Genomic DNA, 288,358 nt, shown 5'->3' on the forward strand with positions numbered 1-288,358 from the left:
GAGGGGTTCGAACGGTTTAGGGGGTGGGTTGTTTAGGACAATTATATACTGATGGGCGGTTTAGTTCTCGACCGTCTGATTGAATGAAATCAGCAGCCTAGATCTACTTGCCCAGGAATGACGCCGTTTTGGGTTTGGGGGGGGGGTTTGGGGCAGGTCAATGGGATTGGGCTGGGTGGATGGAAGGATTGGTTTGGTGTTTTTCTACCGAACTGGCCCAATTTTGGGTTTTAATTCAACTTTCCAATTTTCCTTCTCTTTTGTTTCCTTTTTACAATTGTTTTCTTTTCTTTTTAATTAATTAAAAAACCTAATTAGACTCTTAAATTAAATTAAGATGTAAAATTAAGCTAATTATCTACTAAGATATTTATGAAAGTTAATTACTCAAAAATTGAAAGAAGAAATTACTAATATAATACTAAAAGACTAAAAAAATGCAAAAATAAACCAATTTGTGATTTTCAATTTTAATAAAGCAAATAATTGGCTAATTAACCTTAAAAATATAAAAGATGACCTAAATACAATGCATGATTTTTTTGGCTTTTTCATGATTTTTAACAAAAATAAACATTCATAGAAAATGCAAATAATTAGAATAAATTTCCTCAAAATCCTATAAAATTGTAAAAAATGGAAAAAATTATTTTTCTTGTATTTTATGGGAGTAATTCACATATGGCAAAAATCGCGTGCTCACAGCTGCCCCCTCTTTGATCGGAAACACGAACAGTTTTTGTGTAAAGATAAAGTGAGTGGGTACAAGCGATTTTTGCCCGTTTGTATACTCTGTAGGAAGCATTTTTTTGAAAAACTTGACCGCACCCTGCTTCTGAAGTTGCCTGCACATCCTTGGTTATAAAGGAATCAAGTTAGTGTAGTTTGGGAAGTTTCGGTAGTCGGGACTACCAGGAAGTTGTGATTTCACTATTGCTGCTGCTGATACTGCTTGCTGAACCCCTTATTACACCAAGACAAAATAAAAGAAGCTAGACTAAACTTATGATCTATGAATTACAAAAATCCTATCTACACTTCTTCAAACTTGATTTTGCAGTTTCTGCTGCTCTGTTGACTTGTACTCTCTAGGTGAGCTTCCTTTGTCACTGACTTGAATTGTATTATGAGGTGCTTTCCATTTGTTGTCCAAGTGGGCGCCTTATTGCTGAACCGTCTTCCTTTGAACATTGTTGCTTTCCCTTTGTTCTCAAGGTGTGCGCCTGATTACCAACATTTGAATTATCTTCCTTTCCTCCGAAACTTGACTTGTTTTCCCTTTGTTTTTCAGGTGGGCACCTGATTGCCGAACTTGAACCGTCTTCCTTTTAGCATTGCTGCTTTCACTTTGTTCTCCAGGTGGGTGCCACATTTCCAACACTTGCACTGCCTTTCCTCGAAACTTGACTTGTTTTCCTTTGTTTTCCAGGTGGGCACCTGATTGCTGGACTTGAATTGTATTCCTTTTGTTCTCCAGGTGGGGGCATGATTTCCAACACTTGAACTATTTTTCCTTGAAACTTGAACTAGTTCCCTTTGTTCTCTAGGAGCACGCCTGATTACCAACACTTGAATTGCTTTCCTTTTGTTCTCCAGGTGGGTGCCTGATTTCCAACACTTGAACTATTTTTCCTTGAAACTTTAACTGCTTCCCTTTGTTCTCCAGGAGGGCGCCTGATTACTAACACTTGAATTGTTTTCCCTTTGTTCTCCAGATGGGCGCCTGATTTCCAGCACTTGAACTGTTTTCTCTTGCTCTCCAGTTGAGCTCCTGATTGCCAAAACATTAATTTCTTTTCCTCGGAACTTGATTTGTTTTCCCTTTGTTCTATAGGTGGCCCCCTGATTTTCAACACTTGCACTGTCTTCCCTTTGTTCTTCAGGTGGGTTCCTGATTTCCAACTCGAACTGACTCCTCTAAATTGATGCTTTCCCTTTGTTCTCCAGGTGGGTGCCTGATTGCTGAACCTGAATTGTCCTTTTCTTGAAACTGCTTTTCCTTTGAACTGTCCTCCCTTGTTTCTCCAGGTGGGTGCCTGATTGCTTGACCCTGGATTGTTTTCTATTCTCGAAACTCATGTTGTTTTCCCTTGCTCTCCAGGTGGGCGCCTGATTATAACAGAATAGACAAAATAAAGAAAATTTTCTGCCCCAGTTTGGTAGCCGGGCACATCTGTGAGTGTTAATTGAATTTTGTTACCCAATATCTCTAAGAATTTAAAAGCTAGATCCAATTATCCAGGAGGGTCCTGAAAATTAAAATCAAATATCATCTTAAGAATGACAACTTTAAAGCTAAATTATGTTTCCTAAAGGTAGGACTTATGCTAAATCTCATCATCTAATGGAGGTTTTAAAACTAAGTCCCATTATTAAAGAGGGTCCTGAAAATTTCAAAATGAATCCCATCCTAAGAATGAAAACTTCAAAGCCAGCATATATTTCCTCAAGGTAGAGGTTATGCCAGATCTTGTTACTCGTGAATGTTTTGAATTTTAGCTAGGTCCCATTGTCTAGGAGGGTCGTGAGAATTTACGATCGAACATGTCCGGTACTTGCTTTCCTTACAGAGGGTTTCTCCAAAACAAACAAAATTTCATGTCCCTGTTTCAATAAAAGGAAAATCTTGTTAGTTTAAAAATGTGGTGGTTGGTTTACGGCTTCTTGCTGAAGGTGGCCCTTTCGCTACCGTGCTTTGCTTCGACTGTCCGCCTTGAACTGGTCAAGTATTGTTTGCCTTTCTGACTGAATTTCAATCATAAGACCCTGAATGACCCGAATGTTCTACACCCAACCCATCGTTTTACATTTCTGTCCTTCGTATTTGAACCTCTGCATCTTCCATAAAATTCACATACCATTCGTTCGTTTGAACTTTCATTAACACCTTATTCTTTCAACTTTTGCATCATGCTATTTCTGGTATGCTTTGGCCGCACTTTACTTTGCAAGTTGGAAGTTGGTAGTAAGCTTTGAAATCCTTTCTTACTTGCTTAAACAAGGCTGACATTGGAAAAGCCGTAGAGAAATAAACCCAAAAGAAATGAAATGCAATGACTTCGAGAGTTAGCAATAAAGAAGAAAATCTAAACTGGATGACTGTTTGAGGGATAAAAGGGAAAGAGACTTATCTGAGTGGAGCAGCTGATACCAATGATCATGACATGCATTTCGGATTAATCAACCCATCATATTCAACCAATCAACTTTCAGCTATCATACTTTATGTCCTAATCTATCCATAACCCAATTTCTTCGCCAAATCACTAACCTTGATCGGCCTGAAGTGCCCTGAAGGGTTTTCACCAACAAACCTTTCTCATTTGTTCGTCTCTCAACTCATTGTTGCCTTACGGTGCCTGTAAAGGTTTTCACCAATAAGACTCTCTCATTTTTTAATTTCTCTTAGCTTTCTGTCGCCTTACAGTGCCCGTAGGGTTTCCACCAATAAGACTCTCATTTTTCATTTTGCCTGCATGAGCTGGAGTGTTTCCCCTAATATGAATCACCTCTACTTGCTCGACTTGGTATCACTCGAAGACTAGTCAGAAGGTCTTTCTTAGGATCGTAATATGGGCTTTTGGATAGGGTTGGAAAGAAAGGGTATCACGAAGGCTCAAAACAAATGAATGGTTTCAAAACTACAACTTTTGGAATCAGATCTTTTACATAACCACAACTTCTTCCCCCGTTTCTTTGCTCGGGGACTTTTGGATTTTTATTTTGATGGGATCGAACTGTGAGGTTGCCTACGTATCCTTAAAAGAAGTCAGGTCGAACGTAGTTCATGACATAGGAATTACTTTGTTGCTGTGATTTTTCTCTTTTCTTTTTCTTTCTCTCTTTTTTCTTTTCTTCTCTTTTTTTCTTTTATTTTCTTTTTCTTTTATCTTTTTTTTCACTCTTTTCCATTCTTTACTTTCTCTTTTCTCTTATCTTTTCTCTTTTCTTCTTTACTCCCCTTTTGCGCTTATGTTTCCGAATTTTTATACTGATTCTAAAAGAGGGGTATGAAAGGAATTAAACAAGGCTCAAAGGGGTAACAAAGGATAAAGTGTTTAGATAGTAGAAAAAGATGCCTTCGTCATTCCAATCTTCAAAACATGGCAAGTACAAACAAACACAATTTAAACCAAAGAAATCATACATAATATCTTTTGACTATATCAGAATTGATAGCCATATCTACACATTTGCCTTCTATATTGGTTAAATACAAAGCACCATTGGACAACACTCTCGTTACGATGAACGGCCCCTACCAATTTGAAGCGAACTTGCCTTTTGCTTCAGCCTGATGTGGAAGGATGCGTTTCAATACTTGCTGACCCACTTCAAATTTCCGGGGACGCACCTTCTTATTGTATTCTCTTGCCATTCTTTTTGATACAATTGGCCATGACACAATGCTGCCAATCTTTTCTCATCGATCAAACTCAATTGCTCCAAATGGGTTTTGACCCACTCATCATCATCAATCTCGGCCTCTACAACAATCCGAAGGGATGGAATTTTAACTTCCGCGGGTATCACTGCCTCAGTGCCATATACCAACAAATAAGGATTTGCACCTACTGAAGTGTGAACACTAGTGCGATAACCCAACAATGCAAAGGGCAACTTCTCATGCCATTGCCTGGAACCTTGCACCATTTTCCGAAGTATCTTCTTTAAGTTCTTGTTGGCTGCCTCGACTACTCCATTCACATTGGGGCGCCATGGGGTGGAATTGCGATGCATAATCTTAAACTTTTGACACACTTCCTTCATCAGATGACTATTAAGATTAGCACTATTATCTGTGATGATCACCTTTGGGATTCTGAACCGACAAATGATATTTGAATGAACAAAATCGACCATTGCGTTCTTGGTCACAGATTTGAAAGTTTTAGCTTCAACCCACTTAGTGAAATAGTCAATGGCCACCAAAATGAACCTGTGTCCATTGGATGCTGCTTACTCAATTGGTCCGATGACATCCATACTCCAAGCAACAAAGGACCATGGTGCGGACATTGTGTGCAATTCAGATGGCGGAGAATGAATAAAATCTCCGTGTACTTGGCATTGATGACACTTGCGCACAAAACTAATACAATCTCATTCCATGGTGAGCCAATAATAACCTGCTCAGAGGATTTTATTTGCCAGAACATACCCACTCATATGCGGTCCGCAGACTCCGGACTGCACTTCAGTCATAATGGCGGTGGCTTGTCTAGCATCTATGTATCTTAACAATCCAAGATCTAGAGTTCTTTTGTATAACACCCCTCCATTGAAGAAAAATTCAATCGCCAAATGACAAATTGTTCTCTTTTGATCGCTTGTGGCTTGTACTGGATACACCCTCATCCTGATATACTCCCTGATGTCATGAAACCATGGTTCACCATCAAGTTCTTCTTCAACCACATTACAGTAGGCATGCTGATCACGAACTTGAATATGCAGAGGGTCAACATAAGCTTTGTCCGGATGGTGCAACATCGACGCCAAGGTAGCCAAAGCATCGACAACCTCATTATGGATCCTTGGAATGTGCCTAAATTTTATTGATCGAAACTGTTGACAAAGATCATGCAGACATTGTTGATATGGTATAAACTTTAAATCCCATGTCTCCCATTCTCGTTAAATTTGGTACACCAGAAGGTCCGAGTCTCCCAAGACCAAGACTTCCTGGATTCCCATATCTACAGTTAGCCTTAGTCCCAAAATGCATGCCTCGTTATTCAGCCATGTTGTTGGTACAGTAGAAATGTAGCTGGGCCATAACATGGTAGTGATGCCCTGATTTAGAAATAAGCACTTCCCCTATCCCGACACCTTTAATATTGGCAGCCCCATCAACGAAAAGTTTCCAACCGGGATTTTCATCCTTCTCGACCTCGTCGATGTGCATTACCTCTTCATCAGAGATGTAAGTCTTCAAATGTTCATATTCTTCATCCACCGGGTTCTCGGCCAAGTGATCGGCTAAAGCTTGGGTATTCATCGATGTCGGATTCACATATACGATGTCAAACTCTATGAGCAAGATCTACCACTGTGCGAACCTTTCTGTGGGCATGGACTTCTGAAAGATATACTTCAAAGGATCCAGACAAGAGATGAGGTAAGTAGTGTAGGATGACAAATAATGCTTCAACTTCTGTGCTGCCCAAGTCAGGGCGCAACATGTCCTTTCAAGGGGAGTATACTTAACCTCATAAGATGTGAACTTCTTGTTGAGATAGTAGATGGCTTTCTCTTTCCTACCAGTGATGTCATGCTGAACCAACACACAACCGAATGAGTTATCCAAGACTGTCAAATAAAGAATCAAAGGTCTTCCAGGTTCCGGTTGGACCAACACAGGTGGGTTTGACAAGTAACCCTTTATATTTTCAAATGCTCCCTGACACTCATCAGTCGACTTGACCGCAATATCTTTCTTCAACAACTTAAAGATAGGCTCGCAAGTTGTCGTGAGTTGAGCAATAAACCAACTGATGTAGCTCATTCGCCCGAGCAAGCTCATCACCTCAGTCTTGTTCCTTGGAGGTAGCAATTCTTGGATAGCTTTGACCTTTGACGGGACCAACTCAATGCCTCGATGACTGACTACGAACCCCAATAGTTTTCTGGATGGAACACCAAATGCACACTTTGTAGGGTTGAGCTGAAGATTGTACTTGTGGAGCCTCTGGAAGAACTTTTTTAAATCTCTAACATGGTCAGACTGCTTCCTAGACTTTATGATCACATCATCCACGTAAACCTCGATCTCTTTGTGGATCATGTCATGGAATATGGTCGTCATTGCCCTCATGTAAGTTGCCGCAGTGTTTTTCAAACCAAAAGGAATGACCCTGTAGCAATATGTTCCCCATGGCGTGATGAATGTTGTCTTTTCCGCATCTTCCTCATCTATTAAAATGTAATGATAGCCCTCATAGCAATCCACAAAAGACCCAATCTTATGCTTGGCACAATTATTAATCAAAATGTGGTTATTTGGCAATGGGAAGTTGTCCTTTGGACTTGCCTTGTTGAGATCACGGTAATCAACACACACTCTGGTCTTACCATCCTTCTTTGGCACATGCACAACGTTGGCTAACCACGTGGGATACCACGTGACTTGAATGACCTTTGCATCAAGCTACTTTGTGACTTCTTCTTTAATCTTCACACTCATGTCAGTTTTGAACTTTTTCAACTTATGCTTAACGGGAGGAAATGCTGGATCAATTAGCAATTTGTGGACCACCAAATCTATGCTTAAGCCTGGCATGTCATCATACGACAACGCAAAAATATCCTTATACTCAAACAATGCTTTAATTATTCTTCCCTGATTTGCGGTTCAAGGTGGACACTTATCTTAGTTTCTCTCACATTATCTGGGTCCCCTAGATTGATTGTTTCTGTATCATTCAGATTAGGCTTGGGTTTTTCTTCAAAATGGCCTAGTTCCTTACTAATCTCTTCAAAGGCCTCATCCTCATCATATTCTGATTCATCATCACACTCTATTTCTTGGATTATTATTTCACAAATAGATTGACTTTTTTAGACTGGGCCGAAGATTCATCATGCATGTCATGTCATTTAAACCAGCATACAAAGAACTGTACAGTGAAGAAAAGAAAACAAAAATGAAATTATCAGGAATAGTGGAAAAGGGAAATTGCATTTCATTGAAAATAAAGGATAACATGGTTTGTACATCAACAAGTGGAAAATAAAAGTCTGGGTCACAACCCTGGAATGACCCAGATAAAAAGGAAAAAAAACAAACTACCAAGACTCCTTCCGGGTAGGGAGAGGGGTAGCCTTCCAATTGTTAAGCTTTACATTTGACCAAATGAACTGCACTTCCACTTTGCTAGAACCTTCTCCAACTTCTACTATGTTCACATCATCAAACAACCTCTAGAAACATTCAATTAACTCCTCATCAATGTCAACCACAGAACTTGGAACTGTCGTCACTGGGCGTTTTCTGGCATCGGGCTTGACAAAAGGCCTGGAGAGATGCAGGATACGCTTTGGGAGTGCCCACGCCTTCTGTTTCAACCTTTTAGTCCTTTTCACATCTGTCGCTGTAGGTATGAATCCAAGAACGAACGTACCCAAATTTTCAAGGAGGAACACCGGCTATATGATACCATGCAGAGATGCACCCAGACCTTTACCGGGCATAAAGCCATTTATCAGCATTTCAAAGGCACCATGACTGATGCGGAGGCTATCTTTAGAGTTCGAACAAATTTCCCTTCTGGAACCTTCTCGACCGGCACTGTTTCAAAAACATGATAGACACAAAGCCCTTTGTTATCTTCAGCCTCAATGAAAGGGACAGAGGCATCACTGTGAACACACAAATTATTCTCGCCATGCACGACGATCTCCTGTCTATCCCATTCGAACTTGACCATCCGATGCATAGTGGATGGGACTGCTTTGGCGGCATGAATCCAAGGTCAACCTAACAGCAAATTGTAGGAGACGACAACGTTCAGTACCTGGAACTCCACGGTGAATTCCACTGGTCCTATTGTCAACTCAAGCACTATATCACCAACTTAATCTTTCCCACCACTATCAAAACCTCTAACACATATGATGTTTATGTGAATCCTCTCATCATCAACTTTCAACTTGTTCAGAGTAGAGAGAGGAAAAATGTTTGCACTGGAACCATTGTCGACTAACACCCTGGTGACCACAGAATCTTCACATTTTACCGTAAGATAGAGAGCTTTGTTGTGTTCAGTATCTTCCATATGCAACTCATTATCGGAGAAGGTGACCGTGTTCACCTCAAATATTTTGTTGGTTCACTAATATTTTCTCCAGATGGTTCACTAATATTTTGTCGGGGACATAAGCTTCGTTCAGAATTTTCATCAGGGCCCGATGATGCTCATCTGAGTGGATTAGTAACGACAGCAAAGAAATCTGAGCAGGTGTCTTTTTTAGCTGCTCCACAATAGAATAATCTTGTACCTTCATTTTTCTCAGAAACTCTTCCGCCTCTTCTTTAGTCATTACTTTCTTTACTAGGACTGGATTATCTCTGGATGTTTTAGCTTTCCTTAACTCTTTCGGAGCAAAGCATCTCCCCGAACGAGTTAATCTTTGGGCCTCATTGACTTCTTCTTTCACTTCCTTTCCTTGATAGGTCACTATCACCCGTTCATAGTTCCATGGGATAGCCTTGTTGTTGATTACCAGCAACTGGGTTACAAGCTTGATGATGACAGGATCCATAGGGGCACCCTCTATAATTATGATAGGCTTGTTTGCCATTCCTGCCACAACACTTTTGACTATTCTTGCTTTGATACAACATCACTTGGTGATCTTTTCTCAGCTACCACAGATAGCTTACTGTTTGTCATGCTCAGCCTGTTCATTGATCCTTCAATCGTTGGTTTTTAGACAGGCATGACCTCGCTGGACCGAATCATCATAATAGATTGTGAAGGCTTCTTGGGTTGCCCTCCCTTTGTGTACTATCTCGATCATGTTCGTTTCCTAATGGGTTGGCAATTTGTTCTGGTTAATGTTGGGTGCCTCTAGAGTTTGGACTTCAATCTCGTTTGTGTCAATGAGCTCCTAGATAGCATTTTTTAAGTGCCAACACTTCTACGTACCATGCCCCGAAGTACCAGAACAATATTTACAACTTACGGAGTAATCAAGATTCTTTGGAGGAGGCTTTGGCAATTTCTACTCAATTGGCCTTAGCATATCCAACTTTCTCAATCTATGGAACAAACTGGTATAAGACTCCCAAAATGGGGAAAGTTTTCTTCCACTGCAACCTTTCGTTTTTGAATGCTGGATTGGGTCGGAAACCTGGGCCAGAAGGGTTTTGGTAGTCTCGTGGGGGTAGGTAAGCATTTTATGGATCTAGGTAGGTGTTTTGTGGGGCTGGGGTGCGCCATTGTAAGTAGGCAGGAGGTTGAGTAGATGTCTGGGCGTGGTGGACAAAAATATGAGGGTCTGGTGATGGGAAGTAGTGTTGGGGTTGATTATATGAGGTTTGGGTGTAAGTTTGGTGATGAGGTCGATGCTGGGTATATTGGTGTGACGGGCCGCTAGGTCCAAACCATGATCTTGAATCAATTGTTGCCACGTCTTCTTTCTTCTTCTTTCAAATCACACCCCCAATACCGTTCTGGATGGCTTGGGTAGTTGCCTTGATAGCCGAGTAACTCATAATTTTGCTTGATTTAAGCCATTCTTCCACCATGCCACCCATCTTCACTACCTCGCTGAAAGACTTTCCTATGGCCGATATCAGATGACCAAAATAGGTAAGCTCCGGAGCCTGCAGAAAGTACTCTACCATTTTGCTCTCCTCCGTCGGGGGGTTAACTCTCGCCGCTTGTTCTCTCCAGCGAAAACCATATCCTCTGAAAATTTCACTAGGCTTCTTCTCAATATTCGTAAAAGACAAATGATCGGGAACAATCTCGATGTTGTACTGGAAATGATGAGCGAATGGTTGGGACAAATCATCCCAAGTATACCATTTTCTATGATCCTGACGAGTGTACCACTCTAGGGCTGCGCCACTCAGACTCTGACTGAAGTATGCCATCAATAGCTCATCTTTCCCGCTGGCTCCTCTCATTTTACTGTAGAATCCCCTCAAATGGGCCACCGGGTCTCCGTGGCCATCATACAAATCAAACTTCGGCATCTTAAACCCTATAGGCAACTGAACATCAGGGAATAAACACAAATCTTTGTAGGTCACGCTCACCGGTCCTCCCAATCCCTGCATGTTTCTGAACGATTGTTTCATGCTTCTTACCTTCCTGAACATCTCCTCCTGTTCTGGGTTTTTAGGTGGTTTCTCAGTCTCGATAGGGAGGTCGGATGAGTGTAAGAGTAATGCTCTGGGGCCTTGAAAGTAGGCTCTGAGGGATAGTATTGGTTATCTTGTTTCTGAAATAAGGGTTCACTGGAGGATCGATGAAGTGTAGTAGGTGGGGGTTCCTCGAAAATAGGGGTGGTTGGTAGAGGAGGGTATGGTACTGGTTTGGGTGGTGAATGTTTTGGAGTTTAGGAAGTGGTTCCTTGGTAGTGGTAATAAATGGGAAAGCCTGGAGATGAATCAACAGTGGGAGGTTCTTGGAGCTACCGGCGGGACGAAACCAGGGTTGGCGGGGTATGATGGTGGTGGATGCCCCTTCATCCACGCCTGGTATATCTCCGCCATCTGATGTTTTAACTTATGTAACTCCTCTTTCAGATTAACATTAGACTCTTCCCCATCTCTTGACGGATCAATAACACTTGCATCCAGTTCTTGGCCAGTCATGATCAACTTATCTTTGGACCTGGTATTGTATGGGTAAGTTGCCAGAATGCCAAACTAACTAACCACCTGCCTGTACTTGATGACAACAAGCAAACTCGTTAGCGATTGGAGCTTAAAAGATAGGTAACCACATGTTGGGGATGTAATGCACCTAAGAAGTTAACCATTTCTAGTATGCATTTTAACGGCTGCTTGCGTCATCCCGACTTTCACTAATTTACATTTTGCAGCTTCTCTTTTTTTTCATTCCGGCTTTTCTTTACTTGGTTCTTGCTTTTATTTATTCCCTCATTTTCTATCTTTTTTTGCCATTATTTCTTTCCATAATTTTTCTTGTTTTCTCTCTTTTTCTCTCTTTTTCTTTTTTTTTCTTCTCTTTTTTTTCTCTTTCATTTTTTTCACGGTTATGGTCGAATCCTATGGGGATTGCCTACGTATCATGACGCCGCATGAATCAGACCTAGCGCAGTTCTGGGAATAAGTGTAAGATAAAAATAAATAAAACAAACATTTTTTTGGATTTTCAATTTTCATAAAATAAAAACATCTCTACAACGACTTCTTCTATAGATTTTAATCATAAAAACCAGCAGACTTGAAAAGGGGAACTAATAGACTCCAACAGAAGTATGAAAATACATACTCGAAAAAGGACTAACAGACTTTGGAAGAAAGGTGAAAATATATACTCGAATGAAAATCATGAATACATAAGTGCCTCAACTGCTCCAGGTGCCCGCGGGACATCAGTCGATCTCACCGCGGGCCTATGCGCCATATCTTCTTGAAGGAGGAATAGGTCATCCATGATCTGTCGGACAAAAATCATAACAGAAGCAATGAACATGGACCTGGTCATGTCTTCACACTCGTTGCAATTCATCACAATGTAGTCCGCAATATTTCTAACCCTTTCTCTGATAATACCCTTCTCTTGTAGCAACCGCACAATCTGCTAAGACCTGGCCCCCAAAACTTGTTCAGCTGTATGATTTTGTTCTTGAAGATGCTACAGGTCTTTTTCTAACTACGACATCAGGGCATACCAGTGTTCTCTTTCTGCTTTGAAGCTCTTTGTTTGTTTTGCCATCTCATTTTCAAGGGTAGTTAGCTTTTTCTTCAAATTAGTGGTTTCTCCCTCATATTTCCTTTTTAATTGCCAGACAAACTCTGCTCGTCCCTCTGCGTTCTTCGCTAACTGTTCCCGGGCTCACGCCAGATTACCCTTAGATTTTTCTAAATCATCCTCACATTCAACGATTTTCCTCCTAAGGCCACTTATGAGTCTTTCATCCTTTCGGATCCTTTCCTGATTCTCGGCAGCTATTTTCATATTTTGGATCTGTGCTCGAAGGGCCTTGTGTTCTTGAGCCAACTTCTTCTTCTCCACTTCATCGACATTGGCATGTACACTTTTGTCAAATTTAAGATCCCGAATCTGTCCCTCCAATTTGCTTATGGTGGCTCTATAGCTTGCCTCTTTTGCCAACCAATCTCATTGCTCCTGCTCTCCATCAGTTAATTGTTGGACATGGGGCCTTTTTGTGGGCCGTTCAGGCTCTTGATGGACTTGAGACCTTTTACTGTACCAAGTTGTGTAACTAGGCTCCAACTCGCCTCTGGATATATCTCGTACATTGATGCCAAATCCGACACACCATTTCTTCCCGGAAAGCAGCTTTTTGTTCCAATTCGATGACCTGCCGACTCAAATCCTCATCATGTGGGATGGTCTGGTACCTGCCTAACTGGCGTAGAACTCTGTGCGAGGCATAAGGCTGAATGCTCCATAGACCCATCAATAGAAGAAAACATACTTCGGCCAACATATAAATGACTTCACAGACCGAGAGCCACCCGAATGTCCATTCAATCTTGTTTGTAGTCAGGGAGCTCAAATGTGCAAACCATGCTTCCGTACTATCCGGAAATTCATGGCCCTCCACCCGTTGCTCATGTTTTTCAATGCATTTAAGACCGGTCATGCCAGAGTTCATGTACCCCGGGCGGTGGCAATGGTGTTCCTCCATCCAGAGTTGTAGAAGAATATTGCATCCTTTAAAAAACTTTCCTCCTTCTCGGCAAACAGTTTGAGCTTGGTAAATCTCCGCCAAGATCATCGGTACAATGATGCAATTTGCCTTTTTAGGCATGAAGTCGGCTATCCCTACAAGCCCTAATTCTATGTTTCCATCCTTTCTTGGGAAAATCAAGACACCCAGAAATGCCACTATAAAAGCTAGTCCCCGCCAAAGTTCCCACTTGTCTTTGTTCCCCGAATGATTAAGACCGGTATTTGGCATCTCAAAACTATTCCCGTAACGACGGTACAAGAAGTAGAATGTGCAAAATCCTTTAACCAAATTTCCGTCTTGAACTTACTGACTGATGCTTAGAAGATCTAGAAACTTATGAGGAGTCACTGTTCTATGTTCCACCGGGTATTGATTTCTGAGATTCCCACTAAAACCAGCGTAGCCCGCTATTTCCTCAAGCGTAGGAGTTATCACAAAATCAGCAAAATGTAACACATTATGTGCTGGGTCCCAGGAGGGTATCAAAGCCTCAATAATATCCTTCCTCATCGTAATCTTCAGAAGACCAACAAGACCACCCAAAGCTTTTATCACAGTATCACGGCTGACTTCCCCCAAACCATTCCACCACATATGTAGTTCTAACGGGATTTCCTCGAGGACTATGAAAGGTTTATTTTCAATCATGCCCATCCTGCACATTTATTTAAAGTGAATAATTAAAAGACTGTGATTTATTTTGACTCAAGAAAAAAATACCAATTTTCAAAAATTACAATTTGAAACAAACACTTTTTCGAATACAACCCCTTAGCAGCTCAAGAAAAATGATTTTAGGGTTGTATTTGTTAATCAACCAAAATTTCTGAAAAAGACCCTAGGTGGCTATTCTTGCAAAAACATCCTTTCGGTGCCCTTTTGGGCATTTTGGCTGTTTTGGACAAGAACGACGTCACCTAATTTATTCATGACAAAATAACGGCACTTCATATTTTTGGGTTATTTTTTGTAAAAAGGAGTTGGACCCGAGGAGGGTTGCCTATGTATCCCACATCCGGTGAGAATCAAACTTGCGTAGTTCTATCAATTTTGACGCAACAGAAAACATAAACATTTGAAATAGCTTTTTTTCTTTTTTTTTTCTAAAAATGTTGGCAGAGTTTCGGGGTATTTTGAACACCAGGTTTTTTCAGAGGCGCGTAATTTCCTCTCTCTCACCTAAATTTGGTTTTTCTCAATTATCTCCTATTCTAAAAGCCGATCAGCATGCAATTCGAGTCAAATAAATGTACAAGTAGCAAGTAAAAAACATCAGGCTGGTCTTTTGATTTTGGGTGCACCTGTCCTAGACGGACCCAACCCCTATGTTGAGTCGCCAGAGTCAAGATGCACATGATGCAAACAAGCATTCCTACTAGGGATCCGGCATGAGACTATGTTATACTAAGTTTGAAATCCTGGGTTTATTTATTCTAGACCTGGCTTACCCGAGCGGACAGCTCGAGCCGCGGGGGGAGGGGGGGGGGCAATGTACCGGGAATACAAAAGGTTTATTGGCTTTGCAACTTGTCCGAACCTCGTTCTAAAATTGGGATATGACTCTAACAGAAGAGAAGCTACACGAAGTGCACCCTTCTCAAATGATTTAGAAGACTCAGAGAGATGTGGGATTCGTAAAAATTTATATACAGTTCAACAATATCAAAGTGGTAAAAAGCAATATTTAGCACATAAGGCACAAACATGTGAATAAAACCAGATAATAAATAGAGCAAAATATAACAATTATTCTAAGCTCGAATTCTTGAATCCTGAACCAGAGATTTTGGGTTCAATCCCCAACAAAGTCGCCAGAGCTGTCACACCTCCTTTTTCCTACCCCCGAAAGGGGAATAAGGTAGTTTTTTCCAATTTACGTGACAATCGAAACAAGATTATTTATTTAAAGTTCAGAGTCGCCCCTTGGGATAATTTATTGTGTCCCAAGTCACCAGTTTAAATCCCGAATCGAAGGAAAAATTGACTCTATTTTACAGTCCGCGAAACACGGAAATCGGGGTAAGGAATTCTGTTAACCCAGGAGAAGGTGTTAGGCATTTCCGAGTTCCGTGGTTTTCGCACGGTCACTCAACTATTATTATTGGCCTAATTATATGATCTTAAAACACTTTAAAACCTATGTGCATTTGTTAACCTTTTAGCCGCTTTTAATTATTTAAAGAATTAATTCAAGATTATTTAAAACATATCACAAGCCACGGCACATGAAATGCACCCGTGGTTTACGCCACGTTCTATTTAACCTTGTTGGAAATTAGAACTAGGCCACATGAAACGTACCCCCGGATTTTAATAATAGTTGTGATAATTATATAGTTAACGCATCTAAAGCAAACTACGAAGTTCATTTTTTAGTATCTAAGTTATAAAATTAGAGAGAGCCATAAGCAATGTGATTCAATTGTGTGAATGACGCGCCTCAAATCTCTTTCTTCAAGTGATTTCTTAATTTAGTCTTATGAAGGCCATAAATTACTGGTTTTGTTGATATGACACACCCCGATCTAATTAAAAAGCCCTATTTAATTAAAGGGTCTAAAGGAGTTTGAATTTTTATCCAAATTAGACTCTATCTACATTACTGTGTGCAGCCTACTCAAGATACTACATATTTACCTAACATTTGGGGGAAAGCGAATTCCAGACTTGAAGCAGCCAGGTGACATTTTAAAAGGAAATTGGGCTCAAGGGGAGGCCCAAAGAAAATTCATTAGTATTTCAAACGGCGCCATCTAGTCCTGATTCAATTTCTCGAAAAACCTTGGCAAGAATATGCCAAGAATTAAGGCCCCAAATCAGGACATAAACAATCACCATTTTGAACGAAATAATATCATATACAATTCAACCATGATATTGTAAACCTTGAATTATTACAGATACTAATGCTACAACATGAACCCAGTCCATTAAACCATTTATCAATCCTACTGATGCACATATGATTTGTTCCATCGAATTAAAGCCCAGGAGGCATATACATACTGAACATTGTATTTTGAACACACTAAATCCTAAATTCACATACTCCACAGTAGTAAGCTCTTGACCATAGCAATAGAATCATCAAATTCTACACCACATTAGCAACATACTTATTTGGGCTTAAAATTTGCTGACTCGACCAACCAGTGGTCAAATCCATAACTACAACCAACACTCAAAGGCAACAACCTTTAGTACCCCCAAACAGACATCATTTGAGCAAGATTATTTATTCCTAAATAACATACATCATACATGCACATCAAAGCTAATTATAACATTGGTTTCAGCACATGAAGCTAGTGAATCAAGCAGTAATATGTTCATGTCATTAGACCCCTAATAATGAACCAAAAATTCATTCGAATACACTTGAAGCTACTGAGATAGACCGAAAGTCTAACATTACGATTACAAACAACTACATCACATTCACTAAAATTATAGCAAGTTCAGTTAAAACTGGAAACAAACTAGGTGATAAACATCAAGCCATGACAAGACCACTAAGATCAGACTTTGAAATGAGGCTGATGTTTAGACATTGGAGCATCATCTTTCATTCAACATTCACATTCCCACTCCAAAGATTCGAAAATGTACCTAGATATAACCAAAAACAGCTACTGAATTTCAAAAGAAGAGGGTGAGATCAGTAGTAGTTTAGCAGTAGTAGTTAACAGCAAAACAACAAGTTCAGTCCATACTTGGAATCCAAAATCTAGCAAAATATTAGACCCCTTTTCAAATCCTAGTAAATCAGCTAATGTAATAGTAGTTTAACTCCTTTTTTTACCTTTTCTTGTTAATTCCCAAACTCTATCAATGTATTCCTCAGCCGTTTTCTAACTTTTGGGTCTCTAATATCTCCTTGATAATGAAGGAAGCAGGCCTTATATAGAGATACCTTAGGGCAGCAGAACTGAATTTAATATTACCCCTTCCGTAAATTTTTTTTTTCATTTTTGACCCTGAAATTACAGCTTGTTTGTTAAAACAACCCAATCCCACCTTCTTGGAAACTTCTCAGTTAGTTAGGCAAGATTACCTCTATCCAATTTTCCTAAACTACCCCTCAAATGTTTGTTATTTACCTTACAAAATCCAGCAACTGGGCCATATAACCAGAATTGAAACCCTTTTTTTCTTAGGGATTATGTACTACAAGGTCCAAAACCAACAAAGCACAAGAAGGACGGGCTAATGGAGTTTTGATGGCATCATATTTCCCAAAAAAAAAAATCGAAAACATCAGAAGAATTGAGCAAAAAAACAAGCACGAAATCAAAATGTTCTAACAAAATGTCAACTGTATTATTAAGCTAAATACTATAACCTAATATGATTTAAACTTACATGCAAACAGAACACGACTTGAAACAGAAAAGAAAGGAAGAAAAATAAAGAAACAGAAGGAGATGAAGACCCAAAATAAAGATAAAGAAAGAGATGAACAAATTCACCAAAACTCGGAGGATAAGGGGCTAGATGACCAAACTTAGGATGCTTTGGCAAGGCTTGAAGCCGACCATAGTGACCACTCTAGTCAAGGATGGCCTACCAGGGCTAGCTTCAAGCCATGACAAACGGAAGCTTCAAAAACATTCTGAACCCTGACATTAGGGCGCATCTAGATTTGAGATTCGATGGATTTCAACAGCTATTTGAAGAGGCTTGGTGGTTATAAGGACTGAAATTGGAGGAGGGTTGAGGTCGCGCTGCCGGCCAGAGACGATAGGAATTTAGGGCGGCGGGTCTTCTAGGGTTTAGGTTTAAGAGATGAGAGAATAGAGAGGATTCAAGGGCGACCATCTCAGAAAAATGGGCTAGAGTTTCCGGGCTAGGTTGATTGAATGATATCAACGGCCCAGATCTACTTGTACATGAACGATGCCATTTTGGGTTTGGGGTTTTTCCACCGAACTGGCCAAATTTCGGGTTTTAAGTTAACTTCCCAATTTTCCTTCTCTTTTGTTTCTTTTTTACAATTATTTTCTTTTCTTTTCAATTAATTAAAGAACCTAAATTAGACTCTTAAATTAAACTAAGCTATAAAATTAAGATAATTATCTACTAAGATATTTGTGAATGTTAATTACTCCTAAATTAAAAGAAGAAATTACTAATTTAATACTAAAAGACTAAATAAAATGCAAAAATAAACCAATTTGTGATTTTCAATTTTAATAAAGCAAAAAATTGACTAATTAACCTTGAAAATATAAAAAATGACCTAAATCCAATGCATGGTATTTTTGGCCTTTTCATGATTTTTAACAAAAAATAAACATACACATAAAATGTAAATAATTAGCACAAATTTCCACAAAATCCTATAAAATTGTAAAAAATGGAAAAAATTATTTTTCTTGTATTTTATGGGAGTAATTCACATAGGTCAAAAATCACGTGTTCACATCATCTATATTTGTTACGTACTAATTTTCATGCCTTACATGCACAATATATTTTTCGTACTGACGCCCTATTTCACAGGCATTCATGCCCGCAGGTGTAGGTAGGAAAGCTGACGGTCCCCCTTTTTAGGATCCCTGATCAGTGAGAGTTGGTTTGCTCCATTTAATCCAGAGTTGCTTTTGATTTTGGTACGATACTTTTGTATATATATATATATATGTATATGGGTATGATGTGGCTCAGTCCCGTCTTTGTACAGTAATGTTTCTATTAGAGGTCTGTGGATAGTATGTCTAGTTGGGTTGTATGTGGCCTTATCGGCTTTCACTTTTGGATGTATAGTTGTCTATAGCAGCCTTGCCGGCTCACCCACTGTATTCTGCATGTATACATACATATGCCTTGATGGCAGGTTTCCTTCACGTATGTCAATTTCATAATGCAGTATACGCTATACAGGTTCATATCCTAGACACATGTTTAGGGGTGTTTGACAAGTATGAATCAGGCACCCATCGTGGCCCATCGATTTGGGTTGTGACAGAAACATAACTAAATGTCAAAAACCAGAACAAAGGCCAAACTGCCACCGGATCTCGAATGGAAAACCTATCAACGAAACTCGAGCTTGACCAAAATATTTGTGTTCAGGTTTTGTTTTGGACTGAAAATTGCCGAAACACATACAAGCTAACAGAAATGTTGGATCCGACTGGGTGTAGTATTTACTCCATGAAAGAACCTAAATGAAAAAAAGGAGATGAGAGAGGGGAAGTGAGGCAGCGAAAACCTCCAGCACCGGAGTTTGCATCTCCAGCCAAAGATCTTTCAGGTCAAAAGTGATGAGAGTGGCCAGCATTTGTTCATATCTGGTAATCACGTAGGTCTGCTGGAAAATGACTGCTGGAATCTGCTCATATCTAATTGATGGGGGGGGGGGGGGGGTTGAGAGTGGGGGGTGCCTTAGAATGGAGGAGTTAGGGATGTTAGTTTTTTGGAGATTCAAGGTGGTGGCTGCTAGGTTGAAGAAGGGAGTCGCTGTTTGGTGTGATGAAGATGAAGATGCAGGAATGGTTAGAGGGGAAGGTTGTGTTCTTCAGCTGTTGAGGAGTTAGGGTTCTTCTCTAGGTTAAGGAGATGAAGAAGATGGAGAGGTCGTAGGGTTTCTGTTAGAGCTTCATGAAGAAGAAGCTTTGCTTCATTTAGGTTCTCTTTCCTTAAACAAAACGGATGATTTCATATATCAAAGTTAGGTCTTAGGCGTTTTTTTAGGTTGTCTCTCATCAGAAATGGCTCCTCTTCTTTTTTAGGTCTAGGGTTGCTTTTTAGTCTAAGTCTAGCGTTTTAGGGGTTTTGGCTTGTGTTATTATGGGTTAGATCCGAATTTGGCCGAATTTGGCCAAATATACCTTTAGTCTATGTCTAGGGTTTTAGAGGTATCCGGCTGGGTATAGTATTTCCCCGGATGAGAGTATTACGGACTCTACTAATGGGTTCTTGAGCGTATACATATATTCTTTCGCATTTGGTCCCCTCGATAGGGTCGTGCTTGATTTTGGTTGAAGTATCAAGTTACTTTGGCGCAGATACATTCGTTGTTTTGGCGAGTGGTGCTGATGATGAGGTTCTTTGCATAGAAGGCTTGGCTTGAATTAATGTTTAACCACCTGGTCAGGCTATACCAGCCCTTTCATCACTAGGGTCTGCTAATCCTGAGGTGCCGTTCGTCCACGCCCTTTGTAGTTGATGACGAAGAGGACGAGGATCGAGAGTGGGCCAGTTGGTTTATCTGGGTCCGGACGGTCGACATTATACCTATGGAGATTTTGCCATTTCCCAAGGGTGGAATTATGCACGTGACCGGAGCGTCTGGTGCTTTTTCAGATTTTGAATATAGCAAAAATCAGTTGAGTAATAGTGTTTTCTCCCTTGTTGCAGCAACTTCATGGACACTGAGCGAAGTCCTTGACCTGCCCGGCTGGGTCCGGAGGCTGGTGACCCATTCAACCTGCGATGAGCGTTGGTGGCGAGTTGTATTCCGTGCCAGATGAGGAGCGAAATACCAAGGTATATACGCACGCTGCCTTTTCCTCGGCCTTCGTATTTTTGAGGTAACATTTCCCTCCTTTCTTTTGTACTGGCTTTGCTGTTTGCAGGTATCGAGCGGTTCTTCGGGATGGCGCAATGCTCTTCCGAAGGAAAAAAAGAGGCGTCGCCTCCGAACCGAGGGATGACGGCGATAAACGGGATTGGAACCAGCAGTGTGGAGGGGCTTTTAGTGGCTCTGTCCGATTGACTATGCTTTGCCCGAGGTTGGTTCTTCTTGGGCCGAAGAGACATGATCAACATGAGTGTGTGTTGGTTTCAAGGAAGTCTATCGGCTTTACTTCATGGTTAGTTTAGGCATAGTTTTCATGTATTCCATGTCCTCCTCCCTCTATTAAACTTTCCTTGTGCAGGCCTGTGATAGGCGTATGTCTGAGCTGCTCCGTCAAGGAGCCAGGCTTCAAAAAATTCTGGACGATGGTGAGTCCCTTAGATCTTTAGCAAGGAGAAGGAGGTTGAGCTGCTGCATTGGCGATGTGAGGCGTACCAGAGGTCGAATTACGAGAGCTATTTGATGGAGCAGGTAACTTTTTGCAGCTCGTGCTTTGCTCCCTTATGTCCTTAAGGTTAACACTTTTTTTATTGTATTAGCTGCAGAAGAAGACGGAGGCCTTGGAGTACCACAAGGGCGACATCGACCGCGTCAGAACTGCTGGTGGTGAGCTAAGGTCTCAGGTGCAAGCTCAAGCTTTAGAGGAGACATGCGCCTCGGCAAAAGTCCCTACCTTCGAAGCCTAACTCCGCTTGGCTCGTGACAATGCCAAAGTTCAGGCGGATATGATTGGGAAACATGAATCTAATCTCTCTAAAATCAAGGTTGAGATAATTGACGCTCGGGTTGAAGCGGCACTAAGCCGAACCAAGGCTGATCAGGAGATGGCGATTCGTATGAAGAACGCTGCTGATGCTCAAGCTGATCTGAAGCGAGCCCTCGACCGGGAGAAGAGGATCGAGGAATATGTTCGTTGTAGATTCTGAAGAGAGGTACTCGAGGAGATCAGTGCAAGGGGCTTCGTTCTCTCGGAGGAATTGGCTCTAGCAAGGACGGACGAGCGTGACGCACGGTCTCTTCTTGGTTATGATGCAAAGAGCAAATCTGGCAATTTGTAGCCCTTTAGAGAGGTGTGTAGATTTCGCCATTTTCCTGCTTTGTATTTGATATTCGTAGAGCATGTATGTAGATGGAGAGTGCGCCTTTTTTTGCGTATGTAAGATAAGAGGAAACTTGAAGCTTTATTTCTTCTGCATCTCTTTCTGTATTACTTTTTACAAGGCGGGCTGGTTTTAGAGTTTGGCGGGATCCTCGTAGGTCCGGAACTTATCAGGCTTGCCCGGAAGCTTTTAAGTGCGATCCTTGACGAGAGTAGGCATCGAGGCCTCCGTGGTTTGATCAACTATTTAGGTTCAGTCTCCGAGTCAGGCCTTGACTCGGGCTTACCTGCCCTTCAATCATCTATGCCCGTGCGGGAAAGTAGTAATTGTTCTTGATTCTTGCCCTTGGGTATTTGCCGTTTTGACTATTTTGGGTACAGTCTCCAAGTCGCATTGCGATTTGAGATTCACTTGACCCTCAAGTTCTTTCCTACCTTCATAGGCGGACGATGATGGCCTTTTGTGCTTTGGGTCGAAGTGACCTTACAAGTGGGTGGCCTGGAGGCTCACTCGGCTGGTGATGGTGGCATTTATATCGTGCCCTTAGGTATATTGTAGTTTAACTATTTCGGGTCCAGTCTCTAAGTCGCGTTATGATTCAAGTTTTAATCGACCCTTAAGTTATTTCCCGCCTGCACGGGTGGTCGACGATGGCCTTTTGTGTTTTGGCTCAAAGTGACCTTTCAGGCGTGTGGCTCGGAGGCTCACTCGGACAGCGATAGTGGCATTTATGCCGTGCCCTTAGGCATATTGCAGTTTACTTATTTCGGGTAAAGTCTCCGAGTCGCGTTGCGACTCGTGCTTCAATTGACCCTTAAGTGCTTTTGATTTTCAGACTGGCGATAATGCCTCTTACGCTGTTTTGGCCATTAAGACCTTTTAATATGTGGCCCGGAGGCTTGCATAGTTAACTATTTAGGATCCGGTCTCTGAATCGTGTTATGATTCGAGCTCATTTTAATCCTCAAGTTGTCAATTTTCAAGCTGGCGATAAATGACTCTTACGCTGTTTGGTCATAGAGACCTTTTAGTGTGTGGCTCGGAGGCTTGTTTAGCTGGCGACAATGGATCTTATGCTGTTTTTCACATGGGCTTTTTGTAGGCTTTGTTTTCCGCTCGTTAAGGTCTTTTGAAATATTTTTGCCTGACCCGTCGTCGGTTCTGGAAGAACCTCGATTTCAAGTCGCTTTCGACGATGTTTTGAGCACCTCGAAAGGTTCATAGCTCGTAGGCTGAGTAGGTCAAAGCCTTGTGATTTGGAGCTGACATGGTTGATGCTCGGTTTTGCCTGTTGAGGGAAGCCTGTTTTAACCGGTTCTTTCTGAAGTATATTCAAAGTAGTGGCCTACGATTTTTGTTTAGCAACGGTCGGGTGTCCCCAAGTCACGTTAGTTTTGATGTATTAGCCGTTTTGACCGTAGTCATATGTGTTTGGCCGGAGCCATTTTTGATCCCGAGTGATAGTTTAGGCATCTACACTGAGTTTATGCCCTTTCGGGACTCTAACAAATGCGACGTATAGCATGAATTTCGGGATTTTCATGCCTGTTGAGGTCTTACAGTTTGTCATGCCTGTTGAGGTCTTACAGTTTGTCATGCCTGTTAAGGTCTTATAGTTTGTCATGCCTGTTGAGGTCTTATAGTTTTTGTTGTAATGTAGAATAAATCTGGTTACATAAAGTCTGCCCGCTGGGGGTCTGACAGTTTCGGGGTTTCCAGAGCATGGCGATTAATGACAGTCTCCGAGTCACCAAGTTTGTTTATGCTTGAAAACCGCTTCTCGTGAGCTCGGAGTTGCCTTGTGGGGGCTTTATGAGACCGGAGTTCCGACCCTGGGGTCATGCGGGTGCTAAATTGCTGACGCTAAGTCTCCGAGTATCTCGGGATGTGTTTGGTGGAGAGGCCTTCGCCGTGATCCTGTTGAAATCCCCCTTTCTAGAGTATGAGATGCCGAAATATATTCTTTATAGCTTGGTAAAACATACATTGTTTAACTGTTGTGAGCTCGCCCGTGCGGGCGCGGCTTCTCGGACCATTCGATTCGGTACATAATTCCAGATTGAGACATAGTCTACCATTTCCCGGTCCTCCCGAGGGGACGGTGCCCTTAGAAGAAGATTATCGCTCGTCGTTGGACTGTAGAAGAAGGCCTGTGACCTCATCGGATCCTCCTCTTGGGGTATGCTGCTCCGCTAATAATCTTGCTGATGATGCCCTCTTTGCGGGGGAAGTCCGATATGGGAAAAGAGCGCGGTGGGCCCTTTTTATAGCCTAGGGATCTCCGGGTAGAGTTAGAACTTCCGGATGACCTGGCCAGTTGTCTGCATACAGGTTATTGAAAAAATAACAAGGGAGTAAAGTAGTTATTCCTCACCGCGGGATACATACGCTACGTTTTGAGATTTGGTATGCTCCTACCTTTTCGAGGCGTGAGACCTGATACAACACTCTACTGGGCCGTATTAGGCTTGGCTGAAGATGTGGTTTGTTAGCCTTTGATCTTTCTCATAGTGGGGACATTAATGTCGGCGATGCGCCATATGGTGAAGAATTTCCTCTCGGCGCGTGTTGCTCCCTGTCGAGTTATTTTAGTTCTGCCCTTTGCTTGGGATTTCATTCTTTTGGCGAAATGGGGCCGACGCTGTCCCCGGGTGGTGTGCTGGTGGTCGTCTGAATAAGACGTCCGTGCTTTGCGCCTCCTCTGATGGTACAGAGCTTGACGTCCCGGCCCGAGCTCGGACGGGCTGTATCAAGAGAATGGTCTTTGTGGCGATTGTCATTTGGAATTTGCCAGGGATTCGTGATGGGGTAGCGATTTGGTCCGTTAGTCTGGACCGCCCCATTGACTTTGGTAAGACATCATTGTTGTACGTGATCGAACCACCTGAATTCATGAACATATGTTTTATTTGAAATAGATCAAATGAGGGAGAGGGTTACCAATGCATCAGTGTGATGCCGAGGCGGAGTCTCGGTGTCCTTTTCCCTGGATGTAAGGGTGTCCTTCGGAATATTTCCCTGGTTTAGCTTATGGTGATGGCGAACATTTTCACTTTCCATTTTATGAGTCCTTGGAGTGTGTCGCCGCTCCTTCACTATCATGGAAATACGTCTTCGCGTGTTCGCTTCATCCTTCCCGTTTGCCTTCCTCCCTTAGGGGTGGACTCGAGCCTGGCCACTCGATGGTACTCGGCAGTGATTTTTATTGAGTAGCACGACTGTCTTCCTTTTGAGCTGGTGGCCATTTTTGATCCCGTGGCAGCGCGCGCCCTGTTTTTCCCATGGCAAGTTGTTGTTCTTTTGAAGGGGTCTTGGTCAAATAGGCCTGAGTCGTTCAACGTCCCTGGTTTCGCTTATGGTGATCACGATGTTTGGTATAGCAATGTTGAAATCATACTCCGCTGGGCGGGTTCCTCTGCCAATTATGCCTCGTCAGATCTTGTTCCACTGAAGGTTCCTTGAGGATGTTTCCCTCGAGCTATTTCCCTACCGTTGCGAGGTAGGTTGCATCTTGTGGCATTCCTCCCATCTGTGGTGCATGGATAGTACCTCCATCTATTTGGCATTACCTTTTTTGCCGGGCGCCTGCTTGGGTATACCGAGCCCGTAGAGGTTCCCGAACGGTTGTCCACGACCCTAATTCGTGGCCGATGCCGGGTATGAGCATCTGACCAGATCTCGACTGGGTATCTGATCAAGCTTCATTTGAAATGACCTGGATTCGTCGGGCATGCTTAGTTTAACCTTCGAGCGAAGGCCTGAGTTACCCAGTCATCCGAATCCTGGAGCGATCTCATTCGTCCTATCAAGGAATGAGGCGCGGCTTCCTGTGGTGTTTCATTCACTCTTGGTTTGGCCTCAGATGTGTCGGGCTCTTCTGTTACTGCTTCGATGGCATCAGCGTGTGCTTCTGCGGAGGAATATGCTGGTATGGTAAGCGAGTTTGTGAGGTCAAGCGCTAGTCTACGGCGCCACATCATGGTTTCTTTCGAGAGTGTTTCCCCAAACTTCTTCAACGAGACGAGCTCGAACTCATCCTCTTGAAGGTCGCTGCCTTTTTCCACGCACGTGTAAGCGATGGTACGCTCGTCGGGATTCGAGGTCCTGCCGCACCTAGGGAGTTCCGACATTCCGGATTCCCATGAAGCGAGTTCCTGGAGCGCTTCCCCCGGGGACAACTATTGAATGAACCTCTACGAACGTGACTCGATCCTTTTGGAGAGATCCCCAAGCATCTTCACTATGGCAGGGTCTGTTATCGATCCGTTCTTAATTGATCTTTCGAGTACTCGTTCGATGCAGGGAGTTGTTTTCGGCGCTACTATGCAGGGAGTCTTCGGATGGCTCTACGGTTGAGCGATAGCCAACTGCTATGCCTGCAACATTTCAAAAACATCGTGAAGGCTAACTTTCTGTGTTTCCCGAGCTGGGGTTTGTTGGGCTTCGTGCCAGTCACTGTGCCATATGCTCCTTTCAATGTGAGAAGTTTTGTCGACTTGCTGTGCGTCCTGTGAATCCGGGTCTGCTAGGATTGGTCCGGGTGCGTTATCGGGATTCTGTGGTGGTGCTCCGGCGGCCGGGACAGACACGCCGTTATCCCTGTGGTTTTCGAGGTTGTCGTTCTCGACTCTATTTACCGAACCATACATTTTGATCTTAGATCAAAGGAAGACAAGAAAAAGTGTGAAAGATAATGTGCATTTGTGCAATCAAACAAACAAGAAAATAATCACTATTATTTTTAGCCCCACGGTCGGCGCCAAACTATTTACCGTGAAAATGGTAACAACAATTAAATTTGTAAATGGGATTCTAAAAATACGTGAGCTATTCCCAAGATAGTTGTGAGAGCAATTGATGCTAATTATATAATATTTAATGATGGAATGCAAGCTAAAACGAGCCTGCTGCCCAGATATAGGTTTGGTCGAGGGGGGACCTCGGGGTCGACATATGGGTCGAGCTCGAGCTATCGAGGATAGTCGGGAATGGAATAACAGAGTAGGGTATAATTAAACAAGGCTCTTTGTGTCCAATATTAAGCTATATAATGAAGAACAAGTAAGAGAGCGACGGATATTAAGGCAGCATTGAGCCAGTAAGAATGAGAAAGTTAGGAAGAAAAGAGAGAAAGAGAGAGAGATTATTGCACTTGTGGAGAAAAGGAGCAACCTCAGCTCTTTACAAGGTAGTGTGAGTCCCCTTTATATAAGAGGGAAACTCGGCTACAAGTATATGGGCATTAATTACAAAGTATGGAGATGGGATGACTTGACGCGATGCCTCTGCATGGGCTCTGGATAGGCCAGCCATGTCAGACTTAGCCGTGTGCCTTGGGAACTTCCCCCTCTGTCCTGGATTTGATTTCGTCTTCTTTGAGTTGGGCCTCGTTGAGCCTCGAGGTCGGGAACTCGGCTGTGGCTTCCTGTCCTCGGGGTCTCGAGGCATTCTTGCGAAATGACTTGACATCGAGAAATCAAGTCCTCTGATTTCGCCGCATACAAAAATAAATTACTAGAATTAAACTAAATACTAAAAGTGAAATTATTTTTGTATATTTTTAATTTTATGAAAGATAGAAAAACTAAAAGTAACTAAATAAAACATCGATTAGCTAAATAAGAGAAAATATTTTTGTAGTTTTCATTTTTGTTATAAAATAAAGTGAAAGTGTCAAAACTAGTTAATATATCGATATTAGACCTAAACTAACTATTTAAATGCTAAAACGTGTAAATCTCGGGGAGGGTCAAACATCACATGTCTACAATATTCACAGATTTGGCTCATCATGCAGTATGGTCAATTCCCACACATATATATAGATAGAGAGATAGAGAGTAGGGAGGTTTAACTATGGCCTCAACTATGTCCTATGCTACAATTTAGCTCGAGAAGCTATGACAGATTCTAGGTTTGACCGGCTGGTCGATATTTCTAGGTGCTTGGAGTAGGTTCGTAGGCTCGAGCACGAGGAGTGGGAAGGAAACATGCTCCCGGGTTAAGATGGTTTTGGTGGTACCTCATTTAGAGGTCATTTAAATCACGACAGAGGTCATCCCTTTAGGCCCGTTTAAATGGCTCGTCTGGTTCTTTGTTGTGCATCAGCTAGCCATCGCCTATACAACACTCATTCGGTTCAGTCATCTTTTAGTGCACTTCCAGCTTAGAGTTCATGCCATGCTCCATCAATTTAGGGTTCATCAGTACCGGGTTCTTCTAGTTCTCGGGGTCCAGTTCAGGCCCTGCATACATCGCTAGGCCGAGGGTGCTACGAGTGTGGGGAGTTGGAGCATGTAAGGAGTTATTCTATTGGAAATCCCGTACAATAGAGAGGTCAGGATATGACTCCCACACCATTTATTACACCATCCGCTCAGCGAGCTCGGGGTGAGAATTAGGTAATTTGAGGTCTCCCTAAAGGGGAGGTCAATAAGGTGGTGGTTAGGCTCGATTCTATGCGTTTCCCACTAGGCCCAAGGTAGTTGCATCCAATATTGTGCTCACATGTATTGTTTTAGTGTGCCATAGGGATGCTTCAACATTATTTAACCCTAGTTCCACTTATTCATATGTGTCATTGTACTTTGCCCGTTATTTGGATATGCCTCATGATTCTTTAGTTATGCCTCTTCATGTATCTACACCAGTGGGTATTCTATTATTGTGGTTCGTATGTATCGATATTGTGTGGTGACCATGAGGTTTGTGAGAGCCGAGTTGATCTTTTACTAATTAGCATGGTTAATTTTGACGTGATATTGGTCATGGATTTGTTGTCTCCATGCCACGCTATTCTTGATATTCACTATAAGACCATGATGTTGGAAATGCTGGGGGTGCCGAGGTTAGAGTGGAGAGTTTCCCTGGATTATGTCCCTAGTAGAGCGATTTCACATTTGAAGGCCCAACAAATGGTGAAGAAGGTGTGTTTGGCATATTTGGCCTTCGTGAGGGATGTCAGTGCTGATACTCCTACCATTGAGTCAATTGTAGTAGTGAGAGACTTCCCAGATGTGTTTCTAGCAGACCTTTCAAGCACGCCACCTTACCGGGACATTGACTTTGGTATTGATCTGTTGCGGGACACTTAACCCATCTTTATTTCACCATACCACTTGGGACCTAAAGAGTTGAAACAGTTGCATGAGCTACTTGATTAGGGCTTCATATGGCCTAGTCTATTGCCTTGGGGTGTACCGGTTCTATTTGTAAAGAAGAAAGATGGTACTATGAGGATGTGTATTGATTATAGGCAGCTGAATAAGGTTAATATTAAGAACAAGTAACCACTTCCGCGCATTGATAACTTATTTGATCAGCTTCAATGTGCTAGTATGTTCTCGAAGATTCAATTGAGGTAGGGTTATCATCAGTTGATGATATGGGATTCAAATATTCTGAAGATGAAATTCAGGACTCGCAATGGTCACTACATGTTTATGGTGCCTTTTTGGGCTAACCAATGCGCTAGAAACCTTTACACACTTGATGAGTAGTGTGTTCCAGCCATATATTGATTCTTTTATCATAGTATTCATTGATGATATATTGATGTACTCATGCAGCCAGGAGGATCATGAGAAGCATCTGATGATTGTACTCCAGACTTTGAGGGAGATGAAGCTATATGCTAAATTCTCCAAGTGTGAGTTTTGGCTTGATTCGGTGGCGTTTTTGGGGCATGTGGTACCCAGTGAGGGGATCAAGGTAGATCCGAAGAAGATTGAGGCAGTTTAGAGTTGGCCCAGACCATCTTCTACTACTGAGATCTGGAGTTACCTTTGTTTTGCCGAATATTATCGACGATTGGTGGACGGTTTCTCGTCCATTCTGCACCTTTGACTAGATTGACCTAAAAGGGTGCCCCTTTCAGATGGTCTGATGAGTGTGAGGTGAGCTTTCAGAAGCTCAAGACTCCATGCACTACATCTACAATGTTGGTTTTGCCTACAGGTTCGGTATCTTACACCGTGTATTGTGATGTATTACTTATTAGACTTGGTGTGGTTTTGATGCAGGACTGTAAGGTGATTGCCTATGTGTCTTGGAAGTTGAAGGTTCATGAGAAGAATTAAACTGTGCAGGACTTAGAGTTGTCAGCAATTGTTCACACGTTGACGATTTCGATGCACTATCTGTACGGTGTTCAAGTGAGGTCTATATCGACCATCAGAGTCTCCAACACCTATTCAAGCAGAAAGACCTTAATTTGCAACCATGGAGAAGGTTAGAGTTACTGAAAGACTATGATATTGCTATATTATATCATCTTGAGAAGGACAATGTTATGGCCAGTGCATTGAGTATGAAGGCTGAGAGTATGGGGAGTTTGGCATACTTACTAGTAATGGAGAGGCCACTAGCCATGGATGTTTGTGAGATTGGATGTTTCGGATCTTAGCCATGTTCTTGCTTGCATTGTGGCACAATCATAATTATTGGAGTATATCAAGGATCGCTAGTTTGATGATCCTCACTGATGATGTTGAGTGACACGGTTCATCAGAGTGGTGCTAAGGAGGTTGTGATTGGTTATGATGGTGTTATGTAGCTTCAAGGCCGGATTTGTGTTCCGAATGTTTATGGGTTGAGAGATTTTATCCTTGAAAAGGCTCCAAGTGTCACGAAGATGTACCGTGACTTTAAACAACACTATTGGTGGCGAAGAATGAAGAAATATATTGTTTCTTATTTCTCTTGGTGTTTGAATTGTAAATAGTAGAATTATGAGCATCAGAAACCAGGATGGTTGACTCAAAGATTGGAGATACCGGAGTGGAAGTGAGAGCACGTCACTATGGATTTTGTGGTAGGCTTACCACATACCTTGAAGAAATATGATACATTATGGGTTATCGTGGACCGATTGACTATGTCCGCACACTTCATTCTGGTGATGACTTCCTATTGTTCAGAGCGGTTGTCTTAGATTTACACCGGGGATATTATCTGCTTCCCTGGGGTGCCCATCTTCATCATTTCTGACCGAGGCACGTAGTTCACATCATAGTTTGGGAGAGAGGTGTAGTGAGAGTTGGGCACACGTGTAAAGTTGAGTACAAAATTCCATCCTCAGATAGACGGGCAGTCTGAGTGCACTATATAGATCTTGGATGACATGTTACATACTTGTGTTATGGATTTCAGAGGTTCATGGGTCTAGTTTATTCCATTAACATAGTTTACCTACAATAACAACTTTCAGTTGAGTATCTAGATGGCCCCTTATGAGCCTTGTACGAGAGGGGATGTCATTCTCTGATTGATTGGTTCGAACCTAGGGAGGCTAGGTTGTGCAGTGATTTGGTCTATGATGCCTTGGAGAAGGTGAAGTTAATACATGAGAGGCTTTGTATAGCACAGTCCAGATAGAAGTGTTATGCTGATAGGAAGGTTCATGATGTTGCATATATAGTGGGAGAGAAGGTTTTTGTCAAAATTTCGCTTGTGAAGGGTGTGATTAGGTTCGAGAAGAAGGGCAAGTTAATACCTCGGTATATGTTTTCTTTTTGAGGTGATTGAGAGCGTTGTAGATGTGGTCTAGTGACTTTCATTGCCACCTAGTCTATCAGGTGTTCATCCAGTGTTTCATGATTCTATCCTCCAAAAGTATTATGGTGATCCATCACATGTGTTGGAGTTCAACAGAGTGCAGATCGATGGGGATTTGACTTATGATGTGGAGTCGATGGACATTTTGGACCGCCAGATTCAGAAGTTTAGTTCAAAGAACATAGCGTCGGTGAAGGCACAATGGAGAGGTCAGCCGGTCGAGGAGGCTACATGGGAGACCAAACAGGAGATGCGGGACAGATATCCACAGCTATTTGAGACTCCGGTTATGATTATAAACCCGTTCGAGGATGAACATTTGTTTAAGATGGGGAGAATGTAACGACCTGACCTATCACTTTGTGTTATGTAGCCATGTTCCCCTATTTATTGCATCTTCTATGTTCATTTGCAGTTATGTGACTTGGCGAGGTGGTTGGATTAGTTTCGGGGAAGATTTAGAGTGAATTAGGACAGTTAGAAGGTTGGAAGCTTAAGTTTAAAGAGTTTACCAGAGAATGACTTTTTTGTAGATGACTTTGGAATGGAGTTTTGATATTTCCAATGGATTCATATGGTGATTTTGGAGTTGGGCATATGTTCGGATGTTGGTTTGGAGGTTCGTAGGTTAATTTGATGCTTTTTGCCAAAAGTTGTAAAGTTGAAGGTTAGGAAGGTTCTCAGGTTTGACTGAGAGGTGACTTTGTTGATACTTGGTTCAGATTTTGGTTTCGGTAGTTGGAATAGGTCCGTTGTATCATTTATGACTGGTGTGAAAAATATGAGATCATTCGAAGTTGATTTGATATGGTTCGGTGCGAGTTTTGGAACTTGGAAGTTCATTAGTTTCATTAGGCTCAAATTGATATGCGATTCTTGAATTTGGTGTTATTTTTATGTGATTTGAAGCTTCGAGTAAGTTCTTATTGTGTTTTATGACTTGTTGCTATATGTCACGACCAAATTTTCCCTCTATAACACGTCGTGATGTCACGTAGTTTCTACGACTATGTAAGACTAAATAATTATAGAAATAACGGGAATAAAATAAAAACTCACAACTGACTGCAATAAATAACAACATAACTGATAACCATGCCGCCCAGCATATATAATAACCAACTTCTCAATAATATACAATCTTCCCAAAACCCGGAACAATCATGAGTCACAAACTACAGAAGGAAATCTAGTATCTCTATACACCAGAGTCTAACAAAAGAAGTACAACAAATAATGGACATAGGGGAGAATAGAGGGGGACTCTGAGGTCTGCGGACGTGGAAGATATTCCTTGAAGTCTCCAACTGTCGCTGCTCACTGATGATGTGGCTGGTAAGAAGTCCCTCGACATGCACATAAAATATATGCAGAAGAGTAGCACGAGTACACCACAACGGCACCCAGTAAGTGCCAAGACTAACCTCAGTCGAGTAGCGACGAGGTCAGGTCAGGCCCACATGTATATAATCATTAAAGCAGGAGAATGTACAGTACAATAAAAGACTAAAATTTAACAAAGGGAAACACAGAAAAATAGCATTACAGCACATAGGGATAAAAAGCAGGGGATCTCCCGAGATGTCGTCTCGTAGTCCCAAAGTGAATATACAAAGTGATCTCCCGAGGTACTACCTCGTAGTCTAAAAAGTAAATATACAGGGAGAACTCCCGAGGTACCGCCTCGCTGTCTCAAAAGTAAATGTGCAGGGAGAACTCCTGAGGAACCGCCTTGTAGTCTGAAAAGTAAGTGTGGAGGGAGAACTCCCGAATAACTATCTCGTAGTCTCAAAAGTAAATACACAGTTCAAACCAATAAATACAACAGTTAACACCAAGAAGTTTACAGTTAAGAGTGATAAAGATCAAGGAAAACAAGAAATATTACCTAGGCATGCTGCAAAGAATTCAAATAAGCAGTTAAAGCACGTAGACATGCCATATTAGACTAAACTGGATAACTACATATGGGGGCATACACAATTGAAATGAAAATAGGTTACTACTCAGTAAAAGTCGGGATTTTACAAAAAATAGCATGTGTACGTACTCGTCACCTCACGTATACAATGCTTACATATCAAAATAGTACCAAATCCTAAAGGGAGTTCCCCCACACAAGGTTAGGCAAATCACTTACCTCGAACCAAGCTTAGTCAATCGGTAACAATGCTGTTTCCATGAATATCTGACTCTGAATGGCCCAAATCCAATCGATGTCTCTGAAAATCCCTCATAATCTTGTCCAAAACCGAGCTCTCAAACTCAAGTTTTGATAAAATGGCAAACCCTCGTTTTGGAGATGTTATATTCTTCCCAGGCCTTCCTTCTTTGCGAACGCGGAAGAACCCTCACATTCACGAAGAGCAACTTAATCTTGCCCAGAATTCCTTCATCACAAATGTGATGACCTTGTCGTGAACGCGAAGGCCTCACAACGCGACCCTATGCAAACGCGGGACCAACATCGCGAACGCATTGGCAAAAGGCCCTGGGGACCTAACTGGCTAGTTCCTATACGTGAACGCGGGACCTCCATCAAGAACACGTAGTCCAACTACCCAGTGCTTCGTGAACGTGGGACCTCCTTCACGGATGCGAAGAACAAAATATCGCCTGCCACCACTTCCTCTTTGCGAGCGCGAAGAAGGAAACCAGAACTGAAGAACACAACAAATCTGCAATTTTCATAAGTCAAAAAATGATCTGTTAACCACCCGAAATCAACCCGAAGCCCTCAGAAACTCAACGAAACATACCTACTAGTCCTTAAATACCATACGAATTTAGTCGAGCCCTCGAAACACCTTAAATAACAAGAAAAACACAAATAATCCTCCAATGCAAACATAATGAACTTGAAACTTCAAATTTCTACAACCGATGTCGAAACCTATCAAACCACGTCCGATTGATCTCAAATTTTGCACACAAGTCATATTCAACATTATGGACTTACTCTAACTTCCGAAATCAGAATCCGACCCCAATATCAAAAATTCCACTACTGGTCAAAATCTTCTAAAATTCGACTTTCACCATTTCAAGTCTAAATCAGCTACAGATCTCCAAAACACAATCCGGACACGTCACTAAGTGCAAAATAAAATTCTTGGTTTTGCTGTTATTTTATGTGACGTGAAACTTCGAGTAAGTTCTTATTGTGTTTTATGACTTATTGGTATATGTCACGACCAAATTTCCCCTCTGTAAGACGTCGGGACGTCACCTAGCTTCTATAACTAGGTAAGCCTAAACAATTATAGAAATAACGAGAATATAAGTAAAAACTCACAACTAACTGCAATAAATAATACATAATTGATAACCATGCCACTCAGCATGTACAATTACCCACTTCTCAATAAGACACGGTCTTCCCAAACACCGAAACAATCATGAGTCACAAACTACAGAAGGAAATCTAGTATCTCTATACACTAGAGTCTAACAAAACAAGTACAGAAAATAATGGACATAGGGGAGAATAGAGGGGAACTCTAAGGTCTGCGGACGCGGTAGATATACCTTCAAGTCTCCAACTGTTGTTGTTCACTAATGATGTGGCTGGTAAGAAGTCCCTGGATCTACACACAAAATATGTGCAGAAGAGTAGCATGAGTACACCACAACAGTACCCAGTAAGTGCAAAGCCTAATCGCGGTAGAGTAGTGACGAGATCAGGTCAGGCCCACTGGTATATAATAAATAGAGCAGGAAAATATAATAGATAATAAAAGACTGGAGTTTAACAAAGGGAAACACAGCAAAAATAACAGTACAATAAACAGTGATAATTAGCAGTGGATCTCCCGAGATACCATCTCGTAGTCCCAAAGTAAAAAGAAATCTCCTAAGGTACCGCCTCGTATCCTCAAAAGTAAATGTGCAGGGAGAACTCCAGAGGAACCGCCTTGTAGTCTGAAAAGTAAGTGTGGAGGGAGAACTCCCGAAGAACTATCTCGTAGTCTCAAAAGTAAATACACAGCTCAAACCAATAAATTCAACAGTTAACACCAAGAAGTTTACAGTTAAGAGTGATAAAGATCAAGGAAAACAAGAAATATTACCTAGGCATGCTGCAAAGAATTCAAATAAGTAGTTAAAGCACGTTGACATGCGATATTAGACTAAACAAGATAACTACATATGTGGGCATACTCGATTGAAATGAAAACAGGTTACTAATCAGTAAAAGTTGGGTTTTTACAACAAATAGCCTATGTACGTACTCGTCACCTCACGTACACAGTGCTCACATATCCCAACAATACCAAATCCTAAGAGGAATTCCCCTACACAAGGTTAGGCAAGTCATTTACCTCGAACCAAGCTCAATAAATCGGTAACAATGCATTTTCCACGAATATCCGATTCCGAATGGCCCAAATCCAATCGATGTCTCTGATGATCCCTCAAAAATCTTGTCCAAAATCAAGCTCTCAAACTCAATTTCTGATAAAATGGCCAAACCCTAGTATTGGAGATGTTATATAGTCTGCCCTGGCCTTCCTTCTTCGCGAATGCGGAACACCCCTCGCGTTCGGAAGAGAAAAATAGTGTTGCCTAGAATTCATTCGTAGCAAATGCTATGACCTTGACAAGAACGCGAAGGTCTCACAACTCAACCCTACTTGAACGCGGGACCTACATGGTGAATGCGTAGGCAAAAAGGTCTGGGGACCCAACTAGCGGGCGAACGCGGGACCGCCATCGCGAACGCATAGGCCAACTACCCTAGTGCTTCATGAACGCGGGACCTCCTTCACAAACGCAAAGACAAAATCTCGCCTGCCACTAGTTCCTCTTCGCAAATGCGAAGAAGGATACTAGAACTCAAGAACACCGGCAATCTGCAATTGTCCTAACTTAAAAAATGATCAGTTAACCATCCGAAATCAACCTGAGGCCCTTGGAACCTCAACCAAACATAGCCACCAGTCTTAAAACACCATACGAACTTAGTCGAGCCCTCAAAACACCTTAAGCAACAACAAAAACATGAATCACCCTCCAATCCAAACTAAATAAACTTGAAACTTCAAATTTCTACAACCGATGTCGAAACCTATCAAACCCGTCCAATTGACCTCAAACTTTACATACAAGTCATATTCAACATTACGGACCTACTTCAACTTTCGTAATCAAATTCTGACCTCGATATCAAAAAGTATACGACCGGTCAAAATCTCCAAAAATTCGACTTTCACCATTTCAAGCCTAAATCTACTACAGACCTCCTAAACCCAATCCTGACATGCCACTAAGTCCAAAATCACCGAACAGAACTAACAGAAATGGCGAAACTCTATTCATGAGTTGTGTTCACACAGTTCCTACTACGATTTAAATCCTAAGGCTTAAGCTTTCGTTTAGAGACTAAGTGACCCAAAACACTCTGAAACCAAAAAAAAATCTTTTGGCAAGTGACATAAGAAGAAACAGATACGGGCAAAGGAATAAAAAGGGGATCGAGGCTATAACTCTCAAAACGACTCGCCGGTTCGTTATAGTATATTTGGATGGGGTCTCGGGAGTACAAACCTCAAAGTTTGAAAGAATTGATCTCCATGATTTTTCATGTTACCAGACTTGACTAAAATATGACTTTGCATCTTCTAAGGGTCAGACTCGGCCTCCAGATTCGAAGAGTTCGGGGTTGATTCGAGGGTAAAGGGTTGGATATTTGGGATGGGGAGGTTATGGTGATCATTTAGGGTTGATTTGGTGGGAAAAGGAGTCAGCGTCGCTGGGCATGAGGTTGGGAATTCTAGGACGGAGGCTAGGATTTGAGGTTTCGATTTGAAATTCGAACGGTTGGGGTTCGATTTGAGGGAAAAGGCGTGCGAATTTGGGATATGGAGATGGATGAGGGTATTTGGGAAGGTTGAAAGAGATGATGAGAGGGGGGGGGGTCTGAGGGTTCGGACAGTTAAATAATAAACCCACCCTGCTTCCACACCGTTGGATTAGATTAACCTCGACGGTTATGATTGATTCGAGCCTGGACGGTGTCGTTTGAGGAGGAGGGGAAATTGGACCGGGTTGGACGCGGGTTTTGGGCTGGATAAGGGGTGATTTGGACGGGTCTAAAGAGAAATTTGTTTGGGCTTGGACAATTTTAGATTTTAGCCCAAAAATCCGATTTCTTCCAAAATCCTTTCTTTTCTTCTCTTTTTTTTTTTCAAAATTCTTTTAAATTTAAAAATAAAATAAACTTAAATTAATCAATAATCAAATTATCCTATTACATTAATTAACTCTAGATAATAATTACCACAACTAATTAAAAACCAAATTCAAGGAAAGAAATATCAAAATTTGAAATTAAAATTGAAAAATGCAAAAATAAGTTACTTACTTTTTTTATTATTTTTTCCATTTTTATAAAACAACTAATTTGTCAATTAATCCTAAAAAATAAAATTAGATCCTAGATACAGATGCAACATATTTTGTTTTGTATTTTTCATTACTTTAAATAAGAATAAAAATGTACAGACAAAAGCAAACACTTATCAGAAAATGCCATAAAATCCTCAAAAGTTTCAAATAATGAAAAGAAATTATTTTGTTTGAATTTATGGGAGTAATTCATATATAGGGCAAAAATCACGTGCTCACAACATCTTCCGCATATGCGAGATTGGCTAGGGAGTTTGTCTCGACATTTTCATCTCTTGGTATCTGCGTAACTTTCCAGGTTTGGAATTGCCTAATCAGGTCCCGTACCTTCTCTATGTACTGCTGCATTCGTGCTTCCCTGGCTATATAAGTCCCCAGTATTTGGTTAACTACAAGCTGCGAATCACTTTTGATTACAATCTGATTAATGCTAAGTTCTCGTGCCAGTTCTAAACCTACAATAACAGCTTCATACTCTGCCACATTGTTAGTTATAGAATGACATTTTATGGCTTGTCAAATGGTTTCACTCGTAGGTGGTACCAATACAACTCTTAAACCTACCCCCTTCACATTAGATGAGCCATCAGTAAATAAAGTCCAAATTCCAGGATTAGACCCGGTGTTTTAGATAGTTGAAGGATCGTGTTGGGACTTGGGGGAAATGCAGAAGGTTGCAGGTTCTGGAGTAATCGCACCTACAGAGGATTTGACCACAGGTACAAGGAAGCGGGGTTGGCTAGAACCAGGGAGGAGCGTAAGTGCAAGAGATTTTCCGCATCTGCGAGCCCGCAAATACGGGAAAGGGAACACAAAAGTAAAGGAAAGATGGCAAGGCAGGCATCGCAGATGAAGAGGGGGAGCCACTAGTGCAGAAGCACAAATGCGCAATGAGTCCACGGATGCAGAGTCGTAGAGGCAGATTTAATCTAGTAGAAGCGGACAAGCAGAGAGTAAGTGGTTTCCACATTTGCTAAAGAGATTCCACAAATGCGACATGGTAGGTGCATTCAATGGGACCACATGTGCGTTTTCTCTAGGTATATTTCAAAAATAAGGGTTTGGTGATATTTTTATCATTTTGGATATGTGGAGCTCGATCGAAGGCGATTTTTTGAGTTCCTTTTAACATTATTGAAGATGTAAGGTCTAGCTAAGGCTAGTGCGCTAGAATTCAAATGTCTTGTTCTATTCTAAGGCTCGGACATGGAGCTGGCTCTATTAATCGATAAGCAGCGGTTGCTTACTCACGGACACCTAAGCCTTCTAGGCAAGTGCAAGTTTGAGTACCTTTGATATTATACATTGATTACTCGTAGATTATTAAACCTAGTTTCTATGAATTTAAGGTAAAATTTGGGGATTTTAGGCTATCATATTGGAGAGTGAAATTTGATGATTAGTGGATGGAATTGGATGAAATTAGTATGGTTGGGCTCGAAATTGAATGGTCATTCGGAATTTGTGAATTTTGTCACGTTTAGGTTGTGAGCCTCGATTTGACTTTGAATATTTTATTCAAGACCTTAGTTTTATCATTTGGAATTGTTTTTGATGGGTTTTATTAAAGATATTAAGTTTCTTTGACTTGATCCGAGTCACTCGGAGGCTGATTCGTGAGGCAAGGGATTTTTGGAGTATTTATTTGCGCATTTTGAAGTAATAACATTTTTATACATAAATTTAAGGGTAATTATCCCTGGGAACTGTGTTATTTGTTATGTGTTGGGTGGCGCACATGCTAGGTGATGGGCTTACGGGCGTGCAATGGGAAAATCATGATCCGAGTTGACTTTAGGATATTACCAAACTTGTTTTACTATTTATCTTGTCATATATGTGTATTTCCTACTTCTTTTATTATCTAAGCTGTGATACATGTTAAAAATCATGTTTAGGGTATGTGATTATTTAGTGGAGACCTAATGAGACTATTTCTATTGTTTTGGCCCATATGACTTAACTGTAATTATACACTCAGTCATGATTCTTCATTTCATATCATATCTCAGTCTTTGTTTATCATTCGTTGCTACATCACACGTTGTTGTTGTTTTCCATGTGGTAATGTTTGTTGAATGATATGAGATTGTGAGTCCTTGAGACTTAAGAGTTTGATGACTGAGTTGAGCCTTAGAGCTGTGTTGAGAGTATTATTTAGATCAGGATGCACACCGCAACATGCCATATTAGCTTTATTGTTATATGGATCGGGTTGCGCGCTGCACTAAGCCATATTGGGTTTTGATTAGCACTTGGGCTGGATCCGCCCCTCTAGAGTCCGTCTTTCCAGCATTGATCGCATGCATAGTGATATGTGTACACATTCTTTGGTGAGGGGCATTGATGCCAGGCACCTGTACAATGCTGATGGATTGTGTGTGCGTGCGTGTGATGAAGTGGGAATTTGAGACAGACACTTTGAGCATGCTGAGTGTGAGAGCACTTGGGGATACCACTATAATATCATTCACTTGACATGCATATTTGACATGCAGGTGTAGAGATATATCACTTCTCACGCTAGGTGGTTTATGAAATGTTACTAATAGTATGTTGTTTTAATTATTATACTTGGAAGTATATCTAAAGTCCTGTAATGTGAACGAGCTGATTATCATAATTCCTTCGAGTTACTTATTGTTACTATCATTATTATATTTGTCTTGTCATTGATATTGGCCTCAGACTGTTTTCTTCTGAGCTCATCACATGTTTACCGTGAAAATGGTAATAATAATTAAATTTGTTAATGGAACTCTAAAAATACGTGATCTATTTTTATGTTGTTGTTAGGGTAGTTGATGCTAGATATGTGAAGCTTAATGACGAAATACAAGCTAAAACAGGGTTATAATCAAACTGAGAGGTTTGCTGTTTGGGCCTCGGACTAACCGATGATGGGCCTTGAGGTCGTTTTTTGGGCTCGGGCTTGAGCTACCGGGGGTAACCGGGAAAGGGCTAATAGTTAGGATATAATTAAAGGAGGCACTTTATGGCCGATATCAAGCAATAAATGAAGAACAAGTATGAAAGCAATAAATAAAAGAGGTAATCTCGAGTGAGTAAGTTAGTGAAAAAAGAGAGAGAGAGAGAGAGAGAGAGAGAGAGTTGTTATTGATCTTGTGTAGAATAGTTGCAGCAACATCAGCCCTTTATAAAGTGGTGAGTATCCCCTTTATATAGGAGGGGAAATCCCGTCATAGTAGAAAATACATTTATTGTAAAGGCAAGTAGTTGGGACGGCTAGATGTGACGCCTTGATACAGGCTCTAGGTAGGCCGACTTTGTCAGACTTAGCCGTGCGCCTTGGGAATTACCTATTTTACTCTAGCCTAGATCTATTTCCTATTTAAGTTAGACCTCGACGAGCTCCGAGGGAGGGAACTTGGTCACAGCTTCCCATCCTCGGGATCTCAAGGTGTTCTTCTGAATAACTCGATAGCATGAAATTAGGCCCTCTAAATTCTCCGCATATAGATAGTCTCCGCGTTTCTCAGAACGAAATGATGGGAAACGATTATGATACCCGACTCCTCGGGCTTACCATGACAACGTAATACCGATGATGCAATCTATGGCGTGAATTTTCATGATAAGCAGGTCATTCCATGGACTTGTCTTTACGATGCCATTCAATGAGCTATCGATTCCCGTTCTTCAAAGTGGCAGTACCGCCGTCGATTCAGTTTTTCAAGAACGCAGTAATTGTGTCTGCCGGTCAGTATTCCAAAGGCCTCGATGACTGTGTTAGTCCCTTATAAATGGGGGCATTCTGGGGTCATTTTTCTATCCAAGTATCTTTCTTCATTCATTTATCCCCTCTTTCTCGCCATCTTTCTATATTGTTAATCACCATGTTTGAAGTTCACGGCCTTAAGGTTGTTTGGCTGCGTTCCCACCGTCTGGGCGATGGCCTTTTACCTGAGCTTCCCTTTGTCGAGAGAGATTATACCGTCTTGCCATTGTTGTCGTTGTTGTTGCGATTGTTACTGTTGTCCTTATTGGCTCGAGATGACGATAGATGGGAATCGTCTTTCCCCTTTTTTAGAAAGTTATTCGGACTTTACACTGCTGCTCACTCTCCTACCCCGGTCTGGTGTGGCACTTCATCCCTTTAGTTTTTTCTTTCCTAAGGGATAAAATGGCACAACTGGCCATTGATGCTGGGGTCTACAGAATCTTCAACCTTTGGCTTGGGCAGGCTATATCTCTTTTCTCTGCTTCTTCTACATCCCCCTCCCCTTTTCCTCTTCTTCATATTCTCACCTGGCGAGGACTTTCCGCGGGATTGAGCTGGGAACCTAGAGGATATGACGATCAAAGGAGTTGCCTTCGAGGACGCGAGCTTGAGGAGGCGACCCTCAAGGATGCTGATACTGGAGATGAACCTTCAAGGGTGGACTAGGTTCTTAGGTTTCACTGTGGGTGTATACCCCTTTGTTTCTTTGTTTCTATGGAAGGACCCCTTGTGGGCTTTTGTAATTGCATGTAAGGGCCCCTCAGGTCCATTGTAAGCCAATATTTATGAAATATAAAGATATCTTCTTTACTTCTACTTTTGATATTTGCCATTTTCTTGTATATTCTTGTGTGTTTGCGGGGATTTCGAATGTATGCCTCTGTTGACGATCGTCAATATTCTTTCTGGTCTTTGGTAGACAGAAATGGCTCTTTTTCGAGCTCATCGTTTTTGCCCGAATCAAGCTTCAACCGGTCCGGTAAACTTGGGTCATTGGGACCCTCGAGCCTCGTGGAGATAGAGCACCGAACCTTGAAATTTTGAGAGCGGCCTCTGAGTGAAAGTCGACTTTGGGCACTTAGAGATTTACTTTGAACTTGATGTAGATAACCTTTTAAGGTGTTGTAGGCAGGTCTTTGAGGAGGGGTTACTCATATTTAGGTGACTATCTGAGGCCCTCATAGATGGAGCTCGAAGTGCTTATTTTTCTGCTTGAAAGGAAACCTCGAGGTCGGGTACTACCTCGGAACCTGGATAAGAGAATTTAGTCCCCCGAGGCCTAACCTGGGTGGGCGAATCGTTGTTGTTTTCCCACATATACATGGGGTTGCTCCCGCTTCTTGGAAGATCCCAATATTTTAGGTAGCTACCCTTTCGCTTTTGCATCGAGTCTTTCATTACCTTAGCGCCAAGGCATTCATGTAGGTTCCCGCTTCAGTTTGCTAGTTCCACCATAGCCATGACTGCTACTTTAGGGCCTGCCCAGCAGAGAGAGGAGAGTTCCACTCCCAGTGCTCAGGATCCACGGGATTTTATTCTGAAGACTATGTCTACGGTAAGAGAGGATCATCTGGAGATAGTGAGGAGAGACTCCACATGGGGCGAGAGGGTAGCGTTACAGGCGCTTTCCTCGGATGAGAGTATCATAAACCTCACGATGGATTCTTGAACGTGTACTTGTACCCTTTCGCACTAGGCCCCCTTGATAGGGTCGTGTTGGATTTCTATTTAAAGTATTGGTTTACTTTGGCGTATATACATCCATCAGTTTGGCGAGTAATGCTGATGATGATGTTCTTTGCGGAGAAGGCGGGCTTGAATTCACGCTCAGTCACCTCGTCAGGCTATACCGACCTTTTCATCATCGAGGCCTGCTAACCTTGCAGTGTCATTCGTCCATGCCCTTTGTTCTTGATTATGAGGAAGATGGAGATCGGGAGTGGGTCAGTCGATTTGTCTGGGTCCGGACAACTGATGTTATCCCCGTGGAACTTATGCCATTTCCAGAGGAATGGAATTAAACGCATGAGTAGAGTGTCTTGTGCTTTCTCAGATTCACTAATGGCGAAAGCCAGTATAGTAATTGTGTTTAATTCTTTTTTTGTAGCAATTTCATGGGCACTGGGCAAAGTTCCTGATCTGCCCATCTGGGTCCGAAAGCTGGCGACCTATTCGACTTGTGACGAGCATAGGTGGCGAGCTGTGTCCCGGGGCAGATTGGAAGCAAAATACCAAGGTACGTGCGTACGCTACTTTTACCTTGGTCCTTCGTATATTTGGGATGACATTTTCCTCTTTTTATGCACTGACCTTGCTGTCGTAGGTATTGGAAGGTCCCTAAGGGCGGGCTATGCTCCTTCAGAGAGGGGGAGGAGTTGCCAGCTTCTGAGCAAAAGGACGATAGTGATAAATGGGATATGCACTTGCAGTGCGATGGAGCTCTCAGTAGGGCGAAACGGGTCCGAGTCTTTGAAGAGAAAACATCTCCCGAGCCTTTTGTACCCAAAATCTCCGGTTCTACAGAGGTGGTTCCTCCGAGTGTTCATGCTTCGACCGTGGTCGGTTCTTCCAGGACAGAGGAGGCTTGATAAACACAAGTGTGCTCAGCCTTCGTGGAAGTCCGCCGGTTTCACTTCACGGTGAGTTTTGGCACAGGCCTTCTGCATCTCTCATCTTCCCTTCCTTATCGAGTTTTTCTTCTGCAGGCCTATGGCAGGCTTAGGACCGAGTTGCTCCATCATGGGTCTAGGCTCCGGAAATATCTGGATGAGGGTAGGTCACTTAGGCTCCTTTACGAGGAGAAGGAAGTTGAGTTGATGCACTAGCGATATGAGCCATACTAGAGCTCAAATTTCCAGTGCTATTTGACGGAGCAGGTAATTTGTCGTGGTATGCATTTTGCTTTTTAACCTTTTGGGATAACCTTTTGCCTATCTCAGTTGCAGAAAAAGATAGAGGCTCTGGAGCACCTTAGGGGTGAATCCAACCGAGTTAAGAATGATTGTGGAAAGCTAAGAGCTCAGGTGCAAACTCAAACTTCAGAGGAGAAGGATGCCTTGGCTAAAGTTCCTGCCTTCGAGGCTCAACTCAGCTTGGCTCGTGATAACACTTCAGTTCAAGCAGATATGATAATGAAGCTCGGGCTAAAGCAGCATTGAGCTGGACTAAGGCTGATCAAGGAATATGTTCATTGCAGATCTTGAAGAGGGGTACTTGAAGAGATTGGCGCCAGGGGTTTTATTATACTGGAAGAGCTGGCTCGAGCGAGGGAGGACAAACGTGATGCTCGATCACTTCTGTCTGGTGCCGCGGATAGTGAAGATGAGGCTGGTAGGGTGTAGCATTATGGGGCGGGGCGTTGACTTTGCCATTTTGTATGTGATATTTAGAGAGCGCATTTGTAGATGGAGAATGCACTTTTTTATGTATGTAAATAAAAGAAAGCCTAAAGCTTTATTTCTTATATACCTCTTTTTGCTTTGCTTCTGACCAGGTGATCTAGTTTCAGAGTTGGTGAGAATCCTTAGACTCGTGATATGGCTTCGAGGCTCATTAGGCAGACCTAGAGACTCCCACACGTTCGGGTGATGCGGCCTTTAGTGTATGTTGGCGTTAGAGCACTTGTGTTTTTGCTCAAATATTTTGGGCTTGGTCTCCGAGCCGAGTTTCGACTCGAGCCCATTCGACCCTCAAGCTTTTGTGTCTGCATGCGCGGGCGATGATGGCTCTTACACCTTACCCTTAGGCATTTGTATTTTAACTATTTTGGGTTCAGTCTCCGAGTGAGATTATGACTCAAGCTCAATTGACCCTCAAGTTTTGTATTTTCGTAGGCTGGCGACAATGGCTTTTACCCCTTGGGGTCAAAGTGACCTTTTGTGTATGTGGCCTTGAGGCTCATGAAGCTGGCGACGACGACTCTTACGCTGTGCCCTTAGGCATGTGTAGTTAACTATTTTTTATCCGGTCTTCGAATCGGGTTATGACTCGAGCTCATTTTAATCCTCAAGCTTTCAAATTTTGAGCTGGCGACAGAGGCTTTTACGCTTTTGGTCGTTGCGACCTTTTAGTGTGTGGCCCTGAGGCTGGTTGGTTGGCGACAATGACTCTTACGCTTTTGCCCTTGGGCATATGTACCCTTTGTTTTCCTCTCGTTAAGAAATTTTTGAAATGATTTTGCCTGACCCGTCATCGGTTTGGGAAGAACCTCGATTTCAAGTCGTTTGCGGTGGAGTTCAAGCTCCTCAGAAGGTTTAGCTCGTAGGCTAAGTAGCTCGAAGCCTTGTGATTTGGAGTTGACATGGTCGAAGCTCGTTTTCCTGCCGAGGGTAGCCTGTTTAATCGGTTCTTTTCGATGTAGATTCGAAGAAATGGCCTTATGTTTTCATAGCAACAGTCGGGCGTCCCCAAATCGCGTTAATTTTGCTAGTGCAGCCGTATTGACCGTAGTCCTTTGGAACTCCAGGAGAAAAGGCAAATTTCCTAGGTATTTCTGGACAAGGGCCTGATCACTGGAGTGAAGATCCTCCCACCAGCTTAGCAACCTTGGGTGGATGTTGGTGCCCATGCCAAATCTGGGGACTTCGTTCCTCATTTCTGCAAAACAAAGTGTTAGACCCTTACCCTGTCGGACTCGACTATTTAAACCAATAATTAGCATAAGTAGCATTTAGTTCTCCAAAAAAAGGAACAGAATATGGTAACACCCATTTGGGTTCCCAGGGTAACCCAATGGACTTTGGACAAGGCTATTTTAAAGAGTCATTATATGGACAATATAACTGACTCGGCTAGGTTTTGATAGTGATGCATGCACAGTTGAATAGAGTAGGGTTTCTATAAGATATTACACTGGTACCCTTGAGCGGACAACTCAAGAGGGAAAGGCACGGAACCATCGACTACACCGTTGATTGACTGATTTTACCACAAATACTCCTTTGCCAAATTTAGGGAGTAATGATATCGGAAGGGCGCCACCACTCATTATAAGAGTTGCTATGGCCTTTTGTTTGGCACGAGTGGAATATGATGTTGAATGTGCAGTTACAAGAATGAAACAAGTTGTCATGTATTTGTACGTTCATAAAGTAATGATTACAATAATTGCTCATAATTACAACAGTATTACAGGAAAGCGGTAAAGGAAAGCATTAAAGAAAAGAAACAAGGAGACAAGTCAGTTTCATAATAGAAGAGAAATAAAGACATTAAATAAAGGCAATAAAGAAGCAGTAAAGTCACAAATAACATGAAATGGTAAAATCCTAAAAGAAGTATCCCCAGCATAGTCGTCACGCTGTCGCGCCCCCTTTTTCTCGTGAAATTAGGCTTGTGACATTTAGGAGGACTACTCGTTCCCTTTAGGGAATTGGGTTTTGGAACTTGAAGAGTCACCACCTTATGACTAAGTGAATTAGGACACTAAAAAGGGTTTGAGTTTGAAGAACCAGAGTTTGGGTAAGGGCTAGAAATTATCTTGAGAGGAAGATGTTAGGCACCCCTCAAGATCAACTAGTGTGGTTCCCAGCCATGTTACAATTGTGACTTCACATAATCAAGTAAGCAATTAAGGGCCTCAAATAAAAGGGGGTTTTGGATATTATTGCAAACAAATTGATAATTTGGAGAGAATAAAGAAAACAGAAATAGTTCGGACAGTAAAACAAGTTAAAATAAAGGGGGGTCCTAGGTTTACAAACAATATGGATCACATCAATGCAATACCCGGCAATCGCTCCTCAAAAGACGGGTTACACGTGGTATTAGTGCACCGGCCATCATATCCATATCTACCCTTTCCCACCCCATTAAGGTATTAAGCGTGGAATAGTATCGTTACTTATTGCATGCTAGTACCCGCCCCAATCCTATCAGTCCCGGAGGCATTTGGGACTACTAGTCCTAAAGGGAAAGGAGATTTGGTTTTCAGAGTTTTAAAAGAACAAAATTCTAGGGTGACAATCAGAACATATAAGGCAGGTATGGGGAGAACACATAACAGTTTAAAGGGCTCAAATAGGCCTCCTCATTAAAAGAGACAAATTGGCAAGCATGACTTACAAGTACTGGTTATGGTCTGAAATCAAATTAAAGCGTAGGATAGGCTGATTCATCATATATTTCTTAGATGAGGAGTCCGAATTAGCCTTCCCTGGTTGTAATTTATCAGATACTGATACAGTTAATCAATTATCTACTGGCTTGCCTAGGTGAAAAATATAGGCATGATATCTAACAATGCTTACTCCGATATTAAAGAAGGCTTACTGATTGTGGATAACACATACGTTCTGCAGACGTTAAATGACATTACCATTGATTTTAGACTTGTAGTTTAAGTAAACAAATCAGATTCAACTAGTTACTCCTATAGGCATGATTTCTAGGCGTAGTTGGTTTTAAGACGATTATAAAAGTGCAGGAGTCCTATAGACATGGTATCTAGAATGAAACTTATTATTACTTAACTTATAATTGTTTGCCTAATGATAGATAACAAATGCAGAACTGCAGAACTTATAGGCAGGATTTTTATGTGACGTGCATGAATGCAAAAACTTATAGGCAGGATTTCTATATGACGTGCATGAATGCAGAAAACTTATAGGCAGGATTTCTATATGACGTGCATAAATGCAGAAAACTTATAGGAAGGATTTCTATATGCGGAAGTGCAAAAAATATAGGCAGGATTTCTAATGCGGGAGTGCAGAAACAATAGGCAGGATTTTTAATGATATGTAGAAATGCAGAAATTGTAAATAGTAACACCTATGAGCATGTTGGGAGCCTCGTTGTGCCCGATGTAGGCCTAGCGACAAGTTGATTTGGAGAACTTATAATGCTAAATGCTTCATTTTATTGATAAAAAATATGGCGAATCCCAAAACGACACTAAAATAGCAGAAAAATAAAATGTTACTAATGGTCGTTGGCCTTATTACATTTTTGAAACAAAAGAAAAGACTCCTAACTACTTAGTCCCAAAAGGACCTTCCCCATACTCGGCATCTTTAGCTCCATCGAACAGCTTCACCAGCTCATGCAGTCCCAACAGCAAATAGGCTCTTGCCAAGTGTCCTCCTTCGTTTCCCTCAACTTTCTGGCAGTTTTCAATCCTCTGGATGAACTTCCTTTCCAATTCCACTAAACCCCACTCCAAATACCCTAGTCGCTTGTTGGCGCTGACAGCCATATCTTTCCATTCTTCAATCAACTTTTGATGGGCTTCTTGAATCTCCTAATGCTCACTTTCGCATTCCCGTATCCTCTTGCACAATTGGTTGTACTCGACATGTGCTTCATCCTTTTCATCGATGATGCTGTGACCTTGAACAAACCCAGGTTGGCCCAGACCATTGTGATTATCCTCCAACCATCCTGAATAGTATGGGGTGCAGCCAGCATGTTATCTGTATGGCTCGATAGTATCTCTTCCCACGATGATCTTTCAATGCCACATATGCTAAGATTGGAACTTATAAGGACTGTCATCAGCTTGGAAATCAGCCCGGAAGTAACTCATCCTATCGTCCTTTGGTATAACCTGCTTCCTACCAGCCTGTCTCATGACCCGGAAGGGGACATAAGGGTAGGTTCCTCTTAAACCGATCAATATCAGAAATGGTGCGTCCTTGGATAGGGCAATGAACTCGTCAGTAGAGAACCATTCGAACATCCATTGTATTTGATCCTCAGTCAGATTTTCAAACAGCTCCACCCATCCTTTGGCATCTTCTGGCTGAGCAAACATGTCGGGCATGTAGTTCATTCGCCTTGGTTGATGGAAGGCTATATGATCGTCCCAATCTCTCCACTGAATCTCTTGCCGATATTCACCCCTTTTTAGATGCTCCATGAGCCAGAGCTGGAGTAGCAAGTTGCAGCCTTCGAAGTGTGGGGATCCTTGTTGACACTTTTCCAAGGCTCGGTACATTTCTGCAATGATCATGGGCACTATGCTAAAGGGTTGCCCACCAATTCCCTCCATTAAGGTTTTAGTGACCATAGCTAGCCTGGTATGAATCCTTGCTTTCTTCATAGGAAACACTATCATCCCCAAGAAACAGAACATAAAGACAGACCCTTCTGTGGATATGCCCCATTGAGATGAGGGGAAATTAATCTAGGTAAGATCGGTAGGGCTTACTATGGTCGTACCTTTCGTGCAGATAGTCAAAAAGAATGTAGGAATCCTTCAAACAGGTCAAGTATGTGTTTTTCTTTAGTCCCATAATTTTGAGATAACCCCTACCCTTGCGATTTTCCGGCATAAGCAAACCCGGAGTCTCTCACAGAATACCAGCTAGTCCTCTTATTTCCTAGAGTAGAGGTGTCATCTCAATCTCCCCGAAGTGAAAAACAGACCTATCACAGTCCTAGAACAGAGTAGCAGCTTCTATGGATTTTGTTGTTGAGTTGGAACTCCAGGAGAAAAGGCAAATTTCCTAGGTATTTCCGGACAAGGGCCTGATCACTGGAGTGAAGATCCTCCCACCATCTTAGCAACCTTGGGTGGATGATGGTGACCATGCCAAATCTGGGGACTTCGTGCCTCATTTCTGCAAAACAAAGTGTTAGACCCTTACCCCGTCGGACTCGACTATTTAAACTAATAATTAGCATAAGCAGCATTTAGTTCTCCAAATAAATGCACAGAATATGGTAACGTCCGTTTGGGTTCCCAGGTAACCCAATGGACTTTGGACAAGGCTATTTTAAAGAGTCATTATATGGACAATATAACTGACTCGACTAGGTTTTGATAGTGATGCATGCACAATTGAATAGAGTAGGGTTTCTATAAGATATTAGACTGGTACCCTTGAGCGGACAACTCAAGAGGGAAAGGCACGAAACCGTCGACTACACCATTGATTGACTGATTTTACCACAAATACGCCTTTTCCAAATTTAAGGAGTAATGATATCGGAAGGGCACCACCACTCATTATAAGAGTTGCTATGGCCTTTTGTTTGGCACGAGTGGAATATGATGTTGAATGTGCAGTTACAAGAATGAAACAAGTTGTCATGTATTTGTACGTTCATAAAGTAATGATTACAATAATTGCTCATAATTACAACAGTATTACAGGAAAGCAGTAAAGGAAAGCATTAAAGAAAAGAAACAAGGAGCCAAGTCAGTTTCATAATAGAAGAGAAATAAAGACATTAAATAAAAGGCAATAAAGAAGCAGTAAAGTCACAGATAACATGAAATGGTAAAATACTAAAAGAAGTATCCCCAGCAGAGTCGCCACGATGTCGCGCCCCTTTTTCTTGCGAAATTAGGCTTGTGACATTTAGGAGGACAACTCGTTCCCTTTAGGGAATTGAGTTTTGGAACTTGAAGAGTCAACACCTTATGATTAAGTGAATTAGGACACTAAGAAGGGTTTGAGTTTGAAGAACCAGAGTTTGGGTAAGGGCTAGAAATTATCTTGAGGGGAAGGTTTTAGGCACCCCTCAAGATCCACTAGTGTGGTTCCCGGCCATGTTACAATTGTGACTTCACATAATCAAGTAAGCAATTAAGGGCCTCAAATAAAAGGGTTTTTTGCATATTATTGCAAACAAATTGAAAGTTTGGAGAGAACAAAGAAAACAGAAATAGTTCTGACAATAAAACAAGTTAAAATAAAGGGGGGTCCTAGGTTTACAAACAATATGGATCACATCAATCCAATACTCGGCAATTGCTCCTCAAAAGAGGGGTTACATGTGGTATTAGTGCACCGGTCATCATATCCATATCTACCCTTTCCCACCCCATTAAGGTATTAAGCGCGTAATAGTATCGTTACTTATTGCATGCTAGTACTTGCCCCAATCCTATCAGTCCCGGAGGCATTTGGGACTACTAGTCCTAAAGGGAAGGGAGATTTGGTTTTCAGAATTTTAAAAGGACAAAATTCTAGGGTGACAATCAGAACATATAAGGCAGGTATGGGGAGAACACATAACAGTTTAAAGGGCTCAAACAGGCCTCCTTATCAAAAGAGACAAATTGGCAAGCATGACTTACAAGTACTGGTTATGGTCTGAAATCAAATTAAAGCGTAGGATAGGCTGATTCATCACATATTTCTCAAATGAGAAGTCCGAATTAGCCTTCCCTGGTTGTAATTTATCAGATACTGATGCAGTTAATCAATTATCTACTGGCTTGCCTAGGTGAAAATTATAGACATGATATCTAACAATGCTTACTCCGATATTAAAGAAGGCTTACTGATTGTAGAAAACACATACGTTCTGCAGACGTTAAATGACATTACCACTGATTTTAGACTTGTAGTTTAAGTAAACGAATCAGATTCAACTGGTTACTCCTATAGGCATAATTTCTAGGCGTTGTTGGTTTTAAGACGATTATAAAAGTGCAGGAGTCCTATAGACATGGTATCTAGAATGAAACTTATTATTACTTAACCTATAACTGTTTGCTAATGATAGATGTAAAATGCATAACTGCAGAACTTATAGGCAGGATTTTTATGTGACGTGCATGAATGCAGAAAACTTATAGGCAGGATTTCTATATGACGTGTATGAATGCAAAAAACTTATAGGCAGGATGTCTATATGCGGAAGTGCAGAAAATATAGGCAGGATTTCTAATGCGGGAGTGCAGAAACAATAGGCAGGATTTCTAATGAAATGCAGAAATGCAGAAATTGTAAATAGTAACACCTATGAGCATGTTGTCTACCCTTTGCATACATAAGTGACCCTAACCTTTTCACTAGAACCCCATAAGTTATTACAACATATTACAGACCATAATGAATTAAGAAAAGTAAAATTACATCAGAAATTAAGCTACAACCAAGGAACCTAATTCAGACTCAAGGTCCAACAATATGAGGTGAAGCAACTTCTAGGATCAGGTTTCCAAAGCATTCTCTTATTTAGGATGTGTCAAAGTTCCTCAAGAGCCTCAAATGGACTCCGGGCAGTGCTTATAACCCAAATATATTGCAGAATTAAGAGCATAGTGCAGTGTGGAAATGCCAGTCCTCAGATGTCCAAGTTCAGAGGGAACTCAAGGTCCCAAAGCAATGCTCATAAGAGGGGGGCAGAACTTAAAATCTAAGAGTAAGTTTAAGTGCACAAGGGGAAAATCAAGGAGAGCCATGGCAGGCTGGTGGTCATGCCCAGCAATCAGGAGTGCTGGCACACCCCTGACTAGCTTATTAGCCATATTTGAGAGTTGGGATCCATTGAGGATCAGGTTCAGACCTAAGCAACAATATGGATATTGTCAGGCTATGAACCTTAACTCAAACCATAGAAGGGAGTAGGGGTATAGGGAGTTCATAACAAACAACAGATGCAAAGAGAGAGAAGCATTCTCAATACAAAACATGAACAACAAAGTAGACAGGAGTACAGGAACGGTAAAATAAACACATAGGGATGATGATGATGAAATCGAAATTAAGGCATACCAGTTTCAGGGAAACAAATAAGTAAAAGCTGAAGTCTTGTAAACCAAATTGCAAGCAAACAGTACAAAAGATCTCAGAAGATAGTAGAGTATTGAAAGAGTATTGAAATTGAGAGGTGTGTGTAAAGTGTTGAATTCGAAATGCTGAACTGAAGGTTCAAGGTGTCTAAGTGCAGAAGGGTCGTGCCCCTTTTATAGTGCAGAAAACAAGTAAGAAAAGGTAAGGGAATAGTTTGTAATCAATCACACAGAATCTCCATTCAGTTAAGAGATTCTGATTTCAAATGGGTAGAAGACAATTAAGGAAAGAATTAGATTAAAATATTTTCCAAAGTAGTACAAGAAGGGCAAATACATAGAAACTATTAAAGGAAAGAGTTTGACAGCAACACGGTTTGTGCAAATAAGGAAAGGCAATCAATCATCGGCTAGTAAAAATCAGAAATTGAGTTTTGGTATGAATGAATCCAACCAAAAAAGGTGAAGAAAGGTTTAATTTAAAGAAAACCAGTAACAATCAATCGAACCTCATTAAAAGGAATTCTGAATCAATCACAAATTGCAAAATCTCTTTTGAAGGAAAAATCCCTCATATATAAAGCATACAGACATGTCAAACAAGAATGAACTATGATGCTAATTAGAAAGAATCTAGCATAGAAAAGAGTTCAGAGTCAAAAGGGATACAAGTTCAGTTTGGCAGACTCATAATGAGTCTGAAAGTCCAGGGTTCCAAAGTAGAACCCTAACCTGAACACAATATCAAACTTGCCAAAGAAAACCCCAAATCCTAGGGCTTCCACTTGAATCAGACACAGAGGTGATAAAGCAAGCCATTGAAACAGACTCAGAGGTCTCTTTCAGAGACTCATGATAGCAGGTTTGAAACAACAGAGTGAAAAATAAAAGTTGACTTAAAGAGCATAAAGAACATGTTTAAGAAAAGTCAGAACTTAAGCAAGTTCAGGAGAGGAGAAGGGTGATATAAGCTTAAGAAATAGTAGTAATACATTCTTGGAACTCTAACAAGAGTCCAGTAAAACAAACAAAGTTAAAGAACTCAGCAAAAACACATACAGTAAGAGAATATTGGAAAGTATAGCAAAGAACATGTAGGAAAACAAAACAAATATTAACATGCGAGACTACTCTGGAGGCACAATAGAGTACAAAGGTACAGAAGAGTCATGTATAGCAGAAAGAAAGGTATAAAAACAACACATACGTGGTAAAACATAGTATAGGCAAACACACATAAAGAAAAGAAAAAAGGAAGAATCAGAAAGACGTTTTGAAATCCTTTCGAAAACCCTAAATCAAAGACAAACGATTTTGAAAAGAATATTTGGGGAAAACACTTTAAAAATCAAGTACAACACAGATACATCATAGATCTAAGAAAACATACAGAGAAAAACCTCGAATAGCTTAGGGTTTTGGCGAAACCCTAGAAATGAGAAAGTCTTGGAAGAAGGTCCGATCTTGAGTCGGATGAGTTATAATCAGGCTCCTAATGCTTGAATATGCCGGAGCATGGCCGAAGAAGCCATAAAACTGTAGATCTGAGAGGATCTGAAGGAGAACCATCGAGGTCAGGCCTCAAAGCTTCGAACAACCATGGTTTGATGGTGGAGTGGGGTGAGTACCAACCATCCATGGCCTGAGAAGCCATTGATTTCGGTGAAAGGCGGTTGAAAAGGGGTGGGAGGAGGCTAGGGTTCCGAAGAGTTTTGAGAGAGTTTGAGAGTTCAGAGGTGGCTGAGAGGTGGAAATGAAGGATTAGGGTAGTTCATTTGAGTTTAATTATGGAAGGTGAATTATGGTCATTGATGTGTATGATCAACGACCTAGATCTAAGAGGGTAGGTGGGAACCGGGTAGGGCCGTTTGGATTGGGTTATGGGTTGGGTCAAATAAAAAATGGGCCGGTCCGGTTGGGGTTAGGATTGGGTCAATTTAAGGGCTAAAATTGAAATGAAATGGGGCTGTAATTGAAATGAAATGGGGCTAAATGTTAAATAGCTAGTTTTTCTGATTTTAAAAGCAAATTAAAAGTACTGAGCCAATTAATAATATATAAATATCAATTTAAAATACTGGAACCAATTTGACAATTATAAAATTCTATTAATCTTAAAGTAGGCTAGAGTTACAATTATATGCAATTTAGTCTTTTAAATACCAAATAAATTTGTAAAAATATACAAAAATTATTTTAACTATAATTGGTATAAAATATGGGAATAAAATAAATTATTCACCAAAATTGATAATTTTGGGAATAATTACGGATTTTGTACTGCTAAAATGGATAGTAAATTGATTTTAAAACTCTTCAAAAGATTGGAAAAATATTAAAATACTTGGGTATGCTTATGTATGCATATATATACTATTTTGAAAGTATTTCGTATATAAAATACATAGGGAAAAATTGGGTATCAACAGCTGCCCCTCTTTACCCGGGAAGGATGAAAGAGTTGCCGGGTGAAGATATGATGGCCAAATTTTGACCGAATTAAATGATTTGAAGAATTTTGACCGAGCTCTGGTTCCTAAGCTGCCTACATATCCCTGGTCTCACAGGAATCAAGCCATATGTAGTTCAGGATCCATTGGCGGAATATGCCGATGGAGACTTCGAAAAGCGAACGCGATGTTCGGGTTGAGAAGGATGGTCAGAGTCTGATAGGCTGCGGGAACTGGAGCGAGATCACCCCTGCTGAGACGGTCATTGCTAGCCGGTTTACCTGCAAGTGAGCATACATTGTGCATGAATTTAAATGTGATGCAATTTCCCATTGGACCGTGAATGTTTTCCTCAGACGGTTAGGATGATGTCCTCGGACTATGACGTCCTGGGCCATGAAGCGTATGATAAAGGATTCACAGGCTATGAAATGATATTCTCGGGCTATGAGAATGATGCCTCCGAACTATGATGCCTTTTGAATAATGATATGCAAGAGATAAAATGAGGACCTCAGGCCATGGCATGGCGTTCTCGGGCTATGCAAATTGTGCCTCCGAACAATGACGCCTTTGGATAATTTGGCGATCTTTTAGCCCATGAAATGCAGAAGGTGGCGATATTTCAGCCGATGCAAGACGTAAATAAAAGGTGGCGATATTTCAGACGATGCAAGAGTGATAAAGTGGCGATATTTCAGCCATGCAGGATGGAGAAAATGCTTAGTCTCGGAAGGTAGAAAGGTAGCCTTATGCTATGCAGGAAATGCATATGGAGGTAGAGTTTAACCTCGGAAGGCAGAAAGGTAGCCTTATGCAATGTAGGGAAATGTAGATGAAGACAATGCTTAGTCTCGGAAGGTAGAAAGGTAGGCTTATGCAATGCAGGGAAAGGCAGATGGACACAATGCTTAGTCTCGGAAGGCATAAAGGTAAGCCTTATGCAATGCAGGGAAATGCAGATGGAGGTAGACCTTAATCTAAGAAGGCAGAAAGGTAGTGTTATGCAATGCAGGGAAATGCAGATGTAGACAATGTTTAGTCTCGGAAGGCATAAAGGTAGCCTTATGCAATGCAGGGAAATTCAGATAGAGGTAGAGCTTAACCTCGGAAGGCAGAAAGGTAGCCTTATGCAATGTAGGGAAATGCAGATAGAGACAATGCTTAGTCTCGGAAGGCAGAAAGGTAGCCTTATGCAATGAAGGAAATGTAGATGGAGGTAGAGCTTAACCTCGGAAGGCAGAAAGGTAGCCTTATGCAATGAAGGGAAATGCGGATGGAGACAATGCTTAGTCTGGAAAGGCGGAAAGGTAGCCTTATGCAAAGAGTAAAAGGGCAAAATGATGATAGAATTTTTTTATCTGATAGTGACTCGAGATATTGCGACTGCTGGGGATACTGTGTCTGCTGGGAGCACTGTGTGCGGATAGCAGCTATGAGTAAGTGCAACGGTTCTGAGAGTTTTATTCCTGAGCAATGTGAGTCTTGTGAGTGTATAGTATATTTGGTGATTTTGCAACTCAAGTGCCTGCATTCAAAGAAAAATCGTGAGTTTTGTAAAGAGGGGAGGTTAGTTCGTATTCTCGCTGGCTCTGCTTGACCTGCTCGGCTCCGTTCCGATGATATTGGGCATATCATTGGGGTAGCGTGTCTAAACGAAGCAACTTTGGTAACAGACATGCATGATTTAGTAAATAAATGTGACAATAAATACATAATTAAGAATAGTTCTCTTTAGACATTCTGTTCTGATAGAGATGACCGTGGCAAACTACATTCATTATCTTTCCGTCTATAAGAGCTAGCTGCTCGTAGCGACTCTCTACCCTTTCTGCATCATCAAGTTCGGCTTCCTGTATGATTCTTAAGGAGGGAATTTCTACCTCGGCAGGAATGACTGCTTCTGTACCATAAACCAACATATAGGGAGTTGCCCTGGTTGATGTGAGGAATGTGGTGCGGTATCAAAACAAAGAAAATGATAACTTCTCATGCCACTGCTTATGCTTTTCTATCATCTTCCTTAGTATCTTCTCGATATTTTTATTGGCGGCTTCTACAAATCCGTTCATATGAGTTCTGTAAGCTGTAGAATTCTTGTGTTTGATCTTGAAGGTTTCACACATGGCTTTCATCAGGTCGTTGTTGATATTGGAACCATTAACAGTGATGATTGACTCCGGAATTCTGAACTGACAAACAATGCGGTCGCGGACAAAGTCTGCTACCACTTTCTTTGTCACTACTTTGTACGATACTGCTTCAACCTATTTGGTGAATTAATCAATTGCCACTAGAATGAACCTGTGCCCGTTTGATGCGACAGGCTCGATAGGTCCGATAACATCCATTCCCCAAGCGGCGAACGGCCATGGCGAGCTTGTTGCAGTAAGCTCGTTTGGAGGAACCTTTATCATGTCTGCATGTATCTGAAAGCGATGACATTTTTGGACATACTGAATGCAGTCTGTTTCCATAGTCATCCAAAAATAACTAACTCGGAGTATTTTCTTGGCTAAGACAAAGCCGTTCATATGCGAACTGCAGGTCCCTGCATGAATTTCTTCCAATAGCCCGGATGCTTCCTTTGCGTCGACACAGCTTAGTAACCCCAAATTAGGAGTCCTCCTATACAGGATTCCTACGCTATGAAAGAAATTTTTAGATAGTCTCCGAAGTGTGCATTTTTGAGTAGGATTTGCGAGTTTTGGATATTCTCCTTTCGTCAAATATTCCTTGATATTATGAAACTAAGGTTTTCCGTCTGCTTCTTCTTCTACATGAGTGCAGTAAGCTGACTGATCATAGATATTTACCAGAATAGGATCAATGAAGTTCTTGTTTGGATGTTGTATCATGGACGATAGGGTAGCCAATGCATCGACAAACTCATTCTGAACTCTGGGAACATGTTGGAACTCTGTCTTTGTAAACCTCTTCCTCAATTCCTGTACATGATGTAGATAAGGGAGTATCTTGGAGTTTTTGGTTGCCCATTCTTCTCGGACCTGATGTATAATCAGGTCTGAATCTCCGATCACTAGCAATTCCTGAATGTTCATGTCAATGGCCATCTTGAGCCCTACGATGCAGGCTTCGTACTCGGCCATATTGTTGGTGCACGGGAACCTGAGCTTGGCAGACACCGGATAATGCTACCCGGTTTCTGATACTAGGACCGCTCCTATGCCAATTCCTTTGAAGTTTGCTGCTCCGTCGAAAAACATTCTCCAACCATCATAGGGTTCTGCAATATCTTCCCCTATGAAAGATACCTCTTCATCAGGAAAATACGTCTTTAGATGCTCATATTCTCCATCCACGGGATTTTTAGCAAGATGATCGGCCACTGCTTGTCCTTTGATTGCCTTCTGAGTTATGTAAACAATGTCGAATTCACTCAGCAGGATTTCCACTTGGCTAGCTTGCCAGTGGGCATGGGCTTCTGAAAGATGTACTTCAAAAGATCCATTCTTGATATGAGATAATTAGTATAGGCACAGAAATAGTGCCTCAACTTCTGAGCTACCCAAGTCATGGCACAATAGGTGCGTTCTAATAGAGAATACCGAGCCTCATACAAGGCGAACTTCTTGCTGAGATAATAGATGGCCTGCTCCTTTCTTCCCGTTTCATTATGCTTCCCCAGAACACAACCAAAAGCTCCATCCAATACTGCAAGGTAGAGTAATAGAGGCCTACCCGGCTCGGGCGGGACCAAAACTGGCGGCATTGACAGGTATTCCTTGATTCTGTCAAAGGCTTTCTGACAATCATCAGTCCATTTGGTAGTGGCGTCCTTCTTCAACATCTTAAAAATTGGATCACAAATGAGAATGGATTGAGCTATGAACCGGCTAATGTAGTTAAGTCTTCCCAAGAAACTCATAACCTCTTTCTTGTTCTTCGGTGGTGGAAATCTTGGATGGCTTTGACCTTTGACGGATCCAGTTCTATTCCTTGACGACTCACAATGAACCCAAGTAGTTTTCCGGCGAGAACTCTGAATGCACATTTGGCGGGATTCAACTTCAAGTTGTACCTTCTTAGTCTATTGAAGAACTTCCTCAGATCTTCCATATGGTCATTGGCTCTCTTGGATTTGATGATGACATCATCTACACATACCTTGATCTCTTTATGTATCATGTCATGGAAAATAGCAGTCATGGCCCTCATGTAGGTGGCCCCAGCATTCTTTAACCCGAACGGCATCATCTTGTAACAATACATCCCCCATGGCGTAATGAAAGCCGTTTTCTCCGCGTCCTCCTCATCCATCCATATATGATGATACCTAGTAAAACAATCAACGAACGACTATAGTTCATGCTTGGCACAGTTGTCAATTAGAATGTGTATGTTCGGCAAGGGGAAGTCGTCTTTCGGACTGGCCCGGTTGAGATCCCGGTAGTCGACACAGACTCTAACCTTTCCCTCCCTCTTCGGCACTGGAACAATATTGTCTAACCATGTTGGATACTCTACTACCCTGAGAACCTTGTCTTTGACTTGCTTGGTGACTTCTTCCTTGATTTTCAAACTCATGTCAGGTTTGAACTTCCTAAGCTTATGTTTTACTAGTGGACATGTCGGATCGGTTGGCAGTTTATGAGCTACAATAGATGTACTGAGACCAGTCATGTCATCATAAGACCAGACAAATATATCCTCATATTACCTTAGAAATTTCGTGTACTTTTTCTTTTCTGATGGTGATAGATGAACGTTGATTCGTGTTTCTTTGACATTTTCTGCATCTCCCAGGTTGACAATCTCAGTTTCGTCCAGGTTAGACTTAGGTCTGTTCTCAAAATCCTCAACCTCTTTAACAACCTCTTCTGGTATATCATCTTCTTCTTAGTCCATATCCATTTGTTGCGTTGCCTCGTCGCATGTCACAATCCTCAGTTCATCAAGATAAGTAATAGTAATGCTGTGTGAATAAAGTAAATGATAAAAAGTAATAAGAGCAAGATTTATAAGAAACTAAAATGTTTTGATATGTTTTTATAATTGTTTTGAACATTGGAGCTCTTATTTCAATATTAAAAATGCGGAAAGAAAGTCAATTAGCGAAAAATAAAGATAATGCATGGTGCTTTGTTCAGCCTTGCTACCCCGAAGCTTTCCGGGCCCTGGTGGTTCTGATGGACCAATTGTTGAGGCATGCTCCTCGGCTCACAGCTTGTATAGAAGGGATTTCCTCCCCCTCCTCTTCGAAAATGACATAACAGTCCATATTGTCATCTTCCAAAAACAAATTCCTCATCGTTGTCAGTGCTTCCTCTTCTCCCGACCCATATATGACATTGGCGGGCTGGAAAGTCTGTTCTAAGTGAGGTATTGGATGCTCCAGTGGGTAGTAGGGACTGCGCCATGGTGGCGGCCAGTGGTTGAATTCCTCCCAAGTGTATTCATATTCCAAACCAAAAGTGGTACCGTGTTTCTTCAACTTGATAGGCTTAGCGATTTCTTGGAGATTCTTGCCAAGTCCCTTGCCAGGTTTGTATCCACACCAATTTAGTATACTTTCAATTTTGCTATCCCACCATTTGTCCTTGTCCACGGCGTTGACTCGCTCAATGTGATAGTAGGTTTTTCCGCCTAGCTTCCTTCTTATTCCTTCTTCCTCCGATTGCTCAACTTACTACCGTCGCCGTGAATAATTACCTCTTAGTGATTCCACTTGAATTTGACTGCTAGATGCAGGGTTGATGTCACAGCCCCAGCTGCATGGATCCAGGGCCATCCCAATAGTAAGTTGTAAGATGCTGGGATGTCTATCACTTGAAAATCAACGTCGAACCAAGTCGTTCCCATTTGTAGATACAAACTGATTTCCCCAATAGTGGACGTTGGGATCCATTGAGAGCTTTGACCTTGATGGCTCCATCCTTGATCTCACGCAGGCTCTTTCCCAATGTCCTGAGAGTCACCAATGGACAAATATTGAGGCTGGACCCTCCGTCAATCAGGACTCTTGTGATGAAATAATCTTTGCACTACACTGTCACGACCCAAACCGATGGGCCGCGACGGGCACCCGACACCTTACTCAACCGAGTACCAATGTAACGTATCTTTCTTATTACATAATCATATACATGTGACATACGGGCCTAATAGGCCAACATCATCCTTTATAAAGTCAAAATGTTGGCCGACAAGGCCGTACAATCTTTTATGTACACGACATATGTCTACAAGCCTCTAAGAATACATAAATGCCATTAAAGGACGGGACAGAGTCCCGCCATACCAAACAATACACGTCTAAATCATACTAACCAAACGAGCAACTCTGAAGAAAATGGAGTACACCAACATCTTCCGCTGAGCTGATAGCCTACATGGAGGGCTCTCGACCTGTCTATCGGGACCTGCGGGCAAGAAACGCAGCATCCCTAGGCAAAAGGGGCGTCAGTACGAATAATGTACCGAGTATGTAAGGCACATAAGTAAGTAAATCAGAGACATGGAAGAAATATAGAGTACATGACTCAACCTGCAAGTCTGAATAACTTTGTAAATCATAAATTACCTTTAGCATCATGCATGTGCGTATGAATGTCATGTCGTGCATAGGTACATGTTTCATAACATCATCAGCCTCTAAAGGAATTCCATTATATCATACCGGCCACTGTGGGAAAAATCATCATCGTATACCAGCTAATCAGGTGGTGGTGCGTACATAATGCCATAACCTTTCCCATATCCCATGTACATATATATACAAACATATATTTGCATATATATCACCGTTTGAATATATAAAAATATATGCGTATATAACGCCATTTGAATACATACATATATAAGCATATATAACGCTGTTTGAATCATATTTCAGCCACTGTGGGCAACATCATCATCATATACCAGCTGATCAGGTGGTGGTGCGTATATAATCCCGTAACCTTTTCCCATATCCCATATACATATATATACATATATACGCGTATATAACGCCGTCTGAGTAATGGGTCAATGTACATGTATAAAAGCATGAAATGCATATAAAATACGATAACAAAATCTCTCGGTACGTCATAAGACTATTATACCTCTAATTAATTTCATAAAATCATTTTACATATCTTCTGAGACGCATGAACAGACGATGGAATAATAAGACATATGGAAATTCAAGAACATAGGCACTTCTAATACTTCTATGAATAGGGTCATATATGGAATTGGTGCATTTGCACATTTCGTTCGTATCGTATGGATCATGCCAAAAGATAGAAGGGATAGCATTAACATACCTGAACCGATTCTCCTGACAATTCCTTTAACACCCGTTGATTGTGACAACACGTAACGGCGGATCGAAATAGGAAAAATCCATGAACTCGTGCGTTACTTAATTCTTGAAAGCTCATATTTTTGAATAATGTAATCTTCATGTTTTTGAAATCTTCATATTGATAAGGTTTCTTAGCATCTGGTTGAACTTAGGTGAAATAGTGAAATTTTGCATTTTGACTAAAAATCTAAGCTTTTGTTTAAAGACCAAGATTCAAGCCTCTTGTAATTCTTACACATTTTTTTAGCCACTAAGCACCTATGACTTATTAGTCATATGTTTGAATGGTGACCTACTTCCACGTGGCGAGTGGGGTGGAGATTATTAATCTTTACCCACTTATTAGTTAACTGGGTATTGTTCTGTTATCCGGTAATTAACCAAATATCCCCATAATTTAAAAATTACCCTAAATTACTTAAAATTCTATTTATTACTAAAATACATCATGTATACTTTATATATTATACTACCGTGGTCATATGGTACCTTGCATGGTACTAGTCCATAAATACTGGGTATTTTAGCTCTGGCCGTATTTTACCCCAAAATGCCAATTTTGGACAAAATTCGTTTTCTTTTATATTACTTACCCTCTTACCTTCACGAATTTACTCATCACTTATAATCTTCATAATCCCCAAATAATCTTTTTCTTGGAATTACGTTGATTAACTTACGACGAAATTTTAACGTGTGAAAATGCGGGACGTAACATTTCATTTACGATCTGATATCAATTTACTTGTGGCGTACTTCCACATATGAAAACATGGGGTGTAACATCATTCCCCCCCTTTGGAACATTCGTCCTCGAATGTTGACTGATGCACTTATCATTCTCATAACCCATAGGTCTTGAGAATACTTTAGTACTCGTCTTGCCATCTAGGCAATTGTTCTGTGAATGAATCCCAAAGTCTAGGGCATTCCCCCCTTTAAGCCTCTTTCTCACACCACGACTTGTAGTCGGAATCTTTCTAATCTCGTAACTATTTTTACCTTCTATCATGCAGCCTTTACGACTCTAACTTTGTATAAGTGCCTGACTATTCTCTACTCTTCTACCTTTTAGACAATCTCTAGGCTTCACATTGTGAACATATACAAAATTATGTCAAGCTGTCCCTCTGGGCATCATTAGTTTTACTACATCTAAGTAGGCCATACTCTACCAAAATTCTTACTTCGATTTATCGTTTCTGAGGTGTGCTACTAAACTCCATGTTACTCTTGTTGCTTATCCTATATGCATAAAGCTACTTCTTCATTACTGTTCATCTTAAGACTGATGGCCCAATTTTATCTCGCACGTTGCAACTTTTACCCACTTCACTTCAATGTTGATCTACAATCATCCTTTGATAACTTGAAATTCCTTACATAATATATTGCTACTAAGGGTTATTTTGCACCATGGAATATTCGAAGTGATCTTTGTGATCTACCTGGGTGATACGATATTATACTTCCATAATCGTATTACATAGCATCCCAATGTGACTCGCCTTGCGTGGCTATTTTAATCCGGTCCAATCCATGAAATCCCTTTTTTGTCAGATCATTACTCAATCGAAGGCCCAAACGTCATCCTTTATCTATCATAATCACACCCACATTCTACAGCATTCCATCTCTTTTAAATTCTATTTGTCTTAGACTCCTTTGAGTTCATTCAGGTTGTATTGAACTTTCTATAACTTATAGAAACCATCAGCTCCTTTTTTTTTCACAGCTTAATCCCGAGGACTGATCCATACCACTTCTGTCACCGTCTCACTTGCCTTCTTCGTATCCTTACTCTTGTTTTTCTAAAACCTTGTCGTTCTATCGTACTTTAGCTTACGATCGATTCTCCTATCCTTTTCTGCAATATCAAGCGAGACATTGCATCGTCTCTAACTCTTCTTTTACTATCTAATTAGATATTTTGGTATTTAGAAACCATAGGCTGGAAGGTATGCCACTAACGACACTGTTAATATTCCTAGATGTTGAATGCTAGTGCTTCTAGCCTTCTATTCGAAGGATGTACTATTCACAATCTTATGCCCTTGAGTATCTTGTATGTTGTTCACCTTTACCTTACTTATCTTAAAATCTCGCATCATATCTTCTATCTCTTTCATGGCTTCCCTTCCACCTAGGTGTAATTTACTTCCAATACTTACACCTCTAGTGCATACACAACTCAGTGGGAGCTTCGTATTGACTTGTTATAATGCTGGTACTTTTCCGACTCGTTTCATCATAGGGCCATTAGAGAATATGTTCTCGTACTATCCATCTTGTACCTCCGATATTAAGAGTGACCCTGTAATGTGCTCAATTACGATTTCTATAATTTTCTGGGTCCAATAATCAAATTCCTGATTTACTTCGTTGATGTAACTCTTTAGTTTCCTCTTTCTTCTGATCAGCCTTTATGTAGGCTTAAGCTATCTCTTGACCTGTGGTTCATGGTATTATTTATTACTTTAGCCTTTTATGGACGTTGAGGATTATCCATGATACAATCCTTTAATAATCAATCCTTCGTCTATGACCTGGGCTCAATTCTTTCTTTTAATGTATACCAGAATCTTCTACGGCTGTATATGCTGCATGTATAAAACTTCGAACCCTTAAGTGTGTTCATAACGTAACCAACTTTGGATCATTGATCGAATAATTTCTTTTGTTCCATCTTAGCTTTCTTTCAAGGTAAGCTATTACTTTTCCTAGTCTTTCTGCCCCCGTGTTGCATCCATGCTTAGCTTATCTTAGTGCCCACACATGCTAGAGTTTTCATGCAACACATATGATCTCGAGTATTACTTTTAATTTTTACTTCCCGTTCATTAGCCATAGTAGGTGACACTTTCCGTTAGAGTGCTTTGAAAGTTGTTGTGAGACTGTTGTTACACGACCATTCTCTCCTTAGGTCACCAAGCTTAGGTTAAAGCCATCTTCCTTACTTTCTCAGCTAGTCTTTCATTGTAGTATTTAGGGAGGATCCTCTAACTCTTGTAAGGCTGCGAGCTTATTACATCGTATGCCTGACGGAATATTCGATGTTCTTTTTGCCTATAATTACCCATAGTTACTTATCTCCACGCCCTTGTGCATGTAGGGTTACCCCTGAACTAATATTTTGACTGCCTTCACGGTGTCAATTTCTTTTATTTCCGTAACACTCATACGGTACTCTTTTAACTACCCCCGACTCTTATATGGATATTCTTCAAGGATCACGATGTTATAACTATGAGGTTGAATTCCCCATATTGGGGTTCCCTATGTTTATGTTGCATGATCTATTGATTTGTCTGTATTCTCTTGTCTAGCCATAGCTAAGCTCTTCTTGAATCAACTACTAATTGTTTATTGGCCCATTCCCATATCAATATCCCACGTAATGTTTCTTGGGTCATTCCCTTTATCTTAACTTACCTCTCGCACTGGATCCTTATTAATCAATAATATCTCGAGCAGGAACCCTTACTTCCTTTCCCTAACGTCGTGTTTACATAATGCTCTGGTATTGTAGCATATCTGTAGGCTTTGAATAAGTGCAATCTCGTCCTTTTTTCATTTTATCGCATTTTTCCTTTACCATTTCATGATTAATAGAACCACTTAATTCTGACTTAATGCCACATTACTCCATATTCCCCCCTTTAGGGGTGTACTAAAAGATGAAGCCACGAGGATGTACCTATAAATGTTTTACCTCTTCATCTTTGGTGTCGTTTCTCAACATCAATGATCCTTACTTGCCATGCGGCACTTCTTCCGTACGAAGAATAACAAATTCCCTTACTCACGAAGGTGACACTTAGCGTAACTGGCACATACAGTCTCTTAAGCTTAACTTTGCTCACATTGCTTTCTCTAGGGAAGCGTCTCCCTGAATGACTATTCTCTAAATTCTTTGTGAATATTCTTCTGTGGTCCATTCTATTACCACCAGAACAAAATCTAAAATTCTCATGATGCCGAGTACTTTCCAATCATTCAGCCCCTAATTCATATTTAGTTTATCTTGTTCACCAGTTCATACTGATTTCTGTTACTATGGGGATTAACTCTCCCCTCTGGTTGTCGTGTTGGAGTCACGAACTTATTTCTCGAAATGAGGATATAACTTTATGGCCTATACTCTTTCATTGTTTAAGGCCCATTGCCTTTCGTCTCTTCCTTTATTTGACTATAGGTTCTGTAACACTCTACCATTTTCATGCATGTATCACACCTTATTCATAATGCTTCTCTATCTCTCTTCTCATTACTCTGCTAATATTTCTGCATATCCCTTTTCTTGTGAAAACTTCAATACGATATTCTTTCACTTTTAGCTTCGCTTTGCTCCATCCAGTGGCTCTTCAAGTTGCTTAACGTTCTCGCTTTACTAGGGACACGATCCACACTAAGGTAATATTTATCCTTTCAAGGATTATAGTGCATGTCTTTGTAGTACTCATATCTGGCTGCACTATTTTAGAGTGCACCATCTGGTGTCTCATAAAGAAATCTATTAGCATATTTGCAATATCCTTCGGAAATGTCAATTGACGCAAACAATTCATCCATCATATCTTCTTATACTACTTCTGTTAATCCCCATAGGGCATATCTGGAATGGGTGCGACCAATTGCATATACCTTTGTTACTATTGAATATAACTCAAAAAGCTTATGTTCCTCTGCTTCAATTATAAACGCTGTTAGCCTTCATTAATTGGGTGCCTCGTACCCTTCTTTATCTTGCTTCTTCTGCTTTTTGTAACCTGTATTTATCTTCTTAATCTCTCATTGTCTTTCACCATAAAGGTGGATAGGCATTCTTACCTTAAGGCTCCTTATCAAGAGGCTTACACCTTTCAGTACGCACATGATCTGCTGAAGACCTCATATTTACTTATCATAAGCATGATACAAAGTCGAGTTCCTCTAATTCCACACTTCAGCAACTATATCTCTTATCGATCATCTTTTTGAACATAGGCATCGTCTTATTACGAATAAAATGGAATTCTGGAATATGAATTCTTATAAGTGAGTTCTACCACACGATCTAGAGTAAGAAGAAAGAGTGACAATCCTAAATGCCCTGTAACTTCCTGCTTATAAGTGTGGTGCAAGACACACCCATAAACAAGACTCTACTAGACACGGCTTGTAGACTCCCTAGGACAGAACTGCTCTGATACCACTTTTGTCACGACCCAAACCGATGGGCCCCGACGGGCACCCGATACCTTACTCAACCGAGTAGCAATGTAACGTATCTTTCTTATTACATCATCATATACATGTGACATACGGGCCTAATAGGCCAACATCATCCTTTATAAAGTCAAAATGTAGGCCGACAAGGCCGTACAATCTTTTATGTACACGACATATATCTACAAGCCTCTAAGAATACATAAATGCCATTAAAGGTCGGGACAGAGTCCCACCATACCAAACAATACACGTCTAAATCATACTAACCAAACGAGCAACTCCGAAGCAAATGGAGCGCACCAACATCTTCCGCTGAGCTGATAGCCTACTTGGAGGGCTCTCGACCTGTTTATCGGGACCTACGGGCATGAAACACAGCTTCCCTAGGCAAAAAGGGTGTTAGTACGAATAATGTACCGAGTATGTAAGGCACATAAGTAAGTACATCAGAGACATGGAAGAAATATAGAGTACATGACTCAACCTGCAAGTCTGAATAACTTTTTGAACCATAAATTACTTTTAGCATCATGGATGTGCGTATGAATGTCATGTCGTGTATAGGTACATGTTTCATAATATCATCAGCCTCTGAGGGCATTCCATTATATCATACCGGCCACTGTGGGAAAAATCATCATCGTATACCAGCTGATCAGGTGGTGGTGCGTATATAATGCCATAACCTTTCCCATATCCCATGTACATATATATACACATACATATATACGCGTATATAACTCCATTTGAATACATACAAATATATGCGTATATAACGCCATTTCAATACATACATATATACGCGTATATAATGCTGTTTGAATCATATTTCAACCACTGTGGGCAACATCATCATTATATACTAGCTGATCAGGTGGTGGTGCGTATATAACGCCGTAACCTTTTCCCATATCCCATATACATATATATACATATATACGCGTATATAATGCCGTCTGAGTCATGGGTCAATGTACATGTATAAATGCATGAAATGCATATAAAATACGATAACAAAATATCTCGGTACGTCATAGGACTATTATACCTCTAATTAATATCATAAAATCATTTTACGTATCTTCTGAGATCCATGAACAGACGATGGTATAATAAGACATATGGAAATTCAAGAACATAGGCACTTCTAATACTTCTATGAATAGGGTCATATATGGAATTTGTGCATTTGCACGTTTCGTTCGTATCATATGGATCATGCCAAAAGAGAGAAGGGATAGCCTTAACATACCTGAACCGATTCTCCTGACAATTCCTTTAACACCCGTTGATTGTGACAACACGTAACGACGGATCGAAATAGGAATAATCCATGAACTCGTGCGTTACTTAATTCTTGAAAGCTCATATTTTTGAATAATGTAATCTTCACGTTTTTGAAATCTTCATAGTGATAAGGTTTCTTAGCATCTGGTTGAACTTAGGTGAAAGAGTGAAATTTTGTATTTTGACTAAAAATCTAAGCTTTTGTTAAAAGACCAAGATTCAAGCCTCTTGTAATTCTTACACGTTTTTAGCCACTAAGAACCTATGACTTATTAGTCATAGGTATGAATGGTGGCTTACTGCCACGTGGCGAGTGGGGTGGAGATTATTAATCTTTACCCACTTATTAGTTAACTGGGTATTGTCCTGTTATCCGGTAATTAACCAAATATCCCCATAATTTAAAAATTACCCCAAATTACTTAAAATTATATTTATTACTAAAATACATCATATATACTTTATATATTATACTACCGTGGTCATATGGTACCTTGCATGGTACTAGTACATAAATACTGAGTATTTTAGCTCAGGCCGTATTTTATCCCAAAATGCCAATTTTGGACAAAATTCGTTTTCTTCGATATTACTTACCCTCTTACCTTCACAAATTTACTCATCACTTATAATCCTCATAATCCCCAAATAATCTTTTCCTTGGAATTATGTTGATTAACTTACGACGAAATTTAACGTGCGCAAATGCGGGACGTAACATCTTATTTACGATCTTATATCAATTTATTTGTGGCGTACTTCCATATATGAAAACATGGGGTGTAACATACACAGTGATGTGCAAGGCCTTGTTATGGCTTAGCCCTTCAGGTGGCAGCTCATCTTCATGGAAAGTGATCTTGTGACTCTCCAATACTTGCCCCACCATGTTTTCCATTTCTCTTCTAGTTATGTTGCTGGGTACATATGCCTCGCTCAGCACCTTCAATAAGGCATTCTTATGTGCATCAGAGCTTTGTAGTAGAGCCAAGATAGAGATCTGGGCTGGCATTTTGTTCAACTGATCAATGACCGAATACTCTTTGGCTTGTATCTTCCTCCAGATATAATCAGGCCCAGTTTCAGTGACGGTTGGTCATCCAGAGGCATGCTTATTGGACTCGGCGAGGTGTTATGGAGTATAAACCCTGCCGGTTCTTATCATACCCTATGCTGCAATTGCTTCTCCAGATTTTGTTTTTCCTTTCCTTTTCGCCTCGGTGGTGTAATCCTATGGTATGGCCTTTGGGTGGAATGGTGTTATGGTTGTCATGGCCACCGAGATGGGTACCTTTGCCTTGGATGGTGACATAGCCACTTCAAATGGTGCAGGTGTCTTTGTTACCCAAACTCGACCTCAATAGGTCCTGGCGTCTTTGCAGAAAAAGGTGCTTCAAACTCAAGTGGTATGGACATGTCTACTTCAACGTTTTCAGAAGGCTAGATTTGGACCACAATCGGATTGAGTGTGACCGTTGGTTCCTTTGGCTCATCACCTTCAGCGATCAATCCGATCGACCCTTGGGGTCCCAATCATCCTCTATCTCAATCATGTGAACGCCCCCACCCTTGTGGTCAGGCAGAGGGTTGTTGCGGACATTCGGAGCTGGCTCCTTTGCTATGATGATCTTGTTGTCAATCAAAGCTTGGATCTTATCCTTCAGAGAGCGGCACTCATCAATGGTATGCCCCTTCATGCCGAAATGGTATGCATAAGTTTTGTTTGGGTTGACCCATTGGGAGGGGTTTTCGGGGTTTACGGCAGGGATGGGGGTGATGTAACTAGCAGTTTTGAGCCTTTCATACAGCTGGTCGATAGGTTCGGCAATGGCGGTATACTATTTGGGGGGTCTGTGGTCGAAGTTTGGTCGAGGTCTAGGAAATTTTTGGCGGGTGGGAGGTGGTTGATAGTGAGAGGGTTGAATATTGTAGGCTTGATAGACATGTGCGGGTTGGGAATATCTAGGTGAAGTGGGCTGATATGTGGGAGGTGGAGGTGATTGGTAAGTAGGTGGTGGAGTTTGGTAAAAGTGCGAGGGTGCTTGGTAATTTGGGGTAGGTTGATATGTGAGTGGAGGTATTGGGTAGGTTTGGTATTCAATTGGGGATTTTGTTCTTTGTGCAACCATCACAGCGCTTACGTCCCTTTTCTTGGACGTGCCACCAGACTGTAGAGCCTTGTTGGTGGCCTGCAAAGCTTCAAAGTTAGTTACCATACCACTTTTGATACATTCCTCGATCCTTTCCCCCAGCTTGATGATGTCAGAAAATTTCTGGCTTTCAATCAGTATAGAGTTTCATGCGAATCTTTTCATCCCTTCCTACTCCGACCAGCTTGTCACAGTACGTCCTCAAATGGACTCTGGTATCCCCTGTGCCATCAAACATCTTGAACTTGGGAGGTTTTTACCCCTCGGGAAGTTTGACATCTGGCTGAATGCAAAGGTCCTTGTATTCAAGTCCTTTAATCCCCTTGCTTCCTTCGACACCCTGAACTCGGCTAGTCAGCTTCTTGAGTTACGTGGCCAGATTCCTGATAAGAGAGTAAGACTCCGGTGTGCTTGAAATAGGTTGAGTATAGTGTGGTGTGGTTTCCACATAGATGGGGGTGTTGTGGGGATGATCATTTGTGGAGTTTAGTGGTTCAGGAATGAGCAGTGGGGTGTTGCCTGAAGTGTGGCATTTGTTGCAGTGGTGGTGGGGAGCGGGTTGGTTTTGTGGTTTCGGGATGCTTTCTGGAGGTGTGGGATTTTGAATGTTGGCAATGTTGACATTTAGGGTAGTGAGGGAAAATGACAAATTCGCCAAATTTTGAACTTGGTCCAGTTCTTCCTGAAACCTTAATAACTTCTGTTCGAGCTGGGAGGCACTTTCCTTGGAAACCTGAATACCCTGAGGAACCTCTACCCTTTCAACTGAGTTCTCCTTTCTGATGTTGCTCAAATCTTCCATCTTTCCCTTGTTCTTGTTTCTGATAGGACTCGGAGGAGGAGGAGGTGGAGGGCCCTTAGATCTTGTAGAGTATGATGACGATGCCAGAGTTCATGAAATAACCTTTGGGGAGGGGAATAAGCAAAGGTAAAAAACAAAAAAGGTAGCAAGTTAGTGTGGATTATGAGAAGAAAATGCTGCAATATTTAAACACATAGTGCAATAATATAAAACGTGTCCTAATTTGGGAGCCTCGTTGTGCCTGAGGTAGGCCTAGCGACAAGTTGATTTGGAGAACTTATAATGCCAAATGCTTCATTATATTGATAAAAAGTAAGGCGAATCCCAAAACGATAGTAAAATAGCAGAAAAATAAAATGTTACTAATGACCGTTGGCCTTATTACATTTTTAAAACAAAAGAAAAGACTCCTAACTACTTGGTCCCAGAAGGACCTTTCCTAGACTTGACATCTTTAGCTCCATCGAACAGCTTCACCAGCTCACGCAGTCCCAACAGCAAATAGGCTCTAGCCAAGTGTCCTCCTTCATTTCCCTCAGCTTTCTGGCAGTTTTCAATCCTTTGGATGAACTTCCTTTCCAATTCCATTAAACCCCGCTCCAAATACCCTAGTCGCTTGTTGGCGCTGACAGCCATAGCTTTCCATTTCTCAATCAACTTTTGATGGGTTTCTTGAATCTCCCGGTGCTCACTTTCACATTCCCGTATCCTCTTGCGCAATTGGTTGTACTTAAACTGTGCTTCAGACTTTTCATCGATGATCCTATGACCTCGAACAAACCCAGGTTGGCCTAGACCATAGTGATTATCCTCCAGCCATCCCGAATAGTATGGGGTGCAGCCAACATGGTATATATCTGGCTCGATAGTATCTCTTCCCATGATGATCTTGTAATGCCACATATGCTGAGCTTAGAACTTATAAGGACTGTTATCAGCTTGGAAATTAGCCCGTAAGTGACTCATCTTGTCGACCCTTTGTATAACCTGCTTCCTACTAGCCTGTCTCATGACCCGGGGGGGACATAAGGGTAGGTTCCTCTTAAATCGATCAGTATCAGAAATGGTGCATCCCTGGATCGGGCGATGAACTCGTCAGTAGGGAACCATTCGAACATCCATTGTATTTGATCCTCAGTCAGATTTTCAAACAGCTCCACCCATCCTTTGGCATCTTCTGGCTGAGCAAACATGTCGGGCATGTAGTTCATTCGCCTTGGTTAATGGAAGGCTATACGATCGTCCCAGTCTCTCCGCTGAATCTCTTGCCGATATTCACCCATTTAGAGATGCTCCATGAGCCAAAGATGGAGTAGCAAGTTGCAGCCTTCGAAGTGTGGGGCTCCTTGTTGACACTTTTCCAAGGCTCGGTACATTTCTGCAACGATCATGGGCACTATGCTAAAGGGTTTTGCCCACCAATTCCCTCCATTAAGGTTTTAGTGACCATAGCTAGCCTGGTGTGAATCCTTGCTTTCTTCATAGGAAACACTATCATCCCCAAGAAGCAGAACATAAAGACAGTCCCTTCTATGGATATGCCCCAATGAGGTGAGGGAGAATTCATCTGGGTAAGTGCGGTAGGACTTACTATAGCCATACCTTTCGTACAGATAGTTGAAAGGAATGTAGGAATCCTTCAAACAGGTCTAGTCTGTGTTTTTCTTTAGTCCCATTATTTTGAGAAAACCCCTACCCTTGCGATTTTCCGGCATAAGCAAACCCGGAGTCTCCCACGGAATACCAGCTAGTCCTCCTATTTTCTCGAGCAGAGTTGTCATCTCAATCTCCCCGAAGCGAAACACAGCCTATCCCAGTCCTAGAATAGAGTAGCAGCTTCTATAATTTTGTTGTTGGGTTGGACCACCAGGATAGAAGGAAAATTTCCTAGGTATTTCTGGACAAGGGCCTGATTACTGGAGTGAAGATCCTCCCACCAGCTTAGCAACCTTGGGTGGATGTTGGTGACCATGCCAAATCTGGGGACTTCGTGCCTCATTTCTGCAAAACAAAGTGTTAGACCCTTACCCCACCGGACTCAACTATTTAAACCAATAATTAGCATAAGCAACATTTAGTTCTCCAAATAAATGCACAGAATATGGTAACGTCCGTTTGGGTTCCCAGGGAACCCAGTGGACTTTGGACAAGGCTATCTTAAAGAGTCATTATGTGGACAACATAACTGACTCGGCAAGGTTTTGACAGTAATGCATGCACAATTGGATAGAGTAGGGTTTCTATAAGGTATTAGACTGGTACCCTTGATCGGACAACTCGAGAGGGAAAGGCACAGAACCGTCGACTACACCGTTGATCGACTGGTTTTACCGCAAATACGCCTTTCACAAATTTAGGGGGTAATGATATCGGAAGGGCGCAACCACTCATTATAAGCGTTGCTATGGCATTTTGTTTGGCACCATTGGAATATGATGTTGAATGTGCAGTTACAAGAATGAAACAATTTGTCATGTATTTGCACGTTCATAAAGTAATGATTACAATAATTGCTCATAATTACAACAGTATTAAATGAAAGTATTAAAGAAAAGAAACAAGGAGCCAAGTCAGTTTCGTAATAAAAGAGAAATAAAGACATTAAATAAAGGCAATAAAGAAGCAGTAAAGTCACAAATAACATGAAATGGTAATAGCCTAAAAGAAGTATCCCCAGTAGAGTCGCCACGCTATCGCGTCCCCTTTTTCTCGTGAAATCGGGCTTGCGACATTTATGAGGACAACTCGTTCCCTTTTGGGAATTGGGTTTTGTAACTTGAAGAGTCGTCACCTAATGATTAAGTTCATTAGGACACTAAGAAGGGTTTGGGTTTGAAGAACCAGAGTTTGGGTAAGGGCTAGAAATTATCTCGAGGGAAAGGTGTTAGGCACCCCTCAAGATCCACTAATGTGGTTCCCGGCCATGTTACAATTGTGACTTCACATAATCAAGTAAGCAATTAAGGGCCTCAAACAAAAGGGGATTTTCGCATATTATTGCAAGCAAATTGAAAGTTTGGAGAGAATAAAGAAAGCAGAAATAGTTCGGACAATAAAACAAGTTAAAAGAAAGGGGGGGTCCTAGGTTTACAAACAATATGGATCACATCAATGCAATACCTGGAAATCGCTCCTCAAAAGAGGGGTTACACGTTGTATTAGTGCACCGGTCATCATATCCATATCTACCCTTTCCCACCTCGTTAAGGTATTAAGCGCGGAATAGTATTTTTACTTATTACATGCTAGTACTCGCCCCAATCCTATCGGTCCCGGAGGCATTTGGGACTACTAGTCCTAAAGGGAAAAGAGATTTGGTTTTCAGAGTTTTAAGAGGACAAAATTTTAGGGTGACAATCAAAACATATAAGGCAGGTATGGGGAGAACACATAACAGTTTAAAGGGCTCAAACAGGTCTCCTCATTTAAAGAGACAAATTGGCTAGCATGACTTACAAGTACTGGTTATGGTCTAAAATCAAATTAAAGCGTAGGATAGGCTGATTCATCATATATTTCTCATATGAGGAGTCCGAATTAGCCTTACCTGGTTGTAATTTATCAAAGACTGATGCAGTTAATCAATTATCTACTGGCTTGCCTAGGTGAAACTTATAGGCATGATATCTAACAATGCTTACTCCGATTTTAAAGAAGGCTTACTGATTGTAGAAAACACATACGTTCTGCAGACGTTAAATGACATTACCACTGATTTTAGACTTGTAGATGAAGTAAATGAATTAGATTCAACTGGTTACTACTATAGGCATGATTTCTAGGCGTTATTGGTTCTAAGACGATTATAAAAGTGCAAGAGTCCTATAGACATGGTATCTAGAATGAAACTTATTATCACTTAACCTATAACTGTTTGCCTAATGATAGATAAAAAATGCAAAAGTGCAGAACTTATAGGCAAGATTTTTATGTGACGTGCATGAATGCAAAAACTTATAGGCAGGATTTCTATTGACGTCCATGAATGCAGAAAACTTATAGGTAGGATTTCTATATGACGTGCATGAATGCAAAAAACTTATAGGCAAGATTTCTATATGCGGAAGTGCAGAAACTCTAGGCAGGATTTCTAATGAAATGCAGAAGTGCAGAAATTGTAAATAGTAACACCTATGAGCATGCTGTCTACCCTTTGCATACATAAGTGACCCTCCCATTTTCACTAGAACCCCATAAGTTATTACAACATATTACAGACCAGAATGAACTAAGAAAATTATAATTACATCAGAAATTAAGCTACAACCAAGGATCCTAATTCAGACTCAAGGTCCAACAATATGAGGTGAACCAACATCCAGGATCAGGTTTCCAAAGCCTTCTCTTATTTGGGATGTGTCAAAGTTCCTCAAGAGCCTCAAATGTACTTCGGGCAGTGCTTACAACCCAAATATATTGTAGAATTAAGAGCATAATGCAGTGTGGAAATGCCAGCCCTCAGATGTCCAAGTTCAGAGGGAACTCAAGGTCCCAAAGCAAGGCTCATAAGAGGGGGCCAGAACTCAGAATCTAAGAGTAAGTGTAAGTGCACAAAGGGAAAATCAGGGAGAGCCATGGCAGGCTAGTGGTCATGCCCAGCAATCAGGAGTGCTGGCACACCCCTGACTAGCATATTAGCCACATTTGAGAGTTAGGATCCATTGAGGATCAGGTTCAGACCAAAGCAGCAATTTGAATGTTGTCAGGACATGAACCTTAACTCAAACCATAGAAGGGAGTAGGGGTATAGGGAGTTCATAACAAACAGTAGATGCTGTCACACCTCCTTTTTGCGCGCCCGCCCCGAAGGGTTGAATGCGCGAGGGAGTTTTTCCAATTTAAGTGACAATATTCGAAATGGGATTATTTAATTAATTCAGAGTCGCCACTTGGGAAAGGTTTGGCTTTTGGTGTCCCAAGTCACCGGTTTATCTTGAATCCCAAATCGAGGAAAATATTCGACTTTCCAAATGAAGTCTGCGAACCAGAAATTCTAAGTAAGGAATTCTGTTGACCTGAGGGAAGGTGTTAGGCACCCTCGAATCCCGTGGTTCTAGCACGGTCGCTTAAATTGTTATAATGGCTAGATATCTGATTTATTACATGTTATTACTTATGTGCTTTCATTAAGTTTAAAACAGCTTTTATTATTATTTATTTTTTATGGAATTGCAACATTGTAAAAATGCATTTTGAACCATGTCACAATCAATGCGCCCATGGTTGTTAATACATTCCGACTCCGTTGAGATTTGGATTGGGTCACATAAATGCGCACCCGAATTTAAGAAGGTAAGATTATTAAAATGCATGCCTGAAGCAATTATCGTATTATTATTTCTGGGTAAGGCCGTGGAATTTTGCTAAACGGCTCATCCTGAAGTCTAAGTAATTTTAATTAAACATTTATCGAGGGCCCCGCAATTTGTGCGTTTTATTTGGTGAGGCTCATCTCATTTATTTTTATCAGGATAATCCTAAAGTGCCTACATATTAAAATTGTCTCTACAAAAATGAAAGAGAAAAGGTCTTAATTTATTTACATGCTTGAATTGTTATAGTTGAGTTTCGAATATGATTCGTAAATTCTGAAAAATGATACAAGCAAGGCAGTCCGTTGCCAATACGGGCACAGGCTCACGTATTACTACCTAATTATATTATACTAGGCATGTTCTCAGTTTGTCAAATTAAAAAAAAAACTTGGCAATCTAATTTTAATCCTAAAACAATTACATGCTGGAATTAACCAATATTATTTAACTAAACAATTTTCTTACAAGTTCCGAAATGGTCTATTCGTTTGATTCTTAACTTAGACGGAGTTACTACACCATTTATTTATTTACTTGGCAATCTAATTTTAATCTAAAACAATTACATGCTGGAATTAACCAATATTATTTAACTAAACAATTTTCTTAGAAGTTCCGAAATGGTCTATTCGTTTGATTTTTAACTTAGACGGAGTTACTACACCATTTATTTATTTTTAAGCAATATATAGATAGTTCATCCGTTAAGCTATCGTTGGATGTTCCACTATATATACATTAAATAGCTACATGATTCCGATTTTTGTAAGCTAAATAATTTATATATACAAATAAAATTAAGAATATAATTCAAAATAAATTTAGAACTTCAATTCTTCATTTTTCGTATTCATGCTTCTTGTTTCAGTTTACAATAATCAGCGTGTCAGTTGTGTACCTGACATTGGAAGCAAAAGAAAAGTGAGAGATCAGCAGAAATTCAGTAGCATATAACAACAGCAATCCCAGCAACTAGTAAGAACCAGCGACGAGAAACTTAGTGACAGATTTTAAAATCAAGACAAAATCCGGAAACAACAACAACCAACGGACAGAAGCAAAGGGAAACTTTTTCAGATTTTTTGAAAGACTAGTTAGTGTTTAACCCTTAATTTCTCAATCCGTATCTCAGAATATTTGGACTATATATCAGGTGTATATTCTTCTTCTTTTGAATTTCCAGAATGTTTTTCTTTTTGTTTTTCTAAAGTCTTAGTATTTTTTTTCGGAATTTTCTCTCTTAAATTCTTCTCCTCCTTAAATCTGATTCAAGACCTCTCTATATATCCCCCAACCCATAAATCTTTTAATCAATTAAAATCAACCCATTTTCTCTACCAAACCCATTATCTTCCCACTCATCCTCATTACATTAAATAAATATATCACACCACCCCATTATATTTTGTCCCACATGCCTAACATAAATAAATACAAGATTCCCCCCACTAAATTTTGTCTTGTCCCCCCTTTATATTAAACAACTATATCACAACCCACCCCATTTCATTTTGTCCCCCATGCTTCATATAAACAATTACAAAATGTACAATTCCTAAACTACCCCTCCGACCCTATTACAAATTACTATTTTACCCCCGAAAGTACTATGAATTACCAAACTACCCATCAGCTATAACACATCAATTAATCAAACTTAACCAAAATATAGACAATATGATTAATTTCTAACAATGTTCAAACAACAAATTTCATGAACATGATTTCTTCAACATTTCAACAACAAATCACATGAACGTGATTTCTTCAACATTTCAACAACAAATCACATGAACACAAATTGAACAACAAAGAACAACTAAAATTTGATTGAACAATATTTTAGCAACAAACAATCCTATTTTCGGATTCAACAACAACAACAAACAAGTATATTTAGATTTCTAAATTCAATAATATTGAACTTAAAATCAACTACTCTAACAACATTACAACAAACAATTCCTATCTTAAACTTAAACAAGATTATGAGACAAATTCAAGAAATAATCATAAATGATAAACAAGAAATCAAACTATACAAAATTCGGATTCAAGATCATCCAAACAAAGTATGAACATGAATGAATCTATTTTAACACAACAAACATGACGGATTAAAACGATTGAATCAATATAAAATTTTCTGGAAAAATTCATAACAACATGAAACAAATTGAAGAAATAATTAATTAAATTTCAATTTGAATCTAACAAACATTAAACCAACAAATATTCACTTAAACAACAATACAAACATGAAATAAACATGAAAAACAATTAATTAATCTTTCATTTGAAATCTGAAAAATTAATTTAACAAACAACACATGAACATGAACTAAAAATTAATTCAAACGATAAACAAAACAAACATTTGCCGATTTTAGATTCGAAAATATCAAAACAAAAATACGGACAAAATAAAACTCAAAAATCTACTAACCGGAGATGAGCAACGATGAATTCGATCGTATGGACTGTTTCGACGAACCTCAAACATGGGAATAAATCTGTCCGGACTCAACGACGAACTCAACGACGAACTCACCTTTCTTGTAAACTTGAACGAACTCAAAACGACGCTCGACGACCTCGACTAAAACTCGACCGAACGAAAAGGTGGCAGCAGCTCGTCTGAAGATACATCAGCTGGAAGTGTGCTTGGTTTGTTCGCGCGAAGAATATGAGGGCAGCAACAGTAGTGTGAAGATAGCTTAGCCATGGTGATGTCCAAGCTCGAAGAGAACGAAACAGTAACGGAGGTCGTTTGGCCATGGAAATGAATGTTCGACGAGGGTAATGACAACAGTGGCATGATGGGTCTGTTTGGTTCGAACTGGATGAAGAGCAGCTGTTCGTCGAGGAGGAGGAAGGTGGTCGACGCAGCAAGCAGAAAACTCGAGCTTGAAGCAGCGTCAATGGCGGGAAGGCAGCTTGGCCATGGCGATGCTCGAGCTTTGAAGAAGACGAAGCAAGGCAGCAACTCGTCGATGGCAGAAGCAATTGTTCGTCGAGCTCCGACTCGAGCAGCCATGGACGTTGCAAGCAGAAGCAGGAACGAGGTGAAGGGGTTATCCATGGAGGGAGTGGCCGTGAGGGAGTCGGACAGGTGCTCGGGTGGTGGTGTTTGGACGTGAGGGAGTCCGGACTGCGTCCATGGTGGTGGTGTTCGCGGTGGGAAGGTGATGGGTGGTGGACGCAGAAGAAGGGAGCTGGTTTGGGCAGCCATGGATGGGGTGTTTTTGGAGTTTGGAGAAGATGAAAGTAAGGAAGGGGGCAGACCATTTTTTAGGGTTTTTTTTTGTCTTGTTTTTTTTTCTTTTGTTTTGTTTTTTGAATGAAGAGGGTGGTTGGGTTAATGGGTTATGGACTGGGTCGACCCAGTTCGAAATGGACTGGGTCATAGGGAAGGTTGGGCCATTTTTTGGGCCTGTGGCTTGAAATCGAAGAAGAGGCCCAATTCCTACTTTCTTTATATTTTCGCTCTCTTTTCTTCTTTTATTTTTCTAAAACTAAATTATAAAAATACTTAAACTATTATTAAGAACTAAATTAAGTCATAAAAGCGCAAATTAACTCTCAATAACAATTAACGCACAATTAAATAATAATTCAGCATAAAATTGTATATTTGGACATTAAATGCTAAAAATGCAAACGATGCCTATTTTTGTAATTTTTTTAATTTTTGTAAAACACATCTAATTATTAACAATTGTAGAATTAAATCCTATATGCAAAATGCGACATATTTTTGTATTTTTATTAATTTAGCAAATAAACACGCACAGACAAATACAAATAATTATTCAAAATATCACAAAATTGCACACCAAAGAAAAAATCATTTTATTATTTTTTTTATTTTTGGGAGTAATTCTCATATAGGGCAAAAATCACGTGCTTACAGCTGCCCCTCTTTGCCCGGAGACACGAAGGGTTTTTGTGCAAAGATAAAGCGAGCGATTTTTGCCCATCCGAGTACTCTGTGTGAAGCATTTTTTTTTTGAAAAATATTTGACCGAACCTTTGCTTTAAAGGTTTCCTACATATCCTGGGCTAAACAGGAATCAGGTCAATGTAGTTCGGGAAATTTTGGTAGCTGAGACTACCATGGGATTGCAATGCTTGCTGTTACTGTTGTTGTTGTTGCCACTACTTTTTTACTGACCTCCTTATTACAACCAAAGGAAATTGAAACTGAACTAACTACTTATGCCTGTCAACCGCTAGTTACAAGATTCCTATCTATAATTCTTTTGCAACTTGATCTTGGGTCTCAGCTAATTCTGCTTGTAGACTTCGATCCGAATCTTGATGCTCACAAGTTGTAGGCGTTTGTTTATTTCTGCAGTATTGAATGAAACGGGATTGGCGGAGCTCGGGAATTTGATCCAATTTTTGAGCGACCTGCCCTTTGTTTGTTCCAATATATGGGAACATCTTCTTTTTTTTTCTTTTGTTCTTTTGTTCTTTTATTTATTCTGGATTGAGACTCACCCCGTAGGTCGTCTCGATCCATGCACCTCAGGGTCAGACCTGCTGAGATAACAAAACAAACGAACGAAATTTCTGCCCCAGTTTCACTAGGAAAATTTCGTGAGTTAATTGTCATGAAAATCTACAGCACTGATGAGGGGATTGGAAAAAACCATAGTCTACAAAGCACAACTCAAGGATTTGAGCCCTAATGTTGCAAAAGGTAAAAGTGCACAACTCAGGGATTGGATCACTAATGTTGGCTAAAGGAAGGTTGCTCAACTCAGGGATTGGAGCCCTAATGTCGGCTAACAGAAAAAAATGCTCAGTTCAGGGATTAGAGCCCTAATGCTGACTAAATAGAAACCTGTTCAACTTAAGGATCGGAGCCCTATATTGGGAGAATTGCCAGGTTATGCTGGAAAGGGTCCACGGGTTATGCCGGGAAGATTCATCGGGTTATGCCGGAAAAGAGGTCCCTGGGTTATGCCAGGGAGGTCCATGGGTTATGCCGAAAAATTCAAAGAGGTCCCTAGGTTATGCCAGGGAGGTCCACGGGTTATGCCGGGGAAGTCATCGGGTTATGCCAGGAAAGGAAAAGAGTACTCGGGTTATGCCGGGGAAGTCATCATGTTATATCGGAAAAGGAAAAGAGGTTCCTAGGTTATGCCAGGGAGGTCCACGGGTTTTACCGGGGAAGTCATCGGGTTATGCCGGGAAAGGAAAAGAGTCATCGGGTTATGCCGGGGAAGTCATCGAGTTATGCCGGAAAAGGGAAAGAGTCCTCGGGTTATGCCGGGGAAGTCATCGGGTTATGCCGGGAAAGGAAAAGAGTTCTCGGGTTATGCCGGGGAAATCATCGGGTTATGCCGAAAAAGGGAAAGAGGTCCCTGGGTTATGCCAGGGAGGTCCATGGGTTATGCCGGGAGAGGGACAGAGTCCTCGGGTTATGCCGGGGAAGTCATTGGGTTATGCCGGAAAAGAGAGAAAGTCCTCGGGTTATGCCGGGAAAATTATCGGGTTATACCAAAAAAAGGGAAAGAGGTCCCTGGGTTATGCCAGGGAGGTCCACGGGTTATGCCGGGAAATTCAAAGAGGTTCCTGGGTTATGCTAGGGAAATCATCGGGTTATGCCGAAAAAGGGAAAGAGGTCCCTGGGTTATGCCAGGGAGGTCCACGGGTTATGCCGGGAAAGGGACAGAGTCCTCGGGTTATGCCGGGGAAGTCATCGGGTTATGCCGGAAAAGGGAGAAAGTCCTCGGGTTATGCCGGGGAAATTATCGGGTTATACCGAAAAAGGGAAAGAGGTCCCTGGGTTATGCCAGGGAGGTCCACGGGTTATGCTGGGAAATTCAAAGAGGTTCCTGGGTTATGCCAGGGTAATCATCGGGTTATGCCGAAAAAGGGAAAGAGGTCCCTGGGTTATGCCAGGGAGGTCCACGGGTTATGCCGGGAAAGGGACAGAGTCCTCGGGTTATGCCGGGGAAGTCATCGGGTTATGCCGGAAAAGGGAGAAAGTCCTCGGGTTATGCTGGGAAAATTATCGGGTTATACCGAAAAAGGGAAAGAGGTCCCTGGGTTATGCCAGGGAGGTCCACGGGATATGCCGGGAAATTCAAAAAGGTTCCTGGGTTATGCCATGGAAATCATCGGGTTATGCCGAAAAAGGGAAAGAGGTCCCTAGGTTATGCCAGGGAGGTCCACGGGTTATGCCGGAATAGGGACAGAGTCCTCGGGTTATGCCGGGGAAGTCATCGGGTTATGCCGGAAAAGGGAGAAAGTCCTCGGGTTATGCCGGGGATATTATCGGGTTATACCAAAAAAGGGAAAGAGGTCCCTGGGTTATGCTAGGGAGGTCCACGGGTTATGCCGGGAAATTCAAAAAGGTTCCTGGGTTATGCTAGGGAAATCATTGGGTTATGCCGAAAAAGGGAAAGAGGTCCCTGGGTTATGCTAGGGAGGTCCACGGGTTATGCCCTTTTATTTATCAAATGTATGAAAGAATTCTGGGTAAACTTCCTTTTGGTCGTTTTCTTGCTGCAAAGCTGTTTCAACGCTCGTGCACTTCATTTCTTTTTTGGGCTACACCTGCTTCTTGCACGGTTGCTTTGGATCGCACCTGTCTCAATTTTCCTAAACAAAGAAAAATTGTCAGTTTGAAATTGTGGTCGGTTTTGTGGCCTTCATTGTTTTTCTTGGTTCCAAGCTTCATTTCTGTTTGAGAAAATTCGCCATTGATTGGCTTCCAAGGCAACCTCCTTTCAAACTGATAAGACTCAATATTTCAGGATTTCGCGCTGATTTGTGCGTGTGCGGCTCTGTTTCTTCCGTCTCACTCTGCTTGGGGATTTTGAGGTAATCAAATGCCATGATCAGTTGGGATTGGACTGACGCATCACTGAGGCCGGGTATGTTCTCCACCTCTTGCCAAACAGAGCCCTGTGAAACCGGTCCTGCCACCTTTTCTTTCTAGCATGTTTTGGGGCTTAGGGTTAAACCGAAAAGGAATCCAAATAAAAGTAAACAAAGAACGAGAAAAAATGAATTTAAAAAAAAAGCGTCTTTTTTGGGAAAAGAAAGACTTATCTTGGCCCATGCTGGCTTTAAATTGACATAACCTGCTTTTTGGACTGGATGCCCGACTCTCACGAACCTACATGTTCTCACGAACCAAATGGATCTATGTTTCCAAACCAGGGAACCTTGCCAGAACCTTCTGTGGTGAAATCCTCTTTCGGCCGACAGCGCTCTTTGCAAGTTTTCTCTAGCCGGCCTCTCTCATTTCTTTTCTCACCGTTGCCTTATAGTGCTCGTCATGAGTTTTCACTAACAAGACTCTCTCATTTTGATTTCTCTGCTCGCCATCGCCTTATGGTGCCCATAGGTTTTCACCAATAAGACTCTCTCATTTTGATTCTCTCATCCTGACTGTGTCGGATTTGAGCAACTGCGTCCTTTGATTTTGAAGAAACTTTTGCCGATTGATCAGAAGGACTTGTAACATGTTTGGGGTCAAAAGAACTTGGATCGAATTACAACTTTGGAACCGTCCAGGCGGGATTATCGCCGAATTATTATAATGTCTGCCCCAGTTTAACTTTTTTGGGGAGAATTATATTTTGGTTTTGGTGTGACTGAACCCCATAGAGAGGTTGCCTACGTATCCTTTCGGAATCAAGTCAAACGTAGTTCAAGAAATTTTGGTTTATTTTTTTTTTTTAACTTCACTTCCGGGTTCCAAAGAGGGTAATGAAAGAAAGGTAAATGGCTCAAAGGGTTAGCAAAGGATTTGAGTGTTTGGGTAGCGGGAATGAAAGCCTTCGCCCTCTCAAATGTGCAAAAACATCGTCAGAGCAAGTTCAAACATAGTATCTTTTTACTGCATCTGCATTCACGGCTGTGTCGGGATCTTTTCCTTCAATATCACCTAGATATAATGCTCCCCTGGGCAATATCTTCCTGATGATGTATGGACCTTTCCAATTAGGAGCAAATTTTCCTTTCGCTTCCTGGTGATGTGGAAGAATGCGCCTTAACACCAGTTGACCTACTTCAAAATTTCTGGGTCGCACTTTCTTGTTGTAAGCACGAGCCATTCTTTGTTGGTACAATTGCCCGTGACAAACCGCAGCCATTCGCTTTTCATCGATCAGCGTTAACTGTTCCAAACGGGTTTTGACCAACTCACTGTCTTCAATTTCAGCTTCAACAATGATCCGAGAGAAGGGATTTCTACCTCTGCCGGTATTACAGCCTCGGTCCCGTAAACCAACAAGTATGGGGTTTCCCCTACTGAGGTGCGTACTGTAGTGCGATATCCAAGCAGGGCGAAAGGTAACTGCTCATGCCATTGTCTGGAACTCTGGGTTGTCTTCCTCAAAATCTTTTTGATGTTTTTGTTCGCTGGTTCAACAGCGTCGTTGGCTTTGGGCCGATAAGGAGTGGAATTCCTATGCGTTATTTTGAATTGTTCACACACATCCTCCATCAAATGACTATTCAGGTTTGCTGCATTATCTGTGATTATAGTTGCAGGAATACCGAAACGACATATAAGATTTGAATGTATGAAATCCACCACGACTTTCTTAGTAACTGATTTGAGAGTGACAGCCTCGACCCATTTTGTGAAGTAGTCGATAGCAACCAATATGAATCTGTGTCCATTTGAAGCTTTGGGCTCAATCGGACCAATGACATCCATACCCCAGGCAACAAATGGCCAAGGTGCAGACATGGGATGCAGTTCTGTGGGAGGTGCGTGAATCAGATCTCCATGCACCTGACACTGATGGCACTTTCGAACGAAGCTGAAACAGTCCTTTTCCATGGTCATCCAGTAATATCCGGCCCGCAAGATTTTCTTTGCCAAAACGTACCCATTCATATGAGGTCCACACGCCCCTGCATGTACTTCATGCATGATCCTGCCTGCTTCTTCGGCGTCAACACATCTTAATAAGTTGAGATCAGGGGTTCTTTTATACAATATCTCACCGCTCAAAAAGAATCCACTTGCCTGCCGCCTAATAGTTCTCTTCTGATCTCCAGTAGCATGTTCGGGGTATTCTTCTGTTTTCAAGAACCTCTTAATATCCTGGTACCATGGCTGGATACTTGGTCCTGCCTCGATTGCGTTGCAGTAACCATGCCTTTCCCTGATTTGGATTTCCAAGGGATCGATGTGGGCGTTGCCTGGATAAGGTAACATTGAAGCTAAAGTGGCAAGTGCATCGGCTAATTCATTGTGACATCGCAGGATATACCTGAACTCTACTGATCTGAACCGCTTGCTGAGATCCTCTACGTGCTGCCGGTAGGGAATAAGCTTGACATCTCGAGTTTCTCATTCACCCTGGGCTTGCCGGATAATCAAATCAGAATCCCCCATAATCAACAAATCCCCAACATCTTGATCAATCGCCATATTCATGCCCATGATGCAAGCTTCATATTCAGCTGTATTGTTCGTGCAAAAGAAACGAAGCCTAGCTGTAGCCGGATAATGTTGACCAGCAGGTGAGATCAAGATTGCCCCTATTCCTACACCTTTGGCATTTACGGCCCCATCAAAGAACATCTTCCAAACGTGAGCATTTTCCGAGACCACTTCTATGGTATTTATTTCTTCATCTGGAAAATAAGTACTCAATGGCTGGTATTCCTCATCAACCGGATTTTCGGCAAAATGATCTGCTAATGCCTGGGCTTTCATTGCCGTACGGGTGACATAGACTATGTCAAATTCAGTAAGCAAGATTTGCCACTTGGCCAGTCTTCCAGTAGGCAATGGTTTCTGAAATATATACTTCAAAGGATCCAACCTGCTTATGAGGTAAGTAGTGTGAGTTTGAAGATAATGTCTCAATTTTTGAGCAACCCACGTTAAAGCACAACACGTTCTTTCCAGCAGAGTGTACTTGGCCTCGTAGCCGGTAAATTTCTTGCTCAAGTAGTAGATCGCCTGTTCCTTCTTACCGGTTATGTCATGTTTCCCGAGGACGCAACCGAAAGAATTTTCCAAGACTGTCAGATACAAGAACAGGGGTCTCTCTGGCTCTGGCGGGACCAAAACTGGGGGATTTAAAAGATATTCTTTGATCTTGTCAAAAGCTTCTTGACATTCAGCCGTCCATTTGATCGTTGCATCCTTCCTTATTAGCTTAAATATGGGCTCACACGTGCTAGTTAGCTGGGCAATGAATCGACTAATATAGTTTAACCTGCCCAACAGACTCATCACGTCTTTCTTCGTTCTTGGGGGAGGTAGATCTCTGATAGATTTTATCTTTGTTGGATCTAACTCTATACCTCTCCTGCTTACTATGAAACCCAAAAGCTTGCCTGATGGGACTCCGAAGGCGCATTTGGCCGGGTTCAGCTTCAAGTCGTACTTTCTTAGTCTCTCGAAGAATTTCCTCAAGTCTTGGATATGATTGTCTCGAGTCCTGGACTTGATTATCACGTCATCCACATACACCTCTATTTCTTGATGCATCATGTCATGAAAAATGGCAGTCATGGCTCTCATGTAAGTTGCCCCATCATTCTTCAGACCGAATGGCATAACCCGGTAACAGTAAGTACCCCATGGTGTAGTGAATGCAGTCTTCTCAGCGTCTTCTTCATCCATCAACACCTGATGATATCCAGCGTAACAATCTACGAAAGACTGGATCTCATGTTTGGCGCAATTATCAACAAGGATGTGGATATTGGGCAATGGGAAATTGTCTTTGGGACTCGCTCTGTTCAAATCTCGATAATCCACACAGACCCGAGTCTTCCCATCTTTTTTGGGCACTGGAACTACATTCGCTAACCACGTGGTGTACTGGATTACCCGAATTACTCCCGTTTTCAGCTGCTTGGTGATTTCTTCTTTAATCTTGTCACTGACATCAGTTTTGAACTTTCTCTGCTTTTGTTGAACTGGAGGACAATCAGGGTGAATTGGCAATTTATGCACCACTAGATCAACGCTTAATCCTGGCATGTCATCGTATGACCAAGCAAACACATCTTTAAATTCAACAAGGAGTTGAACTATCGCGTCTCGCGTTCTCTCGTCCGTGTGAATGCTTATTTTGGTCTCTCGGATTTCCTCAGGAGTTCCCAAATTAACTGGTTCGGTGTCATTCAGATTCGGCTTAGGTTTGTTCTCAAAGTGTTCCAATTCTCGATTTATTTCCTTAAAAGCCTCTTCTTCGTCGTATTCCATTTCTTGGTTCATTATTTCGCAGTTAGACCGCATGTTTGGATCCGGGCATGAAGTCCGCAAGCATGTCGTGTTATTTAAAGCCGTATTATTAGAACTGAAAGAAATAAAACAGAAAAAAAATAAAAAATCAGAGAGAATAAATAAGATAAAAGATGAAATATTTATTTCATTTCATTGAATTTTGAAGATAATAGGGTTTACATCAGAATTTAAGGACAAGAAACTAAAAGGAAATCATTCGAGTTACACCCCAAAATAACTCGTGATGCAGAAAAGGTGGCAAGACTGGTCTACCAGGATTCCAGCTTGATCGGAAACGGAGTAGCTTTCCAGTTTTGCAATTTGGCATCGGGCCCCATGTAAAGCACCTCAGCGGTGCTCGAGCCTTCTCCTGGCTGAACCATATGGGTTTCGTACAACATTTGCCTCATAACCTCACAGATTTCTTCAATTTCCTCGGTCGTGAAGGTCTCATCCTCTCTTTCTTCATTGTACTTGGGTTTGACGAATGTTTTGTAAAGATGGGGAATTGGCTGAGATAATACCCAACCATTGCTCTTCCGTTGGTTTGCCCACATTACGTCATCTTCTTCGGCGTAAAAACCAATACCGAAGAACTTTTCGGCGGCAGGTAATGTGATAGGTTCGGTGATACCTTGCAATGATGCCCCGAGTCCCTTTCCCAGTTTATAACCATGCTTGATCATTTCCTTGGCAACCATAACTGACGCTTTTGAGAGAAAAGGTTGAGGGTAGGGGCTTCCTTCTTCGCATTGGTCTGCGACCACAACCTCGAAAACTTGATAGACTATGTGTTCACTACCCTCCTTAGCTTCGAGGCATGGAACCGACGGGTCTCGATAAATTGAATGCTCATCCTCTCCGTGGACTATAATCTCTTGATTTTCATGTACAAATTTTACCATCTGGTGGAGAGTAGAAGGTATGGCTTCCGTCGCATGAATCCAGGGCCTTCCTAGAAGGAAATTGTAAGAAGTATCCATATCTAGGACCTGAAAGGTCACCTCAAAATCCACAGGTCCAATAGTCAAAATCAAATCGATCTCGCCTAGGGTGTCCCTTTTGATGTCGTCAAAGGCACGAACACATACGCTGTTGGGCCTGATTCTCCCTGTTTCGATCTCCATTCTTTGCAGAGTCGAAAGGGGACAGATATCCACTCCGGACCCGCTATCCAGCATGACCCTCTATACATAGTACCCTTCACATTTAACTGTTAGGTGGAGGGCCTTGTTGTGAGCGGCCCCTTCCGAGGGCAGATCATTTTTGCTGAAGGAAATTTGATTGATCATGAAAAATCTTTCTGCCATCCTCTCTAGCTGTTCCACGGTAGTTTCAATTGGGACGTAAGCTTCGTTGAGGGTCTTGATCAACACTTTTTGATGCTCAGTAGAATTCATCAATAGAGACCACAACGAGACCTGAGCGGGAGAGTTTCGGAGTTGATCAATTATCTCGTAGTCTGCAGTTTTCATTTTCCTAAAAAACTCTTCCGCTTCCTCGGCGATAACCGGTTTCTTGAGTGGGAAACGCTTCTTTGTAGAATCATTCAACTCCTCCAGGTTGAGGTATTTCTCAGTTGGGTTAGTTTCATTCACTTCTCCCAGGATTTCTTTTCCTTTGTAGGTTACTACCGCCTTGTTATAATTCCATGGGACGGTAGTAGGATCCGTCATGGGCCTCTGCGGCGCGCGTCCAATAATCACGGGCTCATTCAGCCTTGGTGAAATTATTGGCCCCCGTTCCGCATAGGTCCCTTTGGGCACATACATCTTAGATCCTTTGTTCAGCTCAAACCTTCTTGGAGGGCTCAATGTCACTTGTCCTTTCTTCGAACCTCGGGGGACATAAAGGACAGTATCTTTCGAGGGTACTACCTCAATTTTTGTTTTCACTTCTTTTTCTGTGTTTTGAGGGGTTTTTTTATTCTTCTTGTCCACCTTTTATTGCTTTGCATACGTCTTGGGCTCTTTCTCAATGTCGGCGATTGCAATAATGGCTTTCAAGACAGGATCAAACTCTTTATCTTCGCAGATCATCCCAATAATTGGTCCATTGTTGTGAGCCGGTAACGGATTGTTGGTCACATTAGGAATGTCTTCGTCCTTTAACATTATTCGCTTTTGTTCTATGAGGTTTTCAACAACCCTTTTCAAAGTCCAACAGCTCCCAATGTCATGTCCTTCCACTCCAGAATGATAGGCACATCGGGCACCAGGTTGGTAAGAGGGTGACTCTGGGTTTTGCCTATTTGGGGGTACGGGTTGTAACAAACCCATTTGGACCAATTTGGGGAAAAGGTTGGAATATGATTCACCAATAGGTGTGAAGTCCATTTTCCTGGGCGGCTCTCGAGTGCGGGCGTTGTAAGGGAGATTATTTTGTGGAGGTCGGGGATTATATTGAGCTTGGTGAGGAGGTTGATTTCTTGGAAATTGAGCTCGTTTTTGGTGAAATTGTTGTTGTGGCCTAATATATGGTTGTGCATTCATTACTGTGTAGGGCTGAAGGTTCATAGCATAGGCCGCATCTTGATGGGGGTAGTAGTGTTGCGGGGGTCTTTCAGAGAAATGAAATCTGGACGGATGGGGTTTTCTTACACTCGAAGTTGTCATTGTTGCTTCTTCCTTCTTCTTTCGATTTGCTCCTCCTCCAGACCCGCCTTGGATTGCTTGGGAGGTGGCCCTTATAGCAGACTGACTCAAGATTCGCCCTATTTTTAAACTATTTTCCACCATTTCACCGATTTTGATGGCTTCAGCAAACGGCTTTCCCATTGCAGACATCATGTTTTGATAATAATCAGCCTCTTGAGCTTGAAGGAAAACGCTGACCATTTCTGTTTCATCCATGGGAGGTTTGACTCTGGATGCTTGTTCGCGCCATTTGACAACATATTCTCGGAAGCTCTCCGAAGGCTTCTTCTTTAGATTTGACAATGAATTCCTGTCGGGGGCAATGTCGATGTTATATTGAAACTGCCTGACAAAATCCCTAGCCAAGTCGTCCCAAATGTGCCAACGAGATACATCCTGATCCGTATACCATTCAGAAGCAATGCCAGTCAAAGTTTCTCCAAAGTAAGCCATAAGAAGTTCTTCTTTTCCGCCCGCTCCCCGCAACTGGTTGCAGTACCTTTTGAGGTGGGCTATGGGGTCCCCATGCCCGTCATATTTCTCAAACTTTGGGGTTTTGAAACCCAAGGGCAGATGTACGTGTGGGAACATGCACAGGTCAGCGTAAGATACGCTTTTTTGCCCGCTCAGACCCTGTATATTTTTGAGAGTTTGCTCCATGCTTCTCATTTTTCTGGTCATTTCCTCTTGTTCAGGCGTTTTCTCGGCTTTCTCCTGTCCTGCGATAAACTCGTACCGAGACGGCTGAGGGTAAGCGTTGGTAGTGAACTAACTAGGTTCCAATGGAAGAGGTGGTGCTTGAAATGTGAAGGATGATGAATCGAAGTTAGGCCTAGGTAAGACAGGTTGTGCCGTGGATGAACAAGGTGGAGCAGTGAATATGTTTGAAACCGCTCCGGCAGCTAACACCTGGGGGCGAGACTCAGAAGGTGTTCCAGTAAAGTAGGTTGAGATGGTAGGAAATCCTAATGGGGTATTTGGATAATTTGTGGGGATGTTGGAGGTCCCACTTGCCCTAGTAAAAAGCTCAGGGAATCCAGGGATCGCACTTGGTGGCTCTTTTCCATTGGCCCAGGCGTCCCACATTTCCATCATGCGGAGACGCAGAATCCTATTTTCCTCGACAGTTGCTGACTCAGAAGTTGGGATGACTGAGATTGAACTTTCCTCTGAAATAGGAATCGTTGGCAGAGGAATTTCTGAAGACATTTCGACACTTCCCTTCGACCTTGTGAAATATGTATGAGCAATTCCTCTTGTTTTAGCGAAGGGTGGCTGAACGTTTCCTTTTGATCTCGTGAAGTATGTATGAGAGGCCAGATTACCACAAAACCAAACCACTTTTCTAGGAACCTAAACTTATCAGCAAACATGACGGTTAGTGTAAAACAAATAACAGACAGGTAATCTCACATTGGGGTGTGATGCACCTATACATTCAGGAGAGTTTCTACATGCTTGCAACAAAGACATGTGTCATTCCGGCTTCTCCTTAGGCTTTTCTTTTATTTATCACCATTTTTCTTTCTTTGCTTTTTTATGTTATTTTATTATTTGCAGTTAAAAATGTGACCGGATCCGATGAGGATTGCCTACGTATCACGATGCCGCGTGAATCAGATCTTGCGTAGTTCGGGATAGAGGAGTGTAAAAGAAGCACACATTTTATTACTTGAAGCAATCTATTACAACCAACATTTGAAAAAGGGGAAAATAAACAAACCTTGAAAACAAATGCAGACTCAAACAAACTAATGCACCCTGATGCGAAAAGACGGACAAAAGATGCTAAGATGCAGACTCGACCTATGAATACATCAAGGTTTCGAGAATTGGCGCCCGCGGGGCATCGTTCGGCCTCGCTGCGGTCTTAGGTGTGAGATCCCTTTCAAGTTGTTCCAGTTCATGCATGGTTTGCTTGACATACACCATCACTGCCGAGAGAACGGTAATGGTGGTCATGTTTTCACACCGTAGACATCTTCTGATGATGGCATGGGCAATGGTCCTGATCATATCTCTGGTTCGCCTCTTCTCTTTGAGTAAGTGCTCTATTTGATCATTACGGGCTATCATAACCCGAGAATCCTGGAGGCATTGATTTTGCCACTGCCGAATTTCTACTTCCATCTGGGCTAAAAGCTTGCGGCAATGTCTATTTTCAACTCCTAGGGTTCGGGTTTGCTCAAACGCTCTGTCCACCTTTTCCTTCAAATTAGCAATGGTTCGCTCGTGATCCCTTTCCAACTGCTGTAAGTGCCAATTACATTTTTCTGTCCTTCTTGCCCAGCGTGCCTCGAGCCCCTCTATGGTATTTTCTGACTCAGTCCGGCGCTCCCCAATTTCCGTCCTTAGAGCTTTTATCAATCGTTCATCCGATCGGCTCCTTTGTTGGTTATCAGCATCTAACCTCATTTGTTTTATCCGGGCCTTGAGCATCTCGTTTTCCTGAGCCAACCTGTTCTTTTCTCCCAGATCGGTAGCAACTTGCACGTTGTGCTCATATTTTAGACCTTCCACTTGTTGCTTCAACTTGATGATTTCGGTACGATAACCTCTTTCTTTTGCCAACCAATCCTACTGCTTTTGCGATGACTCGGCGAAATTTAAGATGTGGGGTCTTTTAACCGGCCTTTCGTGTTCGAGTTCTCTTTTGTACCATGCAAGGTAACCTGGTGCCATTTCACTTTTGGCCCGATCCTACACACAAGTATCTGCTTTCAAATATTGACATTCATTCCAGATCTGGCGGATTTTTGCTTCAGGAAATTGTCCGTCAGGGCTTATCTCAATTGTTTGAGCACTAAGATCTTCCTCGTGTGGCATTATCTGATATCTTCCGAGTTGTCTCAAGACTCGGCAGGGCGCGTAAGGTTGAATGCTCTTAAGTCCCATCAGTAGGAAATAAGTTCTAGTTGCTGGCATATACATGATCTCATCAACAGGCAACCATCCCAGTGTCCACTGTATTTGGCTGGCAGTAAGAGCTTGAAAGAATGAAGTCCATGCCATAACTCCTTTGGGTAGACTGATCTCTTTGGTTCTCGTGTAAAACTCTTCTATGCAAGTCTTCTCCGAAGAAACATGGCTCAAAAATTCGGAACGATGGCAGAGATGTTCAGTCATCCATATTTGTAGCAGCAAGTTACAACCTTCGAAGAAATTTCCTCCGGCTTTGCAGGCTGTGAGAGCTCAAAAGATATCAGATACCACCATAGGCGCGAGAGTACTGTCATTTTGAGTGAGCAAAGTACTGACGACCCCGGATATTTTCAGATCAATATTCCCATCTTTCCTCGGAAATACCAGAAGGCCCAAAAATGTTATCATGAAAGCCACCCGTCTGTGCTTATCCCACTTCTGACGACTTCCTTTGCTGCATAGCTTGTTAATCGGATTGTTGAATCCTCCTACATGACCATACCTGTCGTATATGAAGCATGGATTACAGAAACCGGCGGCCAAATCTGGGTTATGGACCGTCCTGGGTATTTTTAGTGAGTCTAGAAATCGATGCACCGTGACAGCTCTTGGGGCGACCAGGTATCTTTGCCTTAATGGAAGTTCAGCATTTCCGATGTACCCAGCCATTTCCTCCAGAGTTGGGGTGAGTTCAAAATCGGAGAAGTGGAAAACATTGTGCGCTGGGTCCCAGTAAGTGACCAAAGCTCTTATGATATCTCCCCGAGGCTGGATTTCCAGTAAACCCGTGAGACCTTTCAGATATTTCTTGACTTCATCTTGTCCTTCAAGACCTAGATCATTCCACCATAGCCGTAACTTGACAGGGATTTTAGTCATTATCGAAAAGTGCACATTTTGCATTGTACTCATCCTGCACATTTATTAAGGTGATTATGCCAACGAAAAACTTTTATTAGACTCAAAAAAAATAAAACTATCTATGTTTTTTTTTTTAAAAAAAAAGATTTTGTTTTCAAAAAAATGGACTCGGTTTTCAAATGCGGCCTTTTAGTACTTCGGGAATGAAGATTTTAAGGCTGCGAGGATCAACCGGTCAAAAATAAAAACGATGACCAACGATGACCGTTTATGCAATGTCAGCCTTCCGCCATCCCTTTAGGGAACATTCAGTTGTTTTTTACAACAAAAACATCACTTGATTTTTTTTTAGAATGGTGACACGACATTGGGAATGTGGCCTCACAGAGCCTCGGGGACGAGGATTCCAAGGTTGTCAAGCAAATTGGTCAAAGTTCAAAATGACAAAAATGGCTGTTTGTGCAAAGTCAGCCTTCTGGCGTCCCTTTCGGGAATATTCGGCTATTCTTGACAAAACAGCATCACCCTACTCATTTATGATGAAGTTAAAAAAAATTCTGACATTTTTGCTATTTCTGAAAAAGGGGAGGTTGGACCCGATGAGGGTTGCCTACGTATCTCACATCCTGTGAGAATCAAACCGGCGTAGTTCGGTCAATCAGGCGTAGAGTACAAATAAACTAAACCCCTTCTGACTACAATCTTTTAAAGGAAAAAAAAAGTATTTTTCTGGAATTTTTTTTTATTTATACTTCATTTTTTTTTAAAGAAAATATTTATGAATTTTAAACTTCTTTTCACACCTTTTTTTTAAAATTTCGAAAATCTTTTTTGTTAAAGCGTAACAAATACCTTTTTTTTTGAGTTTTGATTTTTCTCCCTTTTTTTACTTTTAAATAAATACCCGTTTTTGGATTTTGAAAGTGATTAAAAGGAATTTTTTTTTTGTTTTTTTTTTGTTTTTATATATAAATCAAACTAAAAGAAAAATTTTGTTTTCATTTTTTTTTAAAAGAAAATTCCGAGAGGTTTTGACACTACTTGGACATTAGTTTTATCTTTTCCAAAATAAGTAATTATCTTCCTATGCTGCTATTTTTCTCTTTTCTCCCTATTTTTTGAATTTTTTTTTTAGAAACCGGTCAGCATGCAGATCTGAAGCAAATAAATGCGCCAACAAACGGGATGCAACAGGATGGTCTTTTCATTTCAGGTTGCCTGTCCTAGACGGACCCAACCCCTGTGTTGAGTCCCCTACGTCAAATGCAACAAGATGCAAATAATCGTTCCTACTAGGGATCCAGCATGAGGTTTCGTTATGCTAGGTTTATAACCTGGGTATATGTTTTAGACTGTGTACCCGAGCAGACAACTCGAGTCGAGGAGGGGGCTACGTACCGGGGACCCGCGAGATCGTCCGGCTTTGTAATTTGTCCGGCCTCTTTCTTATTTAAGGTATTGACACTAACAGAATGGGGAGTCTCGACCAGCGAGCTTCTCCCCGGAGGTAAGAAGAGAAGGGTTTCGGCACAATTTATATACAGTTCAGATGATATCAAAGCGGTAAAAGACAACATTTAGCACGTTATGCCAAAAACATGTAATAAAGATCAGATAATAAAGCCAAATATAACAATTATTCTAAGCTCGAATTCTTGAACCCTGAACCAAAGGCTCTGGGTTTGAATTTCCCCAGCAGAGTCGCCAGAGCTGTCACACCTCCTTTTTGCGTGCCCGCCCCGAAGGGTTGAATGCGCGAGGGAGTTTTTCCAATTTAAGTGACAATATTCGAAATGGGATTATTTAATTAATTCAGAGTCGCCACTTGGGAAAGGTTTGGCTTTTGGTGTCCCAAGTCACCGGTTTATCTTGAATCCCAAATCGAGGAATATATTCGACTTTCCAAATGAAGTCTGCGAACCAGAAATTCTAAGTAAGGAATTCTGTTGACCCGAGGGAAGGTGTTAGGCACCCTCGAATCTCGTGGTTCTAGCACGGTCGCTTAAATTGTTATAATGGCTAGATATCTGATTTATTACATGTTATTACTTATGTGCTTTCATTAAGTTTAAAATCGCTTTTATTATTATTTATTTTTTATGGAATTGCAACATTGTAAAAATGCATTTTGAACCATGTCACAATCAATGCGCCCATGGTTTTTAATACATTCCGACTCCGTTGAGATTTGGATTTGGGTCACATAAATGCGCACCCGAATTTAAGAAGGTAAGATTATTAAAATGCACGCCTGAAGCAATTATCGTATTATTATTTCTGGGTAAGGCCGTGGAATTTTGCTAAACGGCTCATCCCGAAGTCTAAGTAATTTTAATTAAACATTTATCGAGGGCCCCGTAATTTGTGCGTTTTATTTGGCGAGGCTCATCTCATTTATTTTTATCAAGATAATCCTAAAGTGCCTACATTTTCTATTAAAATTATCTCTACAAAAATGAAAGAGAAAAGGTCTTAATTTATTTACATGCTTGAATTATTATAGTTGAGTTTCGAATATGATTCGTAAATTCTGAAAAATGATACAAGCAAGGCAGTCCGTTGCCAATACGGGCACAGGCTCACGTATTACTACCTAATTATATTATACTAGGCATGTTCTCAGTTTGTCAAATTAAAAAAAAAAAAAAATTGGCAATCTAATTTTAATCCTAAAACAATTACATGCTGGAATTAACCAATATTATTTAACTAAACAATTTTCTTACAAGTTCCGAAATGGTCTATTCGTTTGATTCTTAACTTAGACGGAGTTACTACACCATTTATTTATTTACTTGGCAATCTAATTTTAATCTAAAACAATTACATGCTGGAATTAACCAATATTATTTAACTAAACAATTTTCTTACAAGTTCCGAAATGGTCTATTCGTTTAATTTTTAACATAGACGGAGTTACTACACCATTTATTTATTTTTAAGCAATATATAGATAGTTCATCCGTTAAGCTATCGTTGGATGTTTCACTATATATACATTAAATAGCTACATGATTCCGATTTTTGTAAGTTAAATAATTTATATATACAAATAAAATTAAGAATATAATTCAAAATAAATTTAGAACTTCAATTCTTCATTTTTCGTATTCATGCTTCCTGTTTCAGTTTACAATAATCAGCGTGTCAGTTGTGTACCTGATAGTGGAAGCAAAAGAAAAGTGAGAGATCAGCAGAAATTCAGTAGCATACAACAACATCAATCCCAGCAACTAGTAAGAACCAGCGACGAGAAACTTAGTGACAGATTTTAAAATCAAGACAAAATCCGGAAACAACAACAACCAACGGACAGAAGCAAAGGGAAACTTTTCAGATTTTTGAAAGACTAGTTAGTGTTTAACCCTTAATTTCTCAATCCGTATCTCAGAATATTTGGACTATATATCAGGTGTATATTCTTCTTCTTTTGAATTTCCAGAATGTTTTTCTATTTGTTTTTCTAAAGTCTTAGTATTTTTTTTTTCCGGAATTTTCTCTCTTAAATTCTTCTCCTCCTTAAATCTGATTCAAGACCTCTCTATATATCCCCCAACCCATAAATCTTTTAATCAATTAAAATCAACCCATTTTCTCTACCAAACCCATTATCTTCCCACTCATCCCCATTACATTAAATAAATATATCACACCACCCCATTATATTTTGTCCCCCATGCCTAACATAAATAAATACAAGATTCCCCCCACTAAATTTTGTCTTGTCCCCCCTTTATATTAAACAACTATATCACAACCCACCCCATTTCATTTTGTCCCCCATGCTTCATATAAACAATTACAAAATGTACAATTCCTAAACTACCCCTCCGACCCTATTACAAATTACTATTTTACCCCCGAAAGTACTATGAATTACCAAACTACCCATCAGCTATAACACATCAATTAATCAAACTTAACCAAAATATAGACAATATGATTAATTTCTAACAATGTTCAAACAACAAATTTCATGAACATGATTTCTTCAACATTTCAACAACAAATCACATGAACATGATTTCTTCAACATTTCAACAACAAATCACATGAACACAAATTGAACAACAAAGAACAACTAAAATTTGATTGAACAATATTTTAGCAACAAACAATCCTATTTTCTGATTCAACAACAACAACAAACAAGTATATTTAGATTTCTAAATTCAATAATATTGAACTTAAAATCAACTACTCTAACAACATTACAACAAACAATTCCTATCTTAAACTTAAACAAGATTATGAGACAAATTCAAGAAATAATCATAAATGATAAACAAGAAATCAAACTATACAAAATTCGGATTCAAGATCATCCAAACAAAGTATGAACATGAATGAATCTATTTTAACACAACAAACATGACGGATTAAAATGATTAAATCATTATAATATTTTCTGGAAAAATTCATAACAACATGAAACAAATTGAAGAAATAATCAATTAAATTTCAATTTGAATCTAACAAACATTAAACCAACAAATATTCACTTATACAACAATACAAACATGAAATAAACATGAAAAACAATTAATTAATCTTTAATTTGAAATCTGAAAAATTAATTTAACAAACAACACATGAACATGAACTAAAAATTAATTCAAACGATAAACAAAAGAAACATTTGCCGATTTTAGATTTGAAAATATCAAAACAAAAATACGGACAAAATAAAACTCAAAAATCTACTAACCGGAGATGAGCAACGATGAATTCGATCGTATGGACTGTTTCGACGAACCTCAAACATGGGAATAAATCTGTACGGACTCAACGACGAACTCAATGACGAACTCACCTTTCTTGTAAAATTGAACGAACTCAAAACGACGCTCGACGACCTCGACTAAAACTCGACCGAACGAAAAGGTGGCAGCAGCTCGTCTGAAGATACAGCAGCTGGAAGTGTGCTTGGTTTGTTCGCGCGAAGAAGATGAGGGCAGCAACAGTAGTGTGAAGACAGCTTGGCCATGGTGATGTCTAAGCTCGAAGAGAACGAAAAAGTAACGGAGGTCGTTTGGCCATGGAAACGAATGGTCGACGAGGGTAATGACAACAGTGGCATGATGGGTCTGTTTGGTTCGAACTGGATGAAGAGCAGCTGTTCGTCGAGGAGGAGGAAGGTGGTCGACGCAGCAAGCAGAAAACTCGAGCTTGAAGCAGCGTCAATGGCGGGAAGGCAGCTTGGCCATGGCGATGCTCGAGCTTTGAAGAAGAAGAAGCGGGGCAGCAACTCGTCGATGGCAGAAGCAGTTGTTCGTCAAGCTCCGACTCGAGCAGCCATGGACGTTGCAAGTAGAAGCAGGAACGAGGTGAAGGGGTTAGCCATGGAGGGAGTGGCCGTGAGGGAGTCGGACAGGTGCTCGGGTGGTGGTGTTTGGACGTGAGGGAGTCCGGACTGTGTCCATGGTGGTGGTGTTCGCGGTGGGAAGGTGATGGGTGGTGGACGCAGAAGAAGGGAGCTGGTTTGGGCAGCCATGGATGGGGTGTTTTTGGAGTTTGGAGAAGATGAAAGTAAGGAAGGGGGCGGACCATTTTTAGGGTTTTTTCTTTGTCTTGTTTTTTTTTCTTTTGTTTTGTTTTTTGAATGAAGAGAGTGGTTGGGTTAATGGGTTAATGGGGCGGACCGGGTCGACCCAGTTTGAAGTGGACTGGGTCATGGAGAAGATTGGGCAATTTTTTTTTGGGCCTGTGGCTTGAAATCGAAGAAGAGGCCCAATTCCTACTTTCTTTATATTTTCGCTCTCTTTTCTTCTTTTTTTTTCTAAAACTAAATTATAAAAATACTTAAACTATTATTAAGAACTAAATTAAGTCATAAAAGCGCAAATTAACTCCCAATATCAATTAACGCACAATTAAATAATAATTAAGCATAAAATTGTATATTTGGACATTAAATGCTAAAAATGCAAACGATGCCTATTTTTGTAATTTTTTTAATTTTTGTAAAACACATCTAATTATTAACAATTGCAGAATTAAATCCTATATGCAAAATGCGACATATTTTTGTATTTTTATTAATTTAGCAAATAAACACGCACAGACAAATACAAATAATTATTCAAAATATCACAAAATTGCACACCAAAGAAAAAATCATTTTTTTATTTTTTTTTTTATTTTTGGGAGTAATTCTCATATAGGGCAAAAATCATGTGCTTACAGATGCAAAGATAGAGTAGCATTCTCAATACAGAACATGAATAGCAAAGTAGACAGGAGTGCAAGAACGGTAAAATAAACACATAGGGATGATGATGAAATCGAAATTAAGGCATACCAGTTTCAGGAAACAAATAAGTAAAAGCTGAAGTCTTGTAAACCAAATTGCAAGCAAACAGTACAAAAGATCTCAGAAGAGAGTAGAGTATTGAAAGAGTATTGAAATTGAGAGGTGTGTGTAAAGTGTTGAATTCGAAGTGTTGAACTGAAGGTTCAAGGTGTCTAAGTGCAGAATGGTCGTGCCCCTTTTATAGTGCAGAAAACCAGTAATAAAAGGTAAGGGAATAGTTTGCAATCAATCACACAGAATCTCCCTTTAGTTAAGGGATTCTGATTTCAAACGGGTAAAAGACAATTAAGGAAAGATTTGGATTAAAATCTTTTCCAAAGTAGTACAAGAAGGGCAAATACATAGAAACTATTTAAGGAAAGAGTTTGATAGCAACACGTTTTGTGCAAATAAGGAAAGACAATCAATCATCAGCAAGTAATAATAAGAAATTGAGTTTTGGTATGAATGAATCCAACCAGAAAAGGTGAAGAAAGGTTTAATTTAAAGAAAATCAGTAACAATCAATCGAACCTTATTAAAAGGAATTCTCAATCAATCACAAATTGCAAAATCTCTTTTGAAGGAAGAATTCTTCATATATAAAGCATACAGACATGTCAAACAAGAAAGAATTGTCATGCTAATTAGAAAGAATCTAGCATACAAAAGAGTTCAGAGTTAAAAGGGATACAAGTTCAGTATGGCAGACTCATAATGAGTCTGAGAGTCTAGGGTTCCAAAGTAGAACCCTAACCCGAACAAAAAATCAGACTTGACAAAGAAAACCCCAAATCCTAGGGCTTCCACTTGAATCATACATAGAGGTGAGAAGGCAAGCCATTGAAACAGATTCAAAGGTCTCTTTCAGAGACTCATGAGAACCAACATACATGATAGCAGGTTTGAAACAATAGAGTGAAAAAGTTGACTTAAAGAGCATAAAGAACATGTTTAAGAAAAGTCGGAACTTAAGCAAGTTCAGAAAAGGAGAAGGGTGATATAAGCTTAAGAAGTAGTAGTAATACATGCTTGGAAATCCAACAAGAATCCAGTAAAACAAACAAAGTTAACGAACTCAGCAAAAACACATACAATAAGAGAATACTGGAAAGTATAGCAAAGAACATGTTGGAAAACACAACAAATATTAACATGCAAGCCTACTCTGGAGGCACAATATAGTACAAAGGTACGGAAGAGTCATGTATAGCAAAAAGAAAGGTAGAAAAACAACACATGCGTGGTAAAACATAGTATAGGCAAACACACATAAAGAAAAGAAAAAAGGAAGAATCAGAAAGACGTTTTGAAATCCTTTCGAAAACCCTAAATTAAAGACAAACGATTTTGAAAAGAAAATTTGGGGAAAAAACTTTAAAAATCAAGTACCGCACAGATACAACGTAGATCTAAGAAAACACACAGAGAAAAACCTCGAATAGCTTAGGTTTTGGCAAAACCCTAGAAATGAGAAAGGCTTGGAAGAAGGTCCGATCTTGAGTCGGGTGAGTTAGAATCAGGCTCCTAATGCTTGAATATGTCGGAGCATGGCCGGAGAAGCCATAGAACTATAGATCTGAGAGGATCTGAAGGAGAACCATCGAGGTCAGGCCTCGAAGCTTCGAACAACCATGGTTTGATGGTGGAGGGGGGGGATAGTACCAACATCCATGGTCTGAGAAGCCATGGATTCCGGTGAAAGGCGGTTGAAAAGGGGTAGGAGGAGGCTAGGGTTCCGAAGAGTTTTGAGAGAGTTTGAGAGTTCAATGGCGGTTGAGAGGTGGAAATGAAGGATTAGGGTAGGTCATTTGAGTTTAATTATGGAAGGGTAATTTATGGCCATTGATCTGTATGATCAACGGCCTAAATCTAAGAGGGTATGTGGGAACCGGGTAGGGCCGTTTGGATTGGGTTATGGGTTGGGTCAAATAAAAAATGGGCCGGTCCAGTTGGGGTTAGATTGGGTCAATTTAAGGGCTAAAATTGAAATGAAATGGGGCTGTAATTGAAATGGAATGGGGCTAAATGTTAAATAGCCAGTTTTTCCTTTTATTTTATAAAAAATAGTAAAAATGATTTTAAAAGAAAATTAAAAGTACTGAGCCAATTAATAATATATAAATATCAATTTTAAAATACTGGAACCAATTTTACAATTATAAAATGCTATTAATCTTAAAGAAGGCTAGAATTGCAATTATATGCAATTTAGTCTTTTAAATACCAAATAAATTTGTAAAAATGTACAAAAATTATTTTAACTATATTTTGGTATAAATATGGGAATAAAATAAATTATTCACCAAAATTGATGATTTTGGGAATAATTACGGATTTTGTACTGCTAAAATGGATAGTAAATTGATTTTAAAACTCTTCAAAAGATTGGAAAAATACTAAAGCACTTGGGTATGCTTATGTATGCATATATATGCAATTTTAAAAGTATTTTGTATATAAAAATACATAGGAAAATATTGGGTATCAACAAAAGGCCAAATTCATCATCGCCAATCCCGGGGTGGTACCCAACCTTGAGGATCTCCGTCAAACAGAAATAAGGCTTTAAGAAGCCAACAATATCATCGCTAGACCCGAGGTGGTACCCGAGCTCGAGGGTCTCCATCTAAAAGAAGTTAGTCACCAGGGAGCTATTGGAAGCCTTTAACAGCATTGCAAGACGATACCCGGTTACCAAGGCTCCTCTCAAGAAAAAAAATAGGAACTTCAATCTCCGCCCATAAGGTTTTGACCTCAGGATATTAGCTAAAACCCTGCAGTCCCTCATCCAGGACCTATCTACAATGCCTTAAGGTTACATACACTAAGTTCAAAGCAAGTTTTCAGGTGGCCCGGATTTGAACAAAACTTCCACTCGGAGACTGCCCTCGAAAGATCAAAGGCAGTCCCTGTCCACGGGCCTGTAAAAAAATTTCTTCTCAAAGGTTACCGCCGAGCCTAAGTAATAAACCACATTTTCAAAGCCCAAAGCGTTACTTCAATTCTACTCAAAATAAGGATCCTGACGACCCGAGTTTATCGGATCAATCCAGGTTTGGCCCGAGGAATGACAAAGGATTCCACGGGAAGCCATTTTTATCAATCGAAAGTCAGAAAGAATACTCGCACCCGGGTTTGATATTAGCAACAACAGACAGAGTCATGCATGCAGAATCTCCACAAACGTAAAAAGATAAAGCAAGCATCAAAGATAAAGGTTGAAGAAACATCTTTATATTCATAAACACTCAATTACAACAGCCCCGCGAGTGGTCCTTACATATGATTACAAAAGCCCACGAGGGGTCCTTACACATAAATAAAAAGCGAAAGGGTACACATGTAGTAAAAGCCTAGAACCTAATTGTTTACCATGAAAATGGTAACAATAATTAAATTTGTAAATAGGATTCTAAAAATACGTGATCTATTCTCGATTAGTTATTAGAGCAGATGATGCTAAGAACGTAAAGTTTAATGATGAAGCGCAAGCTAAAATGGGGCAGTAATCAAACTGAAGGGGCCTGTTGCCCGAATGCATAATCGGTCGATGGGAACCTCAGGGTCGAGATTTGAGTCCAGCTCGAGTTATTGGGGGCAGCCGGGAATGGGATAACAATTAAGGATACGACTAAGTAAGGCTCCTTACGACCGATATTGAGCAATGTAATGAAGAACAAGTAAAAAGGCAATGGATAAAAGGCGGCTTCGGGCTAGTACCAAGTGATAAACAAAGAACAAACAAGAAAGTAATCAAAGATAAGTGGCTTCGAGCCAATGGGGACAAGCAAATTAGAGAAGAAAAGAGATAGAAGATATTATTGCACTTGAGTAGGATAATTGGATCTTTGTCTTTACAAGGCATTAGTGACCCCTCTTTTATAGAAAGGGGAAGACCAAGCTTAGTACAAAATATGTTGTGTGATGAAAGAGAATCGGATGTGATAGCCGGTTAGTTTTATATCGTATGTGAGCTGACGTCGAGCTGCTCGAATAGACTTGATCAAAATACGTCGAGTTTTATGTCGTATGTGAGCTGACGTCGAGCTCGAATAGGCTCCGGCCAATATTATCCATGGTAGAGCATCGACAGACTTTCAGGGAAGCGACTGACTCAAGATCCTGTGCTTTCGGGATCACCCCTCGGAGTATTATGTCAAGGGGAAATCGACCCCCTAGATTTCACCACACACAGATAGTCTCTGCGTTTCTTAGAGGGAAGTGATAAGAATTGATATTGACATACAATTTCCCGATCTCCTGTAACGGCGTTGTGCCGACGGTGCATCCCTCCTTTTGCATGTATCGAGGTGCCTCGCCTTTTTGCTTTTTTAGGATAACCCAAAATGTTACGACTCTTCGTTCTTTGGAGTTGTGTTGTTGCTATAGGTTCAGCTTATATGAACTCATTAATTGCGCCTGCTGTTACATTTTTCTAGGGCGGTGATGGCATCGTCGGTTACTTTTCCCTCCATATAAATGGGGCTTCTTGTGGCTGGCTTTTTTAATTCAAACTCACTTTGATATCTATCTCTTTTTCCTTTCCTGTTGTCTTGAATCTCTTTCATCTTGCCATTTTTGAGGCACGTGGCTTCAAGATTTTATTCCATATGCGCCTTGACTCCTCTCTTGATCTCTTTTTGGTCGGAAGAAGTTGTGTCGCTGTTATGCTGTTGTTGTTGTTGTTATTGCTGTCGTTCTTGTTGCTGTCATCGTCAGCTCGGGACAATGAGGCAGAAGGCCGATTCTTTCCGACCCCGGGGGATACTTTGGATTATGCACCGCTGCTCAAGAAGTGGCTCGGATTATACACCGCTGCTCACTCTCCTCTCTCGGCTCGGCGTGTTACACCTTTTTGGGTTCCTGGGGGGGTGGCAGCGGTTCCTACTGGCGGTCACCTTCCGGGCCCAGACAACATCTCAAGAACTGGCTTGGTGGGATTGATACTAGCGAGGTTCGTGATAGCCAGATTTTTCACCCAGCCAATTGTTGTCTCCTTTCCTCATCTCTTTTCTTTTGAATATGCCATTCTAAGGAATCGAGATGAGCTCCCTGAGGGCCTCGGACTTGGATGATATTGTCTTTGAGGTCATATGCCTGAAGGGATGACGACAAAGATGCCGCATATCAAAAAATAGGCTAGACTCTTAGGTTTTTACTGTATGCATATTTTTGGATTTCTTCTACTTTTTGTGTGAGGATCACCTTGCTAGCTTTTGTAATCATATGTAAGGATCCCTTAAGGGCTATTGTTCATGGATTTTATGAATACAAATATACTTTTGTTGGACTTCTGCTTTCGATTCTTGCCTTGCCTTTGTATGCTTTGATGCCCTTCGAGGCCTTTGAATGCCTTCCTCTGTCGTTGGCTACTGATGTTGGGCTCGGATGCAAGCGTTTTTCCCAATCTTCTGCTGATTGATATAGCTCCTTTCCAAGCCTGTCGTCATACCTCGGGCCGAGCCTAAGTTGATCTGATAGGCTCGGGTTGGGGGTCACTTTGGACTGGATGTAGATAACTTTCTAGAGCGTATGTGATTGACTTCTGTTGAGGAGTTGCCTATACTCAGGTGCTATTTCGAGCCTTCCTGGAGCCTTTGATTGATCAAAATGGCTTCTCGTAGGGTCTTTTATGAACTGAACCTGAATAAGGCCAATAACTTTGGGCCGCCGGATCCTTACCATGAATGTGCGGATAATGTCTTCGGACCTTGTAGTAACCTTTTGAGAGGAGTCTTTCCTGAGGGCTAGCGGGTTAGGGATGCCGATGACTTCTCAAAGGTGGTCTCCGAGCAGAGGCCTGCTTGTGCTTGGACCATCCTGACCAGCACCCGGGGCCTTTTTCGTAGGTATGTTAAAAACGACTGTTCCTACTAGATGGCTTCCTTCGGCGGAGGCATCTAAGGCCGTGCGCCAATATCGTGCTGGTGAGGGAATTGTTGGCCTTCTGGGGCTTTGTCTTACTATGATGGAGGCCTCCGGGGTTGACTATTACCTTGACGCCAGAGATGGTGCTGATGGTTGGTATCCTTTGTTAGTTTTTAATTGTTGCTGCTCTTTTCATATGCAATGTGCAACTGCTTTCCCTTCCCGGGTGTCTTCGGGATTCGCTGACTTTGTGATGCTGGCAAGTCATGCCCTCAATAGCTGCTTATTCGAGGCACGACAAAGGCCGGGTATGGCAATAGATGAGAGGTGCGCTTCATGATCATGAAGGAGCTTTCATCGGGATGAAGTGGGCCCGTGCTTCTAAGGAGAGTGCACCATTTGAGCCCAGTCTTTCCGAAGTTCTTAGTTTAGGAGCGGCGGTTCCTTTGGCCAACAATGGTTAGGCCATCATGAGGATGCTCGGTCGTTGAGTAGGTTTGCCGGCTTTACATCGTGGTAGGTTTCAGCATTGTCCCCCCCGTATTTCCGGTCTTTGAGCTATCACGTCAAGGGGCTGTGCTTCGGGGGGCCTGGCTTTCGCTTTACAGAAACCTTTTGGCGAGGTAGGAGTCCCTTTGTGGCAAGCGTTTCACCTTTTCAGCCTTGGAGCCAATAGGGATAAGAATACCTAAAGTATCAAAATGCTGGCTTCGAGCTTCGACCCGAGTGGATATAATTGTGAAGCTGTAGCTTGGTTCTTCAAAAGTTCGTGTCGGGAACAACCGGGGTCTAGACTGGTAAAATTTTACGCTGGACCGAGGATGATGAAGGAGTGGCGACTTGTCGCCGACGATTGAGCCGGGTCGGAATGGGCCTTTGAGGGACGCGTTCATCATATTTCTTTGAGACAGGCACTGGAGGGGACCCGCGCCAGGGTTTCCGCCCTCTTATAATAATTCGCATAAGCGAAGATGGTCGAGCGTGATGCTTGGTTGCTTATCGCCGGTGCTACAGAGAGTGGGGCCGGGGTTGATAGGCCGTAATCTTTTGAGGTAGAGCATAAACTTTGCCATCTTGCATTTGCTGTTTCATAGAGCATGCATGTAGATAGAGAAAGCATCTTTTCATGCACATATAAAATGAGAGAAACCTTGAAGTTTTACCTCTTTTTTTTGCATTATCATTGGCCAGGTAGGCCAATTTCCGTTTTTTGACGGGATCCTTGTAGATTCGGAACTAATCGGGCAGGCCAAGAGAAAAACCCTCGAGGAAGATCACGCCAGAGGCTTTGATCTTTTGGGGGAGATTGAACAAGCCAAAGGAGACGAGTTTGATGCCAAGTTCCTTATGTCCGATTCTAAGGACGATGAGGAGGAGATCGCCGGACCATAATTTCCAGGAAAAAGGGGAATGAATATTCCCTGCCTTCTTTGTTGTGTATATATAGCTTTCATTATATGACGCAGGCTGTGATTGCGCCTCATCGTCAATATGTAGCAATAAGAGGGGGAACCCTGCAACTTGTATCTTAAGTATTTCGGCTAGTTGGAGTTTCAATTGGGTTGATTCGATCCCGAATTTTCCCTTAGGCTTGCATGTTTTTACTATCTTCGGGTTCAGTCTCTGAGTCGGGATCGGACTCAAGTTTAATATACCCTCCGTTTACATTTGTTTAGGCTGGCGATCATGGGCTTTTGTGCTTCGGGTCAAAGTGACCTTGCAGGCACGTGGCCCGAAGATTCACTTTGGCTAGCGATAGTGGAATTTATGTCGCGCCCTTGGGCGTGTTGTAATTTACCCATTTCAGGTCCAGTCTCCGAGTCGCATTGCGATTCGAGCTTTAATTCACCCTTATGTTTTCTTCCACCTTCACGGGCGGATGGTGGTGGTCTTTTGGGCTTTGGGACGAAGTGACCTTTTAGGTGCGTGGCCCGGAGGCTTGCTTGACTGGTTGACCATGGCATTTATGCCGTGCTCTTGGGCATGTTGTAATTCAGCCATTTTGGGTCCAATCTACGAGTCGCGTTGCGATTGAAACTTTAATTAACCCTTAAGTTTTCTTCCACCTTTATGGGCAGATGGCGATGGCCTTTTGTGTTGTTTTGGCCGTTGAGACCTTTCAATATGTGGCCTAGAGGCTTGCATAGTTAACTATTTTGGATCCGGTCTCCGAATCGGGTTACGATTCGAGCTCATTTTAATCCTCATAGTTAACTCTTACGCTGTTTGGTCGTAGAGACCTTTTATATTGTTGTCCAGAGGCTTGCTTAGCTGGAGACAATGGCTCTTATGCTATTTTTGCCCGTGGGCGTTTTGTAGACTTTGTTTTCCGCTCGTTAAGGTCTTTTGAAATATTTTTGCCTGACCCGTCGTCGGTTCTGGAAGAACCTCAATTTCAAGTCATTGTCGGCAATGTTTTGAGCACCTTAGAAGGTTCATATCTCATAGGTCGAGTAGATCGACATTTATGCGATTTGGAGCCGACGTGGTCGGAGCTCATTTTTGCCTGTTGAGGGAAGCCCGTTTTAACCGGTTCTTTTCGAAGTAGTGGCCTGCGATTTTTGCGACACTCGGGCATCCCAGAGTCGCAGTATTTTGGTTGCATCAGCCATTTCTACCATAGTCATGTGCGTTTGGCGATAGCTATTTTTGATTCCGAGTGATAGTTTAGGTGTCTACGCCGAGGGTATGCCCTTTAGGGATTCTTACAAATGCCACGTATAACCTAAACTTCGGGATTTTCATGCCTGTTGAGGTCTTACAGTTTGTTATACCTGTTGAGGTCTTACAGTTTGTCAGGCCTGTTGAGGTCTTACAATTTGTCATGCCTGTTGAGGTCTTACAGTTTGTGTGATGTAGAATAAATCTGGCTATGCCGAGTCTGCCCGCTAGGGGTTTTACAATTTTGGGTTTTCCAACGCATGGCGATTGACAATGATTGACAGTCTCCGAGTCATAGAATTTGTTTAAGCATGAAAACCGTTTTTTTGTGAGCTCGGAGTTGCCTTGTTGGGGCTTTATGAGCCCGGAGTTTCGACCTGGGGATGCACTGGTGCTGAATTGCTGGTGCTAAGTCTCCGTGTATCTCGGGATGTGTCCGGCGAAGGGTATTGTTGTGATGCGTTGACCTATATCAGGCCAAAGCCGACTTCTTGGGGATGTGTCGTACCTGAAATTTTTTATGCTTTCAGAGCCTCGAGCTGGAGGTCGTTGGGCATTGTAAGCGCTGGCACCCTTTCCCGAGTTCTTTGAAGCGTTCTTTGCGAAAGGATTTGTTACCTTATTTTGAGAAGGATTTCCCTTTCTGCTTTCTTTTTTTGACAAAAGGTATTTTTTGATTGCTTGATATAATAGTACGTGTTTTTGTCGATGGGGCCTGACTCTATCGTCCGTCTTTATGATACCTCGTTTTCCTATAGGACACCTCATTTGGTGTTTTTCAAAACTTCTTCGAGCAGGCAATTTTCCGGGGCCCTTTCCTTGAAAAGTCGGTTGCAGGGATAGTCTTTGAATATTTTTTGCGGAGTTTTCCCTATAAGCGGCTTGCAGACATTGCCTCGTTAAAAATCTTGCCGGTAAAAACCCTTCTTCTAGGATAAAAACTCGGTTGAAGGAAAAGAGTGCAACAGGTGTGCCTCTAGGGTCTCGAGGTCTTGCAATAGCACACTCATTTAGCCATCTCTGATCGGGTGCCTGCATGGAGGTTAATTTTGAATTTGAAATAACAAAAAAGATTATGGTTGTACCTTGAAACGAGATACGCTGGTGGCGCCTTCAGATTGGCTTATTATGACAGCCCGGGGGCAGGCACGCGACATGGCTTTCTTCTTTGTTTTGTCAAACCCGACCGGGGTCGTGACCCAATTCACCCGTTGTCTTATACGGGAGCGGAGGTATCAGCGCTGGTACCACGTCGTGTATTGCAAACATTTCCCTTGCCGCGTGTTGTTCCCCGTAGATGGTTTTGATCCCGTCTTTTGTCGGAATTTTATCATATGGTGGAGGGTAGATGTTATTGCTCTCATGCAATGTATCCACCACCCAAACAAGGCGTTATACCTCATATCTCCCTCGATGACATGGAATTTGGTGTCTTGGGGTTGTGCCGGCCACGATAACTGGGAGGATGATTTCTCCTTTCATCGTTTTGCTAGCCATGTTGTTCTATCACCCTCGACCTGATGATATTGGCCGAGCTACCTGGATCCACGAGTACACGTTTTATCTGAAAAGAATTTACAAGAAAGGAGATTACTAGGGCGTCGTTATGGGTTTGGGACAGGGCCTCGGTGTCCTCTTCACTGAATGTGAAGGCGTCTTCGGGGATGTATCCCCGAGTCCATTTTTCCCTGGCAATGGATATTTTTGTCCTTCTCATTACGGGTTCCTGTGGGGCATCGGCGCCCCCCATGATCATGTGGATGACGTGTTGTGGCTCGTTTGCCTCATTTTTCTTGGTCGCTTCCCTCTCTTGGAATTGATTTTTGGCCCGATTGCTAAGGAATTCCCGAAGGTACCCTTTGTTGAGTAGTCGAGCCACTTCTTCTCGTTGTTCATTGCAATCCTCGGTCCTGTGACCGTGCGTGTTGCGGAACTTGCACGCTAAGTTGTAATTTCTCTGTGAAGGGTCCGACTGTATCGGTTTAGGCCACTTGGCATCTCTGATTTTTCCTATAGCGAACACGAAGTATGATATGTCGACGCTGAAGTTGCATTCCGATAAGTAGGGCACATTTGTCGGCACTATGTTTCGATCGAACCTGGTCCTGTTGACGAATCCCCGAGGATCCCGTCCTCGATCAATCCTCCGATCGTTGCGGGGTCGTTTGTGCCTAGGGGCGTTCCTTCTGTCTTCGAGGTATGGTTGGTACCTTTATTTGCTTGGTTTTGACTCTTTTTCCAGGAGTTTGTTTGGGTACACTGAGCCCGAAGGGGCTCCCAGCTGGTCATCCTCGGCCCTGATCTTTGACTGGTATCGGTTGTGGACGTCTGACCACGTCACGGCTGGATATTCGATCAGGTTCTGCTTCAGCTGTTTTGAAGCCACCGAGCTTTGTTCGTTTGGGCCTTGGGTGAAGGCTTGCACTTCCTAGTTGTTGGAGACTAGCGGCAGCCCCATCCGTTCCATCTAGAAGTGTGATACGAATTCCTGCAGCATCTCATTCTCTCTATACTTGATTTTGAGCACGTCGGATTTCCTCGTTGCTACATTGATGGCTCCGGTATGTGCCTTTACGAAGGAGTATGCTAGCATGGCGAATGAATCTATAGAGTTGGGAGCCAAGTTGTGATACCACATCATGGCCCCTTTCGAAAATGTTTCTCCGAATGTTTTTAGCAATACGGACTCAATCTCATCACTCTTTATGTCGTAGCATTTTACTGTGCAGGTGCAGGAAGTGACGTGTTCTCTAGGGTCAAAGGTGTCGTTGTACTTAGGGAGTTCCGGCATTCTGAACTTTTTTAGGATGGGCTTTGGGGTCGCTTCCTCGGGGAACGACCTTTGAATAATCTTCTTCGAATCCAAACCCTTGAGGATCGGGGGTAAACCTGGGATTTGATCGACCCTACAGTTGTAGGTCTTGACCTTTTTATCATTGGCTGCAATCATTCTCTCCCTTGATTTGATCCTTTTGGTGAGGTCCTCAAGTATCTTTACTATGGCGGGGTCAGCCACTGAACCGTTATTGCTTGACCTTTCGAGTACTCGCTCGACAGGGGGAGCTATCTCTGGTGCCGCTGTGCTGGGGGTTCTCGGATGGCTTTGCAACTGAGCAATGGCCAGTTGCTGTGCCTGCATCATTTCAAAAATAATATGAAGACTAACTTCCTGTTCTTCCCGGGCCGGGGTTTTTTGAGCTTCCTGTTGGTCGCCGTGTCGTATGCTCCTATTGGTGTGAGAAGTTTTGCCGACTTGTTATGCGTTCTGCGAATCTGCGTCTGTTAGGATCGATCCGGGCGCGATATAAGGATTTTGTGGGGGTGCTCCAGCAGCTGGGACAGCCACGCCGTTATCCCCGTGATTTTCGAGGTTGTCGTTTTCAACTCTGTTTACCAAGCCAGACATTTTGACCTGAAATCAAAGGATCTTGGACAAAAAAAATTGTGAAAGATAATGTGTATTTGTATAATGAAACCAGCAAGAAAATAATCACTATTATTTTTAGCCCCACGGTGTGCGCCAAACTATTTACCGTGAAAATAGTAACAACAATTAAATTTGTAAATGGGATTCTAAAAATACGTGATCTATTCTCGAGCTAGTTGTTAGAGTAAATGATGCTAAGAACGTAAAGTTTAATGATGAAGTGTAAGCTAAAACGGGGCAGTTACCAAACTGAAGGGGCCTGTTTCCCAGATGCAGAACATGTCGATGGGGACATCAGGGTTGAGATTCGAGTCCAGCTCGAGTTATCGGGGGCAGCCGAGAATGGGATAACAATTAAGGATATGATTAAGAAAGGATCCTTGCGACCGATATTGAGCAATGTAATGAAGAACAAGTAAAAATGCAATGGATATGAAGATGGCTTCGGGCTAGTACCAAGTGATAAACAAAGAACAAACAAGAAAGTAATCGAAGATAAGTGGCTTCGAGCCAATGGGGACAAGCAAATTAGAGAAGAAAATAGAGAGAAGATATTATTGCACTTGAGTAGGATAATCGGATCTGTCTTTACAAGGCGTTAGTGACCCTCTTTTATAGAAAGTGGAATCTCAAGCTTAGTACAAAATACGTTGTGTGATGAAAGAGAATGGGATGTGACAACAGGGTTAGCTTTATGTCGTATGTGAGCTGATGTCGAGCCGCTCGAATAGACTTGATCGACCCCGGGCGCATTCCTCGGGAGATTTCTACGTTCGTCGGGGCTCCGGCCGACATTATCCTTGGTAGAGCATCGACAGACCTTGAGGGAAGCGACTGACTTGAGATATCGTGCTTCCGAGATCACCCCTCGGAGTATTATGTCAAGGGAAAATCGGCCCCCCAAATTTCATCATACACACTAATCTACTCTCGAAGGTTCATATCTGGTAGCATCATCTCCTAGAACCACCCCATCGAGCATGCATCCTCGACGGTGATACCTTTGATCGCCACCTCTTCTAGGTTCCATCTCGATCCTACGAAATAATATCTTCGAAGGAGAAGATGAAGAAGAGAAAGAGGGAAGACAAAGAAGAGGAAGGTGATGCAGAAGAGGCAGAAAAGAGAGACATAGACCGCCGAAGCCAAAGGTTGAAGATTCGGCGGTCATCAATCCTACTTGCATGGCCGCTCCAAGTGCACATTCCGGGACATCGTGCCATGCAAGTTCAGCGCCTGGTTGTTCCATTTTATCCCTTGGGAAAAAAATCGAGGGATAAAGTGCCACACCAGGCCCGGGTAGGAGAGTGAGCAGTGGTGTATAGTCTGAACACTCTCCTGAGCAGCGGGGTAGAGTCCAAACATCCTTCTAAATCGAAAAAAGTCAGCCTCCTTGCTCATCGCCTCAATCCAATAACGACAACAATAGCATTCGTAACAACAACAACAACAATATCGGCAAGGCAGTATAATCTCGTTCGGCAAGGGGAAACTCAAGAAGAAAGCCATCACGCAGTCGATGAAAATGCTGCCATGCAACCTTAAGGCCATGGACCCCAAACATAGTGATTAACAATGAAGGAAAATAGTGAGGAGAAAATGATGGATAGATGTTAAAAGGCACTTGGGTAAGAAGATAGCTTCGGAAGGCCCCCATATATAGGGGAGATAGTATGGCTAGCACTGCCATCAATACCTTTGAAAAACGGATCGGCTGGCGCAATCAATGCGCTATTTAAAACCGAATCTACGGCAATACTGTCGCTTTGGAGAATGGGAATCGATAGTGCATTGAATGATGCTAAAAAGACAAGTCCATGAGATGCCTTGGTTATCATGAAAGCTTACGTCATGAGTTTTCATCATCGGTATGATGCCATCACAGGAATCCCAAAGAATCGGATGTCAAAATCATTTCTTGTCGCTCCTCTCTACGAAACGCGGGGACTATCTGTATACGAAAAAATCGGAGGGGCCAATTTCTTGTTGTTAAGGCGTCATGGAAGATCACCTCGAAGGCTCGAAATCACAAACCGAGTACCCTCCCTCGAGGGTCGTCGATACTCAGACTCAGGATGACAACGACCTCGGTAATGGTAGAAATGGGAACTTCTCTAGGTGCACGACTAGGAGTGACAAAGCCTGGTGGGCTACTCTACGACCCCGAATCAGGGTTCCATCTAGTTGTCACATTTCCCTATCTTTGTAATCAATGTTTATTGTACTTTGATCGGATTCCCCTCCTATATAAAGGGGATCCTTGTCATTTGTAAAGGTTGGTTGCACCAATTACTCCACACGAAATATACAAGAATATTCTCTGTGCTCTCTAATATACCTTCTCGATATTATTGCTCTCATTTATTATCTTCATATTTGTTCATCATTTGTTGCCTATCATTGGCCATGAAGAGCCTTCATTAATTTTATTATAACTTTACCCTCGATAGCTCGTAGCCGAGCCTTGTGATCGACCTCGAGGCTCAGAATTGACAAGCCCTAGACCCTGAATAACTAGCATATCAGTTTGATTGCAGATCCCTGCTTAGCTTTATTTTACCTTCAAGTCTCACATATTTATCATCAACTTCTTAACAAACTATCATAAAAATAGATTACGTATTTTTAGAGTCCCATAATCAAATTTAATTATTATTACAATTTTCACGGTAAGCAAGTTTAAAATATTAATTTGGGTGAATCTGTGGAATTTTTTAAGAATCGGAGTTCGTTTGTTATAAAACGGACCTATAGTTGAGAAAATAGAAATTTCAATGTTCTTGAGTGATTTCATTTAATTTGAGGTTTATTTCATAGTTGTTGATGTTATTTTGATGATTTGATCATACGAGCAAGTCCGTATGATATTTTTGGACTTGTGTGTATGTTTGGTTTGGAGCCCCGAGGGCTCGGGTGAGTTTTATTTAGGCCATAGAGTGAATTTGGACTTAGAGAAATGGCTGTTGCAGGTTCAGTTGTGTTGCAGGCTCTGATCTCGCAATTGCCAGGTCAGGCTTCACAATTGCGAGCCCAACAGGCTTGGAAAATGCGAGGATTTGATCGCATTTGCGAAGAAAGCCCAAGCCTGCCATGTTCGCAATTGCGAACCTTCCTTCAAAAATGTGAAGTCATCAGGGTAGGGTAGGTTATTGCAATTGCAACAATTTGTTCGCAATTGCGAGGAAATCAGACAATGCACATGTTCGCAAATGCGAAGCCTGGTTCACATTTGCGAGCTTCGCAGCTCCCGTCGAAATTGCGACATTTGCGACCAGTTATGTGGGATTTTGATGGGATTTCATTCATTTTTACAACTTTTCATACCCTAAAACATTTTTGGCCGATTTTTCAAGGGCACAAACTCTTACAAACTCTTCAATCTAATCCATCTTTGTTTACCGTGAAAATGGTTATAACAATTAAATTTGTATATGGGACTCTAAAAATACGTGCTCTATTTTTATGCTAGTTTGTTAAGCAGTTGATGCTAAATGTGTGAGACTTAGAGGCAATGTAAAGTTAAGGAGATAGCTATAATCAAACCGATAGGCTAGTTATTCGGGGCCTCGGGCTTGTCGATTCTGGGCCTCGAGGTCAAATACGGAGCTCGGTTCAGAACGAGGATGTCAAAATATGCTAAGGGAACAAAGACCAAGCGAAAACAATCAATAAATGGCACAAATCCAGAAATTTTCAAAACCTGATCCCCGAGCCCACATCTCGGAATTCAATAATTTTTACATCAATAGGTTCCTTATCTCCCCACGAGTTCATACATATCAAAAGTTCAGAAATCCGACCACAAATGGTCCTTCAAATCGTCAATCAAAGGTCTCCAACACTAAGCCCTAGTTTCCCCAAATTTCACCCTTAATTTTCATAATTTCTAGCTCTAATCTGTGAAATAATAGCATAGGAACGAGTTTTAGGTCTAAATTCCTTACTCAAAGAAGTTGCCTTGAAATCCCTTTCTCAAATCATCCAAAAAGCTCCAAAGCCAAGATAAAAATGGTGAAATAGCTCAAAATTCGCGAAGGCCACAATTTATACTTTCTGCCCAGAACTTTTTGCATCTACGGCTATATTTCCACTTCTGTGGTACCGCATCTGCGGTCCTCACTTAAACTCCCTTTTCCGCATCTGCAATCAACATTCCGTATCTTCACCATCGTAGATGCGATATTCCATCTGCTTCTACTATTCCTGACAACTTCTCCAAATGCCGCTTCTGCGGCGCCGCACCTGTGGTCCCCAATCCGTAGGTGCGAAAATACCAGAAGCAACAATTTTAGCAGCTGCAACAAAGTCTAAACTTCTCTGTTAACCATCCGAAATCACCCCGAGGCCCCTTGGACCTCAACAAAAGCACAAACACATCCTAATACCTTATTCAAACTTGTCTCAATCATCAAAACACCTCAAACAACATTAAATATCCCAATACACCTCAGATTCAAGCTAGACTTTTTAAAATCTTCCGAATTCCCGCTTTTGATCAAAACCCAACCAAACCACGTCCGAATGACCTGAAAATTTGCACGCACATCCCAAATGACCCAACGGAACTACTGCAACTCTTGGAATTCCATTCCGACCCCTATATAAAAATCTTTCCTACCAATAGAAAATCGCCAAAATATCAACTTCGCCAACTCAAGCCTAAATCTACTCCTGACCTCCAAAACCCATTCCATTCACACTCCTAAGGCACAAATCACCTCCTGAAGCTAACCTTACCACGGAAACTCACATCCGAGTCCTCTAACATATAAGTCAACATCTGGTTGACTTTTTCAACTTAAACTTCCTTAAAATACACTAAGTGTCTCAAACCTTACCAAAATCATTCCGGATTCGATCCGACCAATCTGATATTACTAAACATGGATAAAAAAGCATAAAGAACTAGAAATGGGGGAAACAGAGTGGTAACTCATGAGACGACTGGTCGGGTCATCACAGCTGGTGGGAACTGGGCTCAAAATTAAGCCCAAGAAAGAGGACAAAGCGGGGCAGAAGGACTGGTTAACTTTGCAATTTCGATTCGGCCAACGGAAATTGGGTCATGGTAGAAGGGACCTAGGTCGAAACTTGACTGGGCTGTCTCATCTGCGCCAATGCCAGGCCCATTTGAGACTCAAATTCCTCCAAATCACATGCAGCCTAGAGTATTAAGAATTTTAACACAAATCAGAGGCATATTTTAAGTCTAACTATTAACATGCTATTAGTATTAACAATAAAAGATTTAAACACTACTTATTCGTAAGTCACGTTAAACTTAAACATGAAATCACTTTAATACTGCTACAATTCGAGAGACATGATAAAATTTCTGACTCTAGACAGGCATGGCATGATTCAATATGATCGTTTAGTTCACATTACTAAATTCACTAGATCAATATAGCAAAAAAACTCAATTTCTGAACTCATTCATGCATTATCCTAGATCTAGACATGCCATTAATCTAACCATATTGAAATTGGGAGGTGATTCAACTAATAATACCCAACAATTTAAATACATACATACTATATACAGTCCACAGTTTTTATCAACGTCCCAAAAAGTTATAATGGCTAAGCCTAGCATGCTGTCAAGCCATACATGAAACAACTATACTAATTTAACCTTAAACACCTAAACATTGTGAATTCACTATAGGGTGGAACATCAATGTCAGCAATACTTAATCAAAACTGAGAAAAGAAATTTCAAAAACAAGAATGGGAGAACAACAAAAAACAACCAGCAAATAAAGAAAAAGAAAAATCTAGATTCATATTCCAAAACAGGATGCTACAATTCCATTTTTATCACTTCAAGGCTCGTGAAGATATATGGATACAACAAAGGACAATGAAAATAACAACTTCAGCAAGGAATGAATAGGAAACAACAACTAATCAACAGCAGTAACAGCTTCAACTTGATCCACACTCAAATCAGAAATTTCAGGGAAGATCTTCTAAGTTTTTGCTAAAAATCAAAGAAAAATCGAACCAACCACCAATGGAATAGTAGCGGAATCTTTTTGTGCCTTTTTTAGGGTTCTGAAATCTAATGAGTGTGTGTGAGAGTGCAGCTTTTCTTTTCTTTTTATAGAGTGCATATTCAAAACAACATCAAAGAATATTCTACCCTAATTCATTGAATGGTACAACTGCTGTGACAGAGAATAATGTCCAGTTGTCCATTTTTCAGAGAATAATGTCCAACTATCCATGTGACAGAGAATAATGTCCAGAGAACCTTCATCTTCCTAGATATTTTTTCTAAAAATTATCCTAACTTTCTATTAGTTCAGTTAGGACCCTACAGGTTTCTAATGATTTACAAATCAAGGCAAACAAGGACCAGGACATAAGGAATCAGGGTCCAGATTCAAATGACGAACAAAGTTGAAATGATGCAATTTAAACCCTAATATTGACCTAATCAGATAATAAGAATGCTCATCTAATTAACCCTAAGAAAACATTAAATTTAATTGACCAACCATCTAAACAACAATCAAACCAAGATTAAAAAGAAAACTACAAAGAAATCCTAAAATTAAACTACTCAGTTTATAAATCAAAATAGATTAATTAACTAAATTAACATTTGGAAATATGACTAAAACTAACTAATTGCAGAATACAGGAGAGGAAAAATCAAACAAAAAATGGAAGAAAAAACCGAATAGTCATGCAAGCATAAAATCATTCTCAAAAGAAACTTAGGTATTAATCTAGCTGAAATAATAAAAAATAGAGAAAAGAAACAAAGGCGATAATTCCAACAGCACTAGATCAAAACATGGGTTCGAACCCCTCCCAAATGACCCGAAATTAACGCTACTCGGTTGTTCTTTCCAAGAACAACCGACTAGCATAAATTTCAGACCAACTCAAGCCTTGAAACTTAACTAATCAGATAGAGAAAGAAAAGAAGAAACTCGATTCTTTTTCTCTCTTCTTTTTAGATTCGATTTTTAGAGCATTTGGCGGGGATTTTGGGGAATAGGGTAATAGCTTGATGACGAGGGGGAGGTTGAGGAGTATAGGGTATCGATTTGGGTTAGTTTGGAGGTGGTTTGAGGCAGCACCGGTGGAGAGCATTTGGGGGCTGTTAGGGTTTAGGTTAAAGATGGGGAATGGAAATTGGTCTCTAGGGTTAGGGGGAGGCTTTCGGACATTTTTATAAGGGATTGGGTAACTAGTTCCGAGCCATTGGATCAAATGAATCTAATGGCTGAGATAAAAGACGGGGGTAAACAAGGTCGTCTTTGGAGGGTGGGTATTGGACTTGGTTTTGAAAGGTTCTGGTCTTGGGTCTGGACTGATTTGGATATAAGGTTTAGCCCAATTTCAAATTAAACCCCTTTTTTCTTTTCTAATTTCTTTTCTTTTTTTCTTTTTTTCTTTCTTTAATTAAAATCCTAAATTAATCTAATTTATAAAATTAAGATAATTAGCTAATTATAATATTTATAAAATTAGTTGGTCCTAAATTAAAAAGAGAAAAATTACTAATCTAAAATTAAAGGCTAAAATGTAAAAATGAGCCAATTTTTGTGATTTTCATTTTGATAAAGCAATTAATTAACTAATTAATCCTAAAATATGAACACAAAGTATAATGTGCAATGCATGATATTTTTTGACATCTTTGGGGCATTATTATGATTTTAATAAAAATTAAACGTACACAAAAATGTAAACAATTAATAAAATCCTACAAAAATCCAATAAAATTGCAAATAATTGGGACAAAATCTATTTCTTTAATTTTATAGGAGTATTTTGATTAGGGCAAAAATCACATGCTCACAGCTGCCCCTCTTTGCTAAGAACACGAAGGGTTTTCGGGCAAAGATAAAATGAGCAATTACGAGCAATTTTTGCCCTTTTGAAACTCCATGGGAAGGAGTTTTTGGAAAAAGTCTGACCGAACCTTGCTTCGGAGGTTGCCTACATATCCTTGGCTATAAAGGAATCAGGTTAGTGTAGTTTTGGAAGTTTTGGTAGCTAGGACTACCGAGAAACTATGATTTCACTACTGTTGCTGTTGTTTCTGCTTGCTGAGCTCCTTATTACACCAAAATGAAAAATGAAAAGCTAAACTAGCTAAGCATATCAACTATGAGTTACAAAATTCCTATCTATAAACCTTCTAAAACTTGATCTTGCGTCTTGGCTGGTTCTTCCTGCAGACTTCTGATCTGAATCTTGATGCTCGTTAACTGCAATCATTTGTTCATTCTTCTTCAGCTTTTCGCATTAAGGTGGGACATGCAAGGCTTGTGACTTCAATTATATCTTGAGCAGTTTGTATCTTTTTCCGCTTCTACACTTAGAGTTCACTTCTTCTCTTGTTTTTCTTTTCTTTTATTTGGATTGAGACTTCTTCTTTTGGTCATCTCAAACCTCATGCCTTATGGTAAAAACATGTTCAGACACCAAATCAAACAAACGAACGAAATGTTTCTGCCCCAGTTTTCATTAGGAAAAATTCGTGAGTTATTACAGCAAGATCTAAACTATTCCTTTATTGAAAGTAATAAAATCAGGATGGTGTATCCTTGAGAAAAAGAGATTAGGGATTGGAGACCCTATATCTAAAATGAAATCAAATGGGGATCGGAGGCCTTAAGTTGGGAAGATTACTAGGCTATGCTGGAAAAATCACTGGGTTATGCCGGAATAGTCCTCGGGTTACGCCGGGGAAGTCATCGGGTTATGCCGGAAAGGTCCTCAGGTTATGCCGGGAAAGCCATCGGGTTATGCCAGAAAGGTCCTCGGATTATGCTAGGAAAGTCATCGGTTTTTGCCAGCAAGGTCAATGGGTTATGTCAATGAATGTCATTGGTTTATGCCGAAAAGGTCCTCAGGTTATGCCGGGGAAGGTCATCGGGTTACGCCTGAAAGGTCCTCGAGTTTTGCCGGGGAAGGTCATCGGGTTATGCCAGAAAGGTCCTGGGGTTATGCCGGGGAAAGTCATCGGGTTATGCCGGAAATGTCCTCAGGTTATGCTGGGAAAGGTCATCGGGTTATGCCGGAAAGGTCCTCGGGTTAAGCCGGGAAAGTTATCGGGTTAGTCCGAAAAGGTCCTCGGGTTATGCTGGGAAAGTTATCAGGTTATGCCGAAAAGGTCCTGAGGTTATGCCGGGGAAGGTCATCGAGTTATACTTGAAAGGTCATCGGGTTATGCCAGGGAAGGTCATCGGGTTATGCCGGAAAGGACCTCGGGTTATGCCGTCGAAGGTCATCGGGTTATGCCAGACAGGTCCTCGGGTTATGCTAGGGAAATTCATCGGGTTATGCCGGAAAGGTCTTCAGGTTATGCCGGGGAAGGTCATCGGGTTATGCCGGAAAGGTACTCGAGTTATGCTGGGGAAGTCATCGGGTTATGCCATATAGGTCCTAGGGTTATGCCAGGGAAATTCATCGGGTTATGCCTGAAAGGTCCTTGGGTTATGCTGGGGAAGGTCGTCGGGTTATGCCGGAAAGGTGCTCGGGTTATGCCGAAGAAGTCTTCAGGTTATGCTTGAAAGGTCCTTGGGTTATGCTAGGGAAGGTCATCGGGTTATGCCGGAATGGTCCTCGGGTTATGCCAGGGAAGTCATCGAGTTATGCCGGGGAAGGTCATCGGGTTATGTCGGAAAGGTCTTCGAGTTATGTCAGGGAAGGTCATCGGGCTATGCCAGAAAGGTGCTCGGGTTATGCCGGGGAAGGTCATCGGGTTATGCCAGAAAAGTCATCGGGTTATGCCGGAAAGGTCCTCGGCTTGTTCCGGAAAGGTACTTGGGTTTTGCCGGGAATGTCATCGGGTTATACTGGAAAGGTCCTCGGGTTATGCCGGGGAAGGTCATCGGGTTATGCCGGAATGGTCCTCGGGTTATGCCGAGTAAGTCATCGGGTTATGCCGGGTAAGGTCATAGGGTTATGCCGGAAAGATCCTCGGGTTATACCGGGGAAGGTCATCGGGCTATGCTGGAAAGGTCCTCGGGTTATGCCGGGGAAGGTCATCGGGTTATACTTGAAAGGTCATCGGGTTATGCCAGGGAAGGTCATCGGGTTATGCCGGAAAGGACCTCGGGTTATGCCGTCGAAGGTCATCGGGTTATGCCAGACAGGTCCTCGGGTTATGCTAGGGAAATTCATCGGGTTATGCCGGAAAGGTCCTCAGGTTATGCCGGGGAAGGTCATCGGGTTATGCCGGAAAGGTACTCGAGTTATACTGGTGAAGTCATCGGGTTATACCATATAGGTCCTAGGGTTATGCCAGGGAAATTCATCGGGTTATGCCTGAAAGGTCCTTGGGTTATGCTGGGGAAGGTCGTCGGGTTATGCCGGAAAGGTGCTCGGGTTATGCCGGAGAAGTCATCGGGTTATGCTTGAAAGGTCCTTGGGTTATGCTAGGGAAGGTCATCGGGTTATGCCGGAATGGTCCTCGGGTTATGCCAGGGAAGTCATCGAGTTATGCCGGGGAAGGTCATCGGGTTATGTCGGAAAGGTCTTCGAGTTATGTCGGGGAAGGTCATCGGGCTATGCGAGAAAGGTGCTCGGGTTATGCCGGGGAAGGTCATCGGGTTATGCCAGAAAAGTCATCGGGTTATGCCGGAAAGGTCCTCGGCTTGTTCCGGAAAGGTACTTGGGTTTTGCCGGGAATGTCATCGGGTTATACTGGAAAGGTCCTCGGGTTATGCCGGGGAAGGTCATCGGGTTATGACGGAATGGTCCTCGGGTTATGCCGAGTAAGTCATCGGGTTATGCCGGGTAAGGTCATTGGGTTATGCCGGAAAGATCATCGGGTTATACCGGGGAAGGTCATCGGGCTATGCTGGAAAGGTCCTCGGTTATGCTAGGGAAGGCCATCGGGTTATGCCGGAAAAGTCCTCGGGTTATGCCGGGATCAACTAGTGAGTGGGACCCTATACTGGAAAAGACTACCAGGTTATGCTGGCAACGACTAGGGAATACGACCCTATGTTGGAAAAACGTAGCTAGAGATTAGAGACCCTAGGCTACCATCGTTTTGAATTTTTCTTCTTCTTTTCTTTCTTTTTTTTTTTATTTTTTATTTCACTTTTAATTTTATTTAGGAGAATGACTGAAGAGTTTAAAAATGGACTTCCCTTTTTGGGTTAACTTTTGCTGCAGAACCGTTTTGGTTTCTGCATGCCTTATTTTTGTTGCACCTTCTTCTTGCAAGGTTCTTTTGGACTGCACCTATTTTCCTGTTTTCAAATCAAAGAGCAATTTGTCAATTTGAAACAATTGTTGGTTTTGTGTCCTTGATTGTTTCAATCACTTGATCTCGACCCAACTTTTTCAATAAAAATCTCCATTGCTCGCTCGCTCTTTAGAAATTGGTTTAATTTCTAAACCTCGGGGGACTTGACTTCCCCAAATTCCACCTAATGATTAACCCGTGTAGGGCTTGGCCTTTTTCCATCTTATTTTGCCTTTATGGGCACTTGACTTTGATTTCCTTTATTTTCAAGAGTTTTTGATTCTGGAGCATCGGCCAACATGGCTAGTTGATGTCGACTTGATGCACCTGCTGAGGTTGGGTTCTTTTCTTGAATTTTAGCTTTTATCAACAAAGCCCTGTAAAACCAATCTTGCTATCTTTTCTTTGTATTAGTTTCGGAGGAGAATTAGACCGAAAGGGATTCAAAGAAAAGTAAACAACGGGCAGGATAATGAATTTAAACGAGAAGTGTCCCTTTCAGGGAAAGGAAAGAAGGACTTATCTGGAGTGCATGCAGACTTCAATAGACATGACATGCTTCTTGGACTGGATACCCGATCTGCACTTACCATCCAGCTCTGATAAACCCATCATAACTCATACCTCAAAATCGATAAACCTTGCTAGGACTCTATCAGTGCCGATGGCTGTAAGGAATTCCTTTTTGATCAGTGGCGCCCTTTGCAGGTTTTCACCAACCGACCTCTCTCATTTCTCTTCTCACCGTTGCCTTATAGTGCTCTTTTGTGAGTTTTCACTAACAAGACTCTCTCATTTTCAATTTCTCTGCTCTCCATCGCCTTACGGTTCTCGTGTGGATTTTCACCAATAAGACTCTCTCATTTTATTTCTCTCATTTGATAGTATCATATCCAAGCAACCAACATCCTACCATTTTGAACGTCATTAATGATTGATCAGAAGGACTTTGAATATGATTTAGGGTTTAAAGAGTTTGGATTGAATTACGACTTTGGAACCTTTCAGTCGAACCATCGTCGAACCATAATAAATTCTGCCCTAGTTTCAACTTTGGGGAAATGTGGATTTTTGTTTTGGTATGACGGAACCCCAGAGAGAGGCTGCTTACATATCCTTTCGGAATCAAGTCGAACGTAGTTCAGGGAACTTCGTTTTTGATTTTCTTTTTTGTTTTTGTTTTTTTCGTCATTTCTTCTTTTCCTTTTTTTTATTCCAAACATTTTTGGATTCCAAAGAGGGTAGTCAAAGAAAGGTAACCGGCTCAAAGGGTTTACAAAAGGTTAAAAGTGTTTGGGTAGCGAGAATGAAAGCCTTTGTCATCCCAATCGGAGATTATTTGTACAACAGAAGGGTTAAATGTTATACATTTTGACCGCGTCTGCATTGACAGTTGTTTTAGGGTTATTTCATTCAATGTCTCCCAAGTACAGTGCCCCTTTCTGCAACAACTTTCTTATAATGTACGGACCCTTCCAGTTTGGGGCATACTTTCTTTTTGCTTCCTTGTGATGCGGGATAATACGTCTCAAAATGAGTTGCCCCATTTCAAAGTTCCTAGGCTGCACTTTTTTGTTGTAGGCATGGGACATTCTTTGTTGATACAACTGCCCGTGGCAAACTGCGGCCATCCACTTTTCATCAATCAGGGTTAACTGTTCTAGACGGGTCTTGACCCATTCATTGTCCTCAATCTCAGCTTCAACGATGATTCGAAGGGATGGAATTTCCACTTCCGCGGGTATTACAGATTCAGTTCCATAAACCAATAGGTAGGGTGTTGCCCTAACTGATGTGCGCATGGTTGTGCATATCCCAACAATGCAAAAGGCAACTTTTCATGCCAATGTCTAGAACTTTGAATCATTTTCCTAAGAATCTTCTTGATGTTTTTGTTCACTGCTTCAACAACACCATTAGCTTTGGGCCGATAAGGGGTAGAATTCCGATGCGTGATCTTAAATTATTCACATACCTCCCTCATCAAATTACTATTCAAATATGTAGCATTGTCCGTAATGATAGTTTTAGGAATACCGAAATGACAGATAATGTTGGAATGCACGAAGTCCACCACCGCTTTCTTGGTGACGGCTTTGAGAGTAACTGCTTCAACCCACTTTGTGAAATAGTCAATGGCAACTAAGATGAATTTGTGCATGTTTGAAGCTTTTGTCTCAATCGGCCCAATGACGTCCATACCCCAAGCAACGAATGGCCACGGTGCTGACATAGGATGCAGTTCTGAAGGCGGTGCATGAATCAAGTCGCCATGTCCCTGGCACTGATGACACTTTCGGAAAAAACTGAAGCAATCCTTTTCCATAGTCATCCAGTAATAACCCGCCCGAAGAATTTTCTTTGCAAGGACATATCCATTCATATGGGGTCCACACACTCCTGCGTGCACTTCATTCATGATCCTTCGGGCCTCTTGGGCATCCACGCATCTTAAAAGGTTCAGATCTGGAGTCTTTTTATACAAGACTTCTCCACTCAAATAGAAACTACTAGCGAGCCATCTAATGGTTTTCTTTTGGTCTCCACTAGCTTGTTCGAGATATTCGTTTGTTTTCGAGAATCTTTTCATATCATGATACCATGGTTGAACATCTAGTTCTATTTCAACTGCATTGCATTAACCATGTCTTTCTCGAATCTGGATTTCCAGTGGGTCAATATGGACATTGCCTGAATATGGCAGCATCGAGGCCAAAGTAACAAGTGCATCAGTTAAATCATTGTGAAACCGAGGAATGCACCTGAACTCGACGGATTTGAACCGCTTGCTAAGATCTTCCACATGTTGCATGTATGGGATAAGCTTGATATCTTGAGTTTCCCATTCACCTTGAGCTTGTCGAATAATCAAGTTAGAATCTCCCATGATTAACAATTCATCCACATCCTGATCGACTGCCATGTTTATGCCCATGATGCAGGCTTCATACTCGGCAGTGTTGTTTGTACAGAAAAACCAAAGCCGGGTCGTGGCCAAATAATGCTGACCAGTAGGCAAAATCAAAAGTGCCCCAATCCCGACACCTTTTGCATTCACAGCTCCGTCAAAGAACATTTTCCAGGCATTGGCGTCTTCTGGAATTGCCTCAACTAACTTTACTTCCTCGTCCGGAAAGTAAGTACTCAAAGGCTGATATTCATCATCAACATGATTTTCAGCTAAATGATCCGCCAAGGCTCGAGCTTTCATTGTCGTGCGGGTGACATAGACTATGTCAAACTCGGTGAGCAGGATTTTCCATATTGCTAACCTTCCTGTGGGCATTGACTTTTGGAATATGTACTTCAAAGGATCCAATATGGTGATGAGATAGGTGGTGTAGGCCAACAAGTAATGCCTAAGCTTCTGAGCGACCCAAGGTAAGGCGCAACAAGTTATTTCCAACAAAGTGTACTTGGCTTCAAAACTGGCGAACTTTTTGGTCAAATAGTATATGGCTTGTTCATTCATCCCGGTCACATCATCTTGCATGAGAACACATGCAAAAGAGTTTTCTAACACTGTCATGTACAAAGACAAAGGCCTTCCAGTCTCGGATTGAACCAACACTGACAGATTCGACAGATATTCTTTGATTTTGTCGAAAGTTTCCTAACACTCATCTGTCCATCTAATCTTCGCATCTTTCTTCAACAGCATAAATATGGGCTTACAAGTGGAAGTCAAATAAGCAATGAACCTGCTGATGAAATTCAACCTACCCAGCAGACTCATAGCCTCTTTCTTGGTTTTCAGAGGAGGCAAATCCCGAACAGACTTTATCTTTGTTGGATCTAGATCAGCCCTCTAACTTAGTATAAACCCTAAAAGTTTCCCCGACGAAACTCCCAATGCACATTTAGATGGATTTAATTTCAAGTCATACTTACGTAGACGCTCAAAGAACTTCCTCAGATCCCGCACATGATCATCCTGCGTTCTTGATTTAATGATCACATCATCCACATACACCTCAATTTCCTGGTGCATCATGTCGTGAAATATGGCAGTCATAGCTCTCATGTAAGTTGCCTCAGCATTCTTTAAACCAAACGACATGACCCTGTAACAGTAAGTACCCCAAGGTGTAGTGAAAGCTGTCTTTTTTGCTTCCTCTTCGTCCATTAGAACTTGATGATACCCACCATAACAATCCATGAAAGACTGTATCTCATATTTGGCACAGTTGTCTACAAGGATGTGGATGTTTGGTAATGAAAAGTTGTCCTTAGGGCTGGCTTTGTTCAAATCCTGATAATCAACATGCACTTGGGTTTTCCCATCTTTCTTTGGCACTGGAACCACATTAGCCAACCATGTGGTGTATCGGACCACTCGGATCACACCCAATTTCAACTGTTTGGTGACTTCCTCTTTAATCTTGTCACTGATGTCCGTTATAAACTTTTTCTACTTTTGTTGGACAAGGAATAACTGGGGTAAGTTGGCAATTTCTGCACCACTAAATCAATACTCAGTCCTGCCATATCATAGGACCAGGCAAACACGTCTTTGAATTCGAACAAAAGTTGTATCAATGCATCCCTAGTTCTTTCATTAGTGAGAATACTTATCATGGTTTCCTGGACCTCTTCCGAACTACCCAAATGAACTGGCTTATTTCATTTAAGTTTGGCTTAGGCTTATTCTCAAATTGATCCACTTCTGGTTTATTTCCCTAAAAGCCTCATCTTCATCATATTCTGGTTCTTAATTCATTATTTCACAGTTATAAAGCGTGTTAGGATCTGGGCATGAAGTCCGCAAGCATGTCATGTTATTTAAGTCCGCATTATTAGAACTGAAAGAAGAAATAAGAAAAATAACAAAATCAGAAAGAATAAAGAAAGAGATTCATAGACGATGAAATATATTCATTTCATTGAATTTGAAGATAGAAGGGTTTACATTAGAATTTTAAAGACATTAAACTAAAGACATTCGAGTTACGCCCTGAAATAACTCGGAATGCAGAAAAAATGGCAAAACCGAACTACCGGGATTCCCGCCTGACTAGGAACGGAGTAGCCTTCCAATTTTGAAGCTTGGCATTGGGCCCCATATATTGCACCTCAGTAGTGCTTGATCCTTCAACCGACTGGACCATATGAGCCTCATATAACATTTGCCTCATTGCCCCACAGTTGTCCTAAAATTTTTCGGTCATGAAGGCCTCGTCTTCTTCATCTATATATCTTAGCTTGATGAATGTTTTGGAGAGATACGGGACCGGTTGAGGCAGGACCCACCCATAGTTATTACATTTTTTAGCCCATGTTACATCAGCTTTTGTGGCCTGGAAACCCACACCGAAGAATTTCTCACTAGTAGTAAAAGTAATAGGCTCTGTAATGCCTTGCAAAGATCCCCCGAGCCCTTTCCCAAGCTTGTAGCCATGTTTGATCATTTCACTGGCGACCATGATTGACGCGTTTGACAATAAGGGTTGAGGAAACGGGGTTCCTTCCTCACACAGGTCCGCGACCATGATCTCAAAAGCTTGGTAGACTTTGTGTTCACTACCTTCCCTGGCCTCCAAATATGGGACTAACGTGTCCTTGTAAATTGATTGCTCATCTTTTTCATGGACCACGATTTCCTGGTTTTCAAGTTCAAACTTAACCATTTGGTGATAGTAGATGGTACGACCCCTACCACATTGATCCAAGGCCATCCTAAGAGAAAATTTCAGGAGATGTCCATGACCAAAACCTAAAATGTTACCTCAAAATCTATAGGGCCAATGGTTAAGATCAAATCAATCTCCCCGATAATATCTCTCTTGACGCCATCAAAAGCAGATATGCAAACTTTGTTGGGTCTAATTCTTTCAGTCTTAATTTACATTATCTGTAAGGTCGAGAGATGGCAGATGTCAACCCCAGATCCGCCATCCAACATAAGTCTTTTCACGTAGTATCCTTCACACTTAACAGTCAAATGAAGAGCTTTATTGTGGTCAGCCCCTTCCGAAAGCAAGTCATTTCGGCTTAATGAGATCCGATTGACTTAAAAAATCATTCCACCATTCTTTCCAATTGCTCAACAGTGGTCTCGACCGGAACATATGCCTCGTTAAGGGTTTTTATCAGCATTTTATGATTCTCATTCAAGATTATCAGTAGAGAAAAAAGTGAGACCTGCGAGGCAGACTTCTGGAGTTGGTGAATTACATCGTTGTCCATAGCTTTCATCTTTTGGAAGAATTCTTCTACCTCTTCAACACTACCTGGCTTTTTAAACGGAAAATGCTTCTGTTTGGTCTTGTTCAATTCTTCTAGATTGAGGTACTTCACAAACGGATTTGTTTCATTGACTTCCCCTATGATTTCTTTCCTTTGTACGTTACTACTTCTTTGTTGTAGTTCCAAGGGATGATAGTGGGGTCCTTCATGGTCTTCTGTGGTGCACGGCGGATAGCCACGAGCTTATTCAGCTTGGGTGAAATTACCGGCCCCCGTGCCACATAAGTCCCCTTTCGTACGTACATATTAGGTCCCTTCAGTGTAACCTTGTTTAGCTCGAACTTTATGGGGGGCTCAACACAAACTGTTTCTTTATGGGGGCCCTGGGAACATAAAGAACTGCATCTTTAGGGGTACTGGCCCTATCTTGGTTTCCACAGCCTTTTCTATGCTTTGACAAATGGAGTTGCTCTTCTTCTCATCCTTAGTTTGTTTTGCTGCCGCTTTGGGCTTCTTTTCAACATCAACGATAGCAATGATAGCCTTCAAAGCTAGGTCGAACTCTTTGTCCTCACAAATCATCCCGATAATTGGCCCATTGTTGTGAGCTAGCAATGGGTTATTGGTTACATTGGGGACCTCTTCATCCCTCAGCACTACCCGTTTTTGTTCTATTATATTTTCAACCGCTCTTTTAAGAGTCTAACAATCCTAAGTGTTGTGCCCTTTTTCCCCTGAATGATAAGAACATCGAGTATCGGGTTTGTAGGAAGGTGACTCCGGGTTTTGCCTATTCGGAGGTATGGGCTGTAACAAACCCATTTGGACAAACTTTGGAAAGAGGATGGAATATGATTCACCAATGGGTGTGAAGTTGGTCTTCTAGGCGGCTCACGGTCACGGGCGTTATATAGAAAATTATTCTATGGGGGACGGGGATTGTATGGAGCTTGGTGAGGAGGGTTATTTCTAGGAGGTGGATCTCGGTTCTAGTTATACTATTGTTGTGGCCGAGCGTATGGCTGGGCATTCATCACTGCATAAAGCTGAAGAGTCATGGTATATGCTGCATCTTGGTGAGGGTAATAATGTTTCGGGGGGATTGAAGAGGAACCAAAGTAGCCTCGGGTTTATAGGGGTTTCTCATACTTGAGGCCATCATGCCACTTCTTATTTCTTCTTTCTGTTTGCTACACCCCCGACCCGCTCTGGATTCCTTGAGAAATAGCTCTTATAACCGACTGGCTCAGGATACGACCCATTTTCAAACCATTTTCGACCATCTCCCGTATTTTGATGGTCTCAGCAAACGGCTTTCCCATAGCGGACATCATGTTCTACATGTAATCAGTCTCTTGGGCTTGCAAGAAGACACTGACCATCTCGGTCTCATCCATTGAGGGTTTCACCCTGGTAGCTTGTTCACGCCACTTGACGACGCACTCTCGGAAGCTCTCCGAAGACTTTTCTTGAAATTGGACAAAGAGTTTCTATCTGAAGCTATGTCCATGTTGTACTGGAACTATCTGACAAAGTTTCGGGCCAAGTCATCCCATATGTACCAACGGGAGATGTCTTGGTCCATATACAATTCGGATGCAATTCCGACTAAACTCTCCCTGAAGTAAGCCATTAGGAGCTCTTCATTTCCGTCCGCTCCCCTCAACTGATTATAATACCTCTTCAGGTGAGTTGTGGGGTCTCCATGTCCATCGTACTTTTCAAACATGGGAGTCTTGAAACCGATAGGCAGATGAACATGCGGGAACATGCACAAGTCAGCATAGGAGACAGTCTTCTAGCCACTCAGGCCTTGTATATTCTTGAGACTTTGTTCTAAGCTCTTCATTTTCTGAGTGATCTCCTCTGTCTTAGGATTCTTTATAGTTCTCTCTTGTCCCGCGGTAAACTCATATCGAGGTTGTTGGGGGTAAGAGTTTGTGGTGAAATGAGTCATGTCTGATAGAAATAGTGGTATTTGGAAAGTAAAGGATGACGTCTCAAAGCTTGGCCTGGGAAATGTTGGCTATACCGTAGCCGAGGTTGGTGGTGCGGTGAATATATTAGAAGCCACTCAGGATATCAGTGACTGGGGGCGAACCTTAGAAGGCATTCCGGCGAAATGGGCTGACATGGTGGGGTATCCGAGTGGGGTGTTCGGGTAATTTATAGGGATGTTGAAGGTTCCACTTGTTTTGTGAATCAGCTCAGGGAAACCAGGTATTGCACTAGGCGGCTCTCTACCGTTATACCAAGCATACCATATTTCCAACATGCGGAGGCACAATGCCCTGTTCTCTTTAGCAGTCGTTGACTCTGACATTGGGATAATCAACAACGGGCTATCCTCTGGGATGGGAATTGTTGGTAGATGACTCTCTGACGACATTTTGACACTTCCTTGGATCTTGTAAAGTAAGCGTGTGAAGCCAGGTTACCACAAAACGAACCACCATAAAAACAGAACCTGGTCTCAACAACATACACATCAAACTGGTTAGTTTGAGACAATTAACACATAGGGAGCCGCACAATGGGGAATGCAATGCACCGAGATAGTTAAATGTGTTTCTACATGTCTTGTAGTGGTTGTGTGTCTCATCCCGGCTTTTGTGACCTTCCAGATCTTTAAATCATTTCTTTTCTTTTGCATTTCTCATTATATCGCTCTCTTTTCCTTGCACTATTTATTGACATTGTTTTCTCTCTTATTATTGTTTCTATCTTATTCTTGTATTCTCTCTTTTCCTTGTGTTCTCTTTTCATCATCATTTTATTTTATTTTATTTTATATATGTAAAACCCATGACTGGATCCAATGGGAATTGCCTACGTATAACGACGCTGCGTGAATCAGATCATCACGTAGTTCAAGGGATAAATGCGAAATAAAATAAAAGAAATAAATTTTTTTTTTATTTTTTCAAATTTTTATGAAAATAAAAACTTCTAATTTTTCTATATAACAAAGACTCCGTCATACATACTTAAGAACTGGAAAACTAAAACAGAGTCAAAAAAGATTCTAAAAGGATACTGAAATACAAACTTGAAAAGAAAAGTCAGGAATACATAAGTGCTTCCAAAACTACTCTAGGGGCCTGCGGGACATCAGTTAGTCTCGGCACGGGCCTACATGCAAGATCTCCTTGGAGGCGATCCAGGTCATCCATTTTCTAGAGAACAAAAGTGTCACGCCCCAACCTCGGGAGGCGCGACCAACGCTCAATCGAGTGAACCCAACTGAACAAGCCTCATCAAACACTACCCATCCAATTCAATATGAATAGGGAAACCATGCTTTCATTTATTTAGACAAGGAAAGATAGTACATTCAACATTTTAGTTCATTTTATATCACAACATTAAATCGTAGTTAAGTGTCCAAGATTCCATATAGTTATAGTTTAAAAGAAAGCAAGGGTACAAGGTTACAACATGGTTCATTGACCTATCTAATACCCGTACATAACCCACACAAACGTCTACGGAGCCTCTAAGGATACAAAAGACAGTGATAACAACGCTGACAATAAGGCCCCGGCTATACCTCAAAATGGATGTCTATAACAAAAGGTGTACCACATGACCCCTTGAGGGAGGAAGGGGCTCACCAAAATTTTGAGACAAGGATGCTCTACTACACACGATCGGCACTATCTGCTATGGAGTCACCGACATTCATTTAAAAATGTAGCGCCCCCGGCAAAAGGGACGTTAGTACCATGGAATAGTACTAGTATGCATAACTAAACACCATCAAATTAGAAAGAACTTTCATACACAAAAAAAGGAAATCATAGGTATCACTCCAAAGCTTTAAACGATCACAACATTATCAATACGAAATAATTACACAACCTTCACATCATGTTTCCATAGCCATTAGTTGGGCATAACATATTGTTCCTCATCATTCACATTACCACCGCTATCTTGAGTGGAGTCCGATCTCGACCCGATCAGCTAGGCCGTCTCCCAAACACGTTACCAATATTCTATTCACACTTTCTAGTTTCAATCTTCAATGCATAACCTCCATGTGTATATGTCATGGCATCCGTTCACAGCCCGATCGGCTAGGCTGCCTTACCGAGGCGTTACTATTTTCCATTATTCATCCCACTCCAATATTTGGTTACACATGTATTAGTTTACCGGCACTTGGGCCACAATTTTCACATTCCACAATTCACGTTTCACATTGTTCCCATTTTAAACATTAGGTTTGTAATTCAAGAGAGTATGGCACACAAAAGCAAATAAGGTTGTAGGCGTTGATGAGACTCCATGTAAATGGCACAACAACGCACTTCAATTTCAATCTAAGGTCTAAGAATTTCGATACATGATTCATAGTCCTTGCACCTTTTCAAATTATCAAGAATAGCACGTTGATCAATTTGAGACACAGTCTCCACGCATATAAGGTTGCAACACCAAGTCATGTGAAATAGCAATCAATACAACAATTCAATTTAATCTTACCGTACTCACACAACCAACGATGAAGTTCAATTTCTAAAAGACGGGGTTTTAGCCATACATAACTCAATAAAAATTTCCTTATTCCTTACAAAATTCTGGAACTTTAGCACTTCGATTTATTGTGTAAGAATTACAAATTAAACCGAGAATTAGAGACAAGATTGAGATTCTAGCTTGTTTTGAGCATACTATCAAACACTAAAGGTGCATTGTGATCTTAGGCCCTTTTGAGAGAAATTTCTATCATTTTATATCCCTCTTGCTTTCTTTTTAGTTCACTACCTCTCAATATTCTATGGTGTGATATGCATGCAAGAAATTCATTCTTATACCCATGAATTACTTCACTAGTGATCCCTTATAGCTAATCATAGGAACAAGAGCTGAGGTAATGAAGTCTTACCTCATGGGATGAAGATTCAGGTGCCCTCACTTCATTATCTTCAAAGATTTAGCAAGGTTTCATGGAGTAATTTGATGGGAAGCACTTCCCTCTCTACGACCCTCTCTCTCTCTCTCTAAAAGCATTAGGAAATATGCTTAAATGAGCTATAACACCGAATATATCAATAAGGAGTCGAGTTTAAAATTTAGAAAATTGGAGCCCCGAGTCAGGTCTGCGATCGCATTTGCGATCGCAAAGTGGAAATTTAGCCCGCATAATGGACCACAAAAGTGTTCCCAAAATCTGAACATTCTGTCTGGGTATGCGGCAGAAATGCGGTCCGCATACCCGTTATGCGGTCGCATAATGCACCGCAGAACCGCTCCTTACAAAATCCTAAGGAAATTATGCGACGACTATGCGGTCCGCATATCGGTTATGCGATCGCATAATGGACCGTATATTTAACCTCAAATTTTACCAACACACTGACTCACTTTGCGGCAATTATGCGGTCCGCATACCTAATATGTGACCACATTCTCGACCGCAGAATTGAATTTTTGGAAAACATTATTTGTTGACTTTTTATAGCATAGATCAGTCCAAAATGGTCCAAACCTCAGCGAGCAAGCTCGCCACGAAGATTTTTCCAAATCTCTAACGCATGGTCCTAATTCCACTATGAGCTTTTGGGTTTAGGGTGGAAATTTTTTTACGGGGCCTCACAAAGTCATCACGCCGTGAAGAAAGTGGATCTAGTCATATCCTCACACTCATGGCATTTCATGACAATGTAGTCAGCAATTCCTCTAATCCTCTCTCTAATGATGCCTTTTTCTTGGAGCAGGCGACCAATATTTTGAGACCTAGCTTCCGGAACTTGGGTGTCATTATGGTTTTGCTCTTGCAACTGATGCATGTCCTCTTCCAGACGAGCAATTAATGCATAACAATGTTCCCTTTCTGCCTTGAAGTTCTTTGTCTATTTAGCCATTTCATTCTCGAGGACAGCTAGATTCTTCTTTAGATTTGTGACCTCTCTATCATATCTTCCTTTTAATTTCTAAACAAATTCTGCCCGTCCTTCTGTGTTCTTCACCAACTTTGCTCAGGCTCTTGCCTGTCTACCTTCAGACTTTTCCAAATTATCCCTATACTCACGTACTTTCCGCCTAAGACTGTTTATATTTCTTTAGTCTGCTTGGCTCCTCCCCGGTTTTTCGGCAGCTATCTTTATTCTTTGAATCTGGGCTCGAAGGGCTTCATTTTCTCAGACCAGCTTTTTTTTCTCCCCTTCATCAGCAACATCATGTACACTACTATCAAATTTAAGATCATTGATTTGCCCTTCCAATTTGCTTGTTCTAACCCTGTAGCTTTTCTCCTTTGTTAACCAATCCCATTGTTCTTGTGCCCCATCAGTGAACTGTTGGACGTGGGGCCTTTTGGGAGGTCGTTCAGGCTCTTGATGGACTTGAACCCTTTTACCATACCAGGCCATGTAACTAGGTTCTAACTCACCCTTGGACAAATTCCGTACCCCAGTACGTGGTTCCAAGAACCTATACTAATGCTAAATCTGGCGAACCTTTTCTTTCGGGAATGCAACTTTTGGACCTAGTTTAATGACTTGTCGACTCAAATCTTCATCACGAGGGACAGTTTGGTACCTACCTAGCTAGTGCAAAACCATGTGTGGAGCATACGGCTGAATACTCCGAAGACCCATTAATAATAGAAAGCACACTCCGGCCGACATATAAATGACTTCAGTGACAGGGAGCCAACCGAATGTCTACTAAATTTTGCTTGCAGTCAAGGAACTCAAATGTGCGAACCATGCCTACGTAGCTTCTCGAAACTCATGACCCTCCAACCGGTTTTCATGTTCTTCAATGTAGTCAAGACTAGTCATACAATAGTTCATGTACCCCGGACGATGGAAAAGGTGTTCTTCCATCCAGAGTTGTAAAAGCATGTTGCAGCCCTCCAAAAAAAATTCCCCTGCTCAGCTAGAGCTCGATAAATTTCTGCTAGGATCATTGGTATGATAGTGCCATTAGCCTTTTTGATCATGAAGTCAGCCATTCCTACGAGCCCCAACTCTATATGTCCATATTTCCTCGGGCAGATTAAGGTGCCTAAAAATGTCACTACAAAGGCCAGTCCCCGACGTGCTTCCCATTTGACTTTGTTCCCTGGATGACTTAGACCGGTATCCGGAGCCTCAAAACCGTGGGGGTCTCCATAACGGCGGAATAGGAAGTAGAATTTGCAAAATCCTTCAGCCAGATTTCCATCTTTGACTTCCCGACTAATACTTAGAATATCCAAAAATTTGTGAGGGGTTACATCCCTTGGTGCCACTGGGTATCGGCTCGTGAGATTGCCACTAAGGCCAGCATAGCCCGCTATCTCCTCAAGTGTAGGGGTTAGCTCAAAATCAAAGAAATGGAACACATTATGCGTCGGGTCCCAAAAAGGTATTAAGGCTTCAATTATGTCCAACCTTGGTTTAATCTTCAAAAGACCAATGAGCCCGCCTAAAGCTTTTATCACAGCACCTCTGTTGACCTCCCCTAGGTCATTCTACCACATATGGAGTTCTAACGGGATTTTCTCTAGAACGTTGAAAGGTTCATTTTTAATAGTGCTCATCCTGCACATTTATTTAAAGTGATCGGTTAAAAGACCATGATTTATTTTGACCCCAAAGAAGATTATCAATTTTTCAATATTGCAACTCAAAACAAAACACCTTTGCAAATACGGCCCTTCAGCACCTCAGGAAAGAAGATTTTAGGGTTGTGTTTGCTAATTGACCAAAAAATTTTAAAAAAAGACCATAGGTGGCTATTTTTGCAAAAACAGCCTTTCGGCGCCCTGTTGGGACATTTTGGCTATTCCGACAAAATTGGCATCACGTAACTTTATTTATGACAAAATGACAACATTTTATATTTTTGGGTTATTATTTGCAAAAATGGGGTTGGATCCGATAAGGGTTGCCTACGTATCCCACATCCGGTGAGAATCAAACTTGCATAGTTCGGGAAGTTTTGAAGCAACAGAAAAACATGAAATAGTTTTTGAAACAATTTTCCCTTTTTCTCTTTTTCTTTTCTCTCTTTTTTTCAAAGATTTCGTCAGAGTTTCGGTATATTTTGGACACTAGATTTTTCAAAGGCGGGTAATTATCTCTCAACTTGATTTATCCAACTTTTCTCCCTTATTATAGAAGATGGTCAACATGCAATCCGAAGCAAATAAGTGTACAAGTAGCAAGTAAAATGCATCAGGATGGTCTTTTGATTTCGGGTGCACCTATCCTAGATGGACCCAACCCCTATATTGAGTCCCCAGAGTCAAATGCACGTGATACAAACAAACGTTCCTACTAGGGATCCGGCATGAGGCTATGTTATACTAGGTTTAAAAACTTGGGAGTATTGTTCTAGACCTGGTTTACCCAAACGGACAACTCGAGCCGAGGGGAGGTAGCGTACCGAGAATACAGAAGCTTCACCAGCTTTGCAACTTGTCCGAACCTCGTTCTAAAATTGGGATATGACTTTAATAGAAAAGAAGTCACACGAAGTGCACACTTCCCAGATGATTTATAAGACTAAGAGAGAAGAAGGTTTCGTAATAATTTATATACAACCCAAACAATATCAAAGCGGTAAAAAGCGGCATTTAGCACATAAGACTCAAACATGTAAAAAACTGATAATAAATAAAGCCAACTATAATAGTTATTCTAAGATTAAATTTTTAAACCCTAAAGCAGACTCTAATATTAATCAAAATGGGATTGTTTTATTTACTTTTCAGAGTCGCCACTTGGGATAGTTTATTTGGTGTCCCAAGTCACTAGTTTATTTTAAATCTCAAATCGAGGAGAATTTTGACTTTATTTAAAAGTCTGCGAAACCAGAAATTCAAGATAAGGAATTCTGTTAACCCTGAACAAGGTGTTAGGCATTTCCGGGTTCCGTGGTTTGAGCACAGTCGCTTAAACTATTAATAATTGGCTTATTATCTGATTTAATACATGTTTTAAACCTATTGTGCATTTTTAGTTTTATAACCGCTTTTTAATTATTTTTAACCACTTTTAGGATTTATGGAATTATTTCTTTAACAAGTTACGATTGTCTTGCACTTGCCATTTTGGAACACACCACAAATCACGATACATGAAATGCACCCGCGATTCTCGATATGTTTATATTTTATTTTTTTAGAGTAAATGCATACGAAATCTCGGAATTAGGTATTATGACTATGCCATGGGAACCTTACCCATAGTCACGATATTTATTACAAACGCGCCTAAAGCAAACTAATAATGCTCAAAGTATTTTCTATACTAGTTATGATATTAATGTGAGGGCAATGGGTTATGAATCTTATTTGTGTATGGTACACCTCAATTTATTTTAAAGGATTGTATATCAACTAAAACAAACTACAAATACTCATTTTTAAAAAAAACTAATTTTAAATTCAATGTAAAGCTATTAATTATATACATGCTTTGGGTAGTACACTAGGGCTTTAACCATTTGAGAGGAAATGGGTCAACGACAGGCCTAGTTCGTTATCTAATAATATCTCGAAGGCAAATGGGGCTGGTGGGAACTGGGCTCAAAATTAAGCCTAAGAAAGAGGACAAAGGGGAAGCGGGGGCAGACGGCCTGGTTAACTTGGCAATTTTGATTGGGCCAACATCAGGCCCAGCCCTTCAAAGACAAGTTCTCAACATTTAAAACCTGTTCCGATCATATTAGAAGTAAACTTAATGAAGTTGATTAGGGCTCTGAATCAAGCCCAAAATGGAAATTGGGTAATGGCAGAAGGGCCCTAGGTCGAAACTTGATTGGACTGTCTCATCTGGGCCAATGCCAGGCCCAATTGAGACTCAAATTCCTCTAAATTACATGTGGCCAAGAGCATTAAGAATTTCAACACAAATCAGAGTCATATTTTAAGTCTAACTATTAACATGCTATTAGTATTAACAATAAAAGATTTAAACCCTACTTATTCGTAAGTCATATTAAACTTAAACATGCAATCACTTTAATACTGCTACAATTCGAGAGGCATGATAAATTTTCTGACACTAGACAGGCATGGCATCATTCAATATGAGTGTTTAGTTCACATTACTAAACTCACTAGATCAATACAGCAAAAGACTCAATTCCTAAAGTAGTTCATGCATTATCTGTGACGACCCGACTAGTCATCTAATGAGTTTCCGCTCCATTTCCCTCATTTCTACTTCTTTATGCTTTGTTTATCTGTTTTATGTGGTATCGGGTTGGTCGGATCGAATCCGAAATGATTTTGGTAAAGTTTGAGACACTTAGTCTGTTTTACAGAAGTTTGAGTTGGAAAAGTCAACCGGATATTGACTTATGTGTTATATGGATCAGATGTGAATTCCGGTGGTTCATTTAGCTTTGGGAGGTGATTTGGTACTTAGGAGTGTGATCAGAATGAGTTTTGGAGGTTCGAAGCAGATTTAGGCTTGAATTGGCGAAGTTGATAATTTGGCGATTTCCGGTTGGTAGGTGGTATTTTGATATAGGGGTCAGAATGGAATTCCAAGAGTTGCAGTAGCTCCATTTTGTCATTTGGGATGTGTGTGCAAAATTTTAGGTCATTCGGACGTGGTTTGGTTGGGTTTTTGATCAAAAGAGGAATTCAGAAGATTTTGGAAACTTAGGCTTGAATCCGATGTGTTTTGGTTGGTTTGATATTGTTTGAGGTGTTTTAAAGATTGGTACAAGTTTGAATAAGGCTTTGGGATATGTTGGTGCCTTTGGTTGAGGTCCCGGGGGCCTCAGGTGAGTTTCGAGGTGTTGAATGGATCATTTTTATGTTAAGAAAGTTGTAGATTTTGGGTTCCAGCAGTTGCAGGAATTTTTGTCTTCGCGTTCGCGAGTGGACCCTCGTGTTCGCGAAGGATCAGGAAGGGAGGCGTCATATTTAGCTTCCGCATTCGTGAAGGGGAGTCGCGCGTTAGCAAAGGGCCGGAATAGTAAGCATCGCGTTCGCGAGAGCCTTGGTCGCGTTCCCGTAAGTTTGTGAGGCTGAGGCATCACGTTCGCGAAGAAGAATTTTGGTCAGTGGAATATTTGTGCTTCGCGAATGTGAGGTTTTGACAACATTCGCGAAGAAGGAATTAAGGACTGGGCGGAAGGTTTAAAAGGTCATCTTGTCCGCGAATGTAGGGTTTATTTCTTCCATTGTTGGTCGTTTTTGGAGCTTTTTGAAGGCGATTGAAGAGGGATTCGAGGGGAAACACTTGGAGGTAAGATTATTGGACTAAAAACTCGATTATTATGTCAATTCCACCTAGTAAATCATGGAAATTAAGCCAAAAATTGAAGATCTAGGGCTTGGAAATTTAGACCTTTGATTGAGGATTTGAAGGACCATTTGAGGTCGGATTTCAAAACTTTAGATATGTATGAACTCGTGGGGGGATAAGGAATCTATTGAGGTAAAAATTATTGAATTCCGAGATGTGGGCCCGGGGTCGGGTTTTGGTAATTTCGGGATTTGTTTCCTTTGTTAATTGTTTTCGCTTGGGCTTCATTCCCTTAGCATATTTTGACGTCCTCGTTTTGATTTTTGATAGATTCGACGTGAGTGGAGGCCGATTCAAGGGGCAAAAGTGTCGCGAGCTAGAGATTTGACCGGTTCGAGGTGAGTAATGATTGTAAATTATGTTTTGAGGGTTTGAATCCACGGATTGCACATCATAGTGCTATATTAAGGTGAGACACACACTTGATGATGAGTCTGGGGTCGTGCACTATTGGGGATTGTGACTTGGTCCATCCCGACTGATGATTTTACCGCGTATTTGACTGAAATCTATTTGGTATCATCGTTATTTGGGATGAATGCCATATTTGGGCTTTGTGCAAACTATTTGAACCCTTCGGGGATTTTTATTAATATTTTCTCTCTATTTTGACATTATACTTGAACTCAGTCATGTTATTTTCCACTATTTTACATACTCAGCCATGTTTACTCAGTTTTAATACTTAAATGATATTTTAAATGATGTTTGGGCTGAGAAACACTCTTTTACTATTGCCCGAATGGCTAGTGAGTACTTTGACTGAGTAAGGCCGAGGGCCTATGTTGTGAGGAAACACAGATATTGATTTGAGGTCGAGGGCCTGAGATATGTACGCCACGAGGTGGCTTCATTGATATGAGGTCGAGAGCCTAGTGTTGATGCCACGAGATGGCTTGTTATTGCGCTTGGGACGTAAGGGGTCCCTACAGGAGTCTGCACACCCCATAGTGAGCCTGGGTACCCATTGTGATATGAGATTTGAGCCTGAGGGTCTGGTATTGTTCGGAGATGTTGCCCGAGGGGCAGTTTTGTTGATACAATGCTCGAGGGGCGAACCTTTAAGTGTTAATTTTTCTTTAATTTCCTATCAATTATATGCTTACTTGTTAAAAAAGTATTTTACTTATCTTTTAACTAGTTTACTGTTTTAAGAGGTTTTACTGCGTCATTATAGAATGCCTTGTTTCTTACGTGTTTTCTCGCTTTCAGTCTTTATTTGCATTTGTTACTCACTGAGTTTTAGTACTCACTTTACTCCCTACACCCTGTGTGCAGATTCAGGCATAGCTGGTTCCGCTCCCGAGTGCTGATCTCTCCAGCTTCAGGCGAACATTCCGAGTTAACAAGGTAGCTACTTGGCGTCCGCAGTCCTGTGTTTCTCCTCCTTTGTCAATTCTATCTCTTTTCAGACAGTTGTACTAGTTTATAGCCTTAGCAGATTTGTATTATGACTTTTAGATGCTCATGACTAGTGACACCCCGGTTAGGACTGCGTTCGGTTGTACTTCCATATTTTTATGATATTATCTGCTACTTAGTATTATTAAATCATGTTTTAGACTGTTTTCATGTTCTTTAACTATTTAACATTGAATTAGGAATATCTGGCTGGCCTTGTCTTCACGAGAGGTGCCGTCACGACCGGGTCCGGGTTTAGGGTCATGACAAGTTGGTATTAGAGCCTAGGTTACATAGGTTTCATGAGTCATGAGGAGGTTTAGTAGAGTATAGCGGATCGGTACGAAGACGTCTGTATTTATCCTTGAGAGGCTGCAAAACCTTTAGGAAAAACTTCATATTCTTGAAATTCTTGTCTGGTGAACTTGTTGATCCGAGTGCTAAACTTCAGTTATTCTATTTTCTCACAGATGGTGAGGACACGCTCTACCGGACAGGATGGACGACCACCAGTTCCACTAGCTGTGGCCACCAGAGCCCGAGGACGTGGCTGTGGTCATGGTAGAGGCAGGGCAACTAGGGCAGCACCTGTAGATCCACATATGCCCATTATGATACCCGGTCTTCAAGAGGCCTTGGCTCAGATCTTATCAGTTTGCACTAACCTAGCTCAGGTAGTTTCAGCCACTACAGCCGCAGCTACTTATCAAGTCGGGGGAGGCAACCAGACTCCCACCGCTCGCACACCTGAGCAGGTCGTGCAGGGACTTCAGACGCCAGGGCCACATTCATCCCAGCCGTTTGTAGCTGCTCAAGACTATGTAGTTCCTTCCATGCCAGAGGATGAGTAGCATAGGTTGGAGAGATTTGGTAGACTTCAACCTCCGACCTTTAGTGGTGCAGAGGGCGAGGATGCCCAGGGCTTTTTGGACAACAGTCAGAGGATGCTTCATACAACAGGTATTCTAGAGACCAGCGGGGTCGCTTTCACCACATATTAGTTTTTAGGAGCTGCTTTCACTTAGTGGGAGGATTTTGAGAGGCGTATGCCTGTTGGTGCAGCACCCCTTTCCTGGCAGTAGTTCTCTGTTCTCTTTCTGGAGAAGTATGTGTTGCAGTCTCGCAAAGAGGAGCTGCCTAGTCAGTATGAGTGGTTGCGTCAGGGGGAGATGACCGTGTCGTAGTATGAGTTGACGTTCTCTAAGTTGGCTCATTATGCCATCTAGCTGGTTGAGACAGATAGAGAGAGGATTAGGAGATTTGTTAATGGTAGTACTTATCAGCTCTATATTCTCATGACCAGGGAGAGGGCAACTGGTGCTACTTTTGAGGAGGTTGTGGATATTACCCATGAGATTGAGTTTGTTTATCGCCAGGACCGAGAGGAGAGGGAGGCCAATAGGCCATCTGGTAGCTATAGTGGTGCTCCTTTGAGGGGTCAGTTTGAGCACGGCAGAAGCCACCCATTCAGATCTACTCAACCAGCTCGCCCAGGTTATCGTGGGGCGCCATCAGGTCATGGTTCTCACAGTTCTCATCAGGGCCAGTCATCACTTAGTGCCTTTCTAGCTTAGAGTTCCTCCCATGCTCCATCAGTTCAGGGATATTCTATACCGAGTGCATATGCTAGTCACTCCGGTGCGAGGGTTCCCTTCAGTCCCCTTCTCTAGCACTTGGGATTTGTTATGAGTATGGAGAGATAGGTCACATGTGGAGGGCAGTATCCACGTCATTTTGCTAGTTCATCCCAGTAGAGGAGTCAGTCATCGGCTTTAGCGCCAGTTGCTTCATCACCACCCACCTAGCCAGCTAGGGGTGGGGGTCAGTCAGTTAGAGGCCATCTTAGAGGGGGAGGTCGATCAGGTGGCGGTCGGCCCGTTTCTATGCACTTCTAGGAAGACCCGATTCTATTGCTTCAGATACTGTCATTACAGGTATTGTTTCAGTCTGCCACAGAGATGCCTTTATACTATTTGATCACGTTCAACATTTTCTTATGTGTTATCATACTTTGCTCGTTATTTGGGTACACCTTGTGAGTTTCTTGCTTTACCTATTCATGTATCTACCCCAGTGGGCGATACTATTGTTGTAGACCGCATGTACCAGTCATTTGTGGAGACTATTTGGGGTCTGGAGACCCGAGTGGATTTATTATTATTGCGCATAGTGGATTTTGATGTCATTTTGGGCATAGATTGGTTATCTCCATGTCGTGTTATACTGGACTGTCATGCTACGACAGTCACCTTGGCTATGTCGGATGTGCCCCGGATCGAGTGGCGAGGGGTGACTGATATGTTCGTAGTAGAGTGATCTCTTTCTTGAAGGCCCAGCGTATGGTTGGGAAGGGTTGTCTTTCGTATCTAGCGTTTGTGAGGGATGTCGGTGCTGAGTCTCCTAGTATTGATTTTGTTCCAATTGTGAGGGATTTTCCCGATGTGTTTCCTGCAGACCTATTAGGCATGCCACCGGATAGGGATATTGATTTTGGTATTGGCCTAGTGCTGGGCACCCAACCTATTTCTATTCCGCCATATCGTATGGCACCAGCGAAGCTGAAGGAGTTAAAGGAGCAACTTCAGGAACTCCTTGATAAGGGGTTCATTTGGCCTAGTGTGTCACCTTGGGGTGCGCCGGTTCTATTTGTGAAGAAGAAGGATGGCCCAATGAGGATGTGTATTGATTATAGGCAATTGAACAAGGTAACAATTAAGAACAAGTATCCCTTGCCTCGCATTGATGATCTATTTGACCAGCTTCAGGAAGTGAGAGTGTTCTCCAAGATTGATCTCCGTTCAGGTTATCACCAGTTGAAGATCAGGGACTCGAATATTCTTAAGATGGCTTTCAGGACCCGATATGGTCATTATGAGTTCTTGGTGATGTCTTTTGGGCTGACCAATGCCCCAGCAACATTCATGCATTTGATGAACAGTGTGTTCCGACCTTATCTCGACTCGTTTGTCATAGTCTTTATTGATGATTTTCTGGTGCACTCACGTAGTCAGGAGGAGCACGCGGAGCATTTGAGAGTTGTGTTTCAGAGATTGAGGGAGGAGAAGCTTTATGCAAAATTCTCCAAGTGTGAGTTTTGGCTTAGTTCAGTGGCTTTCCTGGGGAACGTGGTGTCCAGTGAGGGTATTTAGGTTGATCCGAAGAAGATAGAGGTGGTTTAGAGTTAACCCAGACCGTCCTCAGCCACAGAGATTCATAGTTTTCTGGGTTTGGCAGGCTATTATTGCCGGTTTGTTCATGGATTATCATCTATTACCTCGCCCTTGACCAAGTTGACTCAGAAGGGTGTTTCATTGTATGGTCGGACGAGTATGAGGAGAGCTTTCAGAAGCTCAAGACAGCTTTGACCACATCTCTAGTGTTGGTTTTGCCATCTGCTTCAGGTTCATATACCGTGTATTGTGATGATTCGAGAGTTGGGATTAGTTGTGTTTTGATGTAGGAGGGTAGAGTTATTGCTTATGCTTCTCGTCAATTGAATACCCATGAGAAGAACTACCCCGTTCATGATTTAGAGTTGGCTTCCATAGTTCACGCATTAAATATTTGGAGGCATTACTTGTATGGCGTATCTTGTGAGGTGTTCACTGATCATCGCAATCTTCAGCATTTGTTCAAGCAAAAGGATCTTTATTTGAGGCAGCGGAGATGGTTGGAGTTGCTTAAGGATTATGGTATCACTATATTGTATCATCCGGGAAAGGCCAATGTGGTGGTCAATGCTTTGAGCCGAAAGGCAGTGAGTATGGGGAGTTTGGCATATATTCCAGTTGGAGAGAGATCTCTTGTAGTTGATGTTTAGGCCTTGGCCAATCGGTTCGTGAGGTTAGATATTTCGGAGCCCAGTCGGGTATTAGCTCGTGTGGTTTCTCGGTCTTCCTTATATGATCGCATCAGAGAGCACCATTATGATGATTCGCATTTGCTTGTCCTTAAGGACAGAGTTCAGCACGATGATGCTAGAGACGTGACCATTGGTGATGATGGGGTGTTGAGGACGCAAGGCTGGATTTGTGTGCCCAATATGGATGGGCTTCGGGAGTCGATTATGGAAGAAGCCCATAGCTCGCGGTATTCCATTCATCCGGGTGCCGCAAAGATGTTTCAGGATTTGAGGCAGCAATATTGGTGGAGAAGAATGAAGAAAGATATTGTGGGATTTATGGCTCGGTGTCTCAATTGTCAGCAGGTGAAATATGAGCATCAGAGACTGGGTGGCTTGCTTCAGCAGATGGATATTCCAGAGTGGAAGTTGGAGAGGATCACCATGGACTTTATTGTTGGACCTCCACGGACTTTGAGGAAGTTCGATGCTATTTGGGTGATTGTGGATCGGCTGACCAAGTTCGTGCACTTCATTCCTATATGTAATACCTATTCTTCAGAGTGGTTGGTAGAGATCTATATCCGGGAGATTGTTCGTTTGCATGGTGTCCTAGTTTCCATCATTTCAGATAGGGGCACTCAATTTACATCGCAGTTTTGGAGGTCTGTGCAGCGAGAGTTGGGTACTTAGGTTGAGTTGAGCACAAATTTTTACCCTGAGACAGACGGGCAGTCCGAGCGCACTATTCAGATATTGGAGGACATGTTGTGTGCTTGTGTCATTGATTTTGGAGGGTCATGGGATTAGTTTCTACCGCTTGAAGAGTTTGCTTATAACAACAGCTACCAGTCAAGTATTCATATGGCTCCATACGAGGCTTTGTATGGGAGGTAGTGTAGATCTCTAGTTGGTTGGTTTGAGCCCGGTGAGGTTAGGCTATTAGGGACTGATATGGTGCAGGATGTTTTGGAGAAGGTGAAGGTGATTCAAAAGAGGTTTTGTACAGCGCAGTCAAGGCAAAAGAGTTATGCTGGTAGGAAGGTTCGAGATGTGTCCTACATGGCTGGCGAGAAGGTGTTTCACCCGTGAAGGGTGTTATGAGATTTGGGAAGAAAGGGAAATTGAGTCCGCGATTTATTGGGCCTTTTGAGGTGCTTCGGAGGATTGGGGAGGTGGCTTATTAGCGTGCTTTGCCACCCAGCTTGTCGAGCGTGCATCCGGTATTTCATGTTTCTATGCTCCGGAAGTATATTGGGGATCCGTCTCATGTTCTGTATTTTAGCACGGTTCAGTTGGATGATGATTTAACCTATGATGTGGAGCCAGTAACTATTTTGGATCGTTAGGTTCGGAAGTTGAGGTCAAAGGATATAGCTTCAGTGAAGGTGTAGTGGAGATGTTGGCTTGAGGAGGAGGCTACCTGGGAGACCGAGCGGGAGATGCGGAACATATACCCTCACCTATTTGAGGTTTCAGGTATGTTTCTTGACTCATTCGAGGACGAACGTGTCACACCTCCTTTTTCCGCGCCCGCGAGGGTGCAAGGGAGTTTTTTCCAATTAAAGGACAGTCGAAACGGGATTTATTTCTTTATTTCAGAGTCGCCACTTGGGAGATTTAGGGTGTCCCAAGTCACCTATTTTAATCCCTAACCGAGGAAAAGAATGACTCTGTATTACAGTCTGCGCACCAGAAATCCGGATAAGGAATTCTGTTAACCCGGGAGAAGGTGTTAGGCATTCCCGAGTTCCGTGGTTCTAGCACGGTCGCTCAACTGTTATATTTGGCTTGATTATCTGATTTTATACAAATATGGACTCATGTGCAAGTTTTATTTTTTTACCGCTTTCATTATTATAATTTTTTAAAGAATGTGAACATCGTTTAAAAACATGTCTTTGGATTGGGTCACATAAAATGCATCCACGATCCGGAACGTATTTTTATTCAATGTTTTGGGATTTGGATTTGGGTCGCATAAATGCATACCCGTGTTTAAGAATGTATTATTATTATATCGCGCCTAAAGAAATTAGCGATTTATTACTTTGGGGTAGGGCCGTGAAATTTGCTAAACGACTCCTCCTTAATTCTAAGCAATTAAATGTACATTTATTGAGGGCCCCGCAATCTATACATTTTATTAAGCGAGGCTCAAATCATTTATTTTCCTAAATGGGTAAATCTTAAAGCGACTACATTTTGCTATTTAAAATTAGTCTCTAAAATGAATAAAGAAAATCCTAATTAATTACGTTTTTTTATTATTATTATTTAAGAAAACATGACACGCTAATTGCTTGATTCATACAAATATTGATGAAAAAGGAATTTTATTCTTAATTTCGAAAATTATAAATTAAATAAAAATTCAACAACTAATATTCAAAATAAACAAATATAGCTAGATTAAAACTCAGCATTGTTATTTTTAAAAAAAAATATTATTGATATTAATTATTCACAATCATTTGAAACTAAATTTAACAATAATTACTAAAGCTTATTAGAAAGTTTATTAGACTTAAACGTTCTTCTAATCTTGCTTAAGCTCATGTCATGCCTTAATGCCTAATTTACGATGTTTAATTTAAATTCGTGTCTTAGCTAAATTTAGCTACTTGTTCATGATCAACCTATAATCTTGAAGCCTTCATAACTAGTGAATTAACCTATTTTGCCGAACCGATTTATTACAGACTAACTTATGATATTATTTTCTTATTCCAGTCATTATTTAGTAATTCATGAAATAGCTTAAATACAATCAACAAAAGGAACAAAGAAAAAAAACGAAATTAAAACTTCAAATTTTCATTCTTCATATGTATTCACGCTTCATATTTCGGATTACAATAACCAGCTTTTCAGTTGTGTACCTGATATTGGAAGCAAAAGAAAATGAATATGAGAATCAGCAGCAGCAGTAAAATCAATACAACACAGCAACAATAGCCCAGCAACAGTAACAACCCAGTAACAGACTGGTGGAGTAGTAATCCCAAAAAAACAAAAGCCTCCAGCTTTGATGAAACAACAATTAATTCTAATTTCAAACAACAAAAGAAAGCAGAATGTTTTTTCTTAGGTTTTTATTTTATTTGAAAGCTTAAATATTTTTCGGAATTTTCTATCTCTTAAATGTTCAGCCCTTTTCTCTCTCTTATTTTCAGATTTGTTTCTCTCTCTCGTATCTGTGTATTTTTCTCTATTTCTCTCTATTTTTTTCTCTCTTGTCTTGTGTTCAAGACTTCATATATATAATCTCATCCCATAAATCTTTTAATCAATTAAATCAATACTTTTTCTCTACCCAACCCATTATCTTTCCACTCATCCCCATTACATTAAATAAACATATCACACCACCCCATTATATTTTGTCCCCCATGCTTCATTTAAAATAATGCAAGATTCCCCCTTTAAATTAAATCTTGTCCCCCCTTTATATTAAACAACTATATCACAACCCACCACATTTCATTTTGTCCCCCATGCTTCAAATAAACAATTTCAAAATGTACAATTCCTAAACTACCCCTCACGACCTTACTGAAATTACCAAACTACCCCTGAACGTACTACAAATTTACCAAACTACCCATCAGCTATAACACATCAATTAATCAAACTTAACCAAAATATAGACAATATGATCAATTTCTAACAATGTTCAAACAACAATATGAACACGAATGAACATCATAACAACAATATCACATGAACACGATTTTAACAACAAATCACATGAACACAAATTGAACAACAAAGAACAACTAAAATTTGATTGAACAATATTTTAGCAACAAACAATCCTATTTTCGGATTCAACAACTACAACAAACAAGTATATTTAGATTTCTAAATTCAATCATATTGAACTTAAAATCGACTCTAACAACATTACAACAAACAATTCTTATATTAAACTTTAAATACAAAATTCGGATTCAAGATCATCCAAACAAAGTATGAACATGAATGAATCTATTGTAAACAACAAACATGATGGATTTAAACGATTAAACCAACATATTTCTCTAACACAACTAAATTCTTTTAGACAAATAACAAGATCGACGAATAAACAATTATGAACTTAAGCTTAAACTTAACAATATTAACAACTTCTAACAATACATAAACTCATGAAACAAATTGAAGAAATAGTTAATTAAATTTCAATTTGAATCTAACAAACATCAAACTAACAAATATTCACTTAAACAATAATATAAACATGAAATGAATATGAAAACAACTAATTAAACTTCTACTTTGAAATCTGAAAATTAATTTAACAAACAACACATGAACATGAACTAAAAATTAATTCAAACGATAAACAAAACAAATATTTGCCGATTTTAGATTCGAAAATATCAAAACAAAATACGGACAAAATAAAACTCAAAAATCTACTAACCGGACTGACATGAAATATGTATGGACTAACTCGACGAACCTCGACCAAAGCTCGAACAAACGGCGACGAACACGTCGAAACAGTAGCAGCAGTGAGGCGATGCAAACGGCAGCCCTTTTATTTTCCGTTTGGACGTAGCAGCAGCCGCATACCTGAGCTGGAAACGAGTGGTCGCAGGAAGGAGTGGTTGTTCGAATGGGGGAGATGAAGCAAAAGGCAAAAACGGGCAGCAACTGCGGAAGAAAGTTGAAGCAGTAGTGGCGTCAACCATGGCAGCGGCACGACGGAGGAAGACGAAGTAGCTGCGGCACAGTAGCAGCTGAAGACGTGAGCAGCAGCAGTAGTGTCGAGAAGCAGCAGTGTCGACGCGGACGACTCAGAGGCAGCAAGAAGAAGCAACAAACATGGCGTCTCGACGACGAAGACGCAGCCATGGACGAGCCTTTTGAGCTCGACATGGAGAAGATGGGCTTCTTGGTGGTGTGTGCGCTTGTGTCGAAGGAGATGAAGCTGCTGGAGCTTAGCCATGGAAGCCATGGATGTGTGTTTTAGAGTTTGGAGAAGAAAGAAGAAAAGAAGAAGAAGAATGATAGGGGGGGGGGGGCGGATGACTTAGGTCATTTTTAGGGTTTTTGGTTTTTTTTTTTATTTTGTTTTGTGTCTTTGAAATGCAAGATAGGGGTATTGGGTCTTTTGGGTTATGGACTGGGTCGACCCAGTTCGAAATGGACTGGGTCGTAGGGAAGATTGGGCCATTTTTTGGGCCTATGGCTAGAAATTGAAGAAGAGGCCTAATTCCGACTTTCTTTATATTTTTGCTCTCTTTTCTTCTTTTATTTTTCCTAAAACTAAATTATAAAAATACTTAAACTATTATTAAGAACTAAATTAAGTTATAAAAGCGCAAATTAACTCCAAATAACAATTAACGCACAATTAAGTATTAATTAAGCATAAAATTGTATATTTGGACATTAAATGCTAAAAATGCAAACAATGCCTATTTTTGTAATTTTTAATTTTTGTAAAACAAATTTAATTACTAACAATTGTAGATATAAATCCTATATGCAAAATGCGACATATTTTTGTATTTTTTATTAATTTAGCAAATAAACATGCACAGATAAATACAAATAATTATTCAAAATATCACAAAATATCACAAAATTGCACACCAAGAAAAATTACTTTATTTTTTGAATTTTTTGGGAGTAATTCTCATATTGGGCAAAAATCACGTGCTTACAGCTGCCCCTCTTTGCCCGAAGACGCGAAGGGTTTTCGTGCAAAGATAAAGCGAGCGATTTTTGCCCATCCGAGTACTCCGTTGAAGCATTTTTTTTGAAAAAGATTTGACCGAACCTTTGCTTCAAAGGTTTCCTACATATCCTGGGCTAAACAGGAATCAGGTCAATGTAGTTCGGGAAATTTTGGTAGCTGGGACTACCGTTGGACTGCAATGTTACTGTTGTTGCATGCTATTACTACTGCTTACCGATCTCCTTGTTACACCGTGCTTAAAAGAAAACAAGAAGCTAAGCTATACTGCAATTTTTCTTGTTGCCTTGCTTTCTTGTCTGCTTGCATTTTTTTTTCCGGTGCTTTTCTTCTTTTTGACACATGCACTTGAGTTTGTGCAGTGACCTCTTGTTGCAACCTTCAGTTTCCCGGTGCCGGGGAATTTTATTGTTTCCTGCTGGGGATTCCTATTGTAACCCTCTGTTTTATTGTCCTCTGACTTGATCTTGAAATATATGCCTCTGTTCTATGGGCGGGCTCCCAACTTCAATACTTGAAATTAAAGACTGAATGTATGCCTCTGTTATCTGGGCGGGCTCCCAACTTCAATGCTTGAAATGTAAAGACTGAATGTATGCCTCTGTTATCTGGGCGGGCTCCCAACTTTAACACTTGAAAATTAAAGACTGAAATGTATGCCTCTGTTATTTGGGCGGGCTCCCAACTTCAATGCTTGAAATATAAAGACTGAATGTATGCCTCTGTTATTATGGGCGGGCTCCCAACTTCAACACTTGAAAAGTAAAGACTGAATGTATTCCTCTGTTATTATGGGCGGGCTCCCAACTTCAACACTTGAAATGTAATCGCCATTCCTCTCTTCAGGCGGGCTCCTGACTTCAAACCATACATCGCCATTCCTTTCTTTAGGTTGGCAAGATTTCAACAACTTTTAAAAATGCATTTCCTCTCTTCAGGCGGGCTCCTGACAACAACTTTGAAAATAATCGCCATTCCTCTCTTCAGGCGGGCTCCTGACTTCAAACAATACATCGCCATTCCTTTCTTTAGGTTGGCAAGATTTCAACAACTTTTAAAAATGCCTTTCCTCTCTTCAGGCGGGCTCCTGACAACAACTTTGAAAATAATCGCCATTCCTCTCTTCAGGCGGGCTCCTGACTTCAAACCATACATCGCCATTCCTTTCTTTAGGTTGGCAAGATTTCAACAACTTTTTAAAACGCCTTTCCTCTCTTCAGGCGGGCTCCTGACAACAACTTTGAAAATAATCGCCATTCCTCTCTTCAGGCGGGCTCCTGACTTCAAACCATACATCGCCATTCCTTTCTTTAGGTTGGCAAGATTTCAACAACTTTTTAAAATGCCTTTCCTCTCTTCAGGCGGGCTCCTGACAACAACTTTGAAAATAATCGCCATTCCTCTCTTCAGGCGGGCTCCTGACTTCAAACCATACATCGTCATTCCTTTCTTTAGGTTGGCAAGATTTCAACAACTTTTAAAACGCCTTTCCTCTCTTCAGGCGGGCTCCTGACTTCAACAACAACTTTGAAAATAATCGCCATTCCTCTCTTCAGGCGGGCTCCTGACTTCAAACCATACATCGCCATTCCTTTCTTTAGGTTGGCAAGATTTCAACAACTTTTTAAAACGCCTTTCCTCTCTTCAGGCGGGCTCCTGACTTCAACAACAACTTTGAAAATAATTGCCATTCCTCTCTTCAGGCGGGCTCCTGACTTCAACCAATATATCGTCATTCTGTTCTTCAGGGGGGCTCCTGACTTCTTCTTAAATTCTTCATCCTCGTTCTCCAGGTGGACGCCTGACTTCTTCTTAAATTCTTCATCCTCATTCTCCAGGTGGATGCCTGACTTCTTCTTCAATTTTTTCATCCTCGTTCTCCAGGTGGATGCGTGATTGCTATTTCTTTTCTTCATCCTTGTTCTCCAGGTGGACGCCTGATTGATGTTTCTTTCATTGCTCTTCCTTGTTCTCCAGGTGGACGCCTGATTTCTGATATTTCATTGCTCTTCCTTGTTCTCCAGGTGGATGCCTGATTACTAATACTTCAACTACTCATCCTTGTTCTCCAGGTGGATGCCTGATTGCTGTTTCTTTCATTGCTCTTCCTTGTTCTCCAGGTGGACGCCTGATTGCTAATACTTCCATTACTCATCCTTGTTCTCCAGGTGGACGCCTGACTTCTAATACTTCCGTTGCTCTTCCTTGTTCTCCAGGTGGACGCCTGATTGCTGGGGATAATACCACTGGGGGAGTCTCCTTTCTTTCCTTCCTTCAAATTCAATTTTTTTTTCTTTTTTCTTTTTTTTTTCTTTCTTAACACTGTTGGGGATAAAAGTGTTATCTTCTTGGGATAACGTTGTTGAGGATAACGCTGCTGGGGAATTTTATCCCTTCAAATCGATGCTTCATTCTTCTGGAAGCTGCTGGGGAGGATAATGGCTCTTTGCTTTTCTGAGCACAAATGTCATCTCTTTATTCTGTCTGCTGGGGATCAACTTCCTCCATTGGAAGCTTATTATGTTGGGGGAAACCCTGGTTCAAAGACCACTTCCTTGGTGCTATCTTTATTCTTCCCCAAATAGGTACCTGATTTCCAAAAAATTTTCTAACTGAAAAGAAAATTTTCTGCCCCAGTTTGCATTTTCCCTTATGGTCTTCACTGCCATTCCATTTACCTATTTCAAACCAAACAAAATTTGTTAGTTTAAAAACCCGGTGGTTGGTTATGATACTCCTACTGGGATGGTTTTTTCCCTTTCTCCCTTCCCCACTCTATGTTGTCCGACCCTCTTGGAACTTGGTCGAAAATCTGTCGGGGATGCTCCTACATCTCGATGATCTGCCGGGGGCCCTCTTGGAATTAGGTCCACAATTTTCTCAACTGTTGTTTTCCTATTTTTCTCCAACTTCCCCTGGAAATTTGGTCCTATTGGGATCTAGGCCCCTTTCATCATTTGGTCTTGCGACCAACTTCTTTTCTCTTTATCGCCTTATCTTTGGCGTGTCCTATTCGCATTTTGCTTTGCATCATTTTGGCAACTGGTAGTAAGCTCTGAAAATCCTTTTCAAAAACAAACTGCTGGGAAGGTAAGTCTTTTAAACCAAGAAATGAAAAAGTGATGATTTCAAAAAATAGAAAAAAGAAGAAGTCTTTCTGAACAAATGCTAGGGAAAAGGAAAGAAAAGAACTTATCTGAATGATATAACCGATTCCAACGATCATGTCGCGCATTCCGGATTAATCAACCCAGTCTATTTGTATCAATCAACCTTCCAGACGGCCTCATGTTGCTGGGGATAAACAGGCACTCAACTCTTTGCGGATCCTTCCCGCCAATCTTGTTTTGTCTCCTCATAGTGCCCTTCGAGGGGTTTTCACTAATAAGACTCTCTCATTTCTCTCAACTCCCGTCGCCTTATGGTGCCTGTGAAGGTTTTCACCGATAAGACTCTCTCATTTTATTTTATTTTTCAGCTGGGAATTGGAGTGTTGCCGATATGACTCTCTCTGTTGGGGATTCTTTCGGCTATCAATTCAGTTCCAGCTTATGATCTTCTTCTTTGCTGGGGATCAGAGTGTTATTCCCGACTTCCATTTGCATTGACTTAGCACTTCTCAGATACTGATCGGGAGGTCTTTTTTGGACATCAATAGGGATTTTTGTGTATGGCTGAAAGGAGAAGGGGGTATCAAAAGTTCAAAAATAATTTTTAGGGGTAAAATAGTACAACTCTTGGAATCAAACTTTCTTGCCAAAATTACAAGCGCCAACTTCTGCCCCAGTTTTTCTTGCTTGGGGATTTTTATTTTGTCACAATATGTTATCTTATGCACACTATGTTACACTATGACCGAGCCGTGAGGCGCCTACGTATCCTTCTTTGAGGAATCAGGTCAAACGTAGTTCCCATTCCTTTGTTTTTTTTTTCTTGACTTTTCTTTTGTTCTTATTATCATTACTTTTTCCGTTTTCATTACTGATTCCAAAAGAGGGGTATGAAAGAGTAAATAAGGCTCAAAAGGGGAAACAAAGGTCAAAGTGTTTGGATAGAAGAAAGAATTGCCTCCGTCATTTCATTCTCTGATAAATGCTAAGTACAAACAAACAACAATTACAATTACCAGAAATCATAATATCTCTTAACTGCGTCAGAATTGATAGCCATGTCGACGCATTTCCCTTCGATATCTGTGGATCATAAAGCGTCATCGGGCTTGCTCTGTTTAGATTGCGATGATCAACACATACCTCGGATTTTTCGTTTTTTTTTTTTTTGATTTTTTCTTTACCTTCCAGACTCGTATTTCCTAGTCGTTGCTATTGATTCCGAACGAGGGGTATGAAAGAAAATAAATAAGGCTCAAAAGGGGTAACGAAGGATAAAGTGTTTAGGTAGCAGAATAAAATGCCTTCGTCATTCCAGTCTTCAAAACATGCCAAGTGCAAACAACACAATTGAACATAGATTTATAGTCTCTTCCGATGGTGCTGGACTTGACAATTATGTTAAACACTTGCTTTTTCATTTGTCATTTCTAAAGCACTGCTGGGCGACACTCTCACTCTCATGCACGACCCTCATGCCAATTTGGAGAATCTTGCATTTAACGGTTTTCTTTATGTTTAACTTGCCCCAGTTCCACATGACTCGGGCTTCAAATAATCTCAAACCGTTCTTATTTCCTTTAAATGCTTTAATCACCTTCCGAGGGTTTTATGATTAACTTTTAAGATTAGGCCCAATATGTGCGCATGTCATGTCACGAGAATCGGCGCTGAACAAAAAATGATAAAAGGACTAAACAAAAGATGACTGGAAACAACAAAAGACCGACTTTTGTATTAGACTACCGGCGAAATGGTTTGAATAATAAAACAAACAAAACAACCAGAATAAAATCCTAACACAGCCTTGACAAAACTTAAACAAATTGATATGACAAACTGGAAAGATAAGAAGGTTTGACACAAGACAATATTCGGATTACAACCCTAAGAATAATCCGGACAACAGAAATGACAACAAAATAAGCCATCACAAGCTTCTCTCTTGCTAACCAAGGAACGGAGCGTCCTCCCACTTTATCAAAATTGGCATCTTAGCCACTGAGCTTTGCATTAATATTGTCGAGACCATTGCCAACTTCAATATCATCAACCTTAGTCAACAAGTCCCAATAGGATTCGAGTGTTTCTGTTATCAAGCCTGATCCCGCAAAGTGTGCTTCTGGGTCTTGTAGTTCCGGCTTACCACAAACCAACCACCTAACTTTCTTTGTGATTCAAAGCAAAACAGGTTAGAATGGACTCAGTCGGTCCCATTATTAATAACATCTTTTCCTCTTTTTTTTTCTTTTTCTTTTTTTCATTTTTCTTCTTTTTTCAATTTTTTTTTTCATTTTTTTTTCGATTTTTTTTTTCGATTTTTGTTTTCATTTTTTTTCATTTTTTGTTGTGGTCGAATATTATGGAGATTGCCTACGTATCATGACCCCGCATGAATCAGACCTTGCGTAGTTCGGACCAATAAAGATAAACAATACCCAACATTTTTTTTTTAAATTTTCATATTAAAACAAACTGGGTTTCAAAGGTTTAAAGATGACCTACAAACTTGAAAATCAAACAAACCGCATATTCTAATCAAAAGATTCAAAAAGAAACGGCCAGCTTCCTTTCCCCGTTTGTCAAATGCAACCAAACGGCTATTTTTGCAAATGTGGCCCCTTCCAATTCTCACATGAATTTTGAGGTCGGGGAGGATTATTTTATGACTCTTTACCAACTTGTCCATTCTTTTACGAAAATAACCTTTCGACAACTGAAAGATACTCTGAGGCTATTTCGGCAAGAACGGTTTAAGATGCGGCCGAAGCTGGCTCGGCTTATTTTGACCAAAAACCTAAACGGTATTCACCTGACCGTTGACTCTTTGTTTTTTTTTTCAAATTACAATATAAACCAGGTGTTGCAACACGGCCCTTCAGCGCCTCGGGGACGAAGATTTTTTAAGGCTATGTGGGTCAACTGAACCAAATTTTTAAAAAATGACCCAAAGGTGGCTGTTTATGCAAAGTCAGCCTTCCGGCGTCCCTTTCGGGAACATTCGGCTATGTCTTGATAAAACAGCGTCACCCGACTTTTTTATGACAAAATTAAAATTTGACATATTTTTTTTTGGCTATTTATTTTTTGGCAAAAGGGGAGGCTAGACACCGTCCGACTTATTTATGACAAAATTAAAATTTTGACACGTTTTTTTATTTATTTATTGGTTTTTGGCTATTTTAGCAAAAAGGGGGGTTGGACCCGATGAGGGTTGCCTACGTATCTCACATCCGGTGAGAATCAAACCCGCATAGTTCGGGCAGGTCATGAATAAAGTAAGTAAACTAATTTTAAATTATTAATATTTTGAATTTGTAAAAGAACTGCTTTGAAAGAAGAAATGAAGTATATATATATTTTTTTTTTAATTTTTGATTGATTTTCTTTTTGAAAGAAAGACTTCTAAGAATTCCTTTTCTTTTGATTTGAACTTTGAGAATTTCAAAAGTAAAAGGAAGATTTTTTTTCTTATTCTAAGAAGAAAGAAAATATTTCTTTGGAATTTTACCTTTAATAAAAGAAATGCTTTCTAAATTTTTTTTTTAATTTTGAATTTTATTTTCAATTTTTAAAGAAGAAGGAAACTATTTTCGAATTTGTTTTATTTTATTATATATATATATATTTTTTATAATTAAAAATACTTTCTTAAAGAAGTCAATATTGGACAATATTTTTGGATTTTTTGTTTTGAAAATTGGGAGTGTAAAAAAAACTTTTCTAGACTTTTTGGCAGGACAACAAATAAAGATATATATACATTTTTTGGAAATAAAGAAAAACTTTTTGGATTTTTAAGAAAAATTTTTTGGATTTTTATATATATATATATATATATTTGCAACAAATAATAAATCCACTTTCAACGCGACTCTTTTTATTTTATTATTTTTATTTTTATTTTGGTATCTAAACAAATAAATAAATAAAAACCCATTTTAACAACAAGACTCTTTTTCATTTTCATTTTTTATGGCAAGACAAACTATTTTTTTTTTTTTAAAAAAACAAGACAGAACAACGACTCTTTTTTTTTTTACTATTTTTCCTTTGCTTTTAATAAAACAAACTAATAAAACATTTTTTTTTCATTTTCTCAAAATTTCGGCAGAGTTTTGACAGTTATTTGGGTATTGGTTTTTTTTTCAAAAATAAACAATCAATTCCCTAACCGCTATTTCTTTTTTTTTTCAATTTTAAAATATTATTCCTGATATTCAAAAGTCAGTCAGCACACAAGTACGAATCAAATAAATTGCGCAAGTAGGAGCAAGTAAGATGCATCAGGATGGTCATTTTCATTTTTTGGTACACCTGTCCTAGACAGACCCAACCCCTGTGTTGAGCCTCCAAAGTCAAATGCACGTGATGCAAACAAACTTTCCTACTAGGGATCCGGCATGAAGCTGAGTTATTCTAAGTGAAAAAACCTGAGGCATATTGTTCTAGCCCTGGCTTACCCAAGTGGACAGCTTGAGTCGAAATGGGGGCAACGTACCGGGAGCACGAAAGTCTGCCCGGCCTAGTTACTTGTCCCAACTTCGTCTTATTTGGTATGACTTCTAACAGAAAGGTGGGTCACGTGCACGTGTACACCATAAATTTAGAAGACTCAGAAAGAAGAAGGGTTTCGTAGCAGTTTTATACACAATTCAGATAATATTAAAGCGGTAAAAGCATCATTTAGCATATTAAGCATAAACATGTAAAAATCAGATAATAAATAAAGCCAACTATAACAGTTATTTTAAGCTCGAATTTCTAACCCTGAACCAGTGGTTCTGGATTAATCCCTAGCAGTGTCGCCAGAGCTGTCACACCTCCTTTTTCCGCGCCCGCGAGGGTGCAAGGGAGTTTTTTCCAATTAAAGGACAGTCGAAACGGGATTTATTTCTTTATTTCAGAGTCGCCACTTGGGAGATTTAGGGTGTCCCAAGTCACCTATTTTAATCCCGAACCGAGGAAAAGAATGACTCTGTATTACAATCTGCGCACCAGAAATCCGAATAAGGAATTCTGTTAACCCGGGAGAAGGTGTTAGGCATTCCCGAGTTCCGTGGTTCTAGCACGGTCGCTCAACTGTTATATTTGGCTTGATTATCTGATTTTATACAAATATGGACTCATGTGCAAGTTTTATTTTTTTACCGCTTTCATTATTATATTTTTTAAAGAATGTGAACATCGTTTAAAAACATGTCTTTGGATTGGGTCACATAAAATGCATCCACGATCCGGAACGTATTTTTATTCAATGTTTTGGGATTTGGATTTGGGTCGCATAAATGCATACCCGTGTTTAAGAATGTATTATTATTATATCGCGCCTAAAGCAATTAGCGATTTATTACGTTGGGGTAGGGCCGTAAAATTTGCTAAACGACTCCTCCTTAATTCTAAGCAATTAAATGTACATTTATTGAGGGCCCCGCAATCTATACAGTTTATTAAGCGAGGCTCATCTCATTTATTTTCCTAAATGGATAAATCTTAAAGCGACTACATTTTGCTATTTAAAATTAGTCTCTAAAATGAATAAATAAAATCCTAATTAATTACGTTTTTTTTTATTATTATTATTATTATTTAAGAAAACATGACACGCTAATTGCTTGATTCATACAAATATTGATGAAAAAGGAATTTTATTCTTAATTTCGAAAATTATAAATTAAATAAAAATTCAACAACTAATATTCAAAATAAACAAATATAGCTAGATTAAAACTCAGCATTGTTATTTTTTTAAAAAAATATTATTGAGATTAATTATTCACAATCATTTGAAACTAAATTTAACCATAATTACTAAAGCTTATTAGAAAGTTTATTAGACTTAAACATTCTTCTAATCTTGCTTAAGCTCAAGTCATGCCTTAATGCCTAATTTACGATGTTTAATTTAAATTCGTGTCTTAGCTAAATTTAGCTACTTGTTCATGATCAACCTATAATCTTGAAGCCTTCATAACTAGTGAATTAACCTATTTTGCCGAACTGATTTATTACAGACTAACTTATGATATTATTTTCTTATTCCAGTCATTATTTAGTAATTCATGAAATAGCTTAAATACAATCAACAAAAGGAACAAAGAAAAAAACGAAATTAAAACTTCAAATTTTCATTCTTCATATGTATTCACGCTTCATATTTCGGATTACAATAACCAGCTTTTCAGTTGTGTACCTGATATTGGAAGCAAAAGAAAATGAATATGAGAATCAGCAGCAGCAGTAAAATCAATACAACACAGCAACAATAGCCCAGCAACAGTAACAACCCAGTAACAGACTGGTGGAGTAGTAATCCCAAAAAAACAAAAGCCTCCAGCTTTGATGAAACAACAATTAATTCTAATTTCAAACAACAAAAGAAAGCAGAATGTTTTTTCTTAGGTTTTTATTTTATTTGAAAGCTTAAATATTTTTCGGAATTTTCTATCTCTTAAATGTTCAGCCCTTTTCTCTCTCTTATTTTCAGATTTGTTTTTCTCTCTCGTATCTGTGTATTTTTCTCTATCTCTCTCTATTTTTTTCTCTCTTGTCTTGTGTTCAAGACTTCATATATATAATCCCATCCCATAAATCTTTTAATCAATTAAATCAATACTTTTTCTCTACCCAACCCATTATCTTTCCACTCATCCCCATTACATTAAATAAACATATCACACCACTCCATTATATTTTATCTCCCATGCTTCATTTAAAATAATGCAAGATTCCCCCTTTAAATTAAATCTTGTCCCCCCTTTATATTAAACAACTATATCACAATCCACCTCATTTCATTTTGTCCCCCATGCTTCAAATAAACAATTTCAAAATGTACAATTCCTAAATTACCCCTCACGACCTTACTGAAATTACCAAACTACCCCTGAACGTACTACAAATTTACCAAACTACCCATCAGCTATAACACATCAATTAATCAAACTTAACCAAAATATAGACTATATGATCAATTTCTAACAATGTTCAAACAACAATATGAACACGGATGAACATCATAACAACAATATCACATGAACACGATTTTAACAACAAATCACATGAACACAAATTGAACAACAAAGAACAACTAAAATTTGATTGAACAATATTTTAGCAACAAACAATCCTATTTTCGGATTCAACAACTACAACAAACAAGTATATTTAGATTTCTAAATTCAATCATATTGAACTTAAAATCGACTCTAACAACATTACAACAAACAATTCTTATATTAAACTTTAAACAAGATTATGAGAACAATTCAAGAAATAATCATAAATGGTAAACAAGAAATCAAACTATACAAAATTCGGATTCAAGATCATCCAAACAAAGTATGAACATGAATGAATCTATTTTAAACAACAAACATGATGGATTTAAACGATTAAACCAACATATTTCTCTAACACAACTAAATTCTTTTAGACAAATAACAAGATCGACGAATAAACAATTATGAACTTAAGCTTAAACTTAACAATATTAACAACTTCTAACAATACATAAACTCATGAAACAAATTGAAGAAATAGTTAATTAAATTTCAATTTGAATCTAACAAACATCAAACTAACAAATATTCACTTAAACAATAATATAAACATGAAATGAATATGAAAACAACTAATTAAACTTCTACTTTGAAATTTGAAAATTAATTTAACAAACAACACATGAACATGAACTAAAAATTAATTCAAACGATAAACAAAACAAATATTTGCCGATTTTAGATTCGAAAATATCAAAACAAAATACGGACAAAATAAAACTCAAAAATCTACTAACCGGACTGACATGAAATATATATGGACTAACTCGACGAACCTCGACCAAAGCTCGAACAAACGGCGACGAACACGTCAAAACAGTAGCAGCAGTGAGGCGATGCAAACGGCAGCCCTTTTATTTTCCGTTTGGACGTAGCAGCAGCCGCATACCTGAGCTGGAAACGAGTGGTCGCAGGAAGGAGTGGTTGTTCGAATGGGGGAGATGAAGCAAAAGGCAAAAACGGGCAGCAGCTGCGGAAGAAGGTTGAAGCAGTAGTGGCGTCAACCATGGCAGCGGCACGACGGAGGAAGACGAAGTAGCTGCGGCACAGTAGCAGCTGAAGACGTGAGCAGCAGCAGTAGTGTCGAGCAGCAGCAGTGTCGACGCGGATGACTCAGAGGCAGCAAGAAGAAGCAACAAACATGGCGTCTCGACGACGAAGAAGCAGCCATGGACGAGCCTTTTGAGCTCGACATGGAGAAGATGGGCTTCTTGGTGGTGTGTGCGCTTGTGTCGAAGGAGATGAAGCTGCTGGAGCTTAGCCATGGCAGCCATGGATGTGTGTTTTAGAGTTTGGAGAAGAAAGAAGAAAAGAAGAAGAAGAATGATCGGGGGGGGGGGGCGGATGACTTAGGTCATTTTTAGGGGTTTTGGGGTTTTTTTTTGTTTTGTTTTGTGTCTTTGAAATGCAAGATAGGGGTATTGGGTCTTTTGGGTTATGGACTGGGTCGACCCAGTTCGAAATGGACTGGGTCGTAGGGAAGATTGGGCCATTTTTTGGGCCTGTGGCTTGAAATTGAAGAAGAGGCCTAATTCCGACTTTCTTTATATTTTCGCTCTCTTTTCTTCTTTTATTTTTTCTAAAACTAAATTATAAAAATACTTAAACTATTATTAAGAACTAAATTAAGTTATAAAAGTGCAAATTAACTCCCAATAACAATTAACACACAATTAAGTATTAATTAAGCATAAAATTGTATATTTGGACATTAAATGCTAAAATGCAAACGATGCCTATTTTTGTAATTTTTAATTTTTGTAAAACAAATTTAATTACTAACAATTTTAGAATTAAATCCTATATGCAAAATGCGACATATTTTTGTATTTTTTATTAATTTAGCAAATAAACATGCACAGATAAATACAAATAATTATTCAAAATATCACAAAATTGCACACCAAGAAAAATTACTTTATTTTTTGAATTTTTTGGGAGTAATTCTCATATTGGGCAAATATCACATGCTTACAGAACGTTTGTTTAATCAAGGAGGATATGACGACCCGGCCAGTCGTCTCATGAGTTACTACACCGTTTCCCCCATTTTTGCTTCTTTGTGCTTTGTTTATTCGTGTTATGTTGTATCGGGTTGGTCGGATCGAATCCGGAATGATTTTGGTAAGGTTTGTGACACTTAGTCTCTTTTATGGAAGTTTAAGTTGGAAAAGTCAGCCGAATGTTAACTTATGTGTTAAAGGGCTCAGATGTGAGTTCTGGTGGTTCGGTTAGCTTCGGGAGGTGATTTAGGACTTAAGAGTGTGATCGGAGTGAGTTTTGAAGGTTCAGAGTAGATTTAGGCTTGAATTGGCGAAGTTGATATTTTGGCGATTTCCGGTTGGTAGGTGAGATTTTGATATAGGGGTCAGAATGGAATTCCGAGAGTTGCAGTAGCTCTGTTGTATCATTTGGGATGTGTGTGCAAAATTTCAGGTCATACTGATGTGGTTTTGTTGGGGTTTTGATCAAAAGCAAAATTCGGAAGATTTTGGAAACTTAGGCTTGAATCTGATGTGTTTTGGTTGATTTGATGTTGTTTGAGGTGTTTTGAACATTGGTACAAGTTTGAATAAGGTTTTGGGATATGTTGGTGCCTTTGGTTGAGGTCCAGGGGGGCTCGGGTTAGTTTTGAGGGGTTGAACAGATCATTTTAAGTTAAGAAAGTTGCAGATTTTGGGTTCTAGCAGTTGCAGGCAATTTTGTCTTCGCGTTCGTGAAGTGTAAGGAAGGGAGGCGTCAGATTTGGCCTTCGCGTTCGCGAAGGGCCGAAATAGTAAGCATCGCGTTCGCGAGAGGCTTGGTCGCGTTCACGTAGGTTTGTGAGGTTGAGGCATCACGTTCGCGATTGTAGGATTGCATTCTTGAAGAAGGCTTCTGGTTAGCGGAATTTTTGTGCTTCCCGAACGCGAGGCTTTGACCGCGTTCGTGAAGAAGAAATTAAGGCCTGGGCAGAAGGTTTAAAAGGTCATCTAGTCCGCGAATGTGGGGCTTATTTCTTCTATTGTTGGTCGTTTTTGGAGCTTTTTGAAGGTGATTGAAGAGGGGTTCGAGGGGAATCACTTGGAGGTAAGATTGTTAGACTAAAAACACGATTATTATGTGAATTACACCTTGTAAATCATGGTAATTAAGCCTAAAATTGAATAACTAGGGCTTTGAAATTTAGACCTTTGATTGAGGATTTGAAGGACCATTTGAGGTCGGATTTTAGAACTTTTGATATGTATGAGCTCGTGGGGAGATAAGGAATCTATTGATGTAAAAATTATCGAATTATGAGACTTGGGCCCGGGAGTCAGGTTTTGGTAATTTCGGGATTTGTGTCTTTTGTTGATTGTTTTCACTTGGGCTTCGTTCCCTTGGCATATTTTGACATCCTTGTTCTGATTTTGGATAGATTCGATGCAAGTGCGGGCCGATTCGATGGGCAAAGGCATTGGGAGCTAGAGATTTGACCGGTTCGAGGTGAGTAATGATTGTAAATGATGTTTTGAGGGTTTGAAACCCCGGATTGCACATCGTAATGATATATTGAGGCGATACAAATGCTTGATGACGAGTGTGGGGTCGTGAACTATTGGGGATTCTGACTTGGTCTGTCCCGATTGATTATTTTACCGCGTATTTGACTGAAATCTATTTGCTATCATCATTATTTGGGTTGAATGCCATATTTGGGCTTTGTGCCAACTATTTGAACCCTTCGCAGATTTTTATTAATATTTCCTCACTGTTTTGACTTTATACTTCAACTCAGTCATGTTATTTTTCTATTGTTTTTCATACTCAACCATGTGTACTCAGTTTTAATACTTAAATGATATTTAAATGATTTTTGGTTGAGAAACACTATTTTACTATTGCCCGAGTGTCTTCTGAAGATTTTGACTAAGTAAGGCCGAGGGCCTATGTTGTGAGGAAACACCGATAAAGATTTGAGGCCGAGGGCCTGAGATATGTATGCCACGATGTGGCTTAATTGATATGATGCCGAGAGCCTGGTGTTGATGCCATGAGATGGCTAATTGTTGTGCTTGGGCCTTAAGGGGCCCCTCTAGGAGTCTGCACACCCCCAGTGAGCGCGAGTACCCATTGTGATATGAGATTTGAGCCCGAGGGGCTGGTATTGTTCTGAGATATTGCCCGAGGGGCGGTTTTGTTTATATAGTGCCCGAGGGGCGAACCTTTACGTGTTTATTTTTCTTTAATTTCTTGCCAATTATATGCTTACTTGTTGAAGAAGGATTTTACTTATCTTTTAATTGGTTTACTATTTTTAAACGGTTTTACTGCTTCATTATAGAATGCCTTGTGTCTTACATGTTTTCTTGCTTTCAGTCTTTATTTACATTTGTTACTCACTGAGTTGGAGTACTCACTCTACTCCCTGCACCCTGTGTGCAGATTCAGGCGTAACTGGTTTCGCTCCCGAGTGCTGATCCCTCCAGCTTCAGGTGGACATTCAGAGTTCACGAGGTAGCAGCTTGGCGTCCGCAGTCCCGTGTTTCTCCTCCTTTGTCATTTCTATCTCTTTTCAGACAGTTGTATTAGTTTATAGCCTTCGCAGATTTGTATTATGACTTATAAATGCTCATGACTAGTGACACCCCAGTTAGGGCTACGTTGGGTTGTACTTCCGCATTTTTATGATATTATCTGCTACTTAGTATTATTAAATCATGTTTTAGAATGTTTTCATGTTGTTTAACTATTTAACATCAAATTGGGAATAGTTGACTGACCTTGTCTTCACGAGAGGCGCCATCACGACTGGGACCGGGTCCGGGTTTAGGGTCGTGACATTATCCTAGATCTAGACATGCCATTAATCTAACCATATTGAAATTCGAGGTGATTCAATTGATAATACCCATCAATTTCAACACATATATACTATATACAGTCCACAGTTTTTATCAAAGTCCCAATAAGTTACAATTGCTAAGCCTAGCCGACTGTCAAGCCAAACATGAAACAGCTATACTAATTTAAACCGTAAATACCTAAACATTGTGAATGCACTATAGGGTGGACCATCAATGTCAGCAATACTTAATCAAAATTGAGAAAAGAAATTTCAAATCCAAGAATGGGAGAATAACAGAAAACAACCAGCAAACAAGGAAAAAGAAAAATATGGATTCATATTCCAAAACAACATGCTATTATTCCATTTTTATCACTTTAAGGCTCGTGAAGATACCTGGATATAGTAAAGGACAATGAAAATAAGAACTTCAGCAAGGAATGAATAGGAAACAACAACCAATCAACAGCAGTAACAACATCAACTTGACCCACACTCAACCCAGAAATTTCAGGAATGATTTTCTAAGTTTTTGCTAAAAATCAAAGGAAAATCGAACCAGCCACCAATGGTAGTAGCTGAATCTTTTTGTGCCTTTTTTAGGGTTTTGAAATCTAATAAGTGTGTGTCTGAGTGCAACTTTTCTTTTCTTTTTATGGAGTGTATATTCAAAACAGCATAAAAGAATATTCTACCCTAATTCATTGGATGGTACAACTGCTATGACATAGAATAATGTCCAGTTGTCCATTTTTCAGCATCTTTTAAAAGAAATTTTGGACAGCTGGTACTTCTAGAAGCTTCCTCTTCCTAGATATTTTTTCTAAAAATTATCCTAAGTTTCTGTTAGTTCAATTAAGACCCTACAGGTTTCTAATGATTTATAAATCAAGGTAAACAAGGACCAGACCATAAGGAATCAGGGTCCCCATTCAAATGACAAACAATGTTGAAATGATTCAATTTGAACCATAATATTAACCTAATCAGCAAATAAGAATGCTCATCTAATTAACCATAAGCAAATACTGGATTTAAACGACTAACCATCTAAACAACAATCAAACCAAGATTAAAAAGAAAACCGCAATAAAATACTAGAAATTAAATTACTCAGTTTATAAATCAAAATAAATTAATTAACTAAATTAACATTTGGAAATCTGACTAAAACTAACTAATTGTAGAATATAGGAGAGCAACAATCAAACAAAAAATGGAAGTAAAAACAGAATAGTGGTGCAAGCATAAAATCATTCTCAAAAGAAACTTAGGTATTAGTCTAGCCGAAATAACAAAAAATAGAGAAAAGAAACAAAGCGATAATTATAACATTTTTTTTAACAAAAAGTCAGACAATTAAACCATGCAAAGCAAAGAATGTTTTAAAAACCTAAATATGCTGATCCACAGATATTTTAAGAAAAGAAGAACAAAGAGGAGGGTTATTACCTAAAAATTGACAAGAAAGTCTTCAAATAGCACTTGATCAAAACATGATTTTTCTTGCCAACAAAAATCGACTAGCATAAATTTCAGGCCAACTCGAGCCTCGAAACTTAACGAATCAGACAGGGAAAGAAAAGAAGAAACTCGATTCTTTTTCTCTCTTTTTTTTATATCCGATTTTGAGAGCATTTGGTGGGATTTTGGGGAATAGGGTAATAGTTTGATGACGAGGGGAGGTTGAGGAGTATAGGGTATCGATTTGGGTTAGTTTGGAGGTGGTTTGAGGCGTCGCCGGTGGAGATCATTTGGGGGCGGCTACGGTTTAGGTTAGAGATGGGGAATGGGAATTGGTCTCTAGGGTTGGGGGGGGGAGGTTTTCGGACTATTTTATAGGGGATTGGGTAAGCAGTTCCGAGCCGTTGGATCAAATGAATCCAACGGCTGAGATGAAAGACGGGGATAAACGGGGTCGTCTTTGAAGGGTGGGGATAGGACCGGGTTTTGAAAGGTTTTGGGCTTGGGTCTGGATTGATTTGGGTATAAGGTTTAGCCCAATTTCAAATTAAACCACCCTTTTTTTCTTTTCCAATTTCTTTTCTTATTTTTTTTCTTTTTTTTTCTTACTTTAATTAAAATCATAAATTAATCTAATTTTTAAAATTGAGCTAATTATCTAATTATAATATTTATGAAAATTAGTTGATCCTAAATTAAAAATAGAAAAATTACTAATCTAAAATTAAAAGCTAAAATGTAAAAAAGAGCCAATTTTTGCGATTTTCATTTTGATAAAGCAATTAATTAACTAATTAATCCTAAAATATGAACATAAAGTCTAATATGAAATGCATGATATTTTTTGACATTTTGTGGCATTCTTTAAGATCTCAATAAAAATTAAACGTGCACAAAAATGCAAACACTTATTAAAATCATACATAAATCCTATAAAAATTGCAAATAATTGGGAAAAAATCTATTTCTTTAATTTTATAGGAGTATTTTGAATAGGGAAAAAATCACATGTTCACAACAACTAGTGCAGGGGTTATAAACTGCCCTCCCTACTACACTAGATCTCTGCAGTGATGGGGACAACACTTCCTCATATGCTCTAACTCTCCACAATCATAAAAACCTCGAGATGGAAATGGCGGCAGGGCCTACATCGGACCTCTAGAACTAGAATAACCATTGGAAGAATCTGGTACTTACAAACCCTGAGCTGATAGAGCATGAGATGAACTCTAAGCTGGGAGGGAACTAAAAGGTGGCTGACTCGGACGAGCACTGTATGAACCATGACTAGCTGATGAACCATGATGAATCGGACGAGCCATCTGAGTGGGCCTGTAACGACGAACTCTATTGTTATGTGACTGCACTTCAGATGAGGTACCATTGAAACCACCATAACTATAGGGCATCTTTCTGTCACGCTCAAGCCTGCGAACAAACTCCAAACGCCTAGCAATCTCAACCACCCAGTCAAACCTAGCATTGGTCTCGACCTCTCGGGCCAAGAAAGTGATGGTTTGGTAGCCTCTCAGAGATAAGTACAGACGTCTCTGTACCAATCTGCAAGACTCTACTAAACTTTCTCATGACTGATGAGACCAAGGCAACCTAAGGCTCTAGTACCAACTTGTCACGATCCAAAATCCACAAGTCATGATGGCACCTAATGCAACCCTCTAGGTAAGTCAATATTCACATGATTAACAATGAAAATGAAATAACATAGTCTAAAAACTCAACAACATTAGGAATACCAAAAAATATCTTAGAATAAGGCAAAAGTGGTACTACAACCAACCCCCAAGTTTGGTGTTAGCTAGTACACGAGCACTACTGAATAACGAGGTACAAAATAAATCCTCTAATACAACTGTCTGAACATGATAAACAGTAAAGATAAAGATAATGGGAAGAGAACTTCAAGGACTACATAGAGTATGGCAATTACCCCATAGTCTCCAAAATAGCTGGCATGACTCAAGCAGTAAAATCAGCTCGGCCGGATATACCTGGATCTGCACACGAAGTGCAGAGTGTAGTATTATTACGACCCACCCAATGTACTCAATAAGTAACAACACTAACCTTGGGTTAAAAGAAGTGACAAGCTCAGAACAACATTCAAATTATAGTGCCAACAACTGATAACAGTCAAGAAAATACATGATAAATAGAAACAATAAATCAATGATATCAAGTTCATCTCATCCTCATTCCATGAATTTAGGCACGCTTTCAAGTATAACAGTTTAAAATCCAACATGGTAAAGCAGGTCAATTACCAATTAACATGAGGAAACTATATCTCTATGCCTACATGTCAAGTATACACGTAAATCAACAGTATAACAGTAGATCCATCAAGAGTATTTACACTTAGCATTGTATGAGTGCTTGGTATATCTGCCCATCATCAAGCACATATATGAAACATTGTGCCTACGCCAACTGCTTGCATGTCAGACTTCGGAGGGGCGGATCCTGCCCAAGTGCTAATTATAATCACTTAGCCCAATAATGGGGCCTGGTGCACGCGTCGCCTCAAAATAATAGCACTAATCCAAATATGGGCCTTGCGCACGCGCCACTTCAAAATCAGTTTCAAACTGGCTCTAAGGCCCAAACTCAATCATTTACCATTCAAGTCTTAGATGAACACTCCTGAATTATTAACTTAAACAGTTTTTACTCTTAAGCGATATTAGCAGCATGTGAAGAGTCAAATAGGAAGTACTAAGACAGAGATATCATACACAGATATAGTAGCATGACTTAGAGCATATGTACAAATAAGGTGTGTAACTCAAAAATAGCAAGAATAGCCCTATCAAGTCTCAACCGATTGGAATATAGAATAGACATAATGTCTAACATGATTCATTGTTCAACTAATCAAACAAGTAGAAGGCATGTTGGGATAACACGATAAGATAGCAAAACAAGTCCGGTATTATCCTAAATGCCTTCCCAAACCATGAACAAACTGGTGCATGCACACACGCCCATCACCAAGCGCGTGCATCACCACAATATCTTTCACATAACATAGTCCTTAGAGTGAAATACCCTTAAATACAAGTTTAGAAGTGTTACTTACCGCGTATCGGCCTCCAATAACCCTTCTCACGCGTATCGGCCTCCAAACGACTCGAATCTAGTCACAAATAACTCAATATCAACAAATAATGCTGTAGCAAACAACAGTAAACAAGAAAATTTCAATTTTAACAAAATCGAGAAGTCAACCCTGGGCCTACGCCTTGCAACCCGACAAAATTAACAACATACGAACACCCATTTAATTACGAGTCCAACTGTAATGACCCGACCAATCGTTTTGAGTATTTTAGCCCTGATCCACTATTTATAGCCTCCACCTTGTTGTATTATGGATATGTGATTTGACTGGGTGTTTGGTTTTATTTCGGGTGAGTTTCAGGGTGAAATGGGACACATAGTCCCTAAGTTGGAGGTTTAAGTTGAAAGTGTTGACCGTAGTTTGACTTTTGCATAGATGACTCTGGAATGGAGTTTTTATGGTTCCAATAGCTCTTTGTGGTGATTTTGAACTTAGAAGCGTGTCCGTATGTTGATTTGGAGGTCCGTAGGTTGTTTCTGCTTGAATTGGCAAAAGTTAGAAAGTTGAAGGTTTGGAAGGTTGAGAAGTTTGACCGTGAGTTGACTTTATTTATATCAAGGTCGGATTTTGATTTTGGAAGTTTTAATAGACCTGGCATGTCATTTATGACTTGTGTGCAAAATTTGAGGTCAATCAGGGTTGATTTGCTATGATTCGGCATTAGTTTTGGAACTCGGATTTTCGTAGTTTCAATAGGCTTGAATTGGGTTGTGATTCATAGAATCGATGTTGTTTTGGCATGATTTTTGGCCTCGAGTAAGTCTGTTATGTGTTATTGAACTTGTTGGTATATTCGGACGGGGTCCCGGGTGAGAGTCAGATTGAAATCAGATCATTTTTGGACTTGTGAATTGTTGAAGCTGCTGGTTTTTCTGTTCTGATTTCCTTCTACCTGTTCGCGAAGGTTCTCCCGCGATCGCATAGAGTGATCAGGGATTGCTGTGATTTTTCTCTTCACATTAGCGAAGGTAAGGGCGCGATCGTGAAGTTTGCTAAGATTTTTTCATTGGGAACACGTGAGGTATGTCGTGTTCGCATATAAGGAAGGTGAGGCTAGGAGCTGAGGCATGTTTGTACATCGCACTCGCGTGACCTGGACACGATCGCGTGGGTAGAGGAAGCTGGTGATCACATTCGTGACTGGCTTCACGTGATTATGAAGAGTATTTTATTAAGCTGGGGATAATTGTTCTACGCGATCGTGAGTCTTCGTCCGCGATAGCGATAGAGGATGATTGGGCAGCAATATTAAAATTTCAAAACGAGGATTTCATCTCATTTTTTATTTTTGGACTGAGAGAGCTCGGTTTTTGGCAGCGATGTTTTGATGGATTTTCAAGGAAATCATTAGGATAAGAGATTTTAATTGGGTTTTGGCTATATAACATGAATCCATTGTTATTTCAACATTTAATTTGTGATTTGAGTTGGAAATTTGGGAAAAAATTGTCAAAACTTCTTGGACTAAATTTTTTGGATTTGAAAGGCGATTTGAGGTCGAATTTGAGTAATTTTTGTATGGTTGGACTCGTTATTCAATGGGTGTTCGAATTTTGTAATTTTTGTTGGGTTTCAAGACGCGAGCGTGGGGTTGACATTTTAGTTGACTTTTTATTTCTCTTTAAAGATCGTAACATTTACTGTTCGGAATAGTTTCCTATAGTTTATATTTATGGTATGAAGTTGTTTTGGCTAGATTCGAGCCGTTTAGAGTTGGATAATTGAGGAAAAGGCATACTAGTGGTTTGAGGTAAGTGTATTGCCTAACTTTGTGTGGGAGAATTACCCCTTAGGATTGATATTATTTTTGTGTTAATTGTGATGTGTGGAAGCCATGTACATAAAGTGATGAGTGTGTACATGGGCTAAATGGGAAAAAGATAAAATACATATAAAGAAAATCAAAAATATGTGTAAACAATTACCAAAACTATATTTTCTAGATGAAAAAAGACAGTTCACGTACGTAGTAGAAACTGATTCTAGGGACCACAACTATGGAGGAGTTCTAAAATATAAATATGATAATGAAAAGATTGAACACCATTGTAGATATTATTCAGGATCACACACAGAACCACAATTAAAATGGGAGATAAATAGGAAAGAACTATTTGGATTATATAAATGTTTGTTAGCATTTGAGCCATATATTGTTTATAACAAGTTTATTGTAAGAACAGATAATACACAAGTAAAATGGTGGATAACACGGAAAGTACAAGATTCAGTAACTACGAAGGAAATAAGAAGGCTTGTATTAAATATACAAAATTTTACATTTACAATTGAAGTAATAAGGACTGACAAATATGTTATTGCAGACTACCTATCAAGACAAAGGTACCCAAACTGATGAAAGCCAAGAAACAAATGATTTATTTGCAATCCTTACTACTCTATCTTTACAGATGGATGGTATGGGAAAAGATTACAACAGCTAGAGAAAAGCCAGCCAAGTCAGCAGCATGACTATAAAGATGCGGAGCTAAGTCGATCGGAAGATTCAAAACTTCCAGAGTTAGAAGGAGACGTTGGGAAACTCCAAAAAACCCATAACAAAGTTTGCTTATATACAGCTGCAGGTACAAGTAAACAAGTTAACAAAAAGCCACATACCAATGTCAATTTAAACAACATATTTGATAAACCAATTACTCCGAAAAGGCCAAAAGAAACAATAGTTACGATACCACAAACCTCAACCTATGCCAACAACCTACACCAAAATAAAAAAAAAATATAACCATATTACCCAGACCTATATTGAAAATATATACAAAATCCAAAAATTTCTAAACCTTAACCCCAGAGCAACTACTACAACAGATCCAACACAGGACTATATAACCCAAAAACTCCAAGGATATAATAGACTTATTGCACAGCCAAAAACTAAAGCCAATTTAGTAAAAACATGTTACAATTACGGATTACTTAGCACTGTATATACCTATGATGGAGAAGAGATAAGTGGAATACCGGAACTATATAAAGCATTTATTACATTTAAAAGAATTACAAAAGGAAACCTATTTTTTATAAAATTCTATACAGCACCAGCTGAGATACTATACGATGAAATAAAACCTATTATACAGGTTGTAAAAATAGGATTGACATGAGATATGATAATACCAGAAGAAATTGAACAACAACCAGAAATACCAAAAATCGAGATACCAGGTTTTTACGCCAACAAAAGAATAATTGGAGTAGCAACTATTATCCAAGAATTAGCCAACAATTATTTACAAGAAAATGCTATCTGGAGCTACTACTCAAGAGATCAACTAATGATATATACGAATTCAAGAGAACTACGACAAGGAGATATGGATGAAGTCCAAAAATGGATTTTATCATTACTAAAACCAGAGATACAACCAACTACAAGAGCACTAAAGAAAGGATTTATTTCCAATGAATTATTGACAAGATACTGCAAATTAGTAGGGCACAAATACCCAGATCATATATGTTCAAAATGCAACGGAGAACATAATCATGTACCAGAAGTACAACTGGAATGAACCGTACCTATGCATGAAAATGCGAATGACCTATGCAAGAGATCAACTAATGATATATGCGAATTCAAGAGAACTACGACAAGGAGATATGGATGAAGTCCAAAAATGGATTTTATCATTACTAAAACCAGAGATACAACCAACTACAAGAGCAATAAAGAAAGGATTTATTTCCAATGAATTATTGACAAGATACTGCAAATTAATAGGGCACAAATACCCAGATCATATATGTTCAAAATGCAACGGAGAAGATAATCATGTACCAGAAGTACAATTACTGATGCCCTATTTCATGGGGCCTGCATGACACACATTATAAATGTTTCAGAAGTTACAAAGTTGTTCAGATTTAGAGATGGATTTCTTTATTCCATGTTTCATTGTTGTCCTTTACGTACTGATTTTCATACCTTACATACTCAGTACAATTTTCGTACTGATGCCCTATTTCATGGGGCCTGCATTTCATGGCTACAAGTGCAGGTAGGCAACTGACATTCCCCCTTATTAGCGTGTTCCACTTGATCCGGAGCTGCTTTTGATTTTGATATGATATGCCTGTACTATATATATAGGTATGACGTGGATCAATCCCGTCTTTGTACAGTTGTATTTCTATTAAAGGTCTATAGACAATGATGTACAGTTGGATAGTATGTGGCCTTGTTGGCTTTTAGTTTTGGGTATATACTAGTCTATAGTAGCCTTGCCGGCTCGCCCACTATACTCCGCATGTACATGTACATATGCCTTTATGGAAGGTTCCCTTAATGTATGTTATCCTCGTAATTCAGCAGACATCATTCAGGTTTATATATTAGATGCAAACTTAGGGGTGTTCGATAGGTAGGACTCGTGTGCCCGTCGCGGCCCATCGGTTTGGGTCGTGACAAAAGTTGTATCAAAGTAGTCCTGTCTTAGGGTTGTCTACAGACCATATCTAGTAGAGTCTTATTTATGGGTGTATTGTGCACCACACTTATAGATAGGAGGCTATAGGATATATAGGATGTTATCTTCTCTTTTTATCTTAGATCGTGCAATATAAGAATTCATGTTCCAAAGATTATGTTATATTTTCAGCGATGCCTCCAAGGACTACAACCACCCAGAAGGGAAAGTCCGTGGCTGGTGAGACTACTAATCGAGCACCAAGAGTTACGAGGGCTCGGGGAGAGTCTCAGAGTGAGATTCCATCTCAGACTTCACATACCCCACCCTTTCCAGAAGAGCTCTGAGGGGCACTAGCTCCAGCACCCGTCCCTGTACTTCCAGCTCCTCAGCCAGATGCACCGGGACAGGAGATGAAAGATGTTATTCAGCTATTAACCCGATTAGTAGTTGCACAAGCTCGGCGTCAGGAAGTAGGTATTAGTCATATAGATAGGTCCCTCGGTGCAAGGGTTCATGACTTCATTAATTTAGACCCTCCGGTATTCACTGGGCCAGATCCAAATGAGGACCCTCAGGTATTTATTGATAGGATGTAGATGACGTTAAGGGTAATGAAGGCCACTACGACTAAGTTAGTTGAGCTAGCTTCCTATAGACTCCAAGATGTCGCAATTATTAGTACGAGTCTTGGGAATGGTCTAGAGATGAGGATGCCCCTCCAACAGTATGGGAGGAGTTTACAGAAGCTTTTCTTCGTCATAATGTGCCACCCGAACTTAGGCAGGCTAGAGTTGATAAGTTCTTGACCCTTCAGCAAGGTAATATGAGTGTACGTGAGTACAGTCTTCAGTTTGATTCATTGGCTAGGTATGCTCCCACTATTGTATCTAAGATAGAGGATCGGGTTTACCAGTTCGTGATGGGATTAGAGCCTCACTTTCTTAACGATTGTATGTCGGTGTCACTTCATTCGTACATGGATATTTCTCGTATTTAGGCATTTACACAGGGTGTAGAGGAGCGTAAGAAGAAACAGAGGGCCGATCGTGAGCATGATAGGATCATAATAAGAGAGCAAGGTTTTCAAGTCCTTTTGGTGAGTTTTGAGGTGGTTAGAGGCAACAATACTCAAGGTATCCAGCCCAACCATCGGATAGCATGCCCCCTCAGTTTGGCGGTAAGAGATTTGATCTTTACATATATTCAGGGCATGGTCCAAATTCCAGGGCCTCAGGTTCTCAGTATAGGGGTGATTCAAGTCAGATGAGGCCGCCCTTGCCATGATGTGCTCAGTGTGGTAAGCAACATGCTGGGTAGTGCCGTATGGGACTGGGTATTTGTTATGCTTGTGGCTATCCAGGCCACGTTATGAGGGATTGTCCGACGAGAGGTGATGCAAGCATAGCTCAGCTAGTAGGATCTGTAGCTGGTTTGCCATCATTAATACGCCCCCTGGGCAAGGTCCACAAGAACCAATGGGTCGTGGTAGATTCAAAGGTGGAGCATCTAGTTGGAGCAGTCCTCAAAACTACATTTATGCGTTGGTAGGATGACACGATCATGAGTCATTACCTGATGTTGTTACAGGTATATTATCAGTCTCCTCATATGATTTATATGCACTAATTGACCTAGGTTCCACCTTATCATATGTTACTTTTGTTGGTTGCTAGTAAGTTTGGAATAAAACCTGAATTTGCTAAACCTTTTGAGGTGTCTACACCTGTTGGAGACTTAGTGATACCTAAGAGAGTATATAGGGGTTGTATAATAATAGTTCATGATTAATCTACCGTAGCAGACCTAGTTGAGTTTGATATGGTAGAATTTGATATTATAATGGGTATGGATTGGTTGGCTTCGTGTCATGAAATCGTTGATTGTAGAGAAAAGATAGTTCGACTTCAATTTCTAGGGGAGCCTGTTTTGGAGTGGAAAGGTAATACAGTGTCGCCGAGAGGAAGATTTATTTCTTATATCAAGGCAAGGAAGATGATCAGTAAGGGTTGTATTTATCACTTAGTGCGGGCTCAGGATATGGAAGTGGAGTCACCAACCATTCAGTTCATCGCTCTGGTTAATGAGTTTCCCAATTTTTTTCTTGATGAGCTCCGGGTCTTCCGCCAGACAAGAAATTGAGTTTGCCATTGACCTACTAATTTGGGAGAATGATCAACTAGCTCATTTGGGAGTTTAGTTAGTAGACTCTAACAATGGTGGAGTTGTACTCTAGAATACTGTAAAATCATCTCTCATAGCTAAAGTAAAGGAGAGGCAGTACGATGACCCGGAGTTGGTCAAGTTGAGAGAGCGAGTACCGCAGTAGAAGAAGCCATTGTTAGAACTCAAAGGAGATGGAGTTCTTAGATACAAGTGTCGTTTGTGTGTTCCAGATGTAGTAGAGCTACGAGACATGATTATGTCAGACGCACATTATTCGTGGTACTCCATTCACCTTGGGTCAACTTTCCTTGTTCGCAGAAAGCTCTTAGGATTATATACCGTTGCTCAAAAGTGGGCCTGGATTATACACCGCTGCCTACCCTCATACTCCAGCTCGACGTGGTGCTCTGCCCCGAGCTGGGAGCTTGCACGGCTAGACATTCCAAGAAGCGGATTCTAAGTAGTCGTGTAACTGGGACCGAGGCTTTTTCGGTCCGTTGTCTCTCCGAGGTTCTCTTGGCGAGTGAGGGTCCTCGAGCTTCGGAGAGCTATGGCATTTTTTCATCCCTCCATACTCTTCGCTGTATCCCTTGGGGATATTAGTGTGGAAGGCTAGGATAAAAATTCTGAGGATGTGCGTCCGGAGGCACCTGTTGTTGGAGGCAGACCTTCGATGGTGGACCGGTCTTCGGGCTTTTACTTCGCGTGTGCATCCCTTTGTTTCTTCCTTTATGCGTAGAGATCCTTTGTAGGATTTTGTAATTGTATGTAATGACCCCTCGAGGGCTGTTGTACATGGATCTTTATGAATATGAATATACCCCATTGACTTCTGCTTTTGATTCTTGCCTTGTAATTGCATGTTCTCGTGCCCTTCGAGGCCCTTTGAATGTCTTCCTTTACTATTGACCACTGCTATCTAACTCGGGTGGGATCGTTCTTTCCGATCCTCTGCTGATCGACGTGGCTTTTTTCCAAGCCCCTCGCCTTACCTCGGACCAAGCCTGAATAGATCTGATAGGTTCAGGCTATCGGGATCTCCTAGTTGTGTTGAGATAATATGTTGAGTTTCGGAGCTTTCGAGAATGTTATCCTGAATGAAGGTCAACTTTAGGTACCTGGGGGTCCCTTTTGATATTGATGCAGATAGCTTTTTAAAGCGTATATGATAGACTTCTGTTGAGGAGTTGCCTGTACTCAGGAACTACCTCGAGCCTTCATGGAGCTTTCGTGATCGGAACTTCCCGTGCTTATTCCTCTTTTTTAGAAAATCAAACCATGAGACTGGGTACTGCCTTGAGTCGAGTGATGGCGTTGAAAGCTTCCCAAAGTCCGACTTCGTTTTGGCAGGAATCCTTGAGGTAGAATGCTGCATCAAAATTCGAGATAATATGGCTGACTCCTGAGTCCTGGCTTCTCGTCAAAGGATGCTTTTGGGATCGGGTATCACCCAATCGATCTGTATCGAGGCTGTTGGCTTCCCAGGGCTCACTCCGGGTAGGCTAGTCGTCGCCGCTTCTCGCATATATGTGGGACGGTTTCGGGTTCTTTGAAAGACCTCACTATTTTAGATAGTTGCCCTTCCGCTTTGGCATAGGGTTCTTCATTTCTTCAGATGCAAAAAGCATTGGAGCATGTCCTTGCTTTGATCTGTTAGTTTTACCATAGTCATGGCAACCACTTCGGGGTCGGCCCGGCGGGGAGTGGGGAGTGTTGCTCCCGGCGCTCAAGAACCACGGGAGTTCGCTCTGAAGACCGTGTCTTTGATGACAGAGGAACTTCTGGAGATGGTGAGGAGATACTGTGGATGGAACGATGGGATAACGCTGCAGGTGCTTTCCCCGGATGAGAGTATTATGGACTCCCCTGATGGATTCTTGAGTGTATACCTATATCCTTTCGCATTCCCCCCCCCCCTCCTTGATAGGGTCGAGCTTGATTTTTTCTTGAAGTATCGGGTTACTTTGGTGCAGATACATCCATTGTTTTGGCGAGTAGTGTTGATGATGAGGTTCTTTACGGAGAAGGCTGGGCTTGAATTCACGCTTAACCACCTCGTCAGGCTATACTGGCCCTTTTATCACCATGAGGTGCCATTCGTCCACGCCTCATTTGTCCATGCCTTTTGTTGTCGATAACGAAGAATAGGGGGATCGAGAGAGGGCTAGTTGGTTTGTCCTGGTCCAAACGGCCGACATTATCCCTGTGGAGCTTTTGCCATTTCCCGAGGGATGGAATTATGCACGTGAACATAGCGTCTTGTGCTTTTTCAGATTTCGCTTATAGCAAAAATTAGTTGAGTAATCGTGTTTTTTCCACTTTTGTAGCAGCTTTATAGATGCCAGGCAAAGTTCTTGACCTGCCCGACTGGGTCCGGAGGCTGGTGACCCATTCTACCTGCGATAAGCGTAGGTGGCAAGCTGTATTCCGCATCAGATGGGGAGCGAAATACCAAGGTATGCGCGAGCTTCCTTTGCCTTGGCCTTCATACATTTGAGGTAACATTTCTCCCTCTTTCTTTTGTACTGGCTTCACCATTTGCAGGCATCAGGTGGTTCTTTGGGATGATGCAGTGCTCTTCCGAAGGGGGGAAGGAGGCGTCGTCCTCCGAGCTGGGGGACGATGGCAATAAATGGGGTTGGAACCCGCAGTATGATGGAGCTTTTAGTGGCATTGGATGAGCCCATGCTTTTGAGGAGAGGGCATTGTTCGAGCCTGTTGTACCCGGAGTATCTGATTCCCGTACGGCGGTTCATCCGAGTGAATATGCTTTGCCCGAGGTTGGTTCTCCTGGGGTCGAAAAGGCAGGATCAACAGGATTGTGCTTTGACTTCGAGGAAGTCCGCCAGCTTCACTTAATGGTGAGTATAGGCAAAAAATTTCTGTATTGCGCATCGTCATATCTTTATCGAGTTTTCCTTTTGTAGGCCTATGATAGGCTCAGATTTGAGCTGCTTCGTCAAGGAGCCAGGCTTCGGAAAGTTCTAGACGAGGGCGAGTCCCTTAGGCTCCTTAGCGAGGATAAGGAGGTTGAGTCGCTGCATTGGCAATATGAGGCGTACTAGAGCTTGAATTACGAGAGCTACTTTTAGACCTTAAGTTTAAGCCCCTTTTTGTTCTATTAGCTACAAAAAAAAGACGGAGGCCTTGGAGTACCTTAAGGGCGACATCGACCGCGTCAGAAATGCGTGCGGTGAGCTAAGGGCTCAGGTGCAAGCTCAAGATTTAAAAGAGACAGGCGCTTTGGCGAAGGTCCTTAGCTTCAAAGCCCAACTCCGCTTGGCTCATGACAATTCCACATTTCAAGCGGATATGATCGGGAAACTCAGGTCTGATCTCTCGAAGATCAAAGCTGAGATAATCGTTGCCTAGTCTAAAGTGGCATTAAGCCAGACCAAGGCTGATCATGAAATGGTGATTTGTATGAAGGATGCTACTAATGCCCAAGCTGAGCTGAAGCGAGCCCTCGATCGAGAGTAGAGGATCAAGGAATAAGTTCATTGCGTATCCTGAAGATAGGAACTCGAGGAGATCGGTGTAAGAGGCTTCGTTCTCTCAGAGGAATTGGCTCGAGCAAGGGCAGACGAGCATGACGCTCGCTCACTTCTTGCTAACATCGCAGAGAGCGAATCTGGTAGGTTGTAGCTCTTTGGAGCGGAGTGTAGATTTTGTTGTTTTTCCGATTTGTATTTGATACTTGTAGAGCATGTTTGTAGATGGAGAGTGCGCCTTCTTCGCGTATGTAAGATATGAGGAAACTTGAAGCTTTATTTTTTCTACATCTCTTTTTGTATTGCTTTTGACCAGGCGGGCTTATCTCCGTGTTTGGCGGGATCCTCGTAGGTCCAGAACTGATCATGTAGGCTCGAAGGCTTTTAATTATGATCCTTGACGTGAGCAAGCATTGGGGCCTCCGTGTTTTGCCTAGCTGTTTAGGCTTAGTCTCCGAGTTAGGCCTTGACTAGAGCTTGTTCGACCTTCAATCTTCTGTGTCCGTGCGGGCAGATAGTGTTTGTTCTTATTTCTTGCCCTTGGGCATTTGCCGTTTCAACTATTTTGGGTCCAATCTCTGAGTCGTATTGTTATTCGAGCTTTAATTGACTCTCAAGGTCTTTCCTGCCTACATGGGTGGATGACAATGGCCTTGTGTGCTTTGGGTCAAAGTGACCTTACACGCGCGTGGCCCGAAGGTTCACTCGGCTGGCGACAGTGGCATTTATGTCGTGCCCTTATGCATATTGCAGTTTAACTATTTTGGGTCCAGTCTTTGAGTCGCGTTGCGATTCCAGCTTTAATTGACCCTTAAGTTCTTTCGATTTTCAGACTGGCAATAGTGCCTCTTACACTATTTTGGTCATTGATACCTTTTAATGTGTGTCCTGGAGGCTTGTATAGTTAACTATTTTGGATTCGGTCTCCGAATCAGGTTACGATTAAAGCTCATTTTAATCCTCAAGTTGTCAAATTTCAAGTTGGCGATGATGGCTCTTATGTTGTTTGGTCGTAGAGACCTTTTAGTGTGCGGCCTGGAGTCTCGTTTGGCTGGCAACAATGGATCTTACGCTGTTTTGCCCGTGGGCTTTTTGTAGGCTTTGTTTTTTACTCGTTAAGGTCTTTTGAAATAATTTTGCTTGACCCGTCGTCGATTCCGGAAGAACCTCGATTTCAAGTCGTTATCGGCGATGTTTGAGCACCTCGAAAGGTTTTTCGCTCGTAGGTCAAGTAGATCGACGCCTTGTGATTTTGAGCTGACATGGTCAAAGCTCGTTTTTGCCTATTGAGGGAAGCCTATTTTAACCAGTTCTTTCCGAAGTATATTCGAAGTAGTGGCGTGCTATTTTTGTTTAGCAACGGTCGGGCGTCCCCGAGTCGCGTTAATTTGGTTGTATCAGCCATTTTGACCATAGTCATATGTGTTTGGCCAGAGCCATTTTTGATCCCGAGTGATAGTTTATGCATCTACACCGAGGTTATGCCCTTTCGGGACTCTTACAAATGCGACATATTGCATAAACTTCGGGATTTTTGAGTTTCATGCCTGTTGAGGTTTTATAGTTTGTCATGCCTATTGAGGTCTTACAGTTTGTCATGCCTGTTGAGGTCTTACATTTGTTGTTGCTTTGTATATTAGATCTAGTTACATCGAGTCTGTCCGCTCGGGGTCTTACAATTTCGGGTTTTCTAGTGCATGGCGATTGACGACAGTCTCTGAGTTATTGAGTTTGCTTAGGCTCGAAGGCCACTGTTTGTGTGCTCGGAGCTACCTTGTTGGGGCTTCATGAGCCCGAAGTTACGACCCTGAGGTCATGCGGGTGCCAAATTATTGACGCTAAGCCCCCGAGCATTACGTGATGCATTTGGTTGAAGGGTTCCTTCCAATAGTACACTACGATTTCCTTGTTTGGAGAATAATATGCTGAAAAGATATCCTTTTATTGCTTGGCATAAACACACATTGTTTCATTGTCGTGAGCCCGGCCCGCGCAGGCGCGGTTCCTTGGACCATTCGATCCGGTACATGATTCACTATTTAAACTCAGTCTAACATATTTGGGTCCTTCCGAGGGGATGGTGCCCTTAAAAGAAGATCATCTCTCGTCGTTTGACTGCAGAAGAAAGCCTATGATCTTGTCGAATCCTCCTCTGGGGGTACGTTACTCTGCTAATAATCTTGTTGGCGAGACCCTCTTTGGGGCGGAAGTTCGATCGAGGGAAGAGAGTGTGGTGGGCCCTGCTAAGGCCTTGGGATTTACGAGTGGAGTAAGAACTTCAGAATGTCTCGGTCGGTTGTCTACATACAGGTTAGTGAAAAGATAACAAAGGAGTGAAGCAGTTCTTCCTCACCGCGGGATGTGCAGGCAACGTTTTGAGATTTGGTATGTTCCTGCCCTTTCGAGGTGTGAGCCCTAATATAGCCCTCCGCTGTGTTTAATCAGGCTTGGCCGAAGATGCAGTTGGTTTACCCTTTGATCCTTCGGAGGGTGGAGGTATTGATGCCGGCGATTTTCCATATGGTAGGGAATTTCCCCTCGTCGCGTATTGCTCCCTGTCGACTTATTTTAATTACGCCCTTTGCGTGGGATTTCATTCTTTTGGAGAAATGGGGCCGACGCTGTCTCCGGGCGTTGTGCCCGCGGCTATCCGAATAAGACGTCCGTACCTTGCACCTTCTTTGATGGTACAGAGCCCAGCATCCCAGCTCGAGCTTAGATGGGCTGTATTGAGAGAATGGTCTTCCTGCTTGCTGTGGTGATCGTTGTTTGGAATCCGTCAAAGATTCGAGGTGCGGGAGCAATTTAGTTCTTTAGTCCGAAACGCCCCATCGACTTTGGTCCGACATCATTGGTATGCTTGATCGAACCACCTGTATTCCTGAACACATGTCATATTTGGAATAGATCAAATGAGGGAGAGGGTTACCAATGCATCAGTGTGAGGCCAAGGCGAAGTCTCAGTGTCATTTTCTTTGGATGTAAGGATGTCTTCTGGAATATATCCCTGGACCCGTTCTTCCCTAGCAATGAACATTTTTACTTTCCATTTTATGAGTCCTCAGAGGGTGTCGCCACTCCTCCACAGTCGTGGTAACACGCCGCAGCTTGTTTGCTTCGTTCTTTCTGGTTGCCTTCGTCCATTGGGGCTAGATTCGATCCTGACCGCTCGACAGTACTCAGTGGTGATTTTTATTGAGTAGTGCGGCTGTTATCCTCCTGAGCTGGTGGCCATTTTTGACCCCATGGTCGTGCACGCCTTGCGGTTCCCGCGCCGTGTTGTAGTTCTTTTGAAGGGGACTTGGTCGAATAGGTCTGAGTCGTTTGGCGTCCTTAGTTTCACTTATGGTGATCACGATGTTTGGTATAAAAATGCTGAAACAATATTCTGTTGGGTGGGGTGCCCCTACCGGCTATGCCTCATCGAGCCTAACTCTGCTGAAGGTTCCTTGAGGATGTTGCCCTCGAGCAATTACCCGATCGTTGCTAGGTGGGTTGTATCTTGTGGCATTCCTCCCATCCGTGGCTCATTGATGGTACCTCCTTCTATTTGGCATTAGTTTCTTTGTTGGGAGCCTGCTTGGGTATACCGAGCCCGAGGAGGTTCACCGATGGTCGTCCATGGCCGTGATTCATGGCTGGTGATGGGTACGGGCGTCCGACCAGATCTCGGCTGGGTATCTGATCAAGCTTCATTTGAAATGTCCTAGAGTTGTCGGGCATGGTTCGTTTAAGCTTCGGGCGAAGGCCGGTGTTGCCCAGTCATCTGAAATTGGGAGCGATCTCATTCGTTCTATCAGGGAATAAGGCGCGACTTCTTGTGGCATTTCATTATTTCTTTATTCGGCCTCATATGTGTCGGGCTCTCCCAATGCTGCTTCAATGGCATCGGCGTATGCCTCTCGAAGGAATCTGTTGTAACGGTAAGCGAGTTTGTGAGGTCAGGCGCTAGGCTACATTGCCATATCATGGTTCCTTTTGAGAGTGTTCCCTGGACTTCTTCAACGAGACGGGCTCGAACTCGTCATCTTGAAGGTCGCTGACTTTCCCCGCGCACGTGTAAGCAGTGGTGCACTCGTCGGGATCCGAGGTCCTGTCGCACTTAGGGAGTTCTGACGTTCTGGATTTTCATGAAACGGGTTCTGGGACCGCTTCCTCGGGGGACAACTATTGCATGAACCTCCACGAACTTAACTCGATCCTCTTGGAGAGATCCCCAATAATCTTCGTTATGGCAGGGTCTGTTATCGATCCATTGTTGCTTGATCTTTCAGGTACTCGTTCGGCGCGGGGAGTTATTTCCGGCGCTACTGTGCTGGGAGTCTTCGGATGGCTCTGCAACTGAGCGATAGCTAACTACTGTGCCTGCAATATTTCAAAAATGTCGTGAAGACCAACTTCCTATGTTTCCTGAGCCGGGGTTTGTTGGGCTTCCTGTTGGTCGATATGCTGTATGCTCCCATTGGTGTGCGAGACTTTGTCGACCTGCTGCGCGCCTTGCGAACCCGCATCCGCTGGAATTGGCCCAAATGCATTATCGGGGTTCTGCGGCATCACGCCAACCACTGGAACAGCCACACCGTTTCCTCCGTGATTTTCGGGGTAGTCGTTCTCGACACTGTTTACCGAGCTAGACATGACTTGAAATCAAGAGATTTTTGGACAAGAAAAAGTGTGAAAGATAACGTACTTTTGTGCAATAGAACCAGCAAGAAAATAATCACTATCCTTTTTAGCCCCACGGTGGGCGCCAAACTGTTTACCGTAAAAATGGTAACAACAATTAAATTTGTAAATGGGATTCTAAAATTACGTGATCTATTCTCGAGCTAGTTGTTTAGAGCAATTGATGCTAGGAATGTGAATAATGATGAAATGCATGCTAGGAACGGGGCAATAACCAAACCTAAAGGCTTACTGTCCGGGCGTGTTTTACCGTGGGGATACGGGCTAAAATGGGGGATTGGACTGACAGAGAAACCTACTTCCCGGGTGTAATACTGGTCGATGGGGGACCTCAGGGTCGACGTCAGTGCTGAGCTTGTGGTATCAGGGGTAGTCGGGAATAGGATAACGGTTATGATATGATCAAACAAGGCTCTTTATATCCAATATCAAGCGATAAAATGAAGAACAAGTAGGAAAGCGATAAATATTAAAGTGGCCTCGGGACAGTGAGAACGAGCAAGTTAGAAAGAAGAGAGAGAGAGAGATATTATTGCACTCGTGGAGAAATGGTTGGAGCAACATCAGCCTTTTACAAGGTAGTGCGAGTTCCCTTTATAGGAGGGTAACTCTGCCATAGTACACCATTTATTAATAATAAAGTATGGAGATGGGACGGCTTGACGCGACGCCTCAGCATAGGCTCTGGATAGTCGGCCCTGTCAGACATAGCCATGTGCCTTAAGAGCTTCCCCCTCTATCCTAGCTTGGATCTCCATTTTCTCTGAGTCGGGGCTCGACGAGGCCCGAGGGAGGAGACTTGGTTGTGGCTCCACGCCCTCGGGGTCTCGAGGCATTCCTCCGAAATGGCTTGATAGCGCGAAAATATGTCTTCTGATTTTCGCCGCATACTGGAATCAATAAAATCACAATAGAATCCCAGCAAAGGAACAATAGTATAACAATAATATCCTGGCAAGGGAAACAATATCATAAGCATTAACATTCCGGCAAGGGAAACAATATCATAAATCTCTTCTCGTTCCCACAATCACATCACAACATAAATCTCAACTTGATCCAATACTCAAAAAATTTCAATTACAATGAATACTTCCATAAGCCTTGTTCAACATTGATAATCATCATATTAAGTATGGATAATACATAACAGAGTCACAACAATCATAGTATAAGACTCACGGGCGTACTTGACACCAACGTATAGATACTCGTCACCACACCTATACGTCGTACTCAACAATTAACACATAAAAAATAAGACCACAACTCCTATTCCCTCAAGCTAAGGTTAGACCAAATGCTTACCTTAATTCCATGAACACAATCAGGCCTCAACTACCACTTTACCTCTCGATTCCACTTCCAATTCACTTGTATCTAGTCACAATTTACTTAACGATATCAATAAATGCTAAATAAACCATTTCTAATTCATGAAAATAGGTTTGTAATGATTTCCCGAAAAAGTCAAAACCCGAGCCCGACCCACTTAGTCAAAACTCAAATTTAGAACCAAAACCCGATCACCCATTCACCCACGAACTCAAATATATAAATGTTTTTTAAATCAGACCTCAAATCAAGGTCCAAATCCCCAAAATTTGAAAATCTTAAGTTCTACCCAACAATACCCAAATTCTCATGAAAATCCCTAGATTTTGTGATGAAATCTGGTTAGAAGATTTTATACGACAAAATTGGAGGGTCCAATTTCTTGTCATTAAAGCATTCCAGGAAATCATCTCGAGACCTCGACGCGGCGAGGTTGTGGTCGAGCTTCCTCCATCGAGGTCTGTTGATGCCCAACCTAACGACATTGTTGGTCGCGGTCATGATGGGAATGGGGAGTTCCCATGGCATACAACTAGTACTGGCAAAGCCTGGTGCCATCTAGTTGTCCCATCCCCCTATTTTTGTAATTAATGCTTTTGTACTATGCTGGGATTTCTCTCATATATAAAGGGGGTCTTTGACATTTTGTAAACTCTCTGTTGCTCCAGCCGCTCCATAAGAAATATAGAAGAACATTCTCTTTGCTCTCTCATATACTCTCTTGATATTATTATCATCATATTTGTTCATCATTTATTGCTTATTGTTGGCCATAAAGAGCCTCCATTAATTTTATTATAACTGTTAGCCATACTTCGACCACCTTCGATAGCTCCGACAGTCATTGCCATTAAAGTTGTTCAATTACTCAATTGTTTCACTTTATGCAATTCTCCTCTTCTCCGAATGTCGACAGCATCTTTATCCAAAACCGACGACGCCGAAGCTCTACGCCTGCATCGTATTCTCTCTAGAAAGCTCTATTTGGATGTACCTCCTTCTAAGGTATATAACTGAAACTTGTTCCTTTTTAGTTCAATTTTTATTTGAAAATTTAAAGTAAGAGTTTTACAGGAACCTCTCAGATTTTAATTTTGTCGTTTTTTTGTACGATCAGGTTCCGTTAATATACTCGTCATCCTACGACATTTCTTTTCTCGGGATCGAAAAACTGTAAGAACTGCAGTTTATGCTACCTGCAAATGAAATTTGTTTAGCCAAAAAAAAATATTGCAGGATTAAATAGTGAAATATATTGCCGAAATGAGTTTATATCGTTTAATGCTTAAAATTTTTGATTCCTAAATTCCTTATGTCTACCTAAAAACGGAAGCATAATTATCGTCGCGGAAAGTTCTAGGAATGATTAGTTCGAAGGTATATGTAGTTCTGGATGAAAGGAAAAAAATTTGGTGAAACTCTAGAAGTGCAATAGAAGTACTAAAGCTGGTTATCTTAACTTTGTATTTTATGATATAAGTTTAATGATATTGAGTTTGGAAGTAATTGGCATCTGTTCCTGGTAAATCATGACAATTTGAAATAGGAAGTTTTATATTATGGGAATGTGGTGGATATTGGAAGATGATAACTAACTTTTTCTATGTACATGGCTGGAAGAAAATTTGAACGTTGTGAAAGGTTGGATGGAGTGTTGATAAATAAAGAAGATGAAATAATGGAAGTATAGTCCAATTCAATCTGAATGAACAACATATCACTATTCATATATCTATTCTAGATACATTCCTCCGGCTACTTAAATCCATTCCATTCAATACTAAACAAACAGATTAGGGGTTCTTTACTTTTTTATCGAAAAAAGAATAGCAATATTCATAAAGAAACACCGGACTAACATACGTATAACAACAATAACTAAGTTTTAATCCCAAATAGATTGTAACGACCTGGGACCAACTGCTGATGTATTAACCATTCTAGCCTAACTTTTGGTGGCTTGTGATGTTGTTACCTTGAGCTTTAACTAAAAGGCACTTCAATAATTGGATTCCTGATCCTACTTGGCCTCTTAACTTTTTTCTCCTATTCCGATGTGGGATATGCGTAAGACAAGATTCAAAGTGAATTACCTTCACCTCCCTCCCCCTCCCCGCCCCATCGCCCCCCCCCCCCCCCAAAAAAAAAAAAAGAAAAATCCATAGGTTGTTACATTCACCCCTTATAGACTTAACATCCTCGCTCATATTTGCCCCACCCTCGTACTAGGAGTGATATTGTGTTGAAAATGTCAAAAGTCCTACATCGGTGGGTGACATATTTGGTTGGGATTTTTTCCTTATAAAAGGAGGCCTAATGTTTAGGATTTAGACACACCTCTCATTTGCCTTTTAAGTCATTTGTATCTTCTCTCTTTAGTATTATTTCACTTGTATTTTTGGAGTGGAATAAAATATTGGTTGTGTCCGAGGAAGTAGTCAAAATTGGCCAAACCTCATAAATTCTGGTGTTCCTTTTATTGTTTCTTTATTGTCTTATTTATTATTTGGTGGCTGTCATAATTTTTGGTATAGTAGTTGTGACTCATTCACACTATATACATTTGGCTTCCCCAACAATTGGTATCAGAGCCAAGGTACTGTCTAAGTATGCTCTGTGGTTGCAACATAGTCTGATCTTCCACATCAGAAAAGATTTATCTTGGTAACTGAGTCAATGTTCTATCTGAGTATGCTCTGTGGTTGCAACTTAGTCTGATCTTCCACACCAGAAAGGAAATAATCTTGATTTGTGTCGTCAGCTATTAAATAATATTTGTGTCAAAGATGGAAGACAATAAACAAGAAGAATCTACATTAAGTGTCAACAATACGTCATCATTGGCATCTTCGCTTATGACAATGAATTGTGTCAAATGCGAAATTTGCGGTAAAATTTTTTGACGGGTCAGGACATTTTGGTATGTGGCAAGGCGAGGTTGTAGATGTACTTTTTCAATAAGGGCTAGATCTTGCTATTGAAAAAAAGAGACCAGATGTTATTGGAGAAGAAGATTGGAGAATTATCAACCGTGTTGCTTGCGGTACCATTCGATCCTACCTTGCTAAAGAGCAGAAATATCCATACACAAAGGAAACTTCTGCAAGTAAATTGTGGAAAGCACTGGAGGATAAATTTTTGAAGCAAAACAGTCAAAATAAATTCTACATGAAGAAGAGACTATTTCGCTTCACCCATGTTCCTGGTACCACGATAAATGAACATATCACCAGTTTCAATAAGTTGATCACAGATTTGCAAAATATGGATGAAACTTTTGATGATGGTGACTTGGCCTTGATGTTGTTGGGGTCACTTCCTGATGAGTACGAGCACCTTGAAACTACTCTACTCCATGGGAATGACGAAATTTCTCTCAGAGAAGTTTGTTCGACTTTGTACAGCTATGAACAAAGAAAGGGAGAAAAATAGAAGGGCAGAGAAGGAGAAGCACTAGTTGTGAGGGGTCGTCCTCAAAATCAAACGAGGACAAAGAAAGAAAGATCCAAGTCAAGATCTAGACCCAGCAAAGATGAATGTGCCTTTTGTCGAGAAAAAGGGCACTGGAAGAAAGACTGTCCGAAGTTGAAGAATACGTCCAAACATAACAATGGAAAGGCCATTATGGATTCAAATGTAGCTGATGGTGATGATTCAGACTTCTCATTAGTTACAACTGAGCCATCAATATTATTAGACATATGGTTGATGGACTAGACTTGTAGCTATCATATGTGTTCCAACAGGGACTAGTTCGTGGATTTTCAAGAAGGAGAATATGGAGTCGTCCACACAGCGGATAACAACCCTCTTACCTCATATGAAATTGGTTTAATACGATTAAGGAACCATGACGGAATGATCAGAACATTAACAAATGTTCGATATGAACCGGGTTTGAAGAAAAATCTCATCTCTGTGGGAGCCCTAGAATCAAAAGGGTTCAAATTCATTGCCGAAAATGGAGTGATGAGAGTATGCTCTGGTGCACTAATGGTAATGAAGGTCAATCGGAAAAACAATAACATGTACCGTTATCGCGGTAGTACAGTTATTGGGACACCGACAGTAACATCCAGTGACGAAAAAAAGGCAGAAGCAACCAGGCTATGACATATGCGCTTGGGACATGCTGGAGGAAAATCCTTGAAAACTTATCAAATCAAAGATTGTTAAAAGGAGTAAAGGCTTGCAACTTGGAGTTTTGCGAGCATTGTGTCAAACGGAAATAGACAAGGGTTAAATTTGGTACAGCGATCCATAATACTAAAGGCATTTTGGATTATGTACACTTTGATGTTTGGGGCCCTTCCAACACACCTTTATTGGGTAGGAAACACTATTTTGTAACCTTTGGCTAGATTTGACGCGAGTGGAGGCCAATTCGAGAGGCAAAGGCATCGCAAGCTAGAGATTTTACCGGTTCGAGGTGAGTAATGATTTTAAATGATGTTCTGAGGGTTTGAAACCCCTGATTGCACATCGTAGTGCTATATTGAGGTGAGGCACACGCTTGATGACGGCATGGGGTCGTGCAGTATTGGGGATTGTGACTTGGTCCGTCCTGATTGATGGTTTTACTACGTATTTGATTGAAATATATTTGCAATCATCAATACTTGGGTTGAATGCCATATTTGTGCTTCGTGCCAACTATTTGAACCCTTCGGGGATTTTTATTGATATTTCCTCACTGTTTTGACTTTATACTTGAACTCAGTCATGTTATTTTTCACTGTTTTCATACTCATCTATGTTTAATCAGTTTTAATACTTAAATGATATTTTTAAATGATGTTTGGGGCTGAGGAATACTGTTTTACTATTGCCCGAGTGGCTTGTGAGGATTTTTGACTGAGTAAGGCCGAGGGCCTATATTGTGAGGAAACAATTATATTGATTTGAGGCCGAGGGCCTGAGATATGTACGCCACAAGGTGGCTTGATTGATATGAGGCTGAGATCCTAGTGATGACGCCACAAGATGGCTTGATATTGTGCTTGGGTCGTAAGGGGCCCCTTCAGGAATCAGCATACCCTAGTGAGCGCGATGATCCATTATGATGTAAGATTGAGCCCGAGGGGCTGGTATTGTTCTGAGATGTTTCCCGAGAGGCAGTTTTGTTGATACAGTGCCTAAGGGGAGAACCTTTACTGTTTATTTTTCCTTAATTGCCTATCAATTATATGCTTACTTGTTGAAAAAGGATTTTACTTATCTTTTAACTGGTTTACTATTTTTTAAATGGTTTTAGTGCTTCATTATAGAATGTCTTGTTCCTTACATGTTTTCTCGCTTTCAGTCTTTATTTACATTTGTTACTCACTGAGTTGGAGTACTCACTTTACTCCATGCACTGTGTGTGTAGATTCAGGCGTAGCTGGTTCCGTTCCTGAGTGCTGATCCCTCCATCTTCAGGAGAACATTCGGAGTTCACTAGGTAGCTGTTTGGCATCCGCAATCCCGTGTTTCTCCTCCTTTATCACTTTTATCTCTTTTCAGACATTTGTAATAGCTTATAGACTTAGTAGACCTATATTATGACTTATAGATGCTCATGACTAGTGACACCCCGGTTAGGGCTGTGTTAGGCTATACTTTCGCATTTTTATGATATTATCTGCTACTTAATATTATTAAATCATGTTTTAGACTGCTTTCTTGTTGTTTAACTGTCTAACATCGAATTAAGAATAGTTGGCTGGCCTTGTCCTCACTAGAGGCGCCATCATGACCGGGTCCGGGTTTACGGTCGTGACACCAGCCACATTTGCCTTCCAGATTTTCTTAGTTAACGAATTGGGCCTGTCGTTGGCCTATTTCTTCTCAAATGATTAAAGGCCTAGTGTACTACCCTAAGCATGTATATAATTAATAGCTTTACATTGAACTTCAAATTGGTTTTTAAAAAAAATGAGCATCTATAGTTTATTTTAGTTGATATACAATCCTTTAAAATAAATTGAGGCGTGCCATACACAAATAAAATCCATAACCCATGGCCCTCACATTAATATCATAACTAGTGTAGAAAACACTTTGAACATTCATAGTTCGCTTTAGGCGCGTTTGTAATAAATTATCGTGACTATGGGTACGGTTCCCGTGGCATAGTCATGATAACTAATTTTAAATTCTGGTGTGCATTTCATGTGACCCGACCATAACAACTTCGAACTTTAAAAAAATATATCATGAATCGCGGGTGCATTTCTTGTAGCGTGGTTTGCGGTGTGTTCCAAAATGGCAAGTGCACGACAATCGTAACTTTTTCAATAAATAATTACATAAATCCTAAAAGTGGTTAAAAATAATTAAAAAGCGCTTATAAAACTAAAAATGCACAATAGGTTTAAAACATGTAGCAAATCAGATAATAGGCCAATTATTAATAGTTTAAGCGACCGTGCTCGAACCACGAAACTCGGGAATGCCTAACACCTTCTCTTGGGTTAACATAATTCCTTATCTAGAATTTCTAGCTTCGCATACTTTTAAATAAAGTCAAAATTCTCCTCGATTTGGGGATTAAAATAAACTGGTGACTTGGAATACCAAATAAACTATCCCAAGTGGCGACTCTGAAAAGTAAATAAAATAATCTCATTTCGATTAATGTCACTTTAATTGGAAAAACTCCCTATATTGCTCTCGGGTGGTAAAAAAGAGGTGTGACAGTTGCTACACCACCCGCTCATTTAGCTTAGGGTAGAGATCGTTTGGGTCGAGGCCGCCCCAGAGGGGGAGGTCAGATAGGTGGTGGTCAGGCTCGATGTTATGCTTTCCCACCAGGTCAGAGGCATTTTCATTAGATACAGTGATCACATGTATTGTTTCAGTGTTCCACACGGATGCTCCCAAATTATTTTATCCTTGTTCCACTTATTCATATGTATCATCGTACTTTGCTCGTTATTTGGATATTCCCCATGATTCCTTAGTTACATATGTTCATGTATCTACGTCGGTAGGTGATTCTATTAGTATGGGTTGCGTATATCGACCGTGAGTGGTGAATATTGGGGGATTGGAGATGAGAATTGATCTTTTACTGCTTAGTATGGTTGATTTTGACGTGATTCTAGGCATGGCTTGGTTGTCACCATGTCATACTATTCTTGATTGTCACGTTAAGACTATGACGGTGGCGATGCCAAGATTGCCTAGGATTGAGTGAAGAGGTTCTCCAGACCATAATTCCCGTTAGAGTAATTTCATATTTGAAGTCCCAACGGATGGTTGGGAAGGGATGTATGGCATATTTGTCCTTTATGAGGGGTGTTCTTGCTGATACTCCTACCATTGAGTTTGTTCCGCTATTAAGAGACTTTTTGGATGTGTTTCCTACAAAATTGTCGGGCATGCCACCCGATGGGGACATTATTTTTGTATTGACCTTGTGTCGGGAACTCAGCATATCTATTCCTCCGTATCGTATGGCACCAGCATAGTTAAAGGAATTGAAAGAACAGCTTCGGGATCTACTTAATAAGGGATTCATTCAGCCTAGTGTGTCGTGTTGGGGTGCACCAATTCTGTATTCGAAGAAGAAGGATGGTACGATGCAAATGTGCATCGATTATAGGTAGTTGAGAAAAGTTACAATTCAGAACAAGTACCCACTGCCGCACATTAATGACTTATTTGACCATCTTTAGGGTGTGAGGGTGTTCTCTAAGATTGATTTGAGGTCTGGGTATCACTAGTTGAAGATTCGGGATTCTGATATCCCGAAGACGGCATTAAGGACCCACTATGGTCATTACGAGTTCCTTGTGATGTCTTTTGGGCTGACCACTGCCCCATCAACATTTATACATCTGACTAACAGTGTATTCCAGCCATATTTTGATTTTTTTTTCATAGTATCTGTTGATGCCCAATTTTGCACTCATATTTTTTAAATATAATATATATTTTCAAAATGTCATTTTGCATAATTTAATTTACAGGATTTATACAAGCATTTATATAATTTTCCATAATTTTTTAGAACGTTAAAATTAATTTTCTTGCATTTAAATTACTTGAATATTTATTAATTATTCCTTAAATTATTTTGTGATTATTTAATTACCCAAAGCTATTATTTGCATAAACATTTATGTTTCAGAATATTTTACTTTATTTTATATAAAGCATATTTTTATTTTTAAGGTATTTACACAATTTTGCAGTAATAGCCTATATGATGTGCATAATTACACCCTATTACATTATATGCACCCAAATAGTAGTTTATAATCTTATAATGTTAAATTATTATGTTCAGGCATCTTACCACACAAACAATATTTTTATTATTTTGTTAATTACTTTTTTATAAATATTTTTATAACTTTTCATGTATTTAATTTGTATCTTAATTTGGAGTCAATTGGGGACCAATTTAATGGCCTAAATTACCAAAACCTCTAAGCCTAACCTCCTTTGGCCCAAAACCAGACAACCCCTCGCTCAAACCTGGCTGGGACCCGTTAAAACAACCTGCTCCAATCCTAGCCGTTGATCTCTCAAGATCAATGGCCCACAATCACCCCACTACTTTTAATTAACCAAACCCCCAAAACCCTAACCCATTTCCCATAAGCCACCGCCCCAAAGGACTCTCAATCCTCCTCTTCTTTCTTCTCAAAAAACCTAATAGACGCCTCCCTTAAATCTCTCTGATTCCTACCCCAAAATGGAATCAATCCCATATTCCCTTACCTTATATGTTCTATCATCTTGTTACTTGCACGATTTTGGCATCACCCGGTACTTGTCTAATTTTGCCAAGTACCCGGCCTTGAGTTATGAGTAACCGTACTCAATCTTCGAGACTTAGACGGTATTTCATCTATATATACTCACCACCGGTTTGTATGGGTCTGATTTACCAAGATCCTCGGCTAATCATTGATTTCCGTCGAACTAGGGTTTGAAATTTTAATTTTTCGTTTACTGGTTCTATTATCGATTGCATGTGATTTGGTTTCTTTATTTTGTGTTTGATTAATTGTTTTCCATGTTTATTCGCTTGATTCTGCCTCTATATAACCCCTCCCTAGTTTCCCCTTTAGGGGCACCAAATTACTTCTATTACTCACACTATTCTCTTCTTTCACTCGTTCACTCATTCTGATACACTCGAATATTTTCTGAAACTATTGAATTCTTGGCTGGCTGTAACCCAAGTACATAATACTATTGAAATGACCTCCTCTGGTACAAGCACTGCTCGAAGTCCTTCTCGAGGCTCTTGTGAACTCTGAAGCATAGGGGATTTGGGGTTCCATTGTTTTCTTTCAATTTATGCTACTGAATCACTACCGTTATTCTAAATTCCTCACTCTTTTTCTCATTTAACTTTGCTATTGGTTAGTGTCCTTGACTCTTACAATTTTAACTATCTCCCTTTTAGTTGAATTCAATAGGCTTCAGCATATGTAATATGATTTCATTATGGGAATGGATTCTAGTCTTCCTAAGTGCTACTAAACTAATGTGTCTTCCCTACCTCGTCTTGTATCTCTATGACTGTGTTTCAGATCTTGTTGAGTTATTCTTTCCCACCATGATAAATTTCTGAGGCTTTATTGATTAGATAAAGCATGTTTCCACGCCATTTATGTTTTAATGTATGTTTGATTTGTTAATCTTATGTCTTTAGAATTGCTTCTAGGCCAAATTTATATGTCAGCTCCTCTTATGTCTGGTAATTGGTATGAGTGGTTATGCTTGCCTGTCCTTTTTCTCTTAAGAGATATATATTCTCATGAGTTCTGGCACTGTTGTAGTCTGTTGTAGACCATGCTACTAGCTTGTTGTTGTACTGCTTGTGAGCATGTTAGGCTTCTACGTTAGATATCTTCATGTGAAATTTCTATCCCTCTGCCTATAATTACTATAAATAAGGCTCACTTGTCTAAAGTCTTTCTGACTAATTCGGACTCATATCTCGTGCTAATCTTTATTTCTGGAAACTTAGCATGTGTATGTGTGTTTACCATGTTAACTCAATAGACCTGCTTCTTAAGCCCTCCTAATGTGTGACCGTGTTCAACATGATACACCCTTTCCTTTGTTGAATGATTTCTCAATATGGTGTTAGTCAAACTTGCTCTGTTAAAGTTGTCTACCTAGTTGGCATGTTCAATCCCTCTTGTTGGACCAATCTTGTTCCCTTAGCTTCTAAAAAGTGATGGTATGTTTATGTAATCATATTCCTATGAGGTATCATTGTTAATATAACTTAGAGTTGTCAATTAGTTGCCATGTATGGTTCCTCCATCTAAGCTTGGTACGAGTTCATGTATGGCCTCAGGTTGTGCAATTGATACACTCTCACGTTTGAGGTGTGCTTGGATCTGTGTCTACTAATCGTGTGAAATGTGAGCTTGTTGAAGGCCCAGGTGTTACTCGGTTATTTCTCTTTTGGGCCTGCTCTGTTTATTAGGCATGTAGTCTTTTAGTATGTAATACAGTTAGACCTCTATATAACAGCATTCTTATATAACAACACCTCACTATAAAAGCCAAGCTTTTCCGAAACAAATTTTTCTGTTATGTTATAATATATGTTCTCAATAACAGCACTTTGCTATAACATCCAAAAATATTCGGAATAAATGAGACTGTTATAGAGAGGTTTGACTATATTTGCACTTGTATTCATTATTTGGGTCTGTAATAATTTACAAACAAAGCATATGGGGAAATATGTAAAAGGGGGGGATATGATACTCTAATTCACACATGAATGGGTAGAAAACATACCTATAGGATCTATGTGGTCTATTTGCTATTTTCTTTACATACTTTTAGTTTCATGTGTAGAAAGCATGCCTATAGGAGTCACGTGCACACACCTCACTTAACTTGTCAAGACATGTTAGTTCAAGTATTTGCTATACCTGTTTCCATGTCTACTACTGTGCACACTTAGACAACATACATATAGGATGTACAAGCACATGCCTTACCAATCAAGATACCAAGTTCATAGGATTTCAAATAACCAATTGGTCAAATTGCTTCTATTACTTTAGTATACTACCCCGCCTAGATAGCATGTCTATAGAAATAAAGTGTTATAAGATCAACTTAATTGTCAATTATTAGAAATCCTACCTTGTCATGACCTAAATCAGAGGGCTGCGACAGGCACCTGGTATATTATTAAACCGAGTACAAACGTAACGTATCTTTATTATCACACCATTATGGGTAAATGGTCCAGAATGGCTATCATATCACGACCCAAACTGATAGGGCGTGACGAGTGCTCGAGTTATACCTATCGAACACACCTAAGCATACATCTAAGATATAAAGATGAAATAAGTGTAGGTCATGCATAACGTCTAGTAATAAAATACTTAATCATGTTAATAACATATGCGGAAAAACATGCCCAATATATATATATATATACAGAATACGGTAGGGCGAGCCGACAAGGACACATACTATCTAACTACCCATGACTGTCTACAAACCTCTAATAGAGTGTACACTATATAAAGGACGGGACTGGGCCCCGTCATACCCATATGTATATAAAAGTATCGTACCAAAACTCAATAATAGCTCCGGATCAAATGGAGCACACCAACTCTCGTTGAGCAAGGATTCTAAGAAGGAGGACCGCCAGCCTGTCTAGCTGCACCTGCGGGCATGAAACGCATTTCCCCAGGAAATAGGGTCGTCAGTACAAATAATGTACCGACTATGTAAGGCATAAAAATCAATATATAAAATATATGAAAGAAACATGGAGTAAAGGCTCAACCTGTAAGTCTGAATCGCTTTGTGAATCATGAAACATTTATAATGTCATGCATATGCGTATAAATGTCATGACATGCCTAGGTATGTGCGTCGATAATATCATCAAACCTCTGAGGGCATCCCATCATATCATCTTAACCTCTGTGGGCGAAATCTTAAACGTATACCAGCTGATTAGATGGTGGTGTGTATATAACGCCATAACCTTTTCCCATACCCCATATACATATACTATACGCGCATATAACGCCATCTGGTCATGGGTCAATATACATATGTAAATTGATGCATTGCATAATGAAGTAAGTCAATAAGATCTCTCGGAACGTCATGAGACCCATGAACAGACGATATGATATTAGGACATATGGAGAATCCAGAACATAGGCAGCCCTAGTACTTCTAAGAATAGAATCATTTGTGAAAGTTGCGTGCTTGCTCGTTTCGTTGTATCATATGGATCATGCCAAAAGGAAAAGAGGGATAGCCTTCACATACCGCATGTCTTCAAAACTCCACAACAAGCTTATGATAACTAGCGGGCCAACCCTATAACAAAGAAGTACCTGTACGACTTAGATGACGCTAGTATATTACGTATCTCAAATGATAACTCGATTCTAAAATAATATGGGCAGCATCTCCCCAGATTTTACTTCTCCCTCAAGCCTACTATAGGAGAGATACAAACACAACACAATCCGCAACTCAAAACCAACCTAATTACAATTCGGGACCTTCAATAAAACAAAAACCCCAAATATACCATAGCACAATCAATCAACAACTTATCAATTAGCCTGAAAATGCAACGACGAGCGACCAACCTACTACCCGACAAGATTTATTGTTTCTCCATGCCATTTTATCCTTCCAGAATCCATAAATTAGCATCAAAATATGCCAACACAAATGGACTACAAAATTGTCCACTAAAGTGGAACAAAATCGAACTCACGGCTTCTAATCACCATCCCGTGAGTTCTAACTATTAGGAAACCAATTTAACAACCTTCCTTGATATTTAAACACTTAATTACAGAAATTAGACATTTCTTAACAATGAAGTACCTTTCAAAAATCGAACTACAAAGAGAAAACAGAGGCGGTATAATGATACTTATGTCGCAGGGATCGTTCTTATGTTATCGTTTCTCGATTTCATACCCTTGATGTTAGTATTCTTTTAAACCCTTTGGAGAGATTAAGGAAAGGTTTTATGGTGTCCTATGGTCGGTCTCTATGTAAAAGTGAAGAGATAAAGGCGAGCTATATCGTAAATATAAACTTTTGAAAGTCAAAGAGGTGCTAGCTTGTCACTCTCGCATTGGCCCATCTTCCGACGCTTATATCTTTTTTTCTCGATATCGTATAAATGAATGGTTAAGTTAATTGGAAACAACATTCCAAAACATTAAATTTGATATATAATATGTCCCAAAAAGACCTCATATCGCACACGAAATATATTTCTCAAAAAGCTCCAATACAAGACAAATCCCTAGTCGGTGTTTCCGCAACTTAAATTTGATTTTTCCAAAACTTTATATTTTCTATAAAAATATCACATATAGTCATATTATGACTTTAACTCATTTAAATTGTCATTAAAAAATCTCATATTCATTATACATCGCCTTGGGACGCACAGGGTGTAACAATCTTCCTCCCTTAGAAACATTCGTCCTCGAATGTTAAACGATCAAACATGCAATCAAGCACAACTTGTGAGCATTTAGGAACTAATTTGTAGCAATTTATATTAAAAGCATAGGCAAGCAGGGGCAATATCACGTTAAAATCCTAACTTATCAACTCCCCCAAACTTAAACCTTTGCTTGTCCTCAAGCAAACAAAATAAGACCCACCCCTTAAAAGAACATCCAAGTAAATACAACTATCCTAAAATAACCTCAACAAGCATCAATTGGGACTAACAATTTCCCTCAATACGTTGCATCATTAACACATTTAAAACTTTGAAAACTATGGATCGAGTGTAACACAAGAGCATCAAGAGTTGACACGTTTCATCAACGAGCTTTTTACTTACTTTGGTCATTGTGGAACCCAAACTCTCACATCCTCAACTCTCCCTCAGCGAACCTCACCTTTTAAGTATTGACACACAAATCAAGGTTAATAGAATTTCACTCATCTCTCTCAAAAAGAAGGTCACAAGTCCGACTCTGAGTACCATATGCTTGCCCCTTATGTAAGTATCCACTAATGTAAGCTCCCTTCAACTTGAGATCAAATAGGGCTTTTGTGGAGTCATTGTGAAGGCTTTTAGGTAAGGGTAGGACATATTTTTATTCAAATGGGTTTAATCTTCCCTTAAGCACTTCTTTTGATTCATTTTGGCACAACTCTCTTGACTCTTTTGAGTATTTCACTTCTTCACAAGGGGTTAGAGAGACACATTGTCACTCTTTCTTGTACAATTCAAAACATTTCTCCTTTTTCTACTTTTTCCACACCTTTTTCACTTTTGTTTTCCTTAAATCCCTTTTTATTCTTGTTCACATGGGACTTTCTTTTTGTCCTTTTTCTTTTCTTACTTTTTCATTGCCTTCTTTTCTTTCTTTTGTACCTTACTGCTTTGCTTCCTTTCTTGTCTCTCCCCCCAAACTTAGATTTTTGTCATTACTCAAGGGAAGATTTGGGTGCCAAGAGAGGGTAATCATTTAGAACGGGTATAGGCTTGTAGCATTGGTTCTTGAAAGAAAAAGGTTTAAGGCTCAAAAGGGTTAACTGGGGATCATCTCATTGGTAGGCTATTGAATTGTTCAATTTAACATTTGGATCAAGGAGAGCCTATAATCATTTATCAAGTCAAATTTCACCTAGGATTTTGCCTCAACAAACATTCAAGACAAGTTCTAGACCATTAGCTCGGGACTTGGGCTAATATTTCGATTCCTCACCACACACGCTAGGGATTTGCTAAAGACATCGAGTCGAGGGCCCACAACAACCTTAGTTATGATTTAAGCACATAATGGTCCAAAAAGACCACATGATGATTGTTTGGTCAATGCAAGAGTCTCAAAGCCACGACTTTCACCATCCTGAACACAACATTATGTCTTTGACCATGGGATCAAAGGCAAATGTGCTAGGCCCAAGTGAAGCTTTGCTTGAGATACCTTTAACTACAACTATCAAAAATAAAAGAAAAATCAAAGAAACGGACTCAAACCCTTAAGAAGGTAGTCACGCCATCTATCATTAGGAAGAGCTACCCGGTACACACAATACTCTACCATTGGAAAGAAACGTGGCATTAAGAAAATCAAGGGCTTATTGGAGGAGTCAAAAACAAAACAAGAGGCTGCGAGCCTAACTACAAAGCTAAAAACGAATTTTTTTTTGCGAAAATAGAAAATAGAATGAATATATACAATAAGGGAGTAGAATATACAATGTGGATGAATACATACAGAAATGTAAAGTTATATATAGCCCAAAATAAAAAAATATCAACAAAAACATAAACTAAGAATCTATATATACAATCATCCAGATAAAAGTAGGGCGCACCCCCACGAATAAAAGTTGGCATTGTCCTCAATGCCAACTATCAAATAAGCATCAAAAACAAAGTAGAGGATATAGGAGCTCCCTAGGCCTGGTCCGTCTGCATGAGATCATCAGCGGTCCCCAAGTCCTCTGTATGTACGGGAACCTCAGACTAGTTCCCGATCTCCTGCTGCTCAGCTGCTGGGACTGGGGCCTGCTCCTGGACCGGCTGGATGATAGGTGCATCACTGGAGGGGGTCTCCTGTGGGTATGCTAGCTTAATAACTGTACCAACTGAATTGGGGAGCTTCCTCTTCTTCCTTGGAGGCCTGGGTGCCTACTGCTGCTGTGGCTGTGGCACTGGTGCTGCTGCTGGGGCTGCATCCCCGAATAGCAAGTCTAAAGGCATCTGGTCCGCCAATAGATTGTCCACATCAGTCCTTAGCACTCTCACTGACTCCTTGGAAGCCCTTGACTTCCTCATCTTCTTGTGCTCCTTGGCAAGCTCCCTCAAAGCCTTGCCATGTGAATCCACCGCCTTAGTCAAGGCGTCCTAAGTCTGCATAATATTCTCCTGATTGTCCAGGAGCTTCTTCAGTGTATCCTCAATAGACTAAGGAATCTGAGTAGTGGAAGGTGCTGAGTGGGCCTCAACTGTAGCAGACAATGTAGACAACTTGGATGTCGCAGCTGACATCCAGTTGTTCAAACTGGCTAGTGTCCGGCTCAATTGATGGGCCGTGAAAGAATGAGTCCGGGAAGAAGGAACCCCCGGGTCAGCTGAAGTATTGGGGCCAGTAGAAGAGGAGGGTCCTGGAGGCAAATCATCAACAGTGGTGGCAGCAGGCATGGTAGAAGGCTCTGTGGAGGGCTCAACAGAAGACTCTACCGCAACTAGCTCCTCAAACCGGCCAGCTGGGGTAGAAACAAGCGACTTGTAGTTTTTGTCCTTGGGTTTGTTTGACCCTTTCAAACTGTACCAGGAGAACGGAGCCACAGGTTTGACCTTGATGTCAAACGGTCTCTTCTCCACCTTCATGTCCCGGAAATACATAGTGAGGGTGCTGGGAAAAGGGTAGTTCCGGTCATGCTCAACCCCAGCTGCAGAAATAGTGCGGGATATCACATTTCCCACATTGATAAGATAGCCTGCCATAATAGAAGCAATAAGAACCGCCCGAGTAAGTGGAATAGTCTGATCATGGGTAGTCGGGTCGAGCCGACTGCACACAAAGGTCAACCACCCTCTAGCCTCGAAGTTGAAAGTTTTCCGAAGTATTTTGGCCCCTACTTGTAACCATTCTGGAACCGTAACCGGGATTGCCAGGTATGAAGCTAACCACAAACGAACCTCCTCGCCCATTACTAACCTTTCATTGTAAAGGGACTCATCTTCATTAATGAACCCCAAGTATTCATTCAGTGCCCTCCCGGTGAATACCACAATTTTGTTTCTCACCTTTGTCACCTTAGTGAACTTCAAGATATGGGGCACATTGCTGTAAAATTCCTTGACCATATACTCATTTGCCTTCAAACAATTGTCTTGAAAAAACTGCCAACCCGCTCTAGCCTGAAACTGTCTATGCACATTGGGGTGTTGGGGTAGAAGGTCTTTGTCAATGAAGCTTCTCTCAAGAATCAACTTCCGTGACGGCCACCATTCCCTAAACTTGTGGAATGCCACCTGGCTGACAAATTGATCTTCCTAGACTTTAGGTTTTCTAGTTTGTTCAACACTCCCAACCTGGGGCACACAACCGTCCGGTACCTCATTATCACTATTAGTCCCACCCTCTACACTCTCCCAGATACCTGAAAATGTGGGGGAGGTGATGTATTCACCGCTGCCTACTACTGAGCCATCAGACGACTCAGACGATACATATTGTAGGGCATGAGCAGTATGTGAAGCTGGGACTACAGGAGCTGGCCCTGAATCAGAAGAGAGGTCTTGAGAGGGTACGTACTCACTCCCCGATTGGTCATCTATAACAATTTGTTTCCTTGTTTTCAGTTTAGGTCGGGGAGTGAGTTTAACTTGTTTTCCTTTTCCTCCCCGGGAGGAGTCATGTCATTCCCCGAACTTTGGCACCTCTTCCTCATTGTTTTACCATTGTCTGCAAGCAAACACATCTAACGTTGTTAGTTGAAGCACAGGTAGTGAAACAGGTGAATGACTTAAAGTTGCATACAACAAAATGAAAGTTGCAGACAGCAAAATGATTGTTGCAGACACTACTGCAGAACCAGGCACTGCGGACCGCACCATCAGGAGTGCGGCCGCATTGGAGGCATCGCGGACCGCGCTAAACAAAGCTCCAGGAAAGGTCTTCTCTAAATCTCACACCCGGTCCGCATAAAATAGGGTCGCGGGCGCGGTGGGCCAGCGCAGACCGCACAAAAGTTATCGCGGCCGCGCTGGACACAAGTTGTTCTTCAGTCAATCGAGCATCACGGACCGCGTAGAAGTATAACGTGGACCGCGTTAGGGTACCGCAGACCGCGCTAAGGTGACCGCAGGCCTCACTAGGTCAGTTTCAGGGACTAAGCTAGGGTTGAAATCTTTGTTCTATTTTTGTTCAAATTTTTACCCCTACTTGTCCCTACTCAGGTACCCAATCCTTAGGTACTTTAAACTAATCACGAAATCTAACCTAGACTAACAATTCGAAGAAAATCATGAATAGAAAGAAGTTACGGACTATTGGCAAGCAAATAAAATAAAAATAAGAAAGTAATTAATCATGAATGCATGAAATGTTACCAGGATTAGGAAGAATGAATGCAATCTATCCACACAAGCAATAATCTCAATCTTGGAAGAAGGTGAACGGTAGAATTAGGGTTCTGGGTTTCCAATTTGGAAAAAGGGTAAAATGAGACCATTGGTCTCTATTTATTGATACCCAGTGGGACCCGTACTTACCTACTAGTGCGGCCACACAAAAGTGACTGTGGACCGCGCTGGGTTTATTTGTGTGACCCTTCATGAAGCACCCTACGCGGACCGCACAAAAGTGGAACGCGGACGCGTAGGTCCTCCACGGACCGCACTAACTTGACCACGGACGCATTGAAAAACATCAGAGAGTCCCCTTTTTGACTCATGCCGGTGCGGACGGCACAAGTGTGCTGCGGCTACCCTGGCAGTCTTCAGAGACTATGCAATTTTCCTAATCTGTTTTGCACTGCTTCAACACAATCCCTGCAACATCTCACAAACAATTAGCTCGAAAATCCAAATCTACAAAGAAAAATCAAAAAGACATGGGTTGCCTCCCAAGAAGCGCCTGATTTAACGTCGCGGTACGATGCATGTTACCACCCCATCACTTTAGATAAAGGAGCGCCACTACGTGGATGCCATCGAACTTTCCAAGATAATGCTTGACCCTGTGGCCATTGACTCTGAAGACTTCACCATTTTTGTTTTTTTAGATCAAGAGTACCAAATGGGGTCACGAACACAACTTCAAATGGCCCACTCCACTTTGACTTGAGCTTACCCAGAAACAGACATAACCGGGAATTAAACAAGAGAACCATATCCCCGACTTTGAACTCATTGCCCCGAGCATATTTTTCATGAAGGTATTTCATTTTGTCCTTATACAAGGACGAGCTGGAGTATGCATGGAATTTAAACTCATCGAGCTCATTGAGTTGTTCAACCCTCAGATTTGCAGCAACATCCCATTCTAAGTTCAACTTCCTCAAGGCCCACATATCCTTGTGCTCCAATTCCACCGGAAGATGGAAAGCTTTCCCAAACACCAACCGGTACAGAGACATACCAATTGGGGTCTTGTAAGCTGTCCGATAGGCCCAAAGAGCATCATCCAATTTTTTCGACCAATCGATCCTATTTGTATTTACAGTTTTAGACAAGATACTCTTAATTTCTCGGTTGGAGACTTCCACTTGACCGCTAGCTTGAGGATGATAGGGGGTGGTTACTTTGTGATTAACTCCATATTTTGCTAGCAATGAATCAAAAGCCTTGTTGCAAAAGTGAGATCCCCTGTCACTAATGATAGCACGGGGAGTGCCAAACCTCGTGAAGATGCTCTTTTTAAGAAATGCCACAACTCTCTGGGCTTCATTGTTGGGCAAAGGCACGGCTTCAACCCACTTGGAGACATAATCCACCACTACAAGAATGTAAGTGTTTCCACAAGAGCTCACGAAAGGACCCATGAAATCGATGCCCCAAATATTAAAAATATCCACCTCGAGAATCGTATTGAGGGGCATCTCATCCCTTTTTGAAATTCCGCCGGCTCGTTGGCTTTCATCACATCTTTTGACCACATCACCGGCATCTTTAAACAAAGTAGGCCAATAAAATCCGCAACTAAGCACTTTAGAAGCCGTTCTCGCCCCGCCATGATGGCCACCATAGGATGAGGAATGGCAAGCTTCCAAAATACCCAATTGCTCCTCCTCCGGGACACATCGTCGAATCACACCATCGGTGCAAATCTTAAACAAATGGGGCTCGTTCTAATAATAATCCAAGGTATCCCGCTTGAGCTTATTCCTTTGGTTAGAAGAGATCTTAAACGGGATGATTCCGGTAACAAGATAATTTGCAACATCGGCGAACCACGACATTCCACTCATTGACACCGCAAGGAGTTGCTCGTCGGGAAATGTATCATTGATCTCAAGGCCATTACAAGGCCTCCCCTCCTCTCCAAACGGGACAAGTGGTCCGCCACTTGATTCTCACTACCCTTCCTGTCAACAATTTCTAAATCAAACTCTTGAAGAAGAAGAACCCATCTCATCAATCTTGCCTTTGAATCTTTCTTGGTCATCAAATACCTAAGGGCGGCATGGTCGGTGTGCATAATAACTTTGGCCCCCATAAGGTAAGGACTGAACTTTTCCATAGCAAAAACAATAGCCAATAACTCCTTTTCGGTGACTATGTAGTTCCTTTGAGCCTCATTCATGGTCTTGCTAGAGTACTATACCGGATGGAACATCTTGTTGATCCTTTGGCCTAAAACCGCCCCCACCGCAATGTCACTAGCATCGCACGTGAGCTCAAATGGTAAGATTCAATTTGGTGTGGTGATGATGGGGGTAGTTGTCGACTTTTGTTTAAGAAGCTCAAAAGCCTCCATGTATTTCTCATCAAAAACAAACTTGGCATCTTTCTCTAGCAACTTGCACAGCGGGTTAACTAGCTTAGAAAAATCTTTGATGAACCTCCGGTAGAAATCCGCGTGCCCAAGAAAACTCCTCACCCCTTTGACAGAAGTAGGGGGAGGAAGCCTTGAAATAACCTTGATTTTGGCCTTATCCACTTCAATTCCTCGCTTCAAGATCTTGTGACCCAACACTATTCCTTCTTCTACCATAAAATGACACTTTTCCCAATTTAGAACAAGGTTGGTATCTTCACACCGAGCCAACACTCTATCTAAGTTTACCAAGCATTCCTTAAAAGAATCCCCAACCACACTGAAATCATCCATGAAGACCTCCAAGATATCTTCCACCATGTCAGTGAAAATAGCCATCATGCAACGTTGGAAGGTCGTCGGAGCATTACATAATCCAAATGACATTCTAGAGAAAGAGAATGTGCCATAAGGACATGTAAAAGTCGTCTTTTCTTGGTCCTCTAGGGCGATGAGAATTTGATTGTATTCCGAGTAACCATCCAAAAAATAATAGAAAGCCCAGCCCGCAAGACGATCAAACATTTGGTCAAGGAATGGCAATGGGAAATGATCTTTTCTAGTTACCTTGTTCAGCTTTCGGTAATCCATACAAACTCTCCAACCCGTCACTGTCCGAGTCGGAATAAGCTCATTGTTGTCATTGGTCACTACAGTCATTCCACCTTTTTTCGGTATACATTGCACTGGAGAAGTCCATGAACTGTCATAAATAGGATAAACCACACCTGCGTCAAGCCACTTGATGACCTCTTTCTTTACTACTTCTTGCATAGCCTCATTTTGTCTTCTTTGATGCTCAAGTGAATGCCTCGCATCCTCCTCCAATATGATTTTATGCATGCAAAAGGCGAGGCTTATACCCCGAATATCATCTAAAGTCCATCTGATTGCCCTTTTTTGCTTTTGAAGAACCGCCAAGGTGGCCTCAACCTGCATGTTAGTAAGGCAAGAAGAAATAATAACGGGTAAAGTATAATTTGAACCCAAGAATTCATACTCGAGGTGTGGAAGAAGTGGCTTCAACTCCAACACTGGTGGCTCCTCAATCGATGGCTTTGTTGGTGGAGTTTTGCGGTTTTCTAGATCTAAAGATAGCCTTCTAGGCTCATAAGAATATGAACCCATACCGTGCAATGCATTCACGCACTCCACTCTACTAGCATCATCATTGACATCCATATTAAGAAGCACAGCCTCGAAAGGATCTTCAACATTGATCATGGAACTTGTGTCATCTACTATCACAACTGTGACAATGTCCACAAATGAACACACCTCTGTGCTATTGTGTTGTCTCATTGATTTGCAAACATGGAATACCACCTTCTCATCTCCCACTCTGAATGTCAACTCACCCGCTTCAACATCAACCAATGCCTTCCTCGTAGCCAGGAAACGCCTACCAAGAATAATCGGCACTTCAAAGTCCACCTCACAATCTAATATGACAAAGTCAGTCGGCAGCATGAATTTATCAACACGGACAAGAACATCATCGATTATGCCCAAGGGTCGCTTCATCGATCGATCCGCCATTTGAAGTTTCATTGAGGTAGGTCGAGGTTTCCCAATTCCCAAAGTCTTGAAGACCGAGTACTGCATCAAATTAATACTAGCCCCCAAGTCACACAGGGCCTTAGCAAAATCCGCACTTCCGATAGTGCATGGGATAGTAAAAGCTCCGGGATTCTCACTATGGCACTCACTTGATGAGTCATCTTAATTATTTCACACACCATCGACCTCTTCTTTGTAATTTAATCTTTCATGAACTTCGCATACCCCGGCATTTGCTCAAGTGCCTCAACCAAAGGGACATTAATTATGAGACTCTTCATCATGTCAATGAATTTTTTGAATTACTTGTCACTCTTTTGCTTTGCTAACCATTGAGGATAAAGTGGAGGTGGCCTAGGCAAAGTTGCCTTGGCCTTTTGTATAACCGGCTCGGGCATGTCAATCACATGTTCCCTAGACGGGTCCACGGCATCTTGAGTCTCCACCTCGGCTTCATCATCAATATCAATCCACACATCATTGTTCACATTTTGAGTAACCATATCATCAACAATCAAAGATACATCATCATCTCTCAACTCAACATCTTCATCCATAGCTTGCTTTTGCATCGAGGCATTCACATCACCACCTCTTCCACTTCTTGTTGTAACTGCCATCACATGATTATTATTCCCACCCTTCGGGTTCACCACCATATCACTTGGTAGAGCACCCTTGGGATGAGTATTCAAAGCTTGAGAGATTTGGCCTAATTGCACCTCCAAGTTCGGGGTAGATGTGTTATGTGAAGCTAATTGGGCCTTGAAATCTTGGTTCTTTTTCATCATTTGCTCGAACATGCTTTCAATTCTCCCCATATCACTTCCGGACGAACTCGGACCTTGAGAAGGAAAGGGGAGTAGATTGTTTGGTTGTTGATACATGGGGGGCCTTTGAAAGCCTTGCCCCCGGTTGCCTTGGTTCCCGCTATTGTTCCACCCTCCTTGATTGTTGTTGTTTCCCCAGTTATTGGTACTACCATTCCAATTTCCTTGGTTGCTATGATTACCTTAATTGTTGTTTTGGTTGTTGTTATTCCAATTACCTCTGCCTTGTTGTTGATTGTTGTTATTCCAATTACCGCCGCCTTGTTGTTGATTGCCACAATTTCCTTTAGGACGTCATTGTTGATTCGAAGAGGTACCTCTGTTCCCTTGGTAGTTGCTGATATATTGGACCTCTTCGCTTTGATCATCATAACACTCATTTGAATAACCACCACTATCATTGTTGTTGTCATGTTGTTCACAATTACCTTGAGGTTGATGTCCTCTTTGCCTCCTTTTTAACATAGAAACACCTTCCATTGCATTGACTTTGCGCAGGTTTTGGACTTGTTGCAATTGCGCCTTTGCTAATTGATTCATAGTTTTTGTAAGCTCGGCGATGGCTTGGTTCCGTTGGCTCTTGCTTGAAAGCTAGAATTTCATCCCGAAGAGCTGCCATATGACTTGGAGAAAAGAACTTGGAAATAAATTTGTCCGCCAATTCATCCCATGTTGTAATAGAATGATTGGGGAGCCTTTCTAACCAATCCAATGCTTTACCCCGAAGGGAGAACGGGAAAAGCCTCAACCTCAATGCATCCTCGGATACGTTTATCTGCTTGCTACACCAGCATGTATCCACGAACCCCTTCAAGTGCTTGTAGGCATTTTGATTGGAGGCACCCGTGAAATACCCTCTTTGCTCGAGCAAGGTCAACATAACATTTGTGATTTGAAAGTTCCCCGCCCGAATTCGGGAGGAACAATAGCACTGGTGTATCCTTGATTTGTAGAACTCTGGGAGCCACTATCGGCGATGGTGGAGGAGGATCTGGAATATTGTTGTTCTCATTTGCATTTACATTGGCATTTAGGCCTCTCCATGGAACTTGAGGTAAGACCTCATCTTGTTCTAGATCCTCTACCTCCTCCCCCGCCATCACATTGTCGAGAGGGTCATTTGCATTAAGAGCCATGGTACCTGATTGATCGACACAAACAATATTAGTAAACAAGAAGGAAAGAGAAGCAAAACACAAAACTAACTAAACAGATAGTCAACACTGTAAGCTCCCCGGCAACGGCGCCAAAAAGTGATCACTGCCGACTCGACACTACGCTGTGGTAGGAAGAGCGGGTTGCAATAGCTTTTACCCAAATAGAGGTCCGGGATTGAATTTCCAAAGGGAGCTAGTCGTGGAGTTGTATTTTCTATTTAGCCTAGAGTTGCGATTGTGCTTCTCATGTCACTTCAAACATTTTTGGGTTTTTGATTTATAACTATTTTTATAAGACTATTGGTTAACACTAAATTATACTACAAGAATATTGCTAAGTTGTATCTAATGGGAAGAAGGGCACTAGGGTCGTGACACTACCTAGGTGGCTAATTGACGGGTAGATGTTACCTAGGTTCGATTGACATATTTGGGGCTTATACTATAACCATTGCACAATCTTACCCACTCTCACACCTCTCGGTAATGAGAGTGATTTTTTGCCCAATTGACTCTCTAGAGACCAAATGGGTAGGCAAATTAGACCAAGCAACTAGTGTTCAAGTAGAGTGATTACTGTATCGAGATTTAACCCGTTAATTGGGACTATAATTTCTCATGAGTCCATCCCAATTCCTTGTTGGGTCAATTTTGGGGTCATAGACTCTCTTTCTCAAGAAGAGTTAAACTTACAAAGCTTGAATCAGTGTTTGCAACTACCAATTCTAAATTAAATCATAAATTCAACCCAAATAACAAACACCCATAGTCAATCTAACATTAGATGGCAACACCCATCAATTACCCACACTAGGGTTGAGCCACAACCCTAGCTAATGGGTTTAGCCACTCATGCTAGATACAGAAATTGAAGAAATAAATGAAGAACTAAATATATTAATTAATTACTCAGAAGAAACTACAGTAATCTATATTTAATTGAAAGAAAAATATGCCAAAAATGGCTACAACACCAAGCGCAACTTTTTGTCTCCCGTTCCCAGATAAATCGATCCCTAAAAAAAATAGTAATATGTTCTATTTATACTAGGCTGGAAAAACTGGACAAAAATACCCCTGCAGGGTCAGTGCGGGCCGTACAAAACGGACAGTGGCTGCACTCGCTCTTGAACTTCAACTGTTTGATGACTTGAGCTGGGGAGCGTGGATCGCGTGGTAGTGTACCGTGGCCGCGATGGCAACTGGCGTGGTCCGCGTAGTCGTGACCGCGGACCGCGTGATCAAAAACGCCCTTTCCTGAACCTTATGAACGCAGACCGTACAGTGCAGGAGTGCGGCCGCGATGCTCCACCGCGGACCGCGAAGATCCTACCGCGGTTGCGTGCCTTTTAGCCTGAATATGTCAAGTCTCTGAACCTCCTAGTGCGGCCGCGGTCACTGTTGTGCGGTCCGCACTAGGCCCTTTCTTCTTCAATTCTCTTGGTCTTTTGTACTTGAGCAGGTTTATCTCCTTTTTGAGCTGATCTTTGACATTTCGTCACTTTGTCAATCAAACCTGCAATCAAGCGCAACTTGTGAGCATTTAGGAACTAATTTGTAGCAATTTATATTAAAAGCATAGGCAAGCAGGGGCAATAACACGTTAAAATCCTAACTTATTACCGATCTCGGTGGCGATGTCGACCATGACACCATTCCATACAGAGGCTGTACCTTGGGACTATACAGCTGAGGCAAGGAGGAAAGGCAATGTTATGTTTGAAGAAACTATTGCCGCACATGGTATGACAAGAACTGGTAGTCTATTCCCCGAAACATCTAGCTGAGTCAAGCAAGGAGGCCTCCAATCGGCCACCCATCATTGAGACAGGTCCAGACGATCTTTGGAGAAAGATACAGGCCAAGGAATACTCGGTCATCGACCAATTGAACAAAACACCAGCGCAAATCTCTATTCTTGCTTTGCTACAAAATTCTAAGGCACACAAGAATGCTCTGTTAAAGGTACTGAGTGAAGCATACATACCAAGCAATATTACTGGCGGAGAAATGGCTAACATGGTAGGACAAGTGCTGAAGAGTCACAAGATCACATTTCATGAGGACGAGCTACCACCTGAAGGGTTGGGGCACAACAAAGCACTGCACATCACCGTGCAATGCGAGGACTATTTTATCACTAGAATCCTGATCGATGGAGGTTCCAGTCTCAATATTTGTCCACTGGTAACACTTAAGAAGTTGGGTAAATGACTACACGAGATAAAGAACGGAGCTATCAATGTGAAAGCCTTCGACGGTTCCCAAAGGTCTACCATTGGGGAGATTAGTCTGTGCTTGCAAATGGGGCCAACCTGGTTCGATATTGATTTTCAGGTGATAGATGTGCTAGCATCTTACAATCAACTATTGGGACGGCCATGGATTCATATTGCTGGAGCCGTAGCATCAACACTGCATCAGGCAGTAAAATTTGAATGGAACCACCAAGAGGTGATCATTCACGGTGATGGTAGCAACCCTATATACAGTCGCCAGACCATTCCGTCGATCAAAGGAAGAAGGAAACTAGGTGGAGAGACATACCATCATATCGAACGGGTAAATGCTGTTGACAAAGACAAATGGTGGGATAATAAAATTGAGAGTATACTGAATTGGAGTGGGTACGAACCTAGCAAGGGGCTCGGCAAGAACCTCCAAGGAATCTCTAAGCCCATAAAGCTCAAGAAACATGGCACTACTTTCGGTCTAGGATATGAGTACACCTGGGAAGAAGTTAACAACTTGTCACCACCATGGCGCAATCCTTACTATCCACTGGAGCAGCCAATACCACGTCCAGAGCAGACTTTCCAACATGCCGACATTGTTTATGGGCCAGACGAAGAATAAGCACTGGCAGCGGTGAAGAACTTGTTCTTAGAAGACAATGACATGGACTGCTGTGTTGTTCTCGAGGAGGAGGGGGAGGAAGGCCCTTCCATACAGGCTGTAAGCAGAGGGGCACGCCTCAATAACTGGACCATCAGGACAACCAGAGCTTGACGAGCCTCGGGGTAGCAAGGCTAAAACAAGCATCATGCACTGTTTTATTTACTAAATGATTTTCTTTTTGCATTTTTATTCCCACAATAAGATATTCAATGTTTAAAACAGTTATGCGATTTATCAAAGCATTTTGACTTTCTTATGAATCAACATTCATTATTATCTTTTCTCTCATTACTTTACTTATACAACATTAATATTACTTATCTTGATGAACCAATGACTGTGACATGCAATGAGACAACGCAACAAACGGACATTGATTTAGAGGAAGATGACATACCATATGAGATTGTCAAAAAAGTTGAGAACTTTGAGAATAGACCTAAGTCCAACCTGGACGAGACAGAAATTGTTAACCTGGGAGATACAGAAAACGTCAAAGAAACACGAATCAACATTCACTTATCACTATCAGAAAATAAGGAATACATAGAATTTTTAAAGGAATATGAGGACATATTCGCCTGGTCGTATGATGACATTACTGGTCTGAGTACGTCTATTGTGGCTCACAAACTACCAGCCGATCCAACATGTCCACCGGTAAACCAAAAGCTCCGAAAGTTCAAGCCTGATATGAGTTTGAAAATCAAGGAAGAAGTCACTAAGCAAGTCAATGCTAAGGTTCTCAGGATAGTAAAATACCCGACATGGTTAGCCAACATTGTGCCAGTAACAAAGAAGGATGGGAAGGTCAGGGTCTGTGTCGACTATCGCAATCTCAACCGGGCCAGTCCAAAAGATGACTTCCTTTTGCCAAATATACACATCCTGATTGACAATTGCGCCAAACATGAGTTGCAATCATTTGTAGATTGTTTCGCTGGTTATCATCAGATTCGGATGGATGAAGAAGATGCTGAGAAAACGACTTTCATTACGCCATGGGGAATGTACTGTTACAAGATGATGTCGTTCGGCCTGAAGAATGCAGGGGCCACCTACACGAGGGCCATGACTACTATTTTCATGATAAGATACACAATGAGGTAGAGGTATATGTGGATGATGTTATCATCAAGTCCAAGAAGGCTACTAATCACATGGGAGATTTGAGGAAGTTCTTCAATAGATTGTTGAGGTACAACCTAAAATTGAATCCCGCGAAGCGCACATTTGGGGTTCCCACTGGAAAATTGCTGGGGTTTATTGTGAGTCGCTGAGGAATAGAATTGGATCTATAGAAAGTCAAAGCTATACAAGAATTGCCACTGCCAAGAAACAAGAAGCACGTGCTGTGTTTTTTGGGAAGACTTAACTACATCAGCCAGTTCATAGCACAGTCTACAGTTATCTGTGAGCCAATCTTTAAGATGTTGAAAAAAGACGCCGCTACCAAATGGACGAATGAATGCTAAAAGCCTTCGACAGAATCAAAGTGTATTTGTCAACACCAACAGTCTTGGTCCCGCCCGAGCCAGGTAGACCTTTATTACTCTACCTCGTAGTATTGGATGGAGCGTTCGGTTTTGTTCTGGGGCAGCATGATGAAACGGGGAGGAAAGAGCAGACCATCTATTACCTCAGTAAGAAGTTCACCCCGTACAAGGACTGGTATTCTCTGTTAGAGTGTAGCTATTATTCTTTGACTTGGGTAGCTCAGAAGCTGAGGCACTATTTCTGTGCCAATACAACATATCTCATATCAAGGATGGATCCTTTGTAGTACATCTTTCAGAAGCCCATGCCCACTAGCAAGCTAGCCAAATGGAAAATCCTGTTGAGTGAGTTCGACATCATCTATGTGACTTAGAAAGCAATCAAGGGACAAGAACTAGCAGATAACCTTGCTGAAAATCCCGTGGATGGAGAATACGAACCCTTGAAAACGTATTTTCCTGACGAAGAGGTATCATTCATAGGAGAAGACATTGCAGAATCCTGTGATGGTTGGAGAATGTTTTTCGATGGAGTAGCAAATTTCAAAGGAGTTGGCATAGGAGCATTCCTAGTATTAGAAACCGGCTAGCATTATCCGGTATCTGCCAAGCTCAGGTTCCCTTGCACCAACAATATGGCCAAATACGAAGCCTGCATCTTAGGGCTCAAGATGGCCATTGACATGAACATTCAGGAGTTGCTAGTGATTGGAGATTCGGATACATCAGGTCCGAGAAGAATGGGCAACCAATAACTCCAAGATACTCCCGTATCTACATCATGTACAGGAATTGAGAAAGAGGTTCACAAAGACAAAATTCCAGCATGTCCCCAGAATCCAGAATGAGTTTGCCGATGCGTTGGCTACCCTATCATTTATGATACAACATCCAGACAAAAATTTTATTGATCCCATTCTAGTAAAGATCTATGATCAGCCGGCTTACTGTGCCCATGTCGAAGAAGAAGTAGATGGAAAGCCTTGGTTTCATGATATCAAGGAATATTTGGCAAAAGGCGAATACCCAGAACTTGTAATTCCTACTCAGAAATGCACACTTCAGAGGTTGTCCAATAATTTCTTTCACATCGGAGAAATCCTGTATTGGAGGACTCCTGATTTGGGATTATTAAGGTGTGTCGACGCAAAGGAAGCATCCAGGCTACTAGAGAAAATTCATGCTGGGACCTGCGGTCCACATATGAATGATTTTGTCTTAGCAAAGAAGATACTCCGAGCTGGTTACTTTTGGATGACTATGGAAACGGACAACATCTAGTATGTCCGAAAATGCCACCGCTGTCAAATACATACAGACATGATAAAAGTGCCTCCAAATGAGCTTAATGCAACGGACTCACCATTGTCGTTCGCCACCTGGGGAATGGATGTCATTGGACCAATTGAACATGCTGAATCCAACGGACACATGTTTATCCTAGTTACCATCGACTATTTCACTAAATGGGTCGAAGCAGCATCCTACAAGGCAGTGACTAAGAAAGTCGTGGTAGACTTTGTCTGCGACCGCATTATTTGTCGATTCGGGATTCTAGAGTCAATCATTACTGATAATGGCTCCAAACTCAATAGCGACTTGATGAAAGCTATATGTGAAACCTTCAGGATCAAGCACAAGAATTCGACAGCATATAGGCCGTAAATGAATGGAGCCGTAGAGGCCACCAATAAGAACATCAAGAAGATATTGAGGAAAATGATAGAGAAGCATAAGTAGTGGCACGAGAAGTTATCATTCGCTTTATTGGGGTATCGTACCACAGTCTGCACATCAACCGGAGCAACCCCCCTATATGCTGGTTTATGGTTCAGAGGCTGTCATTCCCGTCGAGGTAGAAATCCCTTCCGTAAGGATCATACAAGAAGCTGAGCTCGACGACGCAGAATGGGTGAAAAGTCATTATGAGCAACTTACCCTTATCGACATAAAGAGAATGAATGTGGTTTGGCATGGTAAACTTTATTAAAACAGAATGTCCAGAGCCTTCAACAAAAGAGTCAAGCCGAGACAGTTCACACCGGGGGAGCTGGTGTTAAAGAAAAATTTTCTGCATCAAGATGAAGCTAAGGGGAAGATCTCTCCCAACTGGCAGGGTCCATACATTGTCCACCTAGTTCTGACAGGAGGAGCCCTCATACTTGCAGAAATGAACGGAGAAGTCTGGCCAAAACTAATCAATTCAGATATAGTCAAGCGTTACTATGTGTAATATTTATGCTTCCCTTATATGATGTAATTTAAACTACGCCTCACCTGATTCCCGTTTAAGAGGGGACACGTAGACAACCCAATGGGTTCGGTCACAATTCAATAAAATTTCATTTCCCTTCGAAATTGGAAACTGGGGCAGAATTTTGAGGAGGACCCTCAAAATTCAAAAGCAATTTCAGCCGAGTCGTCGCAAGCAACAGTAAAAAACATCAACCCATTAAACTGGGGCAGAATTTTGAGAAGTAACATCAAAATTCCGTAGCCAGATAGGTTGCAATGTCCTGAACCACGTCACAGTCGTCGGTTCATCTAAAGTTATTCTTAATTATATACTTATGTCATATTTTTACGAAATCATGCATGTTTATTACTAAAATTGCTTTGTTTAGCAACGCTGCCCCCATGATACATATAGTATCACCAGATCAAAGCCAAGCATGTCAAGCAGAGCCAGCGGGGACACGAACTAACCTCCCCCTTTACAAAACTCACGATTTTTCTTTGGATGCAGGAACTTGGATTGCGAAATCATCAAACATACTATACACTCACGAGACGAACATTGTTCAGGAATACAACTCTCAGAACCGTTGCAATTACCCACATTTGCTATCCATACACACCAGTGACATTCCATGTGACAATGTCCCTAGCGGTCACAATATCGCAACCTGCTATCAGCTAAGAAAGCTCTATTACCATTTGCCATTTTATTTCTAGCATAAGGCTACCATTCTGCCTTCCGAGACTAAACGTTGTCTCCATCTGCATTTCTGCATTGCATAAGGCTACCATTCTTCCTTCCGAGACTAAACATTGTCTCCATTTGCGTTTCTGCATTGCATAAGGCTACCATTCTGCCTTCCGAGACTAAATGTTGTCTCCATCTGCATTTATGCATTGCATAAGGCTACCATTCTGCCTTCCGAGACTAAACGCTATCTCCATCTGCATTTCTGCATTGCGTAAGGCTACCAATCTGCCTTTTGGGGTTAAGCTCTACCTCCATATTGCATCTTATGGGCTGAAAGATCACCACATACTGCATCTCATGGGCTGAAAGATCGCCAAATTATCCAAAGGCGTCGTCGTTCGAAAGCACCATTTTCATAGCCCGAGAACACCACGTCATGGCCCGAGGATCCCTTTTACTTTCTGCATATCATTATTCAAAGGCGTCATCATTCGAAGTCACCATCCTCATAGCCCGAGAGCATCATTTCATAGCCTGCAAATCCTTTATTGCACGCTTCATGGCCCAATACGGCATGGTCTAAGGATGTCATCCTAACCGTCCAAAGACAACATTCATGGTCCGATGGAAATTTGCATCATGTTTAAATTTATGCACGGTATATGCTGGTATTGTTTCTAATCGTAGATACACCGGCGAGCAATGGCCACCTCGGTAGGAGAGTTCCTGCTCCAGTTCCCGCAGCCATATCAAACCTAAACATTCCCACAAACATACCACGCATTGCGTCCGTTATTGAAAAGTCTCCATCGGCATACTCTACTAACGGATCTTGAACTACATATGGCCTGATTCCTGTAAAACCAGGGATATGTAGGCATCTCAAAAGCCAGGGCGTGGCCTAATTTCTTCGAACCGTTTCGTTCGGTCATAATTGACCATCATATCTTTACCCGACAACTCTTTCATCCTTCCCGGGTAAAGATGGGCAGCTGTTTATACCCAATTTTTTCCTATATATATTTTAATATGCAAAATACCTTCACAATAACATATGTATGTGTATATAAGTATATCCAAATGATTTATTATTTTTTCTTAATTTTTAAAGGTTTTTAAATCAATTTATTTCCCTATTTTATCCATAAAAACCCAAAACTAATTTTGAAAATTATTAATTTTAGTAATTCATTTATTGGAATCTCATATTTATGCTAAAATATAGATAATATAATTTTTGCATATTTTTAAAAATTTATTTAGTATTTTTAAAGCTAAATTGCATATAATTGCAATATTAGCCTCTTTTAGGAGTTAATTGTGTTTATATTTATAAAAATTAAGTCCAGTATTTTTAAATTGATAATTATATGTTATAAATCATTTTAGTACTTTAAATTTATTTTTAGAAATTAATTTTCTATTTTTATAAAATAAATAGGGAAAATTGCGTATTTAAAATTTAGCCAGATTTCATTTCAATTATAGCCTGAAATTCACCCCAATTTGAACCCAATATTCAGCCCAATTCCCACTCAAAATCGACCCCCTAACCCAATTTGCACAACCCAAACCGGTCTCCCACCTAACCCCTTTAATCCCAGCCGTTGATCGTTTAGATCAACGACTCCCCGTACCCCTTTCTTTTTTTAACCCAAATGACCCCTTTACCCTACCTCATTTCTCACCAACCGCCACCTCTGAATCCCTCTTTTTTTTCAACTCTCTCTAAAAATCTTACAAATGCTAGCCGCCGCCCTCTCACCCCACTCTAATCCACCCTAATACCTACCTAATCCATGGCCTTCCGTGGTCATTTGAGACCTGTACCAGCCTTCCATGGCTTCTATGTGTTTGATTCTATGGTTTCAGGACCATACCTCGAAGGAGTTTGGTCCAATCCTTGATCGACTTGTGTTCATGGCCTTTCTCCGATCATCCCTGACCTTTCTCCGGCCAGCCATGGCTGCTCGAGTCAGATCCTTGACTCTCCTGGTTAGATCGGTAACTTTCAGGGTCTTTCTCACCTTTTCTGGGTTTCTCGAAACCATAATCTTTGAAATATTTCAACTTTCTTGCAGATCTGCTTTAGATCTGTACTTGTTATGTCTTTCTTAAGTGTTTCTCGAAGGTTCTTTAACTTTGCTTTCAAAACGACTCTTCATTTTTTGATTAGGGTTTTCCTTTAAGTTATTTCAAAATCCCTTCTCTGATTTTAACGTGTCTGTGGTTTTATTATGTTTTACTCATATTGTTCTTCTATCTGAGTTAGCATGTTGAAAACCCTAATTTCTTTTGGGTCTCATTCGAGTTCTGAAGTTGTTTGTTAGATGAGTGCTTGTTTGGTTAAGTTCTTGTTTGATTTATTTGTTTATCATCGTTTAAGCTCGACTATTGTTGAAAGCCCTAGGTATTCTTTGTTTGAAACTGTTTGTTTGAGCATGAACTTGATTCGATTAAAGTTCTTTGTTTCTGGATCCCTCTTCTTTATGTGACTTATCCGATTCCGAGTTTTACTATCCTTTAAACTCAACTGTTATTGAATCCCTAACTTTTTCAAAAGGTTTCCTCACTTGTTACTGTGAGACATTTACTCGCTTTTGACTCACTTTTTTTCTTTGGCTATATGTGAGAGCCATGACTATCTACTGAACCTTATGCTTAATACTGTTGTTATTGTATGCTATTTCTTTTGGCAATGGGTTTGGCCTCACATGTCTGATGTCTTGTTCACTCTATTTATATGCTGAAGTTTCTTCCTTGATCGACCTTCATCTTGTGACTGATTTCTAAAGCTTTTCCTTTATGAACCCTAATTTCACTCGCCTGTTCAAAGTTGATTGATTCTTTTCCCTTTATTGTAATATTTACCTTTCTGATTTCTTTCCCAAAATAAGCATATTTCTGTACTTAGACTTGATTGCTTACTTAATGCTTTTACTACTCCTTTTATGGCAATAATCAGTCTGCTTACAAACTGATTTTCTTTCCTTATTTTTGAACCCATTAATACCCGTTAAACAGTGATTCCTTAATTAAAAGAAATTACTTGTATAATTGATTGTAACATGTGATTGTTTCCATGTTTGTATCTTATTACTTCTCCTTCACTCGTTTTCAAAAAACTATAAATATCCTGCACCTCTCTTCTTTCAAAAACACGAACCACTCAAGTTTAGAACACACACTTCACTCAAAACTCTCTCTTTCCTCTGTTACTACTTGTGTTACTGCTTTGTCTAGCCGGCCGAAAGCCAAGGCTAGGCTGTGGAAATTTGCTTACTTTTCCTTTTCTACAATTGCTTCTTACTGGTATGTCGTAATTAATTTTCCAGCACCAACAACAACATGTTTCTTTACTATTTCCTTCACTCTTGTCTGTTGCCTGCTTCTGTTTAATCAAGTTTCACTCCTAAGCATGCTGTAATCTGCCCCTTCCTCTTCGGAATTAACGTTTTTCCTTATGTATGCACTCTGTCAGTCACTTATTATGACTTATGAATCCCAAACCCCCATATCTCCTATGTGTTTGTATTCTTTGGTTGGTTTGAGGGCATGTATGCATTAGACATTGTTGTGCATGACCCAAACCTGACCCTCTCTGGGGTCATATGCTCCATATCCCCTATATGTGTTGTGTTCTATGGCTAGTTTATGGCATGCCAGCACCACCTATTGTTGTGCATGTCCAAACCTGACCCTCCCAGGGTCATATGCTCCTTGCAATGTATTCCCAAACCTCTGACCCCTTTGTGTAAAAATGATGATTTTATGTAGTGTTAACTTTACTACTACTGTTTTCAAATTACCTTAACCCCTTACTATTCTCAACCCAGTTTCAAACAAATCTTGTTTCTGCACCTCCACTATACTCTTAGACTTAGGTTCTGCCCCTCTTGTGTGAGCCTTGCCTGGGGACCCATGAGCTCTCTCTAAACTTGGACACATAAGGGTCGGCCCTTCCACACTGCACTCATCTCTATCTGGTTATGCAAACTTGGGTGTAAACACTGCCCGGGGTCCCTTGAGACCCTTAGGGAACTTTGACACACTCAAGTCCGAGAAAGGCTTTGAAACAAAAAGCATTTGAGTTGGTTTATCTCATAACTCATACATGAAGTCAAAAATCGGGCTTCCTCTGGTTGTAACTTCTTCTTTTACGCTTTTCTAATGTAATTCATTATCTGGTCTGTAATAAGTTGTAATAAACATTGGGCTGAAAAGGGTTGGGTAATTGTGCATGCTTAACTATTAGAAGGGTATAGAATATTCCTATAGGACCTATTTTCTGCATGATTAATTCTGCATTTAGATAATATGCCTATAGGACCTTTTTAATCTGCATGTTTAACTCTGCATATAGAGAACCTGTCTATAGGGCCTATTTTAAATTCTGTATTTAGATAACATGCCTATAGGATTTGTCTTAAATTCTGCATGTTTATTACCAGACTTAGACACCATGCTCTTAGGATCTAAAGGGTTATAATTCGGCATCATGTCCAATAATTTAAAAATCAGTACCTTTTTTCATAGAAATCATGCCTATAGGAATCTCAAGTAAATCCCGTCTGCTTCATTTCACGTTCAACTAGATATTACGTCTATAGGAATTAAAATGAGCAATACTAGATATCATGTCTGTATGAATTAAAATTAGCAATAATCAGTGTCTATAGAATCTGAAACTAGTCTAGTCATTCAACCCATACTGTTCTGAACTAGTTTTTTTAAAACAACTCTCTCTTTTCTTATTAATACGGTTTAGAAAGCATTCCTATAGGATCTCAAATCACTCATCTTAAACTGTTACTGCTTTGCTACATTCTGAATCAGTAATAGATACCATGTTTATAGGATCTCACCCAAACATTTAGGCAAGCCTTAGGTGATAATGGCAATAAAATTGAATCTGCCTTTGTTAATTAATAACCTTTACAACTAGCAGGCAGGCCTGATTCAGATTTCTTATCTGAGTTATGTAATAAACTGGTCTGCCTCAACAATTAAAACTCTCCATTGCCTTAGTACTTTAAATTCAGACCCTGACTGTGTTTAAGTCATGCTATTTATGTTCTTTGCTTGAGGAGGTATACATAAGACTTTTATTTATTTACATGTTTCCCCTAATGTGCAGTCCTATATGTTTTTGTATGTCGCCTTAGCTTTTTCACTTTTTCGAAACCTAAAAGTCGGCCTAATATCACTCCCCTTTAGGAATATTAATCCTAAGTTCTCCCTGACTGATAGGAATAGGACGGGTAGTAGCATGCAATAGAGGTCAAGAACAATCTACGCTTTAATACCTTAACGGGGTACGAAAGGTAGATATGGATATGATGACCGGTGCACTAATACCACGTGTATTCCCTCTTTTGAGGAGTATCATACCGGATATCGCATTGATGTGATCCATATTATAAATAAACCTAGGACCCCTTTCCTTTTCATTTGCAATTTCTTTTCAAAATTCGTCTTTTAATAATTGTTCTTTCAATCTCTTATGTGTTTAAGTTTAAATCCCCTACTATTCGAACCTATACTTGTCTATTTGCTAAATTGTACAAATTCACAAAAACTGTCTGGTCGGGAACCACACTAGTGGATCCTGAGGGTTGCCTAACACCTTCCCCTTACGATAATTTCAAGCCCTTACCCTATCTCTGGTTATCAAACAAACTTAGAAGTGAACCCTATAGGTGTCCTAATGCACCTTAAATCATTAGGTGGCGACTCTTAAAATGCAAAACCCAGTTCTAAAAAGGAATGAGTTGTCCTATATCCAAAATGTCATAAACCCGATTTTCCGATGCAAAAAGGGAAAAACGGGGTGCGACACGTGCGAGTAGGGTTAAGGCCCACTGAATCTTCAACCTTTGACTTCGGCGGTCTATGTCTCTTTTTTTTGCCTCTTCTACATCACCATCCTCTTCTTTGCCTTCCCGTTTTCCCCTTCTTCATCTTCGCCCTCAGAGATATTGCTCCGTAGGATTGAGATGGGTACCTAGAGGAGGTGGCGGTCAAAGGTATCATCGTTGAGGATGCATGCTTGAGGAGGTGGTGCTCGTAGATGAACCTTCGAGAGTAGACTAGGTTCTAGGCTTTTACTACATATGTACACCTTCTTGCTTCTTTGTTTTTGTGTAAGGACCCCTCGTTGGTTTTTGTAATCATATGTAAGGACCCTTTGCGGGGTGTTGTAATCAGATGTTCATGAATATAAAGACGTTTCCTCAACTTTTATCTTTGATGCTTGCTATATTCTTTTACACATGTGGAGACTCTGAATGCATGACTCTATCGGCTACTTCCAATATCAAACCCGGTGCAAGTATTTTTTCCGGCCTTCGGTTGACAGACACGTCTTCTCGTGGAATCTTTTTCCATTTCTCGAGCCAAACCTGGACTGATCCGATAAACTCGGGTCGTCGAGATTCTTACTTTGAGTCAAATGAAAGTGTGGTTTCGAACCCCTAAAATGAGACTTAGTCTTTAAACCGTCGAGAGCGGTCCCCGAGTAAGGGTTGACTCGGGGCATTTGGAGACTTGTCTTGAACTTAATGTATGTAACCTTAAGGCGTTGTAGATATGTACCTGATGAGGGACTACCCGGTTTTAGATAGTATTTGCAATGCCGTTAAAGGCCTTCTAGAGCCCAACCTTGTTCTGATGGAGGTCCTCAAGGTCGGGTGCCACCTCGGGGACTAGTGAAGGTGTTATTGGCTTCTTGGAGCCTAACATTGTTCTGATGGAGGTCCTCGAGCTTGGGTACCACCTCGGGACTAGTGAAGGTGTTATTGGCTTCCTAGATCCTAACCTTGTTTTGATGGAGGTCCTCGAGGTTGGGTACCACCTCTGAACTGGAGATGATGCCATCGGTAAGCGTTTCTAATCGGCTTTGAGGCCGGCGGATCATCGCCGTTTCATCCATGTATAAATAGGGTTGTTTTTTCTCTTTCGGAGATCCCACCATCTTAGATAGTTGTCCTTCTTTTCCTACGCTAGCCTTTCATTACTTCAACACTAACACACCTACACATATTCCCGCTTTAGTTCTCTAATTTCATCATAGCCATGGCTGTTATGTCGGGGTCTGTCCAACAAGGAGGGGAGAGCTCCGCCTCCGACATTCAGGACCAATGAGAGTACATCTTGAAAAGTACTTCTTTGATAGAAGAAGAGCATCTTGAGTTAGTGAGAAAAGACTACGGATGGCGGGAGAAAGTGGTGTTGCAAGCATTTTCCCCGGGTGAGGGCATCATGGATCGTGCAGATCGGTTCCTGAATGTATACACGTATCCTTTCATACTGGGCCCCCTTGATAGGGTTGTGCTCGACTTCTGCTTAGAGTATCAGGTTACCTTGGCATAGATCGACCCGTCATTTTGGCGAACAATATTGATGGTGAGATTTTTTGCGGAGAAAGCGGGGCTCAAATTTACGCTCAGTCATCTTATTAGGTTGTACTGGCCCTTTCACCATCGAGATCTGCTAACCTTGCGATGTCGATAGACCATTCCCTTCGTTGTTGATGATGAGGAAGATGGAGACCGGGGGTGGATGAGTCGCTTCGTGCGAGTGCAAACTGCTGACATTATCCTCGTGGAGCTTTTGTCATTCCCTGAGGAATGGAATTATACGCGTAAGTGGTGCATTTTGTGCCTTCTCAATTTTGCCTATGGCGAGAACTGATTTCGTAACCGTGCTCTCCTTTCTTTTTCTGCAGCGATTTCATGGTTGCCGGACAGTGTTCCTTATCTTCCGGATTGGGTCCGAAAATTGGTGACCCGCTCGACCTGTGATGAGCGCAAGTGGGGAGCTTTGTCCCGGGGCAGATGGGAAGCAAAACATCATGGTATGCATTGTGCTATTTTATCATTTACCTTCTTTCATACAGAGAAGCATATTCCCTTTATGTGTATTAATCTTGCTGTTGTAGGCATTGGAGAGCCTTTCGTGGAGAGGCCGCACTTCTCTGGAGACGGGGAAGGGTCGCCAACTCTCGAGCTGAAGAACAACAACCGTAAATGAGAGATGCTTTTACAGGGTGATGGCGCTCAAAGTAGGGCAAAACGGGATCGGGGCTTCGGAGCATAAGCATCGTCTGAGCCTTCGCGTCCAAAGTTCCTAGTTCCGGAAAGAGGGTTTCACTATTGCTGGCGCCTTTCATTTCCGTCGACAGTACTTCGGGAGATACTAGAAACTAGGGGTTACATACACCGAACGACTGTGCTTCGACCAGAATCGACTCCTTCATGGATGGAGGAACTAGATTGGTAGGTGTGCGCTCGGCCTTCGAGGAAGCCCAACGGGTTCACTTTGTGGTGAGTTTCGGCATGGGTCTTTAGAGCTTCACGCCTTCCCTTCCTTATTGGGTTTTCCTTTTGTAGGCATTCGACAAGCTTAAGTACGGGTTGATTTGTTGTAAAGTCAGGCTACGGAAAGCTCTGGATGAGGAGATATCCCTTAGGCTCCTTTGTGATGAAAAGGAAGCCGAGTTGGTACACTTGCGGTATTAGGTGGGCCGGAGCTTGAATTATGAGAACCACCTGAAGGAGTAGGTAATTTTCTGTCCCGGGTGAGAAAACCTCCTGGTTCTTGAGGCTAACGCTTGGTTTATTTCAGTTGCAGAAAATGATGGAGGCCCTAAAGTGCCTTCGAGATGAAGTTGGCTGGGTCAGGCACGAGCATGATGAACTGAAAGCTCGGGAGGAGGCTCAGGCTTTAGAGGGGAAGGATGCTCTGGTTAAAGTTCCTTCTTTTGAAGCTCAACTTTGCTTAGCTCATGATAATGCTTCGGTTTAGACAGAAATAATTGTGAAGCTCAAGTCCGAGCTTTTGAAGGTCGGTGTTGTGATCGTTGATTCCCAGGTAGAAGCTGCAATGAGTCGGATTAAGGCTGACCAGGAGATGACGATCTATTCAAAGTATGCTTCCGATGCACAAGCTTAGATGAGAAGGATCCTCGACCGTGAAGGGAGGATTGAAGAATATGCTCACTGCAAATCTCGAAGAAAGACCCTCGAGGATATCTGAGCTAGGAATTTCGCCCTCTTAGAAGAATTGGCGCTAGCAAGGGCGGACGAGCGTGATGCTCGTTTGCTTTTGCCCGATGCCGAAGAAAGCGAAGATGAGGTCGGCAGGCCATAGCCCCCCCCCCCCTGGGGGGGGAGAGGGGGGGCAGCATAGATTTTGTCATTTGTATGTAGCACTTTCGTAGATGGAGATTGCGCTTTTTTGCACATGTGTATGAAAGAAAACCTCGCAGCTTTATTTCCTTTGTATCTCTTACTATCTTGAATTTGGCCAGGTGGGCTGCTCTTTGATTTAGTAGGAATCATTAGAGTCGTGATATGGACATGGGGCTCATTAGACTAGCCCGTAGGCTTTTACGTACTTTCGCTCTTTGGCATATTTAGGCCATCTATTATGGGCTCAGTCCCCGAGTCGGGCATCGACTTGAGCGTATTTGACCTTTGAATGGCCAAAATTTAGGCTGGCGACAGTGGATCTTTATGCTTTGGGCCGATGAGGCCTTTTAGTATATGTGGGCTGGCAATAGTGGCTCTTATGCCTTGGGCCGATGCGGCCATTTAGTGTACGTGGGCTGGCAACAATGGCTCTTATGACTTGGGCCGATGCGGCCATTTAGTGTATGTGGGATAGCGACAATGGCTCTTACACTTTTGCCCTTAGTCATATTTGGTTAGTTGTTTGAGGTCCTGCCTCCGAATTGGGTTACGACTCGAGCTCATTTTAACCCTCAAGTTTTCATATTTCAGGTTGGCGATAGTGGCTCTTACACTCTTGGTCTATGCGACCTTTTGTATGTGTGTCCTGAGGCTCATTAGGCTGGCAACAATGGCTCTTACGCACTTGGTCGATGCGACAGTTTATCTAGGTTTATTCTTCCCTCGATAAGGATGAATAGTGTTTTCTTGACTCTTTGATGGCTTAAAAAGCCTCGATTGTGAGTCATTATATGGTGATGATTGAGCACCTTGGGAGGTTTAGCTCGGAGGCTGAGTGTATCGAAGCCGATGTTTAGGAGCTGACGTGGTTGAAGCTCTTTTGCCTGTATCGAGGGTAGCCTGTTTAACCGGTTCTTTTTGAAGTAGATTCGAAGTAATGGCCTGTGATTTTGTAACGATGGTCGGGCATCCCCAAGTCGCGTTAGTTCGGCCGGTACAGTCGTGTGACTAGAGTCACTTGTTTTTGGCCGGAGCCTTTGAGTCCCGAGTGAAGTAGTTTCGACATCTATATCAATGGTATGCCTTTTTAGGGGTCTTACAAGTTCGATATATAGCCGAAACTTTGGGATCAGGTTCATGCCTTTAGTAAGGTCTTACAAGTCTTACATGCGTTTAGGTCTTACAGTTTTGGATACTTGGTACAAGTATTGTTCATGCCTTGCTTGAGATCTTATAGATTTTACATGCCGTTGAGGTCTTACAGTTTTGGATACTTGGTACAAGTATTGTTCATGACTTGCTTGAGGTCTTACAGATATTGTCACTCGGTACAAGTGTTGTTCATGCCTTGCTTGAGGTGTTACAGATAGTATCATTTGGTACAAGTGTTGTTCATGCCTTGCTTGAGGTCTTACAGATATAGTTGTTTCCTTACGTAGGTCTTACGAGACCGAGACTTCCCTCTCAAGGTCTTACTGCCTCGGGTTTTTTAATGTATGGTGGTTGGCGATAGTCCCCGAGTCATCGAGGATACCTTGGCTCGGAAGCCGTTACCTGTAAATTTTGTGTTGCCTCATCGAGGGCTTACAATTTCGGAGATCCTGACCATGAGATCATGCGCTTTATGAGCTTTTGATGCTAGTCCCCAAGTACTTGGGGAACTTTCGGCCTTGGAGACATTTCATGATTTTCATGTTGCCTCATTGAGGGATTATGAGCTTGGAGTCCCAACCCGGAGGTCATTTATGTGTTGAGTTGTTGACGCTAGTCCCCGAGTGTTCGGGACGTTTTTGGCGGAGAAGTCATTTTTGCGGAGGTGCTGAGCTTCTTTTGGAGTGTGAGATTCTTTGATAAAAGATATTCTTCAATTATTCGGTAAAAGTGTACATGTTTTCACCGTCGGGGGTCCGGCTATACAGACACAGTTCGTTCAACCATTTGGCCCGGTACATCGTTTTCCTATTGGGACCCCATTTGGCGTTTCTTAGCTTTTCTGAGTGTATGACCCTCCGGAGGGATGCCCCCTAGTGTTCAAGGATGATTGTAAAAGAACCCTTGAACACTCGTTGGATCTTCCTTAGGCAGCATATAAGTGTTGTCTCGTTAAAAACCTTGCCGGTAAAAACCCTTTTTGGTATAAAAACTCGATCGAAGGAAAAGAGTGCAACGGATGCTTTAAAACCTTAAGGTCTTCGAGCTGGGTTAGCGCTTTGACTGCTTTGGTCGGGCTTCTGCATAAGGGGTGGTATGAAATATGAAATGAAATGGAAGATGGTTATACTTTGATGTGGGATGTGCCGGCAATGTTCCGTTGACCGATATATCCTGGTTACTTGAGATGAGGACGTCATACAGTCATTTACATTGTTTAATCAAGCTTAATCGAAGGTGTAGTATGACACCCTTCGGCTCTTTTACTGGTGGATGTGTTGGTTCCAGTGCCACGTCGTGCACCGCAAACATTTCCCTTGCCACATGCTGCTCCCCGTAGATGGTTTTAATCCCATAATTTGCCGAGAATTTCATCATTTGGTGGAGAGTGGACGGTACTGCTCTCATGCAGTGTATCCACGGTCGTCCGAACAAGGCGTTGTACCTCATGTCTCCTTCGGTGACATGGAATTTAGCATTTTGGGTTGTGCCGGTCACGGTGACTAGGAGGGTGATTTCTTCTTTCGTTGTTTCACTTGCCATGTTGAATCTATTGAGGACTCGAGTGGCAGGCATGATTTGGTCAAGCAGTCTAAGCTGCTCTATCACCCTCGACCTGATGATGTTGGCCGAGCTACCTGGATCCATGAGTACACATTTTATTTGAAAAGAATTTACAAGGAAAGAGATTACCAGTGCGTCATTGTGAGGATGAGACAAGGTCTCGGTGTCCTCTTTGCTGAACGTGAGGGCATCTTCGGGTATATACCCTCGGGTCTCGCTTTTCTCTTGTAAATGACCCTTGTTAAGTAGTCGAGATACCTTTTCTCGCAGTTGGTGGCGATCCTCGATCTTGTGGCCGTGCGTGTTGTGAAACTCGCACACTAAGTTATGATTCCTTTGGGAAGGATCTGATTGTAGAGGCATGGGCCACCCAGCGTCTCTGATTTTATTAAAGGCGAATACGATGTCTGATACGTCGACATTGAAGTTGTATTCTGATAAGTGAGGTTCCCTCGTTGGCCCTACGTTCCTATCAAACCTGGCTCTGTTGTTGAGCCCCCGAGGATCCTGTCCTCAGTCTATCCTTCGATCATTGCGAGGTGGGTTGCACCTCGGCGTTCCTCCTGTCTTCGATATATGGCTGATATCTCTCTTTGTTTGGCTTTGGTTCCTTCATCGGGAGCCTGCTTGGGTATACAGAGCCAGAAGGGGCTCCCAGATGGTCGTATTCGGCCTTGATCTTTGACTGGTATCGGTTGTGGACGTCCGACCAGGTCACAGCGGGATATTCGATCATATTCTGTTTCAACTGTTTTGAAGCCACCGAGCTTCGTTCATTCAGACCTTGAGTAAAAGCCTGCGCTGTCCAGTTGTCAAAGACTGGCGGTAGTTCCATCCATTCTATTTGGAAGCGAGATACGAATTTTCACAGCATCTCGTTCTCCCTTTGCTTGATCTTGAAGACGTCGGATTTCCTCGTTGCTACTTTGATGGCACCGGTATGTGCCTTTGTGAAGGAGTCTGCCTGCATGGCAAATGAGTCTATGGAGTTAGGAGCTAGGTTGTGATACCACATCATGGCCCTATTCAAGAGTGTTTACCCGAACTTCTTCAATAGTACAGACTCGATCTCGTCGTCCTTTAAGTCGTTGCCCTTTACTGCGCAAGTGTAAGCAGTAACGTGCTCGTTGGGTTCTGAGGTCCCATTGTATTTTGGGAGTTCCGACATTCTAAACTTCTTTCGAATGGGTTTCGGGTCCACTTCCTCGGGGAACGACCTTTGTATAAGCTTCTTCGAGTCCACACCTTTCAGAACCGGGGATGCGCCCGGAATTTGGTCGACCCTGGAGTTGTAGGTCTCAACATTCTTGTCGTTGGCTTCTATCATTTTCTCCCCCAATTCGATCCTTTTGTTGAGGTCCTCGAGCATTTTTACGATGACAGGGTTGGCTATCGATCCGTTATTACTCGATCTCTCTGGTACATGTTCGGCTAGGGGAGTTGTCCCCGTCATTACCATGGTAGGAGTTTTCTTGTGAATTTGCAGCTGAGCAATAGCTAGTTGTTATGCCTGAAACATTTCAAAATAACATGAAGGCTAACCTCTGTTCTTCCATAGTTGGGGTTTTCCAAGCTTCTTGTTGATCCCCTTGGTGCACGCTTATGTCAGTGTGGGAGATTATGTCAATGTGTTGGGCGTCGCATGAGACCGCATCCACAGGGACCGGCACTAGTGCATTCCCAAGGTTTTGTGGTGGCACACCAGCACCTAAAATGGCCACACCGTTTTTCCCGTGGTCCTCAAGATTATTATTTTCACCTCCATTTACCAAGTTAGACATTTTGACCTGAGATTGAAGATCTTGGACAAGAAAAAGCGTGAAAGATAACTTGTGTTATGTGACAAAACCAGCAAGAAAATAATCACTATTATTTTTAGCCCCACGGTGGGCACCAAACTATTTATAGTGAAAATGTTAATAACAATTAAATTTATTGATGGGACTCTAAAAATACATGATCTATTTTTATACTAGTTTTTTAAGCAATTTATGCTAGATACGTGAGACTTAAAGTCAATGTAAAGTTAAGGAGAGAGCTATAATCAAACTGATAGGCTAGTTATCCTGGGCCTCGGGCTTGTCGATTCTGGGCCTCGAGGTTGATCCTGAGGCTCGATTATGAGCTATCAAAGGCAGTTTCTAGGTGATTAACAGTTATAGTGAAATTAATGTAGGCACTTTATGGCCAATGATAAGCAATGAATGATGAAAAAGTATGAAGATAATAAATGAAAGCAATAATATCGAGAGAATATGTTTAGAGAGTAAAATAGAATGTTCTTATTTATTTTGTGTGGAGTAACTGAAGCAACAACCCCTTACAAAGTGACATGGATCCCATTTATATAGGAGGGAAATCCCATCATATTATAACAAGCATTAATTACAAAGATACGGAAATGTGACAACTAGATGACACCCTGATTAGGGTCTCAGAGTAGTTCACTAGGCCTTTCAGTCCTAGCCATGCGCCTAGGGAGCTCCCATTTCTACCATTACCGAGGTCGTCATTATCTGAGTTCGAGTGTCAACGACACTCGAAGTAGGGTACTCTGTCCGTGGTCTCGAGCCTTCGAGGTAACCCTTCGAGATGCTTTATCAACAAGAAATCGGCCACTCTGATTTCGCCATATACATGGGATAATGTCAAAAATCTGCACTCGGACAAATTGACTCATACATCCTCAGTCCCCATCTTCTTCATTACTGCCAACAAAGGGCCGGGTGGATTGATGTTGTAGAGTGATCAGGCCTTGGTAATGCAAGGGCCGATACAATCTAATAAGATGGTCGAGGGTGAACTGGAGCCCAGCTTTATCTGCAAAGAACCTTATCATCAGCACTATCCTCCAAAATGACTGGTGAACCTGTGCCAGGGTAACCCAATATCTTCTACAAAACTTGAGCACGACTTTATCGAGAGGGCCCAATGTAAAGGTGTACATATATACATTCAAAAACCCCTCTACATGTGCCATGATGCTCTCTTCCGGGAAAGGGACCTGTAATACCACCTTTTCTCCCCATCCGCAGTCTCTCCTTACCGCCTCGAGGTGTTTGTATGCGGAAAATCCGGGGGCCCGAATTCCCCGTCATAAGGTTATCTCGCGGTTGTGCCCTTCGAAGATCGAGGCCAAGGTTGAGATTCGTCCTCGGGCTGGTCCGAAGAGTATTGCATTCCGGCTAATGCAACAGGCTGTAGCAAGCAAGGGGAAAACTCCCAAGTCAAACGACTTGACCTGACAAGGCTGGCCTATCCAGAACCTATGCTGAGGCGTCACGTCAAGCCATCCTATCTACGTGCTTTACATTTTTGTCTCCACATGTTTATAGTCGAGTCACATCTCTTATATAAAAGGGACTCGCCCCACCTTGTCAGGCAGAGCTCCACTTCTCTACAAAAGCAATAATCTCTCTCTCTCTCTCTCTCTATCTCTCTTTTCTTCTAAGTCATTTGTTCTTATAGGCCCGAGGCCGCCCTTAGCATTCACAGTTCTCTTATTTGTTCTTCACCACCTAGCTCAATATTGGCCGTAAAGAGCCTTACTTAATCATAATTCAAATTGTTATCCCCTTCCCGACTGTTCCGGATAGCTCGAACTTGGCCTGAGTCTCGGCCCCGAGGCCTCCATCGACCTGCTTCGCATTCGGAAAACAAGCTCTTCAGTTTGCTTACTGTCTCGTTTTAGCTCGCATTTGTTCATTACACTTAGCATTTTTAGCATCAACTGCTCTAACAACTAGCTTAGGAATAGATCATGTATTTTTAGAATCCCATTTACAAATTAAATTGTTGTTATCATTTTCATGATAAACAGTTTGGCGCCCACTGTAGGGCTAAAAGTAATAGTGATTATTTTCTTGCTGGTTTTGTTGCAAAACCGCAAGTTATCTTTCACACTTCTTCTTGCCTGATATCTTCTCTTTCAGGGAAGGACGCTCGGCTCAGCTGGTGAAATGGGAAACTGAGACCTCAAAAGTGACAGGAAAATGGGCGCGACCAACCCAGAGTCCGGTGCGCCTCCGGTTTCAATCCGAGAAAAATGGAGGGGTCCCCAGCATAGCGTCCACATGATTATTGGAGGAATTAACGATCTTTGAGGACTCATGTCCAAACGAACGAAAACTTCCGCTACGGGAGAGGAAACCCTCATATTCGCCAAGGAAGATCTCGAGGCCATGGGGGAACCACATAACGATGCACTGGTGATCTCATTTCTCTTAAACAACACAAGGATATAGCATGTGCTCATGGACCCGGGAAGTTTGGCTAACATAATTAGGTCAGAAGTGGTAGAACAACTGGGGTTGCTCAATCGAGTTTTCCCCATCCCTCGAGTCCTCCACGGTTTCAACATGGTCGGGGAAGAAACGAAAGGAGAAATCACCCTCCTGATCAACACATCTGGCACAACCCATAGCACCGAGTTTCAGGTCATCGATGGCAACATAAGGTACAACGCCCTACTTGGCAGACCTTAGATACACAGCATAAAGGTAGTACCCTCAACTTTTCACCAAGTAATAAGGTTCCCCACAAGGGATGGCATCACAACGATACATGGAGAGCAACGAGCAGCAAGGTAAATATTTGCGGTCCACCATGAGACACCAACCCCCCCCCATACTCGGCTTTAAATGAGGAAAGCGGTATACAGACTCTAGGAGACGACGAGGAAGATTTCTTCGCCCCGCGAACTTTCGTCACCCCCAAAGAATCAGATGCGACCAAGTCAACGGTAGAAGAGCTAGAGCAAACGGTCCTGATCGAGAACCTCCCGGATCACAAGGTATACATGGGAACGGGGCTAACCCCGAAACTCAGGATAGGCTTATTCAATTTCTTAGTAACAATATCGACTGGTTTGCCTAGTACCACCTAGATATGACAGGTATCCCTCCGGAAATCACCTCTCATCGGCTGAGCGTCGATCCTAAATTCAAACCAGTAAAGCAGAAGAGAAGACCACAGTCCGAGGTAAAGCACACCTTCATCAAAGAGGAGGTAGCGAAACTTCTTTAAATCGGATCCATTAGGGAGGTAAAGTATCCCGAATGGCTAGCCAACGTAGTAATAGTACCAAAAAGGGGAATAAGCTAAGAATGTGCGTAGATTATAAAGATTTAAATTTAGCATGCCCCAAAGATTCCTTCATGCCGCCTAATATCAATCATCTGATCGATTCCACGGCAGGCCATGAGACCCTCACCTTCCTCGATGCCTACTCGAGGTACAATCAGATCCAGATGAACCCCGAGGATAGGGAAAAGACCTCTTTCATCACAAAATATGGTACATATTGCTATAACGTGATGCCCTTCGGGCTGAAAAACACAGGAGCGACATACCAACGCCTAGTTAATAAAATGTTCGAACATAAAATAAGTAAATCAATGGAAGTATACATTGATGATATGCTAGTTAAATCCCTACGCACAGAGGACCATCTGACCTATTTGCAGGAAACTTTCAACATCCTCAGAAACTACAACATGAAGCTCAATCCCGAAAAGTGTGCCTTCAGAGTGGGCTCGGGCAAATTCCTGGGGTTCATGGTCTCAAATAGGGGGATCGAGATCAACCCTGACAAAATAAGGGCCATCGAAGAAATCACAGTGATGAACAACGTAAAAGCCATCCAACGGCTGACTGGGCGGATCGCGGCCTTGGGCAGATTTATATCAAGGTTGTCAGACAAAAGCCACCACTTTTTCGCCCTACTCAAAAGGAAGAGCAACTTGAAATGGACTCCGTAATGCCAACACGCCCTAGAAGAACTGAATTAGTACCTGTCTAGCCCGCATTTACTACACACGCCCAAGGAGGATGAAAAGTTGTATCTGTGCCTGGTCGTGTCCGAAATAGCGGTGAGCAGTGTTTTAGTCCGAGAAGAGAAAGGTACACAATTTCCTGTATATTATGTAAGTCAAAGCTTGGGGGACGCCAAAGCCCGGCACCCCCATCTAGAAAAATTGGCACTCACACTAATAAGCGTCTCGTGAAAACTGAAGCCTTACTTTCAGTGCCACCGTATTTGCTTCCTATCGACTTATCCCTCCAGATCGTACTACACAAAATGGAGTTGTCGGGCCGACTGGCCAAATTGGCCATTGAACTCGGAGGGTACGATATCGAGTGTCAACCTCGAACGGCTATTAAATCCCAAATCTTAGCGGATTTCTCGCTATCCCTCGTCCCCTAGGTAGAGAAGGAACTTTTACTAAAATCAGGCACGTCCTCCAGGGTATGGACCTTGTTAACGGATGGTGCCACAAATGTCAGAGGATCCGGACTCAGTATAGTCCTCAAGCCGCCCATCGGCAGCATAATCTGACAGCCCATAAAGACTACAAAGCCAACTAACAACGAAGCCGAGTATGAGGCTATGATTGTAGGTTTGGAGTTGGCCAAGGGCTTGGGGGCCGATGTCATCGAGGCAAAATGCGATTCTCTCCTCGTGGTCAGTCAGGTAAACGAGAGCTACAAAGCCCGGGAAGACAGGATGCAGATGTATCTGGATAACATCCAAGTCACATTGCACCGCTTCAAAGAATGGACCTTAGTCCATATACCTCGAGAGAAGAACAGTGAGGCCGATGCCCTGGCAAACCTGGGATTGTCTGGTGAGGAGGAAGACCTACTCCCTGGTGCTGTTGTCCAATTAATCAGGTCCGTGGTCGAGGAAGGTCACGCAAAAATCAACTCTAACATCCTTACGTGGCATTGGAGAAACAAATACATCGTTTATCTGAAGGACGGGAAGCTGCCCGCTGACCCAAAAGAATCTAGGGCCTTGCAAACTAGAGTGGCCCAGTTCTCGATCGACGAAAACAGGGCCATGTATAGGAGAACGTTTGACAGCCCACTTGCAGTATGTCTAAGACCGGGCGACACAAATTATGTGCTCTGAGAGGTCCACGAAGGCACATGCGGAAACCATTCCAGGGTAGAATCCTTGGTCTGAAAGGTAATCAGGGCATGCTACAACTGTGATAGCATGGAAATGGACGCCAATGAGTTCACCCAGAGATGCGACAAGTGTCAAAGATTCGCCCCCATGATTCACCAACCCAACGAACAACTGCATTCCGTTTTATCACCATGGCCGTTTATGAAATGTGGAATGGACATCGTCGGCCCTTTGCCAACGGCACCTGGTAAAGCTAGATTCATTTTGTTTATGACTGATTACTTTTCAAAATGGGTAGAAGCACAGGACTTTGAAAATATAAGAGAAAAGTAATTCATCAACTTTATATGGGAACACATCATATGCCGGTTTGGGATCCCATCCGAAATAACATGCCACAACGGGAGACAATTCATTTGGAGCAAGGTAACACAGTTCCTTGATGACAACAAAATCAAAAGGATCCTTTCAACATCGTACCATCCATATGCGAATGGCCAGGCCGAATCCACAAATAAGACCATCATTCAAAACCTAGAGAAGAAATTAGAAAGCGCCAAGGGAAAATGGCGAGAAACACTACCCGAGGTACTATGGGCATATCGGACAACTCCAAAATCAAGCACAGGGGAGACTCCTTTCTCTATAGTGTATGGTGATGTAGCACTAATACCTGTAGAGGTCGGGGAACCAAGCGCCAGATTCCAGCACGCCAGTGAAGAATTGAATCACGAGGCCATGACAACGGCCCTCGAGCTACTCGATGAAAGACAGGAGGCCTCGCTGGTTCGGATGGCTGCCCAGAAGCAGAAAATCAAAAGGTACTACAATAGGAGAACGAACCTCTGATATTTCAGAATCGGAGACTTAGTCCTAAGGAAGGTTACTCTCAACACCCGAAACCCTAATGAAGGGAAACAAGGCCAGAATTGGGAAGGGTCGTACCTTGTCCTCGTGATAGTTGGCAAAGGCTCCTATAAGCTTGGCACCATGTAAGGTGAGCAACTCCCGAGCAACTAGAATGTGTCAATGCTCAAGCGATATTACTGTTAAGATATCCGATCATGAAATCCCACTAGATCCCCGAGCAACCGTCACACTCTTTTCCCGCAATCAGGGTTGTATCCCGAAACACGTTCCTTGCCAACAGGACTTTTCAACGAGGTGAATCCCGCGCATTCAAAGGGGGTCTACGAGATGGCGAACAAGACTCCAACAGGAGGCAACACACCGGGCCAAGCAACCCAAGGAGTCGTACCTACACAGGCTGAGCTCAGATCAACCAGACAATATATATTCATGACCTATATCTACGCCAAGCAATAAAGAATATCTTTTCGGCATTTCATACTTCGAAAGAGATTATTTCGGCATATTCACGACAAATGCTTCTCCATCAAATGAGTCCCGATGTACTCGGAGACTCAGTACAAAGCAACTCGACAACTTGCATGACCTCAAGGTCGGAACTCCGGGATCATCAAGCCCCTGGAAGGCAACTCCGAGCTCGTGAGAAGCTGTCTTCCAGCTTAAACAAACTCGATGCTCGGAGGCTGCTATCAATCACCATGACTGGAAAACCCGAAACTATACCCTTAGCGGGCAGCCTTGGCATAACCAGATATATTCTACAAATTGTAAGACCTCAACAGTCATGAAAAACAATAAGACCTCAATAGGCATGACAAAACTATAAGACCTCAACAGGCATGAAAAACCCCGAAGTTTAGGCTATACATCGCATTTGTAAGAATCCCTAAAGGGCATACCCTTGATGTAGATGCCTAAACTATCGCTAGGGATCAAAAATGGACACGGCCAAAGGCATATGACTACGGTCAAAATGGCTGATGCAGCCAAAATAAAATGGCTCGGGGACACCCGGTTGTCGCTAATAAATTGCAGGCCACTACTCCGAATATACTTCAGAAAGAACCGGTTAAAACAGGCTTCCCTTCACAGGCAAAAACATGCTCCGACAATGTCGTCTCTAAAATGAAAGAGCATTGATCTACTCCACCTATGAGATCGAGGTGCTCGAAACACCGCCGACAATGACTTGAGATCGAGGTTCCTCTGGAACCGACGACGGGTCAGGCAAAATACTACAAAAAGACATTAATGAGCGGATACAAAGCCTACAAAAAGCCCACAGGCAAAAAACAGCATAAGTGCCATTGTCGCCAGCTAAGCAAGCCTATGGGCCACATATTAAAAGGTCTCTACGACCAAACAACGTAAGAGCCATTGTCGCCAGCTTGAAAATCTTGACAACTTGAGGATTAAAATGAGGTCGAATTGTAATCCGATTCGGATACCGGATCCAAAATAGTTAAACTATGCAAGCCTACGGGCCACATACTAAAAAGTCTCTATGACCAGACGACATAAGTGCCCCCATCGCCAGAAACTCAAATGCCACCATTTTTAACACCACTCGAGCTACCTTCCAATGCGCCCTCGATGGTTAACTTTCGGGGGTCCGGCCAAACATGATCTGCGGCTCGAGGCAAAACTGGGTCTGCCCCCTCAAAGGTCCTCTCAGAAACCACCTCGTCCACACGATGGCCGAGCTCGAAGATTTCAGCCTCCTTGGCCCGAAGCTCCCCTCTTAGTGAACGTTTCTCCTTCTCAAACTGCATGAATCTGGGCCCAAAGGGTTAAAAATAATAAAATCCCACAGAAACTCAAGCATTAATGAGAACGGGGGATGAATAACCTGTTCGGTTAAAAGGGCTTTCTCGTGTTCACGACAGCTCACCTCATCCTGATACTTGGTGAGGGCCTGATTATAAAGTGCTTCTGCCTGAAATCACGAAAAAGGGTTAAAGGAATGAAGATCGGAGCAGCCCGAAACAGCAAATGAGGATAGAAGAAGTTATCCGCTCACAAAGCCTGCCCATCTCGCCAAAGATAAAGGAGGTGGTGATCCCGGAGCTACCCTAAATAATGACCGCCGGTCTCTCGAATGAGTCTCCACCTTTGATCAGCACTCCTTCCATGGAAAGATCCCGGCGAGGCTCGTCTTGCAAGCTGGGGGATGGAAGAATTTCTCCCTTTGAAGAATGAACAAAAACCAACGGGCCTACAGGGTCGGGCAGAATGTCCGCACCCCGCTCATCCCAGTTCTCCAATCGATGCTCCTTCAAATCGCCTGCTAAGGGCATCCCGGTTCGAGAAGGATTTTGGCCACCCGCCGAGTCAAGGACAGTGCCCGATATCCCACTCATTGCCTCACTACCATGAGGATGGGCCGCGTCAGCATCAAACTCCTGCCTAGAAGCATTTGTCCCTTCAACCTGAGGAGCGATCAAACGATCCTTGGAGGGTGATGAGAAGATACTTTCCCCCTCACCTTAAGCATGAATATATCTTGCCACCTCAGAAGACAGAACTGATGAATCGACCATGGACTTCTCCACTTTGGTCCTTTTGATCTTTGGTGGTTCGGCCAGCACACCCCTTTGCCTTTTCTTCTCCTTTCCAGGTACCGGGACGCCCCCTCCAACGGGCGGCACCTCCCTTGTCAGTAAGATTCCTCCCAAACCTACATATATAAGATGATCAAATGTGCAGAAAGAATAGGACCCCTAGCAGCAAGTTGTGCTAAAATACACAGATACATCAAAGCTCAGAACTTACCATGGTCTTTTGCTTCCCATTGGGCCCGCGATAAATCCTTCCATGTACGATCATTGTACGGGCAGATTGAGTATATGCGGCCAACCCAACTCTGAAGATTCGACAACGCTACAAATTAGACCGCTACGGCTGAAAAGACAAAGAAAAAATGACAAAATCAGGGACATAAGGAGAAATCATCAAAAGGAAGCAGAGGCTTCGCATTCACTTACGCCCGGCGTTCCACTTCCCAGGGAACGACGTCCCTTCCAACGGGATCAGATCAGACATCCTCATCCGAACGAAGCGGCTCAACCACCCGTCATCCCCAAATTCCTCAGTACATGCAAAAAGGCATCTCGGAGCTCGACAACGAAGCTTGATTAATCCCCCGCAAAGGAGACGAGGACTGTACATCTGGATCAAATGATTCAGAGTGAAGCGCATTCCCTCTGTCATACCCGAGTAATATCTGATCATATATACCACGCGCCAGAAAAAAGTATGAATCTGACCCAAAGTCACCTGGTAACTACGGTAGAAATCAAGAATCACAGGGTCGATCGGAGGCGAATACGGTCCCACCGGCCCCAAAGTAATTGGATAGGTGTACACGCTCAGAAAACCGCCCTAGAATAGTAATGTCTTCGTCCTGAGCAGGAATCTCCACAAGCACGGCATCCTCCCAACAAATATCGGCCCTCACTCTCTCAGTATTTGTTATGGAGCTAACATATCGAGTTACTGGCTTGCGGCATCCCGACTTCGAGGAGGGCCTTTCGACCCTGAAATCTGAAGTCATTGCAAAAGGTCCTGGGATGCACTCCTCGACACGAGGCGGAGCGGTCACTTCGCCTTAGGAAAGGAACAAAGAAGATGAGCCCTCGACCTCCTGAGAAGCAGCAGTGGAAGTGTTCGCCATTCATGAGAAAGTCCAAGAGAAGAAGAAGAAAAGGAGGGGAGTCGTGTCCCTAAAAAGAAAAGTAAGGAGCAAGGGAAAAACAAACTCTGGGCGCGAAATAAGATCCGAAAGGAAAGAGGCAAATATTTATAAGAGCATCATGGGTACATTAAAGGAGGCCAACTGCCGCAGTTAATGCTGGAATCCGCAGTATTGGCGCTCATAGCATGCCTTGGCAGCCTGTAACCATTCACAGGGACGCCAGAGGAAGCAAGAAGTTTAGAACCGTTTCTCATCGCTTCTCGTCGCCTTTACTATGAGAAACGCGGAGACTATCTATATACGGCAAATTCGGGGGCCCGAATTCCCCATCATAGGGTTATCTCGCGATTGTGCCCTTCGAAGCTCGAGGACAAGGTTGAGATTTATCCTTGGGGTTCGCCTCGGGCTGGTCCGAAGATTAATGCATTCCGGCTAATGCAGCAGGATGTAGCAAGTGAGGGGAAAGCTCCCAAGTCACATGACTCAACCTGAGAAGGCCGACCTATCCAGAACCTATGCTGAGGCGTCACGTCAAGCCATCCCATCTACGTGCTTTACATTCTTGTCTCCACATGTTTATAGTCGAGTCTCTTCTCCTATATAAAAAGGACTCGCTCCACCTTGTAAGGCGGAGCTCTACTTCTCTACAAAAGCAATAATCTGTCTCTCTCTCTCTCTCTTTCTTTTCTTCTAAGTCATTTGTTCTCATAGGCCAGAGGCCGCCCTTAGCATTCACATTTCTCTTATTTGTTCTTCACCTCCTAGCTCAATATTGGCCGTAAATAGCCTTACTTAATCATATTTCAGCTTGTTATCCCCTTCTCAACTGTCCCCGATAGCTCAAACTCAGCCTGAGTCTCGGCCCTGAGGCCTCCATCGACCTACTCCGCACTCGAACAACAAGCCCTTTGGTTTGCTTATTGTGTCGTTTTAGCTCGCATTTTATCATTACACTTAGCATTTTTAGCATCAACTGCTCTAACAACTAGATCGGGAATAAATCATGTATTTTTAGAATCTCATTTACAAATTTAATTGTTGTTACCATTTTCACGGTGAACAGTGTTCCTCCCCTGTTGATGAGATGAACCTCGATGCATGCTCCCAATGACCCTGAACGTTGGGTGGTATCTCAAATATAAAATCCCTCCTCGAGACAAAGCACCTCGAGGTCAGCTCACCGGACGTCGGCAGTGTACCACCGACTGAGCGAGAAGCAGAAGCGAAACTCTCTTCTTCTTGGTGTACGGATGTTGGCGCAACAACCATAACTATAGTGAAACAAGAGAAGGGAAATGAAAACTTAGGCGAAGCTTTGAATTAAAATGGTGAATGAGCCGATACAAGGAAGAAAAGCTCTACAAGAAGGATAGTTTGTCAAAATAGCAAAGTCCTCAAATGAGAGGATAAGAAACTCATATATAGGCCAAATAATTATGACTAGGCCATTATCACTTTCGGGGAAGTGTACCATTGGGACCACCTCGGCCACTTGATGGTTGTGTCATATGAATTATGCTGTCATACAATGTTTGAGGGGTCAAAGATTCCCATATCAACCTAGCCTCGATGGCCGTGTCATACGAATGATGTTGTTGTACAACGTTCGAAGGGCCAAAGATCCCCATGTCAACCTAGCCTCGAGATGGTGCCCGATATCGAGGATCTCTGTCAATATATAAATGGGCTCTAAGGAGCTATCCACATAAACCGAGCCTCGAGATGGTGCCCGATCTCGAGGATCTCTGTTACTACAAGTACGGGTCATTAACCCGATTTTCTGGCCCCCAGGCTACCGAGTCCAAGTGGATCTCTGCTATTACAAGTATGGGTCATTCACCCGATTCTGTGGCCCCCGGGCTACTCGAGTCCGAGTCAGTTCTCACTCAAGGGTTATTAATAAATCCTTAGGACTATCTTCACCTTCAGTTCAATTTACACGCTATCTCGATTACTTTAGCCCAGGGGCCATCTGAGTTCGATTGGGCCATCCGAGTTCGAGTATATCCTCGCTCAGGGACTATCTATAATGCCTTAGGGCTATCTTCTTTTTAAGTTCAGAGCAAGTTTTCGAGGCCGCCTGGGTTCAAGCAAACTCTCACTCGGGGACTATTTGTAAAGTCCTAAAAGGGCTAAGCATTATTTCAAACAAATTGGGACCCTGCTCTCGCTCAACTCGAACTCGCGATATTGATAAAAGACGATTACAAAAGTTCACGAGGGGTCCTTACACAAAAATAAAGAAGTAGAAAACAACAGCCAAAAAGCCTAATCTACTTTCGGAGGTACATCCTTGGGAGCGACATCTGTGAGAACCGTTTCCTCGGGGAGCCATTTCGATCTTCAGAACAACGTCTTCGAGAATCTCCTCCGAATAAGCAATAGATGAGGAATAGGATATAGCCTATCAAATAGCAAAAGCTTTTAACATGCAGGGAAAATTAAGGCTTAATAAAAAATTTGGCGAGTATGTGTCTCTCCAACACTACTATTGAGAAGCCACTTCTTGAGACATTGCACCGATGTAGGATGCAAAAGTTAGTAGATGGCACCACCTCACTCCATGGAAAGAAAAAGGAGTGAAGCGCCACACCAGGTTGAAGTTAAGAGAGATGAGTAGCAATTCACGGTCCACATATTCTCTGATATGCGAATAATTTGAAGCCCCTTTCTCATTATTTCGGGGCAACAACAACAACAAACCAGCACGATTCCACTCAGTGGGGAAAATCTATGAAAAAATCCATGGCATAACTGGCAAAACTACTGCCGTGTGACCTTACGGTCACGGGCTTAAACCATAGAAATTAGAGTTTGGATGATGATGAAGAGAATGAAAGGGTTAAAGGTTGTTGAAGAGTGACTGGGTGGAATTTTGGTTCAAGTAACCTCCCATTTATAGAAAGATAGTAACGTAAGCAATGGTCAATTAATGCCTTTGCGAAACATATCAATAGGAGCAATCAATGCTTTTTGGGAAATAGATCAGTGGCGATATCACCACTTTTGGGAAAATAAACCAATATTGTATTGAATGTTTCTGTGAAGATGAACCGATGGGATGTTTCAGTCATCACGAAAGCTTACGAAATAAGCATGACGTCATCGCTAGAGGCTCGAGGAAATCCATTTCAAAGTCATTTTATATCATCCTATTCTAAGAAACATGGGGACTATCTGCACACGGCTAAAATCAGAGAGTCCAATTTTATGATCATGATGACATTCCATAGCCCGTCTTCCGAAGGCCCGAGGCACAGCTCGAGGTTCGACCCTGAGGTATCCCTATGCTCGACCTCGGGACAGCACAAATCGATTGCCACTACGGATAAGCGAGAAATTCCAAAGGCACGTGATTAAAGTTGCCAACGCCTGCAACAATAGTAAAAGTCCGTACTGGACCATTAAGTAGTTGTACCAGCTATGTTTCTTTGTAATAATTATACATGTACCATGTTGGGATCCCCCTCTTATATAAAGGGACCCTTGCTATTTCTTGCACATTGGATATTCAATACAAGAATAAGAACATTCTCTATTGTCTTCCCTTCGATTTATTGCTTATATTTATTATGTTTCATTGATTGTTCTTCATTTATTATTCATCATTGATCATAAAGATCCATTATTGAGGCCCTTGAAACTGTTAGTCCTTCATCGATCACCCCAGTCAAGCTTATCAGCTCAACCTGGAGGCCCAGCGTAGGCCAGCTCAAGGCCCCGATTCGCGGTCACTCGGTTTGCATAGCATTCTACCTTCAAGCTCTTATCTCATTTTCTTAACTCACACTTAGCATCTATTGCTTAAAACTAGCATTAAAATAAATCGCATATTTTTAGAACCATAAAATCAAATCTAATTGTAATTACCATTTTCAAGGTAAAAAAGAAATAGCGCAGTAACAAGCCAAGTAAAGGCAAATGAGAAAGAAATGAGGCTCAACTATGCAAGTGACAGCAATATCAACAACATTTGATCAACACAAAGTTCAAAAACCCGGAAAAAATGAAAACCAAAGCAGCAACAACTTCAAACAACTTTTCTCTTTTTTTCTTTTATTTTTATTTTGAGATTCTTTTATTTCAAATCTGAAATTCAAATTTTGAGTTCAGAACTTGTTTTCAGCCCTCTTTGAGTGTGCAATGTGCGTGTGTAAATATGTGAGTGAGGTGAAGATGAATGAGTGAGGAAAGTTTGTGGGGAGGGTCTTTTTATAGCCACTTTCAGGCCGCACATTCAGTTATTTTCTCTTTCTTTTAATCCCTCTTCTTTTCTATTTTTTCTCTTCTAATCCACATATACCCGACCTCCCTGTATTTTTCTTTTGCTAAACAACCCTTTTACTCACTTCTAGAAGGTTCCTAATTAGCTACATGAAAGATTCCCTCGATTTTAAGTCCTAGACAAACCCTTAGAATCCATGTATTTACCTAGAATAAATGGGCTTAGACCCATTCCCGACCCTAAAAGTGCTTACCCACTAGACTCCCCACATGGCTCGACACCTACTGAGAACATGCCCAACTCACCGGATCCTCACAATTACACAACAATAATTGACACTAAATCAAACTAAATAGTAATTACGTTTTGATAAATTGAGACACTTTATCTCAAACACATAGCCAATCATATAGCAAACAAATCGATCTTAACAAATAATCATGAATCAAAATATTGATAAATGGAAGTAATTCTATTAACTACTATGCAAACACAAGAAAACAAATATGAATCATGCAGAGATTAGAAAATTTTAATCTAACTACACTACTAAAGTAACTTAACTGCAAGTAGGAGTAGGAGAGGCCAAAATAAGAGAGTTACCTTTCAAAATCCTGAGCCAAATGGAAGAAAATGGATTATGGTCGGTCATGACCGGTATCGGCTGCTATGGAACCTAACGAATTTGACATCAACCGATAGAATTTATCACGATCTATTGAATGATCTCGGTTCCAGCTGGTTACAACCACACGTTGAGTTAAGAATCAAAAGGGGACATGTGGTGCTAGGGTTCTGATTCTAGTGGTGATAAGACAAGAATGGAGGCTTGATCTTAGAATAATGGGGTAGAGAAGGAGGAGAGGAGTCGATTGACCTTGATTTGAGGTGATTTGGTTGTCTCCGGCCGGCAGAGATGATTTCTGGTCGGCGGTTCATGGCGGAGAAAGAATTAGGGTAATTGAGAGAGAAGAGAAAGGGTTCTAGAGAAGAGTTTGGCGGGTAGGGGTCATGCGTTAAGACAACATTAAGGGGAGGACTGATGAGTTCCTGGCCATCGGATAGTGATCAATGGACGGTGGAGATCAATTAAACCAAAGGCGTCGTTTAGGAGTCTCTTGAAGACCAACCGAAATGGATCGGGTATGGGCTAATCGAAAAGCGTCGTTTAGGAGTCTCAAAGTCACATCCCCCCTCAAAATAGATTTAGGTTGGCTTTTATATGAGTTGGGGGCGTCTTGGGGCCGAAATAACCGAGTCCTAGTTGAAACAGGACATCTTCATATTTTGAGCATCCAGGGCAACGTGGGGCGCTGGCCCTGGCGCTCAGCTTCCTAAACATTCTGTAAATTGCGCCACAGGCTGCCTGTGGCCCTCAAATTTCACTTTCACCTTTTCTTCCCAAATTCGCTCAAATTCATGCCCTTTCGTCCCAAATTGCATCCGAATGATTCCTATACATAAAAATACCATAAATTAGCACAAATCATCATATTATACATCTCCAATTTTTGATACATGAGCAAAATGTGAGGCAATATATATTAAAATATGCATACATTAAGCCAATTATCAATACTCCACACTTAGACTCTTGCTCGTCCTCGAGCAATGGAACTATATTAACAACCGAAAATGTACTTATCACTGTGAAAGAGCACTTCACGAGTAATTCAATCAAACACCCTACCTTTGGACTATGATTAATATCGTCAATAAAGCAGAACATACAATTTCACATTCTTCTCGTTTTTAAACTAGCCCAAGTATACTTGATTATAGGCTAAAAACTCGTATTTTAATCGTTGTAACAACACTTTAATTATTGTATTTTACAAAGGTTTGAGATTAAATGATAATGAATTGTACTAAATTCATGCTTTATGCCTTGCAGGAAGCTAATCCGAATAAGAAATAAATTTGGGATGAATTTGATTGAGTTGGGGCTTTGAAGTCTGATTAAAAGCTAAATAAATCAAGTCGGGATCGTGTTCGGGGGTCGCAAAGCAAGCCCGGATAGCAAAATAAATGAAAAAATGAAGCAGCGCAAATATTTGCACTGTTGCGCCGCGTGGGGCGCCGCGGCAGTACAAAGTTTTGTGCTGCATTGTTTTGCTCCTTTAAAATGTATTCTGCCTCTGTCCAATCAATGTACGCGTCGCACGAGGCATCGTGTGGGGCGCCGCGGACGTGTAAAAATCGTAGAACTACTCTATTTCGGGCTTAAAAGGGCATAATTATCCCCTTCATACACGATTAAAAAGGCAAAAGCAGTGCCATTATTGAGGACTAGACCTATTTTGAGGGAGAAAAAGAAGAGGAAATCCATGGGGGAAGATCAAAATCAAGAGGATACAACACTTTGGAGCAAGGATTGAAAGAGTTTTTCTAAACCTTCTTCTAGTAGTTATTTATTTTATGTTTAAGACTTATATTGTTGATGTTTCTATAGTTATGAGTAGCTAAAAACCCAAATATTCTGGGGTTATGGGTGTTAGATGATTATGTTGTTTGAAGCTTAAGTTGATGATCTTGAATCTATCGTTAAGGGTTGTTTATTTGATTTTGCTGTTAATTATTTTACTGTGTAGCTAACAGTGAAATACTATTTACGAATCTTGAGTTAAACTTGGAAAAGGAATTTTTTGATTGCATATAGAATCAAATAGAACAAGATCTGAATCCTGGGCATCGGGTGAAAGATTCAAGATTAAGATAGAACTATACTTAATTGCCTTGTTTGGTTGAAAAATAGGAATTGTAAATGCATTTAAGTTAATATTGATGCCATAGAAATATAGGTGTTAATTTAACTTGAATAGGTGCATAAGAATTCGACAGATTCTTATGGATATTATCAACCCTATAATCAATAACCCGGATAATTCAATAAATCATTTTTAAGCTAAAAACGTAGCATGATCTCTAGCAAGCCCATAACCCCGAAATATCTCTTTTATTAATTGTTAAAAGAAAATTGCATAAGTGGCGTAGCAACTTTGTGTGGTATTATTGTTTGATTACTAATTAAATTGTAAATCGGTTAGTTAAAGTGTTTTGTGATGAATTAGCTTGAATCGATAATTGTTTGAGTTTGCATCAGTAGATAAGTTGAACACAAGTCCTCGTGGGAACGATACTTTACTTATTACTATATTACTTGAAGATCGCGTACACTTGCGTGAGTGTTTTGGTTGCAACAAGTTTTTGGCGCTGTTGCTGGGGACTTGAAAATTAGCTACTTGACTGAGTTAAGCTTTTATCAGCTATTGGTTTAAGTATTAATTTTCAGTTCACTTTGTTTGTGTCACACAGGCTCTTCTCTTGAATGCGGAGGAGTAGAAGCACAAGCAATGTCTTCCATCTTGATCCTGAAATTGAAAGAACACTTCATAGAGCGAGGAATGAGTTGGAAGCTAGATACAAAATAGAAAGAGAGTTGGACATTTTAGTTCAACCACAACCAACAATGATGGCAGGTAATGGAGGGAGTCCGGTGATAGAAGCTGCAAGGCTAAATCTTGCTAATATGACCCAGGATATTGTCAAGCCTGATATCACTAGTCACTTTGAGCTTAAACAATACATGGTACAACTGATTCAGTCCACTAGGCAATATGTAGGTCTATCTCATGATGACCCGCAGAGACACATTCAGAATTTTTTGGAAATTACGGATACTTACAACTATCCAAATGTTTCCAAGGACTATGTTAGGCTGACCTTGTTTCCTTTTTCATTGTTGGGAGAAATTAAAGAATGGTTGCAGAAGGAGCCTGCTAATTCAATCCATACTTGGGATGATTTAGCAAAGAAATTCTTAATCAAATTTTTCCCCACTAAAAAGACAAAGTCTTTGCGAAGCCAAATTCTTGGGTTCAACAACGAGATGGTGAAACTCTTTGCCAAGCTTGGGAAAGATACAAGAAACTACTCCGAGACTGTCCACATCATTGTCAAACTGATGAGGTATTTGGCCATACTTTTGTTGATGGATTAGATGAGACTTCAAAAATGAATCTTAATTCAGCTTGTGGAGGTAGTTGCCTGGCGAGACCATATAGTGAAATACTACTTCTGCTAAACAACTTCACTGCTAATGATAAAAATTGGCAAGGTGAGGGAGAACCAAGGAGAGCAATGAAACAGAAAGTAGTAGGGGTACTTGATTTTTATGACTTATCCGCCATAAGAGTAGATATAGCAAAATTGGCAAATCAAATGAATAGAATGACACTGAACCAGACACAAAAAATGCAACATGTTCAGCAAATGTCGATTTGTTGTGAAATGTGTGGTGACAATCACATGAGTGACATGTGCCCAACGAATCCTGAATCTATTTATTATGTGGGCCAACAAAGCAGAGGTTCGATGAACCAACATGCACAATATGGGAACACTTACAATGAAAATTGGAGGAATCATCCTAATTTCTCTTGGGGTGGAAATCACTCAAATCAGAATCAATATAGACCCCAAGGAAATTTTAATCAACCTCAAAGGCCACCCCAGTAGGTAGAAGAAAGTACAAATGATTTGTTGAAGAAATTGTTGCATGACAATTAACAACTCCGAACTGATTTCAGAAATCTTGAGAGACAAATGGGATAGCTAGCTGCAAATTAAAACACTAGACCTGCAAATGCTCTTCCAAGTGATACATAGAAAAATCCGCAAGTTAGTGCAATTACACTTAGAACTGGAAGGGAATTAGAAGAAGTTCCAATGAAGAGAAAAGACAAGCCTATACCTGAGGGTGAATTGATTCCCAAATCAACACAGGAAGCAAAGAAAGATGATACAGTTTCAGTGCCTGTGAATGTTCCAAGGACACCACCACCTTTTCCACAAAGATTGCAGAAAAAGAATGATGATCGCATGTTTAACAAATTTCTCTCTATGTTGAGTCAGATTTAATTGAATATTCCGTTGGTAGATGCGATTCGTGATATTCCAAAGTATGCCAAGTACATAAAAGATATTGTGGCTAACAAGAGTAGATTGACTGAATTCGAAACTATTGCACTTACTGAGGAGTGCACTTCAAGGGTCCAAAATAAGCTTTCTCAAAAGCTTAAGGATCTTGGCAGCTTTACTATCCCTGTGAGAATAGGCAATGTTGATGTAGGCCATGCACTTTGTGATTTGGGACCAAGCATAAATTTGATGTCATTGTCTTTGTACAAAAAATTGGGTTTGGGACTCCAAAACCCACCACTGTGATGTTGCAATTAGCAGACAGGTTCATAGCTTACCCGGAAGGGGTGATTGAAGATGTGCTGCTGAAAATTAGGAAATTTATTTTCTCGGCTGATTTCATTATCTTGGATTTCGAAGCAGATGAAAAAGTTCCTATTATATTGAAAATACCTCTCTTGGCTACAGGTGATGCTATAATTAAGGTAAGAGAAGGAAAAATGATCATGAGAGTTGACAATGAGGAAACTGTATTTAATGTATACAAAGCAATTCAACTTCCTCGCCATTATGAAGAATTGTCTATGATATCTGTCATGGAGATGGATGAGAAACTTATTGGCCCAAGTGTATATTTGAAGGATTCTTTAGAGAAAGCAATCATGTTGTTCGAGAGTTTGGAGATTAATGATGAGGTTTAAGAGATGAAGCATATTTTGAATGCATCATGCGAATATATGAAAGGTTTACATCCCTTTGAACCTTTGAACATGCCAAATGGTCCTCCTCCAAAGCCATCAATTGAAGAAGTTCCAAAATTATAATTAGAGCCTTTACCTTCTCACCTTCATTACGCTTATTTGGGTAGTTCTGATACGTTACCTATTATTATTTCTTCTGACTTGTCTGAATTGTAGGAGCAAAAATTGTTGAGATTACTACATGAGCATAAAAGAGCAATTGGGTGGAAATGTCTAACATAAGAGGTATTAGTCCAGCTTTTTGCATGCATAAAATTCTCATGGATGAGGGACACAAGCCAAGCATAGAACAACAACGCCGCCTGAATCCCAACATGAAAGTGGTGGTAAGAAAATAAGTGATTAAATGGCTTGATGCAGGTATTGTATTTCCAATCTTTGATAGCAAATGGGTAAGTCCAGTCCAATGTGTTCCAAAGAGGGGAGGAATGACTGTAGTGACAAATGAAAACAATGATCGAATTCCCATTCGAACTGTTACTGGGTGGAGGATTTGCATAGATTATAAAAAATTGAATAATGCCACCCAAAAAGACCATTTTCCTCTCCCCTTTATTGACCAAATGCTTGATAGATTAGCTGGGCAAGAATACTACCGTTTCTTGGATGGCTACTCGGGATATAATCAGATTGTTATAGCCTTAGAGGACCAAGAGAAGACCACATTTACATGTCTTTATGGGACATATGCATTTAATAGAATGCCATTTGGTCTTTGCAATGCACCTACAACTTTTCAAAGGTGTATGATGGCTATTACTACTTATATGGTTGAAATATTTGTGGAAGTATTTATGGATGATTTTTCTGTATTTGGATGTTTTTTTGATGAATGTTTAATGAATCTTGACAAGGTGCTTGCTAGGTGCGAAGAAACAAATTTGGTACTATATTGGGAAAAATGTCATTTCATGGTAAGAGAAGGCATAGTCCTAGGACACAAAGTGTCCAAGAATGGATTGCAAGTGGATAAAGCAAAGGTGGAAGCAATTGAAAAATTACCTCCACCAACATCAGTTAAAGGCATTAGCTGTTTCTTGGGCCATGCAGGTTTTTATCATCGTTTTATTAAAGATTTTTCAAAAATTTCATCTTCTTTGTGCAGGCTTCTTGAGAAAGATACATCATTCAAGTTTGATGATGCTTGTCTAAAAGCATTTGATGAGCTGAAAAGAAGATTAGTTACTGCACCAATTATCATTGCTCCAGATTGAAAACTTCCATTTGAGTTGATGTGTGATGCAAGTGATATAGCCATTGAAGCTGTTTTGGGGCAGAGGAAGGAGAAAATCTTTTATTCCATTCACTATGCGAGCAGAACTCTTAATCCAGCTCAAATGAATTACACCGTTACTGAAAATGAGTTACTCGCAGTAGTATGGGCATTTGATAAGTTCAGGTCCTATCTAGTGGGAACCAAATTCATAATTTACACAGATCACTCAACGATCATGTATTTATTTGTAAAGAAATATGCCAAGCCGAGGTTAATCCGATGGGTTCTTCTTTTGCAGGAATTTGATTTAGGGATTCGAGATCGAAAAGGGACAGAGAATCAGGTTGCAGATCACTTATTGAGGTTGGAAAATCGAGGCCATGTCACTGAAGGAGAATCAATCAAAGAAACATTTCCTGACGAATATTTGCTCGCCATCATTTCGGGTGAAACCCCATGGTATGCTGATTGTGTGAATTTTATTGCAAGTGGGGGTGACTCCACCAGAATTCACAGCTGATCATAGAAGAAGATTCTTACATGATATGAGATTCTACATATGGGACGAGCCTTTTCTATACAAATAATGCGCAGATCAATTGGTAAGAAGGTGTGTCCCTGAGGAGGAAATGAATGCAATATTGCATGACTGTCATTGTTCTCTTTATGGAGGTCGTCATGGTAGAGATAGAACTGCACAAACGGTTTTGCAATCAGGTTTTTAATGGCCAAAATTGTTTAAAGATGCACATGCTTTTGTTAAAAATTATGACAGGTGTCAAAGAACAGGTACAATTAGGAAGAGGAACGAGATGCCTTTGCAAAATATTTTGGCATTAGAGCTCTTTGATGTTTGGGGAATTGATTTCATGGGATCATTTCTATATTCTAATGGGCACAGATACATTTTATTTGCAGTCGATTATGTGTCTAAGTGGGTTGAGGCCATTGCTCTTCCTACTAATGATGCGAAGGTAGTGGTAAGTTTCGTAAAGAAGCACATTTTCACACGTTTTGGAACTCCAAGGGTGTTGATAAGTGATGGAGGAACACACTTTTGCAATAAATTATTGAAAAATATTCTAGCAAAATATGGGGTAAGACACAAGGTTGCCACTGCATACCACCCTCAAATGAGTGGTCAAGTTGAAGTGTCAAACAGGGAGGTAAAACAGATTTTGGAGAAAACAGTGAGTGCAAATAGAAAAGATTGGTCCGGTAAGTTAGAAGATGCATTGTGGGCTTACCGAACTGCATACAAGACTCCAATAGGTACTTCTCCGTACAGGTTGGTTTATGGAAAGGCATCTCATTTGCTTGTTGAGCTAGAACACAAAGCTTATTGGGAAATCAAAAATCTAAATATGGATATGGACTTAGCCGGTGAAAAAAGGATGCTATAACTCAATGAACTTGATGAGTTTCGATTGCATGCTTATGAAAATGCCAAGTTATATAAAGAAAAGACCAATAGGTGGCATGACAAGCACATCCAACATCGTGAGTTTGAGCCGGGTCAAGAAGTTCTCTTGTTTAATTAAAGTCTAAAGCTTTTTCCTGGAAAGCTTAAGTCCCAATGGGCAGGCCCTTTCGTTGTGGTAAGTGTAACTCCTCATGGAACAGTTGAATTGCGGGACATAAATTCAAGTGGTACATTCTTGGTGAATGGGCAGCGAGTAAAACACTATTGGGGTGGTGATATTAAACGTCACAAGACCTCGATAGATTTGGTTGATGCATGATGAAGTGTTGAGTCGTGCCGCGACGTTAAATTAGGCACTTGTTGGGAGATAACCCAATGACTAACATCACTAACTTTTAATTGTAGTTTAGAAATATTAGATTTTAGATGTTATAATGTTTTTAGTCAGCTGAAAGCATGAATTTGGCATAAAATCAGTGTACATTGATGTAGAGGGTGAATTGTGAGCTAAAAAATCGAAAAATGGGCTAACTCTGTGAAAAATTAGCCTACTGTGTCGCATGGGGCATCGTGCCACACACCGCGCCAGGTAAAATTGCACAGACGAGCCAGAATGCAAAATTGTCGGAGCAGTTGGAAATTTTGGCCTGCCGTGACGCGGGGGGCCATTTTATTTAAAAAAATTAATTTTTTTAATAAACCTTTTAATATCTGAAACCCCTTCCCCTTATTTCATTATTTCACTTTCCAAACTCTCTTCTCCTCCAAAACTAAACTCAAAAACCCTAACCAACTAATTTCACTCAAAAATCCATCCACAAATTCTTCTTCTTCTTGCAAGGTAAGTAGTCTATTCTCCCTTTTCCTTCAAACTAGTAGTATTTCATTTGTTTATTTCCTTCTACTTTCAAATATATTTGTATAAACCCTAGCAAGAATTGTGTTCATAATTTTCTTTTAGTTTCTTATGTTAATATTATTAAAAATAGCATTAGAAACTTAGAATGTATATTCTTTTTGTGGTTATGGAGGACTTGAAGGTGTGTTGAGGTGAAATGAGTTGAATTTCTTGTTGAAGATTGTTAAAGGGTGTACTAATCTGAAAGTGCATATAAGAAAGTGAAAAATTGTGTATTGAATATTATTGTGAAGATGGAGTGATGTTATAGTTATGATGAGAGGCATATTGGTGTTGTTGATATGGTGATTATGCCTCTTTTGAAGTTGAAATTCTAAGAATAAAAGACATGCTTACAATGTTTTTGTTAAAATGTCCAAGTGACATAAAATTGAGCAATGTTGCAAATTGAGAAACAAATTGCATTGTGAGATGTTATTATTAATAACAACTATAACATTAGGCCAATCCATGATTTTTCGCTTTCTTTATGTAAAAATGAAATGTAAGATTCATGCTAATGTGCCTATGTAGTATATTTTGTATATAAATTTTGAATTTTGTAAAATGGACTAATTTCTTTTTATGTTTATGATTAATATTAATTTATCTTAATTTTGTTTTATTTTTTTTTATGTTTAATATTAATATAGCTTGTAAAATCTAGCTTAGTTTTTGATTTTTAATTTATTTTTAAATTATTGTAATTGTCTCTAATGTTGGGTAGGTCGATAAACATTATATCATTTTAAATGAAGAATAGGGTAGTCTGGATGCCTGTTACATGCTAAGTGTCAACATAATGATACCATAAGTGTGGGGTATTTACTCCACTTGCTATTAACATGATTTTGTGTCTTTTTAACTAATATATCATGTTGTGTAGGTATAATGTCTCGGCGCCCAAGCAAAAAATCAAATGCTAGCCTATCTGAGGCTGCATCTACTAGCCGACGTGGAGGTAGCAAGGCACCACCTCCGGCACCAGTTGAGGAGGAAGAGGAACACTTTGACCCTGATGTAGATGAGGTGCCAGAGTGCAAATATGGCATCAGGGCTATTCCAGCCCATACAATACAATGGTTCCAATCCTTTGTCCCTGCTGTGCCACCAACCCCAGAAGTTGCTATAGATGAAGCAAAGCTTTCCCCTAAGTATAATGCCATATATACTAACATTCGAGCTTTAGGTTTTGAAGGGTTGTTTCGCCAAGGTGATAGTGTGAACATCAACTTGGTAAAAGAATTTTATGCCAATTGGCAACCAGGCGGTGATTTAGATGCCATCTATCAAGTCAGGGTCAGAAATAGAGTGAACCCATTTTCATCAAAAGTCATAAATCAAATAATGGGTTTCACTGAACATTCACATAAGCTGTTCCAGAGGTTTGTGCATAGACCAGATTACCCAAACATACGCAGACAGCTATGTGGTGAAGATTCCTTTGCCTTGTGGACTAGAGACTCAAATGAGTGTCACAAGGAAATGAAAAAAGGAACATTCCAGTGTCCTACATGAGTCATTTTGAAGATAATAAATGCCAAAATCATGCCATCACAAAGTGATACAGACTTATCAAAACTAAAGGTTTGCTTGATTTATGCATTTTTAACAAGAATGCAGGTGGATATTGGGAAAATTATGCTGGAACACATGTCAAAGGTGAGACCTTTTCGGGGACGCCGCCTACACTATCCGAGTATGATTACTCGGTTATTGCGAACGCACTTCATTGAAGAAAAGTATCACTATTATCGGCGGATAGAAGTAACATATCCTATTTGGGCGCTTGATGTCACGACTGTGATAGATCCGCCTACAGCTACACTTAATCCCGATCAAAGGTTTGTCCAGGTGGAAGAGACTTTGCAGATATTATTTGCTGACCTTCGCCTTCACTCTTCTAGAGGGGAAGTGAACTTGGAAGAGTTACAACAAAATCACCCTCTATCTCCTTTCACACAACAGTGGTTAGGAATGGCTCAGCATGGACAAATCCCACCGGATGAAGATGTGAACTCTATTCCCTCAGATGACGAGGAATATTTGTGCACCTTTGAGGATGACGATGCTCAGGCCAATGGCCTTAGGGAGTCTTTTATGATCTTTTTGCATTAGGGACAATGTTAGTTTTTAAGTGTGGGGTGACTTGCCCCTATTGTAATGTACTTACTTTTGTATTTTTTAGTATTTTTGGTTGTTTGATTTTTTTTTGACTGTTAAACCTTTTGGTTTGGTAGACTATAGTGTTTGTAGGTAAGGAATAGTACTAATTTTGATTTTGTTTCCCTACGATGGATTTTCTTGAGGGAAATAAAGTTGAAATTTGAAAAAAAAATGCATTTTATTTCAGTTTAGTATATGCTAGTTTTGGTTTAATTTAAAAATTTCCCCTTGGTTTTTCTTTATGCCACGGTTCTTTTCCAGGGGTGTATTTGAACTGGGTGTAGTGTAATTTCTTTTTTATTTCAATTGAATAAAAAGTTCCTAACTTACAGAGTTAATCTCCTCAAATGCACATGCTTTAGAAGTTATATGTACCTTATTTGTCATGTTCAAATCTCAGTTCCTGATTCTAAAGTAAGTGCCTTAAATTGTGTATTTATAACTATGCTTAACTGCTTTGACTAGAGAGTCGAGAAAGATCCAAGCTTGAGTGAGTTGTGTGCCAATGTGTGAGTAAGGATTGCTAAAATATTCTGTGTATAATAGTTGATATCTAGAACTTGCCCTCAAGTGTTTGCAAAGCGAAATAGTAGCATTATTCAGTTTAGGAGATGATATAGGCATTTCTTTGTTGAACCAGTTTGATAATTATTTCCACCTAATTGTATATAACTTAGTCAAACCTTTTGAGTCGTTAATCCTATTTCTTTGGCACCCACGTTATAAACCTTATCAATTTATGTAAATATATCAGTTGTTTGAACCTCTATCTCTCATGAGCACTTAATGTTGTTTTAATGTTGAAGAAGTTGAGAAGAGATTGGTTGGTTTATTTTAAAAAAGAGTGAAGAATAATTCATATATATATATATATATATATATATATATATATATATATATAGGGGATGAATTTTCATTAGTAACATTCCCTAACTTGTGGTGCTTAAAGAGAATGGGATTTCTTGTTATTATGTAAAACCTTAAAAAAGTTTGGAGATGGTTTAACACAAGAGTAATGCTGAAATTGTAAAATGAAATGGTATATGTATGAAGTGCTCAAAGAGATGTAGCTACTACATTCTATATTTATCACACCCTTCCTCAACCTGCATTACAACCAATTAAAGTCCTATTTGATATTTGATTGAATAAGCTCAATTAGTAGAGTATTACACTAGGGGCAAGTATATGGTATGTCAGCTGTTGCACATGAATTTCAATTTTGAGAGTGAGTTAATTCTTCCTATTTTGAGTTCCTAAATATTTGTGAATACTATGTTGAGAGGAACTAGTCTATATTAGTTGTGGGAGGGCACATGATTTGTGAAAGCAAGGAAACATTTTGACCTTTGTGTTAGACTAAGTAAGCAAGTTATGAAAATGCGCGGCACTTGTGAGTCATGTCTTGAGGTTGAACTAATATGAATTTGTACTTAAGTGTCGGCATGTGTTGTTAGAGAAATTGTTTAATAAAAAGTTCGTCCTTATGTGAAATGTAGGTCAATTGCTCGAGGACGAGCAATGGTTTAAGTGTGGGGTGTTGATCATAGGCTAGAAACTCGTGTTTTAGTCGTTGTAACAATACTTTAATTATTGCATTTTACAAAGGTTTGAGCTTAAATGATAATGAATTGTACTAAATTCATGCTTTATGCCATGCAGGAAGCTAATCCGACTTAAGAAATAAATTTGGGATGAATTTGATTGATTTGGGGCTTTGAAGTCTGAGTAAAAGCTAAATAAATCATGTCAGGATCGTGTTCGGGGGTCGCAAAGCAAGCCCAGATAGCAAAACAAATGAAAAAACGAAGCAGCTCAAATATTTGCACTGTCGCGCCGCGACAGTGCAAAGTTTTTTGCTGCATTGTTTTGCTCTGTTAAAATGTATTCTGCCTCTGTCCAATCCATGTATGCGTCGCACGAGGCATCGTGTGGGGCACCGCAGACGTGTAAAAATTGCATAACTACTCTACTTCAGTCTAAAAGGGCATATTTGTCAAAACCCCTTCCTACATGAATAAAAAGGCAAAAGCAGTGCCATTATTGAGGACCAAACCTGTTTTGAGGGAGAAAAAGAAGAGGAAATTCATTGGGGAAGATCAAAATCAAGAGGAGACAACACTTTGGAGCAAGGATTGAAAGAGTTTTTCTAAACCTTCTTTTAGTAGTTATTTATTTTATGTTTAAGACTTATATTGCTTATGTTTGTATAGTTATGAGTAGCTAAAAGCCCAAATATTCTGGGGTTATGGGTTTTAGATGAGTATGTTGTTTGAAGCTTAAGTTGATGATCTTGAATTTATCGTTAAGGGTTGTTTATTTAATTCTGCTGTTAATTATTTTACTACGTAGCTAACAGTGAAATACTATTTATGAATCTTGAGTTAAACTTGAAAAAGGAAATTCTTGATTGCATACAGAATCAAATAGAACAAGATCTGAATCCTGAGCATCGGGTGAAAGATTCGCGATTAAGATAGAACTATACTTAAATGCCTTGTTTGGTTGAAAAATAGGAATTGTAAATGAATTTGAGTTAATATTGATGCCATAGAAATACAGGTGTTAATTTAACTTGAATAGGTGCATAAGAATTCGACAGATTCTTATGGATATTGTAAACCCTATAATCAATAACCCGGATAATTCAATAAATCATTTTTAAGCTAAAAACGTAGCATGATCTCTAGCAAGCCCATAGCCCCGGAATATCTCTCTTATTAATTGTTAAAAGAAAATTGCATAAGTGGCGTAATAACTTTGTGTGGTATTATTGTTTAATTACTAATTAAATTATAAATTGGTTATTTAAAGTGTTTTGTGATGAATTAGCTTGAAGTTCATAGGCTAGTGACCTTCTTTCACAATATTAGTGCACCTTAAGGGCCCTTCCATGATACTTTACTTATTACTATATTACTTGAAGATTGAGTACACTTGCGTGAGTGTTTTGGTCGCAACAATACTCAATGTTATTCAACCAACTCAAGCAACCTCTTCACAACCACCTTACTTCAAGTGATGACTCGTTGTCACTAAGCATCCTGAACTCACGCACTCACCCAACAAAAGAAAGTGTATAACATCACTAATTCGTCATGAGACCAAGCGCTCTCACCACAAACAAAAGAGTGAATATAAAAGTAGTCCATACATTCAAATATGTCATTGAACATAAATTAAGGACATCACACAATTGAACAACTTTCACTCACTCTCACAAAAAATTCATGTGCATCCCGTGGTCTTACCATAAGCTTATCTGTAGTGTACATCTCTACTAATCTAAGCTAGCTAAATCTAGGATCAATTGGGACTTTAAGGTTGTTGTGTTAGGCTAAGGGACGGATAGGATTCATTTAGCATAGTGACTAACCCGCCTAAGCACTTTAATACACTACACCCATAATCAAGCACATTTTATTTTCAACCCATTCACTTGTCATGCATCATATATAAAATAACCTTCTTTTCAATTAAGCACCTTTGTGGTCTCACTAGCACGCGTTAGAAGGATTAGGAGGTGTGTGTCTTTCTACATTATTTTAACTTTTATTTGCTTTTTCTTGCAAAATTTTTCCTCTCTTTGGCATTTTTTCACACACTCCATACATTGAAGTTCATAGGCTAGTGACCTTCTTTCACAATATTAGTGCACCTTAAGGGCCCTTCCATGATACTTTACTTATTACTATATTACTTGAAGATTGAGTACACTTGCGTGAGTGTTTTGGTCGCAACAATACTCAATGTTATTCAACCAACTCAAGCAACCTCTTCACAACCACCTTACTTCAAGTGATAACTCGTTGTCACTAAGCATCCTGAACTCACGCACTCACCCAACAAAAGAAAGTGTATAACATCACTAATTCGTCATGAGAACAAGCGCTCTCACCACAAACAAAAGAGTGAATATAAAAGTAGTCCATACATTCAAATATGTCATTGAACATAAATTAAGGACATCACACAATTGAACAACCTTCACTCACTCTCACAAAAAACTCATGTGCATCCCGTGGTCTTACCATAAGCTTATCTGTAGTGTACATCTCTACTAATCTAAGCTAGCTAAATCTAGGATCAATTGGGACTTTAAGGTTGTAGTGTTAGGCTAAGGGACGGATAGGATTCGTTTAGCATAGTGACTAACCCGCCTAAGCACTTTAATACACTACACCCATAATCAAGCACATTTTATTTTCAACCCATTCACTTGTCATTCATCATATATAAAATAACCTTCTTTTCAATTAAGCACCTTTGTGGTCTCACTAGCACTCGTTAGAAGGATTAGGAGGTGTGTGTCTTTCTACATTATTTTAACTTTTATTTACTTTTTCTTGCAAAAATTTTCCTCTCTTTGGCTTTTTTTCACACACTCCATACATTGAAGTTCATAGGCTAGTGACCTTCTTTCACAATATTAGTGCACCTTAAGGGCCCTTCCATGGTTCCACTGGAAATACACTCCCCAATCTCTCACCTTTCCTCTTTTACTTAGGAGGTAAAGGTTCAACAATGTTGAATTAAGAACAAAGTAGGAATACAACTGGTATTGTGGGTGCCAAGGAAGTGGTCATTAGGCTCTAAGGGGCTAGAAACAAGAAAATTGTATTTGTCAATGACAAGAACCTTTATGGTCAAGCATGAAGCGCCTATGTTATTTCCTAGACTATCACAACTTAATGATTTCGCATTGTCACACGGGGAAAGTTCTAGACTACACAGGATAGCACAAAATATCAACAATCCTTACACACGTGGCACTTGACTCACTCAAGACGGTTATGTGCGACTCTCAAGTCAAGCAAGCATAACAAGTTGAGAATTTTTAAGCAACAATGCACTTGGTGGCATACAAGTCAACTAACTTAGAAAAAAGGTGTCAAAGAGTAGGCTACTTACTTTACTTGGGCATTACAGTTTAAATTAAATATGCAGTAAGATAGAGTGCATGCCATAATTTAGCTAATTAGACCATGTTAGTGTTAAACTAAGCTAAAAATTAATTAAAAAAAAAACAAAACAATAACACTAAATTTTTTTTATACAATTACAATTCAAGGAGTATTCTCCCACCCCACACTTAAATAATGCATAGTCCCCGATGCATAATAAATTCGAAACAGAGTAAGGTGAAAAGAAAGAACTCCTTGCTAGTCGGAGTCTGCCTCCTCAGGATGCCCCACCAGTTGTGGCTATGGGCTCATTATCATCACCTAAGGGTAGCAAAGACATTGGCCCCGTAACTTCATCATCATCTACATCCTCATCATCTGATCCCTTGTGAGTGTTTTCATACTCAGACAGATGAATGGAACTGCCTGGTGTTATTCCCTACATCTCCTTGGAAGAAATGGAGAGGTCATTTCACAAGTGCATGCGCTCCTCATTAGATACCCCTAGTATGATCATTATAACATTGAGGGAATTGTAAAGGTACCTGTTGAAATTTTTGTCCCTCTCATTCCTAGCAGCCTGGGTAAGCTTGGATGTGGACTCTTGTAGGGATGTGACGTCTAGCAATGTCGTGGGTGCCTCCACTACCTAATCATAGCTAGGGTACTCCAGTACCCCACGAGATAGCATGTACTGTGTCAGGATGTTTCCAAAAAAGGAACCTTTTGTTCCTCCCTCCGAAACAGGTGCGGGCCATTTCCCCAAGCATGAGCTCACCCATATTTAGGGGTTGCCCAGTCATTAGAAAGTAGATCATGCACACTCGAGCTCAAGTGCACTCGTTGTTATGCTTAACGGGCATTAATCTAGCTTGCACAAAGTTCTACCATACCTTGGTCGTCTTGTTGAAGTCGAACTGGAGCATTTCAAGGTTAGAGTTTTGCTTAGTTTGTGTCCACTTTGCATTTGAATCAATGTCACAAAGTATGTGGCGTACTACTTGGTAGCGTGGATTAGGGCTATCAACTCCCAAGAAATGACACAAGGCTTGCCTATCCATTGGAATTTCCTTTCCTCTGACCCATGACTTGTCCAAGGCCTTGTTCCAGTTGGCATATAACTCCCATTCCATGCTCTCATTTGCAGGGCTCAGACATTTGAGGATCTTATCCATCTTCTTTTCTACCAATCTAGAAAGTACATATGGGAAGTTTCGTTCTAAGGCCTTTATATTTATCCCTATTTCAGACACATATCTCCCATATGGAACAAAAGTAGCATGCCATTTGATGGTGTCATTTTGAACTAGTTCCACCCGAGACCTTTGTGGCCTCGTCGACTCGCTAGCAACTTTCTTTCCCTTAGCTTGCCGGGAAGAACTCTCGCCTTGCTTGCATTTATTTGGAGGGGGGGCAGTAGTGGAGGACTTTCCAACTTCTTTTCCTTTAGCGGCATCGTCACAAGTCATAACAACCTACACATGATAAACATATAGATGAGAATGAATAAAGAAATTTCGCCTATGGTCATTGTGAGAGGAGAAAATGACTCCACACTTAAAACCGAATGCTATGTATAATCGAATCACAATATTGATTCAATGTGCACCAATGTGTCATCACAAGGCTATAGTTACTCAGACTTTGCTATGCCATACAATTAAAGTAGTCTAACATGGACGTAACATAACTATGGTGCAAGCAAGCAAAGCTATTGTTCACACTACTACACTAATATAATACATTAACTACAACTTACAAGAGTTTACAACAAGATACAATTCCCCCAAACACCCCACTCTCCGCCCAACCTCATATACAATTACACTCGGCTACTCAGACTTCACCGGTGTTCAATTTATTCTCTTAGGTATTTTAGCAAACACCTTATGGGCATCAATTTTGCTTCTTTCATTTAACAAATGATGGAACAAGGTGGTCCTCCCAAATTTCATGAAGTAGAGGGAATTATAGCTTAGTACTTAAAACCAAAATTCACAACCAATTTTTTTTGCATCAAATTTCGTGTTTAATAAGGACACCCACAATAACAACAAAGCATATTTAAGAGACTTAGGGGATTGGGGGTTGTTGGAGAAGGAAGACTAATATTACCCTAAGAAGTTTCAAAATGCAAAAAAAGAAATACATAGAAGAACGTACCTTTGAGTCTTGAGATGGAAGTGAGTAAGAAAGATTTATGAATTTGAAAACTTGATAGAAACCAAAGTCACAAGGAAGCAAAAGAGAGAGACGATGCTTGAGATTCTTTTCTGAGAAAAAGGGGTTATGGGTTTTAGCTATTTTAATTTAGGTGGGGGATGCATTTAGGTAATTTGGTATGGGTTAGGTTGTGTATGTATATGGGTCATTAGGTTGGGTTATTTTGGTTAGGTAATTTACTTAAATACATAATCAAAAATAAAAATTGAAAAAATGAAATAAAATAAAATACACTTACCTAACCCCCCCGCCCAGCGCCCCACGTCGGGGCTGGCGTTGGGGATTTCAAACTTTCTGTAAAGTGTGCCCCCGGCAACATGGGGCGCTGACCTGGGTGCTTGTTTCTGCTATTTTTTCTATAAATAAAATCCTGACTGCTCGAGCACTCAATATATACATTACACACACCCCACACCATTCCCACATAGGATTTTTGAAACTACAAAGAAAATAAAAAAATTAGTCCACTCTAACTAGAAGAAAACAAAAAAAAACTAAGCTACGAAAGTAGTAAAAATTGGTTTGCCTCCCAACGAGCACCTGATTTAATGTCGCGACACGACTCAACACGTTTTTAAGCATCGCCCAAGTCCATCGAGGTCTTTTGACATGCAATGTCACCACCCCAATAATGTTTTATTCTTTGGCCATATACCAAGAATTAAGGTACCACTTGAGCTCGTATCACACAGTTTCATAGCTCCATCAGGTCTAACACTTACCACAACGAAAGGACCTGTGCAACAAGACTTAAGATTTTCGGGGAAAAGCTTCAACCTCGAATTGAACAAGAGTACTTCTTGACCTGGCTCAAACTCTCGATGTTCGATGTGCTTGTCATGCCACCTCTTCATTTTTTCTTTATATAATTTGGCATTATCATATGCATGCAATCGAAACTCAATAAGCTCGTTGAGTTGCAACAACCTCTTCTCACCAGCTAAGTCCAAATCCATATTCAGCTTTTTAAGTGCCCAATAGGCTTTGTGTTCAAGATCGAAAGGGAAGTAGCACTCCTTTCTATAAACTAACTTATACGCAGAAGTACCTATGGGAGTCTTGTATGCAGTTCAATATGCCCATATTACGTCGTCCAACTTTCCGGCCCAGTCCTTTCTATTTCCACTTACTATTTTCTCCAGAATCTGCTTCACCTCTCTATTTGACACTTCAACTTGACCACTTGATAGGCAGTGGAAACCTTGTACTTAACTCCATACTTTGCTAGAACATTATTCAACAATTTGTCACAGAAATGAGTTCCTCCGTCGCTTATCAACACTTTTGGAGTCCCAAAGCGTGTGAAGATGTGCTTCTTTACAAAGATTACCACTACCTTTACGTTATTAGTAGGAAGAGAAATGGCCTCCACCCACTTATAAACATAGTATATGGCCACCAAGATGTACCTATGACAATTAGAGTATGGGAGAGGTCCCATGAAATCAATCCCTCAAACATTAAAGAGCTCTACCGCTAGAATGTTTTGCAAATGCATCTCGTGCTTCTTCATGATTGTTGCGGTTCTTTGGCACCTTTCACATTTTTTAACAAAGGTATGTTCATCCTTAAATAATTTCGGCCAATATAAATTTGATTGTAACACTTTTGGGCGTTTCTATCCCCTCCCTCCCCCCTCCCCCTGTGATGACCTCCATATGGTGAAGTAATGCAATATTGCATTCATCTCTTCCTCAGGGATACACCTTCGTACCAACTGATCTGCATACTGCCTATATAGGAATGGATCATCCCACATGTAGAGCCTCACATCATGTACAAAGATTCTTTTATTATCAGGTATCAATTCTGGTGGCGTCACCCTACTTGCAATAAAAATTACATAATCTTCATACCATGGGGCTTCATTTGAGGTAATTTCTAATAAATGCTCATTCATATACGTTTCTTTGATTGAGCCTCCATCAGCTACACGGTCCCTATTTTCTAATCTGGATAAGTGATCAGCCACTTGATTCTCTGTTCCTTTTCAATCTCGGATTTCTAAGTCAATTTCTTTCAAGAGGAGGACCCAATGAATCAGCCTCGCCTTGGCGTCTCTCTTTTCAAACAAGTATCTGATACCTGAATGGTATGTGTAGATGATGACTTTTGTTCCCACTAGATAGGATCTGAACTTTTCAAATGCCCACACCACTACAAGCAACTCTTTTTCAGCAACGGTGTAATTCATCAAATGGGTGCGCCCAATCAGGTGTAATGATAATTGGTGTAGTTACCAACCTTCCCTTCAGCTTCTCAAATTCTTTCAGACAGGCATCATCAAACTTGAAGGAGAAATCTTTATCAAGAAACTTGAGCAAAGGTGAAGAAATTTTTGAAAAATCTTTAATGAAACAACGATAAAAACTTGCACGGCCCAAGAAACTGCGAATGCCTTTGACGAATGTCAGTGGGGGCAATTTTTCAATCGCTTCCACCTTTGATTTGTCCACCTCCAAACCATTTTTGGTCACCTTGTGTCCCAATATTATACCTTCACGCACCATGAAATGCCACTTTTCCCAGTTTAGTACCAATTTTGTCTCTTCACACCTAGGAAGGACTTTATCAAGGTCATTAAACAATAATCAAAAGAGCACCCAAACACATGACAATAATTCATGTACACTCCTACAAATCTTTCAACTATGTCAGTAAAAATAGCAATTATACACCTTTGAAAAGCCACAAGTGCATTACAGAGACTAAAGGGCATTTGTTTAAACGCATACATGCTATAGGGACACGTAAATGTAGTTTTCTCTTGGTCCTGTAGGGCTATTGCAATCTGATTATACCCCAAATAACCATCTAGAAAATAGTAGTATTCCAAGCTAGGTAATCTATAAAGCATTTGGTCAATAAAGGGGAGGGAAAAGTGGTCCTTTCGCATGGCATTGTTCAAGTTTCTCTAATCTATGCAAATTCTCCACTCAGTGACAGTTCTTGTGGGAATTAAGTCATTATTTTCATTGACCACTACAGTCTTCCCCCATTTCTTAGGCACACATTGGACGAGGCTTACCCATTTGCTATCAGAGATTGGAAATACAATACCTCACATCAAGCCACTTAATCACTTCTTTTCTTACCACCTCTTTCATGATTGGATTTAGTCGGCGTTGTTGCTCTACACATGACTTATGTTCGTCCTCCATGAGGATTTTATCCATGTAAAAAGCTGGACTACTGCCTTTAATGTTAGACATCATCCACCCAATTGCTTGTTTGTGCTCATGTAGCACTCTTAACAGCTTTTCTTCCTGCAATTTAGACAAGTCAGAAGAAACAATAATAGGTAAAGTGTCAGAACCACCCAAATAACCATATTGAAGTTTCTCATCCAACTCCACAATAGATATCATAGAGAGCTCCTCATAGTGGCAGGGAAGTTGGATCACTTTGTACACATTAAAGACTATTTCCTCGTTTTCCATCATCTAATCATTTTTACCTCTACCACTTTAATAATTTCATCACCAGTAGCCAAGAGAGGTCGTCCCAATATGATTGGAACCTGTTCATCAGCCTCATAATCTAGGATAATGAAGTCCACTAGGAATATGAATTTTCCAATTTGCAGCAATACATCTTCAATCACTCCTTCAAGGTATGTTATGGACCTATCAGCTAGCTGCAACATCACAGGGGTTGGTCTTGGAGCTCCCAGACCCAATTACTTAAACAAAGACAAGGGCATCAGATTTATGCTCGCTTCCAAATCACAATGAGCACGACCCACATTAATATTACCAATTCGCACATGGATAATGAAGCTACCAGGATCCTTAAGCTTTTAAGGAAGCTTGTTTTGGAAACTTGAAGTGCACTCTTTAGTAAGTGTAACTGTCTGAAATTCAGTCAATATCCTCGTGTGAGACACTATATCTTTTATGTACTTAGCATACTTTGAAATTTCACGAAGTACACCTACTAATGGAATATTCAATTGAACCTGGCTCAACATAGAGAGAATTTGTTGAACATGCGATCATCATTCTTTTTCTGCAATCTCTAGGGGGTAAGGTGGTGGTGGCTTTGCAGCCTCCACTAGCTCTGAACTTGCACATGTTTATTTGAATCGTATGTTGCCTTAGGAATCAATTCCCCGTCAGGTATAAGATTGTCTTTCTATTCTTTGGCACTTTCTCTAGTTCCCTCCCATTTTTGAGTGTAACTGCATTAACTTAAGGGTTCTTCTTTGTATCACTAGGACGAGCGCCTGTAGGTCTGGTATTTTGATTTGTTGCTAACTGCCCCATTTTCCTCTTAAGATTTCTGAAATCAGTCCTGAACTATTGATTGTAAAGCAATAGCTTCTTCAACAAGTCATTTGTACTCTCTTCTATTTGTTGGGGTGGCTTCTGAGGTTGATTGAAATTTCCTTGGGGCCTAAAATTATTCTGATTCATCTGATTTCTGCCCCATGAGAAGTTAGGATGATTCTTCCAATTTGGATTGTAAGTGTTCCTATATTGTGCATGCTGATTCATCAGACCTCTACTCTGTTGCCCCACATATTATATAGATTCAGGATTTGTGGGGCACATGTCACTCGTGTGACTATAACCACATAGTTTGCAGCAAATAAACATCTATTGTACATGTTGCATCTGCTGTGTTTGTTGCATTGTCATTCTATCCATCTGATTTGCCAATTTTGCTATATCGGCTCTCATGACTGAGAAGTCATCAAGCTCATTCACCCTGGCTGTTTTCTGTTTAGTTGATCTTCATGAGTCCCCATCTCCTTGCCAATTATGATTATTAGTGGTGAAGTTATTTAGTAAAAGTTGGATTTCACTATACGGCCTCGCCATGCAACTACCCCCACAAGCAGAATCAAGATTTATCTTTGATGCCTCGTCTAGCCCATTAACAAAAATGTGACCCAACACCTCATCAATTTGATAATGATGCGGACAGTCTCTGAGTAGCTTCTTGTATCTTTCCCAAGCTTTACGAAGTGTCTCTCTATACCGTTGTTCGAACCCAAGAATTTGGTTCCTCGGCGACTTTGTCTTCTTAGTGGGGAAAAACTTGATTAAGAATTTCCTTGCTAGACTATCCCAAGTGTGGATTGAGCTCGCGAGCTCCTTTTACAACCATTCCTTAGCTTCACCCAGCAGTGAAAAGGGAAATAGTGTCATCCTAACATAATCTTTGAAAACGTTCGGATAATTGTAAGTGCCCGTAATTTCCCGAAAATTCTGAATGTCCCTCTGCGGGTCATTATGAGATAGACCCACGTATTTCCCTATGGACTGAATAAGTTGTACCATGTACTTTTTTAGTTAATGCCCCGTAATATCAGGCTTCAGAATATCCTGGGTCATATTAGCAAGATTGGGTCTTGCGGCTTCTATCACCGCACGCTCTTCATTATCTGCCATCTCTATTAGCTGTGGTTGAACTATGATGTCCAACTCTCTTTCTATTCTAGTTATAGCTTCGACTTCCTTCCTCATTATGTAAAGTGTTCTTTCAATTTCAGAATCAAAAGGAAGTAGGTTGTTTATGCTTCTACTCCTCTACATTCGACATAAGAGCATGCATTAACACAAACAAGACAAACTGAAAATTAAAACTTGAACAAATAATTAATAAAAGCTTAACTCAGTCAAGTAGCCAAAAACTTGTTGCGACCAAATACACTCACCCAAGTATACGTGGTCGTCATGTAATAGAGTAATGAGCAGAGTATCGTTCCCACGAAGTCTTATGATTAACTTTTCACTGATTCAAAAGATTTCTCACAAAGCATATAATTGACTAATTTACCACCTAAAACTATCAAGCACTGAAATAACTGGAAATCAACCACAACACTTAAGCAATTTCGGATAACAATCAATAAGAGATGATACTCCAGGCTCATGGATTAGCTAACAATCATGTTGCGCTCTTAGCTTAAAATAACTAATTGATTTATTTGGATTATTGATTGACATGATTGATATTACTCATGAGAATCTGTCGAATTCTTACTCGCCTATTCAAGCTAACTTAATGCCTATATGTCTACGACATTAAGATTAACAATAATGCATTACACACTTCCTATATTTCAACCAAGCAAGCCAATTAGGTATTTTTCTATCCTAATTGTGAATATGTTCCTCGATGCCCGGGTTCAAGAACTTGCTCTTTTTAATTCTGTATGCAACCTAGAGTTTCCACTTTCGAGTTTAATTCTAGATTCGTAGATAGTATTTCACTGTTAGCTACTTATCAAAATAACTAAAAATATAATTAATTAAACAACTCAATATGATAAAATCAGATTCGTCAAGTTAAACTTTAAACATCAACATTCATGTATTACCCATGACCCTAGAACAATAGGGTTCTTAGCCACTCATCTTCATATAATCATCAAAAATAATGTTTTCAAACATAAAATTAATGAATACTAGAGGAAGAATGGAATAATTGCACAAATTCGTGCTCTCGATTGTCTTGTACTTTTATTTCTCTCTCAACGTCACGCCCCCTCTCAAAATAAGTTTAGGTTGGTTTTTATATGAGTTGGGGGCTTCTTGGGGCCAAAATAACCGAGTCCTAGTCGAAACAGGACAACTTCACGTTTTGAGCGTCCGGGGCAGCGTGGGGCGCTGACCTTGGCGCTCAGCTTCTTAAACATCCTGTAAACTACGCCACATGCATCGCCCCGACTGCTTGTGTCCCTCAAATTTCACTTTCACTTTTTCTTCCCAATTTCGCTCCAATTCATGTCCTTTTGTCACAAATTTCATCTCAATGATTCCTACACATAGAAATACCTCAAATTAGCACAAATCATCATATTATACATCTCAAATCTTCGAGACATGAGCAAAATATGAGGCAATATATATCAAAATATGCATACGTTAAGCCAATTATTGCTCACTCTCTATCATACTGGTCATCCTTTCTACCTGATGATGTTGTTGTTTGGAATGGTGATAACTTTTTAGTGAAGTTTACTTTGAGATATCATAAACTTATATAGGCCTATTCTTATTACACATTTCAAAATTGGTAAAATAGTTAACTATATTTTTATTTTTGCAATAGATATCTCCAACTTTCTTATACTGCCTCACTTTGCTTAATTTTAAACAAAGACTCCTGTTTTTTTGTTTTATTTTAATTTAGTGTATTTATTTTATCAACTTCATTTTAGCTTTTTGCACAAGTTACCTTTTTTTTACCAGGGGTAAATTATCTATCTATCAATATCCAACTTGCACAAACTCTACTTTACACTTAACCCGTAATGGAAGCTTTCATAACCTTATCATATTAAAGATCATAAATTTTAGAAGTCTTTTTGAGGACATGAATGTTATGACAGGTTTAAGATTATAAAAGTCTTTCGTTCCTTTTTAAATACCCCAAGTTAAAGAGAAAGCATAGTTCGTCCATGTATTATGTCTTCTTATCGAACTCCAAAGCAGGTCCAACCAACCCCTTCTCTTTCCAAGTGAAGCAACAAATTAAACCCAAAGATAATAAGAAAATCTTGTGGAATCCTAATTCATTGAAGATTTTGCTCAAACACTTACGGAGCAACAGAAAGCAGCGATGGGAACACACAATTCAAATAATAAAAAATTGGAAAAGATAATACTTCGTAGTATTGGAAATAAGTGATGAAGGGAATCAGAACCGAAGGGGCCCAAGTAATGCAAAATAATTAACAGAAAATAATACTAATATAATGCTCACCTGAAGAAGCTGTAAAATCTATGAAGCGCAAAGTTGAGAACAAAGAGGGGCTGTAAAATTTAGAGAGAGAACAGACGTCGTAGAGGAGATGTTACTTTTCAGAAAGTATTAGATTGATTAAGAAGGGATTTCTCGTGTTGTCCTACCAAAATATGAGTCACCCTAGAATTCCTGAAATGGGAAACTAACATCAGACAGATTGTTGGAATAAAAGGTAACGTGATGGCTTTTTTGGCTCTTTACAAATTTGTTTTTAGTTTTATGATCTTATCTATTATTATATATATGGGAGATTTACTTTTACACGTAAGATATTTGGATTTTAAACATAAGAGATCTAAAAAGGTCATTTTCTTAAATTTAAAATTATAAAGGGGCATGATATATAAATAGCACTCTCTATGTATGTCTTGCATTAAAAATTATGAAACAAGTAACATCCATTTTAATAAAGTGATTATTATTGAGGAATAAGTACAAAGTACAACAAGCAATTCTTAAAGTAATAATAATAATAATAATAATAATAATAATAATAATAATAATAATAATAATAATAATATAGGTTAGACATATGCGAATAATATATGGTTTTTGTGGTCTGGGAGAATATATATGTTTTAATTTAATGAAATAAGGAAAGTGCGGTTTATAGACAAATGAATTAATTTGATCCAAAAATAATAGATGAATTAGACAGAAATGTAAATCTTAGCCGAGAAATTAAAATGAAATAATAAATATCTTGATCCTGGGCGCAGAGCTACCGGGGGCAGTAGGAATAGTGTAAATAAGCAAGAAAGTAAAATGTTATTGAGCTTTTGACAGAATATAGTATATGCTTGTCAGAGAACTCGTGTCCTTTGCAATGATAATAAAGTTCACAATTTATAGTTAAACCTACGGAATAAGATCCTAGGATCAAGCCCCTCTTTAATAACAATTATGAGAGCTATTGAAAAATGTGTAACGGCAGGGAGTGAATGCCGTATTCCTTGTAACTTACTGCGTACTTAATGTTGTAGAATATTCCTTATTAAATGCTACTGGGTGGCAGGCATTTCATTCTCCTTTATGAGTATCATTCTCTCCTATAACATACGGGATCGTTGCCTCCGGATCCGGCTACCTTCTGTCTTTGGCTCCACGTGTCACTTTCTCATGTGATCATTTAATATAAACACATTTTACCCTATACAGATATTCCGCCTACTTTCCGGTGGCATAACTATGTGTCACCGGAAAGTTGGTAGAAATACCTTTTTGGCGGGGAATATCTGACCCCTTCTGAAAAGTTTCTGAAGGTTGATAAGACGCACGTCTCTCCGCATTTAATTCCCAGAACACACGTCATCTAATGATTTAGCATCACTTTTGCCGGTTATCGAGGTAATTATGGCCACGATTTTAGCCACCTATGCCTTTAATTATATGCATCAAACATCTTCATTTACACTTCGTTATTCTCTAAACCTTCTCAAACTTTGTTTACTCAACTCATACTTTATATTTAACCTTCTTCTTGAGAAAAAAACCTTCCTTTGTCATACCTCTTTTTTACACCCGAGGGGGATATAAGAGAGTTTTTCCAATTAAAGTGACATTATTCGAAATGGAATTATTTAATTCAATTTCAGAGTAGCCACTTGAAATAGTTTATTTGGTGTCCCAAGTCACTGGTTTATTTTAAATTCCAAATCGAGGAAATTTCGAATTTATTCTAAAAGTCTGCGAATCAGAAATTCTAAGTAAGGAATTCTGTTAACCCGGGAGAAGGTGTTAGGCATTCCCGGGTTCCGTGGTTCTAGCACGGTCACTTAAATTATTAATATTGCCCTGTTATCTAATTTATTACATGTTAAAATCCTATTGTGCATTTTAACTTTATTACCACTTTAATTAGCTTAAACCGCTTTTAGGAAGATTCAATGTCATTTAAAACAAATTGTAAACCACGCTACATGAAATGCACCCGTGGTTCGCAAAATGTTTTATTTAACATTGTTGAGAAATTAAAATTGGGACACATGAAATGTACACCCAGATTTAGTAATTAAGCGTCACGATTACATCACGGGAATCGTACCCGTAGCTATGATAATTATTTAATTAACACGTGTAAAGCAAACTACGAAAATTAAGGCATTTCTATACTAATTTTGTATTTATACGAGAGTCGTAGATTATGGATTTTGTTTGCGTATGGCGCACCTCGACTTATTTTCTAAAAGGATTAGCTCTTGATCTAATTTCGTGATGGCCATGTATTATAAGTTTTAAGCATGGCACACCTCAAATTGTATTAAGAAAAAAGAGGTATATATTTTAAAGGCAAACTAAAGGTACTCCTATTTTTAGTCTAATTTAACACTAGGTATCACAACCACGTCACGGGAACCGTAAGAATGCCTCGAGACCCCGAGGACGTGAATCCACGACCGAGTCCCCTTCCTCAGGGCTCGTCGAGGCCTGAGTCGGAGAAGAGGGAGGTCAAGGCCGGAACAGAAGGGGAAGCTCCCAAGGCACGCAGATAAGTCTGACAAAGCCGGCCTATCCAGGGCCTACGCCGAAGCATTGCGTCTAGCCGTCTCATCTCCGTACTTAACAATTAATGCATGTTGTACAATAGCCGAGTTCCCCTCCTATATAAAGGGAACTCGCACTACCTTGTAAAGGGCTGATGTTGCTCTATTTCTCCACAAGATCAATAATATCTCTCTCTTCTTTCTAATTTGCTTGTTCTCGCCGGCCCGAGGCCACTTTAATATTCATCGTTCTCTTACTTGTTCTTCTTCTTATCACTTGGCATTGGCCATACAGAGTTTTATTTAATTATGTTTTAACTATTATCCCATTCCCGATTACCCCTGATAGCTCGAGCTCGACCCAAAAACCGACCCGAGGTCCCCCATCGACCAGTCCTACATCCGGGCAACAGGCCCCTTGGTTTGGTTACTGCCTCGTTTTAGCTTGAATTTCATCAATAAACTTCACACTCTTAGCATCATCTGCTCTAACAACTAGCATAAAAATAGATCACGTATATTTAGAATTCCATTTACAAATTTAATTGTTGTTACAATTTTTGCGGTAAACAACTGCGAGATACAAGAATCCAACCAGAAGATGATTGAGGAATGGAAGGACATGGCTATCAGTGCCAACAAAAGGATAGGATACTTGGAGCAGGGCATAGTAGAACTAGAAGGAAAATTTCTCAAAAGGGTTGAAGACTATCAAAAGTCTGAGGGGACCGAAAGCGGACATCTAGCCAGAGCATACCTGTTGCTGGGACTTCGTGAATTGGGGAAACCATTCGACGGAGCCAAGGATGTCGAATCTGGGGAAGGTCCTTCTGCGACCAAATAGATAGGAATTTGCTTTTTCGCTTTATGAATGTAATAAGGCCAACGACCATTAGTGACTTTTATTTCTTGTTTATTTATTGTCATTTTGGGATTCGTCAATTTTTATCAATAAAATGAGGCATTTAGCATTCTAAGTTATCCAAATCAATTTGTCTCTAGGCCTACCTCGGGCACAAAGAGGTTCTCAAATTAGGACACGCTTTACATTCCTACACTATGTGTTTAAATATTGCAATACTTTTTATAATCCTCACTAACTTGATTACCTTTTGCTTTATTTTGGTTATGTTATTCCCCTCCCCAAACGTTAGTTCGTGCACTCTGGCATCATTATATTATTCACAAGATCCAGGGGTCCTCCACCTACTCCTCCTCTTAGTACTATTAAAAGAAAGAACAAAGGTAATATGGAAGATTTGAACAATATTAGGAAGGAGAACACGGCTGAATGGGTAGAGGCCACTGGTGGACGGGGTATTCGGGTAGAAACTGCTAAAATTCCAGGAAGAGCTCAATCAGGATCGGAATCTGGCAAACCTGTCATTTTCCCTTAACACCCCAGATATCAACTTCCCCAACACTCAAAACCTTACACCTCCTCAAAATATCCCAAAACAATAGAATCATCCTACTTTTCACCATCACGTTTCTCCACCAAAGAACCAATGTAACACCTGCCATACCCCAAACAACACTCCACTACTCATCCCAAAACCTCAAAACTCTGCAAACGACCATTTCCACACCCATACACCACACTACCATAACATACCTATCTACGTGGAGACCATGACACACCCCACCCAACCTATCTCATGCACACCTGAGTCTGATGAAAAGGATCTGCTTATTAGGAACTTGGCCGAGGAACTTAAGAGACTGACCAGCCGGATTCAGGGCGTTGAGGGAAGCAAAGGAATCGAGGGGCTAAACAATGAGGACTTTTGCATACAGCCTGATGTTGAACTGCCTGAGGTGTACAAACCTCCTAAATTCAAAATGTTTGATGGTACGGGTGATCCTAGGTCCATTTGAGGACATATTGCGACAAGCTAGTTTGAGTACGGAAGGACGAAAGGATCTGCATGAAGTTATTCATGAGGAGTTTGAAAGGAGATGCATTATCTTGGTACATCAGCCAAGATCCCAAAAAGTGGTCAAGCTGGGTAGGCATGGCATCTGACTTTATGGACTGATTCAGGTTTAATACAAAGAACACACCAGACGTGTTCTATATCTAGAATTTAAAGAAGAAGCCCACAGAGACATTTCGTGAGTATGCTACTCGTTGGAGGTCCGAAGCTGCTAAGGTAAGTCCCTCCCTAGCAGAGGAGCAAATGAACAAGTTCTTTGTCCGAGATCAGGACCCTCAGTACTATGAACGGATGATGATGATTGATAACCACAAGTTCTCCGACATTATCAAACTAGGTGAAAGAACTGAAGAATGTATCAAAAGTGGTATGGTTACAAACTTCGAAGCCTTGCAGGCTACAAATAAGGCTTTACAGTCCGGTGGTGTGTCCAAGAAAAGGGACGTAGGGGTCGGGATGGTTGCACAAAGGAATAAGTCTCCCCTAAAATACCAAACTTACCCAACACCCCCGCTCACATACCAACCAACCCCAAATTACCAAGCACCCTCACCCTCACACCAAGCTCCGCCACCAACTTATCAGTCATCTCCACCTCCTACATATCAACCTACTTCACCCAGATACTCCCAACTCGCTCATGTCTACCAAACTTATAATGCTCAACCATCCCATTATCAATCACCCTCTGCACGCCAAAACTTCCCTACACCTTAACCTAATTTTGATCGTAGACCTCCAAAACAATATGCAGCCATCGCTGAACCCATCAACCAGCTGTATGAGAGACTTAAAGCTGCTGGTTATGTCACCCCCATCCCTGCTGCAACCCCTGAGAATCCCTCTTAGTGGGTTAACCCAAACAAGTCCTGTGCATACCACTCCGTCATGAAATAGCACACCATCGATAAATGACGCTCCTTGAAAGACAAGATACAGTCTTTGATTGGTAACAAGATCATTGTGTCAAAGGAACCCACTCGAACCGTCCGCAACAACCCTCTACCAGACCATAAGGGCGGAGGTATCCACATGATTGAAGTAGAAGATGACTGGGATCCCGAGGGATCAATCGGGTTGATTGCAGAAGGTGATGACCCGAAGAAACCGACAATTACTCTCAACCAAATCATAGTCCAAATCCAATTCGAGGACGCTGGGGTAAATATGTCTGTACCTTTTGAGTTTGAAGTAGCATCACCCGCAAAGACACTGGTACCAATTGAGGTTGAATTCGAGTCTCCCGCAAAGACACCCATACCATTTGAGGTTGCAGTCTTGCCACCCAAGGCACATGTTCCATTCGAAGTAAGGATAGCCACGCCAATCCCTATGGCGATGTCTACGATGACACCATTCTATACAAATGTTGTACCCTTGGACTATACAACCGAGTCAAGAAGGAAGGGCAAGGTCAGGATTGAAGAAACTATAGAGCACAGGGTATGACATGAATTGGAAGAGTCTATACCCCTGAACATCTAGTTGAATCAAGCAAGCAGGCCTCCAATCCGCCGCCCCTCATTGAGATAGGTCCGGATGACCTTTGGAGGAAAATACAGGCCAAAGAATATTCGATCATCGGCCAGTTAAACAAGACTCCAGCACAAATATCCATTCTCTCTTTGTTGCAAAATTCTGAGGCGCACAAGAATGATTTGTTAAAGGTGCTAAATGAAGCATACGTACTAAGTAACATCACTAGCGGGGAAGTGGTTAATATGCTAGGGAAAGTTCTGGAAAGCCATAAGATCACCTTTCATAAGGACGAGCTGCCACCTGAAGGGCTGGGGCACAACAAGGCACTATACATCACCGTGCAATGCGAAGATTATTTCATCACTAGAATCCTGGTCGATTGAGGTTCCAGTCTTAACATTTGTCCACCGGTAACACTCAAGAAGCTGGGTAAACGACTGCATAAGATAAAGGATTGAGCAATAAACGTAAGCCTTCGATGGTTCTCAAAGGTCCACAATTGGTGAGATTAGTCTATGCCTGCAGATGGGACCAACCTGTTCGAGGTCGATTTCCAGGTAATAGATGTACCAGCCTCTTACAACTTGCTGCTTGGACGACCATGGATTTATGCTACTAGGGCCGTAGCATCAACATTGCATCAGGCAGTAAAATTCGAATGGAATCACCAGGAAGTGATAATTTATGGCGACCGTAGCAACCCTATATACAGTCGCCAGACCATTCCGACGATTGAGGGAAGAAGGAAGCTGGGTGGAGAAACTTACCACCACATTGAGCGGGTCAACACTATCGATAAAGACAAATGGTGGGATAGAAAAATCAAGAGTATACTGAGTTGGAGTGGGTACGGACCTAGCAAAAGGCTCGGCAAGAACCTTCAAGTAATCTCTAAACCCGTAAAGCTCAAGAAACATGGCACTATGATAATTGGCTTAAAGTATGTATATTTTGATATAACATCGCCTTGCATTTTACTCATGTTTCGATGATTTAAGATGTATATTATGATGATTTGTGCTAAATTATGGTGTTTCTATGTGTAGGAATCATTGGGATGCACTTTGGGATGAAAGGGCGCGAATTAGAGTGAAATCGGAGCAAAAAGGCAAAAAGTCAATTTTGAGGGCCACAGCCAGCGTAGGGCGCTAGCTGTGGCGAAGTTTCCAGAACTCAATTATTTTGAGCGCCAGGGCCAGCGCCCCACGCTGCCCTGGATGCTCGTGTCGCTAGAGTGTCCTATTCCGACGTGGACTCGGTTATTTTCACCCCAAGATGCCTCCAATTGATATAAAAGCCATCCTAAAACCTATTATGAGGGGAGAACGTGATTTTCGAGAGAAAACAAAGAAGCAAGACAGTTAGGAGCGCGGATTTGAGCAATTCTTCCATCCCTTTTCTAGCACTCATTGATTTTATATTTGAAAATATTATTTTTGATGATTGTATAAACATAAGTGGCTAATAACCCTATTGTTCTAGCGTCATGGGTGAAACATGAATTTGTTGTTCGAAGTTTAGTTTGATGAAGTTGATTTTATCATATTGGGTTGTTTATTTAATTCTATTTTTAATTATTTTGCTGAGTAGCTAACAATGAAATACTATCTACGAATTTAGAGTTGAACTCAAAAGTGGGAACTCTAGATTGCTTATAGAATTTAATAGAGCAAGTTCTCGAACTCGGGCATCGGGGAACGGATTCGCAATTAGGATAGACATATACCTAATTACCTTGCTTTGTTGAAATACAGGAATTGTAAATGCATTCGTGTTAATCATAATTCCATAAACATATAGGCATTAAGTTAACTTGAATATGAGAGTAAGGACTCGACAAATTCTTATGAGTAATATCAACCCTGTCAATCAACAATTCAAATAAATCAATTAGTTATTTTATGCCAAGAACGCAACATGATTGTTAGCTAACCCGTGACCCTGGAATATTCTGTCCTATTGATTGTTATTCACAATTGCTATTTGTTTGGTTGATTTTAATAGTTATTTCATTAATTGATATTTTTAGGTAGTAAATTCTTAAATTATCTATTTTGTGATAAATCTCTTGAATCGATAAGTTAATTGAGTTTGAATTAGTCATAAGTCTTCGTGGGAACGATACTCTACTCACTACACTATTACTTGACGATTGCGTTCACTTGCGTGAGTGATTTTGGTCACAACAAGTTTTTGGCGTCGTTGCCGGGGACATAGAAATTAGCTTCTTGATTGAATTGATCTTTTATTAGTTATTTATTCAAGTTTTAATTTTCAGTTTACCTTGTTTATGTTAACACAGGCTCTTCTCTTGAATGCGGAGGAGTAGAAGTACAAACAATCTCCTTCCTCTTGATCCTGAAATTGAACGAACACTTCATAGAGTGAGGAGGGAAGTCAAAGCTAGAACTAGAAAAGAAGGAGGGTTTGACATCGTAGTTCAACCACAGCCAATAGAGATGGTAAGTAGCGAAGAGCGTGCAGTGATTGAAGCCACAAGGCCCAGTCTTGCTAATATGAATCAGGCTATTGTGAAGCCTGATATCACAGGGCATTTTGAACTCAAACAGTACATGGTGTAGCTGATTCAGTCTACAGGGCAATATATGGGTCCATCTCATGAAGACCCGCAAAGGCACATTCAAAATTTCTTGAAAATTACGAACACTTACAATTATCCGAACGTTTCCAAGGACTATGTCAGGCTGACACTTTTCAACTTTTCACTACTCGAGGAAGCTAAGGAATTGTTGCAAAAGGAGCCTGCGAACTCAATCCGCACTTGGGATGATCTAGCAAGGAAATTCTTAATCAAGTTTTTCTCCACTAAGAAGACAAAGTCATTGAGGAGTCAGAATCTTGGGTTCGAACAACGGGATGGCGAGACACTTCGTCAAATGTGGGAAAGATACAAGAAACTACTCAGAGAATGCCCACATCATTGTCAGACTGATGAGGTATTGGGACACACTTTTGTTGAAGGGCTAGATGATGCATCAAAGATAAATCTTGATTCAGCTTGTGGGGGTAGTTGCATGGCTAGACCGTACAGTGAAATCCAACTCTTGCTAAATAACTTCACTTCTAATGATCATAATTGGCAAGGTGATGGTAATTCACGAAGGGCAATTAAACAGAAAGCAGCTGGGTTGATTGAGCTTGATGACTTCTCAGCCATGAGAGCTGATATAGCAAAATTGGAGAATCAGATGAATAGAATGACAATGCAACAAACATAACCGATGCAACATGTACAACAAATGCCTATTTGCTGCGAACTATATGGCGAAAATCATATGAGTGACATGTGCCCCATGAATCCTGAATCTATATACTATGTGGGGCAACAGAGCAGAGGTCCAATGAATCAGCATGCACAATATGGGAACACTTACAATCCAAATTGGAAGAATCATCCCAACTTCTCATGGGGTGGAAATCAGCCGAATCAAAATCATCATAGACCCCAAGGAAATTTATATCAACCTTAGAAGCCACCCCAACAAATGGAAGAGAGTACAAATGATTTGCTAAAGAAGTTGTTACTTGACAATCAACAACTCAGGACCGATTTCAGAAATCTTGAGAGGCAAATGGGGCAGTTAGCAAAAAATCAAAATACTAGACCTGCAGGCACTCTCCCCAGTGATACAGAGAAGAACTCTCAAGCTAATGCAGTTACACTCAGAAATGGGAGGGAACTAGAGGAAGTGCCAAAGAAAAGAAAAGACAAGCCTATACCTGAGGGGGAGTTGATTCCTAAGGTGACACATGAATCAAAGAAAAAGGATGCAACTTTAGAGCCAGTGGAGGCTGCAAGGCCACCACCACCTTTCTCTCGGAGATTGCATTAAATGAATGATGATCGCATGTTCAGCAAATTTCTCTCTATGTTAAGCCATGTTCAATTAAATATTCCACTGGTGGATGTACTTTGTGAAATTCCAAAGTATGCTAAGTACATAAAAGATATAGTGGCTCATAAGTGAAGATTGACTAAATTTAAGACAGTTGCACTTACTGAGGAGTGCACTTCAAGGGTCCAAAACAAGCTCCCTCAAAAGCTTAAGGATCCTGGCAGCTTCACCATCCCTGTGCGAATTGGTAATATTGATGTGGGTCATGCTCTTTGCGATTTGGGGGCGAGCATAAATCTGATACCCTTATCCTTGTTCAAGAAATTGGGTCTGGGAGCTCCAAGAACAACTACTGTGATGTTGCAACTAGCTGATATGTCTATAGCACACCCTGAGGGAGTGATTGAAGATGTATTGCTGCAAATTGGGAAGTTCATATTCCCTGCGGACTTCATTATATTAGATTATGAGGCTGATGAACTGGTTCCAATCATATTGGGGCGACCTCTCTTGGCTACGGGTGATACAATTATTAAAGTGAGAGAGGGAAAAATGATTTTGAGAGTGGATGATGAGGAAGTAGTATTTAATGTGTACAAAGCAATCCAGCTTCCTCGCCACTATGAGGAGCTCTCGATGATATCTGTTGTGGAGGTGGATGAGCAACTTCTTGACACGAGTGTATATCTAGACGATTCTCTAGAGAAAACGCTTATGTTGTTTGATAGCTTGGGGATTGATGAGGAGGTTGAGGAGATAATGCATATCCTAGATGCATCTTGTGCTTACATGCAGGGGATACACCCCTTTGAGCCTTTGAATAGGCCAAGCGGGCCTCCTTCAAAGCCGTCAATTGAAGAAGCTCCAAAATTGGAGCTCAAACCCCTACCGCCTCTCCTTCAATATGCTTATTTGGGCAGTTCTGCTGGCATCTCGCATTCACGCCCCCGTTTGACTGCCGCTCGGGGATGTAGTTGTAGATAGGTTAGTCTTAGTGGGTCGTTGGCTCCACCTGTTATCTGACACTTTACCTATTATTGCTTTTTCTGACTTGTCTAAATTGCAGGAAGAAAAGCTGTTGCGAGTGATACGTGAGCACAAATGAGCAATTAGGTGGATGATGTCTGACATTAGAGGCATTAGTCCAGCATTCTGCATGCATAAAATCCTCATGGAGGACGGACACAAGCCAAGTGTAGAGCAACAATGCCGATTAAATCCAATCATGAAAGAGTGGTATGAAAAGAAGTGATTAAGTGGCTTAATGCAGGTATTGTATTTCCAATATCTGATAGCAAATGGGTAAGCCTCGTCCAATGTGTACCTAAGAAAGGGGGGATGACTATTGTGGTTAGTGAAAATAATGATTTGATTCCCACAAGAACTGTCACTAGGTGGAGAATTTGCATAAATTGTAAAAAATTGAATAATGCCACCCGAAAGGACCACTTTCCCCTCCCCTTCATTGACCAAATGCTTGATCAATTAGCTGGCGAGGAATACTACTATTTCTTAGATGGTTATTCGGGGTATAATCAGATTGCTATAGCCCTAGAGGACCAAGAGAAAACCACATTTACATGTCCCTATGGCACGTACGCGTTCAAAAGAATGCCATTTGGTCTCTGTAATGCACTTACGACTTTTCAAAGGTGCATGATGGCTATTTTTACTGACATGGTTGAATGATTTGTGGAAGTGTTCATGGATGATTTTTCTGTGTTTGGATGTTCTTTTGATAACTGCTTGATGAATCTTGATAAAGTGCTTGTTAAGTGTGAAGAAACGAACTTGGTACTAAACTAGGAAAATTGTCATTTCATGGTACGTGAAGGTATAGTCCTGGGGCAGAAAGTGTCCAAAAGCAGTTTGCAGGTGGACAAAGCGAAGCTGGAGGCGATTGAAAAGTTGCCCCTACCGACAGTAGTCAAGGGCATTCGTAGTTTCTTGGGCCATGCAGGTTTTTATCGCCGTTTCATTAAAGATTTTTCGAAAATTTCTTCCCCCTTTTGCAGGCTTCTTGAGAAAGATGTCTCTTTCAAATTTGATGATGCCTGTCTGAAAGCATTTGAGGAGCTGAAGGGAAGGTTAATGACTGCACCAATTATCATTGCTCCAGATTGGGAGCAGCCATTTGAGTTGATATATGATGCGAGTGACATAGCTATTGGAGTTGTTTTGGGGCAAAGGAGAAATAAAATCTTTCACTCCATCTACTATGCAAGCAAAACTCTGAATCTAGCCAAGATGAACTACACAGTTATTGAAAAAGAGTTGCTTGTAGTGGTGTGGGTGTTTGACAAGTTCAGATCTTATCTAGTAGGGACCAAAGTCATCGTCTACACAGATTATTCAGCTATCAGATACTTGTTTGAGAAGAAAGACGCCAAGCCGATGCTGATTCGTTGGGTCCTCCTCTTGCAAGAGTTTGACTTAGAGATCCGAGATCGAAAAGGGAAAGAGAACTATGTGGCTGATCACTTGTCCAGATTATAAAATCGGAGCCATATATCTGAATGAGGGTCAATCAAAGAAACATTTCCTGATGAGCAGTTATTGGCAATTACCTCAAGCGAAGCCCCGTGGTATGCAAATTATGTGAATTTTATTGCAAGTGGGGTGACACCACCAGAATTGACACCCAATAATAGAAGAAGGTTCCTACATGATGTAAGGTTCTACATGTGGGATGAGCCATTTTTATACAGGCTATGTGCAGATCAGTTGGTGCGACGATGTGTTCCTGAGGAAGAGATGAATGCCATACTGCATGACTGTCACGGTTCTCCATACGGAGGTCCTCATGGTGGGGATAGAACCGCCCAAAAAGTTCTACAATCAGGTTTCTATTGGCCAAAATTGTTTAAGGATGCACATGCCTTTGTTAAAAAGTGTGACAGATGCCAAAGAACTGTAACTATCACAAAGAAGCACGAGATGCCGCTGCAAATATTCTGGTAGTGGAGCTTTTTGATGTTTGGGGGATTGACTTCATGAGACCGTTACCATACTCTAATGGTCATAGGTACATCTTGATGGCGGTCGACTATTTTTCTAAGTGGATGGAGGCCATTGCTCTTTCCACTAATGATGCAAAGGTTGTGTTAAGCTTTGTAAAGAAGCACATCTTCACACGCTTTGGAACTCCAAGAGTGTTGATAAGCGACGGAGGAACTCACTCCTGCAACAAATTGCTGAATAATGTTCTTGCAAAGTATGGAGTTAAGCACAAGGTTTCCACTACATATCACCCCCAAATGAGTGGTCAAGTGGAAGTTTCAAACAGAGAGGTAAAGCAGATTCCGGAGAAAATAGTAAGTGGAAATAGAAAGGATTTGGCTAGGAAGCTAGACGACGCATTATGGGCATATCGTACTACATACAAGACTCCCATAGGTACTTCTCCATTTAAATTAGTTTATGGGAAGGCGTGTCACTTGCCCGTCGAGCTTTAACACAAAGCCTATTAGGCAATTAAAAAGTTGAATATTCATATGGACTTAGCTAGTGAGAAGAGGTTGTTGCAACTCAACGAGCTTGATGAGTTTCGATTGCACGCATATGAAAATCCCAAATTGTATAAAGAAAAGACTAAGAGGTGTCATGACAAGCACATCCAACATCGAGAGTTTGAGCTGGGGCAGGAAGTTCTTTTGTTCAATTCGCGGTTGAAACTTTTCCCAGGAAAGCTTAAGTATCGTTGGGCAGGTCCTTTTGTTGTGGTAAGTGTGAGGCCTCATGGAGCTGTGGAATTGCATGATACGAGCTCGAGTGATACCTTCTTGGTAAATGGCCAAAGAATAAAATATTTTTAGGGTGGTGACATTGCACGTCACAAGAACTCGGTGGACTTGGCCGATGCTTAAAAATCTGTTGAGTCGTGCCGCGACGTTAAATCAAGCGTTTGTTGGGAGGCAACCCAATTGTTAATGTTTTCGTAGCGTAGTTTTTTTTGTTTTCTCTTAGTGAAAGTAGACTAACATTTTTGTTTTGTTGTTGTTTTATAAAATATTAGGTGGGGATGGTGGAGTGTGTGTGAATTATGTATTGAGGTCTCGGGTAGTTTACTTTAAAAAAAATAAAAAATTATTTCAGCGATTTCAGCGCCCATCCCAGCGCCCCACACTAGCTGGGGCGCACTTTACAGTAGCTTAAAATTCCCATCGCCAGCCCCAGCGTGTGGCGCTGGGTTGGCCAATCCAGGTGAGTTTTTATTTTTTCTTTTTCATTTTCTTATTGAATTAAATCCCAATCCCCAATTAACCCAACCCAATTACCCATATACACTCACAACCCAACCCATACCCAATACCCAAATATTTCTCCAAACTAAATTAAAACAACAAAAACTCAAAAATACCTC

Source organism: Nicotiana tabacum, chromosome 1 (genome assembly GCF_000715075.1).
Source record: "Nicotiana tabacum cultivar K326 chromosome 1, ASM71507v2, whole genome shotgun sequence".
NCBI lineage: Eukaryota > Viridiplantae > Streptophyta > Magnoliopsida > Solanales > Solanaceae > Nicotiana > Nicotiana tabacum.